The 280,264-nt window shown below is 43.1% G+C and overlaps 9 protein-coding genes across 20 annotated transcripts; 7 read left to right on the top strand and 2 right to left on the bottom strand.

Annotated features, from left to right (window-relative positions):
* The first annotated feature begins 542 nt into the window (after positions 1 to 542).
* On the top strand, positions 543 to 1,371 carry C15H20orf141 (chromosome 15 C20orf141 homolog). The gene is made up of 2 exons (XM_014861856.3): positions 543 to 923; positions 1,000 to 1,371. The coding sequence occupies exons 1-2, from the start codon at positions 658 to 660 to the stop codon at positions 1,235 to 1,237; spliced, it is 504 nt and encodes a 167-aa protein (XP_014717342.1). The 5' UTR covers positions 543 to 657; the 3' UTR covers positions 1,238 to 1,371.
* Positions 1,372 to 1,831: 460 nt separating this feature from the next.
* Positions 1,832 to 2,578, top strand: TMEM239 (transmembrane protein 239). The gene has a single exon (XM_044748604.2). It carries the CDS (start codon positions 1,997 to 1,999, stop codon positions 2,453 to 2,455), a length of 459 nt encoding a protein of 152 aa, XP_044604539.1. The 5' UTR covers positions 1,832 to 1,996; the 3' UTR covers positions 2,456 to 2,578.
* A 10,943-nt stretch (positions 2,579 to 13,521) lies between these two features.
* PCED1A (PC-esterase domain containing 1A) lies at positions 13,522 to 18,662 on the bottom strand. 2 transcript variants are annotated; one of them, XM_070485663.1, is made up of 8 exons: positions 18,178 to 18,662; positions 17,739 to 17,880; positions 17,137 to 17,216; positions 16,790 to 17,028; positions 16,538 to 16,688; positions 16,173 to 16,419; positions 14,225 to 14,500; positions 13,522 to 13,907 (listed from the first exon to the last, which is right to left on the bottom strand). In XM_070485663.1, the coding sequence occupies exons 2-8, from the start codon at positions 17,860 to 17,862 to the stop codon at positions 13,660 to 13,662; spliced, it is 1,365 nt and encodes a 454-aa protein (XP_070341764.1). In that variant the 5' UTR covers positions 17,863 to 17,880; positions 18,178 to 18,662; the 3' UTR covers positions 13,522 to 13,659. The 2 variants fall into 2 exon arrangements, with proteins under 2 accessions (XP_070341764.1, XP_070341765.1); XM_070485664.1 differs by having other exon boundaries at positions 16,598 to 16,688; positions 18,178 to 18,650.
* VPS16 (VPS16 core subunit of CORVET and HOPS complexes) lies at positions 18,610 to 38,918 on the top strand. 2 transcript variants are annotated; one of them, XM_070485661.1, is made up of 24 exons: positions 18,610 to 18,791; positions 32,031 to 32,119; positions 32,644 to 32,741; positions 32,832 to 32,960; positions 33,041 to 33,185; positions 33,310 to 33,425; positions 33,530 to 33,652; positions 33,783 to 33,838; positions 34,193 to 34,282; positions 34,385 to 34,479; positions 34,633 to 34,709; positions 35,187 to 35,318; positions 35,416 to 35,543; positions 35,676 to 35,714; positions 35,908 to 36,016; positions 36,170 to 36,304; positions 36,399 to 36,507; positions 36,599 to 36,696; positions 36,782 to 36,889; positions 37,211 to 37,288; positions 37,380 to 37,549; positions 37,631 to 37,727; positions 38,425 to 38,528; positions 38,644 to 38,918. In XM_070485661.1, the coding sequence occupies exons 1-24, from the start codon at positions 18,739 to 18,741 to the stop codon at positions 38,786 to 38,788; spliced, it is 2,523 nt and encodes an 840-aa protein (XP_070341762.1). In that variant the 5' UTR covers positions 18,610 to 18,738; the 3' UTR covers positions 38,789 to 38,918. The 2 variants fall into 2 exon arrangements, with proteins under 2 accessions (XP_070341762.1, XP_070341763.1); XM_070485662.1 differs by having other exon boundaries at positions 18,611 to 18,791; positions 35,679 to 35,714.
* A 6,479-nt stretch (positions 38,919 to 45,397) lies between these two features.
* On the top strand, positions 45,398 to 216,386 carry PTPRA (protein tyrosine phosphatase receptor type A). 9 transcript variants are annotated; one of them, XM_044748733.2, is made up of 23 exons: positions 45,414 to 45,704; positions 109,374 to 109,446; positions 153,800 to 153,878; positions 154,368 to 154,709; positions 160,557 to 160,583; positions 173,668 to 173,752; positions 174,942 to 175,015; positions 175,229 to 175,365; positions 188,542 to 188,632; positions 189,589 to 189,665; positions 195,975 to 196,011; positions 200,043 to 200,140; positions 201,317 to 201,436; positions 202,181 to 202,347; positions 202,838 to 202,973; positions 203,652 to 203,801; positions 204,955 to 205,048; positions 205,345 to 205,421; positions 205,913 to 206,047; positions 210,162 to 210,287; positions 210,366 to 210,517; positions 215,110 to 215,245; positions 216,065 to 216,386. In XM_044748733.2, the coding sequence occupies exons 2-23, from the start codon at positions 109,420 to 109,422 to the stop codon at positions 216,137 to 216,139; spliced, it is 2,442 nt and encodes an 813-aa protein (XP_044604668.1). In that variant the 5' UTR covers positions 45,414 to 45,704; positions 109,374 to 109,419; the 3' UTR covers positions 216,140 to 216,386. The 9 variants fall into 9 exon arrangements, with proteins under 9 accessions (XP_070341757.1, XP_044604670.1, XP_044604669.1 ...); XM_070485659.1 differs by lacking the exon at positions 109,374 to 109,446 and adding an exon at positions 184,301 to 184,394 and having other exon boundaries at positions 45,423 to 45,704; XM_070485660.1 differs by lacking the exon at positions 160,557 to 160,583 and adding an exon at positions 184,301 to 184,394 and having other exon boundaries at positions 45,423 to 45,704.
* Positions 216,387 to 221,649: 5,263 nt separating this feature from the next.
* On the top strand, positions 221,650 to 222,594 carry GNRH2 (gonadotropin releasing hormone 2). The gene is made up of 2 exons (XM_014861889.3): positions 221,650 to 222,108; positions 222,231 to 222,594. Exons 1-2 carry the CDS (start codon positions 221,799 to 221,801, stop codon positions 222,455 to 222,457), a joined length of 537 nt encoding a protein of 178 aa, XP_014717375.3. The 5' UTR covers positions 221,650 to 221,798; the 3' UTR covers positions 222,458 to 222,594.
* A 238-nt stretch (positions 222,595 to 222,832) lies between these two features.
* Positions 222,833 to 225,563, top strand: MRPS26 (mitochondrial ribosomal protein S26). 2 transcript variants are annotated; one of them, XR_011494595.1, is made up of 4 exons: positions 222,833 to 223,868; positions 223,945 to 224,091; positions 224,173 to 224,494; positions 225,044 to 225,563. XR_011494595.1 is itself a non-coding variant. In XM_014861888.3 (4 exons), exons 1-4 carry the CDS (start codon positions 223,645 to 223,647, stop codon positions 225,176 to 225,178), a joined length of 630 nt encoding a protein of 209 aa, XP_014717374.1. In that variant the 5' UTR covers positions 222,833 to 223,644; the 3' UTR covers positions 225,179 to 225,563. The 2 variants fall into 2 exon arrangements, 1 of the variants encoding a protein (XP_014717374.1); XM_014861888.3 differs by having other exon boundaries at positions 224,173 to 224,296.
* A 29,509-nt stretch (positions 225,564 to 255,072) lies between these two features.
* On the top strand, positions 255,073 to 256,152 carry OXT (oxytocin/neurophysin I prepropeptide). The gene is made up of 3 exons (XM_044748340.2): positions 255,073 to 255,364; positions 255,680 to 255,881; positions 255,996 to 256,152. The coding sequence occupies exons 1-3, from the start codon at positions 255,245 to 255,247 to the stop codon at positions 256,049 to 256,051; spliced, it is 378 nt and encodes a 125-aa protein (XP_044604275.1). The 5' UTR covers positions 255,073 to 255,244; the 3' UTR covers positions 256,052 to 256,152.
* A 7,415-nt stretch (positions 256,153 to 263,567) lies between these two features.
* AVP (arginine vasopressin) lies at positions 263,568 to 265,673 on the bottom strand. The gene is made up of 3 exons (XM_044748431.2): positions 265,499 to 265,673; positions 263,966 to 264,167; positions 263,568 to 263,792 (listed from the first exon to the last, which is right to left on the bottom strand). The coding sequence occupies exons 1-3, from the start codon at positions 265,616 to 265,618 to the stop codon at positions 263,623 to 263,625; spliced, it is 492 nt and encodes a 163-aa protein (XP_044604366.1). The 5' UTR covers positions 265,619 to 265,673; the 3' UTR covers positions 263,568 to 263,622.
* Positions 265,674 to 280,264: the final 14,591 nt, after the last annotated feature.

Genomic DNA, 280,264 nt, shown 5'->3' with positions numbered 1-280,264 from the left:
GGTCACAGGGGAGCCCAGCCCCAGAAAGCCTCAGGTTGCTTCCTGGCAGAGCCTGTCTCTGCATTCCAGGGCCAAGTCCTGAAAAATTCCCCATAAAGGCCCACAGACATCATCACCCCATTCTTGGGGGAGAGAAAGATTGAATGACTTGCTCCTGGATGCACAACTCTAGAAACCTACAGAACAAAGCAAGCAGCCCTTCCTCCCTTGGTCAGCTGCCCATGTAGTGATGGGCTTAGAATGCCTTCCTGGAAATTCAGATCCCCATGGGAGGGCCCTACTCCGGAGAATTAGCTAAGGCGAAAGGGTGAGTCTTAGTTCTCAGAAATTGCTGACTTCCTTTTGGCTAAGCCCCACCTAGGCCACCAGCTGCTCATGAGGCTGGAACCAGCAGCAGCCCCCTCCCTTTCCTAGGACCCCACCTGGCAATAGGTCACAATGCCCCAGCTGCCGAGTCCCAGAATGGCTGATCAGAGTGGGAGGAGGTGAGGAGGGCTTGGTGGGTGGGTGTGTGGGGAGGGGGAGATTCCCAAGGAGCCCAATTCCCCGCTCCCTGAGCTCACCCTTGAGTGTCACTCAGGGTCCCACCCCCTACGACACTCCCACCCCTACACTCCCCCCCAGCACTAGTCCTTCCTGTAACCTCCACCTCCCTCCATGACCCATCTCTACTTGCCCGGGCCTGAAGCCCTTGCTTATCCTATCCCAGTCCATCCTAGGGGCCTTGGTGCTGGGCAGGGGTCAGGTAGTCCAGTGGGTCCATGTGTGTCCCCCTGGGGCCCTAGCCTGGCCCAGCTCCTGGACAATGTCCTAGGGCTAGCAGCACTGGGACTGACAACTCTGGCAGTCTCTTCCACGGCTGGCCCAGCCTTGCTGTTGCTGCTGCTACTGGTCAGCTTCCTGGCCTTCGACCTGCTCCACAGGTAAGTGGGCAGTAGCCTGGTAGGTGGGCAGGTGGTCAACCATCTGAAGTCCAGCTGCCACCCTCTCTTTCCACAGGCCTGCAGGTCCCACGCGGTCACAGCATACACTTCTCACAGGGGGCCAGAGTCAGGGGGCCGGCGAGGGTCCAGGACAACAGGAGGCCCTACTTCTGCCAACAATGGCAGTCACAGGACAACTCAGCCTCCCGGAGGCTCTGTTACTGCTGCTTCTGGGCCTGAGGCTGCTCCTGGGAGCTTACGGCATGCCCTTGGCCCTGCTTGGCCTGGCTTTCTGCCTCCATCCTTGGGCCTGAGTGCCTTCCTGAAATACACTGGCCACACTGCTTCCTCAGGCCTCCTTTCCTCCACCCTGGGCTGGGCAGGTAGGAGGGTACCCCTTTATTCCCAGCCTGAACCTTAGGGGACCTCCAGGCCCACAATATGGACAGTGGATGCTTGGGTCTGAGTCTGAGGTCAGTGATAGAAGGTGAGATAAAGGATAGGGAGCCCAGGGCAGGGTGTGGTAGCCATCTCAGAGCCTGCTGGTTGGGGATGGCCATTCTGGCCTTCTCTGTAGTTCTAGAGAATGGGCATCCAGAAAGACTTGCAAGAGAACAGAGTGGGACTGGCTATCGGCCATCAGGGAAGGGACAGAAATCCAGAGAAGATTTCTCACAAGAAAGCATGAGAATCTACATCTGTGGGCTTACCAGACTCCCCTGCCAGCCTGGAGGGTCCATGGAGAGGGGCTCAGGTGACCCTCATGCCCTCCAGTGGCTCCTCTCTTGGCTGGACCCCCACCCCAGTCCGGGTCACAATGGGGCTCCTCTGGGGAGGGTGGGAGTGAGTGAGAGTGGGGGTTTGCCTCTGGCTGCCAAGCCGTCCTGGGCACTCAGGAAGCAACATGACTTAGGTGGCTCTGCCCAGAGGTAAGACCCAGGCCCCAGCTCAAAGCTTCACCCCACACACACTGGTTCCCTCCTGATCCCCTCACCCCCACCTGCCCTGAAGTCTCAGGCATCTCCAGGACTGCTCCTGCAGCTGGCCTGGCTCTCTCCCCAGGTGCACCAGGCATGATGCAGCAGCCGCGAATGGAGACAGATGCCACTGGGGCTGGCGAGGGGCTGCAGCGGGCAGTGCCCTGGTCGGCTTGGGTCACACGGCAGGGCTGGGTGCGCTGGTGCATGTGCCACGTGCCCCAGAGCTGGACCCAGTGGTGGACCACATCAGGCTGGCGGCAACCACTACAGCGCATGCTGTGGGGTCTGGAGGGGATCCTCTACCTGCTGCTGGCCCTGATGCTGTGCCATGCACTCTTCACTACTGGCTCCCACCTGCTGGGCTCCTTGTGGCCTGTCGCGGCCGCAGCGTGGCGCCATCTGCTGCCAGCTGTCCTCCTGCTGGTGCTCAGTGCCCTCCCTGCCCTGCTCTTCACCGCCTCCTTCCTGCTGCTGTTCTCCACGCTGCTGAGCCTCGTGGGCCTTCTCACCTCCATGTCTCACTCAGGCTACGCTCAGGACTTGGACCAATAGAAGGGCAACCCCATCCCGCTGCCTGTGTCTGTTGAGCCCTGGCCTAGGGCCTGAGGCCCGGGGGGAGAGGGAGGGCAGTGGGACCAGGGCCTTCCTGCTTCAGCAGGCCCCAGACCCCCAATCCTTAGCACTGGTCAGGGCATGTGTGATGTTGCTGGAGCTGGCAGGGTAGCCTGGCCTCTGGGCACCTCCCTAAGTTGATGCTGTAGGCACTTGGTGTAGGGCCTCAAGGGCTTCAAGAAGAGGGGACAGAGCAGAAGGCTTAGCCAGGAACAGAGCTTGGCCAAGCCACCAAGTGCTCCCACATGGGTGTGGCGACACCACTGGGGCCCCCTTAGTGACTGGCAACATCTTCTTCTTGCAGCTGTCCTGCTGTCTCAGCTTCAGACTCGTTGAAAACTACATGGGTACCCCTGGACTTAGCATTCCTCCCAACCCCTCTTTTAACTTCCTGAGGCTCTAGAAAAGGCCCACTGACTGAAACCTAGCTGAGAGAGGGCTGGCCAGAAGCCCCATGAGACCTAAACTAACTAACCCTCAGGCATTTCTGCCCCCCACTCCCTAGACTTCCTACCTCCTGCCTCAGTCCACATCCCAAGTCTGGGAAATGGGCCAAGTAGAGAAGTGAGGGTCCCAGAGAGTACCCACTCTTTAGGACTCCTAAGTTCTGTTATAGAAAAATGAACAAGACATCCCATTTCACCCACCTACACAATGTGTGGCCCTGGCCAATCAATTCTTTTGAACCTCAGTGTTAAGTGTGCTCCAGCACTGTCATGGGGTTGTTGTGAGTCAAAGGCAATACTAACATGTGAAGTACTTTGTAAAGACCAGAAAACTGTAAGATATTGTATTGAACCCTGAGGACGTTCTGTAGGCTCAAAAAGTCTTTTGACCCTGAAGGCCAGTGAAAGAGCAGGAAGCTTCCCTAGGCCTTCAGAGAAATGCTCTGTATCTGGGGATACAGTTTGGGCTCTACAATGGTAAACAGAGGATGGATGGGAATGGACAAGATGTAAAAGGTCTTGTGCTCTGAAATCTCAAAATGTGCACATGTTGAACTCTTCTGATTGTGAAATGCTTGGGGCTGGGGCTTGGTGCCAAGAGATGCTTGCACAGCTGTGTGAGTGGGGACAGCATAACCCATGGGTTTCTAAAACCAACCCAGCAAGCTGCTCACAGCACCAGAAGGGCCTTGGAAGGTGGCATCTCTTGATGCCCAGGATGCTGGCCATTCCATCTGCTGACCCTCCAAACAAAACAGTGAGTGATCAGTTATTACCAAGTAAGGCACATGACAGACAGCTGTATCCACAGCAAAGACCCGCCCACCTGACCCCCAACCCACTCCTGACCCCCACCCAATTCCTGACCCTCCCCAGTTCCCACCCAGTCCTGACCCCACTGTGTACCTAAAATTCCTACTCCTAAAGCCCTAGACCCAAAGTCCCCCTCGTCTGCTACCTAAATACTCAGGCCCTGGGAACCAGCCCCTAGAACTCGGGTTCATTTTTGCCAAAACCCATTTGCTGTGGAGTTTCATAACCCTGCATGCCACTGGTTAGATGCCTTCAGCATCAGTGACTGAAACCCCAGCACCTCCTTCCTGTTCCCTTGTGGTTCTCCTTGAAATATGGCCTGGTAGTGAGGGCAAAGCAGAACTTGGAGGTGGTATGCCTCATGGTTAGCATGGGCTTTGGTGTATGAGCTGAGGCTGAGTTCGAATCACAGCACTGTCACTTTCTAGCTCCACGGCCTTGGAGGAAATTGCTAAACCTTCCTCAACTTCATTGTCCTTGCAGGTAAAACAAAGGCAAGAACACCTGGCTCCTGTGGGGCTCCTGGGGTGTGGGTGAAGTTCCTGGACCGGCGCCTCACACCACTAACTATAGCTATGCTGTTACTATCCCATTTTAGACATGAGAAGTCAGGCTTGGGGTAGCCTCTTGACAGTGGCAAAGCCGGGTTGTTTGAGTCCTAGTCCACCCTACCAGGCTGCTAACGGGAAAGCGATGGAGGAAATACAACCTAACCAAAGACCCCATGGCTTCCCAATGCCTGTTCTTAAAGTTCCCGTCAGAGATAAAGCCAGGATGCTAGCGTCGGGTCCATCGTAGACTTAGCCATGCATTGCTGGCCAGGGATATCCCCCTAGAGGCTTGGAGCCATTCTGATTAAGGGGAGAGGAGGTTTTGGCCCAGACCAGATACACTGTGAGGCAGGATGTAGACGGGAGCAAGGAGAAGGTCCTCTTCCCTTCCCCACATAAATATATGCCTTCCACTCTCCTGCTATGCTGGTGTAGGGTAATGTGGTACAGCCAACCTGGAGAACAGATGGGCAATATTTATCAGATTAGATCAACACATACCCTGTGACATAGCAACCCAAAATGAATTCTCACAGAGGCCCATAAGGCCCTTGCTCCTCAAGGTGTGGTCCCAGGACCAGTAGTGTAGGCATTACCTGGGAGCTGGCTAGAAATGCAGAGTCTCAGGCCCCACCCCAAGCCTGCTGAATCAGAGCCTGCATTTTAGCAAGATTCCCAGGTGATACACGAGGACACTAATGTTTGAGAAGCTCTGCATAAGAGGGGATATGTGTGAGAATGATGATTGCCCTGTTATTGGTGGTGGCAGGAGATGGGAAAGGTAAAACATGGTGCATGAGCACCCCGAGGAGGAGGAGGCAGTTAGAAGGGGCAGAAGCTATATGGGTGAATCTTGAAATCCTAGCATTGAGTGGAAAGAAACTAAGAAATAATACAATTCTTTTTACACAAATTTAAAATACATGTCAGCAAAACAAGACACTTTTTGGCAAGACAAAAAACAGTGGAATGGCCAACTCTAGGGGCGGGCAAATAGGAGTGGAGCATGCAGATAAGAAGGAATAAAGTGAGCGACCTTGCAGAGAGGAAAGAAAAATGATAACATGAACATAATTCCTGAAATTCCTTTAAATGTAGACAAAGTCCTCCCTTTAGAGTTAAAAGGCCTAAAAATGCAAGACTGGGGACAAAGAACATGCTGGAATGAGGGAGTTCTAAGCTTTTCCGGTGTGGGTCAAGAAGGGAAAGCTGTTTAGTGGCTGAGCCTGTATCTTTGCCGGTCCTCCCCCACCCTACCCCACAGCCTGCTCTGATGAGATGGGGGTGGGGGTGGGGATCCAGTCACCCGTTTGGCCTGGCCAGAAAAATAATCAGATCAAGCTGGAGGGGGGTGGGGTGGCATAAAGAACCGGAGCGGAGGATGTGTCAGCCGCGAGGGCCTTGTGTCAAAGAAAGCAGAGAGGAAATCCGCAGCTGCATACACATATCCTGGGGGCTCCTAGGAGCATTAGCGTCCGGTAGGACTTTCCTCTGCCTCAAGGAACCGGCAGCAATGAGTAGGAACGGCCAGGACGCGGGAGGGCGGTGTCAAGAGGGCTGATGAGGCTGGGGGGCACCACTGGAGACATAGTTGTCAGTGGGCACCCTGGGGGAAGGAGAAGGGTCCCTGGAAGTAGGTGGCTGTCCGGCGCCCGGGGAACCTCTAAGGGCCGGCTGCGGGAAGCCGGGAGGGGGCGCTCTCCCCAGACTCGCGTGTGCCGGGGAAAGCGGGAGGCCACGTCCCGCCTGGGGACTGAGGGGAGCGGCTCTGCTCCCTGAGCAGTCCGCGGCCACAGAGGGGAGGGAGGAGACTGGGTCTCGTGGGGAGGAGGAAGCGGCCAGCGCTGCGCGGAGAGGTCGCCCCAGGAGGAGGTGCGGGTTGCGGGCACCGCGCAATCCCCTAGGTTCAGGTGCGCGGGAGGGGGGCCAGGGTGATGGCTGGAGGGCGTCAAGGCGGGCGCGTTGACTGTGGGGGCAGAGCGGGGCGAGCAAAGGCCTGAGGCTGGAAAGGAAATCCCAGACCCAACCGGGGATCGGAGGGCTGTGGGCACCCACACAGGGAAGGTGCTAACCATCTCGGAAGATCGACACCCTCCGGAATCGCAGCTTGCTGACCCGGCGACCGACTGTGCAAGGTGCGTCCCCTGGCGGAGATATCCAGCTCTGGCCACGAAGAGTCAGGCTTGGCTGGGGTGTGGGAAGAGAGGGAAGGAGGAGAGAGGCACACAAGCGGAGACTCGGTGCTGGGGGCGAGGGTAGAACTTGGGGCCAGGGATGGGCATCTCCGGCCCACCGTCATCACAGTGTCGGCGTCGTTGACTCCTCACCCCTTACCCCAAATCTCCAGCCTGGGTCCCCCAGCCAGAAACCTAGAGGCATCGAGGGCAGAGCTCATGAGAATCCTGGAGAAGGAAGGGCCCAAACTAGCCGGCTTCACGGTGTCTCAGACTTCCTGGCCCAGCCCTAGTCTATTATCCCATTCCTCCTGGGATAAAGAGGTGTCTTTGTGAGGTTCTGTCAGGGTCTGAATGCATCCAACTTGGGGCAAGTTATTCCCTCCTGCCGAGCAAACACCTCATCTGTATTCTGGATCTTGCTTCCTTTATGCTGCCTCCTTACCTTTCAAGTATTTTTCCATCTTAAAAATAAAAGAACTTGATTTAAGATCTGTTCCTTCTACCATATTTTCTGGCTCGTATCTTCAAATGTCTAACCAAAACCCAATTTTTTAAAATGATATGTGATACTGTACACTTGAAAATATTTTTAACATATATGGAAGTTGTGAAGCCCTCTATCTGAAGGCTACCACATTGATCTAACAGCCAGGCATTATCAGAATAGGGCTCTTTCTGTGTGTTTATCTTCTGACCGTGCAAGCTGGAATTTCCAGACAATGGCATATGGAATTGCTGTTCATAGGCACCTTTGCCTTGAGCCTGATTTAAAAGAAACTGCTGGGCCAGCCTGGTGGTGCAGCGGTTAAGTTCACACCTACTGCTTTGGCAGCCCGGGGCTCACTCGTTCATGATCCTGGGTGTGGACATGGCACCACTTGGCAGGCCATGCTGTGGCAGGCATCCCACGTATAAAGTAGAGGAAGATGGGCACGGATGTTAGCTCAGGGCCAGTCTTCCTCAGCAAAAAGAGGAGGATTGGCAGCAGATGTTAGCTCAGGGCTAATCTTCTTTAAAAAAAAAAAAAAAGGAACTGTTTCCAAGGTTCCACCATTAAGAATTATGTAGATTACTGTAGAGTTTTGGTGGTTAACCTTTATCCAGCGAAGGAAATTCCTTCCCATTCCTAGTTTGCTAATAGTTTTGATCATGAATGGATGTTGAATGATAAAATTGTTTTTTCTGCATCTACTACAAGGACTATTTGGTTATTCTGCTTTATTCTGTTTATACCATGAATTACGTTTTTAGATGTCTTTTCATATTAAATCATTTTGGAAAAGACTCATCCTGGTTCCCTTTTAATTGACATGTAATTCACACACACATTTTACATTCAAGTAAAATGCACAAATCTTGGGGATACAGCACAATGAATTTTTGCATATTTGTGTGTGTGTCCACGTAACTACCACCTAGACCAAGATATAGAACGTTTCTATCATCCCAGAAAGTTCTGTTATGCCCTTTCCCAATCAATACTTCTCCTGAAAGGAAGCCACTATTCTATCACCATAGATTAGCCTATTCTTGAAATCATACAAAACAAAATCATACAAAATGTACTCTAGTGTCTGGCTTTTTTCAAGGTTACATCTGTGAGATTTATCCATGTTGTTGCATTTATCGGTAGTTTGTTCTCGTTTATTAGTGTGTACTATCGTATTGTATGGGAAGAGAACAATTTATCCACTCTCCTGTTGATGGACATTTGGCATGTTTCCAATTTTTGGCTACTATATGAATAAAATTTCTATGAATATTCTCGTACAGGTCTTTTGGTAGACAGATGCACTTATTTCTCTTGAAGTGAAACTGTTGGATCACAGAGTATGTAAATGTTCAACTTTGGTAAATGCTGCCCAATAATTTCCAAAGTGATTTGTACCAAGCAGTGATTCCACTGCTTATTTCAGCCTATGAAATTCATTGTTCGGGGTTTCTGCTCTCTCCTGGTCATCAGATATGGTATTTACTTTCTGTTTCTCATTTTCACTTTTGTTTGGGTGATTTCTGAGAGGAACAGGAAATATCTTTATCACAACCTCTTTCCTTTTTAAAGCCAAGAATGCAAGGTTGGCTTAACATTCAAAAAAAATTAATGTAATTCACATCATCAAACTAAAAAATTTTTTAAAACGATCATTTCAATAGATGCAGAAAAGGCATTTGACAAAATCCAACATCCTATTCCTGATTTAAAAAAACAAATAACAACAAAAAACACATCTCAGCAAACTAGGAATAGAAGGAAACTTCCTCAACTTTATGGAGGGCATCCATGAAAAACCTATAGCTAATCTCATACTTAATGGTGAAAAAATTGAATACTTTTCCCCTAAGATCAGGAACAAGACAAGTATGTCTGTCTCACCATTTCTATTCAACATTGTAGTGGACATCCTAGCTAGTGCAAAAAGGCAAGAAATAGAAATAAAAAGCATACAGATTGGAAAGCAAGAAGTAAAACTGTCTTTATTCGCAGACAACAGGATTGCCTATGTAGAAAATCCAACGGAATCTATAAAAAAGTTATTAGAACTAATAACTGAATTTAGCAAAGTAACCAACATGTGTACATGGTCATGGTTATGATGTAAGGTCAATATACAAAAATCAATTGTATTTCTCCTTACTAGCAACAAGTGATCAGAAATAAAAATTTAAAAAACAGTATTATTTAGAATTAAAAAAATATGAGCACTTATGGGAAAATCTGACAAAAGATATGAAAGATTTGTACACTGATAACTACAAAATATTGCTGAGAAAAATTAAAGAAGACCTAAATAATAGAAAGATATATCTTGCTCACGGGTTGGATGACACAATATTATTAAGATGTCAATTTTTCCCAAATTGACTTATATATTCAATACAATTATAATCAAAATCCCAGCATTTTAGTAGAAATTAACAAGTTGATTTTAAAACTCGTATGGAAATATAAGGACCTAGAACAGACAAAATAACTTTGGTAAAGAAAAACAAAGTTGGAAGATTAACACTACCTGGTCTCAAGACTTATCATAAAGCTATAGTAATCAAGAGAGTATAGTATTGGCATAAAGACAAACAGATCAATGGAAGACAGCAGAGTCCAGAAATAGATATACACACATACATACGTCTGATCTAGACAAAAGTGCAAAGGGAATTTAGTGGAGGACAGGCTTCAACAAATAGTGCTCGAACCACTGGATATTCATATGCAAAAAAAAAATTTCAATTCATACCTTGCACCATATATAAAAATTAATCCAAAGTAGATCGTAGACCTAAATGTAAAACCTAAAACTATAAACCTTCTAGAAGAAAACATAGAGGAAAGTAGTTGTGACCTTGGGTTAGGCAAAGATTTCTTAGATATGACACCAAAAGCATAATTCATAAAAGAAAAATTAAACTACCCTCAATCAAAATTAAAATTTTCAGTTCTTCAAAAGACACTGTTAAGAAAAAGACAAGACAGACTGGGAGAAAGTATTTGCAAACCATACATCTGATAAAAGACTTGGATCCAGAATAAAGAACCCCCAAAGCCGAATAATAGATTTTTTAAAAGGGGGGGTGGGTGTAGGGAGAGGATGAACAAATAACTTGAACAGAAACTTTACCAAAGAAGATATATAGATTGCAAATAAGCACAGGAAAGGATGTTCAACATTAGTCATTATGGAAATGCAAATTAAAAACATGCTACCCACCTCCTAGAACGGCTAATATTAAAAAGACTCCGCAATACCAAGTGTTGGCGAGGATGTGGAGGAAGTTCAACCCTCATGCACTGCTAGTCAGAACGTAAAATGGAACAACCACTTTGGAAAATCATTTGACAATTTCTTAAAAAGTTAAACATAGATCTACCATATGATCCAGCCATTTCATTCCTAGATATTTACCCAAGAGAAATGAAAACATGTCCATACAAAGACATGTACATAAATGTTCATAGCAGCTTTATTTGTGATAGCAAAAAATTAAAAATAACTTGGATGTCCATCAAAAGGTGAATGGATAAACGCTGGTATAGCCAAACAATGGAATACTACTCAGCTATAAAAAGGAATGAACTACTGATACACACAAAAATGTGGATGAATTTTCATGTTGTTCCACTAATCTCATTAATCAGACTGAGTGAAAGAAGCCAGATGAAAAAGAGAACCTTTGAATGATTCCATTCACATAAAATTCTAGGAAACGCAAATTCATCTATAGTAACAGAAAGCAAGTCAGTATGAATGGTTGCTTGGGGATGGGAGTGGGGAGATGTGAGGAGGCTGCGGGGAGGGGAGACAGAGAGGGATTATAAAGAGGCAGAAAGATAAATTTCATTATCTTGATTGTGATATGGTTTCACAGATGTATACATGTCAAAACCTATCAAATTGTACATTTAAAATATGTGCAGTTTATCATGTCAGTTATACCTCAATAAAGCAGGTTTTTTAAAAAAAGTGTAGGTCCATTTCCTTGCGATCAGGAGTTTGTCTTTCCCCAACGTACGTGGCACATGTACTTGAACACTAAAATGAACTCACACAATCTATGCAAGGAACTGGATAATGTAACAGAAGGCAAGTTATCTGCTTTTGTTGGGAAACTTCCAGTTTGGTTAAAATGTTTTGAAAAAATTCCACTAATTTTCTTTTCTTAAAAGACTCTTTTCTCCTGGAAAATAAAGGCTGGCATCACAACTGAAGTGCTCAGATATCTTTTACTCCTTTCAGGAACATCTAAGTGTGGCAAAGGAAAGGATACTGGAGCCATTCTTCAAAAACCCATTCCATGAATGAGAGGGAGTCTATGTAAGACTGTCTTATTAAATGATTTGTCAGTGGTCACATATGAATGGTTTTTGAGACAATGAAGTTTGCGTTCTGTCATGCTTAACTAGCAAATAACGTGCCTACATACTGGAGAAACATAAGATTTGCATTGGTTTTATATCTCAAAACAAAGTTCAGGAAACAATTTAAATGCATGTAATGACCTGTATGTAGCTATCTTGTTGAAGTTTCTTGTTTCCCAGTCACGACTGAACAAAATCTATAAGAGTCAAGTGTCTCACACTGTATGCTTATAGGACAATAAACTGAAAATAAAATAACTTATCTCCGTTCTATTCTCATGATAGATTTCAAAGCTATGTTGGGATGCTGAAGAAAAGTTTATGAAACCTCACAGTGGACAAGGGAATACTAAGATGGAGTGGAAATTAGAAACGTAGAGGTAGAAGGATGGGGGACGTGGGGCACACTGAACAGTCTCAAAGTGCTTACACAGTGAGAATTTCAGAATTGGGATGGGGTTTGAAGAGAGCAGAAAAACCAATAAAGGCTCAGTAGGGAAGGTGACGGAATTCTTAGAGAACAGGAGGGCAAGCAATGGAGAAGACCCCATGAGGCTGAGTGACTCACATTACTTTATTCCACAAATCAGTCCGGGTAGACAATTTTCTCTAGCAATGCTGCAGAGCCCCAGGGTGAGAGGTGCAAAAGTGACCAGACAGAGAAACGGGTTTTGGGGAAAGGCACAAAGGACTACAAGGGATTGGGCAAATTAGATTCTGCTAAGAGGGCTGCTCGAAGGATGCATTTTTGTTAACAAATTTTTTTTTTTTGCTGAGGGAGATTCACCCTGAGCCAACATCTGTTGCCAGTCTTCTTTTTTTTTCCTTTTACGTGAGCTGCTGGCACAGCATGGTCGCTAACAGACAGTGGTGTAGGTCTGCACCCAGGAACCAAACCCGCTGCTGAAGCAGAGCACATCGAACTTAACCACTAGGCCACTGGGGCTGGCCCAGGAAATTAATGTTTGCAAAAAAAAAAAAAAAAAAGATCTAAAATCTTATCTCCCTAACAAGGGGCTTTTTTTCATTTTCGTATGTTCCCTTCCATATTTTTTGTCTATACCAAGGAAAACCAAGCTTTTCTGAGGCAGTGCTGGTGCCTTTGCACTTTCTCATCTGACTCTCAACTGCCCCGTTGAGATTGCTCTCTAAAGGGTTTATTAACTCCCATTGTCTGCACCAGTTGCCCCAGCCCCAGCGTGTGTTAATAGCTTCTTTTGATTTGCATTTAATAGATAGCTACTGAGGATCAACACTTTTCTGTTCTATTTCCATCTCCTTCTGTGCGAGATGTTATATCCTTTGCCAAGGTAAAATCTCAATAAGCACGGAAAATCAATGCAAGAACTCTGCATCCCTCTCTTCCACCCAATTTTACTTGAAGATTAGCTAATGGGTCTTTGTGTACCTTATTTTCCCACCTCACATCATTTATCAGCCCACTGCCATGCTCCATCCCCCACCCCATGCCACCTCATACTCCACCTTTGACACTTAGTGGAGTTATGAACCTACGGCCAAGACCACTTGTTAAAGCTGAGACCCTGTACTCTCTTCTTTAATTTCCTTATGGAGTTCAGCACATCCTCCTACCCCCCACCTTGGAATTCTCCCTCAGGTCCTCCTCTATTGCCCCCCTCCCCCAAAAGAAGTCAATCTGTGTTCACTTTGCTCCCATTGCACATTATATCCATCAAATAATGGGTTTCTAATTGGTCTCCCACTTGGGTTTGGGAGCTTCTTGTTTAGTTCCAACCACTTATTGAGTGTCTACCATGTGCCAAGAATTATGCAAGATAAGGTATGTGTCTTTCTGTCTCCAGGAGTAGATGAATGTTGAATGTACACATGAATGTGTAGTATAGGTGAGAACTAGCCACATTCAAAATTTCATATAAAATGTTGACAACTTCAACTCAACCCTTGATGTTTCCCAAACCTAAAGAGCTGCTGACAACAGGCCCCTCCAGAATCTTTGTTAATCAACATGAGTGTTCTGGTGAGGGTGGAAATGAGTGAGAGACAGCAGGAAGGACATATTCAATGACTGCTAAACAATGTGAGGGGAAATGTCCAAGGTTGGAGAGAGCCGAGAGGCAGCCTCTCCCAAATCTTAAGATTATGGTTTGGGAGACCCACTCCCTCACACAGGAAAATGCCACTCTGTTCTTCCATGCCTTTATTGGTGACAGCAATGGACAAGAACAATGCCAGGCACAGCAGACATCCTGGCCCAGTACCTGGGGTGGCAAGCAGGCCCTGCAGGGCCATTGGTACATCCAGCCCCAGCCCAAGATCCAGTTTACCCAGGCCATGTCCCCGAATGGGCAGGAAGCCGTCTGTCCAGTTTGTATGTGTGGATCAGTCTGTCTGAGTGTCTGAGCCGCTGCCTGCAGGGCCCCCCCATCCTCGGCACATGGTAGGGGCTGTTGGGAACACAGCGTGGCATCCCCCGGTGGACCACTGGGCCCCAGTGATGACCATGGGGGATAGCGCCTGGGCCTGGAGGTGGCAGGGGGCCAGGCACAAAGTTCACTCCAGGGCCGCATCCTACAAAAGAACCAGTCATTATCAGAGTGGACTTCTGGCCAGGGTGGGCCAACTCTCCCTTCAGGCAGCTCTGGTCCTCCAACGTGTTTCTCTGCACTTCCCCATCTGCAAAATGGCAATACCACTTCCCCTACCTCCGAACCAGGAAATTATGACAATCAATGAGTTGATTAACGAGTCTATAGATGCTGCTCCAGACTCAGCTGTGACTGAACCCAACACTGGGGGGGCACAAGGGCTACCCAACTCCTCTCAGCCCACCTGGGCACAGGAGGTTAGGCTGGGGGGGTGTAAGGGCAGGCTGAGGAGGCACCTACCTAAGTGGGGTGGCATCGAGAAGTCTTCCGTTGGATTATAATTGAAGAACTGAGGGGGTGGAAAGGGTTGGCCTGGGAAAAAAGTGGCATCCTGGGGCAGGGGTGGGAACAGAGGAGGTGGGGAGGGCTGAGGAAGAGGGTAGGGAAAAGGCATGGGAGGGGGCAAAGGAGAGGGCGGGGGTGGGGGCAAGGCCAGCTGCTCCCCGAAGTCTGGGGGCTGCCCCTGGTTCCCCTGGAACAGATGATCCGGCTCTGGCCAGTCCTCAATCCATGGGTCTAGGAATGGGATGGTTGTCTTAGGTAGGCCTGGGGAGCCAGGCCACCCTGAACTCTGGCTGTCCACACTTCTAAACCTCTACTAGCTCCTCTCGGAGAACAGGACCACCAGGCGGGAGCACCCTCTCATTTGCCTGCTTTCTAGCCGGTTTTCCTCATTCTCTCCATTTCAGGCCTCGCCCAGGGTGTGTTCCTTCTTTCTTGCCTTTCTCAAGTCACGGATCTGCCTTTGTTCTGACCTCATGCTTCCCTCCAGAGCCTTCTCCCTTTGTACGCCCAGATCCTCTGTCTTACGCTGTGTCTTCTCCCAACTTCTCCTCACAGACAGATAAGTAACCTTAGTAAGTCTTCTCTTAAAAACATAAAAATCCTGTTGCTCCCTTCTCCCAGTAGTCCTCTGCTCCTTCCAAACTTCCAGAGTATTTTGCTTAGTTTCCCTTCCCCCATCAACTGCTCAGTGCCTCTTTTAACCCCACCCCACTTCTTCAACACCTTTCCTACTAAAACGTAACCACTTTTTGGCAAATTTAACAAACTCCTTTCTTCCTAACACGGCCAACAGCCTCTGTCCTCCCTGAAGGTGCATCTACCCTCATCTCCTTTTGTTTCCTCCATCAGCCCCTCTTCCCTTCAATTCAAAAACGTGGCCATTGTTCTGCTCTCTCCTGCATGGTTCACACTCACACCCTCAGCTTCCATCTCTCTGTAGGCACCACTCACTCCAAATCTAGTCCACATTTCCACCAAAGTCACCAACTCATCCTCCCACCCAACGCTTTGTTTTGATGTCCCTACTCCTGTAGCTCCAAACTGGATTCAGAAGACCTGAGCCACCATGAACTAGCCTTAACAACCTTTAGAGCATCCCTTCCTTTGCTGGGGATCAGTTCTCTCATCTAAAAAACAAGGAAATTGGACCATTATATAATCAAAGTCCTAATTCACCTCCATGAAGCTCCAACTCCTGGCTACCGAGTCCCAGAAGTCCACTTCTAGGACATCCCTGGCCTTTCTGTGTCCCCACACCCTCTAGTGCTGCTACAAACAGCCTTGTAACGTGACTTGTGTCTCTGATTCAACAAACACTATCCTGTAGGTGTTATGTACACAGCAGTTGTGCTAGACACTGGGGTCAAAAAGGGGTAAGCTCTCAACAAGTGAGGTGGGAACTTTGCCCTTTGAGAACATGACCCAGTGGGGAAGTAGACAATCAGCCACAACACCCACTTTGTGAGGAGGCAGGAACTGAGAGCACAGCCAAGGGGCTTCTTTGCTTCTGCCACACTGCCTGGATCGTCCTTCCTCCATTTCTGTCTTTCTACTCCCCACATCCGTGCCTACCTAAAAGCACCCTCATTTCTTCCCTGTTTACCTATAGGGTAGAAGTGAACAGCTTTTGACATGCTGCCTCACGTGCTCAACACTTGTCTAAGCTCACTCATGTACACAGAATTGACTACATGGCTAGACCATAAAGAACCCAAACTTGGACTGGAATACCGCTCCTGTGATCTCACCTTCCCCAGGGGATGAGGAAGGAGCACTCAGGGGCCACAACAGTCCTTTAAGGGGCCTCTACTCCCCCTGAGTACTTGTTCTGTTCTCTTTCTGAGCCCTGTGCTCGGAGGGCCCCCTCTGTATCACTATCCTCCCCCTGTGTGGTAGGGCTCACCAGGGGGATAGTCACGCTTGGGCAGCTCCACACCCCAGGCATCGGCCACATGAGTCAGAAGCAACTGTGAGAGGTGGCGGTGGGCGTGCTGGTCCCAGTGGATACCGTCCCTGTGACGGTGCTGTACTGCATGCCGGAAATGAAAATGGAGGTCCAGGACATCATAGAAGTGGTCCCCAGCCAGCGTAGCACTATAGAAGTTCCCTTCAACCACATCCCGCCGCAGAGAGCCCGCCAGGGACTGGAGCTGAGTGAGAAAGTGCAGTATCTAAGAGCCGCAGAATGAAGCAGGGTCGGGAGGGAGAGTCCTGTATCTACCAGTCAGCTGCCTCCTCCCCGATCCTGAGAGGCCCCCGGTCACTTGCCTCTGGCAGAAGGAAACCCCCAGTGACACGCTCCCCCAGGGGCATTGCCATGTTCCACACCAGCAGGCAGGAGTCTGGCAACACTTGGTCCATGCGCACAAACACCCGCTCCAGGTTCTCTCGGTAGCTCTCCATTGAGCAGCGGCCATACCTGTTGGGCAGCACACAGGGTGGGTGAGAGCACAGGGGTAGATGGCCTCTGAGCCGTAGCTCCACCCCCAACCAGTGTTTCCCTCTACCCCAGCCCCCAACCTGGAGAGATCCCAGAGACAGGAGTTGATGATCACCAGGTCCGGGGCAGGCCCACATGTCAGTTCTTCCAGGACGTCCTCGAGGTACTCGGAGTAAACGCGGGTGAGGAAGTAGAAGCGCACAAGGTGGTGGCCAGAACCCGAGCAGAACTGGCGGACTTCCCGATACTGTGTCCCGTTGTGCAGCTCACCCAGCTGACCCCCAGCCACCAGCTGGTCCTGTTCAAAGCTCAGCTCCCCCTGCCCACCCCCCACCCCAGCTGGTCAGACCCATGCCAGGGAGGAGGACCCTGCCAGGCCAGGGTCTGCGCCCTCCCACCACTGTCAGGGCTGCCAAGCTTCCCTCACCTTGGCCTTCAGCTGGGCGGCTGTGAGAAGTGAGTCTTTCTGGAGCAAGAGCACCAGGTCCTTGTACACAGCCCGCTGGACTGCAAGGAGACAGAGATCCTGAGGCTGAGGCAGGCCTCACCCCACCCCAGCTCCTCCCAAGCCCAGGCCTCCCATCTTCCCAGGGCAGGGGTTGCCCAACACCACCTCTGTGGAGTGTTGACTTCGAGGCAGCAGAAAAGATGAGGTTAAGAAGTCCTGGCACTGCCTCCATTCCCTCTAGCTGTGCACCACCCTCTAACTTATTAGAAGGTGACCCAAGATCACGTGGCAGAGGTAAGCCTGCCAAATCACCCAGGGGGACAGACCAGCGCTCCCATGAGGGAAATTATGGGGGACAGTCAGGGAGAAAAATGCTGAGCAAGGATGGGGTAAAGAGCTTGACAGGCTACGTCTGTCAGGACACCTGTGGCAGGTGCGTGGGGAAAAACAAAAATAAAACCTACTGGACTGGAACAGACTAGGGATCAGAGAGGAGGTCTGACATGGAGACAAAGGGTCTAGATGTAGACAACAGGCTGCAAACGCAGGACTAGGAAGTGTGATCCTAGAGGGGCACTCACTTGAGTCTCCCAAGATGACCACGAACTTGTTGTGTAGCAGCTGCTGGACTTCCGAAGCCTGGAAGTGGACCATGGTGCTTCGCAGCGGGCGGCGGGGCTCTTCGTTTTCCAAACAGAAGACCATGCCGCAAGCAACGACGGGCTGCAGGGAGAGGCTACTAAGCTGCGCGAGGGCGGGGACTCAGGGCAGGTCCGCCCGAGGGACGGCCCCAGGATAAATCAGACTTGCGCCGGGTCCTCCCGGGCTGCTGAGGGCTACAGGGACAAGGTGGCAGCGGCAGACTGGGGCCCATGTTGGCGCCGGCCTCAGTCACACTTGGCACCAGTGGCAGGGGTCGCCCCGCCCGCAGGCCTCCAGGGCATGGAGGCGCTTCCCGCGCGGCCCCGCCACGTGCCCGCCGCCCTCCCGCGCATGCGCGCACCCGCTCGCGCGAATTACCGATTCCCGGGGCTCCGCGTTGTTCACCCGCGACCAGGGCAAGCCTGCGCCCCACGCGCCTCGCCCGCGGCGGGCTCCGGGCCTAGTCTCATGTTCCCGTGCCCTGGGAGGCCGCTCCGTTCTGCACAGCCCACGCCCCGCAGAGCCCGTGCGTCCCGGTTAGCCGTGGGTGCGCAGCCCGGCGCCCAGCCCTCTCCATGCGTGCGTCGCGGCGGCCCCGACGGCGCCTCGGGCCTGGGCGCCCCGGGCAGAGACGCTCACAGTTCCCACTTCCGGTCACCCATGTCCCGCCCTGCGCGACGCCCAACGCCCGAGGGGAAGAGGAAGTTGGCGGGGGTGGCCGCCGCGGGGGCCAGCAGCCAGGGCCGGGCCCACCCGGGCGGGCACGCGGCCCGGGTGTGGGCGGGGGCGCGGCGGCGGCTGAACGCAGCTGCCCACAGTGGTGATGGCCGCGGCGGCGGCCTCGCCACGTGACCCGGACGGGCGGAAGCGGAAGTTCCGGCCTGGAGCCCGCTAGGCGGGTGTCCCCTCAGCGCTGCCCAGCCGCCGCCCGCACCAGCCATGGACTGCTACACGGCGAACTGGAATCCCCTCGGGGACTCCGCCTTTTACCGGTGAGCAACCCGCCCGCCCGCCCACGGCCCAGCTTACCCGCCTCACCTGCCGCCTCCGGTCTCCGGGTGGAGCCGGCGGCGCGCGCCCCTGTCACCGCTGGCTTGGGGTCCGCCCCTCGCCGGCTCTGCCCCGGCGTCTACCACTTAACGCACAGCCGCCTGTGGGGAGGAAGCCGGGCCTTCCCCTCCTCCACAGAAGGAAACTGAGGCAACACTGTAGTCACACAAGTAGGAGCGGAGCCCAACGCTGAAGCCCAGGTCTTTCAGTCCCCGGAAGGATGCTCGGGTCACGTTGAGGGAGGCGCCCACGGGTGACAGCGAGTGCCCAGTCTCCTGCCGGGAAGCGCTGCTAAAGTCAGAACACAGGGGCACTCCGAGGGCGGCGGGATCCCGCGGCGGGCCGGGTAACAGTGCTGACCACGGCTGGGAGAAGGGGGGAGTCGTCAGTGAACCCAGGGTCAGCGCGAGGGAGGACTGCCAGCTAGGCGCAGCCCTCTCATGGGAGTGGTCGCCTGCTACATCACTAATCTTTCTCAAGTGTAAACCGATCACATCATTACCCTGATTAGGATTTTTCAATGGCTTCCGTTCTTTATAGGATAAAGTACAAACTCCTTCTCGTGGAACATCTATAAACAACTATAAATCAGTTTCTATGTCTCTCCAATTTGACCTGCCCCTCTCCTGCCCAAATCTTGTGCTCCAGTTGCACAGAATTACAGGCCCCAACACACCATGATGTATTATAGCTCCTTGTGTTTGCACCAGTCTGCATGCAATTCCCTCTCTGGGCACTGCCACTTCTCTATCTCACTGGAGAATTCCTGCTCATCCTTCAGGACTTAGTTCAAGGGTTCTTTCTGAAACCTTCCCTGGTCCAACCCCAGGAGAGTCAGCTGACTTGCATTTGGGACTCACAGGTCCCGGTGCTGGGGTCTGTTATGTATGGCACAGGAAGGCAATATTTGTATAGATTTCTTTGAGTGCTGAGACTATGTTTCTTGTATCTCTTTATCGCCAATACCTATTTAGAACAGTGCCTGCTATGTGGTAGTTGCCCAGTAAAGCTTTTTAAAAATACTTTATTGATTGCAACTGAAGATCACAAAGACATCACGTTCAGGTCTGATTTCAATAAAAGACTCCCATTTGTGTTAGAGAAACTGTATACCATTCTTACTCACATATTAGAACTTTTCGATGTAATTTTTGATACAGAAAATGTCAGCCCTTAATACTCCCAAGGTGGGGGCCGCCCAGTGGCGCAGCGGTTGAGTTCATGCTCTCTGCTTTGGCAGCCCGGGGTTTGCTGGTTCGGATCCCCGGCGTGGACCTACACACTGCTCATCAAGCCATCCTGTGGCAGGTGTCCCACATATAAAGTAGAGGAAGATGGGCACAAATATTACTGCAAGGCCAATCTTGCCAATCCTCCTCAGCAAAAAAGAGGAGGGTTGGTGGCAGATGTTAGCTTAGAGCTAATCTTCCTCAAAAAAAAAACACTCCTAAGGTGGACGAATGCCTTGTGGTAGCTCTTAGAGATCTATTGCACTTGGTGTTTATTTATAATTCTTCTCTCTTATAAACATGCATATACAATGTGGAAAAATTGCAAAAATGTAGTTAAAAATCAGTAAAGGTAGTAGAGAATAACAGTGATTTCAACTCTTTTTGTGGAGAAGGGATGGCTGTTGACTAAAGTAGCCATGTAATTTTGTTTACATGCGTAGCATACACTTTTTAAAATATTAACTCATATTACTTTTTAAAATACATGTTGCCTGCACAGGCTTGCTAAATCAGAGAGTACTAAAGATGCTGACCTCATTACCACAGGGCTCCTGCTTATCATATGAAGTCTTAGTTTTGTTGATAACACTGGTAAAATTTTAAATGAATGTAAGTGTTGAGCACATGCCATAGACATGACTTGTGTGGCTAGCATACCCTTATCGTGCTGTACTGCCAGAAAGGAGGAGAGCTCTAAGCCTTGCTGTGGAGGATATGTTATTTTTGCTAACAGAGTTGAGCCTTTCTATGCACTAGACACTGTGCTAAATACTTTATGTATTTTAACTTAAGTCTTACAACCCCATGAGGTAGACATCGTTAGCCCCATCTTACTGATGAGGAAACTGGGCACAGAGAGGTTAGGTGACCAGGTTACACAGCTAGAAAGTGGTGAAGCCAGGACTTGAACCCAGTCCTTTTCTACAATGTGTGCTGCTAAAGCATAAGATTTTTTTTTTAAAACGGGGAAATATAATAGTGTGTTCCAGCTTCTCCACCAGAGTGGAAATGTTTTGAGTGCAGATACTTAGTTTTATTTGTATTTGTGTATAGCCTTCTATCAGGACATAATACATGTTCCAGTAAGTGAATGAATGATAAGCAGGTCGCAGACGTTACATTTTGAACCCCTATCTATAGAATAAGATTGTTTGCCTTGGAAGTAACGTTCTGGAAACCTCACTGAATTTGGGAAGGCAAGGAGAGGAAATCATGACTAGTTCTTATGGTGCTCCAGAATTTTAGCCATTTTTATCCTAAAAACCCAGCTTGGGCTAATCCCATTAATTAATTTTGCCCAACCCTTTGCCAAGCTGAGTGTGTATTGACCAATAAAAAGATGTGAACCCTGTCTGCCATTATAGAGCTTATAGCCAGCAGGGGAGACAGTTGATAACCACTAATGACTCAGGATTTGTTTAATCATAATCATTATAAAGGAGGGGTATAGGGTCCTAAGAGAGCATTTAACAGACTGGGAGGTTGGAGGTAAAGAAGACTCTCTGAAGGAGATAGTAATACCCCATCCAGGGGATGAGTAAACTTAGATGCAGGGAGTGGGATGGGGAAGAGCATAAACAAAGGTCCTGAGGCAGGAAAGACTGGGACACTCTCAGTGACTGAAACAGAGCCAGTGTGGCTGCAGTGCCACAGGCAGCAGGGGCAGGACAAGAGGTCAGGTTGATGCCTTTCTTCTAGGCCTTGGGGGCCACACCCTGCAGGGCCTTGAAGACCACCTTTATTTGAAGAACAATGGGAAGCCTTAATGACAGGATTGATGTGATTGGATTTGTAGATGTGTGTGTCTTTTTAATTCCTTCTGGAGGCCATGGGGGGACAAGTCAGAAGGGGCAAGCAAGAATGGAAGCAAGGAAGACTGGTTTGGAGGCTGGTGGACCAGACTAGGGAGAAGTTGATGGTGGTGAGTACTGAGCGGGTAATGGTGGGCATGGAGAGGAAGAGACCGGTCTGAGAGAGATTTAGGAGGTAAAATTGAAGGAGATTGTGATGGGTTGCATTTGGTAGGGAGGAAGAAGAGCAAGGAATGGAGGATGACTTGGTTTTTGGCTTAAGATAATGAGAAAGGAAGAGTGAGTTTGGTGGAGAAGAGGTGAGCTGGGTTTTGAACACATTGTTTCAGGTACTTTAGAAACGTCCCTTATGGTGAAAGAAAGGAGACTGAAGATACATTATATATTCCTGAAACTCTTCTTAGAAGAGAGGTTGAGGGGCTATCCCGGTGGCGCAGCGGTTAAGTTCGCACATTCTGCTCCGGCAGCCAGGGTTTCGCTGGTTCCGGATCCTGGGTGCGGACATGGCACCACGTGGCAAGCTATGCTGTGGTAGGCGTCCCACATATAAAGTAGAGGAAGATGGGCATGGATGTTAGCTCAGGGCCAGTCTTCTTCAGCAAAAAGAGGAGGATTGGCAGTGGATGTTAGCTCAGGGCTAATCTTCCTCAAAAAGTAAATAAATAAATAAACTTCTCTATTCAAAAAATAAATAGGTCCCTTCTCCTTGTCCCGTCTTTCTCTGCCCCCTGCAAGTGTCTGAAAACTGCTGTCTATACTTACTTCCATTTTCTCTCTTCCCACTGAGCACTACTCTGGTCTGCCTGCCCTGTTCTCAGTGATATCTCATTACTGCAGTGGACACAGCTCAGGCCTCATCTGAGCTTGACTCCCTGGAGCATTGGATAGAGTAAACCCCCCTTTTTTCTTGGAAATTGTATTTAACCTTTTACTTTGAAAATTTTCAAGTGTACAACAAAGTAAAAGAGTAGAATGAGCACCCTCATAGCCATTATTTAGGCTTGATGTTACTGTGTTGTGATATTTGCTTCAACTCTTTTAGAAGTTAAAAAATCTTAGTAATTTAGTGAACATCCGTGTATTCATCACCCAGCTTCAACAAATATCAACAGTTTGCCGTTCTCATTTCATCTCTTCCCCATCTTCCCAATACACACACACTTTTTGGGGACTGTTTAAAAACAAACTCCAGACCTATCTTTTCAATCAAATACTTTTTCTGTTGTATTTTAAAGTAGACTACAGACATAACTTCAATGTGCATTACCTTAAAAAAAAACCCACAGTTTCCTCTAAAAATACTCTATTTCACACCTAACAAAATTAACATTAAAATGACAGCCAGCCCTTATTCAGACTTGCGCAGTTGTCTTCAAATTGTCTTTTTTATATCTGGTTTGTTCAAATCAAGATCCAAATAAGAATTACTTGTTTGCTTACCTCTCTTGATTAAGCCTCTTGTAAACGTGAACATTATTATCCCCACCCCACCCCTACCCTTTGTTTTCATGACATTGGCTTGTTCAAGAGACCAAGTCACTTCTAGATTTGTCCCTTTGCTTTCTTGTGGTGCCTTTAAACTTTTTTCTGTATCGAAGCCTGTGTTTCCTGAAACTGTCTTAGACCTAAAGGCTGGATTAGATTCAGGTTGAGTATTTTTGGTGGAAACAGTTTGTAGATGATGCTGTTTGTGCTGCCTCATATCTGGAGGCATCAGTGTATCAGGCTGTCTGCTGTGAGGGAAGTTGAGGTGGACCAGTGGGTTCAGATGCTGGTGGCCACATCCTCCATTGTAAAGTCATATTTTTTACCCATTTGTGAGAAGAAAGTAGTCTGTGGAGTGCTACACTGGTTACATCAGTATGAGTCTAAGCAGGAAACAGAAACTATACAGTGATTAAACAGGGGAAGTTTAATATAAAGAACTATTAAACCATGATAAAGTAACTATAAGATAAAATAAAACTGTCCTCCTCAGGGGCTGAGGAGAGTACCCAAGAGAGGACAACCTTGGAAGGGGGGTACTCTCCCCAAGCTGGAGAAGATGTAGTTGCAGCCCACTGGATGACAGAGAAGTTTGCTGGTTTGCCTGGGCCAGAGCTGGTCCACAGTCACTGGGCAAGAAGGAAGCAGCCCTCTAGGGCATAAATGGGGCACAGGTGAGCCACAGCTGGTGGTCAGGTTCGTGGGCTTGCACAGGGAGTGGGAGCACCAGTGTGGACAGGAGACTTGGTGCGTGCAGTGTCTGTGTGGAGAGAGCTGTGGGAAGATGGACACCAGTCTGAGGCCAAGGCTGTGAAGTCACCAGGGGATTGTGTGTGCTAGGCAGTTGGTTGAGGCAGACCACCACCAGGTGTCCTCATACCCACACTGCTGACTGACTTTGCAGTTGCTGGAAACAGCTAGAGAGCCCCTTCCTCCTGCAGTGTCCCTGCAGCGCCTTCTACCAAAAAAGCTTAACATCCGGCTCACTGTGTAGCATGTATCGAAGGGTGAATTTGGAGCTGGGAGGCAAAAATTGATACTGGCACTCTTTGGCTACTTGGCTACACACTTTTTTTTTTTTTAAAAGACTTTACTTTTCCTGGGGCCGGTCCAAGTGGTGCAGCGGTTAAGTGCACACATTCCGCTTCAGCAGCCCAGGGTTGGCCCGTTCCGATCCCGGGTGCAGACATGGCACTGCTTGTCAAGCCATGCTGTGGCAGGCGTCCCACATGTAAAGTAGAGGAAGATCGGCGTGGATGTTAGCTCAGGGCCAGCATTCCTCAGCAAAAAGAGGAGGATTGGCAGATGTTAGCTCAGGGCTGATCTTCCTCCAAAAAAAAAAAAAGACTTAATTTTTCCTTTTTCACGCCAAAGCCCCCGGTACGTAGTTGTATATTTTTAGTTGTGAGTCCTTCTACCTGTGGCATGTGGGACGCCGCCTCAGCATGGCCTGATGAACAGTACTGTGTCCGTGCCCAGAATCTGAACCGGCGAAACCCTGGGCTGCCGAAGCAGAGCGCGTGAACTCAACCACTTGGCCACAGGGCCGGCCCCGGCGACACGCTTTTGAACTCCCTTGCAACAACAAAATAAGTCTATATTTCTGCTTAACAAGATAGCCCTATCCTTCTTACAAGTAAATTACTCTCCCAAAATGAGAAGACACAGTCTTAACAGTCATTGTATCCACCACTGTATTAATTACTCTTCAAACTGAGCCACAGTCCCATTGAGTATTCTGTTACCTAAAAATTATTATTATTATTATTTTTAAATTTATTTTTTTTTGAGGAAGGTTAGCCCTGAGCTAACTACTGCCAGTCCTCTTTTTTTTTTGCTGAGGAAGTCTGACCCTGAGCTAACATCCGTGCCCATCTTCCTCTACTTTATATGTGGGACGCCTACCACAGCATGGCACACCAAGCAGTGCCATGTCCACACCGGGATCCGAACCAGCGAACCCTGGGCTGCCAAGAAGCTGAACGTGCGAACTTAACCACTGCGCCACCGGGCTGGCCCCATGTTACCTAAAAATTAAATTGTAAAGTTAATGTCTGGTAATTTGTGTATAAAATAAAGATGAGAAGAAGGAGAGAGAAGATGATGACTAATATATACTTATAAACACATGCATATAACAAGCATAGAGGAAATATGCAAAGTGTCTACAACCTTCATTTCTGTAACTGGTCACGAGATCATAGTTGATATCTGTGGTTTCCTTCTTCACCTGCCCATCTCATATCTCCTTGCCCTTAGCCAGAACCTGCACTGCTCTGGGTTCCTTACATAGTGGAGTGACTCAAGCCTTCATTCCTGAGTCTTACAGCTTTTTTTGGTTGCTGTAGTTTTTCATTAACCTTTACTGTTGGACATGGAAGTACTAGGAGGTGCCTCAGAGGATCCCCTGGGTTTCAGACGTAGTCCTCCTTGCCTCCATTGTGTAGCAGCAACTCGATTTCCCTTTGGTAATCAGGATGTTCACTTCAGCCAGTAAATTAACCCCATTTTCTTATGCCTCTTGGTTCAGTGGCATAAGGAGCCTAAAATGGCAAGGTGGCACTCTTATTTTCCAATTCAGTGAACCCATTGTTGTGTCCCCTGGTGGAAACATTCTCCCCTTGAAGACTAAGCTCTCCAAACCAATAGATCTCAAAGTTACTGTAACTGGAAGCAACATTTTTGTAAGAGAGTCATTAGATGTAATAGTGAGGAGCCACTCCCACTCCCACCCTTTGATTCGTGGTCCCATGTATTCTGACTATGGAGGAGACAATACCATATGATGGTCTCTGATGACGAGCATAAGCTACGTCTTATAAGATAGAACCCCATCCTTCTAGGATACTGTCTCCCAGTTGGCACTATAACTGAGTTGTCAGTAAATTTAGGCCAGCCACTTCTGGCTGATGGAGTATATGGTAAGACCAGTTGATTCTATGGACCTGAACCCACTGCTGTACTTCCTTTGCTGTGAAATGAGGTCCTTGATTAGATGCACTGCTTTGCAGAATGCCACAAAGGTAAATAAGGCAGAAGTCCACAGATAGTGGGTGCTGGCAAAGGCATTACAGACAGGAAAGACAAATCCACATCCAGAATATGTGTGTATTCCAGTGAGAACAAATCTTTGCCCCCTCCATGATGAAAGAGGTCCAATATAATCAACTTGCAGACTGGTCTTCTGGGATTCTGGGAATGGTGCCATTTGGGACCATGTATTGGTCTCTGCTGTTGGCAGATTAGCCACTCAGCTGTAGTGTTAGCCAGGTCAGCCCTGGGGAGGGAGGCATTCAAGACATCTACCCTAAGTGAGGTCATCACAGGGTTTGCAAGCAGAGGAAGGCTAATCTCGGACACCCACCACCTGTAGGTGGACACAGGAGGGCGAGCTACTTCCACTGGTAAGGAAGGCTGAGAATGACTTGGGGGTTCAAGATTGTCAGTTTCATCTGGGTCTAACCAGATATCCCCCTTCTGTTTCAGGATCCCATTCTTTCTTGAACAGTACCCTAATTTTCACATGAGAAATGGTGCGTTAGTGAATTCAACTGTCATAATTTAACAGCCCGCACAGTTCACTTTTGCATTTGATTTTCAGCAGTAGCAGCTGTGTGGCTACAAGAAATAAGAGATTCTTTTAGGGCTGTTATAGAAGCTTTCTGCTTCTTAGACCATGACTTGCACTGAAAGTTAATGGACCCAAGCTTGTCATTTTCTCTTTGCAAATTTTCAAGTGCACTCAGAATAATCCATCTACACCACAGCCCTTATAATCATCATGCACCAAAGTCACTCTCGATGCACATGTTCAACTTGGCATTTCACCACAGTAAACTGCAGACTTGGTTAATTGTGATGCCACTGCATTCACTTGGTTACTAGCATCCGTTTCCCATTGGCAGGGAGCTCAATACTGCTCTCAAGCCCAAGCACACGACCAAACCAATCCCCAGAGCTCATCTTTAGGGGGTCTATCTCCTGGGACCACTCCCTGCACCAAGTCTATGTCAGTCTAGGTCCAGTCAGGAGACTTAAACTAGTAAAGTTTAATAAATATAAAGAATTATTAATTGGGGCTGGCCTGCTGGCACAGCGGTTAAGTGCACACGTTCTGCTTCGGTGGCCCAGGGTTCACCAGTTCAGATCCTGGGTGCAGACATGGCACCACTTGACAAGCCATGCTATGGTAGGCATCCCACATATAAAGTAGAGGAAGATGGGCATGGATGTTAGCTCAGGGCCGGTCTTCCTCAGCAAAAAGGGGAGGATTGGCGGTAGTTAGTTCAGGGCTAATCTTCCTAAAAAAAAAAAAAGAATTATTAAACTGTGATAAAAGAGTAACTATAAGATATAAGAAAATTTTATATGGTAGCCTATGGCTGAGGGAGAATACCCAAGAACTAGAAACTAGGAAGGGGGACCCTTCCCCAGGCTGGGGTTCAGACCTTATTGGAGAAAATACAGTTGCAGCCCACTGGATGGCAGAGAAGTTCACTGGTTTGCCAGCTGGTACACTGTTGCTGGACAAGCAAGAAGCAACCCCCTGGGATTCAGAGCGTAGAGGGGCAAAGGTGAGCTGCAACTGGTGACGAGGGGTGTGGGGGTGCAGGGTTAGTGGGGGAGCTGGTTCAGGCAGGCACCCTGGAGCCCACGGTGTCTATAAGGTGAGCCACAATCAGTGACATGGGTATGTAGAGTGGGGTCAGTGGAAACACTCAAGGGCGCAGGTAGGGTAGCCAGTGGGGAGGCATCTTGGCATGCAGAGGAAGTGGGGCCTGGCATGGGCAAGAGGCCAAGAATGTGGTGTCTGTCCAGGGAGCCGTGGGAAGGTGATGCCAGTCTGGGAGAGCCTTGGAGGTTGCTGCCTGACTGAGGCAGAGCACCACCAGATGTCCTCACAGCCTGGCTGCTAGCTGGCTGTGCCTGGCTGGAAGCAGCAGGAGAGCCCCTTCCTCATGCAGCGTCCCTCCAGTGCCCTCTACTGAGAAAGCTTAACATCACTCTCACTGTGAAGGAGAAATGCTTAAAGGAATGCTGAATTTGGAGCTGAGCGGCAATGAATTGACAACTGGCTAGGTCCGTGTGACTGTTTTCCTATCAGATTTTCATCCAATGATTTGAGGAGCAAAATATCAAAAGAAATGCGTATGGGGTTATAAAAACTCAAATAATACAAAAGTATACAGCCTAAAAGTTGGCAGTCCCCCTACAGCTCTCCCTGATTGACCACCCTCTTCAAAGGTAACCACAGTCTCTGACTTGGTGCAGCTTAGTGTCTCTGGGTGTTTTTCTGTGTATTTACACACGTGATTATCTATAAATATGCTTGTCAAAAATGTGCTCAGTTTTCGTATTACAGAAATGGGTTCATATGGTTCATATTGAGCTGCAGCTTTTTTAACTTAACAATATATCTTGAGATCATTTCATGTCAATATACATAGAGTCACCTTATTAATGGCCACATAATATTCCCCAGAATGGGCCTACCATAGTTTATTTAACCAGTCCCATTTTGATGGACATTTAAGGAGATTTTTTCCAGGATTTTTTTGAACTATTTTAAATAGGGCTGCAGTGTATTCACACCTTTGTGCACTTGTGCAAGCAGTTTTATAAGTTACACTCTTGGAAGGAAGTGGCTAAGTCAGAGGGTGTACACCTTTAAAAGGTGGATAGATAGCAGTTCATTGTCTTCCGTAACAGCCAGACCAATTTATACTCCCACTAATGTATGAAAGTGTTTGTTTTTCCACATCTTCACCAATATTGGATGTTATTAGCCTCTTAATTTTTGCCATTCAGAAGGCCAAAACATAAAAAATAATTCTTATTTCATATTTACCTAGTCGTTAGGTATGTCTATTCATATCCTTTGACTGTTTTTCTTTTGTGTTGTTTCTGTTGATTTGTAAAGGAGCTCTTTACATGTTCTCCCTGGTAACCCTTTGTTACAAATGTTACAAAGATTTTCTCCAATGATCACTTGGCTTTTATTTTGTGTGTTAATTTTTAGTGCATAGATTTTAAATTTTTATACAGTAAAACCTATCAGTCTTTTCCTTGATAATTTCTGGGTTTTGTGTCTTCCTCAGAAAGACTTTTAAATAGTTTTTTTTTTTTCAAGATTTTTATGTTTAGTTTTTAAATATTTTCACATAGGGCCAGCCCAGTGGCACAGCAGTTACGTGGCACCGCTTGGCAAGCCATGCTGTGGCAGGCATCCCACATATAAAGTGGAGGAAGATGGGCGCATGTGTTAGCTCAGGGCCAGTCTTCCTCAGAAAAAAGAGGAAGATTGGCAGCAGTTAGCTCAGGGCTAATCTTCCTCAAAAAAAAAAATTTTTTTTCACATAAAGTAGTATGCTATAGCCCTTGACCATTTATTTTATTTTTTAAAACTATTTAGAGCCTTTTGTGTTTTTAAGGAAAATATCCCTTTTTCACATGAGTCACAAACATTTTTTTTCCCTTTTCATAGTTTGTCTTCCTAGTTTGTTTTTGGTGAATTTTTTTTAATGCATAAAATTTTTTAATACATTAATTAGTTAATTATCTAATACATATTATATATTAGATTTGTATTATATCACATATTATGTATTTGTATTATGCAAACAAGTATTTAATACATGAATTAGTTAATCTTTAAATTTTCAATTGTTTTAATAAATAACCATTAATATGGTTTAAAAACTCAAGGTCTCATTCCCACTCCTGTCCCTCTTTAACTGACTGCACCCTTCACCTACAAGTAAGCACTGTTATTAGATTCTTATAAGTCTCTCCAGAGTTTCTCTTTTCAAATAGAAGCAAGTATAAATATGTATTGTTTTTACCCCCCTTTATGTAGAAGTAACCAGAAATTCTTAATTTTTATTTAGACCCGTTTGTTGCTCTTTTTCTTTGTGACTTCTGGGTTTTATATCACGCATAGAAATTGTCTCTACTTTGAGATCGTTAAAATAGCCAAAATTTTTTCTGATGTGGCTTCATATTTTTTAACATTCAGATCTTGAATTCCATCTGGAAAATATTTTGTTGTAGAGATTAAGTAATGAAATATTGTTTCTTGTGATTCTTCCCATATGGCCCATTGTCTCATTTCAAGTATCAATTTGCACCAATTTGAAATGCCATCTTTGTTACAAGCTCAATTCCCAGGTCTTTTCTGGATTCTGTTCTCCACTGATCCATGTTTGCATCTTCCTGTGCCAAAACAAGTTTTAATTAATTTTAGTTTTAAGTGTATTTGATATCTGATATATATGTGTTCTCATATTTTCAAAATGTTCTTAAATATTTTCCAGTATTTTCTCTTTCAGATGGTCTTTTTTCTTTTCCCCAGATGAAATGGAGAATCAGTTTGTGCTTCCCTCCCCACCAAAACATTGAGGGTGATTTTTATTGGAATTCTTGTGCATTTATAGGTCATTTTGGAATATTTCTCCATGTCTTCTGTATCATTGAGTAAACTTTGATTTGATTTTGTAAAAATTTTTATTAGGTCCATTCTTGGGGATTTTATAGTTTTATTGCTATCATGATTAGGATCTTTTTAAAGTTATATTTCTAACTGGTTCTTTCTATGTTATAGAAAATTAGTTGGGATGGCAGATATGATTTTGGTTCATCACACTACTAAGCTCTTTTATTCATTGTTCCATAGACTGCTTTGGATTTTCTAAGTAGACAATCTGATTATTTGTAAATAGTAGCAATCTCACTCTTTCTCCAAAATAGAAGCCTCTCTTTATTTTTTTCTGAAATTATTTTGGCTAGAACCCCAAGAAGAATGTCAAATAGAAGGTAGCGGTGGTCATCTTTCTGATCTTTAATGAGAAGGCTCTTGAAATGATATTAGCCAAAACACTCTCCTTCTTCAACACTGTCTTCTCTTGGTGTCCTGGAATAGTGATCACTCCTTCTCTGTCCCCTTTTCCCCACCTCCCACCATCAAACAATGGCATGCCTCAGCCTCCTGCTCCATCCTCGGTGATCCATGCACATCTCAGATTGCAGTCATCTCATGCCGGCTTGTGGTTTCAGTTACTTCCTGTGAGCCAAGCATTCACAGTTTGACATCTCCAACCCAAGACTCTCTCCCCAGCTCTGGACACACTGAAGAGCTGCTCTTGGTTTCTTTCAGGCCCTGCTAACTCAGTACCTCTAGAACTAAGTTCATTATCAACAAGTGTTGAGCTAGACCCTTGGGTATACAGCCCACAACCTGATTTGGTGTTAAGTACTAGAACTAGAAGAAAGGCTGCCTACCCTGAAAGACCCTCTCAGAGGGTCTTATGTCCTCCTAATGCAGGCCCAAGCCAGCCACCCCACCCTAGTCCTACCTCAGTTTGTGCCCTGGATATTGGCTATACAGCCTGCCTGTCCCAGGAGCTCCTGCCGTCCTTGGACACTTGCCCCAAGAACCACATCCTTCCCTGCCAACACCCTCTGCTCCCTCACCTGCTATCCCTAAGGTTGCATGTGATCTGTCGGCCTAGCTGTTTCTAGTCAACGCCCTCCTCCCCGCCTCTGGGGGGAGGCCTCCTTGACTGCCCTGTAGAGGCTTTAGGGGGTCCTCTGGGGCTGGCTCCATCCAAATACAGGTCCACGAGGAGGCTAATGTCTGTTTACTCTGTATGGGCAGGAAATACGAGCTGTACAGCATGGACTGGGACCTGAAGGAGGAACTCAGGGACTGCCTGGTGGCCGCTGCGCCCTATGGGGGCCCCATTGGTATGTTATCCCTTTACCACCTCATGCTCTGGGACCATGGGATGAACTCAGGGTCCTTGATTCCTGGGGACCTTGCTGTTGGGTTGTTCTTGCTGGCATATGCCACCCTCTCCACCCTACTGAAATCCTTTTTTTTTTTAAAGATCAGCCCTGAGCTAACATCTGTTGCCAATCTTTTTTTTTTTTTCTCTTTTCTTCTTCTCCCCAAAGCCCCCCAGTACATAGTTGTATATTCTAGTTGTGGGTCCTTCTAGTTCTACTGTGTGGGATGCCGCCTCAGCATGGCTTGATGAGTGGTGCATGTCTGCGCCCAGGATCCAAACCGGCAAAACCCTGGGCCACCGAAGTGGAGCGCATGAACTTAACCACTCTGCCACGGGGCCAGCCCCCTGAGATGTTTTTAATTCTGGTTCTCATGAGGCTTGCTTCATATGAGGTGGGCCTGAGGAGCTAGTTCATAAGGCCTGCTTCACATGGGGTGGACCTGGTGGAGCTAGATCAGAAGGTCTCTTCTCAAACTGCAGCACTGCTGAGGAACCCCTGGCGGAAGGAGAAGGCTGCCAGTGTACGGCCGGTTCTCGAGATCTACTCTGCTTCCGGTATGCCTCTGGCCAGTCTGCTGGTGAGCAGCCCAGACCTGCCCTGGGGCTGGGGGCTGGGCAGGGTTTCTGTGTCCCAAGGACAGCTTCAGGAACCTCCTTCTCCTCTGCAGTGGAAGAGTGGGCCTGTGGTGTCCCTGGGCTGGTCAGCTGAGGAGGAGCTGCTCTGTGTGCAGGAAGACGGTGTAGTACTGGTTTACGGGCTTCATGGTGACTTCCGGAGACACTTCAGCATGGGCAATGTAGGGGCCACAGGGGCCTGGGGAAGGGGGATAGAGTCTGTGACCCCCTGGTTCGCTCAACTCATGGCCCTTCTCCTCAGGAGGTGCTCCAGAACCGGGTTCTAGATGCCCGGATCTTCCATACTGAGTTTGGTTCTGGGGTGGCCATTCTCACAGGGGCCCACCGCTTCACCCTCAGTGCCAATGTGGGTGACCTCAAACTCCGTAGGATGCCAGAGGTGCCAGGTGAGTCCTGACACCCCTGAGACAGCATTCACTGCCCACAGATGTGCCTCCAGACCATGGGACCAACAGAAGCAGAAGCTCTGGGCTCTGGTCATCCTGAGGTTGTCTTCTTTCCTGACCACAGGTCTGCAGAGTGCACCCTCATGCTGGACCACACTGTGCCAGGACCGAGTGGCACACATTCTTCTGGCTGTGGGGCCCGATCTTTACCTCCTGGACCATGCAGCCTGCTCCTCAGTGGTGAGAGCCCTGAGTGGGAGTGAAATGGGTGAGGGGGCTGGAGGAGGCAATAGGGAGGCTCTGAGAAGTCAGTGTCTCTGGTGTCCTCTGTGGCCCTGCCCTAGACGCCCCCTGGCCTGGCCCCAGGAGTGAGCAGCTTCTTGCAGATGGCTGTCTCCTTCACCTACCGACACCTGGCGCTCTTCACAGACACGGGCTACATCTGGATGGGGACAGCATCACTCAAGGTGTGATCCCAGGACAATATGGCGGCACCAGTCCTTGTCCAGGGAAGATCTTTTGAGGGTAGGGGAAGGGCTTTTCAACCAGACTGGTGATTGCTAAGACAGGGCCATGACATTCCCTGCACCCTTTCAGGAGAAGCTGTGTGAGTTCAACTGCAACATCCGGGCCCCGCCGAAGCAGATGGTCTGGTGAGGATGGGGGTGTTATGCTTGGAGTGGCGGTAGACGTAGTCTTGTTTCTTGGGACACCTAGATTCATCCTGTCTGCTGGCTAAGCCAAGTAGAGCTTGCATCTTATCTTCTCTACCAGTGCACACTTGAGGGAAACCCCTACCCCACTGTGGGCCCCAGATGCCCCAAGAGCTGAGAGCACAGGGTGAGGGAAGCAGACAAGTCAGTCAGAGGAATGGGATAAGTGGCAGCAAGCATGTGCAGGGCTGTCCTGAGGCAAAGCAATCTAAGCAGTGATGTGGGAGACATGGCCGTGGGCCCGGTATCCTGTGAGTGTCCCAGACATATGTGTGTGTGTGGTGCTGCCGACAGGTGCAGCCGTCCTCGCAGCAAGGAGAGAGCCGTTGTGGTGGCCTGGGAGAGGCGGCTAATGGTGGTGGGCGATGCACCCGAGAGCATCCAGTATCCTTTGAGGGCTGCCTGGAGGGGTAGGAGGGGGAGGGCGGAGGGGGTCACCTGCCCTGCCCCATCTCTGCTGCTTTTGGGAACCTTGACCAAGATCAGGTTTGTGCTAGATGAAGACTCCTACCTGGTGCCTGAGCTGGATGGGGTCCGCATCTTCTCCCGCAGCACCCATGAGTTCCTGCATGAGGTTCCAGGTGAGGTCCTCACAAGGGCACCACGTGACCCAGGGCACAGGCTCCTCAGCACCACAGCTGCCCTGGGCCAGTGCTCCAGAGCAGGATCAGGGCACTGAGGCAGGGCTGGGGGTTCCCTGCCCCCATCCCCTACTCACTAACTCCCTCCCACAGTGGCCAGTGAGGAGATCTTCAAAATTGCTTCAATGGCCCCTGGAGCACTGCTGTTGGAAGCCCAGAAGGAGTATGAGGTAAAGCCCTGGGCTGCTTCTTGGGCCCCAGGATGCTCTCCTCCTTCTCCTTCCCCTGATTGGCCCAGTCCCCTGCCCCTGCCTGGGCATGGGTGGGCACAGTGAGGTGCCACCTGTCAAGAGAGGGATCCAGGCAGGACACTAGGCTGGGCTGGGGAGGGCTGGCTCAGTTGGACTGAAGGGACATGGTGTCCTCCATGTCGTGATGGGGAGGGGGAGTCCCCACTATCCCCAGCCCAGGCACAAGTCAGGGCTACTATTGAGAGGTCTCAGGGCCCCTCGCAGGCAACTGTGGGCTGATAAGGGGGGAGTGTGGGCACCTGGGGTGGCCTGAGTGGGCTGAAGAGGTTTGGGTGCAAGCCTCTGCAGCCCCTCCAAACCAGCCCATTTGAACCATAGCCCAGAAGGGCTGGGGGCCAGATGTGGGGGTGTTCTCTGTCATGACGCCCTGTCTTTGGAACTCCCCCCACACCCCAGAAAGAGAGCCAAAAGGCAGATGAGTACCTGCGGGAGATCCAGGAGCTGGGGCAGCTGACCCAGGCCGTGCAGCAGTGCATCGAGGCCGCAGGACATGAACACCGGCCAGACATGCAGAAGAGTCTGCTCAGGGTTGGCCTGGATGGCAGGGCTGGAGGGAGGGGACACTGGGCATGGGTGGACTGGCAGTGGGGGAAGCTCTCTTCTCTTGCCCTCTGGCTCTTCTCAGGCGGCCTCCTTCGGAAAGTGTTTCCTCGACAGATTTCCACCCGACAGCTTCGTGCGCATGTGTCAGGACCTGCGTGTCCTCAATGCCGTTCGGGACTACCACATTGGGATCCCCCTCACCTATAGCCAGTATCCCCAAGCGTGCTGGAAGGGTGTTTACAGCCAGGGGTGGCAGGGGACGGGGAAGGGGCTGGAGATGCCACCTGAAGGTCTTTGGCAAATAGGGTTATTCCCCAGCTGGATCCTTAACCGAGTAAAATGCAGATACAAGCAGCTCACCATCCAGGTGCTGCTGGACAGGTACAACAAGCCCAAGGGGTGCTGGGAGGAGGCCTGTGGGTGGGCGGGCATTACAGCTGCTGGTGGGCTATTGTGGTCACTGCCCCTGACCCATTTCTCTGGGACCTAGGAGGTCTAAGTTACAGTCTGAGGCCACTCTGCTCTCTCTTTCTGCTCACCTCACCCCTGTACCCTTTATCCTCCTTGCCTGCAGGCTTGTATTGCGGAGGCTTTACCCACTAGCCATCCAGATATGCGAGTACCTGCGCCTTCCTGAAGTGCAGGGTGTCAGCAGGATTCTGGCCCACTGGGCCTGCTACAAGGTGAAGATGTAGGATGGAGTGCAAGGGCATTTAGGGGATTCCAGGCCCTGGTGAGGTGTAGGAAATATAAAGTACAGAGCTGAAGAGGTGGGTCCTGATTGAGGGCCCCTGAGGGGTGAGATCCAGGTGTGTGACACCCCTCTCTCTCTGCAGGTGCAACAGAAGGACGTGTCTGACGAGGATGTTGCTCGGGCCATTAACCAGAAGCTGGGGGACACGCCTGGTGTCTCTTACTCTGACATTGCTGCGCGAGCCTATGGCTGCGGCCGCACAGAGCTGGCCATCAAGGTGTGGGTGCCAGCCCTCCCCAGACACTCTGATGTGGCTATTAGAGGCCCCCAGGCCAGCTCCTTCTCTCTGTGCCTTCCTTCCCACGCCACAGCTGCTGGAGTATGAGCCACGCTCTGGGGAGCAGGTACCCCTTCTCCTAAAGATGAAGAGGAGCAAACTGGCACTGAGCAAGGCCATTGAGAGTGGGGATACTGACCTGGGTGAGCAAGGTTTGGGTGAGGGCAAGTCTGGGGCCCCTGGGCTGAGTGAGGGGCTGAGCTGAAGTCCCTGTCCCACCTCATCATCCCACAGTGTTCACTGTGTTGCTGCACCTGAAGAATGAGCTGAACCGAGGAGATTTTTTCATGACTCTTCGGAACCAGCCCATGGCCCTGAGTTTGTACCGGCAGGTGTGTGCGGTGGGCAGAGGTGGGGGCAGAGCCTCCTGAGCCCCTGACTTGGCCTGGCTCACTGACTACCTGCCTGTGGCCCCAGTTCTGTAAGTATCAGGAGCTAGAGACGCTGAAGGACCTTTACAATCAGGATGACAACCACCAGGAGCTGGGCAGCTTCCACATCCGAGCCAGCTACGCTGCAGAGGAGGTCTGATGTCTATAGAGCGGGTGGGGCCCAGGGCCTGGGCTGCTGGTCTGGTTCTTTCTCCAGGAGACTAGGCCTCACATTTGGTGCTCACCCCATCTAGTCCTCACTGTTGAGGGAGAGTCTGGGAAGATGTGAGGCCAGGATGGGGGTTTGTCGCAGAGGAGCTAGTCTTCCCACTAGGGACACCAGAGCCATGTACCCAATGGGTAAGGCTGGTCCTGGTGACCCTGGGCACAGAGATTGGGGAGAAAACTGTAGCCTGGGTGGGGAGGGCTGAGGTCCTTTGTGCTGTGAGCTCAGGCTTCCTTCTTGCCCTTGTAGCGTATTGAGGGGCGAGTCGCAGCCCTGCAGACAGCTGCTGACGCCTTCTACAAAGCCAAGAATGAGTTTGCAGCCAAGGTTTGGCCTACCCTTTTCTGAGAACCTCCTCTCCTCTCTGTCTTCCCTCCTTGTCCCTCTCATCCCCATCCTGCCTCATCTCTGTCCCCAGGCCACAGAGGATCAAATGAGGCTCCTACGGCTGCAGCGACGCCTCGAAGACGAACTAGGGGGCCGGTTCCTAGACCTGTCTCTACATGACACGGTCACCACCCTCATCCTTGGTGGCCACAACAAACGTGCAGAGCAGCTGGCACGTGACTTCCGCATCCCTGACAAGAGGTGGGTGAGGGCCTGGACTGCATGGAGGTCCTGGGACCACCTGCCCCTCCTGCAACACCTCCAAGCCCAGCTTTCTCACAGGCTCTGGTGGCTGAAGCTGACTGCCCTGGCAGATCTGGAAGACTGGGAGGAGCTAGAGAAGTTTTCTAAGAGCAAGAAATCACCCATCGGCTACCTGGTGAGGCAGGGGCCTTCCATCCACCCTATCCCACCCCCAGGAGAGTAGTCCTGGGGAGAGGCCCAGGCCCAGAATAGACAAGGTGGCCCGTTCTTACACCTGTTCAGCTATCCCATGTAGTTAGTGGTTGCCTCCTGGGTATGCATGTTCGTGGGCCAAGTACATGAGATAATGGGCCCGAATCTGCCTGAAAATGTTGGGAGGAAGGAGCATGAGCTGATCTCCCCAAGGAGGGCCTCAGGGCCATGCGCCTGAGGAAATGTAGTTGAGTGGGGGTAAGAAGGGGGGACAAGGAGGGCACATCTGCGAGGCAGTGGAGGTTATTGAGGAGGTTTGCTTTCTGTGGCAGGCAGTTCAGAGGTGTGTGGGTAGGTGGGATAAGGGCAATGAGAGAAAATGCAGGCCCTGAAAGGGCAGGAAGCACCAGTTGTGAGGGGGTGGCAGTGGATGGTGGAGTGGACACATGGAAATAATTGGTCTCAAGGCTCTAACAGATCCTTGATATAGTCGTTTCTGCCCTGAGAAAGTTGAGATCACAACTGTTGTATGTGTGTGTCAGGGTGGGGTGGGGCAGGATTATACATACTAACAGGTATATAAAATATATAGGGACGATGTGTCCATTGGGCTTTTGCTTGTGAGTGAGAGGACAAGAGGGCTCTGCCTTATCTTCTCCTCCCCCACCCCCTTTCATAAGCCCTTTGTGGAGATCTGCATGAAGCAACACAACAAATATGAGGCCAAGAAGTACACCTCCCGCGTGGGTCCTGAACAGAAAGTCAAAGCCTTGCTTCTTGTTGGGTGCGTCAGCTGAGAGCCCTGTGGGTGCTGGGTGGCTGAGCCACTGAGCTGATGAGGGGCAGGATTTGAGCCCTTAGGCAGCCCAACATCGTCTCCCCTCCTGCTCGAACCGCAGGGATGTGGCTCAGGCTGCAGACGTGGCCATTGAGCACCGGAATGAGGCAGAGCTGAGCCTTGTCCTGTCCCACTGCACCGGAGCCACAGATGGGGCCACAGCCGACAAGATTCAGCGGGCCAGGGCACAAGCCCAGAAGAAGTGAGGGGCCCACCCTGCACATCTCCCTGAGCCCTGGGCTTGGCAAAAGTGTCTCTGCTCTTCCAGCTCCTCCCTCAGAGCAAAGCCGAGGAGCTAGGGTGGGGTCTGGTTGTAAATAAAGTTGGAACATTTTAGAGTGCTTGTCTTATGCAGTCCAGCTTAAGTGAAAGCAAGCTGGAGGCAGAACCATCCAGACACCTTGGCAAAAAAGAAAAGTATGTTGGGGCTGGAGGGGAAGTTTATCCAGTGACATTTACAGGAGACCTGCCCCTCTGCACAGTTACTAAGGAAAGCCCTCTCAAGCTCACAGCCCCCTAGGAAGATCATGGAGAGAGATGGCACAAAACTTAGTAAGCACCAGCTCATCAAGAACCGCACTGAAAACCATAAAGCATCACACACACACACACACATACACAACACACACACAACCATTGCTATTTCATTTACTGCACATCACAGCCCTGTGAGATAGGTAACATCATTCCATTTTACAGAAGAGGAAATTGAGGACACAGGGAGGTTTGGTAACAGCGAGTATGTAGCAAAACGGATTTGAAACCAGGTTGGGTATTTGAGGGTCTTAGAGCTGCTCCTTGACTGCTGTGGTGACAGAGGAGGGATGACTTAGAGCTGGAATTTGGCCCTCTGTGAGCAGAAGAGCCCGAGGCAAGGCCCTGGGTTTGTATTACTGTGAGGATTGGAGGACTAATGAGAGTCATGTGGCCAGCAGGATGGAGGGGTTGGAGGAGGAGCCATTGGAAACCCTGCCTACTGAACAGTGGTGAACGGAGCAATTCCTGAGTGGTCTCTGGGCTGAAAAGAAAAGGAAGATCTTAATTCTTCCAAGGACGAACTGCAAACTGGAGACCCCTGGCTCCACCCTCCCCCCAGTGGAGGCTTCATCCCCAGTCAGTAGGAACACTGTGGCCCTTCAGTCCCCTATCTTCAGCCTTCAGTTTGCACTCCGGTGCACCTTGGCTTCATGACCCAGCGCCCCCATCCAACAGAGGGCATTACCTTTTCCTCTTGTTGCTCCCTTAGTCTAGAAGGAGGACAAAGGAGGAAACCAAAGCCCTGAGGGAGGGTAGGCCTCATTGGAGCTTCCCACTTTCCCCTCTTTGACCCCCTTAGGCTGATCATGGTTAAAAAGAGCGAGAGACAGCCCAGTAAGGTGTTTCTTTTTCTTTTTCTTCCCCCACCTGATTTGTAAAAGTAAGTTTGTCAAATCCTCCAAGGGGATATAAATCAAATTGTAAAATAACGATTTATTATGCTCACTAATTATGTGGGTCAAGAATTTGGACAGGATAAGATGATGGTTTGTCTCCACAATGTCTAAGAAATCAGCTGGAACTTTCAAAGATTGGGGTGACTTGACAGCTGGGGCCTGAATTCATCTGAAGGCATGGCAATTCACAAATCTGACAGTTGAAGCTGGTTGTTAACTGGAACCTTAGCTGGCCAGGACACCTACAACCTGCAGTACCTCACAATATGGCGGCCAAGTTGCAAGGGCAGCATCCCAAGAAAGCCAGGCAGAGCCATACTGTCTTCCTTAACCTAGCTTTGGAAGTCACACACAGTCAAACCTGCCACATTTATCAAGGCAGTCACATAGGCTTACCCCACCCATTTTGAAGGGGAAATAGACTCCACCTCTTGAGAGGGGAGTAGCAAAGCTCTGGAGGAGTGTGTAGAACTGGAAACGTGGCCAGTTTTTGGAATCACAGTCTGGCACAGCCTATCAGGCTTCTCTCTCAGAATCAGCAGACACCTCTGGGGAGAGGAAAGGAGATCCAGAATACTGGGATCATCATTCTGGGGTTTTTCCTCCCTAGTCTCGGCCCCACAACTCTTCACTGCCCTGATAGTTCTTTGATGCCTTTAAAAAATGTTTTCTCCAGTTTTTCTAGTTGTTCTCAGTGAAAAGGGGTTAGTACCATACGATCCAGTCTGTCCTCTCTGGAAGGGGAGCCCAGGGCAGTGCATTTAGAATATACACAATAAAAAGCCTATGTCCCCAAAATAACATACACCATATCTACTGAAGTGATGTGCAAACATTAATCACTGTACACATCAAGTTGTACAAATATATGAGAACTAACAATGATAACATTTATACAAGCATAGTGATTACAACTTCATAAAAAGTTTGTGTGTGTGGAGAAGCACTGGAATTATTTGTGGGGAGAGTTGTTTGAAAATTAAAGGTAGCTTTGTGTACTTTTTTGTAAAGTTAAACACTGATTTTTTTCCCCAACATTTTATCATAAAAACTTTCAAAGATACAGCTAAGTTGAAAGGATTTTATGGTGAACATCTCTATACCCGCCACCTGGATTCTACCATTAACATTTTATGATACAGTCATGTGCCACATAATGACATTTCAGTTATGAACAGACCACATACATGACAGTGGTCCCATGAGATTAGTACCATATAGCTTAGGTGTGTAGTGGGCTAGACCATCTAGGTTTGTCTAAGTACTGTAGGGAAGGAAGAAACTTTCCTCTACCTTTCTGGGTTCTTCTGGCTGGTCTAGGAATTAAATTGACATGAGACAGATTAAGAGGAGGAAAAAAACCAAGTTTAATAACGTATGCATGGGAAAAACCCAGGAAAACAGTAATTTGCCAAAATGACCAAAGCCCTCACCTTAAATACCATCCTTAGCTAAAGACAAAAGAAGATGTTGGGGGTGGGGAGAGTCAGGGACTTCAAAGAAAAGGAAAGCAATTCACAGGTAGCTGAAAAGAAGCAAACGTTTGGAAAACAAGTGTGTGTTTGGCCACACAGAAACAAGAACACAGAGGGGGACACAACAAACAGACTTTCTAGGTTGCTCCCTGTCTACCACCTAGTTCATGTTATGCTAAGGTGATAGCTTGCTTCCTAAGACAGGTTTTTTTAATCTGAATTCTTTTAGGCAGTTAAGGGGAAGATAAGAAAAACTTTGAGTCTGTCTGTTTCTTAAAAATAGCCTAAAGTAATCTTCAAAAGACACATTTTGGGGTGGCAAGTTTTGTTCCCCTTCAGTGCACTCTATGATGTTTGCACAATGACAAAATTACCTAACGACATATTCTCAGAATGTATCTCTGTCATTAAGCAACACATGACTGTAGTTACTTGATTGTACATCTATCCTTCCCTCCGTCCATCTTATTAATCTGGCTTATTTTTAATGCATTTCGAAGTAGGTTGCAGTCATTAGTACACTTACCTCTAAATATTTCAGAATGCACTTCATTAACTAGAGTTAATTATTTGCAATTTTTTTCTTTTCAGACAAAATCTATATATAATGCTGACAAGTGTACATTTGCTGATTTTTGACAAACACATACCCCTATAAATAGTGATGTTTTAAAAACAACTAGGATCTTTTTCAAATCCTCAATTGGTCAGTCGAAATTAGTGTAAAATGCCTGTACCCTGAGTGAGTTGTACGGCAGGCCTGAGCCTGTAGTCATAGGTGGGGCCTAGTCTTGGCCAATGGATGGGGCTAGGATTGGGCCTGGGACCAGGATTTTGGTGCTGGGGGCAGAGAATGTGGAAACATTTCTTCTAGTTTAAGATATCAATGGCAGCCCTGGAGTGAGGGTCAGGGCAATGGCTCCTTTCTCAGGGCTGCAGTCTCTTTTAGGTACAAAGCTCTGGTGAATGACCCTTGGGAGTAGAACTGTGGCCTAGAAAGACACTTGGCTCTCGTTTACTTCAACTTTCTATCTTACTGCCTTGCTTTATTTTCATTACAGCATTTGGAAAGTTTTCTTGTTCACTTGTTTGTTTATTGTCTGTTGGCCCATCCACAATGTAAGTTCCTGAGAGCAGAGACCTTTTCTGTCTTATTCCCTGCTGTGTCCAGCACATGGTCTGCACTCAATAAGTATTTGTTGAGTGAATGACTCATTGTTCCATTTACTACATGGGAAAGGAGGCCCCTAGAGGGGAAGTGACTTGTCTTTTACCCCATCTTCCAGCTCTCCATCTAGTCTAGTCCTTCTCTCATGAACCCCATGACTCCTAGGGCACCTGTTGGGTAGCTGACAAGTGCCTACTTGTAGGTGTGTGCTCCAATGGGCTGGGACTAAAGCAGGATGGTGAGCAGTCTACCACTTGGGTGGGCCTGGGTACAGGAAGCCTGCCTCCCCTCCCTCTCTCAGTTCTTCTCTTCTCCCCTCCTCTCCTCTTCAAAGACAGCTCTTTGCCCTATGGTGATGGGGAGAAGCTGTGGACATCCTGGGCAGCAGGTAGGATGAGGAGGCGGGGCAGGCCTCCACAGGTGGGCAGCCCAGGATGGGACTCTGTTGTCTCTCACCAGAGTCAGGGTCTATGTGGTTGCTGAGCTGAACTCTCCTTCCCAGGGTCTCCAGAATGGGACACTCAACACCCTGCCTCTCCTTAGTCTGAGGTTCTGTCACCCCTGCACACACACCAAAAATCCTCTGACACAGTGCAGCTGTCTCATGGAGAGAAGGCACTGTGTTTCCTGAGAATGGGTTACTTGCCAAGCTGTACATGCCTGTAATTCTCAGTACAACAAGGGAGGTTCCGGGAAGAGTAGCAGAAGAAGATTCAGATCACCCAGCCAATGCTGAAGCTTGAACTGCAGGGCTCTCTGACTCCCACACCCACTGCAGCACTTTCCCAAGTGTGGTCAGATGGGGTGGGGATCCTTCAGATGACTTCAAGGATGAACATTTTTATTTTAATAGCTATTTATTTCAATGTATCTTAGAAAATATAAGCATGGCAAACCTTTTTATGGGACTATAAGCAAAGCTATAAATAAAAAAATTAATCAAAAGAAACATATTAAGAAATATTAGTGTAGGTCAGATGCAGATAAGGTAAAACTAAGCTGGTGGGGTTTGGTCCTAGGACAGGGCTATCCTAGCTCCCCAGGGACCTCTTACACTCACAGTCATTTTTCAGAGTTTCTTAACACTTTGAGTTCAGGTTTTTCACTTTTCCATTCGGTGTGCAGATAGACTGAGTTCAGACTTCCTGGGAAACATGAATAGTGGGCGTGTGGAAGGGCTTGCCCTCCTTGGCTGCCCCTGGGGTCCAGCGAGAGACTGGGCATGCGGTCTCCAGGCCTTTGGGCTGAACTGTCTATCTGGCAGAGGCGCCTTGAGTTTCTCGGTTTCATGACGCCTCTGGACCAGCCCTGTGAGAGGGCGTGAGAGACATAACGCCCACTTAAGGAGGGGCTTCCCTGTCCCGGATGGCCTGAAGGAGGCCCACCGCACCCCGTAGTCCCAGGCTGTGGCTCTGGTCAGCATACACTCGCTTACTCCATAATACGGGCGGGGGAGGCGGTTGCACAGAGTCCTCAGTTGGCGACCCAACTGCAGGCGGTGGTGGGACTGGAGGTGGTAGGGGTACCAACCATGTGGAAACGGCAGCTGATGTGGGCTCCTTCTTCTGTGCCGAAATGTCCCTGCCACACCCTCCCCGGCGTGAAGAATTGCCGCCAGCCTCAGACCCTTCCCCTGGGGCGCGCTGAACGTGGGGCTCTGCCTCGCAGGGAGTGGGAGAAGGGGGCTCGGAGCCTGCGCGCCTGGAGGAGCGGCTTGCCTCCACCCACCCCAGGCAGCGCAGTCTCTGGGTCTGGAATGAAGTGTCCGCTGGCAAGCGCCAGCCTACAGACGCCCAGCCACTCTCCTTGAGCCGGCCCCGGTGCGTCCAAGGGACCCTGCGTAAGGGCCACAATCAGGAAAGTGTCTCCCACCACAACTGTGTAATTGGCCTTCAGCTGCGGGCTTCCAGGTCCTGCAGCCTTGGAACACGCTGCGGTCGGCCGGCCGGACGGCTTTGGGGCGCCACACGTTGGGTAGGGAGTGTTGGGGAGAAGGTCCACTCCCCCATCCCACCCTGTTCCCGGCCCCAGCCGGGGGACGCATCTCCTGGTCCTTTGCGCTTGGAACCTCCCCTCCCTTTCCAGGCTTATGGCAAACGACACCCCCACCGCAGAGCACCATGTGTCGTGTTTCTACCGGCTGGGTGGCGAGCCAGTCCCCTGTATGCGCGTCTGGAAAGTGGGAGAGATTTCCCTGGGACTCGGGTGGGGATGGCGTGGGCTGACTCGATGTAGGAGGACACCCACCATGCCAGGCCCGTTCTAAGGGCTTTGTAGGTTCCTCTCTCCCCAATGAGAGCCTTCGTCCTTTAAATACCTTGCAGCAATTAGCAAAACAAAAAAGGTCTGAATGAAATACGTTTAGATAGAGGAGTGGAAAGACGGGTTTTGAGTTTCAGGCTGCCCCGGTCGCTAGACACTGGAGTAACTTGTATCTGGCCTCAGTTTCCGCATCTGTAAACTGGGAAGAAGGCCCACGTCCAGGGGGCTGGGACGTAGGGCGGAGGAAGGCGTTGGTGCACGGGCGGCCGGTGCTCCCGGGGTCCCGCCTCGCTAAGGACTGGGCTGCAGTGGGACACACATCTCCCAGGCCAAGCGTGAGACCGCGAGCGCGTGAGACCCGGCTCTGCGCCCCAGGCCAGCGAGCGGGCGCTCGGAGGCACGCACGGGCGGGGCCCAAGAGAGTCGGAGACGCCCGTTCGGCGTGGGCCAATCAGCGTCCGTCTCTGAACCACCAATGAGGAGGCGCCTTACAGCCCAGGCCGTGTCGGGAGCGAGGCTGCAGCGAGCGCGGCGCTGACAGAGACGCGCGCGCGCGACCCAGCTCGGACCCGGGGCCGCCGCCATCACCGCCGCCCGCCCAGTCGCCCCTCAGCCGCTTCCCCTCGCCATGGAGGCGAGGCCGCCGCCGCTGCCGCGGGGCTCCGAGCCGCGGGCCGGGCGGCGGCCCTGAGGGCGTGTGGCGGACCGAGACGCCGCCGCCGCCGCGGAACCGAGGCGGAGCCGCCGTCCTCGTCCCCAGCGGTCCCGCCCAGCGCCCGACTCGGTGAGTGCTCGCGGCTGCCGCCGCCCGGGTGGGCTCTGGAGGGCCGGGCGCTCCGGGGGCGGGTGGGAGGGGTCCTCGGCCGGAGCCCAAATCCCTCTATTCCGGGGAGGACCCGTCGGGCGTCTCCAGTCGGATCCCACCTCCCTGCGCTGTCCGCAGGGGGGTCCCCGGAAGCGTGCCGGACGGGGCGCGACCCCTCTGGACTGCCCGGGAACTTCGCGGGCGTCCTCCCGGGCCGGGCGCCGCCGCAGCTCATTCTGAAAGAAGAAACTGGGACCAGCGAGGACAGAATTTGCTCAGGTCCATTTAATGGGAAGAAAGAGGACAACTGCTGGCACGAAAACGTTTGCTCTTGCAGGGACCAACTTTTCTTCCCCTTAAAGCCCCCCTGGCCCCTCTCCCAGGCCCGCCTCTTTCCCACCCACTCCCAACTGTTGAGGCTGCTTAGGAAGGGGGCTGGGGGCTCCGAGCTGCCCAGAATGCCAAATGAGCCAAATGGGAATGCTGATCTCGTCCCCCTTTTTTTTTTTTTTTACTTTTGGTGAATTAAATAAAGAATACGAGTTCCTAATTGTATTTCCTGAAGATAAAATTAATAATGGCCCAATGTGGACGGCTTTTTGTTTGTTTGTTTGTCTGTTTTTTGAGGTCAGTGATGATGTTGGTAGGACAGGAAAAGAGGAACGTTCAGAACCTCCCTCGCAGGGCGAATGCCTTCCCCAGCCTTGGCCCAGGGCAGGGATTCCTGCTCTAGAACCAGTCGCGTCTCTGGGGAGATTGCTTCATTGCCACCTGCTTGCTGTTAGAGCGGCTCTAGAACCAGAAGATGGTGGGCGAGGAGAGGACTGACTGTGGAAGATGGGCGAACATTTTCCTGCTTGGCCACTCCTTTAAAAACACAGATCTGATGCTGTCACTTGTTTACTTAAAAATTCCCTCCCTCTCCTTTTCCCATGGGATGAATGAAGCCCAGAATGCCTTATCAGGTCATACAAGGCCGTTGACAGTCTTGCCTCAACTTACTGTTTTACTTTTAGTTTAACCTTTCATTTCTCCTTCCCCTCGTGCCCCTCCCTGGCCATTCAGAGCTGCTGGGCTGCCTCTCTGCGTGTTTGGATGCCTTTGCTTGTGTGATTCTCTTTCCTCCCCAGCTTTTTACCTGCCGAGCTTCACTGTTTCCTGTAAAAGCTCTTCTCATTTGAGAAGCTTCTTGAGGGCAGGAGCTGTGTCTTGTTTACCTTTCCATCCCCCATGCTGAGAGGGTTCTTCCTCCCAATTGTCTTGTAGGTCCCCATCCCATCTCTTCCCCCTTATGTTGTGGCTTTTTTTGTTGTTGTTTACTGCCGGGTACCCACTTCCCCGAGAGAACCTTTCCTGAAGTCCTGCTTTGAGTGCACGCCTAGGCCTTTTAGTATCTATGATTCCTCCATCTCTCCTTGTCCATCCCATCCAGCCTCCATAAATAGTCAGCGGGAAGTTATTGGCTGATCTCATCCCACTTGCCTCCAGTCTACTGGACTCTGAAAGGGTCTCTTTTTCACCTCTGCCTGCCTGAGGTGGCCTGGCCAATATGTATGCTCTAAGGCATGGTAGGATCTAGGAGGCTGTTCACTGGGTACCTTTTAGCCACTTATTTACCATCTGGGTGACATTCAGAACCAGAAAAGCCAGTCCTCTGACTTAAGTACATTCATGTGCCTTCTATTTGCGAGGCAAAGTGTTTGGGATACAAGATAAAAGTGAGGAAGTCATATCTTTACCTTTGAGGGGCTCACAGTTTAATGCAAGATAGGTGGATACAAATACTTACAGGTGCTATGAGATGTAATAATAATAACTGTTATCTTTTATTTGCCTTGTGACAGGCTATGTCATAAATGCTTTCCACACATTACTTATTTACTCCTTTCAACAGACATAGGGGTTTATTCCTATTTGACACAGGTAGAAACTGAGGCCATACAGTGGGCAGATGAGGAAATAGTTAGGATTTGAATCTTGGCAGTCTAGTTCCAGAGCATCTGCCTGGCTGGATAGACAGCATTCTTTCCTGGATGGTCTGAGAAAGCTTTCTGGGAGGGGGCCTTTGGGTCATGAAGGATGTGTAGGAGTTTGTGGTAGACAGGATATAGGAAAGAGGGACCAGCATAAGCAGGTGTGGAGGTGGAAGGAACCCACTGTCTTTGGAGAGCAGAGAGTGGTTAAGCATAGTTGGATTGGATAGAGAGAAGGATGGGAGATGAGATTAGGGTCAGCTTGAAGGGCTGTATGTGCTGTGTTAGAGTTTGGGCAGTGGAGAGCCATGAAGATTTTAAAGGAGGTCAGGGACTTGGGCTGACTGGGCTTTGGAAGGGTCATTCTAGGGCAGCATGGGGCCAGATGCTCATGCCCATGCAATTTAGGAGACAATGGCAAGGCCCCACAGAGGCAGAATCACAGCCTCTTAGACCCAGAGGGAGGCCTAAAGACAATTCTGCTCAGTTTCGGGAAAAGATAATAAATACATAGGAGAAAAAATTCCAGCAGTACAAAAGGTTATGTAGAGAGAAATAAGTCTCCTTGGTACCCTGACCTCCCCAGAGATGGCTGAAGTTTCAAGTTTCTGTAGCCTTTGACAGACACTTATAAACACGTGTCTATTCATGTCCATATTCTTCCACCCATGGTACATACCAGTCACACCTTGCTTTTTTTTCACTTAACGTGTTTAGGAAATCATTACATATTAGTACATATAGAGCTGTTCGTTCTTTTTGTTGACATTCTTTTACTTACATCTTTTTGTTGACATTCTTTTACTTACATCGTTGTATGGCTGCACCGTAACTTGTAACTAGTCTTTGGGTTAAACGTTTAAGTTGTTGCCAAGTTTTTCTATTACAGCGTTACAGTGAATGTCCTTGTGCATACTTTGTTATGTGCTCTTGTGTAAAATTATCCAATAGTGTATTTCCAAAAGTGGAATTACTGTGTCAAAGGATACAGGTGCATTTTAAATTTTCAGACATGTAGCCAAATCATCCCCCTTCAAGGGGGTTGTCCTAGCTTATCCTCTCCCCAGAAATATGAATAAGACAATAGATTTTTGTCAGAGTATACATCAAGATCGCCTGGGATGCTTTTTCAAATATCATATGCCTACTTTTTCCTTACCTAACTTTCTCTCCCCATGTGATTCTATCTTCTTTCTTTCAGTTTACAGAGGGAGATATTGAGGCTCAGAAGGATAAAGTGACTTGCACAAGACAGTCATTGTGGGTGCTGGTGGTTTTTTAAGCAGCTCTGATTTGTATTTGCCCAGCACCTTTCATTGGAGGCGCTCAGAGTCGACTTGTAAACATTGATGCATTATTTTTCTCCACCTTCATGTGGAAAAAATGAGAGGCAGGTGAAGTTTGAATGATAAGCAGGAAGCTGGCCAAATATAGAATCTTCTGTTTAGTGCAGTAACTAATAAATGTTTCCAGATGCCAAAGCTGAAGAGATGTTTTTTTAGTGAGTCTGAGTACAACAAAAATAGCAATAACACAACACTAACTTAATAAAACTGAGCAGCAAACCCACAAATAACCCAACCTTAAAATTTGTTTTAATATATTCTCAATAGAAAAGAGAATCCATTAAATGTGAAATTAATTTTACGTTTATTCTAAATTTATATCCATTTATGTACAGGCGTAGATTTTTTATAAGTGTAATCATAATCAGTACATGCAGTATATGGTTTTTGTATTCTCGAATACAAGAATTACTCATTTATGTATCTCTATCTTAAATCATAGTATAGTATTCTATACTGATAGTATATATGCTATGAATATAGTATTCTATATTGATAACTGTTGCTTGTGGATTCTTTTTAATTCTTTCCACCTCCCCACCCCTCCTTTTTACTATTGTAATGGTACTTCTGAGCACCCTTGTTCAAATACTTATTTTGGATTATTTTCTTGGACTCTTACCCCCTAAAGTGAGTTCACTGAGTCAGGAACAGTTTCATTGCTGAATTGCTATCTGGAAAGGTTTACACAGCCATCGGCAGTTTCCCTGCTTCCTGACAATCCGGCCAGTGCTATTACAAACAAAACATAATATTTGATTTTATTACTTTGAGGGAAATATAATGATACTTTGAATTAGGTTTAATTTATGTTTCTTTAGAAAAAGAAACCAGTAGCTCCTTTAGATTTTGAAATAAGTACAGTGCTGTGATATATATCATATTCACGTGTTATATAGGTAAAGCCAACTTGTTTTTAAAGAAAGACATGGTTGATGGGGCAGAAATATTGTGGAAATTTAGGATAAGATGATATTGTTATGAGATAGAAGACCAGATGCTGTTCAATTGAAAATACCATATATTGTGCCAGGAGCTGAGGATACCTGAGTTACATGGATGTGATGTCTGTCCTTATGACACTTAGGGGCTGGTGTAGTAGACAGATGTTAATCACCTTATGGTAATTACAGATGTGATCAAAGGGGAAGAATAGAATGTCTTGGGAGTGCCAGAGAAGTTCAGTGTTAATACATTTGCAGTTAAACAGCACTTAACAAAGGCCTGGAGCTGGGAAGGGGTTTGATACCTTAGGGTAATACTTCTCTAATTTGAGTGTTCACATGAACCATCTGGGGAGCTTGTTAAAATGCCAGGTTCTGATTCAGTAGGTCTGGGGTGGGACTTGGGATTCTGCATTACTACCAGCTTCCTGGTGAGGCACATGCTGCTGGTGGGTGGATCACACTTGGGGTAGCAAGGCCTAGTTGAGAGCTTAATGAGCACCAGAATCTGACTGACTGTGGTGAGTAGGAGAGGGTAGTTCTCTGCCCTGGCTACACTTTAGATTCACCTGGGGAACTTAGAAAAATCAGTCATGCAAATGTCTCACCCCCAAGTATTTTGATTTAATTGGCCTGGAGTGGGGCCTGAGAATGTATATATTTTTAACTTCCCAGGTGATTCTTTTTTAATTTCTTTTTGTTTTTACCTATTTATTTATATATTTTTTTCTCCAGGTGATTCTAATGTGCAGCCAGGCTTGAGAACCACTGAACCAGACAGAGGCAGGGGCCGCCAGAGTTGAGGGCTTTGCATACTGTGCAAGGATTTTGAGCTTTATCCTGAAGGCAGAGCCAAGCCATTGAAAGGTTTTGAGGAAGAGAGTGAACTAATCTGATTTGCAGTTGTAAACAGTTCACTGTGACTGCAATCTAGAGCAGTAGTTTTCAAAGTGAGGTAGATAGATGATTCACTGGGATGCTGGAAGAAAATTTTAGACCTTTTTATTTTTATCTAAAAAATGGTAAAACATTAAATTGAGGGATTGTCACTGGCATACTCTTAGGTCTATAGGTCAAACAATGTTAATATGTTGACTATGGATCCTGAAGGAGGAGAAGGGAGTTCTGCAGTGAGCAGGCAGAGCCGTATTAATAACAGTTTATATTATCTGGTTTTCATTAAACTAAGCTTCACAAAATGGACAAGTGGCTTAAAATGATTTCTGCAAAGAAACCAGTGATTGAAGAAAATGCTAGTAGTACTAGCAAGCACAAGCAAACAAACAGAAACAAAATGGCAGAGCTGACCCTTGCCCAACTCCTATTACGAGCTCCTGGTGAGCTATTAAATCAAGTGACTAAGTCAACTCTTATTACACTGGAAAGTATCAATTCTATTTGAAACATGGATTTACATCCTCTGTCATTAATAGGAATCTTGCTTTGAGAGTGTGTAGAACCTTGAGATATTAAATAATGAAATATGAGACTCTCACTAGCACCAAGACTTGAAAACTAAGCATCTAGAACATAAGAGAACCTCTACATTTTTTTTTCTAGTGATGTTTGAAGTCACAGGCTATTCATTCAGATGCCGTACAAAATTTTACTAACCTGATGATTAAAGTGTATATTTTGAGGTTTCTTGTTCTTATAAAAGACAAAAAGGCACATACCATTGGCAGGTTTCCCCCCCCACCCCAAAAGGGCCCGCTTTACAAAAAAGACTGATATAGTACATGGAAAATAATGTCAGGAAACCAAAATACTTTCCTTTGTCAGCAAATATTCTTGTAAGATGGGTAGAAAATGTTGCTCAAGATTTGAACAAGCAATGTTAGAACAAATTTTGCAGTGTGGGAGGTTTGCTATAGTTATAAAAATATAGAAGCTTCTAGCATGCCTTAGTATTTGCTAGATTCTTTTAACAATTAAAGCCAAGAAAAACCACCTCTTTTGTGAGCTACTGTGAGCTACTAGAGGAAAGTTGTACTGGAGAAGACGTATTCTTTTTTTTTTTTTTTGCTTGAGAAAGATTGTCAATGAGCTAATATCTGTGGCATCTTCCTCTGTTTTGTATGTAGGACACCATCACAGCATGGCTAGATGAGTGGTGCGTAGGTCCATGCTGGGGATCTGAACCTGCAAACCCTAGGCCACCAAAGCAGAGCGTGTGAACTTAACCGCTGCGCTGCTGGGCTGGCCCGAGAAGACATTCTTAATAGTAAATGACTGCCTTAATAATATTGCTATATGGAATAATTGTCTAATGTAAACTACTGACAGAACAACTGTTTTGATGAATAAAGGATGAAATTCGTTCATGCCTCTTCATGGACTATGGAGGCAGGTTATCATTCATTGTTATCTGGTGGTAGAGTTGTTGATGTTATGTGTTTTTCTTTTACACCCCCCCAAAACTGCTGACTTTGTGATAAATGGCTTCCCTGCAAATATTATTTGAAAAAGTAATATCCTTAGTCTATCTCTTCAAGCAAAGATGTTATTCTAACCATGAATGAGAAAGTAACTGCTTTTTTCTTAGAAAGAAATGTGCTATGGGATAGCATTTTTCTTGTAATAAATAACAATAAGCTTTATTGAGATATAATTTACATACTATATGTCACCCTTTTAAAAGGTACAATTCAGTGATTTTTATTTTTATTTATTTATTTTTTGGAGGAAGATTAGCCCTGAGCTAACTATCACGAATCCTCCCTTTTTTGCTGAGGAAGACTCGCCCTGAGCTAACATCTTTGCCCATCTTCCTCTACTTTATACGTGGGACGCCTACCACAGTATGGCGTTTGCCAGGCAGTGCCTTGTCTGCACCCAGGATCTGAACCGGCAAACCCTGGGCCGCGGAGAAGCGGAACGTGTGAACTTAACCGCTGTGCCACCAGGCTGGCCCACAGTGATTTTTTAGTATATTCATGGAGTTGTGCAACCATCACCACTATCTAATTTCAGAACATTTTCATCACCCAAGAAGCAGTCTTGTATCCATTAGCTTCACTCCCTATTCTGCCCTACCCCCAGCCCCCGGCAACCACTAATCTTTCTGTCTTTATGGATTTTCCTATTCTGGACATTTCATATAAATGGAATCATACAACATGTGGCCTTTGTGACTGGCTTCTTAGCATTATATTTTTGCGGTTCATCCATGTTGTAGCATGTACCAGTACTTCATTCCTTTTTATAGCTGAGTAATATCATATTCCATTGTATGGATATAGGACATTTTGTTTATCCATTCATCAGTTAGTGAAAATTTGGGTTGTTTCCACTTTTTGGTATTAGGAATAATGCTGCTGTGAGCATTCATGTACAAGATATTGTGTGGACATGTTTTCATTTCTCTTGGGTATATACCTAGGATTTGAATTGTTGGGTTAAATGGTAATAACTCTGTTTAACTTTTAGAGAAGCTGCCAAACTGTTTCCCAAAGCAACTGCACCATTTTACATTCTAAGCAGCAATGCACAAGGGTTCCAGTTTCTCCACATCCTTACCAACACTTGTTATTCTCTTTTTGGTTATAGCCGTCTTAGTGGGTGTGAAGTCGTATCTCATTGTGGTTTTGATTTGTATTTCCCTAATGACTCATGAGCTCATTGTGATTTTGTTGTACCTCTAAAAACTCTCATAATTTTACGCATGAAAAACTTGGAAACATAAATTTGTTACCTGGTAAAAATCTCCAAATGTATTTCTAAAAAAAATTCCAAGTGGTCTAATGAAATAAAGGACCTAGGCATTGATCATCAGTGACTGTTAAAACAATTAGGGAAGTTTATAATAGAAGGATCAGACTGACAACCTTCTGATCAATCATAACCTCTCTAAAATGGATACAACCAAACCTTATGTTCCTCTGATGTTGTACAATAGGAAAAATATAACACTGTTCATTAAATATTCTTGCCCCTCCTAAATCAAATCAAACCTGAGTCTGATTAAGCTTCTAGATCTAGCACCCAGTTTATAGAATGTAATTATGAAATTTAGAATGTGAGAAGTTCTATAGGACACATGAACCCAGTTACATCAAATAAACGGCAAGAAAAAAATTGGAGGAACTACTGCAGATTAAAAAAGACTTGAGACATATTAACCAAATGTAATGTGTGGACCTTGTTTACATCCTGTTACATACAAAATAACTATAAAAAGATATTTATGAGACCATTGGGAGTAATTTGAATACTACTTTTATATTAGGTGATTTTAAAACAATTTTTTAAAAAAATTTTTCCTTCTCTCTGAAGCCCCCCATTACATAGTTGTATATTTTAGTTGTGCGTCCTTCTATTTGTGGCATGTGGGACGCTGCCTCAGCATGGCTTGGTGAGTGATGGCATATCCGTGCCCAGGATCCGAACTGGCAAAACCCTGGGCCGCTGAAGCGGAGCGCACGAACTTAACCGCTCGGCCATGGGGCCAGCCTCAACAATTTTCATTTTTTTAAGGTGTGATAATAGTATTATAGTTATATTAGGAAAAGGAAAGACTTTTTTTCTCTTAGAGATAAGTACTGAAGTATTTATGGATGAAATTATGTGATTCTAGAATTAGCTTTAAAATAATTCATTGTGTTTGGAGGTTTATAGATGATTTACCATATATTGATTGAGGCTGGATAATATTTAAGGGTTTATTATAGAGTTCACTCTACTTTGTATATGTTTCAAAATTCCCATGGTAAAAAGTTAAGAAAAATACTCCAAGTGCATAGTTTTAGTGAGTTTCAAATTCATTTGTTAGAAATAAAATAAAGGTAACATCTGATTAGTTTTCAAGAGTAACTGTATTAGGGAAGATGGACATTTGCTAGCCAAATTTAAAGGAAAATGTTTATATAATTGAATGGGGTTGGGAAAATAAATAACGATTTGGTTAGCACAGCCATAGCACTTCTTCTTTTTGGACCCATGTTTCTTTTTGGCTGTGATAACCATTAAAACTAAGTATTGACTTGAAGTCAGATTTTCAGATTGCTCTATCACAAAGTATTAAAAAGAGATTTTTCAAGTATAATGAGAAGTAATTGATCATATGGATCACACTAAGATATTTTTAAAACAAGTTTAACATTAATATTTTAGTGACAGCATTAATGGTTTTTATACTTACCCATATAAAAATCATTGCAATCATTATTTTGTTTGAAAATGAATGTTTTGTAGTATTCGTATGTATTAGTACCTTTCTCATATTTATGGGTGAACATATGTGAAGATGTGTGCATTGACTGATTGATTGGCCAGTGTGCAGTCAAAAGGTTTGATGTCATTATTTTGGAGAATGGACTAGACAGAGCATAGAGACTAATTTGGTGATTGTTAGAGGTGATTTAGCCGGTCCTGGTGGTCTGGTGATTAAGATTTGGTGCTCTCACTGCCGTGGCCAGGGTTCCTTTCCTGGTCAGGGAACCATACTAGCCATCTGTTGGTTGTCATACTGTGGGAGCTGCATGTTGCTGCGATGCTGAAAGCTATTTCACATACCACCAGGGTCACCCATGGTGGACAGGTTTCAGCAGAGTTTCCAGACTAAGACAGACTAGGAAGAAGGACCTGGCCACTTACTTCCGAACAAATTGGCCATGAAAACCCTATGAATAGCAGTGGAGCATTGTCTGATACAGTGCTGGAAGGTGAGAGGATGGCCAAAAAAGACTGGGCAGGATTCTGTTCTGCTATACACAGGCCTGCTAGAGTCGGAATGGACTCAACCGCCTCACTCACAACAACAAGAACAGATTTGGCCAGGGATGATGGTGTTCTCGGTTTAGGGTATTGATGGTGGTGGGGATGGATGATGTAAGTAGTAGAAGCATTAGTAGGATTCCAGATTTCTGGCTTTTTGGAAGAGATGATTGTTAGTGAACTGAACTTTTGTGTGTGGGAAGAAGTTGAAACCTAGTTGCTGTGAATTGTGCAAGTAATTCTCAAATATTGATTGACAAATAGCTTAACCTGCAATTAGTTTTCAAACATTGGTTGACAGGTGGCTTAATACAATATTGTAAATGCATAATACTACCCATTAATAAAGAGAATGTCTTCCATTGATGTATCAGCAGTACTGTTACCAGAGCAGTGTGAAGTTCCAGGACTTCCACTGTTGTTCTAAAATGAACTGGGGGTGAGAGTTGGAACAGAACTTTACAACGATGCTTCTGTTCTCCTGGTGGCCCTTTACGTGCCTCCGGTGATATGAATGCTTCACCCACCTTTCAGGGAGTGAGACCAGTCCCTGAATCACGGCCTCCTGCCCATTCTCTCTGTGAGACCACTCCTCTCCACTGCTCCTTACTTCCCACCTAGACCTTAACAGAGGCTGAATTCACAGTGACTTCCAGCTGGTATTTCTCTCTTTTCCTGGTCTGGGGTGTTTGCCTGGCCCAGAATCTTGCTACTAGTTGGTAGAAGTCATAGAAGATCCGTTTTTCTTCCTCTTGTTCATAGTCAGTTAACAATAGTGTTGTTGGCAGCACTTGTGACTCTCTAAGGTAGTAATTCTCAATGGTGGCTGACTGTGGTTGGGGGGAAGTAAGTTTGAAAAAGTTTTTTTTTTGGCTTGGAAAGATTCTGCCTGAGCTAACATCTCTTGCCAATCGTCCTCTCTCTCTCTTCTTTTCTTCCCCAAAGCTCCAGTACATAGTTGTATATTCTAGTTGTAAGTCCTTCTAGTTCTTTGTGAGCCACCGCCACAGCGTGGCTACTTACAGATGTGTGGTGTGATTCCACAACTGGGAAGCAAACCCGGGCTGCCAAAGCTGCGAGAGTGCCAACCTTTAACCACTAGGTCCTCAGGGCTGGCTCAAAAAAAGCATTTTTTAAAAAAAGAAAAACATGATTTTATGTTTTTTAGTCAGTGTTTGTATTTTAAAACTTTGTTTCATTTGAAATTGTGTATTTGAATGATTAATACATGTACATGTTAAAATATTCAAATAGAACTAAAAATATACAGTAAAAAGTAATTCTCTCCCCCATCTTCCAAGTTGCCCAGAGGCATCCCCATGTACTTGTGAAACCTTCCAGAAATAGTACATGCCCATACAATATAAGAGTTACTTAATTTTGACATTTCAACTAAAAATAAAGGAGGATATGAGAGTTTTATGTTTATCAAATGGGGTGAGTGTTAAGGCAGATTGACATGTGCTGTTCTTACCTTTGGGTCGGGTTATGTGGAGTTTAGTTCCTTTTGTCCAGTGTTAATGGGAGAGATTGCTTAAGGAATTCATTCTTACTCAGTTGTGCTTAGTTTTCAAAGGTTCTACTTTGAAGAAGGCTGTTGTAGAGCAAGTAGTGGGTAACAAAGCAGCTCCATTATCTGTGATTTTCTTAACATCTGAGGGGGGCTCTGGTGCACGGAAAGGACTACTTAAAATTACTTGGGTTTCAAATTAATATTCTGTTTATTTGAATGGCAAATTAAAAACCTAGTTTTCCTTTAGTCTTGTTATTGTACTTGTAAGCATTGTAATTTTTGTATAAAAATGAGAACAGTAACTTTCACTGGCTCTTTAATTAATGGTAATTCAAGCTTAACAGATTAAATTTTTCCATACCTTTTTGTTAGTGAATTAAATTTCCTTAGATGTTTAAAATACGTTTATAGGTTGTCAAGCATAACCAGTCCTTGGCAGGTCAGAGTTACCACCTTAACAGAATCTCCTTAAGCACTTGAGCAGTACTGAGAAATTAAACTTACAAATATAGTAAAGTGGGTTCTCTTAAGAGTTCCAGTGCTTTTCATTAGCTGAATCTGAATTACCAACATTAAAAAAACACGTATCCTAAACTTAAATCAAAAGTATCAGTATCATGGGTTTGATATACCTCATCTTGTTGCTCGCTTGTTTTTCTTCAGGAGTTGTAATGTCAACCCTGTTAAGGAGGACAGCTTTACCATCTAGCAGAGCCAAGGTTACTGGATTGAAAATATAGGAACATGATACGGCTATTTATTGGTCAGAGGATCAAGACTGAGACAAGAGAACTAAGGGCTCTGTGTTCCAGAATGATTTTACTCAAGAGGTGCCCTTCCTTTTATAATAGTCCTGAATTCAGCATCAATGCGGAATCTTTGGGGTTTGTTTTGCAACCCCTGTACTTTTCTTTTGTTTTTTTTTTGTACCCGATGCAGTTTATTCTATGTCAGTTTTATATCAATAAAGCTGTTTTATTTTATTCTGTTGAGGTTATAATAGTTTATAACATTGTGAAATTTCACTTGTACATTATTATTTGTCAGTCACCATGTGTATGTGCTCCTTTATCCCCTTATGCCCACCCCCCAACGCCTTTCCCCTCTGGTAACCACTAATCTGTTCTTTTTTTATTTTTTATTTTTTTTTAAAGATTTTATTTTTTCCTTTTTCTCCCCAAAGCTCCCCCATACATAGTTGTAATATTCTTCATTGTGGGTCCTTCTAGTTGTGGCATGTGGGACGCTGCCTCAGCGTGGTTTGATGAGCAGTGCCATGTCCGCGCCCAGGATTTGAACCAACGAAACACCGCCTGCAGCGGAGCTCAGGAACTTAACCACTCGGCCACGGGGCCAGCCCTTAATCTGTTCTTTTTATACATGTATTCATTTACCTTCCACATATGAGTGAAATCATATGGTGTTTGTCTTTCTCTGTCTGGCATATTTCACTTAAGATCATACCCTCAAGGTCCATCCATGTTGTTGCAAATGGGACGATTTTGTCTTTTTTTATAGCTGAGTAGTATTCTGTTGTGTGTGTGTGTCACCCCCCCCCCCCACACACACACCCATATCTTCTTTATCCATTCAGCAGTTGATGGGCACTTGGGTTGCTTCCATGTCTTATCTATTGTGAGTAATGCTGCAGTGAACATAGGGGTTCATAAGTCTCTGAATTGTTGATTTCAAGTTCTTTGGATAAATACCCAGTGGTGGGATAGTGGGTCATATGGTTTTCTATTTTAAATTTTTTGAGAAATCTCCATACTGTTTTCCATAGTGGCTACACCAGTTTGTTTTCCCACCAGCAGAATATGAGGGTTCTCTTTTTTGCACTTCCTCTCCAACATTTGTTGTTTTTTGTCTTGATCATTATAGCCGTTCTGACAGGTGTAATGTGATATCTCATGGTGGTTTTGATTTGCATTTCCCTGATTAGTGATGTTGGACTCTTTTCATGTGCCTGTTGGTCATCTGTATATCTTCTTTGGAAAAATGTCTATTCATATCCTCTGTCCATTGTTTGATTGATTGTTTTCTTGTTGTTGAGTTGTATGAGTTCTTTATATATTTTGGAGATTGGCCCTTTGTTGAGTATATGATTTGCAAATATTTTCTCCCAATTGGTGAGTTTTCCTTTCATTTTGTTCATGGTTTCTTTGCCTTGCAGAAGCTCTTTAGTCTAATGAAGTCCCATTTGTTTATTTTTTCCTTTCTTTCCCTTGCCTGAGTAGACATGGTATTCAAAAAGATCCTTCTAAGACCGATGTCAAAGAGTGTACTGCATATATTTTCTATAGGAGTTTCATGATTTCATGTGTTACCTTCAAGTCTTTAATCCATTTTGAGTTAAATTTTATGTATGGTGAAAGATAATGCTCTACTTTCATTCTTTTGCATGTCCAGTTTTCCCAACACCATTTATTGAAGAGGCTTTCCTTTCTCCATTGTATGTTCTTAGTTCCTTTGTTGAAGATTAGCTGTCTGTAGGTGTGTGGTTTTATTTCTGGACTTTCAGTTCTGTTCATTGATCTGTGTGCCTATCTTTGTACCAGTACCATGCTGTTTTCATCACAATAGTTTTGTAGTATATTTTGAAGTCAGAGACTGTGATGCCTCCAGCTTTATTCTTTTTTCTCAGGATTGCTTTAGCTATTCGGGGTCTTTTGTTGTCCCATATGTATTTTAGGATTCCTTGTTCTATTTCCTTGAAGAATGTCATTGGGATTTTGATTGGGATTGCATTGAATCTGTAGATTGCTTTAGGTAGCATAGACATTTTAACTGTGTTTATTCTTCCAGTCTGTATGCATGAAATATCTTTTCATTTCTTGATGTCATCATCGATTTCTTTCAAAAATGTCTTACAGTTTTTGTTGTATAGGTCGTTCACCTCCTTGGTTAAATTTATTCCTAGATATTTTATTCTTTTTGTTTCAATTGTAAAGAGGATTGTATTCTTGAGTTCTCTTTCTGTTACTTTGTTATTAGAGTACAGAAATGCAACTGATTTTCGTAAGTTGATTTTGTACCTTGCAACTTTGCTGTAGTTGTTGATTATTTCTAATAGTTTTCCAGTGGATTCTTTAGAGTTTTGTGTTCACAGAATCATGTCATCTGCAAACAGTGAGAGTTTCACTTCTTCCTTGCCAATATGGATACCCTTTATTTCTTTTTCCTGCCTAATTGCACTGGTCAGAAGCTCCAGTACTATGGTGAATAAAAGTGGCGAGAGTGGGCACCCTTGTCTTGTTCCTGTTCTCAGAGGGATGGCTTTCAGTTTTTCCCTGTTGAGTATGATATTGGCTTGGGTTTGTCATATATGGCCTTTATTATGTTGAGGCACTTTCCTTCTATACTCATTTTATTGAGAGATTTTATAATAAATTATGTTGGATCTTGTCAAATGCTTTCACTGCATCTGTTGAGATGATCATGTGATTTTTATTCCTCATTTTATTAATGTGGTGTATCACATTGATTGATTTGTGGATGTTGAATCATCCTTGTATCCTGGTATAAATCCCACTTGATCATGGTGTATGATCCTTTTAATGTATTGCTGTATTCGGTTTGCCAATATTTTGTTGAGGATTTTTGCATCTATGTTCATCAGTGATACCGGCCTGTAATTTTCCTTCTCTGTGCTGTTCTTGTCTGGTTTTGGTATCAGGGTGATGTGGGCCTCATAGAATGAGTTTAGGAAGCATTTGTCTTCAATGTTTTGGAATAGTTGGGAAGGATAGCTATTAAATCGTTGAATGTTTGGTAGAATTCTCCAGGGAAGTCTTCTGGTCCTGGACGTTGTTTTTTTGGGAGGTTTTTGATTACTGTTTCCATCTCCTTACTTGTGATTGATCTATTCAGATTCTCTATTTTTTCTTGATTCAGGTTTGGGAGGTTATATGAGTCTAAGAATTTATCCATTTCTTCTAGATTGTCCAGTTTGTTTGCATATAGTTTTTCATAGTATTCTCTTATAATCCTTTATATTTCTGTGGTACCCATTGTAATTTCTCTTCTTTCATTTCTGATTTTATTTACTTGAGCCTTCTCTCTTTTTTCTTAGTGAGTCTTGCTAAGGGTTTGTCAATTTTGTTTATCTTCTTGAAGAACCAGCTTTTAGTTTCATTGATCCTTTCTACTGTTTGTTTTGGTTTCAACTTCATTTATTTCTGCTCCGATTTTTATTATTTCCCTGACTTTGGGCTTTGTTTGTTCTTCTTTTTCTAGTTCTGTTAGGTGTAGTTTAAGATTACTTATTTGAGATTTTTCTTGTTTGTTAAGGTGGGCCTGTATTGCTATGAATTTCCCTCTTTGGACTGCTTTTGCTGCATCTCATATGGGTTTGTATGGTGGATTTTCATTTTGATTTGTCTCCAGATATTTTTTGATTTCTCCTTTAATTTCTTCAGTGATGTGTTGGTTGTTCAGTAGCATGTTGTTTAGTCTCCACATATTTTTTACTTTCCCAGCTTTTTTCTTGTATTTGATTTCTAGTTTCATAGCATTGTGGTTTGAAAAAGCTTGGTGTGATTTCAGGCTTCTTAAATTTATTCAGGCTTGACTTGTTTCCCAGCATGTGGTCTGTCTTTGAGAATGTTCCATGTACACTTGAGAAGAATGTGTATTCTGCTGTTTTTGGATGGAGTGTTCTATATATATCTGTTAAGTCCATCTGGTCGAGTTTTTCGTTTAGTTCCACTATTTCCTTGTTGACTTCTGTCTGGATGATCTATCCGTTGATGTAAGTGGGGTGCTAAGATCCCCTACTATAATTGTGTCATTAATATCTCCTTTTAGGTCAGTTAATAGTTGCTTTCTATACTTTGGTGCTCTTGTGTTAGGTGCAATATATTTATAAGTGTTAAGTCCTCTTGGTGGAGTGTCCCTTTTGTCATTATATAGTGCCTCTCTTTGTCTCTCATTGCCTTTTTCATCTTGGAATCTACTTTGTCTGATATAAGTGTGGCAACACCTGCTTCCTTTTGTTTGCCATTAGCTTGTAGTATCATCTTCCATTCCTTTACTCTGAGCCTGTGTTTGTCTTTAGAGCTGGGATGTATTTCCTGGAGGTAGCATATTGTTGAGTTTTGTTTTTTAATCCATCCAACCACTCGGTGCCTTTTGATTGGAGAATTCAATCCATTTACATTTAGAGTGATTATTGCTGTATGAGGGCTTACTGCTGCCATTTTATCACCTGTTTTCTGGATGTTCTGTATTTCCCTTGTTTCTCACCCTGTGTATTTTGGACTGCTGATTCAGTGTGGTGGATCTGTGTGATGGTTTTCTCTTTATTTATCATTTGTGTGTCCGTTCTGATTTTTTGTTTAGTGGTTACCATGAGTTTTGTAGAAAAGCTCTCATAGATGAGATAGTGCATTTTCCTTTAGCCTCTTATTTCCTAAGTGTAAGCAGATTCCACCCCTTTCCTTTTCCCCATCTAAGTTATTGTTATCACTACTTATCCTGTTTTGTGTCGTGAGTTTGTGGTTAAAGTGAAGTGGTTATATTTATTTATGTTTTCCTTCTCTTTATCTTTAATGTTATAATTGAGTGTTTTCTAACCTTGTTCTGATAGAGTTGCAATTTTCTCATTTTGTCTGTTTATCTCCTTGCTCAAGGCTTTGTAAACCCTTTCTTTCTTTTTCCAGGTATGAGGACCTTCTTGATCATTCCTTGGGGGCGGGGAGGAGGTGTCTTACGGTGATGAACTCCCTCAGCTTTTTTTGTTTCCTAAAGATTTTATTTTTCCTTTTTCTCCCCAGAGCCCCCCGATACATAGTTATGTGTTTTTAGTTGTGGATCCTTCTAGTTGTGGCATGTGGGATGCCACCTCAGCATGGCTTGATGAGCGGTGCCATGTCCGCACCCTGGATCTGAACTGGTGAAACCCTGGGCCGCCAAAGTGGAGCGTGCAAACTTAACCACTTGGCCACGGGGCTGGCCCCTCCCTCAGCTTTTGTTTATCTAGGAATGTTTATTTCTCCATCATATCTGAAGGATATTTTTGCTGGATAGGGTATTCTTGGCTGAAGGTTTTTGTCTTTCAGAAGTTTGAATATATCATTCTACTCTCTCCTAGCTTATAAGGTGTCTGCTGAGAAATCTGCTGAAAGCCTGATGGGGTTCTTTTGTAGGTTATTTTCTTCTGCCTTGCTGCCCTTAATATTGTTTCTTTGTCATTGACTTTTGCCAGTTTTACTAATATATACCTTGGAGAAGGTCTTTGTACACTGATGTAATTAGGAGTTCTGTTAGCTTCTTTTCCTTGTAATTCCATCTCCTTCCCCAAGTTTGGGAAGTTCTCAGCTATTATTTCTTTGAATAAGCTCTCTGGTCCTTTCTCCCTCTTGAGTACCTATAATCCTTATGTTGCATTTCCTAATTGAGCCGGATATTTCTCAGAGAATTTCTTTGTTTTTTTTTTCAGTCTTAGTTCTTTCTCCTCCTTTCCTTTCTTCTCTGCTGTCTGAAGCATTTTTATATTTCTGTCCTCTACATTGCTAATTTTGTCCTTTGTAATATCAGCTCTGTTATTTAAGGACTCCAGATTTTTCTTTATCTTTCATTATGTTTTTCATCTCCAGCATTTCTGATTGGTTTTTCTTTATAGTTTCAATCTCTTTTGTGTAGAATTCCCTCTGTTCATTAATTTTATTCCTGGTTTCATTGAATTGTCTTTCTGAGTTTTCTGTAACTCTTGGAGGTTTTTAATTGCTATTTTGAATTCTCTGTCATTTAGATTGTAAATTTATGTGTCTTCAGGATTGATTTCTGATTGTCTTTTTCCTTCCAGTCTGGAGTATTAATATACCTCTTCATATTATTTGATGAGGTGGATTTGTGCCTTTGCATAGTGATAGTGTTTGGTTGTAGATTCCTCCTGCTGCCACTGCAGGGGGACAGGGGCTATGTATTCTGACCATGCCGTGATCCCTGGCTACTGTGCCTGTCCAAGCCTGGGCCACTTCTTGGACCCTCTGTGGACTCTTCCACCGAATTGGAAAGCGGTCATGCGGGGGCTCAGGATTGCCACTGCTGCTCCCACGGTCCCAGTGAGGCATGCTTTCACTGTTAGGGCCACACTGGTTCCATGGCATTCTCAGCAGCTGAGAAGTTGTTGGTCTGGGCCTGCAGGTCCACCGCCCCCTCTTCCTAGGTTGTACTGGCTGCTGTAGTTCATGGACAGGTCCTCCTCACTGGATCTGAGCCTGGACCACTCGCTGGGACTGTGGTGGCACTGTGGGCTCTCCCACCAGATAGGAAAGCGATCACACAGGGGCTCAGGGTTGCTGCCACCTGCTCCCACACTCCTGCTGAGATGCACTCCCACTCTCAGGGCCGCAGTGGTACTATGGACTCTTGTGGCAGCCAGGAAGTCATCCACCCAGGCACGCAGATCCACTGCTGCCTCTTGCCTGGTTGCACCAGCCATTGTGCTTGGTGGACGGGACTTTCCTCCTGGTTCCGAGCCGGGGCCACTCCCTGGGATTGCAGCTGCACTCTGGGCTTTACCACCAGATGGGAAAGCGATAATGCAGAGGCTCAGGATTGCTGTCACCTTTCCTGCAGTTGTGCCAAGACACGCTCCCACACTTGGGACCCCAGCGGTGCTATGGGTGCTCCAGCCAGGAGAGCAATTCCACGTGTGTACAGGGCTGCTGGAGGACTGTCGAGTGCTCACCTATTTCCACCACCTCCCCAGGGGTAGTCCATCCACTTTCAGATGTATACCTGCTTGGGTCTCTGAGGCATCCTCTTGTGCTGTATGGGTATCCCCCATTGATCAATGAATGTCTATTTAGTTGTAGTCAGAAGGGGGAGAGAGAAAGGGAACAGCTCACTCTGCCTTGTTGCTAACCTCACTTCTCTTTTTTTTTAATTAACCTCTTAATCAACTTTTTCCCCAAATCAAATTGGATTTTATATTCTTTCTTAGGTTTCTTCTCAGGTCTTAAAGTTATTTTAATTTTGGGAGTTGGATGTGACTAGGGTTTATATCTCATGGCTGCCAGGCTTTGTGAAGTTGGGCAAAGCACTTAACCCTTCTGAGACTGTTTCCTCACCTATTAAATGGGTTCATCAGTAGTACTCTTTTACTGCATGTTTGTTTTAAGGATTAGCTAGTGTATGTTAAGTGCTTAGTCCAGTTCATAGCACACAGTAAACCTTCAATAAATGTTAGGAGATACTATAATGATTGTTTCTTTTCTTTCTAGTAGTTTTGTTTGGATGCAGTGTAGCTATATGGATTATCGTAGAATAAATTTTAATCTTCCTGGTTTTAACAGGAAAATTTGGAAAGGGTGGGAGAGAGAAGAGAGAGGAAGAAGAATTGAATAACTATGATAAACTATACAGCATTTACTCCCTGAACTATCTTCCCTGGAGTTCTGTGACACACTGTTTTCTCTACCTCTTTGGCAACTCCTCAGCTCCCTTAGGCCCCTCTTCGCTGACCACTCTTTGTTTAACTTACCAAAGATTCCTTCCTCAGCCCTCTTGTGTTTTGTCATACACATTCTTCCTCTGCCTGTGCCTGTGGTTTCAGCTTCCATATCATTGCTAATTAGGAGAAAATTTGTCCTCAGCATAGATTGGATGGTAGCCAGCAACCTACTGGTCATCTCCATTGGGCTGTTTCCCAGGCACCTACTACAGCCTCAGGACTGAGCTCACCTTCCCTTTAAATGTGTTAGTATTTTTATATTCTTTATCATGATGAATGGCACAAGCCAGTCCCCCAAACCACAAACCTGGTTGATGATGTTCATCTGGTTGATGATGCATTCCTGTCTGTTTTACCTTTAGATATTTAGTATTTAAATATTGAGAAATATTAAAATACCTTTAATGTTTCTCCAATTCACCTACTTTCCTCCATCTCTTCTGTTTCTTATTCAGGTTTCTTCTCACTTAGATGACTGCTGCAGGTTCCCTACTTGTCTACTCATTATTACTTCCTTGTTGCAGGTCATTTACCACATTGCTGCCAAGAGTGATCTTTTTCACTTTCTTCTCTAATCATAGCACTTCCCAGCTTAAAATCCTCTGGATAAAATCCACACTCTGTATCAAAGCAAGCTTTTGGGATCCAACCCCTCTTAACCCTTTAGCCTTACCTTTTCCCTGTGCCTAATGCCCTCAACTGTGCTGCACTCTTTCAGACCCTTTGCCTCTAGCTGGACTGCCCATCTCCCTCTACTTTACTTTGCATTTTAATTTCTTAGATAGGGATCATCTCTTCCAATCAGCATTACCTTCCTGACTGCCCCAAATCTGATCTAGGTGTATATCCTGTGCTTATTTCTGTCATATTGTGTGATAATCCACACATTGGCACATGCGGGTTAATGGTCTTAGAAGGATCCTGGTGGTCCAAAATGTGTAGTAGTATGTAATGTTGCTGAGGCTTGGGTTCATATTACTTGCACTTTTAGTTTGGTGGTGGCCGGTGAGTTCAGTTAGCTATTCAGTGAGCCTTGCCTTGCATCTAAAGCTGTCTTTTTATTATTTCCTGCTTTTTGCTGTTTATCTTCTAGTTTTCTAGGTTTTATTTTCTGATTCCAGAACTGGAAAGTACATTTAAAAAAGAAACTTTAAGCCCATATAATGCTCTCAAAACTGAGAAGTTTTTTTTTTTTTTTTAAAGATTTTTTCCCCCCCAAAGATTGGCACCTGGGCTAACAACTGCTGCCAATCTTCTTCTTTTTTTTTTTTTTTTAAGGCTTGGCACCTGGGCTAACAACTGTTGCCAATCTTTTTTTTTCTCCTTCATCTCCCCAAACCCCACCTGTACACAGGTGTATATCTTAATTGTAGGTCGTTCTAGTTGTGGGATGTGGGATGCCGCCTTAACCCTGCCTGAGGAGCAGTGCCATGTCTGTGCCCAGGATCTGAACCCTGGGCTGCCTCAGCGGAGCACGCGAACTTAACCACTCAGCCATGGAGCCGGCCCCTTAAAGATTTTATTTTTCCTTTTTCTCCACAAAGCACCCTGGTACACAGTTGTATATTTTTGGTTGTGGGTCCTTCTAGTTGAGGCATGTGGGATGCCGCCTCAGCATGGCTTGACGAGTGGTGCCATGTCCGCGCCCAGGATCTGAACCAGAAAACCCTGGGCCACCGAAGCAGAGCGCGTGAACTTAACCTGGCTGAGAGGCTGGCCCCTCAGAAGGTTTTTAAGATGCCTTTTTCTTCTCCTCCCTTCATCTCATTCCCCTCTATCTTTGGCATTAAGTTAGTCAGGGTTGCAAACTCAATTATGTGTTTGGAGGCCAGGCAGGCAATATGACTGAGAGAAGTAGATTTATTGAGTCTGGTGCCATGCTGGAGGTTCCATGGCCTATCTGAAACTGTTCACATTCAATTTATTTATTTTTTGGTGAGGAAGATTGGCCCTGAGCTAACATCTGTGCCAGTCTTCCAATATTTTGTATGTGGGACACCGCCACAGCATGGCTTGATGAGTGGTGTGTAGGTCCATGCTCGGTATCTGAACCCACAAACCCCAGGCCTCCAAAGCGGAGCCTGTGAACTTAACTACTACGCCACCGGCTGACCTCATATTCAATTTTTTCTTTTTTTAAAGATTTTATTTTTATTTGATTTATTTTTTATTTTTCCTCCTTCTCCCCAAAGCCCCCAAGTACATAGTTGTTTATTTTAGTTGTGGGTCCTTCTAGTTGTGGCATGTGGGATGCCACCTCAGGATTGCTTGATGAGTGGTGCTGGGTCCACACCCAGGATCCAAACCTGTGAAACCCTGGGCCATGCAAGTAGAGTTAGTGAACTTAACCACTCAGCCATGGGGCTGGCCCCAAGATTCAAATTTTTTTTAATACACTGTGCACCAATTTACGACCTACACTGTAACTACCAAAGACTGTACATGTGTTATTCACTTTATCTTTCTCTTTGAAATTGAACTCATTAAACAAAAACTTAAGTAACCTTACCACTACTTATTCTTCTAGACCCAGCCAAAGTGTCACCTACTTAGTAAAATCTCCTGGATTCTTCGAAGAATTATTTTTTTCTTTTTTTTAGGACTGGATAACAACTATATAGTATTGATCATAATGTATTTTAATTACTTGTTTTCATGTCTAATTTCCTGGTAGTTTATTGAGGACAATTTATTCAGGAGCATGTCTTAGCAATCCTATTAGGAGTTCAGTACATTCGTGTTGAACGTTGAAGGAAGTGCTAGGCATATAGTAAACAAAGACATGTTTGTTGATGAACAGATATTGATTAAAACCAAAATATGGGGGTCGATAATATAATAGCATTTCTTTTTCTTTTGATGATTTGAAGGGCTGGGTGTCTACACTAAATTTGAACTTTATTTCTTAGAAAAGTCCAAGAATGTTAGTGATGATAGATCTATTTTGTTGGGTTTGGTGTGGGCAAATCTGTCTGTACACATGATGACTAAACCACCTAATCATGAGTGACAAATATTTCATCCTCCTGAGAAAAGATCCATTACAAGAGGAACTTCCTGGTTTCAACTTCATACAGTTAAGACAAATTAAACACCTGATGATTGTGGAAAATGTAAAGAAATTTGAGTGCATCTTGGACAAGGAAGGAACTTGGAGTTAACAGACCTCAGCTCTATTTCTGGCGGTACTAATTAACCATGTGACTTTAGGCAGGTCTCTCTGGGTCACAGTTTCTTCATCTATAAAGTGATAAGTAATTTGATGGTTTAAGATGCTTTATAATTCTAAAACACTAATTTTTTTTTTTTATTAATGTTATGTTAGATTACAACCTTGTGAGATTTCAGTTGTACATTTCTGTTAGTCATGTTGTGGGTACACCACTTCCCCCTCTGTGCCCTCTCCCCACCCCCCCTTTTCCCTGGTAACCACCGATCAGATCTCCTTATCAATATACTAATTTCCACCTATGAGTGGAGTCATATAGAGTTCGTCTTTCTCTGACTGGCTTATTTCGCTTAACATAATACCCTCGAGGTCCATCCACGTTGTTGTGAATGGGCCAATTTTGTCTTTTTTTATGGCTGAGTAGTATTCCATTGTGTATATATACCACATCTTCTTTATCCAATCATCAGTTTCTGGGCATGTAGGCTGGTTCCACATCTTGCTATTGTAAATAATGCTGCGATGAACATAGGGGTGCAACGGACTCTTGAGATTTCTGATATCAGGTTCTTAGGATAGATACCCAGTAATGGGATGGCTGGGTCATAGGGTATTTCTATTTTTAACTTTTTGAGAAGTCTCCATACTGTTTTCCATAGTGGCTGTACCAGTTTGCATTCCCACCAACAGTGTATGAGGGTTCCTTTTTCTCCACAACCTCTCCAACATTTGTCACTCTTGGTTTTGGATGTTTTTGCCAATCTAACGGGTGTAAGGTGATATCTTAGTGTAGTTTTGATTTGCATTTCCCTGATGATTAGCGATGATGAACATCTTTTCATGTGTCTATTGGCCATATTCATATCTTCTTTTGAGAAATGTCTGTTCATGTCCTCTGCCCATTTTTTGATCGGGTTGTTTGTTCTTTTGTTGTTAAGCAGTGTGAGTTCTTTGTATATTATGGAGATTAACCCTTTGTCGGATAAGTGGCTTGTAAATATTTTTTCCCAATTAGTGAGCTGTTTTTTTGTTTCAATCCTGTTTTCCCTTGCCTTGAAGAAGCTCTTTAGTCTGATGAAGTCCCATTTGTTTATCCTTTCTATTGTTTCCCTCAACTGAGGAGTTACAGTGTCCGAAAAGATTCTTTTGAAACTGATGTCAAAGAGTGTACTGCCTATATGCTCTTCCAAAAGACTTATTGTCTCAGGCCTAATCTTTAGGTCTTTGATCCATTTTGAGTTTATTTTGGTGTGTGGTGAAAAAGACTGGTCAATTTTCAATCTTTTGCATGTGGCTGTCCAGTTTTCCCAGCACCATTTGTTGAAGAGACTTTCTTTTCTCCATTGTAGGCCCTCTGCTCCTTTGTCGAAGATTAGCTGTCCATAGATGTGTGGTTTTATCTCTGGGCTTTCAATTCTGTTCCATTGATCTGTGGACCTGTTTTTGTACCAGTACCATGCTGTTTTGATCACTGTAGCTTTGTAGTATGTTTTGAAATCGGGGATTGTGATTCCGCCGGCTTTGTTTTTCTTGCTCAGGATTGCTTTAGCAATTCGCGGTCTTTTGTTGCCCCATATGAATTTTAGGATTGTTTGTTCAATATCTGTGAAGAATGTTCTTGGGATTCTGATTGGGATAGCATTGAATCTGTATATTGCTTTAGGTAGTATGGACATTTTAACTATGTTTATTCTTCCACTCCATGTGCAAGGAATGTCTTTCCATCTCTTTATGTCATCGTCAATTTCTTTCAAGAAAGTCTTGTAGTTTTCATTGTATAGATCCTTCACTTCTTTGGTTAAGTTTATCCCAAGGTATTTTATTCTTTTCGTTGCGATTGTGAATGGGATTGAGTTCTTGAGTTCTTTTTCTGTTAGTTCATTGTTAGTGTATAGAAATGCTACTGATTTATGCACGTTAATTTTATACCCTGCTACTTTGCTGTAGTTGTTGATTATTTCTAATAGTTTTTCTGTGGATTCTTTGGGGTTTTCTATATATAAGATCATGTCGTCTGCAAACAACGAGAGTTTTACTTCTTCGTTACCTATTTGAATTCCTTTTATTTCTTTTTCCTGCCGAATTGCTCTGGCCAGCACCTCCAGTACTATGTTGAATAGGAGTGGTGAAAGTGGGCACCCTTGTCTTGTTCCTGTCCTCAGTGGGATGGCTTTCAGTTTTTGTCCATTGAGTATGATGTTGGCTGTGGATCTATCATATATGGCCTTTATTCTGTTGAGGTACTTTCCTTCTATACCCATTTTATTGAGGGTTTTTATCATAAATGGGTGTTGGATCTTGTCGAATGCTTTCTCTGCATCTATTGAGATGATCATGTGGTTTTTGTTTTTCATTTTGTTGATGTAGTGTATCACGTTGATTGACTTGCGGATGTTGAACCATCCCTGTGTCCCTGGTATAAATCCCACTTGATCATGGTGTATAATCTTTTTGATGTATTGCTGTAATCGGTTTGCTAAAATTTTGTTGAGGATTTTTGCATCTATGTTCATCAGTGATATCGGCCTGTAGTTCTCCTTCTTTGTGTTGTCCTTGTCAGGTTTGGGGCTCAGAGTGATGTTGGCTTCATAGAATGTGTTAGGGAGTTCTCCATCTTTCTCAATTTTCTGGAACAGTTTGAGGAGAATAGGTATTAAGTCTTCTTTGAATGTTTGGTAGAATTCTCCAGAGAAGCCGTCTGGTCCTGGACTCTTATTTTTGGGGAGGTTTTTGATTACCGTTTCTATTTCCTTACTTGTGATTGGCCTATTCAGATTCTCCATTTCTTCCTGATTCAGTTTGGGGAGATTGTAGGAGTCTAGGAATTTGTCCATTTCTTCCAGGTTGTTCAATTTGTTGGCATATAGCTTTTCATAGTATTCTCTTATGATCTCTTGTATTTCATTGGTATCTGTTGTGATTTCTCCTCTGTCATTCCTAATTTTATTAATTTGCGATTTCTCTCTTCTTTTCTTGGTGAGTCTGGCTAGGGGTTTGTCAATTTTGTTAATTCTTTCGAAGAACCAACTCTTTGTTTCATTGATCCTTTCTATTGTCTTTTTTGTTTCAATATCATTTATTTCTGCTCTTATTTTTATTATTTCCCTCCTTCTACTGACTCTGGGCTTTGTTTGTTCTTCTTTTTCTAGTTCTGTTAGGCGTCGTTTGAGGTTGCTTATGTGAGCTTTTTCTTGTTTAGTGAGGTGAGCCTGTATTGCGATGAATTTCCCTCTTAGGACTGCTTTTGCTGCATCCCAAATGATTTGGTATGTCATGCTAAAACACTAATTTTTAAAATATTAAGACCACTGAAGGAAGTACTTATAGTCTAGTTCATTCTAAGAATTTGAAGTAATTTACTGAAATACATATAGTGCCTTAATATGTGTGTATGTGTGTGTGTGTTTAGGGGCTTGCTAGAAAGATGTGAACAAACTGGTAACTTAATTACCTCTGGAGAGTGGGGAAGTGGATAGCTGGTAGGAAGGATACCTTCTATTCAGTGTATTTTCTTTTGTATTTTTGAATTTAATAATGTGTACTTGATTACCTACTGAATGAGGACAAATGAAACGTAAATATATAGGGGCTGGCCCGGTAGCGCAGTGGTTAAGTGCGCAAGTTCTGCTTCGGCGGCCTGGGGTTCACCAGTTCGGATCCCGGGTGCGGACATGGTAACACTTGGCAAGCCATGCTGTGGTAGGCATCCCACCTATAAAGTAGAGGAAGCTCAGGGCCAGTCTTCCTCAGCAAAAAGAGGAGGATTAGCAGCAGGGCTAATCTTCCTCAAAAAAAAAAAAACCCACAAAACCAACTATGTAAATATATACATAAAGTCAGAGTAAAGAGAAAGTAAGGGTCTTATGGTAAGAGAGAGGCAGCCTGGGGATGTTAGTACAGAGAGTGCAGTGCATTCAATCCTGTGCAGTTGTTTCAAGAAGACTGTATATTGAGCTCTTAAATCATATTGGCCAAAACAAAGCAGTCCTGAGAGATTCACTTGACTTTCAAGATATAAACCATCATCAGTAGTGAAAAACATAGCCTTTCCTGGCACTAAGATTTGAGGCATTTCCCTCTTAAAAGGGGTACTGTGTGATATGGTGGAGGATGTTTTCAGTAATGTAGTCCAGTGTCCCAATGGGGTTCCTAGGATATATTTTGGCGAGAAGTTTCTCTAAGGAGACTCTAATAGTTTTAAGAATTTCAATAATCTGAAATGTAAGCATATAAATGACTGCTTAACTTATAACTGAGTATTACCACACGATTTCAGTGTCCATGTTTGTGTGTATGTTTAAGTTGGTTATATACATCTTTATTTGTGAGTAAATAGTTTGTGGGACAGTGCAAGGCCAAGTAGTGCTGGGTACACTGGATGACTTTGCTGCTGTTGTTGAATGGGAAAGTGGTGAGAGAATTGGTATTATATGGCGTCTACATTTAAGCATGCCAAGTTAAAAAAAAAAAAAGTGTACTAGTCAGTAGCATATCCATGTTGTGAGTGGTGATTTAATTTCAGCATTAATTCTATCATCTATTCAGTATTGTTAATTTGAATTTCATTAGTTTTATATTTTTCATATTTTATAAATTTGCTTTGGTTCTGTAGCTATATGATAGCATAGTTTTATGTTTATATTTATTCAATAAATATTTAACTTAGCATTGGAGGCGTGTTAAGAATTTTGTTGCCCAGGGCCAGCCCCATAGCTGAATGGTTAAGTTCATGCACTTTCCTTTGGCGGCCCAGCGTTTTTGGTGGTTTGGATCCTGGGCGTGGACATGGCACCGCTCAACAGGCCACGCTGAGGTGGTGTCCCACATGCCACAACTAGAAGGACCCACAACTAAAAAAATATACAACTGTGTACTGGGGGAACTTGGGGAGAAAAAGCAGGAAAAAAAAAGTTTGGCACCTGAGCTAATAACTGTTGCAAATCTTAAAAAAAATAAAATAAAATAAATTTTGTTGCCCTTTAAAGGGAGTCTGTATATTTCTCACATTTGAGAAGCCCTGCAGTAGTGATTTTGTTGTAGATCTTGTTACAGCTTTGCTCATTCTAAGCAGAGTCCACAAATGCCCAAATGAAAGGCAGTTTTCTAGACATCATTTCTCATAACAATTTTATTGAACTAGAAAAAGAAACTTTGAAGTCATGAGTACAGTTGCTGATTAATGACAAATCCAGCTTACTTTGAAAATGGAGTCTGGGGGCTGGCCCTGTGGTGCAGTGGTTAAGTTCGGACGCTCCACTTTGGTGGGCCAGGGTTCGCCAGTTTGGATCCTGGGTGCAGACCTATGCACCACTTACCAAGCCATGCTGTGGCAGGCGTCCCACATATAAAATAGAGGAAGATGGGTACAGATACTGGTTCAGGGCCAATCTTTCTCAGCAAAAAGGAGTAGGATTGGCAGCAGATGTTAGCTCAGGGCCAATCTTCCTCAAAACAAACAAACAAAAAGAAAATGAAAGTCTAAAGACAGCACTGCCTTGAGTAGATGGTAACATCATCTCTACGTGAAGCAACTGCAGGCAGGACTAAGCTGATTATCAGAAAAGATTTCAACCACTGCAACCCATAAATGAACAGATAGACTAGGCTCCAACCTTTTCTACAGTTGAATAGAGCATGACTTGAATGAGTTTTGTCTGAAAAAATATCAAAGTTCAAGTACCTAGTTGTTCATCTTAGCCATAGGAAGATATCCGTAATCTGCCTGTGAAATGCCTACTTCTAACGGCATAATTTTGTGGTGACTCTAGCAGGACAAGTCTTTTGGAAAAGAAACTCTAGAAAACAGAATTGTGCTATTTAAAGAATCCATCGGATATTAACTTCCTGCCCAAAATGATGATTTTGATTTTAAAGTTGTTGATCTTAAGCCATTTTTTCTGATAATAGCTTAAAAGAGCCTTTTTTCTGTTGAAGCGTTTGTTCTTGATATCAAAATATTTGTCAGCATAGAGATAACTTCGTTTTCTTTCACTTTTCAAATAGTTGTGAGAGAATTTTGAAAGAAAGGTGCAAGATTTTATATGTCATTCAGTGTTATCTGGCCAGACTCTGTTCAATCCAGTCTTGTGATTTGTAGGGCAATTTGGCTGTAAATACCATTTATCAGAAGAAGGAAGATTCTTTTTATTCCTTGTCTGCAAAGAATTTTTTATAGATGGATGTTGAATTATATCCTATGCTTTTTCTGCATCTATTGATATTTGTATTGTTTTTCTTTAAATTGTCAATATAATGACTTATGTTAATCAAATTCTTATGAGAAAATGCTGTTTTATTTTTTCTTTTAACTCATTGTTTTATCCAATTTTTTTTTTTTTTAAAGATTTTATTTTTTCCTTTTTCTCCCCAAAGCCCCCCGGTACATAGTTGTGTATTCTTCATTGTGGGTTCTTCTAGTTGTGGCATGTGGGACGCTGCCTCAGCGTGGTCTGATGAGCAGTGCCATGTCCGCGCCCAGGATTCGAACTAACGAAACACTGGGCCGCCTGCAGCGGAGCGCGCGAACTTAACCACTCGGCCACGGGGCCAGCCCCTATCCAGTTTTTTATTGTAAAATATACATAACAAGATTTATCATTTGAACTATTTTTATTTTTATTTTTATTTTTTTTGAGGAAGATTAGCCCTGAGCTAACTACTGCCAATCCTCCTCTTTTTGCTGAGGAAGCCTGGCCCTGAGCTAACATCCGTGCCCATCTTCCTCTATGTTATATGTGGGATGCCTACCACAGCATGCCATATCCGCGACCAGGATTCAAAGTGGTGAAACCCCAGGCCACCGAAGCGGAGCATGTGAACTTAACCGCTCGGCCATGGGGCCGGGCCCTCCTCTTGTATTTCTAATTCAGAGACCATTCAGGACCATGCCTTGCATTTAGTTGTCATGCCTCTTCAGTCTCCTTTGATTTGGAATAGTTCCTCAGTCTTTACTTGTTTTCAGTGATCTTGACATTTTTGAAGAATAGGCCAGTTACTTTGTAGAATGTTTCTCAATTTGGGTTAGTCTGATGTTTCCTCATAAATAGATTTAGGTTATACAGTTTTGGCAGGAATACCACAGACATGATGTGTTCTTCTCACAGCATCGTATCATGAAGCACATGTCAATGTGTCTCATTACTGGTTATGTTATATTTTATCACTTGGTTAAGATGTCTGACAGGTTTCTACACTGTAAAGTTAGGTCAAAAGTATTTTGCACTTACTAATTAATAAGTAAATAATATACATTTTGTGGGTTGATACTTTGAGGCTATATAAAATGGTCCACTTCTCCTCACATTTTCACCTACCAGTTTTAGCATCCATTGATGATTTGTGCCTGAATCAGTTATTACTGTAGTGGTTGCCAGATGGTGAATTTAAAAAATTTCGTCTTTCCTTCTGCAGTCATCATCTGGCATTTCACTGTAAGGAAAAGCTTACTTTCCTTGTTTATTTCTTTTTAAAAAATCATTTAAATATATCGGTGTGGACTTCTGGATTCCTGTTTTATTCATTTTTAATTTATTTTGATGCTCAAGTTGTCCCGGACTTGGCCGGTGGGAACCCTTTCATCCTGTACTCTTTTTTCATCTCCCCATCATTTTTTTGATCACTTAACTTTTCGGCACAAGATTTTCCATGCTCATTGTGCTTTCACTGCCGCAGTCTTGGAATCAACCATTTCATCAGGGAACTCTGATTCCTTTTATTAGAGGATGTAGTTGGAAAACAAGATCTGGACACCAGATGTGTTCCTTGCTATTGGGCTGTCGTTGCTCCTAGGCTCTATTAGAGGTCAGAGGTAGGATATTGTTTTAAAATGTACCCAGGATTTAATTTATAGGTAGTATGACTGAGTGATGACATGAAGGGGTCAATGCCATTGAAGGAAGTTTATTATTTATAGTTCCCCAGAAGCAGGAGGCACACCATGCTATGCAGGGCCACATTGGGGAAGCACCAGGGTCAGTTAGGAGGCAGAAGGAGCGAAGGGAGAGCATTGGTGAGAACCTTTATTGCTATAGTGGTGGGAATGTCCCATTTTGGACAGGAAGTGAAACACAAATGTTGGGGTGTGGGTTGTAGGGTTTGTAATATTTTTAAACATATGCATATAAACATACACAAGCATTCATATCTGCCTATAAATATTGAAAGCTGTCATTTCACTCTGATACCTTAATTCCATTCCAACACACAGGGTTTTTCTAATCTTCCCCCTTTTTGAATTTGTACCTCCTTTCTCTGACATTGAAAATCTGGCTCTCGATCCTTTTTTGCTCCATTCCCCTGTAGGTAGCAATCCTCTGACCATGAGGGCCATCTTTTTGGTCCCAGCCCCACTGAGAGTGCTGGCTGAGTGCCCCCATCTAGTTCCATGAGCCATTTTTATATACAGACAGTTCTCACTTTGCATGATTCCAGTATGCATGAATTTCTGTTAACATGGTCCCCAAATAACAGCTAATGAAATGCAGAATATAACTTGGGGTCAGGAATAGTTTCTCCAAAACTTTACTCTGACCCTGTAATAGCTGATTAATACCTCCCTAGACATCATTCAATTGAAGGTAGCCCTTTTATTTTTGAGGAAAATGACATTCTCTACATTGCTCTCAGCTGAACTTTACACAGTTCTGCATTTCCCTCTGTCAGTTCCTCTTGGAATGTTGGGTGGATAGCAGAAGAGAGGATATGTACAATAATGTATTTTTAGTTCTTTTGAACAGAAGGTTTACTCCAACCATTGCTACTGATGACAGGAAATATATTTATAGCTCCAGGGAAGAGGGTCCTGGTTTAAGAAAATCTGAGAGGTTCTATTTAATATATTTCATTAAAGCTCATTTGCACTTCACTGAAAGTTCTTGCCTTTGAAATGTAGTTCAGATGAATGAACCTGAAACTTGTGAAGTATAGGTATTTTCTTAACTATATTCAGCCTTCTCCTAAATTTGGAAAAACTTTCTATTTTGAGATTTCACAGTTTGCAATGTCTAAAACAAAGGACTCTTCTAGAGTATACAGGATGTGTGTGGATAATTCAGATGGTAGCATGCAGTTGTGCAGTAAGGATATTGAGGGGTTACTAAATATTGCTCCCAATTTGATATTATTCGTGAAGTTCTTATTGGTACAGTTTCTATTGTGATTTTCTTTTAGAGATTGAAACCAAAATATTGTATGCAGATTGTAAGATATTTTCTGTAAAACCGGTTTGGGGTTTTCCACCAGGTACCACATTACTTTCTCGCAGGTTTGAGACAAGACTTTTGCCCATGATTATCATGTGCAATGGGCACATTAAACACAAGTTAAATTATTCTGAAGCTTTTCCTCTTCCCCCCCCCCCCCTTTCTTAATTGAGGGAAGCAAAGAGTTGGTTTCCAAGGATACGTCTTCTCTCTTATGCTGATCTTGGATTGATGCAGTCATGGAAACCAGGCAGTAAACTCATTCTTGGCAGCTGCCAGCACTGGTCTGATCCTTTCTTTTAAAAGCATGAGATTCTTTAATAATACATTTTGTGGAGGTTGGTGCCAAATGATTCCAGGCCATCCCAGAGGGGGGTTGGGAATGTTGTTGAATAGATGTAAGTGATTCAGTTAAGTATTAACAGGTTGCTAAACAAAACTGCAGTGATTTGGCTAGAGATTTTTATGTCTGATTTAAACAGAAGGACTATAAAATACAGAATTATTAATGTTTAGTTCTTTTTAAAAATATTTAAAAACATTTCTAATTATAATTTTGGGATTTTATTTTTTGTTTTTAACTTTATGAATTCAAAATGCTGAGTTGTAGATATGCTGAGCTTTATTTAGCACTGTAAAGGTTTTCAGCTGGCCAACTAAAGTCTGTCCACTAATGAAATGAAAATATGAAGTAATGTGCTCTTTAAAATATTTTGTAGATTTGAGGGGCTGGCCCCGTGGCTGAGGGGTTAAGTTCCAGCACTCCGTTGCAGGCGGCCCAGTGTTTCATTGGTTCAAATCCTGGGCACGGACATGGCACTGCTCATCAAACCACGCTGAGGCAGCATCCCACATACCACAACTAGATGGAACCACAACGAAGAATATACAACTATGTACCTGGGGGCTTTGGGGAGAAAAAGGAAAAAAATAAAATCTTAAAAAAAAATAAAAAAAGATATTTTGTAGGTTTGAAGCTGATTACGTGATTCAGGTCCTCTCTCTGCTACTTATTAGATATAAAACCTTGGGCAAATTACTTCACCTCTGTGGTTCAGTTTTCTCATCTGCAAAATGGGAGTAATAACAGCCACTTCATGGGGTTGTAGTGAGGAGTAAATGAGCTAAATTATGTACATGCCTGACTTACAGGGAGCACTCAGCAAATGTTGCTATTTCATTTATACATTTATACATAAGGAATAGAATTATTGATGAAGTTGTAAAGGCTGAAAAATAAATAGATTTAGAGAAGATTGCACTGAATTCATTTAAAGGAAAGAAGGTATTTTTGACATACGTACTATTTTTTAGATTGCCAAGGGTGGTAGAGGATTAAGGAATCTCGTCCCTACTCCCAAATGAATAAATCATCTGTTTTCTTGTTCCTTTTAAAGATTTAATATTAGGTTTACATAACTTAGCAAGATATTTGTCAGTGTAGGAAACATTGATTGATTGCTACATAGTAGGTAGATGCTAAAATTTCAAAGGTGAATAAGACACATTCTTTTTCCTCAATAGTTTCCTGTTTTGGAGGGATGTGGGTGAGGGGAGAAGGCTGAAGAAGTGAGGATGACCTCTTCTTATAAAATTTAATTCTTTATCTAATCATCAGGGAAATGCAAATCAAAACTACACTAAGATATCACTTTACACCTGTTAGAATGGCAAAAATATCCAAAACCAAGAGTGACAAATGTTGGAGAGGCTGTGGAGAAAGGAGGAGGGTATGTGACACTTAACTATCAGAAAAGATATTTAAGACAGTTTTGCATTTGTGTTAGAATAGACAAAAAGTATTTAGAGCAGAATAGTAAGTTCAGAAACAGACCTGGATATGTATGGGAATTTAGAATGTGATAAAATCACGGAGAAAAGAAGGGAGTATTCAATAAATGGTCTTGCAACAATGGGCTGTTTTAAGAAAAAAATATGTGAAGATTGCTAACATGGATGTGCTCAAATAATCACCAGATTATAGAGTATATTTAACCAAGTAACTGAATTAACTACACTCTTTATTCTTTTTCTAAAATATATGGAGTGATTCTTAAAATAAGCTGAACACTCATGGCTGGTAGGCTGCTCTCTGGTTTTCCTTGCCTTCTCTAATCACTAGTTGAATTTTATACTTTGAGGGGTCAGTAAGTCCCAAACCTGCTTATACCGGGTATAGTTACTATTGTAATTTTGTAACCTAATTAAATATTATATAAACTAATGAAATATGAGTACAAAAATAGTTGTTTTTAAGAAAGTTAAGTTGAAGATCTTGAAAGGATTAGATAAATATAAGTTCCTTTCTCCCCCAAATTACTGTCTTTTTAGTTGTGGGCACAAACGCTTTAAAAGACTAGGGGGAAAATCATAAAAATCTTATTAAGAGTTCTGTGCTCAGTTGTCTCACAGTTGTCTAAGTTCTTGTTCCACTTTAAAGAAATTGAAATGTGACATCATGGATATCTATTGTGGGATATGGTATATGCAAGAAAGAATATGTGCAACATTAATTAGCAGATCCATACTCAAAGAAGAGGCCTTGGTCTTTCTACTGAAATATTGGCAGATGAATGTGCATGTATTTGTTTAAAGTCAAAATCAAATATTTAAGTTACATACATATTTTTTTGATTACCTGATTTACTGTACTTTTTCATATAACCAATCAGTCCTCCTGTCTTTGCTGGGTAAAAGTTTTACCCATCTCTGAAGGAAGTAGAGGAGATGCTTTTATATCCTTAGGCTAAAGAAAACCTTTCTCTAAAGCAGGGGTCATCAAACAGTTTCTGTAAAGAACCAGAGAATAAATATGGTAGGCTTTGCAGGCCAAAAAGCAAAATCGAGGCTATTGTGTAGGTACGTACTTTATAACAAGAGAAAAAACACATTTCCACAGATTTCTTATTGATAAAATTTGAATATAATAATAGTTATTTGAGTATGACTTTTTGTAATATAGGTACACTAATGAGAAGAATGGAGTTCTTTTTTAAGGTAATACATTTTGTTTATTTGTGGTTCAGGGTTAATGTGTCCTGTCATCAAAAGTGATTGCAAATCTTCATCTTTTAATACTGATTTGTAATGAGATTTTGCATATTTCATCTTTTAAAATGTTTTCACACACATATACTGCCAAGTATTGATATCAGCCCACAAGCATATTATTTTAGTTGAGCATATTAATCACTTGGGAAGCATTTATAGCATTAGATATAATATAGATTTTAATATTTGCCATTTTTAGCATATCATTGCATTGCAGATTAATTACTTCCAGTTGCAGGTTAGGTGGAAGCTCCATAACTGCACTGTTAAATAGATTTTGAAATATGGAAAAATTTTTTTACTTGCATTGAAGTCCTAAAATGCTTCCTGAACTGTAGTTTGAACTAAGAAAATATATCCACTACAGATTAGTTTTGGAATGGAGATCTCACTTCCTATTTTAACTTTTTGACAGCATGGGACGTGTATAAAGTAGCTCGACATTACTTATGATTCAAATATTAGTTTTTATCTAAATGACTTAACTTCAGTTTGTTTCACATATAAGTGTTCTTCCCTGTAATTTTAGGTTGAATTTATTAAATATTATAAAATCTGCAGCAAAAGCTAAGTTTCAAAGCCATTCATTATTTGATAATAGTGGCTGAAAGAAGTCTTATTGTTCTGAAAAGTTTCACTCTCAGCCCTGAGCTTTTTAAAGGAAAAAAAAATCACAGTGAAACTTTACTACTGCTAAGCCATCAAACTGCTGTGTGGTCAAGCAAGTCAGATTATTCAGCTTTTGTTTCTGACAATGGTTAAGTCCATGACAGCAAATGAAGTTTGCCATCGACACTATTGGTTCAGTAACACATGATAAATTCAGATATTTTCCATAGTACCTGCTGATGAAAAATAATAGTGAATAACTGCCTTACATCTTCATAAGCTTTATAAATTATCCACCTAAGCCTTTTTTTACTCTATGCATATTTTTACTATCATCAATTATAACACATCTTAGCAGATTCCACCTCATGTTAAACTGAATTAGTGTTTTCTCAACTTCTGGGCTTTAGTTGTTCCATGCAGACTGTTCATAGAGGGCAATTCTTTAATCCCTTTAAAGTTGGGACTGCCTCCTTGAGTAAACAACAACTGCGGAGTATTGGTAACATCTGTCAACTCATCTAGAGACAGAAGCATCTACTTGAAATAATTTGCCTTGTTTTTTTAATAGATTATTAATCTTACTCCCATTGTCCTCAACTTCTGGAGCAGCTGGCCTTGCTGAAAAGCTGATAGTCTTAAGTTTACTTTCTCTGAATACACTTCTTCAGCCCCTGCAGTCAACCATGATTTAATTAACTCACCATTGGCAAATTACTTGCCTTGCTTGGCTAACAAATCACTCTCTTGGAAACTGGTAGATTTCCAAGTTTTGGTTGCAAAACCTCATATTTTTTTTGATTGCAGCCTTATATCTTTTTCTTCCCTCCTTCCCTTTCTTCTTTCCAGAAATTAGGCTGTGACAAGATATTCCACTTTAAATTTGCTAATTTTGTTTCTGACCATTGGTTTCCTGTGAATGGAGATGACTAGTTAGTCTGGTAATGTTGATGTATATTGAATTCTTTTAGCACAGTTATAGTGTCGTTGCATAATAAACATCATGCTTTCCAATCTGACTTGATAACAAAATAATCCACTCTCCACTGTGCCTTAAAAGCACTACAAAGTCCACTTTTCTTGTTTTGACATGATAGCTGTGCACTAGTAGTAAAAATTAATAAATAAACTATCAGAGTATGCCAGGATGCACGTGTAGCACTGGAAGCACTGAGTTGTAACTTTGCCACTGTGATTTGTGGTGCACTGAGCCCCAATGTAGTGCTCTGTGAGCACTGCATGTATAAGTAGCCAGTGACCTTTGCCATTGTGCTCTTGAAGCCAGCCATACACAATACGTAAATGAGTGAGTGCAGCTGTGTTTTATATTATTTATGGACACTGGAGTTTGAATATCATATAGTTTTCGTGTCCTGAAACATTATTCTTTTGATTTTGTCCAACCATTAAAAAAATGTAAAAGTCATTCTTAGCCTGCAGGTCTTACTAAAACAGATGGTTTTGCTCACCTCTGTTTAGTGTAAAGCACTACACCAAGGCCAAAATCAAGAAGGAAAAGATTGCATAAAATTTGACTGCAAAAAAAGATCATATAAACAAAAGTAAAAGATAAACTGCAAATTGGGGGGAAAATATTTGTAAACATATGTTAGGCAAAGGTTATTATTGTTGGAGAGGAAGACAAGTCCCCTACCCTTTGGATCCTTCTGGCTGGGCTTTGAATTAAATTGACATGAGACAGACTAACAGGAGAAAATCAAACAAAACTTTACAAAATGTTTATGTGGGAGAGACTCAGGGAAACTGAGCCAATTCACCAAAACAGCTGAGCTTCCAGTTTAAATATCATCTTCAGCTAAAGACAAAGGAGGATGTTGGTTTGGGACTTCAGGGAAGAGGAAGGCAATTTACATGGAGATGGAAATGTAAGTGGGCCAACTGCAGACAATGTGACCTGAGAGACACATTTTATATTACACCACAGTTATCTTATAGTATTAGCTCCTTCCTGGAACAGGCCCTTCTTTTTTAAATTCTTTTAGGCAGTTGTTGGAAGGTCACAGTTTCTTTCAGTGTCTTTTGTTCTTAAAAATAATGACCCAAAGAGAGAGATTTTGTGGTGACCAATTCTGATCCCTTACAGTCCTGCCTTTGAAACTTTAAGAAGTTTCACAGTCCTTTGAAACTTTAAGCTTCATAGTCCAGAAGCTGAGTCTGGTAGATTGCTCCATCTCACTAAACACATTTCTTAGTCCTGATAGTAGATCAGTCCAGTTAAATTCATTTTAGAAGGTGGTGATGCAAGTGGGCTCCCAAAGTTAGGCCTATAGGGTGGAAGCAAGCCATCAGGTATTTAATAAGAAACATTTCTGTGGAAAGAACAACAAGGTTAGTGCTTGGAGGAAATTATTATCCAGTTTCTGAGCCCCAGGGGCAGCCAGTCAAGAAGATTTTTAGATGTCAGGGTTGAAGCATCTTTTGCAGCTTGAAATGTCTTGGATGATGTCATTGGGTTTTCAGGTGTCCTTTTGAGTGGCTTACTGAGCAATAGGCATGGTATTCTGTTGATCTCTCTTAAGTTTATATCAAGTTATCCAGCTTCAGTTTGTAGGGCTTCAGAACAGGGGTGGTTTCAGTTCTCAGTGATTCCAAATGAAAAAGATGGAAAAAATTGAAAATGTTAGTTTGGAGATTTATAGCCAGATATTTCAGGAGATTAGAAGAATTTAGGATCCAGTCTAGTTTACAGGTGGAAAACAAAAACCTCAAAGACAGTTAAGAAAATTAGGGTCTAATAAATATCCACAAATGTGTTATAGCTTTTACTGAAACATAATTTTTCTCTCTAAAATCACCCTCATTTTTGCCAGACATAGCAAAATTAAGACTGATTGGTTTGTAAAGTAAGTCTGCTTGCAATAAATCTGGCCCAATTATTTATGTAAGTACAGCAACAATAGCAAAATAAATAAATAAGTATAGCAAATAGGCTCTTTTAAACCTGATTTGCTGGAACTTTTTATAAGGAATCTCAGATTGAACTTCAAAGGCCCCTTGAGGCCAGGAAAGCCAAGGACTTACCAGACAAAGCCTGTAATACCCACAGATTTGGGTGAATTTCTCTTCTCATGGTCCCCAAAATATTTTGGGACTCCAGGTACTTGTGAGATAAGTGACCTTCCTTACTTACCCAGTAAGGTTGCTGGGAATCCTGTAAACAGGGTATCAGGCCAATATTTCCAAGTGGCTTTATTCCATAAATCCAGTTTTTGTTTCTCAAAAGTTGTCTGGTTGTATCTGAGTTTATGCCTGTTTCTCTCAGATTGACATTCCAGTCAAAGCTTTGGTAAGATAACCACTGTTTCCAATTGTGTCCTCTTATAAGGAGAACAGATTCTTTTTTTTTTAATTTTTAAATTTTAATATTTTTATTTTTCCTTTTTCTCCCCAAAGCCCCCCGGTTCATAGTTGTGTGCTCTTAGTTGTGGGTCCTTCTAGTTGTGGCATGTGGTATGCCACCTCAGTGTGGCTCTATGAGCAGTGCCATGTCTGTGCCCAGGATTCAAACTGGCAAAACCCTGGGCTGCTGCAGCAGAGCACACAAATTTAACTACTCAGCGCAGGGGCCAGCCCCAGGAGAAAATTCTGATTGAACTTATGCGAATAACTATGTTGCCATGAAAGTAACAGTGCTTACTAAGTTTCCAAGTTCTGGACAGATCAAGTAGGGAGAAAAAGATAAATGTTGCAATTCTGTTTACAAAAGGATAATTTACCAAGTTATAGTTCTAAGTCATAGTTTAAGAGAAAAGAGGAGAAATTTTTCTTAAATCTGAAAAAATAAAACATTTAAAAAATCAGCAATATTTAAAATGAAGTCATAAAAATTGTAATCATCCCCTTCAGTTCATTCAATCCTGTGTAATTGATTTTTGATCTTCATCTTCTGTTAGCAGTCTTATGGGCTCATCAGTTTCTCTGTTAGAGTTCTGTAATTTCTTACCCAGTTCAGTTTTATAATCTGAAAGTTCATTAGAAACCTGCATTCGAGTAAACGTCAGAGTCCTTTTCATGGGTCTCTCTGAGGATGAAGACAGTTGCAAAGGCATCAGAGTAAAGCTATAAATTTCTGTAAACAACAAAAGACTTAAAAATGACAATTGAAAGAAATTTGGTTAATTTTGTGACATATAACACTTTAAGATAATAACTAGAATTATGGATGATAACCAGGACAGATCAGAATTTTAGGAATGTTATATAAGTTTTAAAACACTTATGTCAATACCTTTACCCACACAATACCATAGGTCACTATGAAACAATGCTTAGTTATCCATTTAACCCTGGTGACAATTAAAGATTTTTAGTTGAATGCATGAGATTAAATAGCTGTAAGAAAAACCTTAACACCTGTGGTTAAAGACCTGATAAAAACAATACAGGAACTTTATTTTGATTAAACACAAAACCCCTACTCTTCTGGTAGACTACTCAAAGCAAAAACCTTTCCTAATCTCTTTACGAAGAGCAGACTAAAAAGTTCAAGAAAATTATTCTTTTAAGAGAGGGAAAAAAACAAATTTTAATTTTGCACCAGCTTACTTTTGATATTAAAACTTATTTACTTAAATTCATTTTAATTTTAGCCTACTTGACCATGCACAAAACTCTTAAGAATTTCTCTTTCACAAATCTTCTGTAACTTTCTTTCTACATTCAGAATTTGTCCCATGCCTCCTTTTTTCATCCTAGTACCTTAGGACAAATTTATCTTTCTTAACCAAACAAAAATATTTCCATTCTTTATACCTTCTTTCTGAAAATATACATCTTTCCTTGAATACAAAGATGTTTCCCTTATTAATTTTTAACAGCTTTAATCACATTAAAATTTTTAACCTTTGGGAACCTTAATTTTTATGTAAAAACTAAGAAACAATTATAAACTGTCTTTTACATTAACATTCTGTGGCTTGGCAAGTTTATAAATACGTTTTATAATTTCAGAAACACTTTATCTTTTTATAAAGATACATCTTTTAATAAAAGATGTTTACCAATAGACCCAAAACATCTTTTAGTTTTTCTGTAATAAGAAGCCAAAAGTAGATAAACTTGTATTTAGTAGTTAATGTCTAATATTGTATCTTATTCAGAAATAATGTAGATAGTCAATGAATTTTCCATCATTTAAATGAGCAAAACTTCAAAGTTTCAAGTTACTACAGAGATTTTGGAAGTTATTAAATACATCTCATAAAATATGGTTATTGCTAAAAATTTAAACTTATCTCGTTTACATCTAAATCATTTGTTCCCAATGATTACATTTAGATTACCCATGAAAACTTTATGAGACATTAGACAAAGTTAGCTATCATTTTAACTTATTATTCTGACAAATTTGTAACACGGATAACATGAGTTTATTTAACTAGTAAACCCAGGCTGCATGTCTGCATCATATCCAGTGCTGATAACTCTGATGACATGTCCATTTTAATCAAACCAACCAACTTAAACAAGCTTTCATTCACCAAAGATTATTTCCTATCATGTTAACTTGAAAGACATGTAAGCACTTACTTTAAGTCAATTAAACAGAGCTCTTAATTTTGGCCACAGCATCTGAGGTAAAATATTACACATATATAGCATACATATAGACACACATAAACACACAGGTAGACACAGAGATGTTAAATTTTTGTTAAGAATCAGGTGCAATACAAAACTCAGTAGTTTATGAGAAATTTTTGTATTTCAAATAATGGCTCAGGTCCTAGGGAACATAGCTGCAGAAAATTTATATCATAAAGGCACAGAGAAACCAGTCAGGTGTTCTTCAAGAGGGAATTTCTAGGGCATATTTGCCTTATCAGTTTCTAATGTCTCAGTCTTTTGTCTCAATCGATATCTAGAAGCATTTTGGGAGGAACAGGGGAGGTCCTGGGGTTGGCAAAGGACAGGTGGACTTTGAATTCTTTCTAGAGACATACCTCCAGCCTTGCAGAGATTTGCAAAACAAAGATCGTTGCTTCCGATTCCCCAAAGAACTGGATTACAGCCTGAGTGACCAAAAGAAGAGGCTGACCCAGCCCACCAACTACACCTTTCCAATTGCGTCTTTATATCAGGGAAATTTTTAAGTTAAGAGGTGAATCAAAGGTTTGTGTGTTCTAAAACTTTTAGGACAATGTATCAGACCTTTAAAAGTCTGCACAAAGCATTTAACAAAGGCTCTTTTTTTCTAAGTGTACAATTTAACCCTAGACCAATTTACCTTGGGAGGGGGCTTTTCCTATCCTTTTATTAGCACCTGATATTAGCCTCTAGTTTTTATCTGATACTGTGTGGGCTCAGGCACCTCCATTGACTTCCCTTTAGCACATTTAGTTAACACTGTCTGAAGGGCAGATTTGTATGCTGTCTTACACTCAGGCATGGGAAACATTCCCTTTCCCCAGTGAGACACAGTGTCTGTCCCCACGATACAGTCTATAATACAATCAGGCAAAAGGAGATGCAATCACTTCACATAAAAGCCCATAAATATATTAATTTTTCTACAAAATTTCATCTGAATTCCATCAATTCTTACACTTCTTATCATAGCTTTCATTAGAACTTTATCAATAGGTCTTGGTCTTATAATTTTGGATAGGGGAAGCATTCTTAGTCAGATATTTTAAAACATACTCAGGCAAAGTTGATGCAACCTCTTTATATAAAATTAGCTCAAACGTTCCAGCCTTTATAATCTTATCAACATCTGTACTTTTACATTTTCTCAGTTTAATTGTAACCTGAGTCAAGGCCTTAAAGCTAGCCATTATTATTTTTTGTATTTCCTTTTTTTCTTTTTTGAGGAAGATTAGCCCTGAGCTAACATCTGCCACCAGTCCTTTACTGAGGAAGACTGGCCCTGAGCTAACATCTGTGCCTGCCTTCCTCTACTTTATACATGGGATGCCTGCCACAGCATGGCTTGGCAAGTGGCACGTAGGCCCGCACCTGGGATCCAAACCAGTGTATCCCAGTCTGCCAAAGTGGAATGTGTGAACTCAACCACTGTGCCACCAGGCTGGCCCCTGTATTTCCTTTTTAATTTGGCCTTTTCCTAGGTACTGATAAGAATTATGATGAGAGCTCTTGCAAATTTTTTTCCCAATTTAGAAGTTTTTCCAATTTAAACAATCTATTATCTGGCCACATTGACAAATAGGATCTTAACAGCGACCCATACTAATAAGCTTTTTTTTTTTCTTTTTTTCCCTTTTTCTCCCCAAAGCCCTCTGGTACATAATTGTGTATTCTTAGTTGTGGCATGCGGGATGCTGCTTCAGCATGGCTTGATGAGCAGTGCCATGTCCGCGCCCAGGATTCGAACCAGTGAATCCCTGGGCCGCCACAGTGGAGCGTGCAAACTTAACCACTCGGCCATGGGGCTGGCCCCCATACCAATAAGCTTAAGCATGGACACAAGAGGCATCCCCAGAAGAGATCCAGAAAGTTCACTCCCAAAAATAGTCAAAGAAAGCAAAGGCCTTCATTGCATAACAAGCAATGAAGGTTGAGACAACAAAGTCCGCTTATGACAAACTCCCCTGAATCCTGACACAGCTGGACAAAAAGAGCGTGTCCTGGAACCGCAGTCGACTGGCCACCAAGATGCGTGCTGGTACATGCATCCTCCAGATGGTGGGACCAGAAAGGTCACAAAGTCAAGCTCTCAAGACACAGAATAAGACAAAAGCAAAAACCTCATCTGATATGCACATTAACAGCTTTAGCCATGACTTGGGTCTCTTGGAGCCAGAATAATACCTAGGAGGGGCTACCACGGGGTTTGGGATTGTGTGTGCTTTACAGAGTACCTCGTCATTGCACAGACATTTTCTTGAAGTTGGTGGAGGACCTGTGTCATCTACCCTGTCCTGTGACCAACTCATCCTTTACATGGGGGACTTCTTGAGGTGGCAAGCACCCTAATGACTCTTAACTACTCGACCCGCACCCACCACATTTGCAGCCTTTTTGGCTTCCAAGAAGCCCTTAACGACAGCTTTCACCTCACATGCGTATTCCCAGACCACAGGCTTATAGAGATGCACATGTCTTATGACAAATGACAAAAAAGACAGAGACAAGGAAAAGAATTACTCTCTCTGGGAGGAAAAGGATCAATTAGTACTGCAACCAAATCCTGGAATTGCTGAGTCCAAGAAGTTAGCTTCACCAATATTTTCTCCTGCTAATCTAAATTTAGAAAAGCAAAAAAATTCACCACTGTCACTTCCATTGGACCCTCCAGGCAGAGATCCAGGAGACTGATGTGGTAAGAACTCTTACATCCTGCTAGCTCTTCTCAGGGGTCCAGAATCTCTCAACTGCGGTAGTCCAGGAATGAGCAGTGTCCAGCCAGTGAAATTTTATCCCGTCCTTGTTGCCAGCCTGTAGGTGAGGAAGACAAATCCTCTACCCTCTGGGTCCTTCTGGCTGGGCTACGACTTAAATTTATATGAGACAGAATAACAGGAGAAAATCAAACGAGTTTAATAACATGTATAACATGGGGAAAACCAAGGAAAACTAAGTAACTACTTGAGATTTTTACAGCAAGCAGATACTATATTTATCAATGTTTATTTATTTATTTTTTGAGGAAGATTAGCCCTGAGCTGACATCTGTGCCCATCTTCCTCTCTTTTATATGTGGGACGCCTGCCACAGCATGGCTTGATAAGTGGTACGTAGGTCTGCACCGGGGATCTGAACCAGTGAACCCCGGGCTACCGAAGTGGAATGTGCAAACTTAACCACTGCGCCACCAGGCTGGGCCCTATCAATGTTTAAAAAGCAAAAAAAAAGTTGTAATTTTTGAATTGCTGCTTGGTTTTCTAGTCCCTTAGCTTTCTGTGTCCCTGAGCAGAGACAGAGAGAAGAGGGTGAGTCCTGTCCATTTCCTGCCTCTGCTTTGCTATAGATGTTGCTGTGGTTCAGAAGACAGACCATGTGGAGTTTAGGCTCCAGCAGTCCTGGCTTTTGTATCTTCTTGCTGTTTTACTGGGACAACATAATGGGTTCTGCTTGCATTGATGCCGTGTTGACTCGGAAGTCTAGGGTTTGATTTTTCAAATGACATTGGAACTTTGTTGGTTCCGTTAAGCATCTTATAAATAATTTTGATGTTAGGAGTTTTGAATTGCTTTTTAATTTTATTTTTGTTGTTTTAAATAGTTAGAAGCAAGGGAATGGAGGGAATCTTCTAACTCAACTCTTGCTTAAAATAGTTCTACTTTTGGTAGGATTCTAGATTTTTCTAGATTTGTTAAATGTTTCTAAAAATGTTTGGCATAAGTGTTAACTTCATGTGTCTGTTGTATACAAGCCAGTTTTTTTTTCTGTTTCTAAGTTAAGTCAGTCGTGAGCAATAACAAGAAGCTGGTAAGTGAATAACTGCTGCTGCATTTGCTTCGGGCATTAGGTTACCAAGGTGAACCACGAGGTATAAGAATTCTATTTTCCCTTTCTTTTCAAATCAAGAGTTGTGGAATTTGATGTGCATGAATCATGCTATTATTTTTTTCCTATAGCCTATGTAGATGATGTCATTAAACTAGACTTTGGCTTTTAGATCTTAGTTTAAAATACTAGAATGATTGGCTAAGTGATAATTACGTGTATTTCATGTGGAAAAGGAGTGATATGCTTGTCCTGAAATAAGCTGATCTGATCAGGAGGAACCTTATCCTGAGCATGGCAGGAAATAAACTTGTAACACCAGTGATATACAGTGTAGCAGTTATGACTGGGGCAAGATGAGTATGAGAGGGAGTACATGTAAAATGTAAATTATAAGAAGTTTGAGAGAAAGTGGTTTTGTGATCTTTGTGAGAGCTGGAGGTGGGAATATTGGATAGACATATAGATGTGCCTGTATTTTAGGAAGGCATACTTCAAAAAGTAGGGAAGACACGGATATGAATTGATAAGAATGGTATACCAAAAGGGAAGTCAGTTTAAAGAAAAACGAAAAAACTGCTCTCAAACTAAAGATAGATAGGTGGTTGCTTCTAATAGATATTCAGACTTAGAAATTAGAAGACAAAAGTTTTGAGAAATATGCAGAGCCATTAGCCTATCAGCAAATATAGAAAAAGTAAAGTAACTTAATTTCTTTTAAAATCTACTTAGTATTAAAACTAATTTTTAATGAAAAAGCTCTTTAATCTTTTATGGCTTTTGCCGCTGTTCTCTAGACCTGCACTATCCAATATGATAGTCATCAGCTACGTGTGCTAGTGTATTGGGCAACGCTTATGTAGAACATTTCCAACATCACGGAAGTTTTTATTGGGGAGTGCTGTGAAAATGAGACACATTATTACAAAAGCTAGTAACAGTAAGTAGGGGAAATTTTCTACCCAGAAATTTTCCTAAGGAAGAACTAGGTTTTTATAATACCTATGAAATATTGGTGTGTGCTTTTTTGTTTTGTATTTTGTCCTTTATTTTGAAATAATTTTAAATTTACAGATAGGTTGCAACAATAATACAAAGAGTCCATTCACTCTCTGGACCATTTGAGAGTAACTTGCTCACTTGATGCCCCATCAGCCCTGAGTACTTTAGTCTGTATTTTCTACAAACAGGGAAATTCTCCAGTGTAACTATAATCCCATTAAAATCAGGAACTTAACAGTGATACAGTAGTACCAGCTAATCCTCAGATCCTGTTCAAGTCTTACCAGTTTTCCCAATAATATCCACTATAGAAGAAGGATCCAGTTCAGAATCACACATTGTTGTCTTTGACTTGATCATCTTGATACTTTTGAAGAGTATAGGCTAATTCTTTTCAGGAATATTCCTCAATTTGGACCTGATGTTTCTTCATAGTTAGATTGAGAATATACATTTTGTTTGGAATACCACATAAATGGTGCTGTATCCTTATTCTGTCATGTCGGGAGGTACACAATTTCCATGTCTCATTTCTTGTGGTATTAACCTTGATCACTTGATTAAGGTAGTGTCTGTCAGTTTTCTCTACTATAAATTTATCTGTTTTTCCCTTTGAAGCCAATGAGTATTTTGGGAGGAGGAGGCACTTGGAGACCATGTGACTATCCCATTCCTTGTCAAATTTTCACCCACTAATTTCAGCATTCATTGATATTTCTTGGCTGGATTATTACTGTGATGGTTGCCAAATGATAATTTTCTGTTTTCACCATTCCTTCCACATTCATCAGTTGACATTCCATTGTAAGGAAAAGCTTTTCTCCCCATTTATTAATTAACTTATATTAATATAGACTTATGGATTCCTATTTTATTCAATGACTTATTATCTATTAATATAATTTCTTAATTTGATACTGCATTTGTCCCAGATTTGGCCAGCAGAAGCCCCTTCACATTGGCTCCTATATCCTTTTGACATGTCCTGTCATTCTTTTCTTTTTTTCTTTTTTTTTTTTTAGATTTTTTCCCCCCTTTTTTTCCTCCCAAAGCCCCCTGGTACATAGTTGTGTATCCTTAGTTGTGGGTCCTTCCAGTTTTGGCATGTGGGACGCCTCCTCAACATGGCCTGATGAGCAGTGCCATGCCCGCGCCCAGGATTTGAACCAGCGAAAGCTTGGGCGCCAGAAGCAGAGTGTGCGAACTCAACCACCCAGCATGGGGCCAGCCCCTGACATGTCCTGTCATTCTTTGATTACCTCCCTTCCTTGCTTTCTGGCACAATAAGATGTTCAGGTGTTTTCTTGTACTTTTCCTGCCCCAGTGCTGGAATCAGTCATTTCACCAAGAAGCCCTGGTTCCTTTTATTGGAGAATGTATTTAGAAACCAGGTCTGGACACTAGGTGTGATGTTCTACTGGGGCATCACTGCTCCTAGGCCCTCTCAGTGGTCAGAGCTAGGGAGTATGCACATGTATATAAATATGCAAACGTATAGCTACTCTTAGATGTGCGTCTATATCTGCATTTTCTCTGTGTGTGTATATATATGTATGTATATATGTATACATAAAATTCTGAGTTTATACTTCTACCTCCAATTTCAGTCCAACACCTTAGAGTCCACGTTAGTTTCCCCATTTTCGTGTTTGTAGCTCCCTTCTCTGACAGAGAAACTTAGCTCTGATTATTCTTAATTTATTTACTTAATTGATCAAGCCCCTCTAATGTACCCAGTCTTTCTTTCCTTAGGAGACCATGTGGATGACAGCCTTGCTCAGCACCACCTAATGGTTTTTAGATTGAATTATTCAGGAAGGTAGGAAGTACAGTGTATCATCATCATTTGCAGATTCCATATTTGCAGATTCACCTACTTGCTAAAATTTATTTGTAACCCCAAAATCAGTACTTGTAGCACTTTATGGTCATTCATGGACATTCGCAGAGGGGTGAAAAATTTGCGTTGTCCAGTACATTCATTCCCTGTTGAGGTCAAACAAGGAGATGCTCTGCCTTCTTGTTTCAGCTCTCATACAGGAAGCAAGTGTCCTTTTTGCAGTCTATTTAGTGCTATGTTTTTTTGCATTTTTGTGCTTTTATTGGTGATTTCACTGTTTTAAATGGCCCCCAAGTGTATTGCTGAAGTGCTGTCTAGTATTCCTAAGTGCAGGAAGGCTGTAATGTATCTTATGGAAAAAATACGTGTGTTAGATAAGCTTTGTTCAGTCATCAGTTATAGTGCTGTTGGCTGTGAGTTCAGTATTAATGAATCAATGATATAATACATCCAGAAAAAGGAAGAGGAAATTCACCGATCTGTATGTGAAGTTGCTCCAGAAAGTGCTAAGGTAACATCTAAGTGCATGGCGAATCTATGGAAAAGTGGGTAAATTTGTGAATTTATAAGATGACAAAGATAAAAAAGACATAGTGGAAAGCATCATTGTAAGGCTGAAGGCCAAAGAAATTTCCCATCATGATGCTAGGATAAGGAAAATATCCTTCATGGCTCAAGGAAAAGTCCTTCATGGCTCGTTTGCATGTTTCAAAAGATAATCCTGCGTGAAAAATGTTAAACTTGCAGACAGTGCAAGTTCCACAGATCAGGAAGCTGCAGAAGAATTTTTAAAATACTTGCTAAGCATTATACAGGAAAAGGGTTATGTGGAAGAGCAGATTTTCAATTCTGAGATTGGTTTGTTTCCTGAAGACGTTGATGAATAAACTTATATTAACACAAATGGCATCTTGATTGATGGAAATGTTGTGACCAGAGGCTCACAGGAACCTAACCCTATATTTCCCCTGAGAGCAACAGTTTGGTATTCACTAATTCAGTATTTGTGGTGACTTTATAGAACTTAACTACCACAAATAACAAGCGTTGACTATAGTTTTACCTTTCTAAAAAAGAAAACTGTTGATTTTTATTCTTCCTGTAAAATTGGCATCACTTAGTATCTTTAGTTTTAGTATGACTTGTGAAAAACCATGTTACAAAATCAGAATCTTACCTTTTCTACCAGTTTATGATCGGTCCCATCCTTCCTCTCTTACACATAGATTTGGAAATCTCAGAGTAAATGTTTTCTTTTGCCTGTTGTTTCTTCCTTTTGGCTATTGTGAATAATGCTGCTGTGAACATTCATATACAAGATTTTGTTTAAAAACCTGTTTTAAGGTTTTTTGCATATATATACCTAGGAGTGGAATTGTTAGGTCATAGAGTAATTCTATGTTTAACTTTTTGAGGAACCACCAAACTGTTTTCGACAGCAGCAACATCATTTTACGTTCCTACCAGCAATGTACAGGGTTTCTCCTCATCCTTGTCAATACTTGTCATTTTCCCCTTTTTTGAGGAAGATTGGCTCTGAGCTAACGTCTGTTGCCAATCTTCCTCTTTTTGCTTGAGGAAGATTGTCGCTGAACTAGCGTCTGTGCCAATCTTTCTCTATTTTACGTGGGATGCTGCCACAGCATGGCTTGATGAGTGGCGCTGGGTCTGTGCTTGGGATCTGAACCTACAAACCCTGGGCCACAGAAGCAGACCACACGAACTTAACCACTATGCCACTGGGCTGGCCTCTCCCTTTTTTTTTAAATAGCCATTCTGGTAGAAGTGAAGTGGTATCTTATTGTGGTTTTTATTTGCATTTCCATGATGACTAATGATGTTGAACATTTTTTCATGTGCTTGTTAGCCATTTGTTTGTCTTCTTTGGAGAAATGCCAATCAAGTCTTGTTCCCATTTTTTGACTGGGGGAAGGGGTCTTTTCATTGTTGAATTTTAAGAGTTCTTTATATGTTCTGGTTACTAGAGCAATATCACATATGTGATTTACAAATATTTTCTCCCATTCTGTAGGTTATCTTGTCACTCTCTTGATAGTCTCTTTTGAGGTACAAAAATTGTTAATTTTGGCGAAGTCCACTTTATATTTTCTTTTGTTGCCTGTGCTTTTAGTGTCATATTTAGATAGGATTTTGGGGAATCCATTTCCAAATCAAGATCATAAAGACTTACTATGTTTTCTTCCAAGAAATGTATACTTCTAGCCCTTATATTTAAATCTTTGATTACTTTTGAATTAATTTTTATATACTGTGTGAGATAGAGGTCTAACTTCATTCTTTTGCATGTGGTTATCCAGTTGTCCTGGCACCATTTGTTGAAGAGCTTATTTCTCCCCACTGAATAGTCTTAGCACTCTTGTCAAAAATCAATTGACCAAAGATGTTTGGGTTTATTTCTGGACTCTCAATATTATTTCTTTGATCTATATATGTCCTTATGCTACAACCATACTGTTTGATTACTCTAGCTTTGTAGTAAGTTTTGAATTTGGGGAGTACGAGTCCCCCAAATTTGTTTTTCTTTTTCAAGTTGTTTTGGCTATTCAGGGTTCCTTGCAATTCGGTATTAATTTTAGGGTCAGCTTTTTTATTTCTGCAAAAATAGGCTTTTGGGATTTTAATAGGGATTACACTGAATCTGTAGATTGCTTTGGGGAGTATTACCATCTTGACAATTTTGTCTTCTAATCCATGAAGCCAGGATGTCTTTCCGTTTAGGTCATCTTTAATTTTTTTCAGCAATGTTTTGTAGTTTTCAAGGTACAAATCTTATGGCTCCTTCATTATATTTACTCTGTAGTATTTTATTCTCTGATGCTATTTTAAATGGAATTTTCTTTTTTTGGTGAGGAGATTGGCCCTGAGCTAACATCTGTTGCCAGTCCTCTTCTTTTTTTTTTTCTCCTGAAAGCCCCAGTACATAGTTGTATATCTGTATATCCTAGTTGTAGGTCACTCTAGTTCCTCCATGTGGAATGCTGCCACACCATGGTTTGATGAGTGGTGTGTAGGTCCATGCCCGGGGTCTGAACTGGCGAACCTTGGGCCACCAAGGCAGAGCACGTGAACTTAACCATTCAGCCACAGGGCCAGCCCTGTATATGGAATTTTCTTAACTTCATATTTGGATTGATTATTGCTAGTATATAGAAATACAACTGATTTTGTGTGTTGATCTTGTATCTGGCAATTTTGGTTATTTATTAGCTGTCATAGTTTTTGTTGTGGATCTTTTAGAATTTTCTATATATAAGACCACGTCAAGTGAATATAGTTTTACTTCTTTCTTTCTACTTTGGATTCCTTTTATTTTGATTTTTCTTCCCTCATTGCTCTGCAAAAACGTCTAGTACAGTGTTGAATGGAAGTAGAAGAAGTGGGCATTCTTGTTTTGTTCCTGATATTGGGGGAAAGCTTTTGAGTCTTTTCTTGTGAATATAGTGTGGGTTTTTCATAATACTCTTTATTATATTGACGAAGTTCCTTTCTACTCCTAGTTTGTTGAGTGTTTTTGTCATAAAAGGGTATTTGATTTTCTTAACTGCTTTTTCTGCATTATTGGAGATGATCATGTGTTTCTCACCTTTATTAATATGGCATATAACATTGATACATAGACTTCTAAATAGCAATTAATTAGCTGTTAGCTTCTGTTTTATCCCATCTTTTGCATCATATGTAGGGTTTATTATGAATGACTGTTCATCAAGATTGTATTGTAGGCATCTCTTCAGGATATCAGGTGTTAAATGAGATTATCTTTTTAAAAATCAACTTTATTGAGGTATAATCAATCTTCTTACAATAAAATCTATCAATTTTTCATATACATTTGGATGAGTTTTGCCAAATTTATATAGCTGAGTAACCATCACCGCAACTGAGATTAGAACATTTCCTTAACTCCCGAAAGTTCCCTTGTGACCTTCTCAGTGGTTCCTCCCCCTGCTCCCCTGTCTGGGCCCCAGGCAGCTATGGATCTCTTTTCTGTCACTGTAGATTAATTAGATTTGTCTTTTCTAGAGTGTTGTTTAACTAGAATCATATAGTATGTACTCTTTTCTCTGGATTCTTTCACTCAGCATGATGTTTTTGACATTCATCCATGTTGTTAGGTGTATTAGTAGTTCCTTTTTTTCTTTTTTCTGAGTAGTATTCTATTGTGTGAATATACTACAGTCTGTCTTCCACATGTTAATAAGCATTGTTTCTAGTTTGATTCCTTCATGAATAAAGCTGCCAGGAACATGTGTATACAAGTCTTTGTGTAGATATGTTTTTATTTCTTTTAAGTAAATCTTAGGAGTGGAATTGCTGGATGTTATGGTTTAAGTGTATGTTTAGCTTTATAAAAACCTGCCAGACTGTCTTCCATAGTTTTACACTTTACATTCTCATCAGCAGTGTGCAAGAATTTCACTTCCTCTACATCCACACTTGATATTGTCAGCCTTTTAATTTTTTAGCCATTTTAATGGATTTGTGGTGGTGAATCATTCTGGTTTTAATTTGCATTTTCCTAATGACTAATGATGTTGAGCACCTGTTTATGTGCCTGTTGGCCATTTGTATATGTGCTTTTGTGAATTGTCATCTTAAATCCTGTGCCCATTTTTTTTGTTGGATTATTGTTTGTTAATATTATGCATGAGTTGTAAGGGTTTCTTATATATTGTGGATACAGTTCATTAATCATGTATATATTTTACAAGTGTTCTGTCCCAGCCTGTGGTTTGCTTTTTTGTTTTTTTAATGATGTCTCAAAGAACAGAAAGTTGCAATTTTGGTGAAGTCTAAATTATCCCTTTTTTTGTTGTTTTTAAATGCTTCCTGCTTTTTGTGTCAAATCTGAGAAGTCTTTGTCAGGGACCGGCCCCGTGGCCGAGAGGTTAAGTTCGTGTGCTCTGCTTTGGCGGCCCAGGGTTTTGCCAGTTCACATCCTGGGCATAGACATGGCACCACTGGTCAGGCCGTGCTGAGGAGGTATCCCACATAGCACAACCAGAGGCACTCACAACTAGAATATACAACTATGTACTGGGGGGCTTTGGGGAGAAGAAGAAGAAGAAAAAAAAGAAGATTGGCAACAGATGTTAGCTCAGGTGCCAATCTTTAAAAAAAAAAAGTCTTTGTCTATCTGTGGTAGATAGAATCCTAAGAAGACCTCTGATGACCCACACTCTTGTATAATTTCCTTCCTGTGAGTGTGATGGGATTTTACTCCCGTGATTATGTTCCATGACAGTCATGCATAGCTTAGCGATGGAGATAGTTCTGAGAAATGTGTCCTTAGGCGATTTTGTCATTGTGCAAATATCATGGAGTGTACTGAAGGGGAGCAAAATTTGCCACCCCAAAATGCGTCTCTTTAACTTGAGGATTATTTCAAGCCGACTATTTTATTTTTTTTTTTGCTTGGCTTTACATCAGTATTGTTGTTATTTAACGAGATACAGTAAATGCACTGTCAATAAAAATGGAAAAGATATTTATTAATTAGGCTGATTATTTTTAAGAAACAAGGCTCAGTTTTTTTTGTTGCCTCCCCCATAACTGCCTACAAGAATTCAGATAAAAAAAACCTCTCTCAGGAACCATGCTATCACCTTAGCATAACATGAAGTAGGTGGTAGATAGGTAGGAACCTTTTTAGAAAAGCCTGTTTGTTGGGCCCCGCTCTGTGTTCTTCTGTTTCTGTGTGGCCAAACACATACTTGTTTTCCAAACATTTCCTTCTTTTCACTTACCTGTGAGTTGCCTCCCTTCCATTTGAAGTCCCTGACTCTCCCCACCCTCAACATCTTCTTTTGTCTTTAGCTAAGGATGGTATTAAGGTGAGGGCTTTGGCAGTTTTGGCAGGTTACTCGTGTTCCTGGGTTTTTCCCATGTATGTGGTTAAACTTGTTTGTTTTTCTACTGTTAATCTATCTCATGTCAATTTAATTCCAGCCAGAAGAACCTAGAAAGGTAGACAAAAATTTTCTTCATCCCCTACAGTACATACACAAGTGTAGATGGTATAGCCCACTACACACATAGGCTGTACAGCACTAATCTTATGGGACCACTGTCGTGCATCATCATGCAGTGCAGGACTGTATGTGGCAAAAGGGATATTAAAGGTGTAATTAAGTTACTAATAAGTTGGCTTTGAGTCAAACAGGAGATTATGCGGAAAGGCCTAACCTAATCACATGAACCCTTAAAGTCTCAGTCCAGAAGTCAGAGCCAGGAGAAGTCATGAGAAGGATTCAGCAAGAGGGAGATTTTTCCATTGCTGGCTTTGAAGATGGAGGGTCCACATGGCAAGGATTGCAGATGGCCCCTAGCAGCTGAGAATGGCTCCAGGATGAGAAGTAGCAAAGAAACAGGGACTTTAGTCCTACAGCTGCAAGGAACTGAATTCTACCACAACCATGTGAACTTGGAAGAGGTCCTGAGCTTCAGATGAGAACACAGCCTGGCAGACATCTTGAGTTTATCCGTGTGAGATTCTGAGCAGAAAATCCACCCATGCTCTGCCTGGACTTCTGACCTCTAACTTGGTGATGTTTTTTATGCAGTAATATAGAATTAATACACCGTGTCAACATTGTGAAGTTTTCTCTTATGTGTTCTTATACTTTCAGCTTTTACATTTAGGTGTAGATTTAATATCCTTTCAAGTTAATGTTTGTGTATGGTATGAAGCTAAGGGTCAAAGTTCATTTTTTCCATATGAGTATCTACTTGTGCCAGCAATGTTTGTAGAAAAGACTCTTCTATCCCCATTGAATTGCCTTGCATCTTTGTAGAATGTCAGTTGATCATATGTGTGTGGTTTGATTTCTGGATTCTCCAGTCTATTCTCTTGATTTATATGTCCTTATACCCATAGCATACTGTCTTATTCAGTGTGTCTTCCAACTTTCTTTTTCTTTATCAAAATTGTTTTGGCTATTTTGAGTTCTTTGGATTTCCATGTAAATTTTAGAATCAACTTGTCAATTTTTACAAAATTCTGCTGAGAATTTGATTGGGATTCCATTGAATCTGTAGATGAATTTGGGACAAATTGACATCTTAACAACATTGAATCTTTTGATCCATGAGCAAATTATCTCTCTTCATTTGTTTATTTTCTTTAACTTCAGCAGTGTTTTGAGTTTTCTTTTTTTTTTTTTTGAGGAAGATTAGTCCTGAGCTAACATCTGCTGCCAATCCTCCTCGTTTTGCTAAGGAAGACTGGCCCTGAGCTAACATCCATGCCCATCTTCCTCTACTTTATATGTGGGACGCCTGCCACAGCATGACTTGACAAGCAGTGTGTAGGTCTGCACCCGGGATCTGAACTGGTGAACCCCAGGCCACCGAAGCAGAATGTGCGAACTTAGCCACTGCGCCACCGGGCTGGCCCCTGTAGTTTTCAGAGTACAGATCTTGCACATCTTTTGTTAAATTTGTCCCTAAGTAATTTGCATGTTTTTAAAATCCTATTATAAATGGTATTTTGAAAAATTTCAGTTGTAAACTATTTATTGCTAATGTATAAAGATACAGTTGATGTCTATGTTTATATTTTATGCTAACCTTGTATTCTGCTATTTTGAAAAACTTAGTAGTTTTGCTTTTTTGTAGACTTCTTAAGGTTTTCTATCTATAAGATCACGTTCTCTGTAAATAAAGACAGTTTTACTACTTCTTTTCCAATATAGATGCCTTTTTATTTATTTTTCTTGCTTTATTTCACTGACCAGGATGCCCCAATGCAATGTTCAGTAAAAGTAATGGGAGGGTGTCTTTGCCTTGTTTCTAATTTTAGAAGGGAAGCATTCAGTATTTCATCATTAAGTGATGTTAGCTTTAAGTTTTTCATAGATGGCTTTTATCAGGTTGACAAACCTTTCTTATAATTCCCAGTTTGCTGAAAGGAGCTTATTCGGATGATTTGGATTATAGGGAGAGAGAGTGCAAAATGGACTTACTCTTTGAACTCAGATATTATTCTTTCTTTTTCTTTATCAAAATTGTTTTGGCTGTTCTAAGTTCTTTGCATTTCCGTGTAAATTTTACAATCAGCTTTACAACTTTTCTCCAGATATTTTTCTAAACCAGTAATGTTTATTTCTTTGTGCAGCATTTTTGATACATTCTTCAGATATATTTTCCAGTTTATTAATTCTCTTGTCAGCCATGTCTTCTCTAGTGGTTAACCCATCTACAGAATTTTAGATTTCAGTGACTCTTTTTTATTCTGAAAGTTCCATTTGGTTGTTCTGCTTGATTTTATTCTTCTTTTTAATGCTTTTTTTGCCTTAGTTATGGTTTTGATGCTTTTCTCTTTAATCACTGTTAAACACACTTATAGTCTTTATGAGACTGTTCTGTTTTCTGAATCCTGTGCATTTTGTCTTGAGGGTCTGCCTTTCCGCAGTGATTTTACTTTTGTTTCTATTAGAGATGTCTAGTGGTATCACTGGCATGGGCCAGTTTTGGTAATTTCTCATCAAGAGGTTCACGGATCATATGATAGAGTGAATTTAGACCCCAAATCCCTATGAAGCATATGCCTCTAGTTTCCAATTCTCAAGGGGAGCTTTTTCCTCCCCTTACCCACAGCTCAAACAAGGCGGATAAGCTTTCTAGTCTTCTTGTTCATGCAGGTGTTTTGGGTTTTTTTTTTTTTTTTTGATCCATTTCCATTGAGAGCATAGGCCTTTGAGTGCCATAACTTTGGAAGAGGTCTTGAATCCAACTCTCCACCTTTCTCAAGAGCCTTTTCTACTTTTCTCCTGCTTTTTGTCTTCTTTCTTCTACTTCCCTTGGTTACTAAAATGTCTTGACAAATGCTTCTGGGGCCAGTGCAGAGGTCAGCACGTGCTTCCAGCTCTGGCTTTTGGTTTGCTCTTTGTTTCATGCTGATGACAGTTTTCTTTACTTTCTTGAGTACTTAGCTAAGCTTTTCAAAGTATGTAAGCATTTATTCAGCATTTCTAGATTTTTGTAGCTGGAGAATTTTACTAGATTTTCTAGATTGCTGTATTTCAAGATAAAAAAGATAAGACTGTGCTTTAAAGATTGAGTTTAATTTACAGAAATATTAGGTGTCAGCCAAAGTATAAAATTACTTTTCTTTTTTTAAAAGATTTTATTTTTTCCTTTTTCTCCCCAAAGCCCCCCGGTACATAGTTGTGTATTCTTCGTTGTGGGTTCTTCTAGTTGTGGCATGTGGGACGCTGCCTCAGCGTGGTCCGACAAGCAGTGCCATGTCTGCGCCCAGGATTCGAACCAACGAAACACTGGGCTGCCTGCAGCGAAGCGCGCGAACTTAACCACTCGGCCACGGGGCCAGCCCCAGTATAAAATTACTTTTTACATATTCATTTATTAATTTCTATTTTTAAATGGCAGCTCCTCTTTAAAAAAAGAGATCAGGAGCCTGATTTTCCTGTCTACTTCCTTAGGAAACAGAAAGGCAGAAACCTGGTGAATAGCAAGACCAGTGGTTGCTGTAGTAAGCATGGGACTTTCTGGCAGTGGCTCTGTTAACTGAACCATGGCAGTGTCTAATTTGCTGCAAGATTTTGTTTCCTATTCTTGGAGTAAGAGGTTCTGCTACATCAAGGAATTGGCTCTTTCAATTTATTTTATTCATTCAGTCAGACAGTGATTAGAAAGCCTCACTGGCTATGTACATTGCGCCATACTTAGGAGTTTTGTAATTATATGACAGTTTTGATACATTTCAAACAGTGCTTTTGAAACTTTCTGTTCAGCTCCTTCTGGAGGAAGCCCATTTCCTCCTGCGGCTATTGACATACGTTGTTTATAGGCCCTATTCAACTAGCAGGTGAGAGCAGAGATTTGGAATCAGATATACCTGGGTTTGAGTCTCAGTATTGTCACCCACCAGTTGTTTGACTGCGGACAAGTTATTTAACTGCTCTGTGCCACAGTTTCTTCATCTGAGAAACGAAGCATCTATTTCCTGGGCTTGTTTTGATGATAATGTTAAATAATGTACAATATACACTTGGACACAATGCCTGACACATAATAAGCACTTAATAAATGGTTATTATTCTCATCCTTGTTCAGCTGCTGCTTTTTGAGATGTCTGGTTATTTCTTTTTTCTTTTAGCATGCCTAGTTTTTCCTTCTTTACTGAATGACTTTCGAATGTAGTTACAGTGGAAGCTGACATGTTAGAAAGGAGAAGCGCATTGAAAGCATGAGGCTGTGCACAGACCCAGCTCTAGTGGTAATCAGCCACTGTATTGGCGTCTTCCAAGATTTGACCAAGTCTGTTTTTTCAAAGATCCAGGCAACATTCCTTGGCCTTGAAAAGCAGAAAAAGTGCCCAGAAAACAGAAATTAAGCAGTTATTGATGCACTGAATAGTAAAGAGTATTATTTGTACTTAATAAAGAATATGCTGCATGTTTGCCTGAGGTTTTATTTAATGCATTTTAAAATTTACTGTGTTTTTATTTTCCTTTTAAACCTTACTGTCAAGTTCAAGAATAAGCTGAACTAAAAAGAAACTAATATCTTAGGATAAAGAAAGATTCAAATTAGTAGGCTATACCACAGTATTGGTGGAGTTTTTCTCTGTGTTTTGAACTAGAGAAAAGACTTATAGGAAGAAAGAGTCCTTTTATAGATTCCTTGCAGTATTCTAAGGGCTCTGCTAGGCTCTGTGGATATTGTTAAGACATGGTTCTTAGCCTCAAAGATCTTACTGTCAGTTGAGGGAGGCCATAAACAGTTACAGTAGTTTGTGACACATACTTTGTTAGAGGTAATAATTGACTCTGGTGGCTAAGGGACAGGAAGGTATTGGGACTCTTGGATTTCCAGCTTGGACAAGGAGGAAGACAAGAGTTGGCAAACTGAGCTGCTGGCGGTTTTTGTATAGCTCACAAACTAAGAATTGCTTCACATCTTTATATGGTTGAGAAAAATTAAAAGAAGAATGACATTTTATGATGTGGGAATTATATAAAATTCAAATTTCAGTGTTCATAAATACAGTTTTATTGGCCTGTAGCTATACTTAAACTTTACCTGTTGCTTGTAGCCACTTGGGTGATACAACAGCAGAGCTGAGTAATTGTGACAGAGGCTATATGGCCTGCAAAGCCAAATATTTACTGTGTGGCTGTTTACAGAAAAAGTTTGCTGATTCCTGGGGTAGATGGCAATTTTTATCCACTGAGATAAGCAGTTAAGGAGGAACAGATAGAGAGGAAAATAACGTATTTCTAGGAGTATGGGTTGTTTGAATCAGAGGTGCTTGTGAGCTATGCAAGTCTAGAAGGCAAGGTCATGTATATCTAGGTTCTGAAGAGATTTTGAGGCTGGAGTTAGATGGGGGAAGAAAAGATGACATCCAGATAGGTGGATGGGGGGAGTGGTTCTTAGCCCTGGCTGCACATTGGTATCATCTGGGGTGCTTGAAAACAACCAAAAACCCCCAAACAAACACTGCCAGGCACACTTCCTACCCCTGACCCCTGAGATTATGATGTACTTGAGCTGGGATGGCGGGATATTTAAAAAGTTCCCCTACGGATTCTAATGTGCAGCCAGCTTTGGGAACTACTGGTGTAGAATGAGAAGGTTGAGGATGGATCCAACATTTAAGGGGCTGTTCTAGATCTACTGAGAAGAAATGCTGATTGAGTAATGATGGGAATTGTGGGAGTGGTCAGATCCTGCAGTTTGGTGGAGTAAATAAGTATTGGGAACTCCCCTTTCTAGATCATTGTTGACTCTATCAAGAGCAGTTCCTATGGATACTAAGAGAGGGTGTATGTCAAAGGATTTGAGGTTAGGGGAGGAGAGAACACTCAGTGTGAACTATTGAGAAGACTGGGAGGGAGGGAAATAGGAGAGAGTGATAGCTGGGATGGGAAGGCATTGGAGCTGTAGTTTGTTTAAGAGAGGTTTTTTTTTAAGATGATACAGCCTTGAGCCTATTTATGTACTAAGGGAGTCAGTACTCAGAAAGGAAACTGCCTGAAATGACAGTATCAGTTGCTACCATTCAGTTTTCACAGAAAGAGCTAGATTTTGAATAGTTCTTAGGATAATCTTAATATTTTAGCCTTTTTTGGAATTGTATGCAACTGTGCTTCCTACGTTTGGACACATTACCAGTATAGCTGGAAAGAAATGGACATCGGATTTAGAAACAAGGCCAACAACTGTTCTTTGCTCACCCTGTCACTGTCATCCTGTTGGAGGCATTGATCTCATCTGTGAGGACAGGATGGTGAACTGAACAGGCTCCATAACAGACTTCTAAAAGCCTTTAGTTTAAACTAGTACAACTTGTAATTAAATAAATGAAGAAGCTGAGCTTATGAAATGTCTTAAAGTCCACTGCCTGATCTTTTAGTTCCTTAGTACCTGAGCTTGCGCTTCTTTTGAGAACACCAGTGGTTTGGTTATGATTCACCCCTGGGTGAATTTGGGCACATAGTATACAAAAAATACCACTTCATTTTGCCATTAGAATATTTCTTTAGGGAGCTGGCCCTGTAGCTGAGTAGTCAAGTTTGCATGCTGTGCATCGGTGGCCCAGAGTGTCACCAGTTCAGATCCTGGGTGGAGACCTAGCACCATTCATCAAGCCATGCTGAGGTGGTGTCCCATATAGTAGAACTAGAAGGACCTCCAGCTAGAAATATACAACTATGTACTGGGAGGCTTTGGGGAGAAGAAGAAAAAGAAAAGATTGACAACGGATCCTTAGCTCAGGGCCAATCTTTAAAAAAAAAAAAAAAATTAGGAGCAAAATCTAGCATAAAGTCTTCTTTTAATGTTTTTATTATGTACAAGTAGTAGCTAATAGTTAAATAATGCAGGGATGGTACAGAGATCCCACCATTGTTAACATTTTGAGGGTTTTTATTGGGAGTCTTTCTTTTCCCCAGTGGTTTTTGTTTCTACATCAGTGTAAATACACTTAATATATGTGCCAGTTGCGTTCTCCGGAAAGCAGATTGAGGTGGAGTAGGAGAGAAGAGGGCTTATTGGGGAGCGATGCCTGTGAAGAAAAAGGGAAAGGAGTGGATTGGGCATGGGAAGCCATTAGACTGCAGTGCACACCTGACAAAGTCTCTGGCAGCCCAGATTGCTTGATAGAGGAGTACCTCACTGGATGGAAATGGCTAGGCCATTGTACCACCACATTGCCTAGTCATTGTCTGGGGCCGTCCTGAGGGAAGGGTGCCCTCAGCTTGAAAGCTGAGGTGGATTCTAAAGGAACTAACAGCAGGAAGCTGTCAGCTAACCACATCTCTTGTAGCTGGGCAGCAAGTCCTTTCTTGAAGGGATCTGAGCAGTATATCTTTGTGTCTGCCATGACATAAAATGTTCTGTCCTGCTTACACCCATTAGGATGGCTACTATCAAAAAAACACAAAACAAGTGTTGGTGAGGATCTGGAGAAGTTAGAACCCTGTGGACTGTTGGTGGGAATGTAAAATAGTATAGCTGTGGTGGAAAACAGTGTGGAGGTTCCTCAAAAAATTAAACATGGAATTACCATGTGATCCAGCAATTCCACTTCTTGGTATGTACCCAAAAGAATTGAAAGCAAGATCTTGAAGAGCTATTTGTGCATCAGTGTTTATAGTAGCATTATTCATAATAGTTAAAATGTGGAAACAACCCAAAAGTCCATCGACAGAGGAATGGATAAGCAAAATGTGGTATATACATACAGTAGAATATCATTCAGCCTTAAAAAGGAAGGGAATTCTGCGATATGCTACAACATGGGTGAACTTTGTGGGCACTATGCTAAGTGAAATAAGCCAGTCACAAAAAGACAAATACTGTATGATTCTACTTATATGGAGTACTCAGCGTAGTTAGAATCATAGAGACAGAAAGTAGAATGGTGGGTTGTCAGGGGCTTGGGGTAGAGGAGAATGGAGAGTTATTGTTTAATAGGTATAGAGTTTCACTTTTACAAGATGAAAAGACTTATGAAGATGGATGGTGGTGGTGACGGTTGCACAACAATGTGAATGTAATTAATACTGCTGAACTGTACACCTAAAAATGGTTAAGGTGATAAGTTTTTCATTATGTATATTTTAACACAATAAGAAATATAAAAAAAATGTGTCCTGCTTTTTCTGTTTATCATAAGTGAGTTATTTTGTAGTCTTCATAAACTTTTTAAATGGATACATAATATTGTAACAGTGCTTACTTTATATATCCATTTCCTACGACTCTAAATTTTCCATATTAATAAAAATACAGCAATGCTATCTTTGTATGAAGTTCTTTACTGTATTTAGGATTGTTTTCTTTAGGATTGTTTTCTTTGAATAGATTCCCAGAAGTAAAATAGATTGAAAAGTGTGAACATTCTTAAGGTCCTTCATGTTGAAAGGCCTTTTACAGTGTCAGTGCAAGGTATAAGCAACCTGTGTCATCAGGTTTTCAACAGCTTCAGATCTTTTCTTAAGCTTGGGTCATTTGTAGCTGAAAAATGGTGTCTCTTCATTTCTGAGCTACAGTCCTGTATAGTGTTTAGTGAGCTGTGAATTTCAACTCATTCCTCCGTCCAAAAGAATGGAGAAGATAATGATGATAATGAGGGCACCAGAATCAGAATGACCACGTTCAAATCCTGGCCCTGCTGTTTACCACTTTGTGACCTTAGACAAGTCTCTGTGCATCACTTTGTTCATGTGAATAACAAGACTAAAGATAGCATCTACCTTATAGGGCAGTTTTGAGGGTTAAATGAGGTAGAACACATAAAAACACTCAGTATGATGTCTGGCCCATTGTTTATGCGTAAACAGATATTATTTCAATATAAATTTGATTATTTTAGTATTTTAAGAACTAGAATGGGAGAGAATATTAAATTCAGACTATACCCTTTTTCCAAGAGAAAAATCTGAGGCCTAAATATGTTAATAGATGTGGCCTGGGTCACTTAGCTAATGCGTTGCAGAGCTTAGACCTGAAGCTGGGTCTTTGACCAATGCAGGGTTTTTCAACCTTGGCATTTGGGGATAATTCTTTGTTATGAGAGGGCTCTCGTGTAGATTTATGACTTGTATGACTATCAAAACTAGTGTCAGATGTTGCCAGATGTCCCCTGGTGGGACTAATCCAAGATAAGGGAGAAGTGCTTCATCCTGCCTCCACTGGAAATACCTAATTGCTCATTGAATTTGGTTCTCAGGAGCTCTTCAGTGATCTGAACTAACTACTTAAGATGGAGCTTTGTCCTGTGGCTCCTGGAATCTTCAGTACAGCTCTGTGTGACATCTTGTTGAGTGTGCTCCTCTACTGGGAACAATCCGTGGTGTTTAAATAGAGCTCTTCTATCTTTGTAAAGGTTTTATCCTTTGGTTGCAGGTGGTACAATTGAAAAAAGATATTTATGGAATTCCGATGAGTGGTGATGGATGATGCAGTTCAAATAACTAAGGTACGAGAAATAAAACCAGAGCTTGCAAGAAGGCTTTGTCACCCAAGTTAGTGTCCTCACAAAATAAACATAAAGTCAAGTTCTCTCCTATTCCATTTATTTCCAAGCTATAGGAGTAGTTTATTTTTTTATGATTAAAAGTGTTATAATTATCATTGTTTAAGGCAGTGGTTCTCAGCTTGGTCATCAATCAGAATCACTTAAAAAACTTTTTTAAAAAAAGACCCAAGTCTGTGCCCTGCCATACTGTCCTTGTTGAATTAAAGTTTCTATGAGTAGAGCACAGGCGATCCTGATATGCATCCTTGTTGAAGAACTGATGCACTGAGAGATTCAAAGAGTGCAATACTCAGTCTATGTAGCATTAAATAACTTGTATTATAAAGGAAAAACAGATTTGTATTCAGCTTTCCCATTGCTTTAAGTTTTAAGTGGTAGTGCAAACCAGCACTACAGCTTTGGAAAACTTGTGGGTATTTTCTACAGAGCTAAACATACATATATCCAATGACCCAGCAATTCCACTCCCAGGTATTTACCCTTGAGAAATGAAACTGTATGTCTACACAAAGACTTGCATATAAATGTTCACTGTAGCTTTATTTATGATAGACAAAAATATTAGAAATAGTCAAGTGTTCAAAAATAGATGAATAGATAAATAGTGGTATATTCATACAATGGAATTCTAGTCAGTTATAGAAAGGAACAAACTACCATACAGCAACATGGATGAATCTCACAGGTACAAGGTTGAAGCAAAGAAGCCAGACAAAAAAAATTAGATGTAGTTCAATTACCAGAAGATATGATGATAGAAGTCAGACTAATGGTTGCTCTGACAGGAGGTGGGAGGAGGAGGTATGAGAGAGCAGCACTGAAAAGCTTTTACGTGTTAATGTGTTTGTTTTATCTTGTGGTAAAATATACATAACATAAAATTTACCATTTTAATCACTTTTAAGTGTGCAATTAGTTGGCATTAAGTCCATTCACATTGTTGTGCATCCATCACTACCAACTCTCTCTAGAACTTTTTCATCTTCCCCAACTGAAACTCTACCCCTTAGACACTAACTCACCATTCACCCTCCCCTGAACCCCTAGCAGCCACTGTTCTACTTTCTGTTTCTCTGAATTTGACTACTCTAGGTACCACATTGTCGATGCAAATAACCAATACCCATCCTATAGATAAGAGGGGTAAGATGAGTTTTACTTGAGCCAAGCTGAGGACTACTAGCCCAGGAAGGCATTCCAGAGAAGCATGGTTTATACGTTTTTAGAACAAAGAACATAACATCAGACATGCCCAGGATACATATTCATCAAAGTTTCAAAGAGGTATTTAGCTACAGATTAGCAGGTCAACATGACTTTGATGTCCAAGAAAGGAAACTTATCTTCTGGAGTCTGATACTGGCATCATAGGAAAGGAAGTATGCATTCTTATCTTCAAAGAGTGCATTCTTTTACTTTGAGATAATGTTTAATGCATTCTTTACTTTAACAGTTAAAGCATATGTACAGTGTATCTTTGATAGGCCATAAGTTAGGCTTCTTTGGTTCAGGCCGAATCAGCTTTAAACCAGAATAGTTACTCCATAGACCTCAATATGTGAAAATTTCTTATTGACGTATAAAGGGAATCATACAATATTTGTCCTTTTGTGTTTGGCTTATTTTACTTAGCATAGTGTCTTCAGGGTTCTTCCATGTTGTAGCATGTATCAGAATTTCTTTCGTTTTTAAGGCTGAATAATATTCTGTTGTATGTATATACCACATTTGTTTATCCATTCATCTTTGAGTGGACGTTTGGGTTGTCTCCACCTTTTGCGTTGTTGTGAATAATGCTACTATGAATATTGGTGTATAGATATCTGTTCAGATCCCTGCTTTCAATTCTTTTGGGTATATATTAAAAGTGGAATTGCTGGATCAGATAGTAATTCTATGTTTAATTTTTTGAGGAACCACCATGCTGTTTTCCACAGTGGCTGCACCATTTTTACATTCCCACGAGCAGTGCACAAAGGTTCCAATTTTTCTACATCCTCACCAACAGTTATTTTCTGTTTTATTGATAATAGCCATCATAATGGGTGTAAAATGGTGTCTCGTGGTTTTGATCTGCATTGCCCTAAAGATTAGTGATGTTGAGCATATTTTCATTTGCTTATTGGCCATTAGTATATCTTCTTTGGAGAAATGTCTATTCACGTTCTTTGTCCATTTTTAAAATTAGATTATCATAGTTCTTTTTCAAAAGTGAGATTATACCATGGATGTTCTATAACTTGTTTTTTAAATTCTAATTCTTGTTGTAATATGCTTACACAAAGTTATAAAGAAGAAAACTGCAAGAGAACCTGAAATAAATGTGTTCTTCAATTCCTATCCAACTCTGCTGAGACAGTCTTTAATTGTTTTGAGACTTTTTGATGACCTCCATAATTCTAGATTATATATTTATGTTGCTGTTTCTTTTTTTAACCTTTAAAAAAAATCAACACAATTTTCTGCTTCTGCAATATGAAAGATGAAGATTTACCTCACACACTCCCCATCTGATTCTTGCATTATGTTTTGTTCTTCTGTTAAGTATTAGTTTCCTGGGGTTGCTGTAAAAAGGACTACAAACTGAGTGGCTTAAAACAACAGAAATTTATTGTCCCACGTTTCCAGAGGCTAGAGAGCTGAAATCAAGGTGTTGGCAAGGCAGGGTTTCTTCCTTCTGAGGAAAATAAGGGAGAGTCTGTTCTTTGCCTCTCACCTGGCTTTTGATAGCTTCAGGCATTTCTTGGCTTATAAATGGCATTCTCCCTGTGTCTTCATATTATCTTCCCTCTAAATTTATGTCTGCCTCTGTGTCTGAATTTCCCTTTTTATAACTGTACCAGTCATTGGATTAGGGTCCACCCTAATGACCTCATCTCGGTCATCGGCAGAAGCCCTATTTCTACCTATGGTCACATTCACAGGTCCTGGGTGTTAGGACTTTTGGGAGGACACAAATCAGCCATAACAAGTTGGTTACTTTTCTAACTATCAGAAGTGCTCCAGAACCTTTGTTTTTTGTTGTGTTAAGTTTGAACAGTATTTCTTGACTCCCTCTCTTTGTCAGATGAGATTAGTACCCTGCCTTTCTGTCAGATACAGTTTTCAATTTAACCTGTCAGAATTGTTAGCCTCTGCATTCTGTCCTCAGAACACAACCAAGCCTTTCATGGTCTGTCCATAAAACTGGAAAGCCAGTAAACAATATTTACATTATTATAGTAAGTAAATACTATGTACTGTCAGGCCAAACATTGTTTCCTGGGTTTATATTTCTTTCTCTATAGGTTCAATGTCATGGACACTGGGCTGTTCAAATGAGAAAATGAAGAAAAAGTTACTTCTCTTCTTGAAACTATCAGTTGCTTCCAGTCATATCTTTATTTCATATTCGGACCATGACTTTCTGTTTTTTTTTAAGATTTTATTTTTCCTTTTTCTCCCCAAAGCCCCCGGTACATAGTTGTATATTCTTAGTTGTGGGTCCTTCTAGTTGTGACATGTGGGACGCCGCCTCAGCATGGCTTGATGAGCGGTGCCGTGTCCACGGCCCAGGGTCTGAACCGGCGAAACCCTGGGCCGCCAAAGCAGAGCATGTGAACTTAACCACTCGGCCACGGGGCCAGCCCCTGTACTATGACTTTCTTTTATAATTTTTTCCCTGGGGTTTCTAATTTTATTTTTTCTTATCTGTCTTTATTATTAGCTTTCTTTTCCCCAGGCTCTCAATCATACACATTCTAGTGTGTCAAGACCCTGCTCCAGTTTGTACTAATTGTGTTTTAGGCTATGTGCACAGCTGTTTTCTTGGGATTTTCCTTACTGCATTTTTGAGTTGGATCCAGTCCACTGATCTTAGATCTCAGTCTTCCTTTTTTTTTCATTAATTTTTTTTTTTAATATACTGGAATTCTCAAGTAACTTCATGAGAAAAAGAGTACATGGCAGATAAAGTTTGACTCTTTTTGATGTCTGTTATTCCCCCATGTTTGAGTGATGGTTTGGTTGGTTATAGAATTCTAGGTTGCAGATTATTATATTCCCTCAGAACTTTGAAGTCATTGCTCTGTTTCCTCTGACAAATCCATTGTTGCTCAGGAGAAGTAAAAATTTAGTCTCATTTTGTTTCCTGTAGGAAATTTATTTTCTCCCTTCTCTGGAAGCTTCTCTTTTATATTCCCTATATTCTAGAATACCATAATGGTGTACTTGGTGTAGGCCCCTTTAAACTGAAAACTCATGTTTTTTTGTGTGTAATGAATTGTCTGTGTTACTTTCTTAGGTAATATCCTCCCCTCCGTTTTCCTGCTTCTTTCTGCCAGAAACCCTTTTTGATATTAGGCCTTCTGGATTGATCATGTAATGTTCTTCCTCTCCTGTTTTTGAACTCTTTGACTGTGGTTCTTTTCTGAGAAATTATCATGACTTTATCTCTCAATCCTTCTGTTGAATTTTTTTTCAGTTTGCTTAAAAAATTTTCTAGGACTGTTTCTTGTTTTCTGATTTTTAAAGATTGCATTCTGTTTTTCTCGCTGAAGATAGTAGTTTTTTGAAGTTTGATTTTTTTCCTGGAATATTCCCTTTTTCCTTCAGTCATTTTCTTTTCCTCCTTGTTTATCTTTGTGTGGTGATCCTTGTCTGTTCTTTCTTTCTTTTTTTTTTTTTAAGATTTTATTTATCCTTTTTCTCCCAAAGCCCCCTGGTACATAGTTGTGTATTTTTAGTTGTGGGTCCTTGTAGTTGTGGCACGTGGCATGCCACCTCAGCATGGCTTGATGAGCGGTGCCATGTCCATGCCCAGGATTTGAACCAGTGAAACCCCGGGCCACCAAAGCGGAGTGCACGAACCTAACTACTCGACCACGGGGCTGGCCCCTGTTCTTTCACTTTTAAGAATGAAAGTTAGAAAGTTGAGTAAGAGTTGTAAATACATAGGCTGGGCTTGTCAGCTGGCTGTTACACTTTAAAGAATGCAGGGTTTTGCCCTGGAATATGTATCAACTGCTCCAGGTTTATAGAGTCAGTGTGTTTACTGTTTTCATAAAACCTTCCCTCTCACACTCTTTTTTTTTTCTCTCTGAGGGTTAACACCTGACCACAGCATTAGTTCCTTTATTTTGTTCTTCTTATCTCTCCAGCTTTATTTAGCCCTTGTTGTATGTTCTTTCTTATTTTTTCTCACATTCTTTCTTATTTTTTAATGTACATCCCTGCTTTTGAACACTATGTAGTCATTAATGAGTGTGAGGTAAGATTATATATACTGACATCAAAAAATGACCATAAAATATTTTAGAGCAAGGGGCCGGCCTGGTGGCGCGGTGGTTAAGTTCAGCTTCAGCAGCCCGAGGTTTTGCCAGTTTGGATCCCGGGTGCCAACATGGCACCGCTTGGTAAGCCATGCTGCAGCAGGCATCCCACATATAAAGTAGAGGAAGATGGGCATGGATTTAGCTCAGGGCCAGTCCTCCTCAGTGAAAAGAGGAGGATTGGCAGCAGTTAGCTCAGGGCTAATCTTCCTCAAAAAAAAAACCCAAAATTTAGGGCGAAAAAAAATCAAGTTTCAGACTTCTGGTTCATGATGGCAGATTAAAAACATTTATTCATGTTTTCTCCCTTATAACACTTCATTGAAATGGTAGTGGAGGAATAAAAAAGGTTTAACAATGAGAAAATGGGAGTAGGGCTCATTGTAGGTAAGGGATTTTAAGGTTCGTGAAAAATAGGGAATTGATGGAAGAGAGGAACTAGGTAGAGGAAGCCATAGCCTGGAGAACTCATAGAGTGGACTCTGGCTCTGGAGAGTGGTAGGTACCTTGTGCAGAAGTAGGAGAGGTTCAGGACCTAGAAATGCTGGTAGTGAAGCAGGCACTGACTGAAGAAAATTTACTTAAAAGTTTGGGGCTACCCCGACCTAACCCAAGCCAGGCTGCCTAAAGTCAGAAGATTTCTAGTTTATGGCAGAAGAACCCCTCAATAAGCTCGCAACCCCTCACCACATCCCATAGTGGCTGTGGAAATGAGAGACAGAGTGAGCTGTTGTTGTTAATATAAATTTGTTACCGATTTCATCCTCATCACTACTTGTGCAAGTTTGAAGTCTCAAGGAACATGTGGAACACTTCTTAGGGAAAAAGTTTGTGTAAAGTCTTAGGAATTTGAGTTTTATAATAATGAGTTGTATTTGAGTTCCTCATCTTGAAGGTGTACATTAAGGTAAGGGCTTGATCTGAGCCATAAAAATCAAGGCAAAGAAATGTATAAATTGAATACAAATAAATGGTCATTTTGGTCATAGTAAAGGATTAGTGAGTACAAAGAAACATAAGGAACTCGTGAAGAGGGAAACTTGGATAGTGCCTGCTGTGTACTAGACGTTGTGATAGGGGGCTTACATTATAACATAGAGATAGAGTTACATGTGTATTACATATATTATTTTATAATACAGCAATCCTCTGATAGTAGTGGGAGAGATTGCTGTTTTAAAGATGAGGAGATGAAAACTCGAAAGTTAAATACCAAGAGCTTTTCTAAGCTATAGGAGTGTCAGTGCTAAGATTCAAATGTAAGTTTGTGTGACTCCACATTCCACGCTTCTTTTACTCCACCCTATTGCCTCCCTAAGGAAATAATTGCTTTCTCAATTTCTTGTGTATGATGAAAAATATACTAGTATGCTTGTAAACCAAGCAGTGTTAGTCTTTTGTTCGTCACGTGTATTGGGCATTTGCTGAGTGAAGTAGAAGACTTGGATTTTGTTCTCAAGGAGTATATAGTGTAAGTTGGGGACATGAAAAAAAAGTTTGCTTGTGGGCCGTGAGTTCATTGAAGACAAGGACTGGTATTAATTGGCTTTCTAAATCCAGCACTTGGCACAGTGCCTGACTTTTCAGTGAAGGTTTGTTGAGTGAATGAACTGGAAAATGAATACATGAACTTCAAGATAAGGACTTTGTGTTTTTCTTCCTTGCATCCCTAACATTTAGTGCAGTGCTTGGCCCATAATAGAACCCAAATAAAATGTTAACGTGTGAATGGTGGAGGAAGAAAAGGTATTGGAGCTAAAATTGAATAGTCATTGTGTCAAGAAAACCAGGAAACTGAGATGCTTTTGAGAAAGGAGATAACGATCACGTGTCAAATGCAAGTTAAGGAGAATGAAAATTGAGGAAAAAAATTGGATTTGATCAGGAAGTTATTTGTAGAGTTGAGAGTCAGGGTGTTAGGAACATAATGACGTTGTTAAGGAGAGGTAGGAATGAGGAAATAAAAGCAAGGTACATCTTGGTGGAATGAGGAAAGAAGGGAAAAGAGAGGGCTGTGGGGTTAAATGAGGAGATTATTTTGTTTGCATTTTTAAAAATCTGTTTGGAACATCTATGCCTGTTTGTAAACAGAGGGAGGTGAGAACTGGAGAGGGAAAGATTGAAGGTGCCAGAAGGAAAGGCTTATTTTGGGGGAAAAATCTCAAATGGGATCAAGGCCACAGAGATTAGCCTTTGAAAGGATGAGAGAATCTCTTCTTCCTGTCTAAACAGAGAGAATAGAAGCTCTACAGAGAAGGAGGGAGAGGTGATGTCTTCTTGTCACTAAAGCCATCTGTCCAGAGGGAGCTTGGGCTATTGTACTAGAAACTGGCAAAGGAAGAATGCTTTTTGCACAGCACTGAGGCCCCGAGTGTGGACACTTCTGAGCTGTGGTTGGCAGCCTGAGATAGGAATGGCAAAACCAGATGGTATGAATAATCCACAAATCAGCATGACACTTTTTTGTAATTAGGGAATTATGGAATGGAGATTTTCTTAGTTCACTCTAGCTACCATAACAAAATAGAGTCATGTGCCACATAACAATGTATCAGTCAACAGTGGACCGCATATATGATGGTGGTCCCATAAGATTATATAATGGAGCTGAAAAATTCCTATCACCTGGTGATGTCGTAGCCATCATGATGTCGTAGTGCAGCACATTACTCATGTGTTTATGGTGATGCCAGTGTAAACAAACCTGCTGTGCTGCCAGTTGTGTAGAATCAGGACATAAAATATTTTTGTACAGCTATACAATGTGTAGTTTAAGCTGTGTTATTATACAAGAGTGAAAAAGTTTATAAAGTAAAAAAGTTACAGTAAGCTAAAGTGAATTGTTGAAGAAAGAAAAATATTTTTTATGAATTTAGTGTAGCCTAAGTTTACAGTGTCTGTAAAGTCTACAGTAGTGTACAGTAATGTCCTGGGCCTTCCCATTCACTCACCACTCACTCACTGACTTACCCAGAGCAACTTCCAGTCCTGCAAACTCTATTCATGATAAGTACACTACACAGGTGTACCATCTTTTTCTTTTATACTGCATTTATATATTTTATATATATATATATACACATACATACTGCATTATATACCTTTTATATGTTTAGATACACAAATACTTAACATTGTGTTACATTTGTCTACAGTATTCAGTACAGTAACGTGCTGCACATGTTTGTAGCCTAGGGGCAATAGGCTATACCACCTAGGTTTGTGTAAGGACACCTTATGATGTTTGCACAATGATGAAATCACCTAAAGATGCATGATATTACCACAGACTGGGTGGCTTAAACAACTGAAATTTATTTCTTGTAGTCCTAGAGACTGGAAATCCAAGATCAATGTGTCAGCAGGGGTTGTGTCTGGTGAGAACTTTCTCCTTGGGTTGCAGACATGAGACTTCTCGCTGTGTCCTCATGTGGTCTTTCCTTGGTGCATGTGTAAGAGAGAGAGAGAAGGAGGAGGGAGTTATCTCTTTTTCTTCTTATAAAACCACTAATCCTATCATTAGGGTCTCATGCTTGTGATCTAATCTAACCCCAGTTACCTCCCAAAGGCCCCATCTCCAAATATCATACTGGGGATTAGAGCTTCAGCATATGAATTGAGTGGCGTGGGGGACACAAACATTTAGTCTGTAACAGATGTACTTTTTATTCACTTTTAAGTTGATGGTTGAGAGATTTTTATAATTTTCATTAACATCGTTAACCAACAATATTGAATACTTATTATGTGTAGGTTTTTAAATTTAATTAAATTAATTAATTAATTTATTTTTAAAGGTTTTTATTTTTTTCCTTTTTCTCCCCAAAGCCCCCCAGTACATGGTTGTATATTCTTAGTTTTGGGTCCTACTAGCTGTGGCATGTGGGACGCTGCCTCAGCATGGCCTGATGAGCGATGCCGTGTCTGCACCCAGGATTCGAACCTGCGAAACCTTGGACCACCGCAGCAGAGCACACACACTTAACCACTCGGCCATGGGGCTGGCTCCGGTTTTTATTTTCATGTTGGGAAAACAATAAACTAAGAAAATTCCTGCGCGAGGCTTCTGATCTTATTGGGGAGAAATATTATATGCATAAAAAGCAAATTTAGTGTATGGCACACAGCATTATAGACTAAGTACCAAATGAGGACAATAGGTATGTGTCACAGAGATTACAGTTAGAACAGTTACCTTGAGGTTCATTTCTGCATAGCTTGTGAAGATTTAGATATTATCACTTTTATAAATATGTGCCAATTTGAGAGGTAAAAAACTTATATTTATGCCTATTCCCACCTTTTGTACTCCCTTCTGTGGATGTGTTTGTACTTGCTGATTTGTAAATATTTTATTTAATAAGGTTATTTAACCCTTTGCCTGCAACATTTTGCAAATGTTTTTCCTAGTTTCTTATTTTGATTCAAATTTTCTTTATGAAGTCTTTTTGACATACAAGAGTTTAAATATTTTATATATTTGAAGTTATTTGATGTTTCTCTTTTTTGTTTAGAAAGTCCTACTGCACCTCAAGAACAGAGAAATAGTTACATGTTTTCTTCAAATTGTTTTATAGTTTATTTATACTTAGATATATTATAGTATTTTATTTATTATTATTTATACTTAAAACTAAAACATTTGTAATATGTTTTTGGAATATTATGTGAAATGAGGAGCTAATTTACCTTTTTTGCAATGGTTAAGCAGTTTTCCTAGTACTATTTATTAAATAATCCATTCATTTTCTCCTCATTTGAAGTCCTTTCTTTATCATATACTCAATACTTACGTATACAGACTTTCTTGTTAATTTGTTCCTGCACCATTACCACAAAGTTTATTTTTCTTTCTCCGCAAAGCTCCAGTACATAGTTGTATGTCCTAGTTGTAGGTTCTGTGTGGGACGCTGCCTCAGCATGGCTTGACAAGCAGTGCTAGGTCTGCGCCCAGAATCCAAACTGGCAAAACCCTGGGCCCCTGAAGCAGAGCATGCGAACTTAGCCACTATGCTACCAGAACGGCCCCACCACAGAGTTTTAATAAATTTAATTATGTAATACCCCATAGTACAAATATCTTTTCATTATTTGTTTTAAAAAATGTCTAGACTATATGCTCACTTGTTTGTGTATTTGAAGTTTTTTGGTTTTTACTTTTTTATTTTTAAATAATATGACTCAAAAAAGGTGCAAAAATAGTACAATATTCCTGTGTACACTTCATCCAGGGCACCCTAGTGATAACATCTTATATAACCGTAGTACCTTTTCAAAAACAGGCAATTTGTATTAGCATAATACTGTTACCTAAAAAAATAGGCCTTATTTGGATTTTTGCCAGATGTTACATTTATGTATGTATGTATGTATTTATGGTTTTGGTATATATTACTGTGAAATTTTATCAGATATGTAGATTTGAATAACCACAATCAGGATACAGAACTTTTCCATCACCGCAAAGAAGAAATCCCTCATGCTACCCTTTATGATCAGATCTTCTCCCCAACCCTAAATCTTGGCGACCTATCATTATAATTTTTTCATTTCAAGAGTGGTATATAAATGGAATCATATAATATGTCACCTTTTGGCTTTTTCACTCAACGTAATGCTTTTGAGATTTCATCCAAGTTTTTATGTGTATCAACAGTTTGTTGTTTTTTTATAGATCAGTAGTATTCCATTGTACAGCTGTACCACAGTTTTATCTGCTTGTGGAAGGATATTTGTGTTGTTTCCAGTTTGGAGGTATTAGAAAAAAAACACAAAACCTGTTATCAACATTTATGTACACATTTTTTGTGTGGACATGTTTTCCATTTCTCTGGGATACATGCCCAGAAGTGCCGTTGCTGGGTCATATATTAAATGTGTTTAGTTTTTAAAGAAACTGCCAAACTGTGTTCCAGACTACCTTTTACATTTAACATTTTACATTCCCATCGTAAATGTATGTGGGTATGTGGGTATTAGCATCGTACGAGAGAGACGATTTCTCTATATCTTCACTAGCATTTGGCATTGTCGCTATTTTTTTATTTTAGTCTTTCTGATAGGTGTGTAGTAGTATCTCATCATAGCTTTAATTTGTATTTCCCTGATGGATAATGATGGTGAACGTCTTTTCATGTCCTTATTTGCCATCTGCTTATATTCTTCAATGAAATGTGTATGTGTTTTGCCTGTTTTCTGATGAGATTCCTTATTTTCTTCCTCTTGACTTTGGAGAGTTAATTATACTTTCTGGATAAAAGTTCACTGTTAGATATATGTTGTGTTAATATTTTCTCTCAGTGTGTGGCTTGTCTTTTTATCCCCCTAACAGGGTCTTTCATAGACCTGGTTTTTAATTTTGATCAAGTCTGATTTATGAATTTCATCTTTTTGGATCTTTGGTGTCATGTCTAAGAACTCTTCCCCTAACCCTAGGTCACAAAGATTTTCTCTTATGATTTCTTTTAAAATTTTTAATCATTTTACATTTTATATTTACATCTAGGATCCATTTTTAGTTAATTTTTACGTAAGGTATGAGATTTTGGTCAAGGTTTTTTTTTTGTTTTCTTCGCCTGTGAAACTCCAGTTCCTCCAGCCCCATTTATTGAAAAGACTATCTTTCCTCCATTGAATTGCTTTTATATCTTTGTCAAAAATCAGTTAGGCATTGGGGCTGCCCTGTGGCCGAGTGGTTTGCAGGCTCCACTTCGGCGGCCCAGGGTTTTGCTGGTTTGGATTCTGGGCAGGAACCTGGCACCGCTCATTGGGTCATGCTGAGGCGGTGTCCCACATAGCACAACCAGAAGGACCTACCACTAGAATACACATCTATGTACTAGGAGGGCTTTGGGGAGAAGAAAAATTGGCTACGGAGGTTAGCTCAGGTGCCAATCTTTAAAAAAAAAAATCTTTTTAATCAATTAGGCTTCCTTGTGAGTCCATTTCTAAACTCTCTGTCCTGTTTTATTCATCTCTGTCTATCCCTTCTTCAGTACCATACAGTCTTGATTACTGTAGCTATATATTAAGTCTTAAAATTGGACAGTATGATTCTTCCCAGTTTATTTTTCAGTATTGTTTTATTCTAATTCCTTTTCCTTTCCATATAAATTTTAGAATCACTTTGTCTATATCTACCAAAAAAAACCTGCAGTGATTTTGATAGGAATTGTGTTAAACCAATAGATCATTTTGGGGAGAATTGACAGCTTTCCTAATGCTGAGTTATCCAAAACTTGAACACAGTGTATCTTTCCATTTATTTGTCTAATTTGATTTCTTTCATCATTGTTTTGTTATTTTCAGAATACAGATCTGAACATGTTTTGTTAGATTTATACCTGAATATTTCTTATGTTGGAGAGTGATTGTAAATAGTATTGTGTTTTTAAGTTTGTTTTTTAACTAATCATTGCTAGTGTATAGAACACTGTTGATTTTTCTGTGTTGACCTTATAGCCTGTGACATTGCTGAACTCACTTACTAGTTCCGGGAGTTTTTTAGTAGATTCCTTTGGATTTTCAATGTAGATCATTATGTCCTCTACAAATAGAGACAGTTTCAGTTCTTTAGTTCCAGAGATTAGTTCAATCTATGGAAATTTTTATTTCCTTTTCTTGCCTTATTGCACTATCTAGGACTTCTGGTACTATGTTGAATAGGAGTGGTGAGAGTGGACATTCTGCCCTTGTTCATGATTTTAAGGGGGAAGTATTCAGATTTTAGGGTTTTTTTGCAATGCCTTTTATCAGATAGAGGAATATTCCTTAAATTCCTACTTTGCTGAAAGATTTTCTCATGAATGGGTGTTGGATTGTGTCAAATGCTTTTTCTGCATCAGTTGATTAGGGTCATGTGGTTTTTTCCCTTTAGACTGTTGATTCACATTGATTTTTTAAATTCATGGGATAAACCCTACTTGGTCATGGTATGTTATTATTTTTATATATTGCTGCACTTGATTTGGCAATATTCTGTTGAGGATTTTTGTTTCTATGATCATGAGGGAAATTGGTCTGTAATTTTCTTTTGTTTACTCTCTGGTTTTGTTATCAGGATGATGCTGGTATAAAGTGAGAGTTGAGAAGTGCTCCCTCTTCTACTTTTTGAAAGAGGTTGTATAGAATCAGTGTTACTTCCTTATTTGAATTTTTGGTGGGATTTGCTAGTGAAGCCATCTGGGCCTGAAGATTTATTTTTCAGAAGTTAGATATTGAGCCAGCCCTGATGGCCTAGTGGTTGAAGTTCCACATGCTCTACTTCAGTGATCCCAGTTTGGTTCCCAGGCACAGAGCCACACCACTTGTCTGTCAGGGACCATGCTGTGGCAGTGGCTCATGTAGAAGAACTGGAAGAACTTAAAATATACACAGCTGTGTACTGGGACTTTGAGTTGTGAGGGGGAGAAGAAAAGAGGAGGAAGATTGGCAACAGATGTTAGCTTAGGGCGAGTCTTCCCCTGAAGCAAAAAAAAAGAAGTTAAATATTTCTTTAATAGTTATAAGGAGTTTTGATAGTTTGTAGTTTTCAAGGAATTGGTCCACGTTGTCTGTGTTGTTGGATTTCTCTATGTAGTTGTTCTTTGTATTCCTGTAACCTTTTAATGTCTGTGGTATCTATAGTGATATCCTTTCTTTTTTAAAATTGTGAAGGTTTGCTTTTGAACTAGGATGTGGTGTGCCCTGTAGAATGTTCTGTGGGAGCTTGAAAAAAGTGTCTAGTCTGCTGTTGTTGGATGAAGTGTCCCATAAATGTCAATTAGATCTTGTTGGTTGATGGTATTGTTCAGTTCTTCTGTATTTTTGTTGATTTTCCATCTAGTAGTTTTGTCAATTACTGGGAGAGGGTTATTGAACTCCCAAACTACAGTTGTTGATTTTCCTTTCAGTTCCGCCACTTTTTGCTTAATGTATTTTGGTGCATACACATTTAGAATTTTATGTCTTCTTGGTAAATTGGTTCTTTTATCATTATTTATTATTCCTCTTTATCTCTGATAATTTTCCTTGCTCTGAAGAATACATTATCTGATATTAATACGGCTACTTCAGCTTTCTTTTGATTAGTATTTCCATGGTGTATCTTTCTTCATCCATTTAAAAAAAAATTTAGGCAGTTTTTGTTTTGCAGAACAACTGATTGCAAAATGTTAATAATAAGGGACACTAGGGGTGGCGACCCTTGGGGGGAAGAGGGTATGTGGGACTCTGATGGCGCAAATGTTAGATCTTTATTATTGTCCCACAGGACTCTGAGGCTCTGTTCATTTCTTTTTCATTTGTTTTCTTCCTCTTGTACAGATTGGACATTTTCTGTTGATCTGTTCTTAAGTTCATTGATCTGTTATTTTCGTTCTGCTGCTGAGCCCATCCAGTGATTTTTTTTTTCCAATTTCAGCTATTGTATTTTTCAGTTCTAAAATTTCTATTTGGTACTCTATCATCTATCTGTTTGCTGAGTGTTTACAGTTTCCTGTTGGAGAATTTTGATGGTAGCTGCTCTAAAATCCTTTTCAAATAATTCCAACATCTCTGTCATCTTGGTGTTGGCATCTATTGATTGCCTTTTTTCATTTGAGTTGAGATTTTCATGGTTCCTAGTATGACAAGTAATTTTGGATTGCATCCTAGACATTTTGAGTATTCTCGTTCTTATTTAAAATTTTATATTTAATGGGCAGTCAACCTGTTTAGGTTTAGAGCACACACCCTGGCCCACTTTTGTTGGCCGTGATTCAAAAGTCAGTTTAGTTTTCCAAGTCCTGTTGTGCTGTTCTGATCTCCCCTACTTATATGCTACCAAGAGGCCAACCAGAAACCTAGGTGTTATTCCATACCAGTGTTCAGTTCTGAAACCTTTGTGTTGTTGTTTCTGGTCACTTTTACACATGGGTTGCTCAGAGGTATATCTAGGATTTTGTACACATATTGAGAGGATTCATTTTTCTAGCTCCCTCCTCACCATAATCTTCCCCCTACTCTCTAGTTGGGCTGGTGATGGAACACTGCCTTGTTATTCCAGGATGGAGATGGAAGACAGGGCTCCACCCACATTCTCCAAAGCTGCAACATGGTGGGAGGGAGAGTGCCCTCATTAATGCCAGGCAGAGTTGGAAGATGGTGCCTGGTGAAGAGAGGGAGGGTCCTGCCATTTTTTTTGTTGTTTGTCTAGCATAGGACAGGTATGGTCAAAATGTTTCTGTCTTGCTGTGCTGACCTTTTCCTGGTCGTTTGTTTAGAGAAAGCAGGCTTCTCTTGGCACTTTTTTGTCTGTAGTCACTGGTGTTTTCCGGTTGTGGGCCTCTCCAGAACTCAGGCCAGGACATACTAGAAGTCACACCAAACCAAACAAAAAAAAGCAGGAAACTTTCTACTGGGTCAGTCCTCATGTCCCATGGTGCCTAGCCAGTCCACCTTCTTTTTCCCACTTTTCAGAATCTTCTGTCAGTTGCTTCATGAATTTTGTCTGGGGTTTTCTGTTGTAATTAGTGGGAGGAATAGGGTAAAATATGCTTATTCCATCTTGTCCTGAACTAGAAGTCTCTGTTTGAGTTTTAAGTTATGAACATTAGTTTATGAACATTACTTTTTTACCTGTGTACCTTTTTTTTTTCCCCCTAAATACGCAGTCTTTCATCTGCAGGTAAGTTTTGGGAGATTTTCCCCAATAATTATATCTCATTTTGTTTTCTTTTCTTATCCCATTAGCTAGAACTTCTGGAGCAGGGGTCAGCAAACTATGGCCTGTCTCCCATATGCAGCCTACTACCTTCTTTTGTACAACATATGAGCTCAAAAATGAGTTTTACCTTTTTAAGTAGTTGGAAAAAAACTCAAAAGAAGAAGAATATATGAAAATTATATGAAGTACAAATTACATGAAATTCAAATTTCAGTCATCATAAATAAAGTTTAATTGGAACACAGCCATGCTCATTTGTTTACATATTGTCCATGACTGTTTTCATCATACAGTGGCAGAGTTGTGTAGTTGCAACAGAAACTGTATGCCAGCCCCTGTTGCAGAAGATTAGTAAATCATTGTGGTGATAGCCAACATATTTTTCTTGTCCTGCTTTAGTGATAAATGATTTCAGTGTTTGCTTTTCAGTATGTTGTTGGCCATTATTTTGAGATAATTTTCTCAGCTGAAAGATTCGTGTCTTGTTTCTAAGGGTTCCTCAGAACTTCCCCTCACAAATGTGATTCTTTTCCTCCATTCCCTGACTCATTGAATAGCACCTGCTGGGTAAACCAGAAACCCAAGAGGAGTAGACTGACACTTCCCTTGCCCCCAACTCAAGAGAAAATCCGCTGTGAAGTCCTGGTGCAGTTTACCTCCTAAATATCTCTTTACTTGTAACATTTTACATCTCTGCCAGTACCTTAGACTCTTAACTAGGCTGCCCACGTCCTGTACTCTGTCCTCTATACCCAGCCAGAATATTCATTCCAGAATGCCTGGCAGGTAAATCACCCTCTAGTAGAAGTAGAAGTCATGTTGTTCTCTTCAAAGGCTTGTTAATGCTAGCAGAACAAAGAAAAATCCCACTTCTATGGTCTTGCCTTGCATACGTCTCCAACCTTCTCTGGTACCATGCTCTTCCTTGCTCTTTGTGCTCCAGACACAGTGGCTTCTTTCAGGCCCTGCTCCCACCATTTCTGAGACAACTGACTAGAATGGAGTTCCCTATCCTTATTGACTGTTCAACTCCTAGTCATTCTTCACATCCCAGTTCAGGAATCAGTACCTCAGGGAGGCCTTGACTGAGCTCCCTGACTAGGTCGAATTTTCTTCTTGTAGGCTTTATAGTCCTGTAATTCTCCTCCTGTCACTTGTCACATCTGTGAGGGGATTTGTTTAATGTCACTTTTTTACTCCTAGACTGTAAGTTTCATGAAGGCAGAGGGTCAGTTAGGTTCCACTTACTGTTTCATTTCTAGTACCAGGAACAGAACCTGGCATATAATGAATGCTCAATAAATGTTTTTGTCTAATGAAGGCATTTTTTAAAAATCAGGAGTTTTACAAGCAGGTTTTCTGGCATCCATCAAGGTAATCATATGCCTTTTTATACTTTGAATTATTTTTGTGTAGATTTTTATTAATAAGTTTCCTAATAATAAACCATGGTTAAATCTCTAAAGTAAACCTTACTTGGTCATACTGTGGTATAATTATAACATATGTTGCATTCTCTTGGCTGGAATTTTAAGATTTTGCAGTTACAATTTGTGTGTGTGTGTGTGTGTGTATACTTTGTCAGTTGTTGATATTGGAGTTATACTAGTATCTTCATAGTTTGTTTTATTCCATTCCTTTATTTTCAACTTTTCTGCATCCCTGTTTTAAATGTTTCTTACAAAGGGCACATAGTTGGGTTTTTTTGTTATTAGGTCTTAGAATTTTCACACTTTAATTCGAGCATTTAGTTCATTAAATGTAGTTAATATTTTGAATTTAAATCTGTCATCTTACTCCTTGCTTTCTATTTGATCCACCTGTTCTATGTCCCATTTTCTCTCCTTTCTTGCTTTTTGGATTGATTGGCTTTTTTACTATTCCAAATTTTTTCCATCTTTGAAGTTATAAACTGTATTGTTTTGGTGGTTACCCTAGAGATTACAACATGCAGCCTAGAATTATCAAATTAATGTAAACAGTGTATTGGTACATTGATTCTTAAACAATACAAAGATCTTAGAACACTTGTAACTTCTTTAATTTACTTCCCCCTATATATGTTTTTGTTGTATATTTTAACCATATATGTTTTAAACCCCATAAGACATTATTATTGTTTTATATGGTTGGCATACATTTAGATCTACCCACATATTACCATTTTCATTTTTCTTCACTCCCTTCTGAATCTTTTTGGGATTATTTTCCTTCTGCTTGGAGAACATCCTCTAGTAATTTCTTACTGTAGTTTTGCTGGTAATGCATTTTGTTTGTTTTTCTTAGTCTGAAAATTTTTAAATGTCACCTCTAGATTCCTGAAAGATATTTTTGCTGAGTATAGAATTCTAGATTGGCAATTATTTTTGCCCTTTGAACATAGTCACTCTGTCATCTTCTGGCTTCTGTCTGTATTAGGGTTCTCCAATAGGATGTGTGTACATGTATATAGAAAGAGATTTCTTTTAAGGAATTGGTTCATGCACATGTGGAGGCTTGGTAAGTCTAAAATCTGGTGGGGTAGGGCAGCAGGCTAGAGACTCAAGAAAGAGCTGCAGTTCAAGGGCAGTCTGCTGGAGAATTCCCTCTGGCTTGGGGAGAGATCAGCCTTTTATTCTGTTCAGGCATTCAATTGATTGGATGCATTCAATTATGAAGGACAGTCTTCTTTCCTCAGCCCACCAGTTTAAATGTAAATATCGTCTAAAAACACCTTTACAGAAACAGACTAATGTTTGACCAAATATCTGGGCACTGTGACTTAGCCAGGTTGCCACATAAAATTAACTGTCACAAGTCTACCCCTTGTTGACTTGGCATCCATAAGCATCTTCTTAAACCATGCTTGATCTCCAAATAAAGACAATAGCAAGGTCGTGCTCCTGCCTACCATGATTCAACTATCCTACATACAACCAAAACCTCACTAACCCTTTCCAAAGAAGAGGATGCAAAGTCTTTTGGATGATGTTTAGTTTTCTTCTTGATATCCTGTAATTTAAATGCTGTGTTGTAAAGTTAGCAACACATAAATACTACGATCAGCTGTTTAGTCTAATTGTTTTTCCTTGAAGAAAATATTTCTGTATCTTTTCTATAGCTGCATAATAAAAGATCCTAAAACATGGTAGTTTAAAGCAATAAGCATCTAATTAGCTTATGGTTCTGTGAATGAGCAGTCTACGCTGGGTTAGCTTTTTAGTTCCTCTGTGATCTTTACTGGAGTCATTCATGAAGCTGTAGTCAGCTAGTGGTTAATCTGAGGTTGAGATTATCTCAAGCACACGTCTGGCAGTTGGTGTTGGCTGTCTGCTGGAGGTCAGCAAGGGCATTGTCACATTATGGCAGCAGTGTTCTCAGAGAGGAAATCAGAAGCTGCAAGGTTTCTTGAGGTGTCAACTTGCAAGTTATACCATTATTTCTGCTGCATTTTATTGGTTCAAGCACATCACAAGGCCAGCTCATATTTAAGGGATTGGGAAATAAACACCCTTTGATAGGAGTACCAAAATCTCATTATAAAAAGAATGTGTACAGAAATTGGAGGAGTTTGTTTTCTTAATTATTTTAAAAACAGTTTTATTGAGATGTAATTGACATAAACTATGTAAAGACTACACTTTGACAAGTTTTAACATTTATATACCTGTGAAACCACCCCCACAATCAAGATGATGGACATATTCATCATTCTCCAAAATTTTCTTTGTGTCCCTTTGCAATCCTTCCCTCCTACCTTTGGAATCCCTCCCAGCTTCTTCTGACCCCCAGGTAACCACTGATCTGTTACTACACATTACTTTTACATTTCCTAGAATTTTTTTTTTTTTTTTAAGATTTTATTTTTCCTTTTTCTCCCCAAAGCTCCCCAGTACATAGTTGTATATTCTTTGTTGTGGGTCCTTCTAGTTGTGGCATGTGGGACGCCGCCTCAGCGTGGTTTGATGAGCAGTGCCATGTCCGCGCCCAGGATTCAAACCAACGAAACACTGGGCCGCCTGCAGCGGAGTGCGCGAACTTAACCACTCGGCCACGGGGCCAGCCCCACATTTCCTAGAATTTTTGCATCCTCTCTTCTTTCCTTATATAGTTATTTAAAGCTATACATTTCCAGTGAAACATTTATCTCCCACTAGTTTTGATAGTACTAATTTCAGTTCTAGGAATTTTTAAAATTCAATTTTTTGTTTTTCTTGACCTTTGAATTATTTAAAAATATGTTTTGTAGCCTACAAATGTGGAAGAGGGTAGGGGTTTTTTTTGTTATTGGTTTCTAGTTTAACTGTATCATGATTAAAGAGGCAGCATGAAAAAGTGGTTAAGAACATGAGCTTTAAAGCTAGATTCCCTCAGTGTGAATCCTAGGGTCCACTGTTTACAAGCTGTATTATCTTGGGCTGCAGCAAGAGTGGTACTAAGTGGGAGGAGTTTTTCTAACTCTTTTTGCAAACAGTCTACCAGTGTCTTTTTTTCTTTCTGACTACTTAAAATTTTTTAAAAAGAAGATTCCTTGGTTTTTCAGAAGTATTATTGTGGTGTATCTAGACACAGATTTCCTTTTTTTGTTCATCTGCTTGGGGTTCTTGGGACTTCTTGAATCGGTAGCTTAATGTCTTTTATTGGTTTGGGAGAATTTTCAGCCTTTGTTTCCTCAGATATTTCTTTTGTCTCATTTCTCTCTTCCTTCTTATCTGGGACTCAAATTATATGTAGATTAGATCATCTCAACGTATTCTGCATATACTCTTATCTTCTTTTATGTATTTTTTATCCTCTTGCCTCCCTCTGCTTTATTCTAGATATTTCCTTTTGACCTATCTTCCATTGCACTAATTCTCTTTTCATCTGTATTTTATCTGTTCTGAAATCTATGTATTGTGATCTTTGTTTCAGCTGTTGTATTTTCTCAGTTCTAGAATTTATGTTTAGTCTTTTTTTCTTTTAGTTCTGCTATAATATTTTTTTTTATAGGACTGATTCTTTGCTGAAATTCTTAATGCCGTGGTACTGTTCTTATCTGTTTTCCACTGATTCTTATGTTATCTCCTCATGGAGCACAGATTGTATTTTTAAAATTGTAGAAATAATTTGAGACCTAGGAAGATTTCGTTTTCTAGAGAGGTTTTACATTTGTTTCTGGCGTTGCCTAGGGGTCTTGAATCATTTTAATCTAGTTTCAGAGATTGAGATGCTTTTAAGCAGGAATTTAGTCCCTATAGGGGCAGGTCAACTTCAGTCCACTATCTGAGATATCTCTTATGTGTGGGGCACTTTTCTCGGTGCTAGGTAGGTCTTGTGCGCAGAGTAGATATGGTCTTTGATCCACATGGAGCACAGAGTCTTGATTATAATTGACAGCTTAATTAAGTTCTGCAAAAGCAGTGAATATCCTGTTATGGAATGGGGCAGGGTTGAGAGTGGCCCAGCATAACTAACTGGGGCAGGTTTTGTTTGAGCTGAGACCTGGCTAATGTGAGAGGACCAGGAGCAGAAGCTTCTGAGCAGGAGCAGTTACCAGTATAAAGACTAGATGTTGACAGAAAAAGTGGGGATGGGAAGAGGTCGGGGGAGAGTTGAGATTGATTTAGAACTATCTTAATGAATGTTGGAGACACCACCCACCACTGCCATTTTTCTCCCATTTTCCTTTGGAAAGATTAGCAAATTGGGAATTGAAACTAGGCTCTAGATCTAGCTCTGTGATCTTGGACTAGTTACGTAATTCTTCATTAAGACAAAAGGGATGGAGGGGAAGAAGGAGAGGAGAGACGTGGAAGTGGGATGGGAAGTAATGAAAAGGGCACATGAGGAGAGGGACCATGTCAGATTTCTTCTGTTCCACACAAGTGTTTGCACAATTTGGCACATATCATAGGCATTCTCTAAGTACCTCTTGATTTAGCAAAATGAGAACAGATCAGATAATTTTTTAAATGGGTAGTTGTTGTAAAGAAGAAGAAGAAGAATTTTGCATCTTATTCCTCTGCTTAAAGAATAGAGGATAAATGACTCAAAATTAAGAAAAGCCATATTTATCTACTTCCTGGTTGATAAGAGTTTTATTGACTAACCTGAAATGTTTTGGGTAACGTGAGAAAGGTAGATGAGAAAACACTTGAGATGTAAGCTTCTCGAAGTTAGGAGCTTCTCTCTTCTTTGCATCCCCACCTGGCACGAGACCAGGAATTTAGTTGAACAAATTAGTAAATGAGTGGTTCCCTGCTTTGGAAGAACTTAGGCTGTTCTTACCTTACAAGATGGGTTTACCATCCATTTGCTTTGTGTAAATACCAGGAAGAGATTAAGAAACGATTTCCTCTCATAATATTATTAGCCCAAACTTCTGATCTGATCGATGGATTATAGAACTTAAATTTCCTCAAAGCCAGCAGTCAGAGAACACGTTGTTACACTGAAGTAAACAAGAGCATACCTCTCAGAGCCTTGTGAAGCGTATTCTGTCTCTGGCCACAGACCCTAGGTCTTGAGCTGATATTTGAGAGGGAAAGATTGGAACTTAGTCAACTTAAACTCCCTGTATCTTAATTTTCCAGCCATTATGTAAGGTTTTCTTTTTCTAGAAAGAGACTAATCTGGAATGAGAATTAATTCTCGTCAGTAAAATCAAAGCTTTAAGTAGGTCATCTGACTTTGCTTTTGTGCTCCACATTCATCCCAGTTATAAAAAGGCCTTTCATGAGTTTTCTAGGCTTTCCCCACTGCCGGACTCTCCACAGGCATTGTGAAAGCATTAAAACCCTCCCTCCCCCCAGTGCCTGTCTCATGGACCCTTTCATAGAGTATACACTGCACTATGTTTAGCTCAGCGGGAACTCTTTGCAGACACTGAATATATGAACAGTCCGTCTTCCAGATAAGGGATTTCAGTATTGATTAGTGTCATAGCCATAGAAGTTAGTGTCTGCCAGTATATTTAATAGATAGAGTGACTTTCAGCCTAATTTTTGGCAGTTATTAGGCCGAAGTTTGTGTTTATGTTAAAATTATTTATATACAAAATTGGCCTCTAGATAATTTCTCTCTAATTGGAGGTTGATGAATGCTTCAAATAGCCTACGTACTCATAATTAACTTTTTAAAAGAAGATAATCAGCACTGAAATAGCTTTTTAAGTTTTCCCTGCAGGAGTGGAGGAGGAAAGTTTACATGGAAATTTGAAGGGATATTAAGCAAGCTGCTTATGGCATTTTTTGGGTAGTAAAGGATTTGCATTTTACTGAAATTGAGATCCATGTATCTCAAGGAAACTATAACTATATAGAGTTAACCATATTTATTGATTTTTCAAAGACTACAGCCTATCAGTTAGAATAGATTCCAAACAATTCTGGTAAAATCAGTCTCTTGGGGCCTTCCAGTTTACCTTCTCTGTTATTCCCACTATAGAAAATTGTCTAACATCTTCTGAGCTTTTAGTCACTAAATCCTTTATTTTCTTAATCATCTTTAATATCTACCTTCCTTTCCTGTCAAGGCTAGACTCTTTGGTTCAGTAATTCAGCTGTTCTCTTGCTGCTACTCAATCCTATTGCTTATGTTCTGTTATATTCACCCAGCAAAACCTTAATTCTGTATGTTCTCCAAACCATTACTGCTTAGAGCATCTTTCCAGAAAAGAATTCTTGAAAAATGTATCTCATCTCACCTGGACCCTCAGGGCTGCCTGATGTCAGGCTTCCTGCCATTTCCTGTAACAGCAGTGTTAATCTTAGCACTTCTTAAAACCATCCCACTATTTCCTCTTTTTTTAGCCTTTGACTCTGCTACATACTTTACAGGAAATCTTGAAGATGTCACACTGAAGCTCCCTCACTTTTCTACTAGTTCTCATCTCTTTCTGCCTTTCTTATATACCTTCCTATCTGATTCCTTCTTATCAGCATTTACACATGATTCCTTCTCTCTTAACCTGACAACCAGCCAACCCTTTCTTGAGTGCAAATCAGTGGTTATTTTTGCTAGGGTATAATAATCGTATAACTAGTTACCTTGATAACCTGTCTTCTTATTTCTAGTGATTTGCCTGTAGGTTCTTGTGGGTTTTCTATGTAAACAATAGTATTTCCTACAAATAATCTTATCCTATCTGATTTTTATTATTCTGATTTCATTTTCTTGTTGCAAAGGCTAGGACCTCTCATATGTTATTGAATAGAAGAAGTGATAGTGGATCACCTTGTCTTATTCCTGATTTTAAAGGGAATGCTTGCAGTGTTTCCCCATTGAATATGATAATTATGAAGTGTTATTGTTTGTTATTGTTTTAAAATGGTAACTGTTCCTTGGGTTAAGGAAGTTTTCTTCTATTCCTCATTAAGAGGGTGTTTTAGTTTTTTTTGCTGGAGGAAGATTAGCCCTGAGCTAACATCTGTGCCACTCTTCCTCTGTTTTGTATGTGGGATGCCTCCATAGCGTGGCTGACGAATGGAGTAGGTCCACATCCAGAATCCGAACCCGTGAACCCGGGCCACTGAAGCAGAGTGAGCAGAATTTTAGCCACTTGGCCATGGGGCTTGCCCCAAGAGGGTTTTTTAAAATATCATGAATTCATGTTTTTTTTAATCCAGTGCTTTTTCTACGTTAATTGACATGATTGTTAGATCTATTTTCTTTAATATGGGTGAATTATATTTAGTCTGTATATTAAGATGTCCTTGTATACCTTGGGTAAACTCAGACTGATCATGGGTTCTTTTTTCACTAACCAGATTCTATTTGTTAATATTTTGTTTAGGATTTTTGAATCTATATTATTAAGTGGAAATGGGCCTCTAATTTCCTTTCTTGTAGTATTTTTGTCCAATTTTAGTGCCAGGTTTCACTCATCTCTTAGAATGAGTTGGGAAATATTCCATCTTTTTTCTCACCTATCTTCTGGGCCCAATGTGTTTTCTTTGCGGGAAAATTTTTAACTTCTCATTCCACTTCTTTAATACTTATGAGAATGTTCAGTTTTTCATTTCTTCCTGAAATACTTTTATGTTTTTCCAGAGATTTGTCCATTTCTTTTAAGTTTTCAAAATTATTTGCCTATAGTGACTGATAACAGTCTCAGTTTTCATCTGTTGTGTCTGTAGTTATTTCCACTTTTCATTCTTAATATTAATTTGTGCCTTCTCTTTTTATCTGTTTTTGTTGGTTTATCAAAGAACCACCGTTTGGGTTTGTTTCATTTATATTGTATATTTTATGTATTCTTTTCATTGTGTTTATTTATCATTCCTGTAATTTTTGAAAACATAATAATTGACATACAGTTGTACACATTTTAAGTGTAAAATTTATTGTTGCGATGTATGCATACAGCAGGGTGAAACTATCACAATCAAGAGAGTATGAACATATACATCACCCCCCAAAGTTTTCTTGTGTCTCTTTGTAATCCCTCCCTCTTGCCCCTGCCTACTCGTCTATCCCCAAGCAACCATTGAGTTGTTTTCTGTCACTATAGATTAGATTGTATTTTCTAGGGTTTTATATAAGTGAAATCATGTGTTATTGTATTAACCATTTCTGATGTTCTGATGTTTGATGTTTCTGATGCTTTGACATCTGGGTCCTTGCTGACACTAGAGAGACTGCCCCTCTCAGGGTTAGCCACTTTCTAGACATGGTCAGCAACTCACCTGTTAGGACACCTTGCGTATGCAAACCAACCAATCCAGAGCCCATACCCCAACCACCTCCTTTTTGATCTCTCTCACTCTGGGGCACCATCCACCTAATCACTTCACCCCAGTGCCAGGTGCCAGGCAATTAGGGATAGCCTCTAAGCCCCAGAGCCTGCTGATATTATTCAAATTAGATAATCCTATACCTATTTACCTTGCATCAGCCCATTCCTTCCTGCAGAAACCTCCTTCTGTGTCCTGACTAACCCTGGTGCTTCCCTATGTGGCCCCTGTATGGCATGGCATGGTGTGTTATCTCCTTTTGAGAACTGTGAGTAACAAACTATCTTTTCAATGACAGTCATCTGATTTGTTGGTCTCACCATACCTGAATAACTCTAAAACCTACATTTTAAAATAAACATATACTCTCTTTTGTCTTGCTGCTTTTGCTCAGCATAATTATTTTGCGATTCATCCATGTTGTTGTGTGTATAAACAGATCATTCCTTCTCTTTGATGCGTAGAACTTCATTATATGGATATATACCAAAATTTCTTTATCCAGTCATCTATTGATGGACATTTGAGTTGTTTCCAGTTTTTGGCTATTACAAATAAAGCTTCTGTGAACATTAATGTATAAGTTTTGCATAGACATACATTTCCTTTTCTCTCGGGTGAGTACCCAAAAGCAGAATGGCTGGATCGTGTGGTAGGTATATGTTTAACTTTTTAAGAAACTGCCAAGCGATTTTCCAAAATGGTTATACCATTTTAGATTCCCACCAGCAATGTGTGAAGGTTCTGATTTCTCCATATCCTTGACAATACTTGGTATCGTTGATCTTTTAATTTTAGCCACTTTAGTGGGCACATAGTAGTTTCTTGTATTTTACTTTGCATTTCCCTAATGATTAATGATTTGAAGCCTCTTTAATGTGCTTGTTTGCTTTATATATATCTTCTTTGGTGAAAATATCTGTTCAAATCTTTTGCCCATTATTTTATTGGGTTACTTGTTTTCTTATTGTTGAGTGTTGAGAGTTTTTTATATATCTGAATACCAATCCTTTATCAGATAAATGCTTTGCAAGATTTCCTCCCAGTCTGTGGCTTGTTGTTTTAAAGAAGTGTGGCTAAATATATACATAACATAAAATTTACCATTTTAACCATTTTTAAGTGTATAGTTCTGTGGCATTAAGTTTATTCATGTTGTTGGGTAACCATAACCACTATCTATCTCCAAAACTTTTCATTTTCCCCAACTGCAACTCTGTACCCATTAAACAATAACTTCCCCTTCTCTCCTACCCCTGGCAACCACCTTTCTACTTTGTCTCTATTAATTTGACTATTCTATGTGCTTGATATAAATGAAATCATACAATATTTGTCCTTATTTCACCTGTATGATGTCTTCAAGGGTTATCCATGTGATAGTGTGTATCAGAATTTTCTCTTTAAGGCTGAACAATTCTCCATTCTATGTATATACCACATTTTGTTTATCCGTTCGTTTGTCGGTAGACACTTGAGTTGCTTCCGCCTTTGGCCATTATGAATAATGCTGCTGTGAAAATTGTTGTATAAATATCTGTTTGAGTCCCTGCTTTCAATTCTTTTGAGTATATACCCAGAAGCAGAATTGTTGTATTATGTGATAATTCTATGTTTAATTTTTTGAGGAATCAGCATACTGTTCTCCACAGCAAATGCGCCGTTTTACATTTCCATCAGCCATGCACAAGAGTTTTAGTTTCTCCACATCCTCGTCAACACTTGTTCCTTTCTTTTCTTTTTTCTTTGCTAATAGCCATCCTAATGGGTGTGAACTGGTATCTCAGTATGATTTTGATTTGCATCTCTGTAATGATTAGTGATGTTGAGCATCTTTTCACATGCTTATTGGCATTTGTATGTATCTTCTTTGGAGAAATGTTTATTCAAGTCCTTTGCCCATTTTTTGACCAGCTTGTTCTTTTCGTTGTTGAGTTATAGGAGTTCTTTGTATATTCTAGTTTTCAGTTGCTTATCAGATAGGTGATTTGCACATATTTTCTCTCATCCATGAGTTTCCTTTTCATTCTGTTGATAGTGTCCTTTGGTACACAGAAGTTTTTTGTTTTTTTTTTCTTTTAGGAAGATTAGCCCTGAGCTAATATCTGCTGCCAATCCTCCTCTTTTTGCTGAGGAAGACTGGCCCTTAGCTAAGATCCATGCCCGTCTTCCTCTGTTTTATGTGGGACATCTGCCACAGCTTGGCTTGACAAGCGGTACATATGTCTGTGCCCAGGATCCAAACCAGCGAACCTTGGGCCGCTGAAGCAGAACATGCAAACTTAATCTCTGTGCTACCAGGCCAGCCCCTGGTACACAGAAGTTTTTAATGTTTTATATATGTATTTATTGAAGTTATGATAATTTGCAACATTGTGAAATTTCAGTTTTACATTATTGTCAGTCACCATATAGGAGCATCCCTTCAACCTTTATGTCCACCCCCCATCCCCACTTCTCCCTGGTAAACACTAAACACTTCTCTGTGTCCATGTATTTATCTTCCACGTATGTCTGAAATCATATGGTGTTTGTCTTTCTCTATCTGGCTTATTTCACTTAACATAATACCCTCAAGGTCCATCCATGTGGTTGCTAATGGGATGATTTTGTCTTTTTTGTAGCTGAGTAGTATTCCATTGTGTGTGTGTGTGTGTGTGTGTGTGTGTGTGTGTGTGTGTATGTACGTGTGTATACACACCACATCTTCTTTATCCAGTCATCAGTCTGATGGGCACTTGGGTTGCTTCCACATCTTGGCTATTGTGAATAATGCTGCAATGAACACAGGGGTGCATGAGTCTCTTTGAATTGTTGATTTCATGTTCTTTGGTTAAATACCCAGCAGTGGTATAGCTGGGTCATATGGTATTTCTATTTTTAGTTTTTTGAGAAATCTTCATACTGTTTTCCATAGTGGCTGCACCAGTTTGCATTCCCACCAGCAGTGTATGAGGGTTCCCTTTTCTCCACAACCTCTCTGGCATTTGTTATTTTTTGTCTTAGTTATTATAGCTATTCTAATGGGTATAAGGTGATATCTTAGTGTAGTTTTGATTTGCATTTCCCTCATGATTAGTGATGTTGAACATCTTTTCATGTGCCTGTTGGCCATCTGTATATCTTCTTTGGAGAAAGATCTGTTCGTATCCTCTGTCCATTTTTTGATCAGGTTGTTTGGTTTTTTTTGTTGTTGAGTTGTGTGAGTTCTTTATATATTATGGAAATTAACCCCTTGTCAGATACATGATTTGCAAATATTTTCTTCTGACTGGTGGATTTTCTTCGTTTTGACCCTGGTTTCCCTTGCCTTGTGGAGGCTCTTTAGTCTGATGAAGTCCCACTTGTTTATTTTTTCTTTGGTTTCTTCTCTCCAAGTAGACATAGTATTCAAAAAGATCCTTCTAAGACCAATGTCAAAGAGTTTACTGCCTATATTTTCTTCTAGAAGTTTTGTGGTTTCAGGTCTTAGCTTCAAGTCTTTGATCCATTTTGAGTTTATTTTTGGGTATGGTGTAAGATAATGATCTACTTTCATTCTTTTACAGGTGGCTGTCCAGTTTTCCCAAGACCATTTATTGAAAAGACTTTCCTTTCTCCATTCTTAGCTCCTTTGTCGATGATTAGCTCTCCCTAGATGTGTGGTTTTGTCTGGGCTTTCAATTCTGTTCCATTGATCTGTGTGTCTGTTGTTGTACCAGTACCATGCTGTTTTGATTCCTATAGCTTTGTAATATATTTTGAAGTCAGGGATTGTGATGCCTCCAGCTTTGTTCTTTTTTCTCAGGGTTGCTTTTGCTATTCGGGATCTTTGGTTGCCCCATATGAATTTTAGGATTCTTTGTTCTATTTCTGTGAAGAATGTCGTTGGGATTGTGATTGGGATTGCATTGAATCTGTAGATAGCTTTAGGTAGTATGGACATTTTAACTGTTTATTCTTCTAGTCCATGTACATGGAATCTTTCCATTTCTTTATGTTGTCATCAATTTCTTTCAGTAATGTTTTATAGGGGCCGGCCCGGTGACGCAGCGGTTAAGTGCACACATTCTGCTTTGGTGACCCGGGGTTTGCCAGTTCGGATCCCAGGTGTGGACATGGCACTGCTTGGCAAGCCATGCTGTGGTAGGCGTCCCACATATAAAGTAGAGGAAGATGGGCATGGATGTTAGCTCAGGGCCAGCCTTCCTCAGCAAGAAGAGAGGAAGATTGCCAGCAGATGTTATCTCAGTGCTAATCTTCCTCAAAAAAAAAAAAGTCTTATGGTTTTCATTGTATAGGTCCTTCACCTTCTTGGTTAAATTTATTCCTAGATATTTTATTCTTTTTGTGGCTATTGTAAATGAGATTGTGTTCTTGAGTTCTCTTTCTGTTAGTTCGTTATTAGAGTATAGAAATGAAACTGATTTTTGTTACTTGATTTTGTACCCTGCAACTTTGCTGTAATTGTTGATTATTTCTGATAGTTTTATTGTGGATTCTTTAGGGTTTTCTATATATAAAATCATGTCTGTGAACAGTGAGAGTTTCAGCAGAAGTTTTTGATTTTGATGAAGTTTAGCTTATCTATTTTTTATTTTGTTGTAAGTGTTTTTGGTGTCATATTTTAAAAATCATTGCCAAATTTGATGTCATGGAGCTTTTTCTCTATATTTTCTTGTAGGAGTTTTATAGTCTTAGCTCTTATGTTTAGGTCTTTGATCCATTTTGAGTTACTTTTTGTATGTGGTGTAAGGTGGGGGTCCAGCTTCATTCTTTGAATGAGTATATCCAGTTTTCTCAGCAGCATTTTTTGAAAAGGCTATCTTTCCTTCATTGAATTGCCTTTTCACCTTTGTCAAAAATTATTTGGGCATATTTGAGTGAATCTTCCCAGTTCTCTGTTTTATTCTATAGATCTGTATGTTTAACCCTTCGCTAATACCACACTGTCTTAATTTTGGTAGCCTTAACATTGGGTTGATGGATTCCTTGCATTTTATTCTTCTTTTTCAAAATTGTCCCTGGTTTTTAAAGCATATAGCCTTGTACTATACTTTGGTTTCATATATCTGATAGTTTATTCCAAGGTACGTTTTAAGCAGAATAAATACTTTTCCATATTGTTCTTTGCCTTCATTAATCTGCAATATAAATTTATACCGAATTATTTTGTATTACTGAAGTAATCTTGTTGACCTCCCTGCCTCCAGGCTCCTCTGTCTCCAGACCCCCAACTGAACCTTGCCTGAAGTAAAAGTTAAAGCAGTAGAATTTAACAATCTGTTTCATAGCCTTAGTGGTCCCGATTCTTTATATAATTTCACTTATGGAAGCAAGCTGCTCTTCTGGGCCTCAGATTCCTGCTAATTTCAGGGGGTCCTCTTCCCTTTGTTTTAGACTTCTCTATCATGTTTCCTTTCTCAAGAGAAAGTTTATAATGAAGGTTGATTTCTGGTGTTCTAATACTTCTTCAGAAGCCCTTCAGCAGTTTCTCAAGCTCTTTTCTCTCATGGGCAAGTATTCAGTGTGTTGTTCCTACTCCACACTCCATCGGTGGCATGTATCATTTTTCTACTCATCAACACCCACCTACTCCTGCGCCCGGTGCTTGTCAGATGTCTCCTGCCTGGCTCATTGCTGCTTTTCTCCCTCTTTTATAGCTTTCTTCTTCCTTTCTTTGGCTTACTGCCTGACTTCCCTGGCAGCTGTTCTGTCATTGCCTGCCTGCCATTCTGCCCCTTCTCCTACCCTCCACCCCTGCCCTGTGTAGGTACTACGTGTACTGTAGTACTGCATATTCTCCATGGTCAGTACTAAGCTTATCACCTTCCCCATGGTACGTCCCAAAGCATGCCTCCTCCTGCTTATAGCATTGCGATTCACCTAAGTCAGATACCTGCGCCTTCCTTACCTCTGGCATCTCATTGTTAAGTCTTCCATTCTGCCTCCATAAATTCTCTTGTCATCTCCTCTATATATTCCTGCCCTGCTCTGAGCTCTTCTCATTTATTGGCCAGATTACTTCTGAAGGCTTCAGTCAGCAACCCTCCTAATCTCAGCCTCACCAGTTGATCCTCCACCTGCTGTCAATCAGTTTTTCTAAAATCCAAATTGGTCTGATCAACCTCCCTGTGCTGAAGTCTTTGCTGGTTCTTCAGTGTGTTCACTGGAAAGTCAGAACTTTTTATTGTGGCCTACAGGCCCCTTCATGATCTGATTGCTGCTTCCTCTAGCCTCATCTCCTTCATTTCCTCCACATAGCCTCACAGACCCCAGTCTTTCAAGTCTGCCATTTTCACATTCATTTAACAGGTAATTATTGAGGTCCTGCTCAATTCCCTTGCCCAGCTCTTTATCATTCCTGCAACCGGATAGACTTTTTCAAACTTCCAGTTCTCTGTGCTTAAAAGACTGTTCTGACCCTTCTCTTGGCTCACTACTCTTTATTCCTGCCAAGTTCGGCTCAAGCATTACCTCCCCTGAAAATTCGTTCTTTGTTCTGCAATTTCACCACCTCACCTTAGTCTTAATTGACTAATATTATGTATGGCAGGTGGTAATTCAGGGTTTGAATAAATAGTTTATTTGCACCTCGTTACTGGTTAGTAAACTACTTGCTGATAATGTCCATGTCTAATCTGTCTGTGTAGTCCCAATATTTGGTGAAGCATGAAGGGAAGAACATGAGCTCTGGAGTTTTAAAAACCCTGAGTTTGAATCCTGATAGCCTCTCATTAGGTATGTGGCCTTGAGCAAATTCCTCTATGATCTTTAGATTCTTCATCTGTAGAATGGAAAGAATATCTAACTCATAAGCTGGTTGTGAGGATTAAATAGGTTAAGGTACATAGAATGCCTAGTACGAGGACCTACACATAGCACGCAACCAAGGATTGTAGCTGTGAAAATAGTTTTTGTTCTCAATAATAAATAAAATAATGTTGATTCAGTGAACAATTAGCTGAAGGAACTGAACACTCCTTCTAGGTGCCTTTTCTTCAAATCAGAGAACCTGAAAAGTTTTAAGAGAAGGCCAAGGGCAGAAGTTAACACTCCTAGCTGTCGCTTCTTCGTTTATCCCACACCTGGGAGACATCCTCAATGAGGCTGAGAGTTGAATGCGTATCTTTCCCTCAGAGGGCTTCATGTCTGCAAGAAGTGAGTTTACTTAAAATCAAGACTAGTACTTGAACAGTCATATATATTGAATATCTGAAAATCAGTGGTTGATTTACATGAGCACATTTTAAAAAATTACTGCCCCTTTGTTTAGAACTCTGTCAAATGGAAATAATTATCAATTAGTTTTAGTTGGCATTAGGAAGATCTATCTGTTTCTTCATTAGTCTTGGAACTTTTGAAGGATCAAATGGTGATAAGACACGTGAAGAAAAGTTAGGTAGTCCTGGATTTGAATTCTCCTTCCACAACTTACCAGTTATGTGACCATCTCTCAGTTTCTTTACCTGCAAAGTGGGAGTAAGAGAAGTATCTAATTTGTAGAGTTGCTGTGAGATTTAACTGAGCTAAAATGCTGGATGTTGAGATAAATGTGCATGACACTTGAATATTTTATCAGTGCTAATGTATTGAATATTAAATGCTTAATTTTGAATAAATGGATTCTTAATGGAAGCTATCACAGCCAAAGTTTAAACTTGAGAAAGTGCAGGTCAGCTAAGCTTCTCCCTTGCTAGTGGGGACTTCATAATATTGATTCCTTGTAACAATTTTTCTTTAGCAGATGTATGCAGCATTGTACTTACTTAGAGGACTGAGAAAAATGCATTCCAGAGCACCCTCATCATTTCCATTCCTAGATCATCACAAGTCATAACTTTAGGAGTTGGTCTTCTTATTCCTTATAACTAGCTGTATCAGGATTGGGGTTGGTTGCATATATCAGAAAATAAAATAGGTTTATTTCTTTCTTGTATATCCGAAACCTGAAAGTAAGCAGGGCTCGTATGGCAGTTCAACAGTGTCATCACAGAACTGTCTCTTTCTAGCTCTCTATTCTGCTATGGTCAAAGTCATTTCAGGGTTCATGATGGCTGCTGGGACTCTAATTGTCACACCTAAATTCCACAGGAGAGAGGTCAGGGAAAAAAGATTCACTCTCTTCCTTTTAAACCACCTTCCTAGAGATCTCATAATACACTTTAGCTTATATTTCCTTGGCCACAATTTAGTCACTTGTCCACACCTAGCTGAGGAATGGGCATGTTTTCCTTAGTACTAGCACTCAGTTTTCTTTCTTCTTTCTCTCCTAACTCTAAGGTGATGAGGATAGTATGTCTCTCAGGATCTCAGGGTTCATTGACAGGGAGTGTATGTCCAGGTAAGGAACGTTTCTCTTTGGCCAGAAGCCAAAGGAATCTTTCTCTAACAGATACTCAGAATGCCCGTGAATGGTTCCTTCATGTCAGGTGTAGGATATATATTTCAGGTGGTTTACCACTAAGTGCGTGTAAACATGTATAATTGATTGTTTATGAATTTAACAGTCAAGGTTTATGCAGTTCAAGAGAGGCCCCCCCGCCACTGCCCTGTCCCCGCCCCCCCCCCCACACACACAAGGGTACACAACATAGGAAAGTTGCAGTACCACCAATATCAGCATCATAGGGTTGAGGAGGATTAGTGAGAGAAGGTGTTCAAAGTGCTCAGTGCAGACTTGGCTTTGAGATGGGAGGGCAAATGTGAATGATATAACAACCAGTGGGCACTGCCCACCATCCATGTTCCCACTGCAGAATTCAGACCCTTTACATGTATCCCTGGAGAATGTCTCAGATCTATTATGCTGAATTTGAATTTTGAGAATATTTAGGAAATGTTCTTAGACATTCAGGCATCGGAAAAACAACAGCTATTATTTTTCAGAACTTCGTTTGTCATTTATCCTTGGGCTTTTAAGTATTGCTGATGGCTCTTGGTTTTCATATGTTATTTGAATGTTAAACTTTCCTGACTGAGCATCCTAATGTCTGTGCAGTAGAAATAATGTTTTTTTAAGTAAGAAATGTTTTTGTAATGAAAGAAGGACTGTTTATTGCTCCTTTGTCTGGGTGAGGTGGGGTAAGAGAGAGAATACAATGTGAATGCGAGTGTCCAATAAATTAGGGAACTGCCCGGACTTCATGACTCATCTCCCAACACCTCTCTGCTCAGTTATTCTATGTTCACAGTTAACTAAAGGTTTATGATTCTCAAGTGCTTTTTGAAAAATGAACAATGTATAAACTTGCGTTACTTTCATTATTTTGGCTTTCCTGGAATATATAATTCTATCTTTACTCAGGCCACTCTTGGCTAATCGAAGGTAATATAGGGAATAGGGGCGGAAATCATAGGTAATTAACTCTTACTCTTCAAAAGCGAGCAGAAAGACTGGTTAAAATAATTGTGATGTATCCATATGATGAAACACTGTGCAGCCATTGGAAAGAAAGGTAGCTAGATGTATTGATGTGGAAAAGGTCCAGGATTTTTTATTTAAGTAAAAATGCAAGCTGTAGACAGTATGTGTAATATGATCCTATATATGTGTGTATATATATAAATATATGTATTTTTTAACGTATAGGTAGGTATATGGTGGTATAATATAGGAAATTTCTAAAAGGTACAGAAGAAAATATTTAGTGATCACTTGTGGGAAATGGGACTGCCAGGAGGTGAACGAGACTTAATTTTGCTTTATATCTCTCTGTTCTGTTTGTATTTCTTGTAATGAGCATGCTTTACTTCTTTTTCTTTTTTAAGTAGTTTATAATTTCAGTAGGGGGGTAGAGAACTAGTGTCTTTCCTATGTAACAAAAGCAACCTTTTAATAAATAACATTAAAAGATTCCATTCATTTCAAGTAGAAGACAAAAAGGTCTCAGGATCTAATGTAACACATGATAACTATGGTTGATATCACTGTATCATGCAATTGAAATTTGCTAAGAGTATAACTTAAATGTTCTCAGCAAAAGAAAAAAAAAGATGAATGTGTTAAGTAACTAGATGGGGGGAGTCCTTTCACAAGGTGTATGTATATCAAATCACCACAATGTTCACTTTAAATATCTTACAATTTCATGTCAGTTATACCTCACTAAGCCTGAAATTTAAAAAAATAAAAAGATTCCACTCACAATGGTTACATCATATAAAGTAATCGAGAATAAATACAGGAAGAAGTAAATATGACAAAAAATACATTAACACTTTGAGGAATACCATAAATTAAGTAAATGGAGAAAATACTGTGTCCCGGGATTATAAAATTTAATATCATAAAATGCCAATTCTCCCTGAACTGATTATTTTATTAGCCTTTCATTATAAAAAATTTCAAATATAAGAAAAGTTGAGAAAATTTTATACCTACCACCTAGATTCTACAATTAACATCTGTACTTGTTTTATCATGTGTCTGTCTCTTTACTGATCTGTCAATTCGTATTCTTTTTAATGTATTTCAGAGTAAACTGCATGTATCAGTACACTTCTTCCCAAATACTTAAACATGCATATCATTTACAATGTTTGTTTATGGGTGGCGTCTTTTTTAGAGGTGAAATTTAGGTATGGTGAAATGCACAAATATTGTTATCATTCAGTGAGTTCTGAAAAATGCATACACCATGCAACCCAATTCCCTGTCAAGATACAGGATATTACTAGTATCCAGGAAGTACCCTCATGTTCCTTTCCAGTAAATCCTCCATCTCTTTCCCAGGCAACCATTATTCTGATTTTTTCCACTGTGGATTAGTTTTGCTTGTTCCAGAACTTCATATGTATGGAATCATACGTTATAGGCTCTTCTGTGTAAGGCTTTTTTCACGAAGCATGGTTTTTGGATTCATGTTGTTGTGTATCAGTAATTCTTTCATTTTCATTGCTGAGTAATATTCCATTGTGAGAAAATACCACTGTTTGTTTAAATATTCTCTTATTGATGGTTACCTGGGTTCTCAGTTTTTTTGTTATTACAAACATTCTTATGTTAGTCTTTTTGTAGACATATGTTTTTATTTCTCTTGGGTAAATATATAGGAATGGAATTACTGGATCAACCTGTAGGTGTATGTTTAGTTTTATAAGAAGCTTTCAGACAAACTAATTTTTAAAATAAAAGAATCACAAATAGTAGCTCATGCTAAAAATCATACTGTGACAAGGCAGAAATTCCCACTATGAGAATGTGTGCACAGGGTTTCCAACATCATGCAGACTACAGCTGGCAGGGCTGGACTCCTTCGGACTTTTGATAGTGCATGTTTCCTTCAGATTCACCACTCAGTATCGAGGCTAGACCTTCATCGTAGAACCAGCTTTTAAAATCTTCAGTCAGAGAGAAGTATGAGGAAGAGAGGAATTTGGGAGAGAATGGGGTATCAATAAATCAGATGTGACAGAGAGAGATCGAGGGATTTAACCACAAAGAGGTCATGTGTGGCTGTGAGTGTGAGTCTGCTTGCGTGGGTGGGTGGGTGTGATGTATGGGGAGAGAGGGGGGGTGTGGTGAAGAAAGAAATACCTACCAGTGGGCTTTTCAACCTGTGAATTTTAATTTAATTTTTTGTAAAAGTTATTTTTTAAATGGTTCATAGTCAGAAGTGTCTTGTGGACTGAAAGGAAATGATCTGCAAAAAGTCTCTTCAGGGGAGGGCCCGGTGGCACAGTGGTTAAGTTTGCATGTTCTGTTTCGGCGCCCCAGGGTTTGCTGGTTCAGACCCTGGGTGCGGACATGGCACCTCTTGGCACGCCATGCTGTGGTAGGCGTCCCACATATAAAGTAGAGGAAGATGAGCATGGATGTTAGCTTGGGGCCAGTCTTCCTCTGAGAAAAGAGGAGGATTGGCAGCAGTTAGCTCAGGGCTAATCTTCCTCAGGAAAAAAAAAAAAAAGCCTGTTCATTCTGTGTAACAGCTGCATAGTATTCCATTTTAGGAATATGCCGTAATTTATTTAATTGTGTTCTGCTCTCCCACTGGTAAACATTTAAGTTATTTCCAATGTTTTTTTATTGCAAACAATGTTGCATTGAATTACCTTGTAGGCCACCTTAAAAGTAGGGGTATATCTGTAAAGTTCTCATGTAGAATTGTGTCAAAGGGTTTGTGCTTTCGTATTTCTAAAAAATATTTACAAATCTTATGAGAATACTTGTTTACTCAAACCCTTGTCAGTGCAGTGTTGTTAAATTTTTTTATATTTGCCTATCTGATAGGTGAAAAATGATATTGCAGTATAGCTTTAATTTGGCTTTCTCTGATCTTGAGTGAGGTTGAGCATCTTTTCATATATTTAAGGGAATATATATTTAATATGTTTAAGAGGTTTTCTGTGAATTGTCTGTTTCATATCTCTTGCCCATTTTTCTTTTGGATTGTTGGGCTTCTTTTTATATACTGCAGGAGTCTTTTATATGTTAGGAAAATTAGACCTTTGTAAACGAGTTGGAAATATTTTTAAAGATTTCATTCTTTAAAAATATAAAAGTATTTGTTTTAGTAGAATGGTGGGAAATGAAGCCAGATTGCCATGGAGACAACTCTTTCTAGAAATTTGGCTGCGACGTGGAGTAGAGAGAATGCTAGCTGGAGGATTGGTGTAGATTCAAAGGAGTTTTTCTTTTCTTTGAAAAATTCTTAATTGTGTTTAAATGCTGGTATGAGAGGAAAGAGTTAAAGCTAGGAGATGGTTGTTGAGGATCACAGGGCAAAGTTCTTAAGGGACTGAGGTTCTTGGGAAGAATTGAAGAGAAGGAGGAAATTTATAGATATGGTGACTGGAAGTTAAGGATGTCCCATTCCAACTGCTTCTGTTTTCTTTGAAGTGAAAGCAAGGCTACCAGCCAAGGATATGTGAGGAAGATGGTTGGAGAGGAGAAGAGGTCCTTTGAAATCACTGCTGTGGAAAATTGAAGAGAGAGCTGAGTAGGGAAATAGAGAAGGATTGCAGAAAGTGTTCAGTGTTCCACTGAGGCAGAAATAGTGATATCAACCTTATGAGTTGTTTGATTTTCTTATGTAGCATTTGACAATCCAAGTGTAGGGCTGACAGTTTAGTTCAGGATTGCATGTTTTGTTTTGTTTCGTTTTGTTTCCCATGTAGGCTTGATAGAAGAACAGTGTAGCAAAGGAATTTAGGATAGTAACAAGGGAGTGATTGAACTGACATTGTTCCTTGGTTAGCTAGAGAAGGAAATACAGACAGAACAGAGATACTGGAAAGAAAATCAGAGAGGGGTTCCAGGGACCAAAAGCCTGGGTGAGATCAGAGAACCTAGGTGTAGTAGACATAACAGAGAGAGAACTGCAAGTGTAGGGAGTGAGGTTGGAGAGAGGGAAGGTAAGATTGGGTATGAGGGCTTTTCCTGGTGATGAGAGAATCTAGAGTGCAGCCATTGTCATGGATGCCCAAGTGGAGTAGAGGTGTAAGGTTGTTGGAGTTGAAGAAGTCAGGGAACTCGGAGGCTAGCCCAGATGTGAATTGTGGTGCCTGTGAGGATGTTGAATGGTCTTCCAGGAGAATATCAGGACTTGGGGATGGGAAGAAATCTGTGAGCCACATTCCAATGTCCAGTGCCAAGGGAGTACCAGGAAATTATTAGGCAAAAAAACCATTAAGAACAGGGACTATTAGAGCAGGCTCCAGGAAGAATGGTTTGCACATGGCATCCTTGAGGAGTGAGGAAACCTCAGCTCTACTTCCTGACGTGCAGCTCTGGGATGCTTGGAACAGAAGACTGGAGACTGGAGAGAGGAAGTAAGCATAGGTGTGGTTGCAGTTTAGCCAGGGGGTCAGGAAGTTACAGGAATTTGCCTGAGGGTCTTTGTATCCTCTGGGAAGAATGAGGCCTTCAGTATGGTTTTCCTGGTTGTGGTATGTGGATGTAACTGTTAGTGACGTGGATCTTCTTCAATTCTGACATGTCTCACTAGTTTACACATACAAATCCTCTGCAACCTGCCACCCTTTATGCATTTGTTCTTTCCCTTACATGCTTTCGCTTGAGGTACACCTTTCTTCTATACTTTCCTTCTTTTAGTTTTGCTTCTTATGTTCATACTCTGTTGTGGAATCTATTTTCTTTTTAACTTTCTTTTATTTATAAAAAGATCATGCTTTTTATTTGAAATTTTTTGGAAATAAAGTGAAATATATATAGAAGAAAATAAAAATCTAAAATGCTATATGCCCAAAGTGTTTATAGAAGATTTTACCTTCCAATCTTACTTTCATGCATATACATTCATATGCATATATAAATTTAGTTGAGATCATGTGTTATATTGAGTTTTGGTCTGGCTTTTTCTTCTAGCTTAAAAAATGAAGGGTTCGTTGCATTTTCTTAAATTCTTTGCGTATTGCATTTTGAATAGTAACAATATATTATCTTAAATGACAACATAACATTTCAAGAAATCTTTTTCAGATTTTCCCTATTGTTGGGTATTTGAATTGTTTCTACTTTTACTTTTTGGATTGTTTTTACATTTACTTAATAATAGAACTGTGGAAACGGGTCAGAAAGTAATGGGTTTTTTTCATTCTTAACCAAAACACGTTAATTTACAATTTTAATGTACAATATGAAGTCTGTAATTTCTTGAAATTCTCACTTGGCTCTTGTAAAGAGCTGAGTCTACACTTTAAGTCTTCATCATCAGGAAGGAGGCCTAGTTCTGCATCCATCTACTGGGAAGGATCTGGATGTGGAAGGTCATCCAGCCCAGCATCTGAGTCATGCCAAAAGCACCAGAGAATCCAGAACCGCATGGTTGCACTGAACAACTCTGCCTGGATCACTTAGGATCTGGTCAGCTGGGGGAAGTGCCTGTATCGGGGCTGGATATGTACACCACCACTGGTGTGACGGACTCCACTGCCTCCAGCTGCCCGAGCGGATCCCTCTGAAGAGGTGGCCTCCAACACAAATGAAAGGCGCACATCAGAGCTGACGTGCCAGCCTGTATCCAGACAGTGGTCCTCAGGCCTTCATGTCCTTCAGATTTTTGTATAACCTTTTTGGAAAGGAGTTTGTTATTGTAGGCTAATTGACATTCCCACCCCTAGTTGAGTCCTTTTCATATGACTCTGGCTAGCAATGAATATTTCATATGATTGATTTTTTCTGATTTGGAAAGTAAAAATGTTACCTCATCATTATATTCCTTTACTTAGTGGGGATGGTCAACACTTTTTTGTGTATTTTTTTTTAGCTGTTTATTTTTCTCTTCTGTAAATTTACTGTTTAGGTTCTTCAGATTTTTCAAAATTGGAGTCTTAATGTTTTCTATATTGATATGAGTTCTTTTTTAATCCTTTGTCTTACTTATGACCATTTTCCAAGTTCGTTCCTTTTTTCTTTAAAAAAAATAAACTTTTTTAAAGAACAGTTTTAGGTTTACAGCAAAATTGAGCAGAAAGTATCGAGAGTTCTCAAATATTCTCTGCCCCCTCCCACACACACATACAATCACCCTCACTATTGACATCCTGCACCACAGTGGTACATTTATTACAGTTGATGAACCTATATTGACATATCATTGTCGCCCAAAGTCCATAGTTTACATTAGGGTTCACTTTTGGTGTTGTATATTCTATGGGTTTGGGCAAACGTATAATGACATATATCCACCATTGTATTAGCATACAGAATAGTTTCACTGCCCTTAAAATCCTCTCTGCTCCACTTATTTGTTCCCTCCAGCCTCCTTAATCCCACAACCACTGATCTTTTCACTATCTCTGTAGTCTTCTTGCCTTTTTAATGTCGTATAGCTGGAATTATACAGTATGTAGCCTTTTCAGATTGGTTTTTTTCACTTAGTAATAGGGATTTAAGGTTCCTCCATGTCTCTTCGTGGCTTGATAGCTCATTTCCTTTTAGTGCTGAATAATATTCCATGGTCTGGATGTACTACAGTTTATTTATCCATTCACCTGCTGAAGGACATCTTGGTTGCTTCCAAGTTTTGGCAATTATAAATAAAGCTGCTGTAAACGTCTGTGTGCAGGTTTTTTGTGTGAACGTAAGTTTTCAACTCTTGTGGGTAAATACCAGGGAGCTAGATTGCTGGATCATATGCTAAGAGTATGTTTAGTTTTATAAGAAATCGCCAAACTGTCTTCCAAAGTGACTGTGCCATTTTGCATTCCTACCAGCAGTGAATGAGAGTTCGTGTTCCACATCCTCACCAGGATTTGATGTTGTCAAGTGTTTTGGATTTTGGCTATTCTGATAGGTGTGTAGTGGTATCACATTGTTTTAATTTGCAGTTCACTAATGACATATGTTGTGGAACATCTTTTCGTATGCTTATTTTCATCTGTATATCTTCTTTTGACTATTTTTTAATTGGGTTGATAGTTTTATTATTTTTGAGTTATAAAAGCTCTTTATTTTGGATAACAGTTCTTTAGCAGATGTGTCCTTTGCAAACATTTTCTCCTAGTCCTTTGCTTGTGTTCTCATTCTCTTGACAGTGTCTTTAGCAGGGCAAAAGTTTTTAATTTGAATGAAGTCCACCTTACTGATTATTTCTTTCATGGGTCATGCCTTTGGTGTTGTATCTTAAAAGTCATCGCCATAACTAAGGTCATCTAGGTTTTCTCCTATGTTGTCTTCTAGGAGTTTTATGGTTTTGCATTTACGTTTAGGTCTATGATCCATTTTGAGGTAATTTTTGTGAAGAGCGTAAGTTCTGTGTCTAGATTTTATTTTTTTGCATGTGTATGCCCAGTTGTTGCAGCACCATTTGTTGAAAAGACTCCATTATATTGCCTTTGCCCCTTTGTCAAAGATCAAGTGACTGTATTTTTGTGGGTCTATATCTGGGCTCTATCTTCTGTTCCGTTGATCCATTTGTCTATTCTTTCACCAACACCACACAGTCTTGATTATTATTGCTTTATAAGAAGTCTTGAAGTTGAGTAGTGTTTGTCTTCTGACTTTGTTGTTCTTCTTCAATATTGAATTGGCTATTCTCAATCTTTTTTCTCTGTATATAAACTTTAGAACCAATTTGTTGATATCCACAAAATAACTTGCTAGGATTTTGATTGAGATTGCATTGAATCTATAGACCAAGTTGGAAAGAACTGATATCTTGACAATATTGAGTCTTCTTATCCATGAACATTGTTTATGATTGATTTCTTTTACATTTAGTAGCTTTTATTTTTTCTATTGTCAGATATTCCATTTTTTTCTTTTGTAATTTTTTTTTTCCCCTCCCCAAAGCCCCAGTACATGGTTGTGTATCCTAGTTTTAAGTCATTCTGGTTCCTCTATGTGGGATGCTGCTACAGCATGGCTTGATGAGTGGTACATAAGTCCATGCCCAGGATCCAAACCAGTGAACTCCTGGCCACCAAAGCGGAACACATGAACTTAACCACTTGGCCACGGGGCCGGCCCTGCTTTGTGATTTCTTATATTGGCTTTATGTTTAGAAAATCCTTCCTCATCCTGAGCTCACCTATTCATTATTTCATGAATTCATTATTCACATATTTATTCCATTTAAAATGTGTTTTTAGGCATTTAATTCTTCAACTCATTTGGATTTTATTTTGGTATGTGGAATGAAATGATGGTCCAATCCCCTTCCCTCAAATACATAATTTTTCCCCAAACCATTTCCTATTGATTTATCAAGAATAGACATGTATACATATACAATAATCAGCCTTCCAATCTGTTTCCTAACCCTTATGGAGGGAATTGTATGCTTTCCCAAATTTGGATTATCGTCAGGTTGGAAGAGTAGGAAAACAGTCAAACCTTGTATGGCTGCACCTTGGGAAGGTCACCTCCCAAACCCAATTCCCTGTTTCATACAGTTGCTGGTGGTACCAGAGGCAAACTCTTGGGATGTATATGAACCTCTTGCATCCCCCTCGCCCTCCCTCAGAGATTCTTATGTGCCCCTTGGAGAAGCATGTCTTGATTCCCTTGGAGAGTCATTACCATATTGAATTACCTTTAGTCTGTGAGTCCCTTGAAGATGGGAACTTGAGTGTCTTGCTTCCCAATTGTTTTCCTAGTACTTAGTTTGGTGTAGGGCACAGAAATCTGAACGGATGAATGAGCCATTATTACCAATGGGAATATGCCACAGCCCTCTGATGTGGTTTGAGGTGGAATAAAGGTTGAGAACTGCTGTATAATGTCTGCTTTGAAGGGCAGTACATTCATGCAGTCAGCCTACCTTCTCCAAACTTCTCATTCTGAAGAATGAGAAGCTGCACGTAGCAATTCTTGGAGGAGCTTTTTAAAAGGACTGCTACATAGCTCTCACCCCCCAGAGATGTAGTCTGGCATGGGAATTTTTTAAAGTTCTTTGGATGATTGTAAAGTGCAGTCAAGGTTGAGAATCACTGCTCTAAAAAGTATGTTCTTATTAAGTCTTATTTATATTTGTGTAAAGATTCAGTTAGGTAGTTGGATTCCTGGAGAAATGTGCCTATCAGACTCCCCAAAGATCCTTGGTCCTTTGTGCACTTTTTAATAGCTGGGAAGATTTTGCCTAAAATACTCCTTTGCTGAGTAGTTTGGACGTAATTACAAGAACTTAGGACCTTATCTAACATGTCTTTCTATTTTCCAGGTCAGCATGGATTCCTGGTTCATTTTTGTTCTGCTTGGCAGTGGTCTGATGCATGTCAGTGCCAACAATGCTACCACAGGTAAACTGTCATTTGATAAGGCTGGTATTTGGAATAGAATTTTGCTTTCACATTTAATGACCCAAATTTGAAGACCTAGGTACTGTTAAAGAAGAAAAATATTAAAATATTACTTAAAAGTGATGGTAAAATAAGTGTTTGGAAATCTCTGAGTTGTGTTGTATGCTCAGCATTGTTCTATATACCACATACTACTTTAAATAAATAAGGAGATTATGTGTTCATTCCTGAAAAGTAAAAAAAGAAAAGAAAATTGTTGCTATAGATTGATTTTGAGGGACTAATCTGGTTTCTTTCTCCCTTAGCACTAGCCCTTTGGAGGTGATAGGAACGATCCAGCATTAAATAAAAGTGTGCGTGTTTGTGTATCTGATCTTTGTTCAGTCTCCAGGTGTTTGAGAGTTTATTAAGGCTTGCTTCTTTGTGCCTCATAACTTTTGAGTTATCATATTCTTTGTATGATGTTTCCTTATTTTTTGGTGTTCATAGTTTCACCGTCAGTAGGCGTTACAAGATCTATTAAAGCATCGACAGCAGAATCAGTTAAAGAAGAGACCAAAACTTCAAATCCTACTTCTTCAGTAACTTTTCCTTCCACGGCACCAACGTTCAGCCCAAATGTAACTCTGGGACCCACATATGTAACCACTGTCAATTCTTCAGACTCGGACAATGGGACCACAAGAACAGCAAGCACTGATTCTGTAGTCACTACAATTTCACCTAATGGGACATGGCTTCCAGATGATCAGTTCACAGATGCCAGAACAGATCCTTGGATGGGGAATTCCAGCACTGCAGCAACCACTCCAGAAACTTTCCCTCCTTCAGGTACTAGAGATAGTTTGTGTTTGTTCTTTCTCTTCTGTACTGTCTTTCGTGCAACAATTCTGTCAGATGACTTGGATAATTATCTCCTTTTAATAGATGCTTAATATAAGACTATAGAGGTTAAATCATTTGCCTTAGATCTCAGGGCTGTCAAGTAGCAAGTTAACCTATTTCTTGTTTTTTTTTTTGTGGTCTTTCCACATTGCTGTTAGGGAACTGAATTTTCCATAATCTGCTACAGGTCCAAATTATGCCATAGCTAAGAAACCAGCTATTGTACAGATAACCCATTTCGTGTCTCAGGAGACTGAGACTACATTTCACTGGTGACTTTTATTCCAGATCAGTAAAACGCAAGGAAACCTTTATGGTACATGAGCATGTCACATTCTGAAAACCCACATCCTAGCCATCACCACCATCTTGCCAATCCTCCCATATTATTACATCGTAATTTTTGGTTAAATCAGTATTTAATGTTTTATGTTATTATGACTATGTAGTATTACTCCCTGCTGAGTTATAGGTATCGTGTGATTATTTTTCCTTTCTTGTACAATTTTTTTCTGTATTTAATAATTACCTTATATTATTGTTTCTTTCGTTTTCTATTTGTCTGTTGCGAACCAATTCTTCCCACATCCTCCATAGCCTCTCAAGACAGTTTTCCACAAAGTCAGACCTCTTACATAATCTGTTATTTCTTTTTTACCTGGAGATCTTCTCCTGAGCCCTCCGTTGTCTTACTCAAGTCTAGGCTTGTTGATCACTAGGGCTGCTCCAGGGTTGCTGCCCAGGTGTCAGCCTGGGATTTCCCTTCTCTATCATTCTGGGAATTCCCTTTGCTTTCTGGCTTCTGTATTGTCTTCTTTCTTGGATTACCCCATCATTTGTTATAATATATCTTCCAGTAGCTTCCTGAGAAAGGGGCCCATGGGAGGTAAATTGTATGAGACTTTACATGTCTAAAATATCTTTAGGGCCGTGTATAAAATTTGAGGAAATATTTTTATCCTCAGAACTTTTAAAGCATTGCCTAATTCCCAGGCTTGGAAGATTCTACTGCTGTCCTGATTCCTAATTCTTTATCATCGGTGGCTTAAAATTTCACAGATATACTTCTTGATGTGGGTCTTTTTCACTCATTATGTTGATAGGATCTTTGGAGCTGTGGTCCTTCAGTTTTGGAAAATATTCTTAATTTCTTTGAAAATTTTCTTCCTTCTTCCATTTTCTCTGTTTTCTTCTTCTAAAACTCCTAATATTTGGATATTGGCCATATATTGAATTAATTCTTTAATCTTCTTAATTTTTCTTTCCTATTGACGTTTGCTCTTTGAGTCTCTGTTTTTCTCCTTTTTAAAATAAGCAAGTGTGTATGTAGTCCTTTTTTTCTTCCACTTATAAATAGTATACTTTGTACATTTCTGCACATTGTTTTTTTCAATTAGCCTTTCATACTTGTGTATTATAGTAAACAGCTGCTTCATTGTGTGGATATGCCTTAATATATTTATCCAGTCTCCCATATCAGTGTACATTAAGGTTGTTTTCAGAGTACTCTTACAAAGAATTCGTCATTTCAAGCCTATATGAGAATATTGGTGGAATAAACTATTTTAAGCGTGCATTTATAAATTGACAGATACTTCCCGATCTCCCTCTGTTGAGAAATATATTCCTGTAGGCAGTGTGTCAGAGTGCCAGTTTTTCTATACTCTCTTCAGTGCAGTAAATTATCAAACTGTTGGATCTATGCCAATCTGACAGGTAAAAATTAGCATCTCAGTGTAGCTTTAATTTGCATTTCACTGAGTGAGGTTAAGCATCCTTCCATATTTGGAAGGATAATTTATATTCTTTTTCTGAGAACTGTCTGTTGATATCCTTTGCCCATTTTTCTTATTAGGATGTCAGGTTTTTCTGACCCATGTGTAGAAGCTCTTTAATGTTAGGGAAATGAGACCTTTGCCTACCTATGATAAAGTTGCAAATATTTTTTCCCAGTTGGTCATCTAGCATTTCTGCATCACAGAAGGTATATTAGCAATTTTTAATTAAAAAACTTATCAGTGTGTTTTAACTGTTTTCTAGGTATTAGATCATAAATAGGAAGATTTTCTTTATTCCAATATTATAAAATAATTTTCCTTATGTTTTCTTCTAGACTTTTATGGTTTCTTTCTTCTGTGTGTGTGCGTGTGCACTGTGTGTGTGCTTAAATCTTTAATCCATCTGGAATTCTGTTGTAAAGTGTAAGCTATGGATTTTTTTCCCCTAAATGGTTAACTGCATGTCCCAGTACCCTTTAATGAATTATCTGTTGTTTTCCTCACTGATATGAAATTCTCCCTTTATCATATATTGAATTCTGATATGTTATTAGGTTCCTATATGTATTTGAGTTCTATTTCTGGACATTTGTGTTTTCTATTAATCTTTTTCTCTGTCCGTGTATAGAACCTCACTGTTTTAATAATTGCAACTTTATAAAATATTTCATATCTGACAAGGTAAGTTATCCCTTGTTAAATCTTATTTTTCGTAAGTTTGCTAGCAATTCTTGATTTTTTTTTTTTATGAACATTAGAATCAACTTGTATAGCAGGGAAGAAGTTTCTACTGACCATGTTGAATTTATAGATTAACAAGGACAATCGACATCTTTAAGTCTTCCTATCCGAGAATGTAGTGTATTCCATTATTCCATTTGCTGAAGTCTTATGATGTATTTCTTGGTAGTGTGTTTTTGTTTGTTTATTTTTCCTTTTTCTCCCCAAATCCCCCCCCGTACATAGTTGTGTATTTTCAGTTGTGGGTCCTTCTAGTTGTGGCATGTGGGACGCTGCCTCAGCATGGCTTGATGAGCGGTGCCTGTCTGCACCCAGGATTCAAAGTAGCGAAACCCTGGGCTGCCGAAGCAGAGTTCATGAACTTAACCATTTGGCCACGGGACTGGCCCCTTGGAAATATTTTAAAATTTTGCCACTGACATTACACCTGTTTTGTTCAGCTTATTTCTGGAAATTTCAGAGGGTTTTCTTTGTCTTTTGTTTTGTTTTTGTTAGTATAAATGGAGTATTTTCTCTCGTTATATCTTCTCACTGGCTGCTGTTGGGGATATGAAGGCTATTGAGGGTTTTCTTTTTTTTTTTTTTTAAAGACTTTTTTTTTTTTTTTTTAATGATTTTATTTTTTTCCTTTTTCTCCCCAAAGCCCCCCGGTACATAGTTGTGCATTCTTCGTTGTGGGTTCTTCTAGTTGTGGCATGTGGGACGCTGCCTCAGCGTGGTCCGATGAGCAGTGCCATGTCCGCGCCCAGGATTCGGACCAACGAAACACTGGGCCGCCTGCTGCGGAGCGCGCGAACTTAACCACTCGGCCACGGGGCCAGCCCCCTGAGGGTTTTCTTTTTGAGATATAATTGACATATAACATTGTTTTAGTTTTAAGTTTTTTGATTTTAAGTTTATTGATTTTTGTACATATATTTTACACTGGTCATCTTAATTTCCTTAGTGTTTGACATCATTTTTTTCAGTTATCATAAGTCTTCAAATCATGTGACCTACAAATATCTCTTCCAAATTTTTAAATCTCTTTCTTTTGATTAAATGACTTGGTGAATACCTCCAGAACAAAGTTAGGAAGCGATGGTAAAAACAGACAGCCTTAGCCTTGTCTTATACCTGACTCTAAGAAGGATGCTCTCAGTGATTTTCCATTAAACTTGATGCTGCCTTTTGGGTTGAGAGAAACATATTTCTCATGTTCAGGATTTATCAATGTCTTCCTATTGTAAAGAGCATGTATGTCAAAAATGGGTGTTAAATTTTGTCAATTATCTGTTCAGTGTCAAGGAGCAAGATCTGTATGATTTTTTTCTCTTTTTATTATATGCTATGGTGAATCATCTTAATAGATTTCTTAGTTTTGAACTATTTACATTCCTGCAAAAACAACTCTACTTGGCCGTGTATTTTTCTTGAATGAACTGTTGTAATTTGTTTGATATTATTTTATTTTGGATTTTTCCATTGGTTTTCATAAGTTATTTCTAAAGGAGATTGGTCTGTTTCCTTTTTACATGTGGTATTTTTTGATAAATTTTAGTTGTCAGTTACTTGTTTTGCTTCATGGAAAGAATTGAAGTTTACCTAGAAAACTATGCATTTTAGTCATGTTTCCAAAATTATTGGGATGGATTTGAGGAAAAGTCATATTTTAGGATTAATTTCCTACATAGCTATGAATATTTCCTATTTTATATGTTTACGTCCTTTATCTTGTTTAGGTTGACTATCCATTTATCTATGGTTTGTTACTTTTTTATCCAAAGAACTTATTATTATATATTTATTAGTTGTGTCATTTTCAGTTTTTATTTCATTTCTTTCTTTCTTTTCTTTTTTTTGGTGGGGGGGTGTAGTTTGACGAAGATTAGCCCTGAGCTAACTGCTGCCAATCCTCCTCTTTTCTCTGAGGAAGACTGGCCCTGAGCTAACATCCATGCCCATCTTCCTCTACTTTATATGTGGGATGCCTACGACAGCATGGCATGCCAAGCGGTGCCACGTCCACACCCGGGATCCAAACCTGCGAACCCCGGGCCACCAAGGCGGAAGGTGCACACTTAAGCGCCACCGGGCCGGGCCCCTCTTTTTTATTCTTACTTTTTGTTCTTCTTAGATTTATTTTGTGCTTTTTTTCTCTTCCTTATTTGAATGCTGAATTTTTTATAAGCACAGCTTTAACCATATCCCATAAGTGTTCCCGTAGGTAGTTGTTTTAGTTAGGGTGCATTCTAAGCCACTCTGACAAAGACATACCAAAATTCAGTGACCTAAGTAAGACAAAAGTGTCTTTCTCTCCCCTGTCACATCTGGAGGTAGACAGGGCACTCATCAGGAACCAAGTTCCTTTTTTCTTGTGGCCCTGCTATCCTGACAAAATTGCCCTTGTCTGCTTGTTCAGAGATGGCTCTCATCATTGCATTCTGCTTCCAGCTCCTGGGAAGGGGGAACAGAGGAAATGGGGACATACAATTTCTCTTCCAAAGGATGTGACCCAGAAATTACCCTTATCACTTGTGCTCCCATCCCAATGGCTGGAATTCTTCATATGACTACACCTAGCACAAAGGAGTCTCAGAAATGTAGTCTCCAGCTGGACAGCTTTGTGCTCAGCTGAAAAAAAAAGAAAAAAAGAAAAGGTTCAGTACCAAGCACAAGAAGAGAAAGAGACTTATATTGGGGGAGAGTTGGTGGATTCTGCCACAAGTGTGATTTTGTTGTTATATTTTAGGTATTTTGCAATTTGGTTTTGTTTTTAATTTTCATGTGTTTTCTTACTTTGTTAAGTTCTGGTTTTATTGCATCATGATAAAAAGAATATTGTTTGTACTGTAGGGAATTTATTAGGGCTTGTGGATATTCCACAAGCCTTTGAAAAGGTTTTCTCTGTTAGTATATAGTTTGGTCTATACCAATTAGATTTTATTACCTATTATCATTAAGGTCTTTCATATCCTTAACTTAATTTTTCCCTGTTGCATTTTAATGGCCTAAAAGACATGAAGACCTCTAATACCATTGTGTTTATATTTCTCTTTGCATTCTTATACTTTTTATGAATGTTGATGCTGCATTGTTGTTACACTCAGGGAGAATGACAAACCACTGATCTGGGCAGTCTTGTCTCCCAGTTGTTGGAGGGTGCCTCATTCCAGCTCCAGCTTATACAAAGGGAAACCTATATTCCTGTAGAATATTTTGTCTTTCCATAGATTGAATACTACTGTTTTCCTTTAATCTGAGTGAATGTTTTTATTTTTCACTTATTACACAGGTAATTCTGACTCGAAGGACAGAAAAGGTGAGCCACTCACCTTATGTCTGTTGTCCCTTTTACAGTGTACAATATTTGTTGTGTTTCCTCTGCTCACAGTCTATGGTAACTTTGCATCTGTGGTTGTTATGTGTTTACTTTTTTTTAAGTTGTTTCCATAATAACCCCATAGAGAAGAGTAACACAAATAAGTATTCATTATGTTTTTAAATGTAGATTAAATATTCTAACAGCTATGATGTATTTTAACAAGTAATTCTATCAAGTAAGCTGTATCTTACTTTATCATGTGACCTTGTTAATAGTACTCTTTGGTGATATTAGGCCATAATTTTTATGCCATAGTTAATTTCTAATTTCTAGGCTGTAGTTGCCTTTTAAACATTGTAGCTTTGTGTTGTTTTTTGCCCTAGTCCATAAAATGTCAACCCTTTGTCACTTCATATGGATTTTATGGATTTTCAGCTCTCTAGTGTAAAGTCCCTTTGGCTGCAGATGCTGTGTCCGTTGGTCTAAGCAGGACTGCCGTATCCCTGGTTACCATAGAAGAGAGTATGTGGGTACTCATGTATAGAAGTGGCACATTTTGCTTAGGACAACAGTAAGGCTACCATCAAAGAGTGTAAGAGAAAGAGATCATCCAACAGTATCAGAAATGACCATTGCATTTGAGTTTGGAAAAATGTTAATCTATGAAGCAATTTTTCTCATCATGATTTCCTATTTTATCAAATCAGACTTTTTGAGACTTTTTTTCTTGATTCCCTGCATAATTAAGTAATAGAACATTTGAAGGCTTATGATGTCCCACTAAGAAGGGAGCTTTTAAATCAGAAAAGTAGATACTCTAACCCTTTATCTGTTGTCTGTCTGCCTCTGCATTTGGTGAGGAATAGTGAGGTGTTATCATATTGTTGTACAGATTTCCCAGCTCTTGCTTTCCTAAACTCAGGAATGAGATTCGGTTAATGTGTTTTTGCTGTTCACATTCACTTACCAGATTCTCACTATCACATGGAGAACTTAATAGATTTATGTTGCAATAGATACTTATATTTGCTCCCTAAAACTGCTCTTTTAATCAATTTTACAATAAAGTCAGAAGTCAAAGTGGTAGGCTTCAAAATTAAACATAAGATCTGTGATTCCTTCCTCTACATAGCATGTATTTTCTTAATCAGCCTTTTTCTTGACCTAGATAGTATCCCTGTTTTACCTACCTAACTAGTATGGATTTGAGTAGTTTCAATATTATAATTAAAAAGAAATAAAATTACCTAAGTTATCTAGGTCATTGCTAATTGTAACACGCTAATATAATAAATCTTCTTTTTAACTTAAAAAATAATTTTGTATAATTGCCTTTAACCACACAGGAAAATGAAGAGACATACATGTTCTCAGCAGTCTCTAAAAGCCTCATGTGTAATGACAATTTTATCAGGGTGGATCTTTAGAAGTATTGCTATAAGTTTAAAACCAAATGCTTTTTGAGAAATGAGGCAATTATTTTGAAATATATATTTGCATTATAATGGGTTTGCTAAACAAATTATCTTATGCAGATGAATTAAGGGTTATAGGTTTTTATGCACTGGCCTTTGGGATGCTTTTGAACAACAATGGCTGATGTTTTAGTCGTCAAAGCAGGAGGGAATAAAAAGAGGAAGGGAGGCAGGCGGTTTTGCTTCCTTTCTTTCAAAGTCCAAGAAACTGGTTATTTTCTCATGTGTGTTATTTTTAAAATGTAGTCCAAGTTATTTTGTTAGGACTAGCTTTTTTTCTTTTCTTTTTTTTTAAAGATTGGCACCTGAACTAACAACTGTGGCCAATCTTTTTTTTTTTTTTTTCCTGCTTTATCTCCCCAAATCCCCCCTGGTACATAGTTGTATATCTTAGCTGCAGGTCCTTCTAGTTGTGGCATATGAGACGCTGCCTCAATGTGGCCTGATGAGCGGTGCCATGTCCGCGCCCAGGATCCGAACCAGCGAAACCCTGGGCTGCCGCAGCGGAGCGCGCAAACTTAACCACTGGGCCACGGGGCCGGCCCCTAGCTTTTTTCCTAATTGTGGTGAAACATACATAATATAAAATTTACCGTTTTAACTGTACAATTCAGTGACATTAAATCCATTCACATTGTTGTGCAGTCATCACTACCATCCATCTCCAGAATTCTTGTATCATCTCAAACTAAACTCTGTAACCCATTAAACATAACTCCCATTTCTCCTTCCCCCAGCCCTTGGCAACCACTATTCTCCTTTCTGTCTCTATAAATTTGTCTCTTCTAGGTAGCTCATTTAAGTGGAATCATACAATATTTGCCCTTTTATAACCAGCTTTTCTTTTAAAGCATTTTTTATCTTGTTAATTTGGATGATTTGTGTAATATATAGTAATACATTAAATCGAGTTCTGGCATTATCTGTCAAGTACCTCTTCACCATGAAGTGAGTGGTCATGAGTATACTCTCCAGTTGTTATTTAGTATTCCCTAGTTTTACATCTCGGTTTTGTTTTGTTCTAGGGGAAACAAACTGAAACAGAGATGCACATGTGACAAGTTTGTTGGTGATACTTTCTACCTACAGCACCTGTGAGGCAGTGAAGGCAGTTCTGTTGGGTAGAGGGAGGAAATGAGGTGCCATCTGGTCAGAGGCAAAGGCAACAAAGGCCTCAGCCAATCCCACAGGAAGCTCTGGAGCTGGAATGGAGGTGAAGGGTAGGGGTTTTCACCTGGGCCAGGTTACTCTCTTAGGCCAGGGCAGTTCCTGGGGAAAGACTTGGCTGAGAGCTCATAGCCACTAACCCTAGCACCAGCTGGAGGAATGAGGTCTTTGGTCCTGAAGAGGAGAATCTGTAACATCTACTAGCATTCCCATGAAGTTTGAGCAAGATAGTGATGCATGCTCCCATTCATAAATAGAGATTTTTCCATCTAAGAAAATGCTATTGGATGATTTTGATATATGTATTAAGGTTGGGGAGTGGCGTAGTGGGATATTTGGATAGGTAGTATATGCAGTGGTTAAAAGTATGGGCTCTGAAACTAGACCATCCGGGTTTGTATGTTGACTGTACCACTTACCAGCAGAGTGGGGTAGGTGTTTAACTTCCCTATGCTTCATTTCACCATGTGCAAAATAGGATAGGAACCGAATTTCCTTCATGGGGTTGTTGTGAGGAATGAAGTAATGAAGTAACACATATAAAGTGCTTGGCCTAATGCTGGGTTGGCACATAGCAGTTGCTCAGCAAGTGTTGGCTATTACATTGCTCCTCCTACCACCACCACCACTCTGTTACCAATACTATTAGTTGGGAAGCTAAGGAGATAAAGAATCTCAGCTCTTCAGTCAGAACTCTTGGAAACAAGGGCACTCCTAGGCTCCTGGAGGCGGTGTGCAAGGCAGCTCCCAAGGCAGGGTCATCTTGCAGCCATACCGCCACAACTGTAGACACTCCTAATCCTCTGCCCTGTACCTTTTAGACAAAATTCTGCATAAACTCATCTCATGCTATTCTTCAATAGTTTTTTTAATAATAGGATTTTCACATGAAGACCTTATAACTGATACTTGTTAAATAGCAAGAACACAGGATAAAGCTGCTCTAACCATACTTTATTTTAGATGTAATCATTTATATAACTTTTTTTAAAAATCTGAAAATAGTATCCTCTTAATATTTGTGAAGAAGTCCTTGAACTACGGAGTTCTAGAACCCCAGAGGCTCCTTAAAGTTTCTCAGCTCTCAGATCAGTTCACCTGCTCCCCCTGGCTTTCTCCTTCAATACTTTGCTAGTGTTGGAGTCAAGAAAGGGATTGACATTCCTGTTTAAAGAGATCTTTTTGGATTATCATAGTAAGTGACATTATTATTGTGAACTCCATTTATGATGGCTTTCGCTAGGCACCTTTAATAATGTATTCATTCAACAGCTGTTAGATGTGAAGGATTCCAGAAAGGAAAAGAAATGTTCCCTGTCTCATGGAAGAAACACATAAATACCAAGAATCGAGTCCATTCAGCTGCTTGCTGTTGGGTATACTACACAAAGTGCTGTGAGAGAACTTAAAAAACTTATTGTACCTGGGGAGTGGGAAGGAGGCATGGAGGTGAGCTTTGGGCAGTTTAAATTAATATAATAACTGCAGAAAATGAGGACGCACCAGATAAGGTAAAAGCAAAGAGACAGGAAAGAGCAAGTATGTGTTTGAGGAAGTGTGCACAGTTGATGTGCATAAGGTGGGAAGTGACTGGAGGTAGCCTCAGCAGAATGGGCCTGATGGTGCATTGGGCTCAGGAATCAGGGTGTCTCCTGGTAAAGGGAAGGAAGGAAGTGACATAGTCAGATTTTTGTTTTTAGAAAGATAACTCCAGATGCTGTGGTGAAGATAGATGGGCAGTAGAAAGTAAAGTTTCTGAATGATAATTTGGCCCTTGACAACAGTAACGGCTCAGCCCAGTGGCTTGGGCTCTTGAGGCAACCTGATGACTTCTGCTGTTTTTAGAGCCAATAGGAAGCACTTAAAACAACATTCCAACTCTGCCTTTGAGAGTTGATATATATACTTCTACCAAAAACTGGAGATGAGACAAAGAAATCGGCCTTAGAAATTAAGGCTAGAGGAGTATGGCTTTTACTTCACTGATTATTTTTTAGTTGACCAAGGTGTGTCTAAGTCCTTAGGTGACTTAGAGGTGAGCCCTTAGAATATTATGACCCTCCGTTTTCTTGGAAAGGGGATATAGCGAATAGACGTCTGTTATCCCAGAACACCATTTTAGTATTTTTGAAATGCTGCCCCTGATCTGACTCTAGGAAGTGAAATTTTGCTAGAATGGATGCAGGGGAGGGGTGGGAATGGACCAGTGTGTGCCTGCTTTGCCAGTACCAGCTTGCATCATGCAAGGCCACCTCTCCAGAGGACCCAGACCAGGACAAGCCTGAGCATGATGAGACGACAAGTCTGCCCAGTTTGGGAGGAGCCTTAGGAGGGTGACTTGATCCTGAGCATATCTCCAAGTCTGAGATTTGATACAGAGAGCTGTAAGTTCTCTCCTGTTTTCTTGATAAATCTGAATCTCTTTTCCTCACAGAGGCCCGAGGACATCTTTACTATCGGTATTGTCTTTAACTGTATCAGAAACATGGATGTAATTCAGATCTCAAGAGGTAAAATCTGACTTTTATGATAGAGGACTAGTCTGGCCTGAAAGCTTGGAAGAGTTAAAGTGTTGTTGGTCCTATAGTTTATGAAGAGTCTGGAGAATAGTGTAACTTTGTGATCTTGCTTTAGATTTGCAGCTGTGTGATATGGGCAAGTTAATCTCACTGCTCCGTGTCCTCATCCATAAAATAGGGTTAATAACGGTATCTATCTTAAGGTTGTTAGGGTAATTGAATGATATAATATGTGTACGGTGCTTTGCTCTGTGCCTGTTACATAGTGCTTAAATATTAACTTTAATAATAATTTTTATTAATTTCTAAGATATCTGGCCAGCTGACACTCTTCTTGTCTTACTGCTTGTAGTTGTCAACTCTACTAGTAGTGGTCATAAACAATACTGCACTGTTTGTGCCTTCGGGATACTCATTCCATCCATTCATTCATTCAGGACTTTTTCTGACCACCACATCTTACATCACAGAACACTTTCCCCAATTCCCTCTTTTACCCTGCCTTATTTTTCTTCATAGCACTTATCACTTACCTGTATCATATATTTCTTTGATGTGATATCATATCATATCTGTTGTCCTGTCTCATCCACTAGAATATACGCTTCATAAGAGCAGGGAATTTTGATTTGCTCACTGCTGTATCCTCAGGACCTGCCTGGCACAGTCACTCAATATGTACTGAATGAAAGAAATATTGAAAATAGAGATATCTGGAGGTAATCTTGAATCTGCACCCTCAAGAAGTTGATAATTTAATGGACATATAATCAATGACCTCAATGTGATAAGAGTTGTAGCAAAGTAGGTATGTAGTGTTAATGGAAGTACTAGAAAGGAGCAATTACCAAAAAAAAGTGATATTTGAGCTAGAATTGTGTAAAGGGAGAGGTGGTAATAATATTCTAGATCAGGGATTGGCAAATTTTTCTATCAGGGGCCAGATAATAAATAATTTTAGCTTTGTAACCATACTATCTCTGTCACAGCTACTCAGCTTTACCTTTGTAGTGCAAAAGCAGCCGTAGATAGTATGTAAATGAATGAATGTGGCTGTACTCCAATAAGATTTTATTTACAAAAACAGGCAATGGATTACATTTGTGCTGTAGTTTCCCTGTTCTAGACGAGGGAACCTGCCTGAGCCTAGAAAGCTGGACTGAGGTTCTCTGCTAGTATGTGAGCTTCTGGATGCCAAGGCCAAATTGTTTCCCTTTGTATCAGGCACTTTACAAATGTTGCTTCTTTTAAATCTTCCATTAACTGTGAAGAGGTGGAGAGCAATGATATATTTGCATTTCATAGAGCATTCCACAAGGGTTGCAAGAGATTATCACAGTACTACTAAGTAGGGTAGTAGAGATTTGAACTGCCAGATCTGTTTGATCCTAAAGGCCCATGCTCTGGAAATGGCTGTCATTTGACCTCATGCTGAAATGAAAATTGACTAGGTAAGTAACACTGGGTTCAAAGTCCTTCCTAAGAATTTAATAGACAGTGCACCATTGACTTCTAGCAAAGATATTTTAGATGAGCAGTCATATGCAAATCTGATTTTTATTTCTCTGTAGGGAAGCTTTTTCCTTTTGCTGGAAGTTTTTAAGGGTGACCTGTGGTTGGTTGGTTGATTTCAATCCAAAATTTCAAAAGTTTGTCAGGATGTGTCTAGGTAAAGATCTTTTTTCAATATTACTGCTCAAATTTGATGGTCCCTTTTGGCCTGGTAACTCAAGGAACTTGCTTGTATAATTTCTTCCCCTCCTTCCTTACCATTTTCTTCTTTGGGAACTCCTATTGAACAGATATTAGAACTCCTAGATCTATCCATCTTATCTCTTTTCTCTGCTCTTATAATTTCCATCTTGCTCTTAGTGCTCTGTGTTCTGGGAACTTCCGTGATTTGGTCTTTCACATTACTAATTTGTTTTTCAGTATGTCTTTTCTCCTGTCAGCCTTTCTATTGAGATTGTTTTTCCCCCAATTATGTCTTAGTTTTCTAAGAACTCTTTCTTAATTCTCAGATTGCTCCTTTTTTTCCCCATTTTTTTATTGTGGTAAAATAGACGTAACAAAATTTACCATTTTAACCATTTTTAAGTATACAGTTCATTGGCATTGAGTTCATTTACATTGTTGTACAACCATCACCACCATCTGTCTCCATAACTCTTTTTCATCTTGTAAAATTGAAAATCCATACCCATTAAACAGTAACTCACTATTCTCCCCTCCTCCCAGCCCCTGGCAGCCATTCTACTTTCTGTCTCTATGAATTTCACCACTCCAGGTACCTCACAGAAGTGGAATCATATGGTATTTGTCTCTTTATGATGGACTTATTCACTCAGCATATTGTCTTCAGGGTTCATCCATGTTGCAGCATATGTCAAAATTTCCTTCCTTTTTAAGGCTGAAAATATTCTGTTGTATATGTATACCATTTTGCTTATTTATTCATTTGTCAGTGGACAGTTGGTTGCTTCTGTGTGTTAGCTGTTGTGACTAATACTGCTATGAACATGGGTGTACAAATAGCTCTTCAAGACCCTGCTTTCAGTTCTTTTGGGCATATGCCCAGAAGTAGAATTACTACATCATATGGTAATTCTATTTTTAATTTTTTTGTGGAACTGCCATACTGTTTTTTACAGCAGCTGTACCGTTTTACATTTCCACCAACAGTGCACAAGGGTTCTGTTTCTCCACATCCTGCCCAACACTTGCTGTTTTCTGGTTATTTTGGTAGTAGCCATCCTGATAGGTATGAGATTGCTCCTTGTTTTATAGTGGCTTTTTTTTTTCAATTGATGCATTGTCCTCTTGCACAAATTGCAATGTATTTTATTTAAAATATATTTAAATTTTATTTGAAAATTGAAAAAATTCTGGTTCTTGTGTTATCTCTGTTTTCCAGAACTGCTGTTGCTGTCCTTGGTATTTGTGAAGGTCACTTGTAGGGCTCTTGGTGAGCTTTGCTCTGGAGCATTGAATGGACTAGAATGTGCTCCCAGCAGGTGTCCCTTGTAGAGGACAAATAGGGACATATCCTAAACTAAGGGTTCAGTCGTTGTTTAGGAAGTTGGAACACGGTTATTCTCTAGGCAGAGCTGCCTTTCTTTTTCTTTTCCCCTTCTTCATCTCCTGTAGCTGCCTAGAATAATTGTAGGCACCACCCTTGTTCTTTCTCTGTCTTCAGAGACCACCCAGGAAACCCTCCATGGACCTAGTATACCTAGCAATCATGTGCAATGTATAGGCCCTCTTTGGATGCCAGCTCTAACCCAACCAAAAAAAGCGTTTATGAGACAGTCAGGGATATTTAAACAGTAACTGAATATTAGATTATATTAAGGAATTGGTGTTGCTTTTTAAATAGGATAACAGTATTGTGATTATGTTAAGAATCCTTCTCTCTTAATGATACATACTGAAGTAACTACAGTTGAAATGATATGTCTCAGATTTGCTTTAAAATAATCCAGTGGGGTGGGGTATAGACCAGTGGTTCTCAGGGTGATTTTCCCCCCAGAGGACATTTGGCAATGTCTGCAGATGATTTTGGTCATCACAATTGGGGTTTGCTAGTGGCATCTAGTAGTTAGAGGCCAGGGATGTTGTTAAACATTGTAAGCGCACACGACAGCCCCCACAACAAAGAATTATCTAGCCCAAAATGTCATTAGTGCAAGATTGAAAAACACTGGTATAGATGAAAAAACTGGTATATAATGATAATGTTGAAGTGAAGTGATAAGTACATAGGGGTTTATTGTAGTGTTCTTTTTACTCCTGTGTAAGTTTGAAAGTTTTCCATCATAAAAAGTTTGAATATTTATATATATGCAACTTCTATTTGTTAAAAAAAGAAGCCATCGACACTCTCTGTGACAAACTCCCACTCTTTATAGAGTGCTGTTTTTCCAGTTGAGTCTTGTTACGCAGCCTGTGGGTTTACTGGCCCTGTGTTGGCAAGCCATTGGTTAAATACCATCCTGCTGCCCCAAGGCCCACTTTCATCCCCAGTCCTGGTTAACTCTAAGCTTGAGGTGTTTCCAGATCTAGACTGCTAGACCTAGAACTTACCTTTCAACTGCAGGTTCTTTGGCTCTGATTGATCTGTTCAGCAGTCCAGTCCCATCTGCTTTGTCCTCTGCAAATCCCTTGGAGTTTCTGGTCTACTGGTGCCACTCTTTGCTGCCTTCCAGTTATGCTTTTGGTTCATTAGTATTTTTATATTGCTTCTATCATTTCAATCTTCTTTTAGAAAGAAGAAAAAGAAGTAAAATTATGGATTCAGCCCACTGTCCTGAGCCAGATGTCTCTAATTATCTTCTTTTAATGCCTGATATACAGCATTTTAACTGGAATTTAACAAAGACATATTTAGCAATAAGTCATTAATTCTTTTATTCATTCACTCGATGTAGTCCAGTATTTGTCTAGTGCCAACTGTGTGTGAAATTCTGTGCTAGGTTTTAGGTATATGGTGAGAAAGAAAGCAGGTATGTAATCCTTACCCTTGTGGAATTTATAGTGTAAAGGAGGGACAATTATTAATGAACTACACTCAAATAAATATATAATTAAAAAGTGGGATTAATGTCATCAAGGGAAATAACAGAGTGCTCTATGAGCATAATAAAGGAAATAATAGCTAACATTGACTGAGTACATAGTGTATCCTAGTTACTGTGCCAAGAACTTTACATGAATGATCCCATTTAATCTTCAGAATAACTAATTTTAGAGATAAATAAACTAATACTTAGGATCCTAATTTAGTATTAGGAAGTTAGAAAAGACCTCTCTAGGAGAAGTAACACTTAAAATGAGAACTGGATGACTTAGCCAGGCAAAGAACAGAGGAAGGCTATGTAAAACAGAAGGAATGGCATGTTCAAAGGACTAAGGAGGGAATGAACTCAGCATGGGAGGACGCCAGTGGCTGAAGTTTAGTGAGCAAGAAAAGAGTGGCAGGAGACAGAGTAAGCAGGGGCTAAAGTAGGGAGGTTGTTATAGGCCAGGGTAAGGATATTAGATTTCATTCTAAAGGCTTGGGAAACCATTGAAATAAGAACATGATCTGATTTGCTTTCTTAGAGGTCAGTCTGCCTACTTTGTGGAAAATGGATTGGCAGAGGACAGAGGCTTACTTTGACCCAGATGAGAGGGGATAGAGATTGGGACTGTGGTGATGGCAACAGAATGGAAAAAAGGCAGACAAATTTGAGGTGTTGGTTCCAACCCTAAAACATATTACTTGCATCTGGGTTGTATATAGAAGATAAGCATGAGGAAGAAACCAAGGAAATTTCCACATTTCTTGAGCAACAGAGTAGGTGGCTACTCTAGCTACTGAATGGTGAGGGGAAGGTTCTAGACACAGAAAGTTTGCATTGCCTGTGAAATTAAAGTGGAGGTGGCATATAGGCTCAGAAGAGAGGTCTGACCAAGCAATACAAATATGGGAATTGCTAGCGTTTCATTTTTGCTTACAACCATCTGGCTGATCAGATTAACTAGGTAGAGTGTAGAGAAGAGTGCCAAGGACAGAGCCCTGAGGAAATCAGACATTTAGAGATCTGATGTTGGAAGAGGAACAGCTAGCAAGGAGAAATGAGATGGAGCAGCCAAGAGATAGAAAATCAGAAGAGTGCTTTGTTGTGGAAGCCAAAACAGGAAAGTTCATTAAGGAGGAGAGAGTAGTCAGCCGGTTTGGATGCTCATTTTAAGATGAGAGCCACATATCAGTGTGTTTGAAAATTGCCATAAAGAAGCATGGTATAATATTTCCCATCTCTTGCAAAAAAACCCAGAAAACTTTCCACCCCACATCTCCCTCCTGCTGCTACTCCTTTTCTCTGTATCCCTTTATGGTAAAAGTCCTCACCTGAAATAAGAAGTCAAGATCTCAGTGTATTCTCTCTCCATCTTTATTTCATTCCATTTAGACTTTCTCACCAACTGCTCAACTGAAACTACTCTTCAAAAGGTCAGCAATAGTGGCCATCTTGTCAAATTCGGTTTCATGTCCCTGTCTTCATCCTACTTAATTTGTCGGTACTATTTGATTGAGTTGATTACTCCCTCCTTCTTGAAAAACTATTCTTGGCTTCCATGATACCATATTCTGCCGGATTACCTTCCACCTCGTGACTGCTGCTTATGAGTCAGTTTAGCTAGCTAATCTTTTAAAAGAATGTAAATCCAGTTTTATCTCTCCCCTGTTCAAAGCTCTCCAATCACATAGTGTTTCTCATCACATTCAGTATTAAATCCACGCTCATTACCATGGCCTACAAAGCTAAGTCTTCTGGCTCCTGCCCACCTCTCCAGTCACATCTTGTAGCAAAACCGGCCTTTATGCTGTTTTCTGAACCCGCCAAGCTCCTAAGGGCCATTTTGCTTGCTATTCTCTGTGCCCTGAAAGCTGTTTGCCAAGATCTTTGCATAGTTCACTTCTTCATGTTATTTAGACCTCTGCTCAGTATAAACACTTCAGACCTTCCCAAACTACTCTTAAATAGCCGACCAGTGCCTCCCCACCCCATCTCTCTCTGTCCCGTTACCCTTCTTTTCTTCATAGCTCTTGTCTCTGTCTGAAATTATGTGTTTACTTGTTTATGTACAGTATCCTTCCACTTCCCCCAGACTGTAGGCTCGCTATCACTTGTTTACTTGATCGCTTCTGTATTCTCAGTGTCTGAAACAGTGCCTCACATACAGTTGCTGGTCCATAAATATTTTTTGAATGAGTGCTGCTAAGAAGTTGAATCAGATGAGGATGGGAATGTTTCCATTGGATTTGGCAATATGCCATTTGTTGGTGTCCTTGATGAGCAGTTTAAATAGAGCACTGAGGGGTAGAAGTCAGCAAAATAGATTAAGAAGTACTTGGAGGTAAGGAATTGGGTTAAATAACTTTTATAAGACAACTGTTTTGAGAAGTTAACTGTGAAGAGAGACATAGGGCTGTTGGTGGCTGGAGGAGAGGAGAAGTCTTTGAGGTGACAGTAATAGATGTAATCCAGAATATATGTGACAGAATTGACCTTTACATGGGAGGGATATGTCCTCCCTTTTAACACAATGGAAAATGGTGAAGATAGTTACAAACTCAGACTGGTTGTATAGTTCCTGGTGGGGGCATCACAGTGGAGAAGGAGGAGTCAGTACCTGGTCAGTTGCCATGAGAAAAGGAGGCTAAGTACTGGGTGGAAAGGAACCCAGGCCCTGTGGCATGGAGGGAAGAGTTGCTATATTTCCAAGCCAATGTTGCTATAATTGGGGTCCTGGTAAAAGGTAGCTGTGGAAAGAGGTAGAAAAGAGTACCCAGCATTTTTGGATACCTAGTGCCTAAGGATCTAATAGTGTCTCCTTGCTTTAATCAGGAACAGTATTCTCTGTGTCAGGAAACCATTTGGGCTTATGATAGGAAAATTGTCCTTTTCCGTTCCTCTTCTGTCTTCCTCTAGATGGAGCTCATTGAGGCCAAGAGAGAGTACATTGTTGGCCCTGCACACTCAGCTTGCCATCAGGATTGGATATGTTCATGCTCTCAAATATTCGAGTATTTTTTATATGCTAAGCACTGTTTTAGGCTCTGTACCAATGAATGAAACCAAATCTCTGCCTTGAAAGAGCTTTTCTTTTAATGCAGGGAGACAGAGGATAAACAAATGTATGATAAATCAGAGAGAGAGTGGGCATGTCACCCTTGGTCCTCACCCTATCCTATCTATCCAGTAGCCCTGGGGTGGCAGTGGGAGATGTTCTCTCTCTTGCTTTATCCATACTCTGCCATCTATTGAAGCATTGAATGAGCCCTTTTTTCTCATCTGGATGTTTCCCTGAGCAGCCAACTTGAGCCCTCCATTGCGCACACAATGGTAATGACATGTTTTGTTCTCTTAATTTCAGATGAGACGCCAATTATTGCAGTGATGGTGGCCCTGTCCTCTCTACTAGTGATCGTGTTTATTATCATAGTTCTGTACATGTTAAGGTGAGCATGCTAATGCTTCTGCATTCTCTCGGACTCTATTTCAATATGCCAGGGTCTCAATAAGCCCAGACAGACCAGAACACAGTAGAATAAGGAAAATTAATAGGATAGAGGGGAACAACTCCTGATAGTGATACTAAGGTTAAAATTCTGCTTAGAATGGTTTAAAAGCTCTGCATAGTCTTGCTGTAGACCCAGTCCCTCCCCTTTGTTTCCATCTGTCTAAGTCCAGGACAACCTAACACCCAGGATCGTGGTTTGGAGTTTGAGGGAAGAAGCCACAGTCTGTATTATTACTGATAGATGTTTTAAGATCTTCAGATCTAGCCCTATTGAAGCAACCCCAAAAGTGCCCCAGTGGAGCTTATGTGCTCGATAAAGGCCTTCTTTATTTCTAATTGGGGCTTTGTCTCCAAACGCCTCTAGGACCCCTGACCCTGGTGTGCTAGACTGAGCCATGTGAGTTACAGGGTTCCCTTTCCTGACTTTCTTTTAGGGTCCTCTAGATGTTACTACTCAACAGGGAACAAAAGCAAGGAAAGGGGACCCAAGGGGGAGAGGAGGAAGGTGCATTTATTCTCTTCCTGTTGAAGTTACTGCCCCGACTAGTTGGGTTTAATTCTGCCTTTGTCTTTGGCTTAAGCTGGTCTGCACTCCCTCTGTTCTTCTTCAGGGATAAAGAGAGGTGAACCTTGTGCCCCGCTACAATTTGTCATGGGTCTCTACCATTCTGCAGGAGATCTGTGGCCAGACCTGTGCCCACTTAGTCTGAAGCTCTGGCTTCTCCCTGGTTGCATTGGGGAAATACCAGGGTTTGTGTTTGATATGGATATTCTTATCTCCCCCCACCATATTCTACCCACTCATCCCTTCTCCACCTGCTATGGCTGTGATCTCCAGTGAGTCCTAGAACTAGAGCTACACAGAGGAGCTATACAAGCCAGAATATACTGTTGGTGTTACCTTGGTTGGATTCTAGTGTGCTGAGGGTGAGCAGGAGCATCCTGAGGCACTAAGTCACCATGGAATGGAGCTGCCTCAGCATGTGCAGGACCTGTCTCTAAAAGAGTCTGTTTATTCGGTAAAGGAGATTTAGAAAGGCTGAATTGATAAGTGGAAATAACAAAGCCAATGATTGATCTCTACTCACCCTGTGCTTAGTTTTTCACTGTGAACATTTTCTCATTAGGTTTAAGAAATACAAGCAAGCTGGGAGTCATTCCAATTCTTTCCGTTTATCCAATGGCCGCACTGAAGATGTGGGTAAGGCACCCCCTAATGACATGGGGAACTTTCAGGGAGAAGAAAATCAAGAAATTAGGGGTTTCCTCATCCTAAAAGGAAGGAAAAAAAAAAGAAGAGAGCAGCCCTAGTTCTTGGAGGCCTGGTCCATGAGATTAAAATCCCCAATTTAGTCTCCAGAGAAGGGCTGAGTCCTCAGGGCACCTGACCAACCTTCCCCCTTGTGCACTGCAGAACCCCAGAGCGTGCCACTTCTGGCCAGGTCCCCAAGCACCAACAGGAAGTATCCGCCCCTCCCCGTGGACAAGCTGGAAGAGGAGATTAACCGGAGAATGGCCGATGACAATAAGCTCTTCAGAGAGGAATTCAACGTGAGTTCTCTGCTGAGGCTGGTGTGTCAGCAGGGAGGAAGGCAGACCCAAGGTCAGGCCTTTTGAGTCATGGGGTAGAAAACAGGTTGCTAATGGGTTAAGAGGTGAGAAATTTTTACCAAGCTCACTGACTCCTTTCCTATGTGATCATGGACAGGAAATGAAAAAAGATTTGCTTCACCTCCCTCATCTACCCATCCATCCATCCATCCATTCGTCATCACATCTGTTATTTTGTTTGTTTAATAAATACTTATCAATATCTAATATGTGCTAGGTGCCAAGAATTTGCTGGGGAGCAAAAACAGATTCAGTCCCTACACTTAGGTAACTCGCTGTCCAGTAGGGAAACCCCCATAACTATGTAAGTTCAAAAATAACTATATATCAGAACAAAAATAACTGTTTAAGTTCGAACAGCAATATAGGACATGGAACGACTGGTGCATTGTTGTAGGAGCCTGTGTTAAGAGATGGCCTTTTAGAGTCTAGAGTGGGGGTCCCAGAGTGCCTTAAGTCGACAATAGGAGTAGATCAGTATGGAAAATGAGGACCGTTAAAGACTGCAGAGCACAGGCCTCATCTTTGGCATTTAGATTTGTATTTTTTATAACTCCCCCCAGGAAACAACATGTTTGTGAATATAGATTGGTAATCCCAGCCCACCAGTTCTGATCCCAGGTCAGAACTTCTTGAAGAAATGATGTTGTAATTGAGACCTAATTATAGGCAAAGGCATTGGGAAGGGGTGGGGAATGTTCCAGGCGCTGAAAATAGCAGGAGCAAACTATCAATAGGGTGGGTGAGGGAAGGGCACATGTGAAAAATAAGTAAGGGCTATGTGTGGCTGAATGGCAGAGATTCAAGGGAGTAGTAAGAGGAAAAAACTGTGCAAGAAGACTGAGCCAGTCAGTAGATCTTGTAGATTGTCATTAGAGAAGTGGAAAGTCATGGACCAACCAGATTTATATTTTGAAAAAATGCCTCTGGCTGCTGTATAGAGAATAGTCCATGAGGAGACCAGAATAGATGAGGAATACAGTTAGGGGCTGCAACACTTGTTAAGACCCGAGGTGCTGGTGGGTTGCCCTAAGGTGATAATGATTAGGGAGGGGGGAGTGGATTTGAGGACATAGGGGAACAGTTCCAGAGTTGGCTAATTCATCAACTTGGGCATTGTTAAACTCTCAGTCTCCTTCACACTTTTCCACTCAGCTATGGATCAGCTTTGTCTCTTAGGCTGGCTCCCCTCATGATGCGAAAATGGCTTCCCCATTCTAGGTGCCACATGGAGGTGTAACAAGGTTCAGTGAGAAAAGGATGACTGCTTCTTTCTGTGTGTCTCCTTTTATCAGTGAGGAAAACTTTCCCAAAAACTTCTGGAGACTTCCCTTATCACATGCTCCTTCTTAAACCAGTCATAAGCAGGGGAGAAATAGGCTTACTGCTAGTGGCTGAGACCAGTCTAGATTATTCTTGTGTCGTGTAGAGGATAGGCAGGCAACCCCACAGAAGGGAGCTCCAGTAGCAAGGAGGAAAGGAGAAATGGTTATTGGGTGGATGAGTGGGTCACCAGTGGTATGTGCTTCACCACTGAAGGGCTTGTAGGAGTAGAGAGTGTGACGTCAGATTTGCACTTTGTGAAAATCACTAGCTACAATGTGGAAAATAGATGGGAGACAGGCAAGAGTTAGTGGAATAACTTGGACTCTTTTTTCTGGCTGTTGGAAAAACAGCACCATTTATTGCTCGTTATTGATTGAGAACATTTACCTCATCCCACAAGATAGGACCCCATCCTCAGCACCATAGCTAAGTCTTCAATAGGTGCTCTACTGTTTTGTAATCTGTAGTGCCAGCTGCTTCTGGATAATAGGTTATGTGACCTCATGGCCATACTTCTTTTTCTGTAAATGAGTTCTTTGGAGGTAATATTCCCTGAGATCCTGTGATAGGGCACTCCAGTAAATCCCTGGATGAAGATGGTGTTCCTAGAGACATAGTAAGCAAATTCAATGGTGAGAGCCAGTTGCCATGCTACCATGGCTACTATGTTCTTGGGCTTATTGGGCCAGCACTGGGATAGTGAGGGAAAGGGCTGACCAACATCTCCTGAGTTCTTAGCCATGAGTGTTATCTGGTAAGCATACACATGGAGCATAAATATTTCCTATCTTTCTTGTTCTAGTTATCCATTATCCAGGGGTTGGCTTAGATCATGACCTCCAGTGAGGTAGATAGTGTGATACCTTGCTTGAAGTTCTGTTCACTAGCAGGATTTCTCATTTATACTCATTCAGAGCCATCCCTTAAGTAGATTATCCTACAGCAATCCACTTCCAGAATGAGCCGGCATGTCTCACAGCAATTTGTACGCTGGACTGGACTTTTTTCTTCTTCAGTCAACTGTTGGTATTGTTGGGAAATCAGAGCTGTCCATTGAGGGAGTATGTGTGTGGCAAGAGTTTTGTACATATCCCTTAAAGCTGGTGATTGGATTTCTGCTGGATGTATTCAAATTTATGGCTTATTGAATCACATAATACTTAGTTTACGATAGGCAATTGAAGTCTTTTGTATCTCTGGTGTCCCATCATCAGGCTTACAGTCTCTACCAGAGTCCAGTGCTAAGCTAGGAACGTGATCTTGCTGACAGGATCATGGTCTTGTCCCCAGATCTAAGGTTTTCATTATGATTCTCCTGCTCAGCCTTAACCACAGACAATTAGGGCCCCATGGATCTACCAGAGCCAGTTTCTCTGTGGCCTGGATCAGCTGGAGAGGCTTCTTTTTTCAGATCACTCAATAAATGAGTCAGAGCCGGACACCAGCATGTGGTATATGCTGTCTCCAAAGTCCAAAATGGCCCAGCAAGCGTCACTTCTCCTGCTTAGCAAAGTGGGAAGTGGTGGGGTAAGGAGTGGCAACTTGTGCTTTATGTTGGAGGAGATATCCTGGCCTGCCACAGGCCTTTGACTTTCAGAAAACTTGACTGAAGTGGCATGCCACTGTATTTTTTTTTTTTTTTTTTTGAGGAAATTAGCCCTGAGCTAACTGCTGCCAATCCTCCTCTTTTTGCTGAGGAAGACTGGCCCTGAACTAACATCCATGCCCATCTTCCTCTACTTTCTATGTGGGACACCTACCACAGCATGGCTTGCCAAACAGGGCCATGTCCACACCCGGGATCTGAACCAGCAAACCCCGGGCCACCGAAGCGGAATGTGCGCACTTAATTGCTGCGCCACCGGGCCAGCTCCATGTATTTTTATTTTTATGTTTAGCATGTACATCTGAGATACATAACATCCTGCTCTTCAAATACTGTCAGCTTGATGTCATCAGCATAGTTGGCAAGGTGATGTCTGGTGAAGCAGTGAGACAAAATCCGGATGAACCAGATCACAGCAGAGAGAGGTGAAGATGATTTATCACTGAGGCTGCTCCTGCCATGAGAAAGGGAAACTACTTTGTGTAGTCTTTGTGCACTGTAAAGGGAAAAAAAACACCACTTGCCTCGTTAGTAGCTATATGCCAGGTACTAGGGCTTATGTTAATCTGTAGGAAGGAGAGTACATCTGGAAAAGCTCAGATCTGCAACTCCACATGATTCATATACTGTAGTCTACTGACATTCTTAACAGTTGTCAATATTCTGTGCTAGTCTTTGGTAGCTTGCATGGGGAGGTGATAGGAAGCATCACGATAGCTAATTTTAGTGGTTGTTGAGCACTTGCTTCATGCCATCACGAAACTCAGACATGTAAAAGAATTATCATTATCCTGCATTATTTTAAGTCTTCTGTAGCACTTAGAATCTCTGTGACTCACCTAGGGACTTAGCCTTTTGGTAAAGAGAGATTACTGCTCCAGCAGCTTGCATTTGCTCTTGCTACTGTAAATGGTCCTTATCTAAAGGGTTGGGGACCGATGTGGGTATCCTGCCACTTGCTATAGATTTTTTTTTTTTTAAGGAAGATTAGCCCTGAGCTAGCATCTGCTGCCTATGCTCCTCTTTTTGCTGAGGAAGACTGGCCCTGAGCTAACATCTGTGGCCATCTTCCTCTACTTTATATGTGGGATGCCTGCCACAGCATGGCTTGCCAAGCAGTGCCATGTCTGCACCCGGGATCTGAACCAGCGAACCCCAGACTGCTGAAGCGGAACATGCAAACTTCACTGCTGTGCCACCAGGCCGGCCCTTGTTATAGGTATTTATTCCAACCATAAATTGGGAAAACAAATAATTCCTAAGGTGAGGCCAGTTCAGGCCAAAATTCCTTCCATTACCTGGCCTGCAAAGGCTCCATTCTAACTGGCATAAAATAGTGGCATTCTGGGTTCCCAGGAATTGGTTAGTTCAAGGCCCAAACCCAGTAGACTCCAAAAGGTGTATTTCCAGGGCCAGCCCTGTGGCCTAGTGGTTAAGTTCACTGCTCTCTGCTTTGGCTGCCTGGGTTTGGTTCCCGGACTTTGACCAATACCATTCATCAACAGCCATGCTGTGGCAGTGACTCACATACAAAATAGAGAGAGAATGGCACAGATGTTAGCTCAGGGTGAATCTTGCTCAGCAAAAAAAAAAAAGAAGTGTATTTCCCTTTACTCAGTGGAGTGACCATAGTAAATGGCTACAGATTCTTAAGAGAAGATGAGGAGGAAGGTTCATGTGCTGTGGCAGGGTGCTTCCTTACATATGCCCATCATTGAAGGGTTCTGGGTCTGTAAACTGACCCAGGCCTGGGAGTTGGATGAGAAGGGGCCCTTTCTCTAGCATGGCAATCTAGTCAGGCCCCCTCAACTAACCTGGGCTGGCTGCCTCCCCGTTTCCATTATTGGGAGCTTCACAGTGAATTATCAATAACCAGAGATATCTGACCTCTGGTGACTGTGGCCTCTGAGGCTCTTTCAATCCTACTAAGATAAGAATCCCATTTTGAAGCCAGTTCCTTACACCAGCATCTCATTCTGGTAAAGACAACCAGGAAAGCACTTCTGAAAGATTCCAGTGCTTTCCTCACCAGTGTACACCCTCTAGCAAGGTGCGTGTTGTGGATCTCATCAGGGACGTGGTGAAGGTGTCAGTGGGAATGTTGAGACTGTTGGATCCTGTGTAACATTGATCTCTCCTTTGTGCCAAGGCTTTCTGGCTTTTCGTTGTCACCTAGCTATACCTAGCATTCAGTCCAGACTTCCAGTGGCCAATCTAGCCCACTGTTAGAACCATGGCCAGTTTCCTGGGATGTTACACTAATTACAGAAGTTCAGTTAACCATACCATAACTAGAAATTTGGTCTTATCCAAAAATTATGCTCTCCTCTCCTTGGTCTAATGTCGTCAAAATATATATTCCTATGAAGTTTGATGATCCAACTCAGTGGATCCCTGCAGTTTCTTCTAAGTATCAGTGCTTTGCTTTAATACCTTGTTTATGTATTTTACCCTCCACATTGTGTTATGCTTGCATCCTGATTACCCATGAGCATGAAGAGCTGGGTTGTGGGACAGCTTTCATTATGAAAACAAGATGTAGTAGAAAGCATAATAGAGATTTTTAGAAGTTAGCTGTCTCCAACTCATCCATTTCCTTTCAGCATCATTTCAGTTGTCTCACTTAAGGCCCTGTCTTTTTACAACCCAGGAAAGATGTGAATTCCATTGGCATTAACAGTTAGCAACCAGCAGAATTCTGAAATCTTAACATTTGGTTCAGCAAAATACATAGCACAGTCATAGAAGGCACTGAGTCTTGTGCTGTCTTTGGAGATGAGCATTTGCTGTTGGAACTGGGGTTTTTCTTGTTTTACTATTTGAAATTGTCAGAAGTAATCCTACTCCTTGGTTTCAACATTTCTCATCTCCTTTTGATTGGGACTTTGTCACCCCTTTACCACCACCTAGAATGTGTCCCAGGTAATTGGAAGCAATAACTGAAGTAACTGTTGTACAGTAGTGAACTATGAGTGGCTTGCTCTTTCCCATCCTGAAAATTGGTTGACAGTTCCTTTCACTTCATCTGAACCATAAATCAGGTTCACATCACCCACATTTCCCCCATCAGTCTCTCAGCTACAACTCCCTCTGATACTAGCTGCTAAGTCAGTTAAGTTCCTTTATTTAGTAACAGGGGAAGTCACTTAAGCAAAACAACAAAACCATCAATTGAGAAGACACTGGGGAAGCTGGCAAAATCAAAATCAAAAGATGAGGCAGACTCCAACCCTTGGGCAGGACAGACCCTATCCTGGTGACTCTGGGGCCCTTTAGGGAAGCCTCTGCTGCTTTCTGCGTTTCAGAATCCTGGGAAAGAGAATCTGGTTGGCACCATGTGGGTCAGGTGTGACTGTGCTTGCGTCAGTCAGCCCTGGCAGGGAAGAAGAGTAATACATAGGGCAAGTGCATCAATTTGTGTCTACTCTCATAGAATAATATTCTTATAATCATGGGGTGAGGAAGAAGGCCTTTCTCAGCAAAACACAAGATTCAGGAGCCAGAATGGAATAGATTGAAAGAAAATAGATGGAAATGTTAAATATCTCTATGAAAAATAATGCCATAGAAAAGAGGCCAACCAGGAGAAACTATTTGCCACAGGTAGAGAATTTTCTATAATATAAAAAGAGCTTCTACAAACCTGTGATAAAAAAAGTAAACATTGCAGTAGAAAAATTGACAGTTCACAGAAGAAAAGCAAATGGTCTATAAACATATGAAAAGAAGCTCAACTATATCTAATAATCAGGGAAGTCCAGATTAAAAGTAACCATTATTTGGTGCCTGTTAAATTTGAAAATTTAAAAAGATTGATATGAAATATGGGCAAAGGTATGGGGATACAGATACTCTGATACATAGGTAGGGGAGTTTAAGTTGGTATAGCATTGGAAGGATGATTTGGCAGTATCAACCAAACGTTAAATGCTTATGCTATCTGACCTAACTTCCGGCACTCTAACAGAAAACCAATTATATATTTGTCCAAGGATACTCATTGCAGCATTGTTTGTAATAGCAAAAAATAAAATGAAAAGCAGATATCCTCAGCAGAATGGCTAAATGATTTCTTGCATTCATTATGAAATTCTATACTATCATTAAAATAAATGTGTTGACATAGAAAGATCTCTAAGTTGTATTATGGGAGAAAACATCACAGAGGACCATACACAGCATAATCCCCTTTCTTAAAAAAAAAACTACGTATGTCTGTGTGTGAGTGTGTTAACACATTTTTTAAGGTCTGGAAGAATACTGTAAACTGTGAGTAGTGGTTACCTACTCCTACAAGAGGAGTGGAAGGTAGGAGAGACGTGATAGGGAACTTCCACTTTCTGCTGAATTATTTGGCTTTCTTTACAACAAGCATATTCTTTTTATAACATTTTCAAAAGCAAGAGTTTTTTTTTTTTAATATGGTGGTAACTAAAGCTAATGGAGCTTAGTTTTAGCATAATATTTGTTATGCTTTAATGAATATATAGCATGTAGAATAAAGCGTTGATGTCCCCAGCTTGACCTATGCCAAGAGTCTTGTGGTCAGGTCTCTGTGAAAGGAAATATCATTGAATGGGAAGTTGTTCTGGAGAAAAACTGGACCATGGGGGTGAACAGCTGAAGGAACAGTAGGCATAGGATATAACAGCTGTTTTCAGATATTTAACAGGCTAAAAGGAAAGTGTGTAGCATTTCTGTGAATCCCCACCATGGTTGAAAGTTCCAGGCAATGGCTTTCGTCCTAGAGTTATAAACTGGAACTTTTATATTTACCAACATTTGTCTTAGAAGCAAGCGTTACATTTGTTTAAAAGAAACACTTTGAAAAGCCACTTATTGAAGTCTCTAAAGCATGTTCAAGGTTTAAAAAAAAAAAGATAACAATGTAGTTAGGTCCTGAGAAGAAGGGGATAGGAAAGAAGAGAAGGAAAGAGGTGAAGCCAGTGAGATGGTCAAAATCTCTGCATTGTGAAACCACACACGCGGACACCCCACCCTACATCTTTAGTAGAGACAGCTTAATTCTTGGATTTCCAGGTGAAGAAGTGTGAATATGCAATCTGGTGACAGGACTGTGTGACATCTGAGGGGAGGCAGAAGCAAAATAGTGTCTACATTGATGAATTGTCTCTAAATAAATGAGTCAGAGCCAGAGGCCTATGGAAATTAGCAGGAACTTTGTGAAGGGCTTTGGAATTCAAAAGTGCAGGGAATTGGGGGTTCAGGGTTTCCAGGGGCCAGAGAAGGCTCCAGCTGACATCTGGGTTTTACATTAGTCAGTACAAGGGAAAGACAAAAGAAATTGTGTATCTGGCTGTTGGGTCCTTCTAAACAGAACTATTCTAAGATGAGATGAACTGCCTTGGAAAGTAGTAGATTCCCCATCATGGCAGAGTGTTCAGGCACTGGTGACTATTAGGTGAGAATATTTGAAAGGGGGTTCAAACTTAGAAGTGAATGAGATTCAGGGCTATACTAGAGACCTTGGGCGGCACAGTGAGACACGAAAAGAAATGGAAGATATTGAGGATTGACAAGAAAGAGACAAAATATGTGGTTTTCACAGAGGAGAATATTGTCTTCAGAGACATCCAAAGACTCATCAGATAAATTATTAGAATTAATAAGTTATTTTAGAGAGGTCAATAGATACAAAAACAGCTTAAAAAGTTAATGCATTTCTATATGTAAGACACAATAAAAAAATCTAATAATTTTTAAAAGATGGATTTATAGTAGCACCCAAAATGTAAAGTACCTAGGAATAAATTTAACAAAGTCTTTGGAGGAAATTATAAAAATGTTGAAGACATTAAAGAAAAAAGCCTAAATTAGTGAAGAGATAAGATCAATGGATTAGAAGGCTCAGTATTGTAAAGATGTCAGTTCTCCCCAAACTGATATGTAGATTCAATGCAATTCCAATAAAAATCCCAACAGGTTTTTTGTGGAACTTGACAAGCTGATTCTAAAATTTATATGGAGGAGAAAAGATTCAAGAATAGTCAAGACATTCCTGAAGAAGAAGAACAAGGTGAGGAGACCTGCCTTACCAGATATAAAGAGTTACTAGAAAATTTAGTAATTAAGACAATTTTGTATTGGCACTGGGATAGACGGATTGACCAATGAAATAAAATAGAGAGCTCAAAAGCAGATTCCTGTGTAAATGGAAACCTATTTATGACAGAAATGCTGTTGCAGTTTTGGTGGGGGAAATGATGGTCTTTACAATAAGTAGTGCTGGGACAATTGGGTAACCCTATGGGAATAAACGAAATTGAATTCCTGTCTCATACCAAATCAGTCATCACAAAAATCAGTCCCAGTTTGCATACACACTGAAATTTGAAGGACAAAATGATGAAACATAGATACAATAATATAGGAAACTATATTTATGATCTCAATTTGTAAAGGATTTTTTCAAACTTAAAATGTTGATAAAGGGAAAGATTGATCAACTTGACTACCTTAAAATGCAAAACTTCTGTTCATAAATAGATACCATAAAGAAAATGAAAAAGCAGGCCAAAATTTTGGTAAAAGATATGTTTAACACTTAAAAGGGATAAAGGGTTAGTATCCAGAAGATATGAAGTACTCCTACAAATTAATAAGAAAATAAATGAGCCAACCCAGTAGAAAAATGAGGAAAACACTTGACTAGGTATGTCACAGAAGAGGAAAACCCTGTTGATTGGTAAACTATAGAAAGATGGTGAACCTCATTAATAATCATAGAAATGTAAATTAAACCTACCTCTGATACATTTAAAGTCTGACAGTAGCAAATGTTGATGAGGATACAGAACAACTGGAACACTTTACATTGCTGGTGGAAGTATAATTGGTACAACTACTTTGAAAAACAATTTGGCCTTATCTGGTAAGGTTAAAGATACTCATACTTGAAACTCTTGCACATATGAACAAGGAAATTCATACAGTTAGTTTTCAAAGCAAGATTGTTAACTGTAAACAACCCAAATATTCATCAGTAGTAGAATGGATAAATAAATGTTGGTATGGTCTCAAAATGGAGCACTACAGAGTAGTTAACGTGAATGAACTTTGGCTGTGTGGAAAAACCTGGATGAATCTTCAGAACATAATGTTAGACCAAAAAAGCAAGTCACTACTTGATTATGGTTCCATTTTTATCAAAAAATAGACTGAACCCTAAAAATACATTGTTTAAGGATACAAAATGTATGAGATACAAATAAATTAAAGCAAAATCCGAGGCTTACTTGTGAGAGGAGAAGGAAGAGGATATGATGAGGAAGTGCCCAAAGAAAACTTCTAACTTAAATTGAGTGATGGATATACTTTTTAAAAAAATAAATATAAAAATTGAAAAACAATTTTTAAAAAAACTGATGTTTTAAAAAAATGACTTAGTACATAGCCTTGCTTCCAGTAAAGGCTTAAGCAAGGAATGAAATGGTCTTTGATGCCACCTAGTGTTTCTTGTAAATTTAACATCTTATAGCCTTCTGGTTCAGCGCTAGGTTTTTCAGAGTAGAAACTAAAAGAGGAGAATTCCCCCTGTTTTCATCCCTGACATAGGCTCTTCAATCTGACTCTTTGCATCTAGCACAATATTCTCTAGGGCTTTCTTTTCTCTTGTCAAACAATGGCTCCTGTTTCTTCCTGACTTTGCTTTTAGGATCCTCAGCCTGCCTGATCAGACCTTTTAGGACCAGACCTGGTTTGATTTCATCGTGACTGGGGGAGCAAGGAAGGTTGATAGGACTGTGACGTGTGGTCATTGTCATTACTGACCCTGAGGACTATTTTCAAGAGTCTTGCGGTCCCTACCTCTGTTCTACATCATTTTACTCAAGGGATGTACAGGAAAAGTGATGCCTCTGGATTTGTCATGAGGGCTTTCAAAACTTGTATCTCATCCTGTCCCATACCAGGGTGGAAATCTGGGGAAATCTAGCCTATCTGGATGAAGAGAAGGCAAATTGGGTGAATTGGGACATTCCAGTCTTAAGTAAGGTCTCTGTTCCCTGTGTAAGAGTCCAGCCCAGGAAACTTTTTTTTCCCCCTTTTTGTATTGGTAGTACAGGATCTGAAGAAATTACCTCTCTTAGTAAAATAATATGCAGAACCTCCAGGGTTTTAACTCTGAAGGGAAAATCTCTGAGTAGTGAAGACAGATGAACTCTGAGACCCTGACTTTCATTTTCCTAAGGTCTTTCACTTTAATTTCTCCTACCACCATCTTGCTGGTTCCCAGGAAATATGTTTGCCCTCTTCTTAAAGCTCTTACTTCCATCTGGCAAAATTGATTCCTTTAGGCTGGCATTTCCTTTATTTAATCATGTTTTTTTGATTAGCAAAGCTAGAAACCTGAAAGTCGTCCCTCATTCCTGTATCTTTCTCTCCCCAATCTACCTTCCCTTCATTCTATCTGTAATTCTCACTCCAGAATACATCTCAAATGCATGTATTTCCTTGTACCATCATCTTTCCACGCTTCTGTTCTTGCCTTCTTCCCAGTCCATTTTCCACACAGCAGCCAGAGAGAATGGTCTCCTCATGCACTTAAAATTCAAACTCCCTATTCAAGAACCTACATGGAAATGTGTGATCTTACCTTCCCAAGCTCATCTCCCACTTCCTCTTGCCATCCCCTCCCACTTCCTCTTGCCATCCCCACCAACCACACTTGCTACATAACACCCCCGTTGACCTGTCAGCTCCTCTTGCGAGCCAAGCCTTCTGCCTCTGGGTCATCACAGATGCTGTTCTCTGTGCCTGGAATACTGTTTTCCACACTCCATCCTTCCCCGCAGAGACCTACCTTTAATCTAAATTTGGGTATATGAGTATTTCTTGAGCTTTCTGACACTTTCTCTAATAAGCATTCTGTTCTTTCATTGCGTTTATCATGGTGTGTAATTTTATATTTATTTTTTTATTTGTTTAGTGTCCATCTTTCACCCACAATTTTGTATTGTCCATGAGAGCAAGAACTGTGCATATGATTGATTCACCACTGTTTCTCTGTACCTAGCCCAATACCTAATAAGTACACAATATATATTTGTTGAAAGAATGAATGAAAGTAATATGTGAACCGTAATTTACTTAACTGTTCCCCTACTGCTGAATACTGAGGTTGTTTTCAGTTTTTGGTCATTCAAAATAATGATCAAGTAAATAATTTGAACATAAGATTTTTATTTCTTTAGACTAGATTCTTAGAAGTGGAGTTGCTAGGTCAAAGGGCATGAATATCTTTAAGACTCATAAAACATATTTTCAAATCACTTATCAGAAAGGTTGTATAAGTTGGAATTTTAAACTGTTTCCCTTTCTACTTTCTTAGTTTTGAATATATGGAACATATAAGAAGAAAATATTTCAGATAATAAAGTTTAGCTTCCCATTCCTGTAAAAGTAATTTACTGAATGTTTATTCTGTGCTAGACATGAGATTATCTTATTTACTTCTTATGTGACAAGATGAGGAAACCTGGGCCTAGAAAGTTTAACAGATTTGCTGAAGTTCACACAATCCAGACTATCTCATGTCAAACCATTTATGTTTATCCATATGCCTCCCAGTGCTAGCTAATTTACATTTGCTCCAAAACTGCTGCAGGTTCAGTGTCACCTCACCCAAATCCTCTGCTTCCTAACTGCTGCATCCCTGTGAATGCCCTCTCACCCACCTGCCTGTCCTTGCTTCCTTGCCACAACGCTAGAGGCTGGGCTGCCATACCCCCTTGTCAGGCCCCTAGAGAGGGCCCAACTCAACTGACCATCCAGATCCCTCCCGTGTGGTTCGCTCTGAGATGCGTCTCATCTTTGCATGGTGATTAGCATGGTGATAAATGGCTCATCCCTTCAGTTATGTCCCCACTTCATTTACAGGGGTGGTCCATTTTGACCCAGCATTTTAAAAGGCCTTTAACCACATAGTAATTATATAAAGAGCATGCTGCCCCCTGGGGATTCTTGGTGTTAAACTGTAAGGAGCATGCAGGCTATTTAGAGGAGAGGTTCACTCTCTGTGTTAGAGTGCAAGTATTCACCTGGGCTCATCTTTTTCCCCCCAAGAAAAGGTAGAACTTGCTGTCAGGTCAGGATATGGTACAACAATTTGCATATGTGATATTTATCTCTGCTAGTAACTCCTCTAATTTCTCTTAACCTTTCAGGCTCTCCCTGCTTGTCCTATCCAGGCCACTTGTGAAGCTGCCTCCAAGGAAGAAAACAAGGAAAAAAATCGATATGTAAACATCTTGCCATGTAAGTGTTTGTAGGGTTTCTTGGGAGGTAACCTGAAACAGCATCTCTAGCCAGATTTTCTGAGGAGGGAAAGAATCTTGCAGTTGATCATGGGAGGGTTGGTAATAAGAGTAGGGTTAGGCCTTTGGACTGAAAGAAGCTTGATGGCTCCCAGGACGACCCCAGGTGTTCATAAAGTCAGTTGGGGTGCTTGGCCAGGTTTTTGATGGCAGGCCTAAAGTTTCTAGGAGGTCAAGGAGAGCAGTTTCTCTAGGACCAGATAGGAAGTGCATGGTGGTTGTGGTTTTTTGTAGTGCTCATTGCAAAGCAATTTGATACAGAGTTCTCTTCATAACCCCTTCCCAGAGTTAGCCATTGCTAATCAGTTGATCTATAACCTAATAGACATTTTTCTAGGCCAGTGGTCTCTAGAATGGGATATGGGTAAACCAGTAGAATGTGAGAGCAAAATGGTTGAACTTTTAAAAAAAATTTTATCCTTTAAAAGATTTCTGGTGTATTTTTGAGTGCATAATATTAGAGATCACTGTACTGCCACTATACTAGGCATTTACAACTACTTTTATCTTATTTGTGTATGAATGTGTATATATATTGTATGTTTTTAAAATGTAATTGGTATGCTGTCTGTAGACATTTCTCTTTTTTTCTTTCAACATATATGTTAGCAGTTCATCTGTCAAAAAACAGAAGTATTCAGTTTTCTTTTTATCACCTGCTTACCATTTCATACTGTGTTTCACACATACACAGTTTCATATGTGTATTTCATACAAATAGTGCTGCAGTAACATCTATATACATGTGTATATAGCTGTTATAAATAGTGCTGCAGTAACATCTATATACATGTGTGTCTCTGTATACATAGTCACAGATGTCTCAAAAGGCCTGGTTGCGTCAGGACTAGTGAGAAATAAAATTGAATTTAATTGAAATATTAAATTTTTTTCTAGATGACCACTCTAGAGTCCATCTGACACCAGTTGAAGGAGTTCCAGATTCTGATTACATCAATGCTTCATTCATCAATGTAAGGAACCTTGAGCTTTTCTCATTATTACCTTGAATGAGTATTGGCTACCATCCACTGGCTCCTTCCCAGCTACACGTTAGGAGGAATATGTGTCATTTCAAGTTTTCCCTGAGGAGTCTAATTTTTTTAAGGGACTGAAAACATTTTTTTAAAGATCAAACTGATAGTTTAAAATGTATTCTTATGTTTACCTTGTCATCATTCCCAAAGGTTTCCCATGCAGAAATCTGATTCTACGTGTGTACTTTTCAGTAAGAATCAGTGAATCCTGTATTGAGCTTATTCAGATAACTAAGAACAAAAGCAGGGCTTGCCATCTATAGTAAAAGTAAAGGAGAACAGGACAAGAATGTCTGACACCAGGAAGTCTGGTTAGTCCTGTCTGCTATGAAGCAAGGTCTGAGGGAAGAGCTCAGACTGGGAGGAGGTTTTTAGGGGTGATTTGGAGAATGTTTATACAGATGGTATGAGAGACTTGAGTTTGTTTTATAGGCTTGGGGAAGGAGCCAGTAATGAGAGTTTGAAAAGAAGAGAAAGAGAGAGCAAGCAAGCTAGTAAGAGCAAGCCTGACTACTGAAGCAGGATGCATGAAGAGAATACTGATGGAATTTGTACACCCATGTTCATAGCAACATTAATCACAGTAGCCAAAAGATGGACCAGCTCAAATGTCCGTCAACAGATGCACGGATAAGTAAAATGTATACATACATTATATACATACAGTGGAATATTTTTCAGCCTTTGAAAAGGAAGGGAACTTATATGTGCTACAACATAGATGAACCTTAAAGACATTATGCTAAGTGAAATAAGCCAGTCACAAAAGAACAAATATTGTGTAATTACACTTATATGAGTTACCTAGAGTAGTCAAATTCAGAGAGAGAGAGAAAGTAGAATGGTGGTTGCCAGGGGCAAAGGGGAAGGGAGAATGGGGAATTATTTTTGTTTGTTTGTTTTTATTAAGATTATGATAGTTTACAGGGAATTATTTTTTAATGGGGACAGAGTTTCAGTTGAGGAAGATGAAAAAGTTTTCGAGATGGACAGTGGTGATGGTTGCCCAACAGTGTGAATAAACTTAATGTCAAAGAACTGTACACTTAAAAATGGTCAGTTTTCTGGGCCAGTCCTGATGGCCTAGTGGTTAAAGTTCAGCACACTCTGCTTGAGCAGGCCGGGTTTAATTCCCAGGTGCAGAACCACACCACTCATCTGTCATAGAAGAACTAGAAGGACTTATGACTTGAATATACAACTATGTACTGGAGCTTTGGGGACGGAAAAAAAAAGAGGAAGATTGGCAACAGATGTTAGCTCAGGGTAACACTTTCCCAGAAAAAAAATAGGTCAATTTTTGAGCCGGCCCTAACCGTCTAGTGGTTAAAGTTCAGCACTCTCACCACTTCAGCTGCGCGGGTTCACTTCCTGGTCACAGAACCACACCACTTGTCTGTCAGCCATACTGTGACAGTGGCTCACATAGAACTAGAAGAAGTTACAACTGGGATATCCAACCATGCACTGGGGCTTTGGGGAGAGAAAGAAAAGTTAATTTTATGTTATGTATATTTTGCCACAATTTTTTTTTTAAAGAATACCGATGGTGAGATTAGCACTGAATGTGAGAAAGGGCATTTCTTCCTCTGAGATTGATGGTAAAGGAGAATATAGAATAGATAGAGATGATTCGTAGGTATGGGTAAATCAAGCTGAGGGAACTCATCTGTTTTCTCTAAGAAGTAAAGTCATGATTATCTGCTGAAAGAAGGGGATGGGACTGTGACACGAGAGTGATGAAAGTTTAGAATAGCTTCTGAGATTCGTAAGAAAGAATATTGAAGAGGGAAAGAAAAAGGCATGTCTAGCTGTACTAAAGGCTGGGGCCTCAATTATGTGATTTTCTCCAACTGTGCCCTAGGATTAGTGATACACAGAGAAGATGTAGTACTCAGACAGAGGGACTGGGGATATCAGTTGCAGCTTCAAGTAGTCAGCTGAGGGCTTCAAGTTCAGTAGAGAAGGGAAGTGATGTTAGGAATGACCGTGTCTTTTGATCACAAGATGGCTGCAGGAGTTCCAGCTATTCCTTGTAAACACAACAAAGAACATACAGGAGGAACATTTCTGCATGTCCTTTTCTCTTTACTAGGGAGCGTGGCCTTTCCCAGAAACCTCTCCATTACACTGCTCTTCAGGGCTAGTTGGCCAGGATTGGATCACCTGCTTTCACCCTTTCTCCACTCACTTGCTAGGGCATTGAGAATCATCATGATTTACCCTATGCAGCTGGGGAATGGTCACCTTCCAAGCCAATGGAAGGTGACTGTCCAAACAAAATGGTTCTGATTGTAAAGAAGAAATGGGAGGAATGGCTTTTGAGTTAGTAACCAGCAGTGTCTGTCACCATAACCAGTCTGGCTTCTTCTCACATTAAAGGTGAAGACAGATAAAAATTAGTTGGATATTAAGGCTGGTAAGCATGTAAGATGGGTCTGTTTATGGTGATGATGAGCAAGGCACTAGGAGCAAACAAGCCTTCTCCTTTGGCCATGCTTAGTTGGAGCTCACAGTAGGGAATCCTATAATGACTTGATGGTTATTGAAGAGTCATTAATAGGTGAGATGAAAGTTTAGATGAAGAGGGTTAAATTTGAGACACCGAACTTAGTAAAAGTAGAAAAGCAGGAAAAGGCTTATGGTTAACCATGATTAAGAGTCAGGCATTAAAAAGATTTAGGTGTCACAATTTATTAAATTCAGTCAACATTTTTTGAGCACCTGCTATGTACTGAGAACTGTGTGTAGGCTCAAAGGTTACAGAGATAAGATATGGTCCCTGGTATGGCATACAGGTCGATTGTTTCCTGTAATGCACAAGGTGTGAAGGGAGTATTGCCAGGTTCTCTGGGGCTTAGCGAAAGAAACATTCAGCCAATCTGGTGATCCAGTAGAGCTAAATATTGAAGGGTAAGTCAGTGTTCAAGAGAAGAAAGACGGGTAGAAACTTCAAAGCAAAAGGAGAAGCATGAGCAAAGTCAGAGACTGGAAACAGCAGTCTTAGATTATAAGGTACAAGATGGGAAGTCTTGGGGCATGAGGCTTGGGGATTGGTAGGGACTTGATCTCAGAAGGCATTGAATGGCAAGTGTGTCCATTGGGGTTCTTAGTTGCAGACAACAGAGTCCACTTTTTGTCTACTCTTTTAAGCAGGAAGAGGTTTATCATAAGCTGTTGGGTAGCTTACAAAATCTGTGGGAGAGCCAGTGAACTAAGCTAAGGTGCTGCTCAGTGAGGAACAGACCAGCCATAGATGTACCCAACTACCCCATGTAACTCTCATAGTGAAACCTCTGCACAGGTGCTACAGAAGAACTGGATGCTTCTGCTGCCATGTTTGCCCAAAGACCAGATCTTCCTAGCACAGTCACCATCTCACATTGCTCACTTCTACCCGAAGTCTTGTGTGGGAGTCTGGTAGGAAGAAGCTAGGTTTTATGCAGAACTGAGCTGTAAGGGAGTCTAGGGAATTTATCTTTTAGTTTCTCAGCCTCTGTAGTAAGAGTCAAGCTAGAAGAGGGTGGGACTGGGTGCTGAGTGAGCCACTTAGAGTATCTGCAAATTTTCAGTACAGCTAAGGGTTTTGATTAATTCTCTAGGAAATTGGGTAACTGAAAGATGTCAAAGACAAGGAGTGACATGGCCACATCTGGATATTGATCACCCAGGTTACCATGTACAACGTGGATTTAGGAGGGGCTGGTTGGGGCCTGTTAGAATAGCAGGTCACAGACGATGAGGGCCTGTAAAAGGGTTGGAGAGGAAGCAGCAAAGTAAAAGCTACTTTGGAGGTAGAATTTAGCAGGACTTGGTGAGTGTATATGCAAGAGAATACAGGGTATATGTAGAGTATAGGGTGGTCCACATGAATATATCCAGCATACAGTTGGTCATATTGATCTCTATCTCAGAGGAGATACTCCAAAGCCATGCCCTTGGAAGTCTTTAGAGAGAGAAGGGTGAACACTGGGCCCACTGAGCCCTGGGGCCAGGCACACTGAGCAAGAGGAGAGAAGAGCATCTCAGAGGGCAAAGACTAAAGCATGGAGGAAGCGTTAGGTGGCCACAGGGTTAAGTAAAGATTAGAGCCCCTGGGAAAGAGAGTGGAAGTGCTTTGGACTTCGGGTATAGGGGCAGACTATATTAAACTAAAGTAAGCTTACCAAGTTATGCTGCCATTACCACAATTGTTTTAGAACATTTTTTCACAGCTTTATTGAGATGTAATTCACTTACTGTGATTTTCACCCATTTAAAGTTTACAATTCACTGGTTTTTGGTATATTCACAGATATGTGCAGCCATCACCAGTCAATTTTAGAACATTTTCATCACCTCAAAAAAGAAACCCTGTACCCTTTAATAGCTGTTACCTCTTAGTCTTTAGAACATTTTGCTCACCCCAGTAAGAACCTTCTTCTCCATGTACATCTATATACAGTTAATCCCCTATCCTACCCCCTGGCAACCACTTACCAAGCCTTACCAAACCCTTTTTGCACGGAGAACTAAGATCACACATAAATCTTGAAGGGAAGTGTTACCAGGCACCACAGAGGTTAGTAACAGGCAAGGGGGAATGGGACCTGTGGTTTGGGGAACACAAAGGTCTGAAAGTGAACCTGACATTGGTCACAGGAAGAGACGAAACAGGCAGTGGCACTGTTGGCAAGTGGGCCTCCAACCTGGAGCGTTAGGAGGGACCAGTTTCCTCACTTACCTTTAGATGTCTAAGAATATATAGGGTCTAAGAGTGTGGGTTTTTTTAACTGGTAGGAGTGTAGCTACCAGCTAGAGCCAACTGGGATTTGACTTTCAGAATCCAAAGATGTCTTGTCTTCGGAATCAGGGAGCCACATTTCATCAACATAACACAGGGAAGATTGGTAATTTTGCTTCATTCTAGTTATACCTTACTGGTTAAGCAATGTCACCATATCACTATGCAGGCATGCTTTCCTGGGGGACATATGGCACGTTCCTGGTAATGATGGCATAGGCAGCACTTTGGAACTGGGCCCTCCAACTGTGCTTTCAAATTATTCATGGCCCACATGCTCTGGTGAGAATTTAGCAGTGACTTCTTGTGGAGCCAGAGATATGACGAGGCTTAACATACTCTAAGAGCTTCTCAGTTGTAATTGCAAGTTTAGTACTATAAGCAGAATGCAATGTCCTGAAGAAAGGCTTTCTCAATTTCCATCTTCTAATGAATAAAAATATTTGTGGAAACTTAAATTCCTCTTCTCATCAAAAATTTTAACAAGCTTCCTATGCTGACTCTAAACGTGTCCATCTCGAGGCCTAAAGCTTTCTCCTTCTGTGTTGGGAAGCAATCCTGTCCTGCCTTTGTTTGAACTGGAATAGGAAGTGGCTTCTCAGACTCAGGTCCCTCTTTATTCTGCCACTACCTTGGAAACTTGTATTTCACATCATCACCTTGGTGTGACATGGTGTCCCATCCATGAAGCTGCCTCCCTCATTGCCTGTGTTACTGCTGAGAGTGGCAGGGGCTAATTTACAATCCTTGCACCAAATGGTTTTTCACTTAGCTGGAAATTCTCAAGTAAACACTACATTTAAACAGTGAAGTTGGGAAGATGTATAACTGAAACAATAAAGACTAAAAAACAAAGTTACTGCCAGTTGTCAGTTTTTCAGAGGCTCCTTATCTCTTAAATGGCACCCCCAGGCTCCTTTGCTTCTTATCTCCCACTACCTGTAATGGAGAATTCTGCTGTCAAACACTGGGAGCTGTTCCACCATACCCACAGGCTATTCCCAGAAAGTTTTAGCACCTGGGTAAAGCATCATCAAGAAAACAACCCCTTTCCATTCCTAGTGTGGGCCCAGCTTTACCCCTAGAACCACCACATATGCTTCTGCTTTGGAGAGTTCTCAACCATTAACTCTAAGACCCAGATGTCAGCTGCTGAGAAAGTATCACAGAGTCTAGCCTAGGAGTTGGTGTTTGGATGTTCTTACACTGGTGTTCATTAATAATTCACTTTGAGAAGACTGCCTAGACTGTGTAATCTTTGTAATCATTGATTCCTGCTACCCAAAGCTAATCCCTTGGAAATTTCTAGAATAGAATCCTTGTTAATTTCCTGGATCTTTTACAAGAGAGGCTTTGTTAATTGGTTGGGAGTCTGGAGAATTTCATTCCAATCCATTTTTGGTTTTCACTTTGTTTTTCTCCCCAACTCCCCCCTGCCCTCTTCCCCACCCCCGCCAACCCAGGGCTACCAGGAAAAGAACAAATTCATTGCTGCACAAGGTAAAGTAATGATAATTTTTTACTCTTGGGCTTAACTATGAGCTCATGGTGGATTTGGGTTTTTCTTCCAAATGCTAAACAGATTAATCAGAAGGTAGTAGTTTTTCTGCACTTATTACCCCTTGAAAGAAATGTAATCCAGCTTGCAGTTTTATAACTAAGTGCCTTCATCTTGATGACTTAGTAGCTAGGGATCCTTTAAAAGAAGTCCTTTTATATATGTGCATTAAAAAGACTGGAGAAGGACATACACACAAAACACAGTCTTATGAGGCCCTCTGTCTTTGGGGCCCTTTGGGAATGTTAGGTTCAAGCCAGGCTGCTCAAGTTTGGATTCAGTCTCCAGAGAGGATTGGCCACCTCACAGGGTACAGGCTGGCTCATCTCCTCCCCCTACCCATGGGCCTGAGCTCCACTGTTATTTATAGATAAGTGGCCTAGGAACCCTCAGAGCAGGGGCCTAGTGCCGTGGTCCTGCACATTGCTCTGCACGCATTTCCCTAGACCAAAGTTCTGACCAGCAAAATTATCTTGATGTTTGCAGCATTAAAAAGTAATTGACGTTGGGGCCAGCCCGGTAGCATAGACGTTAAGTTCGCACTCTCCGCTTCGGTGGCCTGGGGTTTGCCATTTCGGATCCTGATACGGACCTACACACCGCTTATCAAGCCATGCTGTGGCAGCATCCCACGTATAATATAGAGGAAAATGGGCACAGATGTTAGCTCAGGGCCAATCTTCCTGAGCAAAAAGAGGAGGATTGGCGGTGGATGTTAGCTCAGGGCTAATCTTCCTCAAACAAAAAAAGGAATTGATGTTATTGTGGTCCATCAAAGCCCATTTATTTAGTCACTCAACAAATATTTATTGACCATCTGTTGTGTGCCAGGCACTAGCCTAGGTGATGGGGATATGTAGGGAATAAAACAGGATATGGTCCTGCCTTTTTGGAGCCTTTAGTTGGTAGAGGACAATTTATAGCAAAATTAACAGAAATTTTGGTGAGTAGCTATGCTGTTCAATATGGTAGCCACTAGCCATTCGTGGCTATTTAAAATTAATTTTTAAATTAATTAAAATAAAATTTAAAATTCAGTTCCTCAATTATACTAGTTTAATCGTACATTTTAAGGCTCAAGAGCCACACGTGTCTAGAGGCTACTATAGTAGTACAGATATGAAACATTTTCATCATTGCAGAAGGTTCTTTTGGACAGTACTGGGACAGAGATAAAATAGAGAGGTAAAAGAAGGTGGTCAGGAAAAGCCTTAGATCCTCCTGGTCCTAGCAGTCTCCCACTGGGGCCTGGCCATTGCCTACCAGGCCCGGCTTTCCCTTCCCCTGTAGCTGTGAGGCCTTGTTGACACTAAAATATTTATTGAATTAAGGTCACCTGTGACTTCCTGGTGGCCCTTTTCTCAGACTCCCATCCCCTGAAGCCTCTCCACAATACTTCACGCTCCTTAAAACCCTCCTGATACTCAGATACCTTGATTTTTCTCACTTTTCTAAATATTCCTTCACTGGTTCTTATTCTTCTTTCTGCCCCCTAGGTATAGCTTGCCCCCCAGTTTGTGGATGACTACTTCCTTGAAACTCCTTTTTTGTCTTTCATGGCACCATTTCTCTCAGTTCTCCTGCCTCCACCTGCTCCTCTTTAGTTTCCTTCCCAGGCTTTTTGTTCTGTCTGAACTTAAGTAATGCTAAGGATCCCCAGCATTCTTTGTTGGGCCCCTTCTTTTCTTCTCCTCCTCTGTATTCTCTCTGAGGCCTCATCTAATACCCACCTCTGTTTGACTGGCTGCTGTCTCTCTTGAGCTTCTGAGCCACATTGCCATATGAATTTTGTACTGCTCTACCTGGATACCCCCACAGACTCTTTAGATTCAATGTCAGAAACTGAAACATGACTCTTCCTCAGCCCCTAAACTGCTTTTCCTCCTGTATTGTCTGGCTGTCACCATGACTGGAATGTAATCCACCTAATCACCCAAGCCAGAATGGGGATCATCTAGATCTCCTCCTTTCCCTTGCTCAGAGTATGACTAGTCCTCATTTCTCTCTCCGATGTCTTTCTTCTCTAACACACTGCCTGACTCCCATCCTTTCTTCCAGTTCTCTTGCAGTAGCCTACTGACTGATCCCTCTAGGCCCTACCCTTGCTCCTTGCATTCCTTCCACCAGAATGGCCTTTCTCCCTGTGAAACTTTTATCAGGACTCTCATGAAAGTCCTATAACAATTTTCCATTATCAATAGGACAGGCTTTCCTTAGCCTGGCCTCTACCCCCTTTAGATTCTGATACTTACCAGCTCTGATATCTTTCCAGCTCCCTCTTGTACCAGTCTGTGCACAATGACCTCACTAACTCCTTGCCGTCCTGGATGTCTCATGCTCTCGCTTGCTGCCAGCCCCCTGCACCTCTGCCTGAAGTGCCTCTTCTCACTGTGCCCCCTTTATGAACTCCCATCCACCTGGTCTACCCTAACAAATGGCTCAAGTGTCACCTCCTCCAGGAGGTTTTCCCTGACCTTGCCAGGCAATAAAACAGTTTCCACTCTGTACATCTTTCTGGTGTGTGTCCAATTCTATCATTATTTGTTTTTCTTTTTAATACTTATTTTTTTATTTTACTAAAGGGAATACAAAGTTTAAGAAAGTCAAAAGGTATTACAAAGCTAATAAAAACAAAGCTCTCCCCCATTTCCTCTTTTTTTAGTCTAATGCAACCATTTTTATCTGTTGACTTATTCTTATGGTAGATGATAATTTCTTTAAACCTCTTACAAACTTCCTCACATTCAATCAGACAGACATGCATAGACATGTCCCTTTTCCTTATTCTCCCAGTAGAGTTAAATCACAATTTGGAGTTAAGATAATATTTATTATTTACATTTTTATTACTATACCAATATTATTCACAGCTAAAGCATATAATATTATATGATTTTTTTGTACAGTTTTTGGTTTTCCTCTTTTCCAAGAGTTAATAATTATCTTTTTTTCTTATTCACTTAGTTTTGAGGTTTTTTGGGGGTTTTTTTCTCCTTTTCTTTCTCCCTGAAGCTCCCCAGTACATAGTTGTATATTCTGGTTGTAGGTCCTTCTGGTTGTGCTATGTGGGATGCCTCCTCACTGTGGCCTGATGAGTGGTGCCCTGTCTGCACCCAGGATCCGAACCAGCAAAACCCTGAGCCACCAAGTGTATCCCATGAACTTAACCACTCGGCCACAAGGCCAGCCCCTCACTTAGTTTTTTATGTACCTAAGGCTGATTTTTTTCCCCTAAACTCTTACTAGAAGTATATGTTTCTTCTCAGTGCCTTCAGATACATGAGTTTTAATTTTTTTAAGTTCAATTTTTTATCTTGGGATCCTTCTAGGACCTTCTTTCTTCAGTTCTATTCTGGATTGGTTTCCCTGTAGCCCTCTGGCAGAGTTATCACCTTAGCCTTCCCTTCACCCACACCCTGGGAATTCCATTAGCTTCTCTCCTGTGTTAGATCCCATTTCTTTCTCTCTCTCTGCTCCCTCATTTTTGTTTAGAAATCTTCTACTGGCTTTCTGGAAAAGGCGGTGTAGGAGGTGAATTTTAAATTCCAGCCTAAGCAAGTCACCCAAACTCTTTGTGGCTGATGACACCTACCTCAGAGCATGGTAGGAAGGAGTAAATCAGATATAAAGCACTTATCTCACTGTCTGGCCCATAACGTCAGTATTCAATCAGCAGTCATGATTTCTAATCCTCAACTGTTATATCCTTGGGAGACATTGTTCATGTTATCTTTATATTTTGACAACTTTTTACACCCACTTCACTTTCTGGTGAAGTGCTTGGCACATACATGGTGGATACATGGGAAATGTTCGGTTAGTAGGTGAGTGGATGGATAAGACGGACTGGATATTTAGCTGAGGACATGTGGGCCCAGGCTTCCAAAAGTCAGGAATAAATGTTCCCAGTTTCCCCAGCATCTTTCTTCACCTTAGTGTTTATTCTCTTCATATTTGCTATTGGCTACTTTAGGACCAAAAGAAGAAACAGTGAATGATTTCTGGAGGATGATCTGGGAACAAAACACAGCCACCATTGTCATGGTGACCAACCTGAAGGAGAGAAAGGAGGTGAGTGGAGAAATTAGATTGGTGGGCCCCTGATACACACATGACCAGCAGAGGGACTGCTCTGCTGGAGGTCTCTGTTGGAACCTGTGCTATCCACCCTTTCTGGCTCCTCTGCCAGTCATTCATCCAGACAGAACCCCAGCCAGTATGCCTACCAGACTTTCCTATGGCCTGGAAGCCTCCAGTGAACCTCAGAGGTGTGTGTAGGGTATGTTTCTTGTGTCTAGTAGTCAAACAGCTCACCCTGGTTCCCGAACAACGTGGAAGAAAAAATTGAGCCATTAGCCAAGGAAAGGCCCCAGAGTGGCTTTTCTCCCCTGGCTTCTCTAGTTTCTCATTCCCTTGATTTCCTGACCCTTCTCCTGAGTCAGCAGAGGGAGCTATATGAACTGAGACCCTGAGGAATGCAAAGGAATCTGAGGCCGTGGCCTTATCTTGCAGGCAGCTTTCTGACTGGTCCTTTTCTTCTCGTGGCTTCCAAGTCCATACCTGGCCAGCGCCATCACTGGGCCACTTCCAGCACCAGTCTTGAGTCCTGGATCAAGCCCCAGAGAGAAATCCCCGTTCAAGACAGTCTTTCTCCAGATGGCCCTTAGCGTCACCTTGATCCCCACACTGGGGTGTTGGGTGTGTCGAGCAGCACCTCCACAGTGCTTAGGAGGGAGAGCACTAAGGCTGGGCTTTAGGTTTGTTTCCTCCAGCTGGGCCTCTGGCTTTTGGAAGCTGTCCAAGGCCTAGGCACCAGAGAAGGCCTTGAGCTTCTCATGGCAGGCTTACAATCAGCATCAGTCCACCCTGGTGACTCCTCATAACGAGTTCCTAGTTCTAGAGCATCAGATAGGCTTGCCCCTGGAATATTGTGAAAGTGCAGATTTTGCTGGTAAAATGGCTTCCAGTTTGCCCTGAACTGAGGGAATAGGGGTGGGAAAGAGTGAGAAGTATGGGGTTGGAACCATGCGTAAGTTAAGAGACTGTGCTAAACAGGATGGAAGCTGAGGAACTTGAAGAAAGAACAGTTAAAATAAATAAGTCTACAGTAGACTGAGGTAAGAGAAGAGGCCACAGAGCTTTCTGGGACTTCAGTCTGGACTTTTGTGGTCTTTTCCTTTCAGGCCCTTTGCATTTGCAGGGGGCTAGAGGTCTGAGGTCAGGGAATGAGTGTCTGTTCCTTTCCAGTGCAAGTGTGCCCAGTACTGGCCAGACCAAGGCTGCTGGACCTATGGGAATATCCGTGTGTCAGTAGAGGATGTGACCGTCCTGGTGGACTACACCGTGCGAAAGTTCTGCATTCAGCAGGTACTATTTCCTACCTCCTTTCTCAGTTCTCATTTAGGATCTGCTGACCATTAAGAGGGTGGCACAGGCTGTGTCATCCCCTCTCTTACTCAGGGTGGTCAGGAATCGCGGAGTGGGTGGTACATTTGGACTCTGAAATCACAGATCTGGGTTCCCAGGGAACTTCTTTATCAAAGCTAAGAGAGGAGCGTTTCCATGACTGGGAGAAAAAGTATTATTGAGATAGTGTTTGATCTTCTTGGGTATGAACCACGTACATCGGGAAGTGGTGTAATTTTCTGAGTACTTGACTCACCTCTCCTCATTTCTCATGCCAAAGGCTCCTGACATCAAGGTTGTGGTGGGCCCTGTCCTAGCTCTCCAGAGTGACCCTGGAGGCTTGAGCAAAGGTTGCTTTCAGCTGAGGGGCATGTGGTGCTGTGAAAAGGGGGTTTACCAAGAGTCAGGAGACTCTGCATTTTAGTTCTGACCTTGCCGTTTACTAGTTCTGGGACCTTGATCAGGTCATTTAACTTCCCTGAGTTTTACGTTCCATATCAATAGGCTGAGAATAGTAGTAACAGCCCTGCCTACCCCATAGGGTTCCTGGGAATATTCTCTGTCCATGGTTAACCTTCCTTGGGTATATTCTCACTTCCCCATTATCACTGACAATCACAGCTGGCCCCAGCCCCTAAGCCTCACCCTCCTTCCCCTGGTGCTACCCCAGGGTATTAGGACCAACACAGTCTCCTCACTTCACAGGTCGGCGACGTGACCAACAGAAAGCCACAGCGCCTCATCACTCAGTTCCACTTTACCAGCTGGCCAGATTTTGGGGTACCTTTCACCCCGATTGGCATGCTCAAGTTCCTCAAGAAGGTGAAGGCCTGTAACCCTCAGTATGCAGGGGCCATCGTGGTCCACTGCAGGTCAGTATGGCCTGACCCTTGGCTCCTCACTCATATCACATTCTGCTCCCATGGCCAGAGCAGGACAAAGTGCAGAGGCCCTGGCTGAGGAGGCTGGCACAGAGCAGATGAGCTGTTGGGGCCCTGGGGCAGCAGCCAGAGAGATTCCTCAAGTTTTCGTGCTGGGTGGAGAGCACTTGAGGAAAGAGGGAAGGCAGTCCTCCAAGATTGGGGGTGGGGAGACTACTGCTATGCTTGGTTAAGTGCTGCCTCATGTACTTGGAGCCCTCAGACCCTTCCAAGCGTCAAGGTTTCCTGGTCCTGATAGCTAGAGGTAAGGAGTGCAGGGTGCAGTGAGGTTGTTGGTTCCATGAGAGTCCTAGCTCTACCCCATTCAGAATTTAGAATTTAGAGGCTTGAAGAAAGAGCCCTAGCCTGTGCTGCCCCCTCCCTGTATGTTCCCACAAGGAATGCTCACTATCCTGGTAACACCCCTGCTCTCTGGCTACAGTGCAGGTGTAGGGCGCACAGGTACCTTTGTCGTCATTGATGCCATGCTGGACATGATGCATACAGAACGGAAGGTGGACGTTTATGGCTTTGTGAGCCGCATCCGAGCACAGCGCTGCCAGATGGTGCAAACAGATGTGAGTGATTTGTGGGTGGAGTGAGGGTGGGGGCATTCCAGGATCAAAACATCTACCAGCCTTGTGGATTACTCAGCCTCCCAGGTTATTGTAAATGATCATCATACAGTGTGATGAAGGGTCCTTATAAATTATGTATTGAAAGGAACATGGAACACAGAGGAGGTTGTGCCCAGGGGAATTGGGAAGACAGAGCAAGTGTCGTTTGCACTGGGCTGTAAGGAGAAGGAACAGGTCTTGAGGGAAGCAGTGCCCACAGCATTGTGACGCAGCTCAGCTGTGTTTGGAAGCATCAATGAGATCAGCTCTGTGGTTAGGGCACAGGATTCAAAGGGCTCAGCATTGGGAAGGAGGATGGCACAGGTTTTGTGTGTCACCAGATTTTGATGGCCCCTTCAGGCTATCGAATCTTTACTCTTGGAATGAGCAGGAGTTGGATTTGTTCTTCTCTCCAGGAGGGTGCCATGGTAGGACCCTCCTTCCCCAGTTAAGCACCCCCAGAGGGACTCATGCATTTCAAGTTCTGCCTCACTGAATTGGGACAACGAGAGCAAATCATTTTATCCCTGCTAGGATCAAAGAAGTGGACTGGAGTGAAATGGGAGTGGGAGTGGGAGAGGGTGCTCTTGCACCACAAGAACCATGTTGTGTGTAACTGGGAACTCATCTGTGTTTCAGATGCAGTACGTCTTCATATACCAAGCCCTTCTGGAGCATTATCTCTATGGAGATACAGAATTGGAAGTGACCTCTCTAGAAACACATCTGCAGAAAATTTACAATAAAATCCCCGGGACCAGCAACAATGGATTAGAGGAGGAGTTTAAGGTGAGTTGGAGCTGAACCACCTCTTTCAGAAGGAAGGATCCCTATGATCTGGTGCATGTGGGATATTTGACTCCAACAAATGGTGAGTCCCCTTGCTAGGAATGTGGGTGGTTAAAGAGTTCGGTCTCTGGCCTTTGACTCATACCCTAGTCGTTCTCAACCCATCCTGCATGTTAGAATCACTGGAATTGTGTTTAGGGGGAAAAAAATAGTCAGTGGTACTTTTTCTAGTTTCCCAGCTCCTCCCTACCACCCCCTCAGGTGATTATAATGTACAGCAAAAGCATACTTCTATAAAGGGCCAGATAATAAATATTTTCAACTTTGCAGGCCATGCAGTCTCTGTTGCAGCTACTTAACACTGCGGTTGTAGCACAAAAGTAGCTATAGCCACTAAGTAAACAAATGAGCATGGCTGTGTTTCCATAAAACTTTATTTCCGGGCAGCAGGCCCATGTATTTGGCCCATGGACCATAGATTGCTGACCCCTAAGGAATATGTCACACTGTCATCGATAAAAGTACTCCCAGAAGCCAGAGAGTCTGGGATGGGATGGGGAAGACCACATTCCTTAAAGCACTCCTTCTCAGGCTATAACATGCAGACAGATTACCTCAGAAACCTGTTACAATGCAGGTTCTGATTCAGCAGGTCTAAGTTGGGGCCTCAGAGTCTGAATTTCTAACAAGATGTGGCTGATGCTGCTGGTTTATGGTCTACACTTTGAGTAGCAAAGATCGAGAAGGAACCTCAGAATCGGGAAAGGAGGATATACATTTGAATAAGGTTTTCTGAAGAGTCTGAGATAGCCTCTGGAGGTAAAACAGCAGGGAGAAAGGGAAGGAGGGCACACTCCCTCCTGTGGGGCTGGGATCCTTGCTCCAGGATCATAAAGTTCTAGTCCAAGGGAATCCCAGAAGGGTCCACGGGAGCCCAGAAGGCAGTGTTTTCCCAAACACTCTCTTGGCTTGTTGACTGATCTTAAAGACAGAAGAAACAGTGTTTTGACATGTAGAAATGGAGGTCAGGGCTCTGGTAAGAAGAGCATTGTGCAGCCAGTGTGACCTGGAGATGCAAGTCCAGTGACAGGCATAACCTTGTCAAATTCAGTTATTGGGATCAGTAATGTTTCCCCTCCCCTTCCCAATTTAGAAGTTAACATCAATCAAAATCCAGAATGACAAGATGCGGACTGGAAACCTCCCAGCCAACATGAAGAAGAACCGGGTTTTACAGATCATTCCATGTAAGAGTCCTCTCTCCACCCAAAAGCCTTAGTACCCCATTCCCCCTTTCCCTTCACCCCTTCCACTTCTCAGTTACTAGGTAATGATCGGCTTGGAGACAAGAATTATCACATTGCCTCTTGTTGCTCCCAGTTCTTTAGTGGCTTCTGGAAATAAAAGAGCATGAAGGCTAAAGTCTTTCTTCCTGGGCTAGGAACAGGCATGTTGTTGCCCAGCTGGGATCTGCCCAGGGCCTGGGGTGGGGAGGAGAGGACAAGTGATGTTGGGGAGCCACAAGCCACTGTCCTTCCTGCAGATGAATTCAACAGAGTGATCATTCCAGTTAAGAGGGGTGAGGAGAATACAGACTACGTGAACGCATCCTTCATTGATGTAAGTGGTGGCTTTGTCCCCAGAGCTCCCAGCACACCATGGAGAGTCAGCTGGGCCTTGCAGTGTGCCCTTCCAGTGCTTGGGAGGATTGTTTTTGAGTCAGTCATCAAATACAGAACTGATACCCACCTACCCACCCTGTGCACTCAGTCTGTCAGGCCCCAGAGAGCAGAAGGTGGGGGAAACAGGGCATGCACTAGGGTAATAGCTGGAGGAAAAGATTCACAACACAAACCTCAACCAAAGGTTGAAAACACGAACCTCTGATCCTTCCCCTTCCTGCTCTCTTCCTCCTAGCCCAGGCCCCCCTTCCCTCGCCCTCATCAAAAGAGACCATCGTGTCATAGGGTTTGGTCCTTGGCCAAAGGGGCACTCTGCCTGGGATGAGTTTGCCTCCAAGCAGCCACCATCCCTTCCCAGTGGCCTGTCTTCTCTGCTAGCCCCTCCCTGATCAAACCACCTCACTCCTACCATTGGCCTGGACTGTACAGGGCTACCGGCAGAAGGACTCATACATCGCCAGCCAGGGCCCTCTTCTCCACACAATTGAGGACTTTTGGCGAATGATCTGGGAGTGGAAATCCTGCTCTATCGTGATGCTAACAGAACTGGAGGAGAGAGGCCAGGTGAGCTGAAAAAGGTCCTGGGCTGTGGGAACCAGAGACTGTGTGAAAAAGGGGTAGAGGGAAGCTGAAAGGTATGTTTGGACTTTTTCTTTGTCTTAAACTATCCAAAGAGCCATTTCCAGGCAGTATTGCACAGCCAGTTGATGTCTGAGCAATTGGTAGCTTTTCTCAGGACTGGAAGAGCAGTGCGGTCTGAGCCTCCATTTGGTTCCCAAATCGTTCACATGCTCATACTTCTCTTGTGAATACGGTTCCCCTGTGCCTAACTTTATGCATACCCTCTCCTCCCCAACTCCGCAGGCAGGACAAGCTAGTGAGATGAGGGATACAGAGCCAGACCAAGGCTCTGATATGGAGCTCCTGTGAGTGTCCCTAAGAAGAGGGTGCCTTCCAACCCAGAGAAATGAACTAGAGGCCTGTGGGAAGATGTTGCCTCTTTGCTGATTACATAGCAGAAAACAATAGAATTTGAGAAATAACAACAAAAAAAAGAAATTTGTAAGTTAACATTCAATAACAAGGAAATCTTTTGAAGAAAAAAGCCCTCAAGTCAATTATAGAGTTGTCTGTGAACTGAGAATATACAGGGACCTTCGAGGCCCCCTAAGTCAGCTCCCACTCAGTATAGGAAATCTCATAACACTATTCCTGAGTCAGAGTCTTGCAGCCTCTGCTGAGTACTTTCTATCTCAGGGATTGCTCTTTCTCTGTCCACCTCCCACCCCCACTTCTCTGTCTGTTACTGGGTGGCCCAGCCTGTGTTCAGACAGTGCACCTGAAACAGTCACTGCCTCCCCCCTCCTCAAAATGCTTTCTTCCCTTGACTTCCATTATGTCACCCCCTCACTGACCTGGCAGCTCCTTTCATTTCCTTTGTTACCACCTCCTCCTCTGCATGACATGTAATCATTGTCCTAGACTTAACCTTAACCCCCTTTTGTTTTCTTTTGACACACTGTTCCTTGAGGATCTCATCCTGTCCTATGGCTTTAAATACTATCCGTATGCCAGGGATTCCCAAATCTATGTCTCTAGCCCAGTTACCACCCCACCTTCCCAATTGTGGACTGGTGAATCCACGTACCCACTTGATATCTTCACATAGATGTCTTTTAAGGATCTCAAACTTCATATGGCTCAAATAAAATTTGGTTTCTTCCTTCCCCATATAGTAGTGCACCCCACTCTTACCCATCTTAGTAAATTGTACCACCTTCCACCCAGTTGCTCATGTCAGAAGTCTAGGAGTTACCTTCATTACTCTCCTTTCCTCACTCCCTGCATCCAGTCTGTCAGTGTGACCTGACATATGCTGAGCATATCCCCTTCTCTCCACTGTAACTACTGTCACCCTCATACAAACCATCATCATCTCTCACCTGCATCACCAAAGTAGCCTGGCAACCTGTCTGCCTGCTTCCAATCCCACTCCCTTTTAGTCACTTCTTCACATGGCAGCCAGCAATCTTTTTGAAAATATAAATCTAACTGTGTCACTCCTTGTCTTAAAATCCTCTTTGGGCTTCCTGAGATCTTGAGGGAAAATCTACCCCTACACACGATAAGTTTAGAAACTTTTCATGTTGATATCCAGTCCCAAGACTTGATATCCTCTTCCTCTCAGTTTCACTTGCTTATTTTAAATCTCCTAGTTACTGTTTTCCCCCGTCCTCATTTGCCCTCCAGATGCTAAGTGGGGCATGGTTTCTGAGATAGGTCGCAGCCTCTCCTCCTTGGGAGCAGGATCCCATATTTGTTGTGGCCTTCCATTCCCTTCAGGCCTGGTCTCCAGCTCTGTGCTCTCATGTCTCCATCCTCAGCAGGATCCCAAGGCATTTTTAGCCCTGGGCCACACTGGGTACAGCCACTGCTGGCCCCTACCCAGGATTCCTCAGGCCCATGTTCTGCCTTGTATGGAAGGGGTCCCTGTCCTTTAGCCCAGTGGAGAGTTACCTCAGCAGTTCTCTGAACTGAAGCTGCTCTTGTTGAATATTCCACAGCCTGTGCCTTCTCTGCTAAAACCTTGTCTTCAGCTTAACTCAGCCTTCTGAACTAGTGTTACTTCACTAACAGCTCTTTCTGCCATCTCCCTCCCCACAGTCATGAGAGACACCTCTGGGTACCATTTCCCTCCATTGTTCCCTTTTTCTCTCAAATAGCTGGCTTTGTTTTTAAGTCCAACCTACTCCTCTGTGTTTTTGAGCCTGCACAGAGGGCTGAATTAAATAAACCCTGTAGCCTTCACCTGGCTGAGTAGAATATGTTCCTGCCATCAATCCAGCATCTATAATTGTCTGTGTGGCTTCTCTTTACTTCATATCATCCCTTAAATCATAACTCTCTAAGGTTCCCAGGCTTGTTTTCTCTCAGCACATCATACCTACTTCCCTACGATAGCTGTGTCACCTTGAGACTCACTCTGCAGTGTTGATGTAACCTCTTGGTTGGTCCCAACCACAGGTAACCACCTTGGGTAGTTGTCCCCATTTGTCTGCCAAAGCAGGCTCCCGATTTGCTTTCACTGTTGACCAACTCCCTGTCCACAGTTTGAAGAGGGGGCTCTCTTGATAGTTCCCCAGCTCTGCCTCTCTGGGACCTCCTTCCCATCTGCCCTTTACTTCTCTGTTATGCCTCTGCCTAAACTAAGAAGATCTAAAAATATCTGAAAGCCTTTAAGTATGGGAACATAGTATTTTTTTTTCTTGTCATAGTGTGATTCTAACTCCTACACTCTTTTGCTCTCGAGCCCATTTGGATCTTAGTTGTCTAATGGCTTTAAGGCCCCAGTCTTCTGTCCTGCCTGATAAAGGGCCGTGTTGGGAGGGAGCTGTGGTAGCAACCTCACTACACCCTCCAGTGCCTTAAAACCATGCAATCTCTGGGTATGGGAAGCCTTAGTTAGAATTTTTTTTTTAAAAGCTGTTCTGGTTGAAGGGAGGGCCCAGAGCCCTGACCCCCAAGACACCCTCAGGGCTCCTAGTGGGCACACGTAGAAAAGCCCTGGTCTGTGGCATTTCCTTGATCCCCTACTTTAATAATCCTTTGTTTTAAAATGAGCTCAGTATCATTTACAAGGGGGATAATGAATGATCACACATATGTAAAGCAAGAAAAGTTACTAAACTGGACTTTTAATAGTGATTTTATTAGACCTAAGAGGCTGTCAGTCATTTTTATTTTTGTACTTTTCTTAATTTCCCCAAATCTTTTCTAATGAACATAGAGTACATTTATGGTTGAGTATTTTTAAACTGCCAACAGTGAAATATCTAAGGTCTTCCCCAAAATGCTCTAAAGAAATAACTATATTTTGTTTTATTTATATATTTATACCCTGGCTTGTTCTGCAGACATTAAAAAATTCATTGATCAGATACTTACTGAGAACCTACCATATGCAGGCAGTGTGCAGGTGCTGGGAGTACAAAGATTAAAAGAGGCCGCCTCTGCCCACAGGAGCTGTAGAGGGAATTGAGCCAGGTGCAAGCAGAGATAGACAGTAAACCATCTACTGCTCTCCTGCTCACTAGCAAGGACAGAAATGCGAGTGCTAGCAACTTTAAGGTGTCATTGCAGATACAGAGATAAAGAGGAAAGGATGCTGTGTCCTGGGGTATGGTAATGCACCGTGGCTGGTGGGAATGTCATTGGGTTCAGTTTTTCTGGATTAGCAGTCTGACGTATGTAAGCAACTATAAAATCTGGAAACGCTCTAAGGGAGAGGGGGGAAAAAGGAATTGGAACAAAGACACTCATTCCTCCTCTCCCTCCACCTGCCATTGAGGGTTGGATGCAGCTGTGAGGCAGTGGTCAGAATTCTTCAGAGACCCTGTCAGTGTTGCAAATTAGACTATAAATAAGTAGCAACAAAAGGTTAAGTGATTATCTCTGGTAGTGGAATTAAGTTTTTAAATGTAGATGTCCTGGTGAGGATCAGAAGTTAATTGGAATGATGTTAAGTGATGTAATAACTCTCTGAGTTTTTGATAACTTGAGGATGACGTGTGTCGGCATAAGAGGTGCTGTACTGAGGGAGGGACAGGCTCATGGGGCTGCCCTGCCTCAACTACACATGGTACCCTAAGCCCCTCACCGCTCCCATTTGTCCCTCCAGGAGAAATGTGCCCAGTACTGGCCCTGTGATGGACTGGTATCCTATGGAGACATCACAGTGGAGCTGAAGAAGGAGGAGGAATGTGAGAGCTACACCGTCAGAGACCTCCTGGTCACCAACACCAGGGTAAGATGGCTGGTAGTAGGCTTCTCCCACAGGGAAAGCAGGGTTGCCCCTACCTCTCTGATCTCACTTCCTCCAAAGGAGAACAAGAGCCGGCAGATCCGGCAGTTCCACTTCCACGGCTGGCCTGAAGTGGGCATCCCCAGCGACGGAAAGGGCATGATCAGCATCATCGCAGCCGTGCAGAAGCAGCAGCAGCAGTCAGGGAACCACCCCATCACTGTGCACTGCAGGTACCGCTTGCCTCGGCCCTCAGAGGGGAGAAGGGGGAACTGATCGTGAGGGTATCAGACAGGAAAGCCAGACCAGAGTGGGATGTTAGTGAGCACCTGGCAATCAAGTTTGATGACCAGGATAAGTCCAGATGATAAAAGAGGATCTTGGAGTTTGAACTTAACACTTTAAGTGCTAGGGAACCAATCATATTAAGATATTGGGCAGGGGAGCATTTAGGATGGTGATGGGTACAGGAGAGCAGCAGGGGAGGCTGACAGTGGAAAGACCAGTTGGGTGACATGGGGGTGAGGGCCTGGCCTCCATAAGAAACACAGGAAAAGAGAAAAGGGCAAGTATTTTGAAAGAAAATTAACAAGACTAAGACTTAAGAAAGTTGTGGAAGAGAAGAGGAGTCAAGGGTGTCTCTCAGGTTTGAGACTGGATAACTGGTAATGGCTGGTATCACTGACAGAAGAAAAATGGTAGGAGGACTCATGAGGGGTGTAAATTTTGTTTGAGGCATGTTGTTTGAGATTGCATTTTAGAAAAAAATTTTAGAAAAATTTTACCATGAGTTTGTATTGCTTTTATAATTAGGGGAAAAAAATGTCTCTTTTAAAAGAGAAGGAAGAATATATTAAAAATTCCTACAAATTGGTTTTGAAAATGAAAAAGGAGCAAAGGAACTTCTAGGAATATATCCAATAAATGTTCTTCAAGTGGCCAAAATGAAATAATTACAGGAATTGAAGCACTGCTTATAATGGTAAAAGACGGTAAATAATCTAAACCTGTATCACTTGGGGCCTGATTCAGTAAGCTGTGATATATCTCGGACTACAGAGCTGCAAAAAATGAACAAGGAATCTGTTCATGTACTCGTATGGAATAATCCTCTAGATTTATTGTTTGGTGGGAAAAGCAATGGGAGACAGAGAAAGAGTGCGTATATATTTATGTTGGTATATGCATAAATTATCTCTGGAAGGACACACAAAGACTTGATGACGTTGGTTGTTTGCCAAGAGGAAAACTGAAGAGTGTAGAAATAGAGCAGGAAGGAGGCTTTTCACTGGTTCAGACATTTTTGAAATTCAAACTATGCTAATTTATTACCTTTACAAAAATAAATCATTTAAAAAATGTTTTAAAGAAGAAAGGTGCCAAAATACAGATGGACAGTAAACATGAAAAGATGCTAAACCTTACTAGTAATATGAAAAATGGGAGTAAAAACAATGAAACACGGCTTCTGGCCCATTGGATTAGCAAAATTAAAAGGATTCCTTGGCCTACCAGAATAAACACTTCCTTGCCCACATTTTCTTATCTTCCATGCTTCTCTCTCCCTTGGTCACCCTCTCCTGGCAAACCCCATGTTCTCTAGCTACCCTGCACCATCCAGCTGAATGTGTCTGAAGAAAAGCACCATGTTATAGGCCTCACTTTACATTTCTGACCTCGGACCTCATGGTTGGCCCTTAGTGCTGCCCTGCAGGCCTTTTGCCTCTCCCACTCTTCTGCGCTAGGCCTAGGCAAACTAGGGCCTAAGGCCAAATCCGGCCTGCTACCCGGTTTTGTGTGGGCCTGCATGCTGAGAACTGTTTTTACATTTTTAAATGGTTTTTTAAAAATCAAAAGAAGAATATTTCATGACATGTGAGAGTTAGATGAAATTCAAATTTCGGTGTCTGTATATAAGGTTTTATTGGAATACAGCTATGCCCATTTGTTTATGTATTGGCTGTGGCTGCTCCCATGCTCAAGCAGCAGAGTTGAGACCATATATAGTGCTCTCATCACCTCACACTGCTGTTCAACACATAAGAAGTCACAACTGCACAGTTATAACTCGATTTTGTCTTGTCCCCGCAAAACCTAAGATATTTTCTGTCTGGCCTTTTACAGAAAATCTTGCCAGCCTTTGTCCTAGATGATTAATTCACACTTTCTTTCAAACCTCCAATACCTTTCCCTTCTCATATTTAAGAAATGACCATGTTTTCTATTTGTCTAAGAAAAGAGAAGCAATCAGAGAGAACTTACACATGCTCCCACCACCACAGCTCCTCATCTACCTGCATTGGTGCTGTGGACCCTGCATCCCCCCTGTTCAGTGGGTGGCTTATTTGATCTCTCTCTGAAGCCAGATACATTAGTCATCTATTGCTGTGTCACCACCATATTACCACAAACTTAGCATCTTAAAACAATACACATGTATCTCACAGTCTCTGTGGTCAGAAGTCTGAGCATGTCTTAGCTGAGTCCTGTGCTTTAGGGTCTCACAAGGCTGCAGTCAGGGTGTTGGCCAGGGCTGAGGTCCTATCTGAGGCTTGACTGGGGAAGGATACACTTCTCAGCTCATTTGGTTGTTGGTAGCATTCAGTTCCTTGTGGGTTGCTGGACTGAAGTTCCTTGCCACATGGACCTTCCTGGCCTGGTTGCTTGGAAGACCAAACCAGCAAAGGAGAGAATATCTCCTTACAAGACAGGCATTATGGTCTCATGTAACATAATCACATACATGTAATGGTGGACATCCCATCACCCTTGCTATATTCTGTTGGTAAGAAGCACATGCCAAGTCTCACCTACACTCCAGGGGAGGGTACACAAGGGCATGAACACTAGGCGGCAGGGATCTTGGGGGCCAAGCTAAAGTCTTTGTGCCACACCCAACTTCCACATGGATACCAATTCCCCTTTTGTCTCCTCAGGGACCTGACTTCATTATCCTCCATCATCAGGTTCTCCTCCGCATAACTACCATCTGCATACAGACATGCTATAATTTCTCCCATCTTAATATTTTTTTAAAAAACTCTTGCCTCCAATTCCCCTCCAGCTACCCCTCTATTTCTCTGTTTTCTTTAATAGTAAAGTTTCTCAAAAGATTTGTCCATACTAATTCTCCAGTTCTTCTTCTCCCAGCCTCTCTTGAGCCCATTCCGGTTAACCCCACATACACACCCCATTGCAGCTGCCCCTGTGAGGACTATCTGTGACCTCCATATTGCTGAGTCCACCGATCACTTCTCAGTCTCATTATCCTTGGCCTTCATCAGCATTAGACACAGCTGATGACTCACTTCTCTGTGGAATGCTTTCAGCATAGCTTCTCTCCTGGATTTTGTCCTCATTGGCTGTTCTTTCTCTGTCTCCTTTGCTGATTCCTCCCCATCTGTGATTTAAGGCCCAGTCCTTGGACCTCTTCTCTGTCAACTGACAGTTACTCCCCTGGGTGCACTCATCCATACTCCTGACTTTAATACCAATTCCCAAATCTTTATCACCATTTCACCCTCTCCCTTAAATTCAAGATTTATATATCCACTTACTTACTCCACAGTTCCACTTGGGCATCTTCAAAAGGGTTCAAATCAGAACTTCTGAGCTTTCTTTCCAAGCCTACTGTTTCTACAGCCTTCCCCAAAACAGAAAGTGGCATTTCAATCAGCCATTTAACTCAGGTGAGGAGCCTGGGAGCCATCCTGTTCTCTTCTCTTTTTCCCATATATGTACATCTAATGATCTACCTGCAAAATAATTTCAGAATCAAGTGTTTATGACTCCCTCCACCACAGCCCTCTGTCTAAGCCACCATCGCCTCTCCTCAGGAACTCTATTGGCCTCAATGATTTCCCTGCTCCCACCCTTCCCCCTTCAATCTGTTCTCAACACAGGAGCCTGAGAGATCCTTTAAAAACTTCAGTCAGACTACATCACTCCTTTACTCAGAAGTCCAACAGTGGCTTACAAGGCACAACGTGATCTGAGGGCTCCTTGCCCAGGCCAGGCAGGGGGTACAACAGTGGACTAGCATTCTCCCTGAGCTCTCTGACCCCATCCCTACCATGCCCCTTCCTTTCTCAGATCCAGTTATGCTGACTTCAGCACCTAGACACACTCCTGCCTTGTGCCTGAGATGCTCATTTCCCAGAGAGCCATTGGGCCTTGCCCTCACCTTCTTCAGGTGTCTGTTCATGTGACACCCTATTAGAGAGCCTTCCCTGATCACCCTGTTCACAGTAGCAGCTCTCCCCACCCAGCAGGTACTCAGTAAGGGTCTGGTGAGTGAATCAACTGATGACATTGAATGGGATGGATAGTGTCAAGGTGAGAGTCTGGATTCCTGGTATTATTTAGGAAAAAATGAGAGGCAAGGAAAGGAATCAGCAGACATACACCAATGCAGAAGGGCATGGCTTGTCAAGGATAGGAAAGAGAGGACTAGATGTCCAGCATGAGTGAGCAGGAGGTCAAGGCAACCCAGGCACGTTTGTAGGTGGACAGTGAAGGTTCAGTGCTGAGGGTGGGTGAGTATGAGGTTCTTTGCCACTGTTTCACAGGTGAGTCCATCAGCAAGCAAAGTGGGCCGTGCAGGAAGGGCAGCAGGGGTGCACCTACCTTCCAAGAGCTGTGTGAACATGGGGCTTATGTGGAGAGAAGGAGTTGGGCCTCCTGTCCCCACCCCCAGCAGCTCCATTGGATAACAGACCTTCCCTGGAGCAGCTCCCTCGGCCTTTATCTGCTCATTGCTGCTTCACTCGCCTCCTTGGCACAGAGGGCCGTAGCAGGTGTGGTAAATGTATCTGTTTTCTTACAGTGCGGGTGCAGGACGGACAGGGACCTTCTGTGCCCTCAGCACAGTCCTGGAACGGGTGAAAGCAGAGGGGATTTTGGATGTCTTCCAGACTGTCAAGAGCCTACGGCTACAGAGGCCACACATGGTCCAGACACTGGTATGCTGCCCCACATATTCGTCCATGCCACCACACCATCTGCATCCCTTCTCTGTCAGGGCCAGTTCAGGGGGGAAGCTCTTCCGAGGGGTCCATCTGGTAGTCAAAGACTGTGTAACCACAGACTCATCCTTCCCCAAGGTGCCCCAGACAGACAGAATGAGCTTTGAGAGGCAGGAGATCAATGGGGGGATAGTCCCACACCAGTAAGAGATGCAAGTGGCCTCTGTGAAGGCTAGAAGGGGCTGCCCAGGTACCTCACAGGGCTCTTCTTTGCTTTTCATGGGTCCTGGGCTGGGGGAGACTCAGGAGTACCTCCTTTCTCAGGCTCCCTGTTAAGAGATCTGACTCCTGACAATCTAGATGACAAGTAAGTACTGAGTATGGGGACAGACATCCAAAAAGGTTCCTGAACCCCATGAAGTTGGCACTGTCTGAAGGGAAAGAAAAGGAAATTTTAAGAGGTTTGGGAGTTGATGAGGCTTTGAGAAATGAGACACCTCCAGGCTGGCAGCCATGGTGAAGGTGTGGTCCACACAGAGCCATCTTCCCAGTCTTCCAGCCCAGCGTGCTCACCCCTGACCTCTGCAGGCCTAGGACCATCATCTTCATGTCTGGTCACCGCTATCTATAGAAAATTGGGTGCACTCAGCCGAGGAGTGCTGTCAGAACTCTGGTGGGCAGATCAGGGCTCTGGGGGAAGTCCAAAAACATTCATTTCCTCTCAATTCTCTATTTAAGAAAAGCGAGTCTGTCAGTAACTGCAGGTACTTTGTTCCCTACAGTAACTCTGGCTTTCCCCCTTCTTTCCCTCTCCAGGAACAGTATGAGTTCTGCTACAAGGTGGTACAGGAATATATTGACGCGTTCTCAGATTATGCCAACTTCAAGTAAGAGGCGAGGAGGCCCCGTGGACAGAATTGCCTTTAATATTTTGTAATATTCTGTTTTGTTAATATACCCAAAATTGTGTATATATCTTATAACTGTTTTAGAAATTGGTACATAGGCTTCTATTACATATTAGGTGGAGATTTTATATGTAAATGTGTTAGCACTGATAGTCCTTTTTCCAATGTTTTATTGGGGAATTAAATAGTGTGATGTTTGGATTGATATCGTGAAATCCTCTGCCTGGAAATTGGGCTGTACTGTTCTTTGGTTTATACGTCTTTTCCTAAAGAAGAAAAAGCTACCATTCCAGGTAGCTTGGCATCAACCTAGAAAAAAAAGCACAAAGTTCTCAGAGCTGTTGAGGAGATTGGTTGTCCCAGTGCCCCTGTTCAGGCCACTGTTCCCTCCATGCTCTGTAAATAATCTCCCTCCTCTCCTCCCCTGCCCCCTTCTCCCACCACCCACATCCCACCATGGGGAGTAAAGGAACCAGGGCATTATCTCTGCCACCACACTAGGGATTATCAGGTAATAAAGCTTTGACTCCCAGAGGAAACGTCTCTCCCTTTGTCTGGGGTAGGGCAGCTAGACCAGCACTGGGGCTCTTCTAGGCCATTCCTGGCCCTGCTGTTCCTATTCTGTCTCAGCTGGCCACAGAGAGGCCATAGTCCTCCTGACTCCTCCTTTCCAACAAGTGCTGCCCCTCTGGCTCTTCGCTAGTTGCCAGGACCCTCCCTTCACTCCTAGCACATCTTTGGTGCAGTGGTCCCAGCCAGCCTCACTCCCTGGGAAGATGGCCAGGGTCCTCACTGTTTCCCTAAGTACAAGGGCCTGGAGGAGAGAGGGGTGGCGTGGCTTTGGGGCTGAGGCCAGTCTCACCTCTCCAGTCCTTGGTGCTTTGCTACAAAAGTGTCTGGATTGTGTCACTCTGTCCAGAGTAAGTCTCTATATCTATACTTATTGTGTTAAACAGCTTCCATTTCCTTTCATATCTGTCCTCATTGCCAGGACTTTTATGTGGAAGTTCCTCAGATCCATAGGCCAGGATGGCGGGAGTCTTAGATTCCAACTTGATTTCAAGCCGTATCTTAAATAAGGCAGATGTTCATTTATTTCTCATGTGACAGTATCCAGAGACCTGGTCTCCTCCCATCTCATGGTCCCAGTGTCCCTTAGGATGTTATTCTCATCCTCATGGTTGAAGCCAGGTCACTGTCTTTTCCCATGGAGAAGCAAAAAGAGCATGGAGAGCAAGAACTTCATTTTTAAGGACATGAAGCAAAAGCTGCACTTTTCATTTCCACTCATATCCATTGGCTAAAACCAGCCAAAAGGTGCTGGGAAATGTAGTCTTTAGTTGGGGCACAGCTGGGAGGGTGGGTCTGTCCACTGCCTCCTATCCTGATGAGCAGCTCATCACAGAAACAGGAGAGTAAACTGGTTGCCACGGCTGTCAGTGGAGGGCTGAGAGAGCCTTGTGGCCTGTGGGGTCTTTCTTGGGGAGCAGGAGCAGGCACTGGGCTCCTCAAGGGCTGTCAGGAGTGAGAGGCAGCACCCCAGCCTGGTCTGTAGAGGCAGGCTCAGAGGTCATTGCTGCTGTGCTGCTTGCAGGAGGTGGGACTTGAACTGGACCAGAGGGATGCTGGAATTTAGATGAGTGAAAGGAAAGGTCAAGTGGAGCCACATTACAGAGGGCCTCAGAGGCCAGGCAAACAAAGACACAGTGGCTCCAAGATGGGAGCCAAGTTCTGCACCACATATTCAGAGTGTCTGCAGGAGGCAGGGACGCCACACAGGGCACCTCTGGAAGCTTGCAAGAAGTGAATATGAGTCAGCAGAGGTACTCGGTCCTTCTGTAGGAACCAAGGAACTTCAAGGGGCAATAAATTTAAAAGTCAGTAGTTTTTAAAAGAAGCATGGATAAATTAAGCAAAGACAGAATCAGGAATTTCCTCTGTGTATGTATTATTTTTTTTCCAAGTAATTTTATTGAGATCATGATGGTTTATAATATTGTGTAATTCAGAGTCAGGACTTTCTGATGAGGGGTGCCATGTTTGGGAAGGAGACCCTAGCCCCTTGCAAACTACCTTTTGGTGCCTGTGTGACCAAGTCCAGGCAGATGGAGGAGGGCAGGCCTTGGGTCAGCAAGCCACGCAGTGAACAGGCAGGTGAGCTGTTCCTGTGCTCTGCGCTGCCTCCCCACCTCCCAGCAGGCTGCCTACCTCCCACTGCCAGGGCTGGTATTAACAGCTGCGCACCAGCGTGGCCTGGCAGCTTTCTGCTGGAGTCCATGCTGACTTGGCCAGTGGCTGGGCCAATATTGTAAATATCACCTAGTTGCTAAACAGATGTCTTCAAGGAGGAATTATCTCAGCTCTTTGCTCCCCTTCTCTCCCTCAGCTTATAAGGTATTACTCATCCCTTCCTTTTCACTCCTTTCTTTTCCTTGTATTACTCAGGGCTCACATGGTCGCAAGAGACATGAACTGACAGGAACTAGTCTAGGCTAAAAGGGGAGTGTATTGGGGCTCACATGGCACAATTGTGTGAGAAGGGCAGGGTGACTGCTTCATCCAGTGCCCACCCCTCAGCCAGTCAGTCATGACCCATGGGGTAGAGCAGGGGTGAGGATTTCTCAGAAGGAGAGCGGCATCCAGTGCCCACCACACATCCAAAACTTGGGCCTGCCACACTCTCAGAGACCTCACTTCATCCAGTCAGCCCCCTCCTGGGTTTTCAGTTTTCTTATAATGCACCCTCTCTCCACCCCCTGCCACCCAAATGCTCGTCTTTCACTTAAAAAAAAAAAAAAAAAAAAAACACATCCCCAAGGTCTAAGTTCTTCCTTCTTTATGCTAGACTTCTTGAAAAGTCTACACTCTCACTTGTCCCTCTTCCCCACTTCATTCCCACACGTTCTTTTCTTATCCCATCTTGTCAAGGTTGCCTCAGTGCTGAGCCCCAGGGATCCAGTGTCTGTCTGTCCACTAGTTCCCCACTTGGTATAGTGATTCCCTTCTGACTTGTATCCTCAATCTGTAGCTGCTCCTCTGGTGTCTCCTTCCTCAGAGGCCAGGCATTCCTGTGGTCTGTATGGTGTGCACCCTGAGCTCCAGGTCCACATATCCTGCTTCCTGCTGTGACTCTACTAGGGTGGCCCAGAGGCACCAGTCTCAGGCTCCCCATACCCAAGTGTTCACCTAGTCTCTCCAGAGTCCACTGCCCTTTCCTGCAGCCCTCCAGCATCCTCTGCCCAGCCCCTGCTCACCCTCATTCCCACCACGCCCCAGCCAGGATCCACTGGCAGTTCCTGTGTTAGCTCTTTTCAGTTTTCTTCCTTACACTGAAGCCCCCACTGCTGCCTGGTTTGTATGACTCTGGCTAACTCTGCATCCCTCATCCCAGACCACCTGTTCAGGGGCTTGTGCCCCTCTGTGCTCTGACAGCACCTGAGCATGACACTCTAAACCTCTGCTTTCCCAGCTGACTATAAGCAGCTCTCAGACTGGAATGATGTCTGAGCATTAGTTGGAGCTCAGTGGTGAACAAATGGCTTTCTGTGTCCTGCTGAGAGGGATACGAGGATGAATGCCAGAGTTTATGTCTGGAAGGAGACAGCAAACATTCCTGAAAAGTTAAGCATGTTGCCAGAAAAAAAGGTACCAGAGCTTTCCCTGGGAAGCTTAGTTGTTCTGGTGTGGATTTTTCAGAAAAAAACACAAATTACAGAAAAAATAAAAGCACCCCATTCCTCTTTAAAATAAGCACCAAGGACTTTGAGTAAAAGGTTCTATAAACCCAAACGAGAACTAAGCTAGTTTATTGAACTCAAAGAATCATTTTCACTAAACCACAAAGCAAACGTTTTCCTAAAAACCTACTTGGTTAACCAATGCATAAAGGAACAAAGTCTGTGTATTTCCCAAAACAATTTAACTGAACATACAATCGACACGTTCGTTTTAGGTGCTTGCTAAATAAGTCAGTTTGGAAATTCATCTGTGACCTCCTGCCTGGGCAGCTGAAGTCCAGGTGCCCAAGACCGATTGTAGTACCCATTATGCCATCCCCTCCCCCATCTTTGCCACAGGATTTGATGCACATGCTCTCCCAGTGACTGGCCACCACGATGCCCAGCCTGACCCTGGCCCTCACATTTGCTGTTCAACCCAAATGCGGAGATTGGCTATTAACCCTGTAAATAGGCCTCTGCCCCCCAGAGGCTGATGGTTCATGGTGGAAAGCTGAGCTGACGCAGACTGAGGGGCGGGAGCCTGTTTCTAGCATCCCAGGGCAGCTGTGCCTGAATCTATGTGTGGTACTGTGCTGAGCACAGGATGTGGAGGGTTTGGAACCTTGGGAGGCAAAAGTATTCCTACCCACTGCTGATAACCCCACAGAAGCTGCACTGCCCCCTTAGCTGGGCCCCCTCTCATGGGCCTGCTTGGAAGAGAGAGAGGCCACCTCTGGGTAGGTGTGCCTCACCTGAACCTGCCTCCAACTCAAGTGACCCAGCCCTGGTGCCCAGGTGTGTGGATGAGGTCTGTGCCACCAACCCATTTTACAGGTGGGCAAACAGAAGCCCTCAGGGAAGGTGGTCATAGCCTCCCCCAGACCTCTTAATTCTTAGGCTGCCATTTTTCCTCTGAAGAGAGTTCTGAGCTGGTTGGGACCCAGGGAGTCACCAGGCTTTCCCCCTCTCCCAGCTACAATTTCGTTTTCAGGTCACGGTGGGCTGTGAGGGCTTTCTAGACCTAAGGGCAGGAGCGTGAGGATGTGCAGCCTGGGAAGTAGTAAGATGATTCTCCAGGGCACAGGCCAGGCTGCAGCAGGAGCCCTATGACTTCAGATCCCTGGGAAGATGCAGGGAGGGAGCATCTGTCTGGTGATCCTAGGGCCAGCACTGAACATACACCAGGAAGGGAAAGGGGTAGGTGGCGAGCTGCTCCCTTCCCTCTTTGAGATGTCACTGCAGTCTTGGCCTGGAGCAGGGGGTGGAGCCACCTGATCAATAAGTCTAGGGCTGGCTGGCTGTGGTCCCACTGCTGCCTAGAGGAGCCACCTCAAGGAGCCACGCTGTCCACAGCTCTGCCTTGGTGAGTGAGGAGGCTGCCCTCTCAAGGGCTGGGACTTCTGGATGGAGTTCCATCCTGGGTGCATGGCACACTGCTCCTCTTCCCCTCCCAAGTCCCTCTGTCCCTGACTCATGCCCAGAAAACCCCCTTCTACTCGTCCCCCAACAACACTCTGTTCCTGTGCCTGTGGCCCCTAGCATGGGAGGAACAAGGGGTTAGAAGCACTTGTCCCTGTCACCACCACACATCCATTCCACATTTCTAAGTGCCATGGAAGAGATGGCAAGCCACAGAGGAAAAGGGCAGGGAAGTTGCCACTCTGGTCCCCCAGCACCGGGTGCCCCAAGTGCCCCCACATTGCTGCCTGTCTCATGGAGAACTCCCTGTCCAAAGTCTCTGTACCCCTCTCCAACCTTCTCCCACTTCTGGAATCCCTGAAGGAAGAAGGGGTAGGCCTGACCAACTGGGGAGGACCCTCAGCTGGCGAGGCTGGGAGTCTCTGTGTCCCAGCGGCTCTGGGAGAAGGCTAGTTGCCAGGAGCCCTCAGGGTCCAGACTCCTGTACTCCTGGGATGAGGAGCAATGGCAGAAGAGAGAAGGGCATTGGGAGACACTAAAGCTGCCCCTGAAGTGCCAGTTGTCCAAGGGGACCCTCAAGGAAGAGGCAGGGCGTATGCATGGGAGTGTCAGACTCCTTCAGTGCTGTCCACTATACATGGGAGCAGTGCTGCCATGGCTAGCTTCGGGCTAGGCCTACTGCTGCTGCTGCTGCTGCTGCTGACCACCCACCCTGGAACTTTGGAGGCTCAGCACTGGTCACATGGCTGGTACCCTGGAGGAAAGCGAGCCTCTAGTTCACCCCAGAACACCCAGCATGCCCTTAGGCCCCCAGGTGGATGATGGGTTTCCTCACCCTGAATGAGAAGAAGAAAGTGCTGGTTGGGGCTCCTTCACCTACCTTGAGCCTTGGGTGGGGGTAGGGAGGGCAGGCTGCAGCCTCAGCTCTCTGCTGAGGAAGGATCCTGGGCACTGCAGCAAGCAGCCCAGGCCAGATTGCCCATAGCCACCCAAGCGATGCCCTGGTTCCCCATGAGGACAGTGTGCCCTGGGAGAGCAGGACCATGGCTCCGTGGCCCCTCCACGGGAAGCAGCACCTGGTACAGAGACTGCTGGTAAGTAGGGTGACAGGCCCCCAGCATTGGCCACCAGTAGCCATCAAGACTAAGAACTGGGGGTTATGAGGGGAGGGAGGCATGGTGAGATACCACTGAGCTTGGTGCTCTTGCTGCCCACAGTATGGTGCCATCTGCTATCTTATTTCCCAGAATTCTACACAATGTGTAATACGTTTATGTTAAAGTAAAATCACTAGTGGAGTAGAAGAAGATAATTGTACTAAAAACCTCCATAAATAAGACAGTGGTGGCGGTGGGATTCCCCAGGCTTCTTAACAGTCAAGAGAAACCAGTAAGTCTCAAGGTGGGCAGGCCTCTGGCCAGGGGGCGCCCACTCACACTGATAGGCAGCAGCAGGGCCCTGAGAACCGTGCTCAGTGACATGTGCAGTAGGAATGACTGGTTGCAGAGCTCCGCAAGGCCATAACAGAAGATGAGTGTGGGGAGATGGTTTATTACTATTTTACAGATTGTACTTTAAAGTGCACCAGGGGAGTACAGTAACTAAAGGAGACAGGGGTAAATTTTTCTGTGAGGCAACACCTTATCGCCTAATTTAAGTCGGTGTTAGCTCAGATTTTCGCATATCAAGTTTGTTTAGGGTGCGCAACGCCGCATGCCCAGGGAGCTAGAGAGACCCGACGCTGGGTTCCCTAGGAGCCGGAGCGCGCGGGGCGGGGCGAGGGGCTTGGGTCGGACGACGGACGCGACGACACATATCCGCACGACGTAGGAGCAGGCAAGGGCGCACCCTGGTCGGCGAGGCTAAGGCGGGTGGGGAGGGGAGGGGAGGGGAGGGGAGGCGAGGGGCGGGCAAGGCCGCAGGTTGGCGGCCAGGTGACCAGATCTTCCGCTGGAATGACCGCACCATCCTCCCGCAGACCGGACTCCGACCGCCGCCCCCCGCCGCCCTCCAATAAAGATGTGAGGTGTCCGAAGCTGTTGCCTCGGGTTCTGTCCTTCGTCCTCTCCCTCTCCCACCCCTACCAAGACCGTTCCCTGCGTGCGGCTAGAGGGACGCTCGGCTCGCAGGCGGAAGGGACACGGGGCGAGGCCGGGCCCCGCAGGGAGGGCGCAGCCCGGGCCCGCTGGCGGGGGGCGGCTGCAGACCCGCAGGCTCGCAACCCGCGCCGCTAGCTCCAGAGGGTGGGGGTGGGAGTGAGTAGCCTGCGGACTACACGTTCCGTGCTGCCCTGCGGCCGCTTCCGGCCCCCGTGATACTCTGCGGCACGCGGACTCGGACGGCCTCGGTCATGCTGCGCGCGCTGAGCGTTTTGGGCGCGCGGCCCCGGTGCCGGGCCCCGTGCCAGCCCCCGGCCCTGCTGCTGCTACCCGCGCGCGGCCGCAAGACCCGCCATGACCCGCCGGCCAAGTCCAAGGTCGGACGCGTGGCGACCCCGCCCGCAGTGGATCCTGCGGAGTTCTTCGTGCTGACGGAGCGTTACCGGCAGTACCGCCAAACCGTGCGCGCCCTCAGGTGTGTGTGACGGAGGAGAGGTGTGTCGGGGCGGGCGGGCGAAGAGGGTGCTGACTTTGGGCACGTCTCGGTCCAGGCTGGAGTTCGTGTCCGAGGTGCGGAGGAAGCAGCACGAGGCCCGGGCCGGGGTCCTGGCAGAGCGCAAGGCGCTGGAGGAGGCCGCTGAGCACCGCGAGCTGATGGCCTGGAACCGGGCGGAGAACCAGCGGCTGCAGGAGCTGCGGTGAGCGGCGGGCCGGGGCGGCGCCGCTGGGCGGGCCGGGAGACCCACCCGCGCTCAGGCTCAGCCTCTCGCCCTTCCCAGGATAGCGAGGCTGCGGCAGGAGGCGCGGGAGCAGGAGCAGCGGCGGGCGGAGGAGATGGCCCGCCAGGCCCGGGAGGCGCAGGCCTGGGCGCACCTCAAGGAGCAGGAAGTGCTGCAGCTGCAGGTGGGCCGCGTGTCCAGGGGGCGGGGCTGCAGCCGGGGACTCCTCCTGTGCGGCGGTGGGCGTCCTGGGCGCAGCCAAGTGGGGCGCTGGCTACGTGCTGAGACAGGCAGCGCAGCCTGAGCCTTGAGAGAAGGTTAGCAGGTGACGATCCGGGAGACGGAGTGCAAGGAGAGTGCCTGTCGGGCGCAAAGACCCGAGGTGAGAGTTGACACTTGAAAGTGTTCCAGTGGCTCACGGGCGGGCGGTAAGCCGATTTCTGTGGGAGGGACTCCTGCCGTCCGCAGGGAGTTTGTATTTTGCCTTATGGGTGATAAAGTCACCGAAGGGTTAAATATTCTGGGCTAGGATGGCAGGGTTGAGACTCAAAAAGCAGCGAGACATGTTAGGAGTGATCCAGCGAGAATGGATGAGGCTTGAATAACAGTAATAGAGAGAGGAGGAGGAGTTTGAGAGAGTCTGAGAGACCCAGGCCACACTGAGGGACTGACTCCGCCCAGCGGGACCGAGATCCCTGCAGCTGGTGTGCTTGGGGTTCTGGGCTGAGGTGTCCAGCGGACGATTATCTAAGAAAGAGGAATGTGGCACGGCTGCCTGACCTCCTTCCACTGGAAGGTCAGTGAGGCACTCAAAGAGCACCTAGGCTCCAAGCATCCTTCCCAGGAGAGAGTTGCGGCTTCCTGAGTGGGCTGAAGCCCAGCAGGCATGTGCTGGGAGCTCCCATTCAGCTGGCCTTCTCTCTCCCAATAGGAGGAGGCAAAAACCTTCATCACCCGGGAAAACCTGGAGGCGCGGGTGCAAGAAGCATTGGACTCTCCGAAGAGCTACAACTGGGCCATCACCAGAGAAGGGCTGGTGGTCAGGCCGAAGCACAAGGGCTCCTAAGGGCCCAGTAAAGACAGTGCCCATCCAAGGACCATGCATGTAAGGGGTAGGAGGGTTGGGCCTGATCTGGAATAAAGCAGTTGGTGTTTCCCATGCAGAAGGAGGCTCAGCCTGTTGCCACACAGCCCTCGCGTTCTGGCCTCTGCACCTACCGCTTGCTCAGAAACTCCCACGCACAGTGCTCTGCTCTGCACTCATGTGCAGCTCTCACAGAGCACCAGACCTGAGGGGTGTCCATCTCACAGAGGAGCAGATTGGGCCATAGTCCCTGTGGGCAGCCAGGTCATCTCTTGAGTATCCTCGAGGGCAGGGGTTGGCAAATTACAGTTCTTGGGCCAAATCTGGCCTGCTGCTTGTTTTTGTAAATAAAGTTTATTGGAACACAGTCACACCCATTCATTGACTACTTTCACACTACAGTGGCAGAGATGAATAGTTGCGAGAGAGACCATATGACTTGCAAAGTCTAAACTATTTGTTATATGGCTTTTTATAGAAGTTTGCTGACCCCTGAACTAGGGCTTTGGCTCCAGCCAGGAGCAGGTCTCATGTCTGATACCTGAGACATAAGCTGACCATTGGCCAAACACCTGCTTCAGTTTCACCCTGGGCTTTGCTGGCCAGGGTCTGGTGTGCCCAAGCCACAACAGGCAAGGAGGAGACCCCATTTCTTCTGGTGGTCCTCTCCACCCGTGGCCTCAGTGACCCATGTTTGCCTTGGCATTACCAGCTTCCTCAGACCACACACCAGAATTGTGCTGGGAGGGGAGGCCTAGTTGACCAAGGTTTTACAAGGTCAGTGTGGTTTGTCAAGCACTTGGACCAAACCCTATGGGTACCAGAAGTACTTGGGATTGCAAGGTTAAATAAACGAGCATATAGATCCATGGCCCCTATTCAGATGCAGGCCCTCAAGCAACATCTGGGATGAGATTGAAGAGACATGTTTCTCTGAGCCAGAGCTGCTGGCCCTTTGCCACCTTCACCTGAACTTGCCCCGATACCACCAGAGGAAAAAAACCAGAATCTCAGCTTCTTTCCCCAACTCCCATGTTTTAGAAAGGATCTGGGAACCCCCAAGAAAGGAAAACCTTTTAGGGAATATGAACAATGGCTCACATTCAGGTGAGGAAGCAAGTAATAGAGGTGCAAGCAGAGGGCCAGTGGTTATAATAGTGCCTTGCACCCAGCCCTGATCAGGGCACTGCACCCCTGAGGGCAATGGCTTCCCTCCTCAGGCTGGTAACAGAAGCTCTTCGCTTCCCTGGCACTGAGGCTGGGCACTGCACAGTGGAGTCCTTGATTTCAGGTGCTCAGCATAACTTCTGGGGTGAGAGCCAATGGGCACACCTTGTGGGCCATGGATTCGCAACTGTGCCCACAGCCTTGGGCTTTATTGTGAGGCGTGGACCTTCCCCTGCAGTGGAAGCCTTTGGTAAGCTTTGACATGGGATGCTGGGCCCGGGTTTGGAAGTCCAGTCCCCGCCCCTCTGCACCAGCATCCAGACAAGCCATCTGTCTTCAGGTAAAGGAGACAGTGTCATACCTTCTTAAAGCTCTGTCTTTGGGCTGCTTTTCTTCACTGCCAACCTTTACTGTCCTGCATGGGACTGTAACTCATTAGGTTTCACTGCTCATGCCAGTATGTCATGAAGAGCCACCCCTAAACCAAGTTTCAGCATTTGTATTCTCTACCCACAGCATCTCACTGGTATAGGCACAAATAGGCAGCTTACTGGTACCTTTAGGGTTAACTCACGCCCAGTCCCCTCTGTACCTGCGTCTAATGGGTCATAGAGTACTGCTATGTGCACAGGTAAGCTGTTAGATAGTATCTAGTCTGGGTTGCAGAGTTGTGTGGTATCCCACAGAGGAATGCCTATCTCCAGTAGAACCATGATGGGCATGGTCTTGCTCAGAATCACCAGGGTCTCTTCCTGATAACTTTTTTTTTTTAGGAAGATTGGCCCTAGGCTAACATCTGCTGCCAATCTTCCTCTTTTTTCCTTTTCTCCCCAAAGCCCCAGTACATAGTTGTATTCCCTAGTTGTAAGACATTCTAGTTCTATGTGGGACATGGCCACAGCATGGCCTGATGAGCAGTGCTAGGTCCGCGCCCAGGATCCAAACCAGCAAGCCCTGGGCCACCGAAGCAGAGTGTGCAAACTTAACCACTCGGCCACAGGGTTGGCCCCCACAAGGGTCTCTTCTGATTCTTACCTTTTAAGTTCCAAATATGGTTTGGGTCTGCTGCAGACCATGTGAGCCTGGACCTCCTAGAGAATCTTCTCTTGCTCAAGACTCCACTTGTGGGTAGTAGATTGGAGGGCTACCCGGTAAATGCATTTGGAGCACGATACCCAAGTGTAAGTGCTTTCACCAAGGTTTCAAGAGGCCTACAGTGCTTTGTGCACAATGGGGTAGAGAGGCTACATTGGAGGACAAGCATGGTTTGTGTTTTACTTGTGGGGAGAGGTTTGCTGACCCCCAGGAACTTTGCTGAGTGAGCAAAATTTTTCCCAGGATTTCTCTCCCCTATCAAACATAAGTGTTTTACCAAAACACTCAGGATTCCTGTCCCTTCCAATTCTCCAGGATAAGCAGCATGACATCAATGAAGTGGACCACCGTGATTTCTGGGGGGTAGGTGATCAAGGTCTTGAGGATTGGGTTGTACACAACTTACAGCTGTTCACTTCTTGCGCTGGGTGGTGATGGTCTGCTGCTGCCAGGGGAGAGCAAATGCTTGTAGTGGTCCAAGTGGACAGGAGAAGAGAAGACAGCATTTTTAGGCATGGATGGGTGCTGGGTGCCTCCTTAATCTGTTCTGTCGAGACCACACTAGACGTGAGTAAGCCTGAAATCACCCATATTTTTCCCGTATATTCCAAATTTTCTGTGTGGAATACAGTCACAGGTGTCCAATATTCCCTGAAATCTTTGGGAAAGCTCCCCCAGAACTTACCCTGTGGTTATTTTCCTGGCACACGTGCAGAGGTAGAATGGATTCCTAGGAAACAAGCCCAGTTGACTGCTGAAATAAGGACAGTTGTGAATTCTGACAGGAAGAGTCAAGCTTGGAACTCTTTTTTCCTTCCCAAATAGGAAGTCTGAAGCATATTTGCAGCCCCAAATCCTGAGACAGGCAGGCATTTCTCTTGTTGGGTGCTTCGATGAGTATTTCCTCAGTGCAGGTAAGTGCATAAACCATAAATGTGAACATCCATGTCAAGAAACAGAATACTCTGGGTCTAATTCATAGTTCAATTTACAAGGGCTGAGATCAAGAACCCGTAAGGAAGAACACTGTGCTGCCACAAAAGGGCCCAGTAAAGTGACGTTAAAAAGTCAGAGCTGCATAAGCCCCAGCCACAGCAGTGCTCCACTGGTCACTCCACTAATGGCTCACAGATACCCAATAATCTTCCCCAAATGTTGGGGCATTTCGCCTCGCTGAGGGTAAGAACGCAGGTAAGTGGTTGGAAGTTTCTGGGAAGTTGTGTTCTAGTTCATGCTCTTTCATTTTTTCATTTTAATGCTGGCTGCCGGGGGAGAGAGGGTCTGGGAGTGGAATTGTGCGTCTGGGAAATCCAGAACAGATATAAACGTCAACCACGGCGGCTGCCCCTTCGCCCGTCACTCCCAGAGCCTGAGCCCTCGGGTGCTGGTGCTGGCTGACCCGCAGCTGCTCCTGTTGGGACTGCAGCACTCCTGCAGGAACCCAGGAGCCACGCTCATCCCGCTTCTGCCGCTGCAGCTGCCGGAGGTGCCCCAGAAGCTGAGGGGAAACGTGGAGTCGCCTTCCCTCTGGCCTCAGAAACAGATCTTTTGTCGGTGACTCCTAGGTTATTGTCATACTGGAAGCCAGCTGGCAGGGAAGTCTGGGAAATGCAGTGTGCAGCCTCGAGCCTTCTGTGGAGCTGAGAGCTGTGGATGAATGACTGGTATAAACTAATTCTTTAGAAGCACTATGTCTCACAATTTATAGTATTTAGAGTGGGATCGGCAGAATTGTTTTGTGTGGACTTTTTTGAAATAAGAGGATGAAACTTGACACAGGAATATATTTTGACAATTAGGGATTTATACTTTCTTAAATTCTGAAAAAATTATCAATAGCTGCAAACATAGCCTATCACTAGCTTGTTTTTTAATCTGAAAACATTCTGATACTTTTAAATGTAATTTTGTCTGAAAACAAATATAGTTCACTTCTAACTTTTAATAATTGACAAACTGTATTCGTCAAGAAGGGTTTCATGTAAAATATCTTCAAATTAACGTTTGGCAAAAGTCATCATTAAAATATATATTTTTGAAAACAGTTTATAAGCAGCTGTTCTACCTCCCTTTTATCATTATTTATTAGGATTGTCACTTCCTTGTGTGAGACACGTCGTTTTTTGCCTCTGAATATTTTATTGCTGCCTGTGACATTCAGCACTTAGGAAAAAAGTTTAAATAACGAATTTCCAGTATTTCAGTTACTTCCTGACCTGGTGAAATTTGTGTTTGTTTTGGGGTGATCTTTGCAAGTATACTAACTGTTGTTAAGGGGAAAACTGATTTGGGGATGACTTGAGCTGCTTAAGTCACACCTCGTGGTTTCCTGAGCCCTTTTGTGAGTTTATAATAGAAATAAAATAAGACCTTGTAAAAAAAATCTCCCAGAGAGATGGGAGTGTTTGCATGACTGCTCCGCTCACTGCTTCAGCCCATAAATCCATAGGAATAAATTAAAATGAGAGAAAGCACTGTGAGAGGCTAGGTAGCTTAGTGGTTACAAGCCTGGTGCAATCTGCCTGGGTTTGAACCCCAGCTACCCCTTTACTACCTTGAGTGTCTTTGGGAATATTTCGTAGCCTCTCTGTGCCTCAGTTTCCTCAAAAGCAAAATAGGGATAATACTGGTATCTACCTCTGAGATTGTTGTGGCAAGTAAATGAGACATTCGTGTAAAGCTAAGGTCAGTGCCTGGGAAGCAGTAAGTGCTCAGTGTGTGTTAAATGCTGTTGTTGTTATTTTTCTAATGAAGCTAGAGAATGGCCTCAAATTGATACCATTGACTAAGAAGAATTACATGCCACGTACAGTCAAACTGCGAAGGAATTTCTGGAGGAGGCCAAGATCTGCCCTGTGGTTCCACTTATCTCCAGCAGAGGGCAGGCTCATCAAGACAGTGACAAGGCCCTCAAAAATGTAAAACTGAAAGATAAGATTGGTAAATTTCACTACATTCTTTTTTTTTAAATGAAAGAAAGGGGGCCGCCTGGTGGTGTGGCAGTTAAGTTTGTGTGTTCCACTTCAGTGGCCCAGGGATCGTGAGTTTGGATTCCTGACACAGACCTATGTACCCACTTAACATGCTGTGGGATGCATCCCACATATAAAGTTGAAGAAGATAGGCACAGACGTTAGCTCCGGGCCAATCTTCCTCAGCAAAAAGAGGAGGATTGGCAGTGGATGTTAGCTCAAGGCTAATCTTCCTCAAAAAAAAAAAAAAAAAGAAAGAAAGAAAGAAGGAAGGAAGGAAGGTCTTTAGGAACCTAGGTAGATGTTGTCCCAGGCTCTCCTCTACAACCAGTCTCAAATCTGTTGCTCTCTGTGCATTTGCAGTTTCAGTCTCTGTCTCTCATTTGAAAGTAAGTTGCAGACATCATGACACTATACTTTATCTCTAAACACTTAAACATATATCTTTTCAGAACAAGGTCATTTTCTAAAATAACCATAATGCCATTATCTACCCCAGAAATCAAACAACTCCCCATTTCCTCCTCCCCCTAGCCCCTGGCAACTACCATTCTCTATGAATTTGACTACTCTAGATATCTCATGTAAGTGGAATCATGCAATATTTGTCTTTTGTGACTGGCTTATTCCCTTAGCATGATGTCTTCAAGATTTGTCCATGTTGTAACATGTGTCAAAATTTCCTTCCTTTTTAAGACTGAATAATATTCCATTGTTGTATATACCACATTTTGTTTATCCATTCATCCATCCATGGCCACTTAGGTTGCTTCCATCTTTTGGCCTTTGTGAACAATGTTGATATGAACATGACTATACAAATATCTCTTTAGGACCATGCTATCAATTCTATTGGATATATACCTAGAAGTAGAACTGTTACATCATATGAGAATTTTATTTTTAATTTTTTGAGGAATCACCATACTGTTTTCTGTGGCAGCTGCACCATTTTACATTCCCACCAATGGTGCACAAGGGTTCCAGTTTCTCTACATCCTTGCCGACACTTGTCATTTTCTGGTTTTGTTTGGTTGGATGGTTGGTTTTGATAGTAGACATCCTGATGGATGTGAGGTGATATCTCATTGTGATTTCTATTTGAATTTTTAAATGTTGATGAAGCCTAGATTATCAATTTTTTTCTTTTATGGATCATGCTTTTGGTGTCACATCTAAGAACTCATTACCTAATCACAGGTAATGAAGATTTTTTCCTACTATTTCTTCTAGAAGTTTGATAGTCTTATATTTTACATTTAGATCTATAATCCGTGTCAGTTAATTTTTGTATAAGGTGTAAAGTTCGAGTCAAGTTTCATTATTTCACATATGATGTCTAGTAGTTCTCAAAACATTTGTTGGAAAGACTAGCTTTTCTCCTTTGAATTACCTTTGAACCTTTGTCCAAAATCACTTGACCTTGTCAGTTTCTTGGTTTTGACAATGTGCTGTGGTTGTGTAAAATGCTATCAATAGGAGATCTTGGGGGAAGCTGGGTAAAAGGTATAGGGTAAATCTTTGTGCTATTTTTGCAACTTTTATGAGTCTTTAAATATTTCAAAATTTGATACTTTAGAAATCGGTTGTGTTTGTGTGGGTCTATTTTTAGACTCTCTATTCTGTCCCTCTGATCTATGATCTGTGTGTCTTGATTTTTGTAACTTTATGGTAACTCTTTTTTTTTTAAGATTGGCACCTGAGCTAACATCTGTTGCCAATCTTCTTTTTTTCTTCTTCTTCTCCCCAAAGCCCCCCAGTACATAGTTGTATATTCTAGTTGCAGGTCCTTCTAGTTGTGCTATGTGGGACATTGCCTCAGCATAGCCTGATGAGTGGTGCCATGTCCGTGCCCAGAATCCAAACTGGAGAAACCCTGGGCCGCCAAAGCGGAGCAGGCAAACTTAACCACTAGGCCACTGGCCAGCCCCTATGGTAATTCTTAAAATCGAGTAGTATGATTCCCCCATCTTCATTCTTCTTTTGTTACTGAGCCCCAAGGGACTGGTGACCCTCAAGTGGGTCCTTTTGCCTGGAACCTCCCGCGCCAATAGAATGAGAACAAGTTCGGAATAGCAGAGCAGAAACGTTATTCATTGATCAATGAATGGAGGAGGCAGCGCTCATGCTCTAAAACGCCTTCTCCCCAGAGAGGAAATAAGCCGGGTTCTTATGGGATGTGAAGGGGGAGGGGTCTCACTCGGGGCGGGGGCATTTGGGGCATGCACAGATTTTCCTTTCTTGCAGATGGCGCCTTTTGCACAGGTTTCCTTTCGCGCATGGCACCGCATCGCCATCGTGGACCTTTCTGGTTTGGACTGGTTCTGCCGTTTGGCTACCTGGCTTTGTTCTGCCTTGGTTCCTGTACGCAAGCACAACTTAAAACAAAGCATTAGACATAGAAAATGTTTTAGAGACTTCCTTGGGTGACACTTTCACAAAATTGTTTTGGCTGTTATAGTTCCTTTGCCTTTCCATTTCAATTTGAGATTCAGGGTGTCTGTATCTACAAAAATTCCTTCTGGAATTTTTATTAGAATTGTGATAACTGTTTTATCAATTAGATATTGTTTTATGACCCATAATATAGTTTATTGGTGAGTATGTTCCATGTTCTTTTGAAAAGAATGTGTTTTGTTTTTGAGTTAAATATCGTATAAATGTCAGTTAGATCTAGCTGGTGGTGGTTGGTGTTCAGTTCTATGTGCTTGTTGATTTTCTGTCTACGACTTCAATAAGTTACTGAGAGTGAGTATTAAAGTCTCTGATTATAATTGTGGATTTGTCTATTTCTCCTTTTTGTTCTGTCAGTTTTTGCTTCATGTATTTTGAAACTTCATTGCTTGGCACACACACATTTAGAATTGTTATGCCTTCTCGATAAATTGACAACTTCATCATTATGTATTTCTTTCTTTCTTTTTTTTTTTTTTGTGAGGAAGATTTGCCCTGAGCTAACATCTGTTGCCAGTCTTCCTCTACTTTGTATGTGGGTTGACTCCACAGCATGGCTGATGAGTGGAGTAGGTCCATGTCCCGCATCCAAACCTGCGAACCCGGTGGCTGAAGCGGAGCACCAAGACTTTAACCACTCAGCCACAAGGCCAGCCTCCCATTATGTATTTCTTTATCACTGGTTCTCTTCTTTGCTGAGAAATCTACTTTGTCTGATGTTAATTTAGCCACTCCAGCTTTCTTTTGATTTGTGTTTTCATGGTAAATCCTTTTCTATCCATTTACTTTTGAAAGCTGGATGTGACAGATCTGGTAATAGAAACTGAGGTAATCAGGCTTTTAGTATGAGGTTTTTAGGTTAATTTGATTAGAAGCTGGGCTGTGTTTAAATGTTTGCTGTAGCTGTAGGTTCCTGAGGCTTCTATTTCCTATAGTTTCTTTGTTTTGTTTTTCTGCCCTGTTATCTTTGGTTTTCTTTAAGGATTCCTTCTTAAATAGAGTCTATGTCTTGCAGCTCTCTCAGTTGTAATCCACTGTCATTGTATTGGAGCCCTATTGGTGTAATGGTAAAGTGTGGCGAGGGGAAGCATTCTATAATCTTATGATCAAATCTCAGGCTTTTTGGTTGTTTGTTTTTTTAAAAAAAAAAAATGGGCCTATATCCCTGGGCTGTGACCTTCAGAAGCCTATTTTAGCCTTTCTCTTTTTGTACCCTTATGTGAGACAGGCCGACTAAAGGGGGCTGGAATTGTCTAATTGCCCTTCCCCAAGTCAGATAAGGCTTTGATAAAGTAGTTTCCCTTGAGGGCAGGTCTTTGTTACAAACAGTCCTCTGGGTATATTTCAAAATGGTTACTCGATTTTTCTCCTATCTTCACTATGACAATCTGGTGGTATTGCTGGAGGCAAAACCCACAAAACTGTGAGGGCACACCCCAAGACTGGGTCTCTAGGATTTTTTAACTCTCAAGCTGGTCCATACTCAATCTCTAGCAATTAGTCAATCATCATTTAAACGTTCCTACAAGTTGCTAACTCCAGTGGCTTCTGCTGCCTAGTAAGCTGGTTTGGGCTCTGATTATCTATATTCACAAATCTCCAATTTTCAGGGTGGCAGTTTGCCCTGTAACCTCAGTTCTCTGATGGATCTAAGAAAAGCCATTAGTTTTCGGTTTACTCAACTATTTTCTTGTTGTGAGGATGGGAGTGATGACTTCTAAGCTCTCTACATGTCAGAGCTGAAACTAGAAGTCTATCCATTTACTTTTAATCTACCTGAATCATTCATTATGTTTCAAGTGAGTTTCTTATAGACAGCATATAGTTGGGTTATTTTTTTTTCCAATCCGTTCTGAAAATCTTGTCTTTTAATTGGTGTCCTTAGACCATTTATATATAATGTATTTTTTGATATTTTGGATTCTGGGCTACCTTTTTTCTTCTGTTTGTTCTCTCAAGTTTTTGTCCTCTGTTTCCCTGCTTCTGCCTTTGAGTTCTTCAGACACTTTTTTCCTAAAAATAGCTTTATTGAGACATAATTCACCTATCATACAATTCACCCATTTGAAGTGTATAATTCAGTGGTCGTTAGTGTAGCCACAGAGTTGTACAACTATCAAACAATAAATTTTAGGAAATTTTCTTCCTCCCAAAAGAAATCTCATAATCATTAGCAGTCAATTCCCATTTCCCACCTTCTCAACCCCTTCCCATCCCTAGACAACCACTAATCTACTTTCTGTCTCTATATTTTCCTATTCTGAACATTTCATATGTATGGAATCATATAATCTGTGGTTCTTTTGTGACTGTTTTCTTTCACTTAATATAATTTTTTCAAGGTTCATCAGGTTGTAATATGTATCAGAACTTCATTCCTTTTACAACCAAGTACTGGCCCACTGTATGGATATACCGTATTTATTTTTTGATTGTGGTAACATTGGTTTATAACATTATATGAACTTTGGTTGTACATCATTATATTTTGATTTCTGTGTAGATTACATGATGTTCTCCACCCAAAGACTAATTACAATTCACCACCACACACATGTGTCTAATCACCCCTTTCACCCTCCGCCCTCCCCCCTTCCCACCTGGTAACCACGAAGCCAATCTCTGTCTCTATGTGTTTGTTTGTTGTTCTTATTGTCTACTTATGAATGAGATCATATAGTATTTGACTTTCTCCCTCTGACTCATTTTGCTTAGCTTAATACCCTCAAGGTCCATCCTGTTGTCACAAATGGCCAGATTTTATCCTTTTTTATGCCTGAGTAGTATTCTATTTTGTATATATACCACATCTTCTTTATCCATTTGTCCCTTGATGGGCACCTAGGTTGCTTCCAACTCTTGGCTATTGTGAATAATGCAATGAACATAGGGGTGCATGTATCTTTACTCATTCACGTTTTCATGTTCTTTGGATAAATACTCAGCAGTGGAATAGCTGGATCATATGGTAATTCTATTCTTAATTTTTTGAGGAATATCCATACTGTTTTCCATAGTGGCTGCACTAGTTTGCACTCCCACCAGCAGTGGATGAGAGTTCCCTTTTCTCCACATCCTTTCCAACACTTATTATTTCCTGTCTTGCTAATTATATCCATTCTGATGGGCATGAGGTAATATCTCATTATAGTTTTGATTTGCATTTCCCTGATTATTAGTGATGTTGAACATCTTTTCATGTGTTTACTGGCCATCCGTATTTCTCCTTTGGAAAAATATCTGTTTATATCCTCTGCCCGTTTTTTTTTTTTTTGAGGAAGATTAGTCCTGAGCTTACTACTGCCAATCCTCCTCATTTTTGCTGAGGAAGACTTGCCCTGAGCTAACATCCATTCCCATCTTCCTCTACTTTATATGTGGGATGCCTACCACAGCATGACTTTTGCCAAGTGGTGCCATGTCTGCACCTGGGATCCGAACTGGAGAACCTTGGGCCGTCAAGAAGTGGAACGTGTGAGCTTAACCACTGTGCCACCGGGCCGGCCGCAGGATTTTTCTTGTTTGTTAAGGTGAGCCTGGATAGCTATGAATTTTCCTCTTAGTACTGCTTTTGCTGCATCCCATATGGGTTGATATGGTATGTTTTCATTTTCATTTGTCTCCAGATATTTTTTGATTTCTCCTTTAATTTCTTCAATGACCCATTGGTTATTCAATAGCATGTTGTTTAGTCTCCATATCTTTGTCTCTTTCCCAGCATTTTTCTTGTAATTAATTTCTAGATTCATTGCATTGTGATCAGAAAAGATATTTGTTATTATTTCAATGTTCTTAAATTTATTGAGTCTTGCCTTGTTTCCCGACATATGGTCTATTCTTAAGAATTTTCCATGTGCACTTGAGAAGAATGTGTATTCTGCTGTTTTTGGATGGATTGTTCTATATATATCTATTAAGTCCAACTGGTCTAGCTTTTCATTTAATTCCACTGTTTCCTTGTTGATTTTCTGTCTGGATGATCTATCCATTGATGTGAGTGGAGTGTTGAGGTCCCCTACTATTATTGTGTTGCTATTAATATCTCCTTTAGGTTTGTTAATAGTTGCTTTATAAACTTTGATGAACCTATGTTGGGTGCATAGATATTTACAAGTGTATGTCTTCTTGGTGGAGTGTCGCTTTGATCATTATATACTGCCTTCTTTGTCTCTCTTTACCTGTCTTATCTTGAAGTCTACTTTGTCTGATATAAGTATTGCAACACCTGCTTTCTTTTGTTTGCCATTAGCTTGGAGTATCATCTTCCATCCCTTCACTCTGAGCCTGTGTTTGTCAGGGGGCTGAGATGTGCTTCCTGGAGGCAACATATTGTTGGGTCTTATCCTTTAGTCCATCTCACCACTCTGTGTCTTTTTATTGGAGAATTCAATCCATTTACATTTAGGGTGATTATTGATATATGAGGGCTTAATGCTGCTATTTTATCACTCGTTTTCTGGTTCTCCTGCATTTCCTTTGTTTTTTGTCCCATGTGTTTCGGTCTACCAATTGAGTTATGTAGTTTTTTATGTTGTGTTTCTTTGTTTTCTCCTTATTTATTATTTGTGTCTCTGTTCTGCTTTTTGGTTAGTGGTTACCATGAGGTTTGTATTCAAACTCTCGCAGATAAGATAGCTCATTTTCTGATGGCCTCTTATTCCTTAGACTAAGCCAATTCAGTCCCTTCCCTCTTCCCCTCCTAGGTGTTTTCTCACATCTTATTCCATCTTGTGTTGTGAGTTTGTGGTTAAAATGACAAGATTATCTTTGTTTTTGGTGTTTTCCTTCCCTTTATCTTTAATGTTATGCTTGAGTATATGCTAACCTTTTCTGATATATAGCTATAATTTCTGATTTTGTCTACCTATCTCCCTACTCCATGCTTTATAATTCCTTACTCCTTTTTTTTTTTTTTTTTCAGATTTGAGGGACTTCTTCAGGATTTCTTGTGTGTATGTGTGTGTGTGTGTGCAGGGGTGGGGGGTAGGGGTCTAGTGGCTACGAACTCCCTTAGCTTTTGTTTATCTGGGAAAGTTTTTATTTCTCCATCATATCTGAAGGATATTTTTGCTGGATAGAGTATTCTTGACAAAAGATTTTGTCCTTCAAAGATTTGAATATGGCATTTCAGTCTCTCCTAGCCTGATAGAGGTTCCTTTGTAGGTTATTTTCTTCTGCCTTGCTACCCTTAGTATTTTTTCTTTGTCATTCACTTTTGCCAGTTTCACTACTATATGCCTTGCTGTAGGTCTTTTTACATTGACATATTTAGGAGATCTGTTAGCTTCTTCCACATGGATTTCCATCTCCTTCCCTAAGTTAGGGGAATTCTCTGCTATTATTTCTTTGAACAAGCTTTCTGCTCCATTCTCTTTCTCTTCTCCCTCTGCAATACCTATAATTCTTATGTTGCATTTCCTAATTGAGTCAGATATTTCTCGGAGACTTTCTTCATTTCTTTTTAGTCTTAGTTCTCTCTCCTCTTCTATCTGGAGTATTTCAATATGTCTATCCTCACTTATGCTGATTCGCTCCTCTATGATGTCCACTCGAATGGTCAGGGAATCCATATTTTGTTTTATCTCATCAATTGTGTATTTCGTCTCCAATATTTCTGATTGATTCCTCTTTATAGTTTCAATCTCTTTTGTGAAATAGCCCCTGAACTTGTTGAATTGTTTCTCTACATTCTCTTTTAACTGGTTGAGTTTTTTGATGACAGCTATTTTGAATTCTCTGTCATTTAGATTACATAATCCAGGGCCAGCCCCGTGGCTGAGTGGTTAAGTTCACACACACTCTGCTTTGGCGGCCCAGGGTTTCACCAGTTCAGATCCAGGGCACGGACATGGCACCGCTCATCAAGCCATGCTGAGGCAGCATCCCACATGCCACAACTAGAAGGACCCACAACTGAAATACACAACTATGTACTGGAGGGCTTTGGGGAGAAACAGGAAAAAAAATCTAGATTGCATAATCCTGTGTCTTCGGGACTGATTTCTGGATCCTTGTCATTTTCTCTCTGATCTGGAGATTTAATATAATTGTTGATACTGCTAGAGGATGCAGCTTTGTTCTTTCACATTCAGATATTATGTGGTCATAGTTACCACCTATTGCCAATGGGTAGGGATCAACAACCACGTATTCTGAGCCCTCTGCATTCCAGTGGGATCCCAGGCACTGGAGCCAGCACTAGGCAGGTGGAAGCAAGGTGGGTACTTTCTCCTGTGAACTCTCATGGGCTTACTCACACTACTCTCTGCTCTCCTGGGATGTTGGCTTGATGAGGTCACCCCCGTGTTAGCTTTCATCTCAGTAGAGACTTTCCCCTAGGCTGAAAGTGCCCTTGGGGATCTTTGATGTTCCTGTGAATGAGCCTCCCCTTCCCTCTTCCTTCCCTCTCGGAGGCCAAGCGCAGTCTTTTGGGGAGGGAGTGAAGTTTTCTCTTACCTGGTTCCACCTCCTCCGAGGTGGTTCCAACCTCTCCACCCTCCTACATGTGGCTTCATGGGTCTCTCAGACGTCTTTTTTGTTGTGTGGGTCTCCTCTGTTGGAGTGTGAATGTCTTTTTCGTTGTATGGTGGAGGGGAGAGATTACAAGGAGAACTCATTCCACCGTGATGCTGATGTCACCCTAATATTTTGTATTTTTGAGGTATCCCTTATAATTTCTCCTCTTTCTTTTCTGATTTTATTTGTTTGAGCATTCTCTTTTTTTTTCTGGTGATTCTAGCTAAAGGTTTGTAAATTTTGTTTATCTTTTCAAAGAACTAGCTCTTAGTTTCATTGATTTTTTTCTTTTTTTTTAAAGATTGACACCTGAGCTAATAACTGTTGCCAATATTCTTTTTTTTTTTTTCCTCTCCCCAAAGTCCCCACCAGTACATAGTTGTATATTGTAGTTGTAGGCCTTTGTGGTTGTGCTATGTGGGATGCCACCTCAGCATGGTCTGACGAGCAGTGCCATGTTTGCACCCAGGATGTGAACTGGCACAACCCTGGGCTGCCGAAGTGGAGCACGTGAAATTAACCACTTGGCCATGGGGCTGGCCCCTTTTCTATTGTTTTTTGTTTCTATTTCATTTATTTCTGCTCTGATTTTATTATCTCCTTCCTTCTACTGATTTTGGGCTTTGTTTGTTCTTTTTTTTCCAGTTCCTTTAGGTGCACTGTTAGGTTGTTTGTTTGAGATTTTTCTTGTTTGTTGAAATAGGCCTGTATTGCTATAAACTTCCCTTGAAGAACCACTTTTCCTGCACCCCATAAATTTTGGCATGTTGTATTTTTGTTTTCATTTATCTCCAGGTATTTTTTTATTTCTCCTTTGATGTCTTCATTGACTCAATTGTTGTTCAGTAGCATTTTGTTTAATCCCCACATATTTGTGGCTTTTCCAAATTTCTTTCTGTAGTTGATTTCTAGTATCATAGTGTTATGGTCAGAAAAGATGCTTGGTATTATTTCAGTCTTCTTAAATTTATTGAGACTTGTTTTGTGGCCTAATATGTGATCTATCCTGGAGAACATTCTATGTGCTTTTGAAAAGAGTAGTATTCTGTGGTTTTTGGATGCAATGTTCTGTATACATCTACTAAGCCCAACTGGTCTATTGTGTCATTTAAGGCCAATGTTTCAATATTGATCTTTGGTTTGGATGATCTAGCCATTGGTGAAGTGGAGTGTTAAACTCCCCTACTATTATTGTGTTGCTATCTGCTTCTCCTTTTATATCTGCTCATAATTGTTGTATACATTTAGGTGCTCCTATGTTGGGTGCATAGATATTTACAAGTGTTATATCCTCTGGTTGGATTGCTCCCTTTGTCATTATGTAGTGCTCTACTTTGTCTCTTGTTACAGTTTTTGTTTTAAAGTCTATTTTGTCTGATGTAAGTATTGCTACCCCAGCTTTCTTTTCATTGACATTTGCATGGAGTTCCTTTTTCCAGCCCTTCACTTTCAGTTTGTGAGTGTCTTTAGGTCTGAATTGTGTCTCTTGTATGCAGCATATATATATGTGGGTCATGTTTTTCTGTCCAATCGGCCACCTTATGCCTTTTGATTGGAGCATTTAGTCCATTAGCATTTAAAGTAGCTATTGATAAGAATGTACTATATTGCCATTTTGTTACTTTTTTCCTGAGTATTTCAGTAGTTCTTCTCTGTTCCTTTCTTCTCATGTTCTTTTCCCTTGTGGTTTGATGGCTTTCTTTAGTACTATGTTTGAGTTCCTTTCTCTTAATTTTTTGTGTATTTATTATAGGTTTCTGGTTTGTGATTACCATGAGGTTCACATATAATAATCTACATATATAGCTATCTATATTAAATTGATGGTCTCTTTAGTTTGACCTCTTGCTAAAAGTTCTACTCTTTTACTCACCTCCTCCCACATTTTATGTTTTTGATATCATATCTAACCTCTTTGTGTGTGTGTGTGTGTGTGTGTATCTGTTACCCTCTGATCATGGAAATAAACAATTCTGTCTTTTGACCTTCATATTAGCTTCATAGGTAGTTGGACTTTTTTCATATTCCATTTTAATTAATCTATTGTGATTTGACTATATCTTTGTATAGTTTCCTTTACTCTTCACTCTAGGGATTACAATATGCATACTTAATTTTTCATAGTCCTCTCAGAATCAACATTTTACCACTTCAAGTGGAAACCTTAGCCCAATAAAGATTCCTTTACCCTCTTTCTTTACGTTGCAGTTGTCTTATTATTACATTTACATACTTTAAAACCCCATTAGACGTGTTATACTATGACTTTTTCCTTCATCCCTGATGTTCCAAGTTTCCCTCTGGTATCATTTTCTTGACTTGCAAAATATCCTTTGGCAATTATTTTAGAGTATATGATGTATTCTCTTGGTTTTCCTTCGCTGAGAATATCTTTCTTTTATTTTCATTCCTGAATGATATTTTAACTGGAATAGAATTTGGGGTTAACAGTTCTTTTGTTTCAGTACTTTAAAAGTTGTTACAGCTCCTTCTGGCCTCCATGGTTTCTGATGAGAAATCTACAGTCATGCAAATTGTTTTTCCCCAATTAAGTAATGGGTTGTTTTTCTTTGGCAGCTTTCAAAACTTTTTGTTTTCCTGTAGTATTCAGTACTGTTATTATGACTGGTCTGGACATGAATTTCTTTGACTTTATCATGTTTAAGGTTTACTGAACTTCTTGAATCTGTGAGTTTATGTCCTTCACCAAATTTAGGAAATTTCTAGGCATTATTTCTTCAAATATATTTTCTGCTCCATGCTTCTTCTCCTTTCCTCCCAGACTCTGATGAAACAAATGCTAGACACTTTGGTATTATACCACAGGTCCTTGAGGCTCTATAAACATTTGTTTTCAACCTGGTTTCTCTCTGTTGTTTGGATCAGATAATGTTGACCTTAGATAGTCACTTATTTCTCCAGGGAAAAATAGATTATTTGGGATCAGCAAAGAATTGCAATTAGGGGTCTGCAACCATGGCAAGCCACATGCAAGTTCCCTGATGGCAAAGAGAAGAGAAACTCTTTTAGATGGGGGAGGGTGATTGTAAACAAATTGTCCATTGGAGGAATTGAGAGTTCTATGTGTAGTGGCTTTTCACTGGATGAGTTGTGACAGTCTCTCATTGGCTGAGCTTCTTGCCTGTCAAGAAGACGAAGTCTTTCTTCTTTCTGGTAGGCTCTGCTATCAGTGTAGGGCGTGAGAGCTCCCCATTTTGGCCTCCCAACTTAATGAGGTTTCTGTTTATTAGTTTCCACAATAATTTCTATTGATCTATCTTCAAACTTATTTATTTATTCCTGTGCTATCTCCATTCTGCTACTAAGCCCATAGAGTTTTGTTGTTGTTGCATTTTTTGGCTCTAAATTTTCCATTTGTGTCTTCTTTATGTCTTCTGTTTCTTTGCTAAGACTCCACCTCTCCATTCATTTCAAGAGTGTTCACCTTTACGTTCTAGATTGTGGTTATAATAGCTCTTTTAATGTCTTTGTCTGATAATTCCAACATTTTGTTGTTTCATTGTTAGTGTCTGTTGATTGTCTTTTCCCTTGCCAGTTGAGATTTTCCTGATTCTTCATGGACCAAATAATTTTGGACTGTATCTTGAACATTTTGAATATTGTATTATGAGGCTCTAGGTCTTATTTAAGTCCTAAGGAGAATTTTTATGTATTTTTTTTGTTTTAGCCAATAATTGACCAAGTTAGGTTCAGGCCACAAATTCTGACCTTGTCTGTGAGCTGTGGTTCTAATGTTAGTTCGATTTTCGAAGCATTTGTAGTGCTATTTGGATCCATCCCTCATGTGTGCCACCCAGTGGCTAGTCTGGGATTTGCACTGTGGTCTACCTGGTAGCTGAATTCTAAAGTCTATAGTCTACTGTTTAGGGTGAGATCTTCCTGTGCAGCTTGGAGACTCATTCACTCAAGAGAGTGAAGTATGTTTGTTTCATCTTCTGCAGAACAAGAAACTTTCTTCTTTTTTTATTTTAAACCTTTTAATTGAAGTATAACATATATACATAAAAGTGCACAAATCTTAAATAGGTAGCTAATTTTCACAGAATAAGTATACTGTGAAATCAACACAAGATCAAGAAATAGAAGCACCTCTCAGGCCCTTCCCAGTCAATACCTCCCAACAGTAGCCACTCTCCTCTCACCTTTAACACAATAGATTGAATATGCCTCTTTTGAACCTCATATAAATGAAATCAAACATTTCTATTCACATGCATTCTTTCACTTGACATAATGACTGTGAGATGTTTTCATATGTAGCAGTAGATTGTTAGTTTTCATTGATTTATGGTATTCTATTGTATAAATTTATTTATTCCATTTTACTATTGATGGACATCTGGGTTGTTTCTAGTTTGGGGCTATTACAAATGGTGCCACTATGACAAACATCCTTGGATATGTCTTTTGATGTTTATCTGTATGTATTTCTGGAGTGAAATTGCTAGGTCATATGATATATGCGTATGTTCAGCTTTAGTCATATTGTCAAACAGGTTTCCCAAGTAATTGTACCAATTTGCACTCCCTCCAGCAGGGTATGAAGGCTCCCGTTGTTCTGTATTCAGTTGGTAATACCAGCCTTTTTAATTTTAGCTATTATAGTGGGTGTGTATCTCGTTGTGGTTTTAATATGAATTTCCCCAATAACTAACTGGGTAAATACCTCTTCATTTTTATTGGACAATTGCACAGCTTCTTTTGTGATCTTCTCTTGACTCATTTGTCTTTTTTTTTTTTTTTTGAGGACGATTAGCCCTGAGCTAACATCTGCTGCCAATCCTCCTCTGTTTACTGAGGAAGACTGGCCCTGAGCTAACATCCGTGCCCATCTTCCTCTACTTTATACGTGGGACACATACCACAGCATGGTGTGCCAAGCGGTGCCATGTCCGCACCCGGGATCTAAACTGGTGAACCCCGGGCCGCCGAAGCAGAACGTGCGCACTTAACCACTTCACCACCAGGCCAGCCCCACATTTGTCTTTATTAATTGATTTATAGGAGTTCATTTTAGATTTTTGACTATGAGCCCTTTGTTGAATATATATGCTGTGCTAAGAAGAATGGTTTAACCCACAGGGGTCTTTGGGAGGTACTAATTAGTCATGGGTGTCCCAGGACTGAAATAATCAAGAAACCCATTAGGGTCCCTCTTGTTCTATGTGACCAAAAATACTCTATTTGTATTGAATCAGGGCCCAACCTGAGCCACCACAATAAAGCACCCTAGTCCCTTACCCCATTCTCAGACCTCTGTTTTTGTTCACAGACCCAGAGCCACTTGGATGAATGAGAGACCAGATGAAGGAAGAACCCTGCAATAACATTTATATTTTACTATATATCTTCCTTCTAACATTTGCCAAAGACACCTGTGACTGTGGGGAATGGGGAAAGAAAATCACCCAGACTTTCCTGTAATTACTGGGTAAACTAATCCCCAGGGACCCAGGGTTCCACTGTGGTCTACTGATCAGAGCTGAAGCCTGTGGTGGTCGGGAGATAAGTAAGACCTAGGAAGCAGGGAGTAACATCATGCCTTTATAAAATATAAGTGTGTTGGAAGGTGGGAGATAAATCCCATGAAAACACAGAGGCTTGCCATGTCAATGAAATTTCTGGAAATGCAGTGGTCTGGGGTGTGTTGGGACAGCCTATCAAAAATGAAAGAGAATTCTCACACTGCGCTGGTGGGAAAAGCTAAACCTACAAAAATTCTTGAGTCTAGGAATTCCACTCATAGGTATATACCCAAGAGAAATGATGCTTATGTCCACCAAAAGACAAGTAGAAAAATATTCATAGACGCTTTATTCATAATAACTAAAAACATAATAACTAAAAACCCCAATAACCATCAACAGAATAATGGATAAACACATTGTAGTATATTCTCACAACTGAAGAATATTCAGGAATAAAAAAGAAATGAACCACTCCTGTGTTCATCAGAATGAATGCATCACAATGAGATTCTGTAGAGCAAAGAGAGCCAGAAGTAAAAGAGCACATCCTCTACAACTAATCTATATAAGGCTCAAAAACAGGCAAAGCTAGTCTGTTGTGATAGACATTACAGCAGAGGCTGCCTCTGAGGGCATACTGACTAGGAGACAGCACGGGACAGCCTCCTAGGGCACTGATCATTGTGGTGTTTTACACAGTGTATAAACAGGTAAAAATCCATTGAACTGTACGCTTAAGATTTGTATGTAAATTTTACTCCAATAAATATGTAAATTTTACTCCAATAAATAAAAGTGAAGGAGAAATATTTCCCATCAGAAGGACAAAATGACATAGTGAGAAAGGACTACATAAATTTGGCCACAAAAGTAGAGAGAGCATCTTATGAATGCCTTCTCTTATGTAAATACGTGTGTTGCTCTTATAGTAATAGCAAAAGAGATGGTCTTTCTACCTCTAAAACATGATGGACAAGTTGCTATACCTTGCACCCTTTATCCCTGAAAAAGAGACGCAATGCACAGTGGACCTCTGGATTTTGGAGTCTACATTTGAACATGTTGCTCTGACTCATTTACCAGAACCAGAAGGGCTGTCAGCTTTGAGGGTCATACAGGGCAAGAGGACACCACAGAAGATCCCACTGCAAGGCAGGCAGCTTTGCCTTTTAGGCCTTATGACCAAGCAGGTCCACTCATGCTCGAGATGTCACAGTTGATCAGAAGTCTGGGGGAGCCTGTGGCAAACTCCAGTGGGATCTCACATCAGAAGTCCCTAGAGTTTTAGAACAAAGCAGTGGCCCTTTTTGACAAGTCCTAGCTCCTTTTGAAAAAAACCTCTTTCCTTGTCCCCCAGCCCTGCTGAGACTGCCTGATCTTGATACTCAGGTGTGTATGAGCTTACTCTGTATAACAAACCACCCCCAACCATAGTGGTCTGAAACAACAAATACTTATTACTGCTCATGGGTCTATGGGTCAGCTGGATTATCCTGCTGCTCTTCGCTGGGCTAATTCATGCATATGTGGTCAGCTGTGGGACAGATAAGCAGCACAGGCAGATGGACTCTTCCTGAACTCATGCTCTTTCCTTAACTCCTGTTTGTGATCTCACAGAGAGCCTTATATGTCCAGTTGACTAAAGAGGAAACAATGGAGGCCAATTTTCAGACAGCTCATATCCAGATGGCAGGTGGCTGTGGTGTTGCTCTCTTGCTCATGAGTGGCCCTGAAGGATAGTAAGGAGATGAAATTCTCCAGCTGGAAGTACTTGAAACATTACATTGCACCCACTTTACCTGGAACTAGAGAGAACCTTAGGGACAGACAGGTAGCTAATGGTGTGTCTGCATGATAAGGGACTTAGCAGGAATATGATGGTAGGATGGTAACATGGAGGCTTGTGAATGAGTATGTGGATGAACCTCTCAGAATGGACCTAAAGTTGGAGAATATTGTGTTCCTTTAGGAAGCTCACCAAAAGGACTCACTGTAGAGGCGGCTGTCAATAATCAGGCAGACAAGGTGACTGGCGCATGTCAGACATCTTCTATCCCCATCCATCCCAGTTCTTGCTCATTGGACTCATGAACAAAGTGGTGATGGTGGCAAGGGTTGAAGCTGTGCGTGGGCTCAACCACATGGACTTCCCCTCACCAAGGCTGACCTGGTGACCACAGTGCTGAGAGTCTAACCCACCAACAGCAGAGACCAAGTTGGGCACCCATTCCCTGGAGCCCAGCCAGCCACTGCCAGCACTAACATTCATAGACACATTGAATGCCTCATACAGCATGATAGATATCCTGCTGAATCACTTTTGATCAAGGAACTTCCTGTATAGAAAAAAGGAGGGCAGTGTTTCTCTGGTCTTACTGTGCACCCATCCATCAGAAGCAACTGGCCTCAGAGAACAACAGAACAGCCTATTGAAGGTTGAATTGTTACTGAACACAAACAGAGGTTTGTTTACCCACCACACAGGAGGGTCAAAAACTGGAAACAACAGGCTTGTGGTAAGGAAAGGGGTTTATTATTGAAAGGCAGCCAGATGAAGAGATGGGAGTTAAAACTCAGATCCACCTCCTCAAAGGGAAAAAGGTAGGGGTTTTTATCCAGAGTTTTAGTTAGTGGGGGAGAGTGTGTGTTGGGGTTTCTGGTAGGGTAGGGGGAGCATGTGCCCTTGCTGGTTGGCACCTTCCCACCAGCCTGCATTTGGCCTTGAAGACTGAATTTCTTTTTCCTTGACTGTCTGGACTTTTCTGGTTAGTTTTCATCATTAGCCTGAGTTTGGCCTCATGAGGCTGAATCTCGATGTCTGGACCTTAACTTCCTGGGAAAGACAGCTCACTCCTATACTAAGGAGGGACAGAAAGGCCTGGTTAGTGTTAAACAGCAGTTGATTATGCTGACGATGCACAGCTGCAGTGAGCAAAGCTCTTCTCAGAGTTTTTGCTTCAGGGAAGATTTTTTTCTTCTTCTTCTCCCCAAAGCACCCCCGTACATAGTTGTAAATTCCAGTTGTATGTCCTTCTGGTTGTGCTATGTGGGACACCGCCTCAGCATGGCTTGTTGAGTGGTGCTAGGTCCGTGCCCAGGATCCAAACTGGTGAAACCCTGGGCTGCCAAAGTGAAGCAAGTGAACTTAACCACTTGGCCATGGGACCGGTCTTAGGAAAGATTTTTTAACTTCTTCATTCTCGGTTTCAGTCCCCACTGTCTATTTTGGGGAACCTCAAGAGAAGAGAGGAATTCTCCCAAATATGTAGGTATTGCAGGCAGAGTCTGATGACAAGCCCTTGGCTTGGCTTTCCTGTCTTCCAGAAGCCTTTAAAGTTCAATCTGAGATTCCTTATAAAAAGTTCCAGAAAAGCAGATTTAAAAGAGCCTATATGATCAATTGCTATTCTTGTTGTACTTGTGTATATAATTGGGCCAAGTTTACTGAAACTAGACTTATTTTGCAAACCAATGAGTCTTAATTTGGCTATCTTTGGTATAAATGACAATGATTTTAGAGAGGAAAATTATGTTTCAATAGAAACTATAATACAGGGGCCGGCCTGGTGGCGCAGCGGTTAAGTGCCAACGTTCTGCTTCAGTGGCCCGGGGTTCCCGGTTCGGATCCGGGGTGCTGACATGGCACCGCTTGGCAAGCCATGCTGTGGTAGGCGTCCCACATATAAAGTAGAGGAAGATGGGTATGGATGTTAGCTCAGGACCAGTCTTCCTCAGCAAAAAGAGGAGGATTGGCAGTAGTTAGCTCAGGGCTAATCTTCCTCAAAAACAAAAAAAAGAAACTATAATACATGTTTGTGGATATTGGATTCCGGTTCTGTTCATTGTCTTTGAGACTTTGTTTTCCAGCTGTAAACTGGACTGGATCCTGAGTTCTTCCAGTTTCCTCAAATATCTGGTACAGATCTCCAAATTTATGTTTTCAGTTTTTTCTGTCCTTTTCATTTGGAATCAATGAAAACTAAAACCACCCTTTTTCCTGAAGCCCTAAATACTAAAGCTGAACAACTTGATATAAACTTGAGAGCACCATGATAGCTCATGTTTAGACAATCTTCATGCCTGTTGCTGTATAAGCCATCCAAAATGTTTCTTCGACTCTGACGTCTAGAAATTTTCTTGACTGGTCATCCCCTGGGCTCAGAAATTGGTTTATAATTTGTTCCAACCATAAACCTTGTTTTTCTTTTTATTTCTCTAGAAATACTTCTTGTTAAATATCTGGTTACTTGCTTACACAGTATAGGTCTAACTTTGGGAGACTCTTCCTATGTTCTAGAGATGATCCAAAAGACCTGGAAGAAACTCAAATTAAGGAGCTAGACACTGTCAGATGTTTCTCTGCACCATCTTTTTTGTATAGACTGGGTCTTGTTGAAATCCTGGACTTTATCCCTACTGAATGAGACCCTACAAAAAATGCCACAAGGAACAGGAACCATGCCATAAAAGTACATCGTAACTGGGATCACCCAAACCTTGGCTACCTTCATACTCTAGACACTGACTCTTCTGAATGGACAAATGAGCCTCTGACAGACCACAGGTTGCTGTTCAGAAGATGGGCTTCTAAAGATAAGTGATAAGTGACGCCCGCATTCTTACCTTACTTGTTGGATTATTAGACAGCAGGCTACTTGGCTACATCAGATGTCACCTGAGGTTCTAGGCATTAACCTTGATTAGTTTACAGGCCTCTTCTCCTGGATTCCCCAAGGATTGAGGTCCATTATGGAGGGGATACTGAAATTTGGGCTGTTTATTTTGCTAATCTGCGTGGTCATCTATATAATTATAAAATGTGAACTTAAGTGTTGTTCCAAAGCCATTGATCAGAGTACTAAAATATTAGTCATGCTGGGGCTGGCCCCATGGCTGAGTGATTAAGTTCGTGTGCTCCACTTCGGCAGCTCAGGGTTTCGACGGTTCAGATCCTGGACGCAGACATGGCACCACTCATCAAGCCATGCTTAGGTGGCATCCCCCATGCCACAACTAGAAGGACCCACAACTAAAACTATACAACTATGTACCAGGGGGCTTTGGGGAGAAAAAGGAAAAAATAAAATCTTTTAAATATTAGTCATGCAAAGCATATCTCATTCTCCCCACCTGGTACCCAAAAATATTTTAAAATAAAGGTAAAACACTTTCATTCCTCTGTCCCTGATCTCCGCCCTTTCACAGCAGGAAGTGGCTGGAGTGGTCTTTGCCCCTCATTCCCCAAGATTGAGGAATGATCATAAGACAGTGGGGATTGAAACTGAGGATGAAGAAGTAAAAAAATCTTCCCTGAAGCAAAAACTCTGAGAAGAGCTTTGCTCACTGCAGCTGTGCATCGTCAGCATAATCAACTGCTGTTTAACACTAACCAGGCCTTTCTGTCCCTCCTTAGTATAGGAGTGAGCTGTCTTTCCCAGGAAGTTAAGGTCCAGACATCGAGATTCAGCCTCATGAGGCCAAACGCAGGCTAATGATGAAAACTAACCAGAAAAGTCCAGACAGTCAAGGAAAAAGAAATTCAGTCTTTAAGGCCAAATGCAGGCTGGTGGGAAGGTACCAACCAGCGAAGGCACATGCTCCCCCTCCCCACCTAAAACCCAAGCACATGGTCTCCCCCCCTACCTAAAACCCTGGATAAAAACCCCTACCTTTTTCCCTTTGAGGAGGTGGATCTGAGTGTTAACGCCCATCTCTTCATCTGCCTGCCTTTGATAATAAACCTCTTTCCTTGCCACGAGTCCGGCATTTCCAGTTTTTGACCCTCCTGTGTGGTGGGTAAATGAACCTGTGTTTGTGTTCAGCAACAGAATTATGATGCCAGCTCAGAGCTGGGGGTGGATTATATTCTGAATCTGCAACCAAAGTATGGAACTGTCTCCCATAGCCAGTGACATAGGAGAGAATGGTTAGCCCCAGCAAGGAAAAACAATTCATGAAGAGTACCGAGAGCCTAGCTGAAATTAGAACCTGCTCACCAGTGCTACTGTCACTTTTTGCAGCTGTGAGATTGCCATCAGCAGTGCTCAGCCACTCTGGTGTAAGAATAGAGAAGACCGCTTCAGCATCGAGGACCAAAGTTGTGCGGGACACCTTTAGGCACCATCTCAGAATCCTCTCAGCCCTACTCTTGCTCCAGCCACCGCTGGAGGACCATTCCACGCAGGCTTCAACTGGCTCTGCACCAGGATCATCAGGCAGTGCTTCCACTTAGGTGGAAATGATACTCCTCACCTCCTAAAAGGTTAATTGGACCCTTACCACATGACCCAGCAATTCTACTCGTAGGTAACCTACCCAAGAGGAATGAAAACATACATCTGTTCAAAGACTTGCACATAAATATTCATAGCAAGACTATTATAAAGGCCAAAATGGGAAGCAATTAAATGTTCATCAGCTGATGAACGGATAAGCAGTTGTGGTCCATCCATGGACTACTTCTCAGCAATACAGAAGAGCAAACTACTGACACACACACAATCACTTGGATGAACCTCAAGAACACTATAGTAAGTTAAAGAAGCCAGACACAAAAGATTACATACCAAATGGTTCCATTTATAGGAAATTTCTAGAAAAGGTAAATCAATATCAGTGGTTTCCTAGGGCTGGGGGTGCAAGAGGGAGTAACGGCAATCAGGCATGAGGGACCTCTTCATGGATGGAAGTGTTCTGAAACTGGATTGTGGTGATGGTTGCATAACTGTTCGCTAGAAATCATCAAACTGTGCACTTACAATGGGTGAATTTTGTGCTATGTAAATTATATCTTATTGAAATTGTTTAAATAAAGAAGTTTAACTTTCATGTCAGCAATGTTGGGCATGGCTGATCATTTCCTCCTTGAAACCCTGTCTTCACTTCATACTCATTGTTTTCTCCGACCTTACTCAGGTTCAATCATTGGTCCTCTTCTCCATCTCTACTCCTAGGTGGTCTCACTCAGGTTTGTGCCTTTAGATATCGGTTCTGATGATTTCCAAGTTTATACACCTTCAGCTTAGCCCTCTTGCCCGAACTCCTGACTCTTGTATCCAAATGTCTGCTCAAAGTCTCCTCTGGATGCATGATGGGCATCTCAAATGACCTGTGTCCACACTGAGCTCCTGCCCCTCCCAACTCAAATCTGTACCACCCTCAGGGTTCCAATCCCAGCTGTTGGTAGCTCTGTCCTTCCCATTGCTCAGGCCAAAAGCCTTGGAGTCATCTTCAACTCCTCTTTTTATCTCCCACCCATATCCAACCCATCAGCCAACCCCAGCTGGTCTTCCTTCTAAATACACTCAGAATTGGATGACTTCTCCCCTCATGTGCCCGACCCCCTCAGTCCAGCCTGCCATCATCCCTCTCAGGGATTGCTGCAATAGCTTCCTCATGGCTTCCCTGATCCTACCTTTGCCCCACAGCCTTTTCACAACACAATGTCCAAAGTTGTCCTAACAACATGGAAATCCAATCATGTCGCTCCTCTGCTCAGAGCCCTCTCTGGCTCCCCATTTCATTTGGCCCCACATTACTGTTCTGACCCCAGGACTTCAGTCTCTCTGCTTCAGCTACACTGCCATTCCTTGAACATGCCACACACATTCCCACCTCAGGACCTTTGCACTTGCTCTTTCCCCTGCCTAGCATGCTCCCCTACATGGTAGGCAGAATTCTAAAATGGCTGCTGTGATTCTGCCACTTGTATCCACACCTTTGTGTAATCTCCTGTTGCATATGGATGTAGGACCTGTAACTTTCTTCTAACCAATAGAAGAATATGACCAAAGTGATAGGGTGTCACTCCCAGGATGACACTACATTATATGGTAAAGGGAAAGGGATTTTGCAGGTGTAATTAAGGCCCCAATTACAGAAATTAATAAGTTTGGCTTTGAGTTAAAAGGATTGTGATCCTGATGGGCCTGGCCTAATCAGAAGAGCCCTTTAAAAGGGGCTTCCCTGCACTCAGGGACTTGAAGCCCCAGACTCCTCTCTGTTGCTGGCCTTGAAGAAGCAAGCGCCGGTGGGTTCCACAGCTGCAAGGAAATAAATTCACCCGACAGTCTCCCAGGCTCCAGAAAGGAATGCAGCCTGGCTGACATCTTGACTGCAGCCCTGGGAGACCCTGAGCGGAGGACCCAGCTGAACCGTGCCCAGACTCACAGAAACTGTAGGAGAGTAAGTGGGTGCTGTGTTAAGCGGCTGGATTTGTGGTAATTTGTTACATAGCAACAGAAAACAAGTCCTCCCTAGATAGCCACACGGCAGCTTTCCTCACCTCCTTCAAGTGTCAGACGTCATCTCCACAAAAGCCTCCACCCAGCACCCTAAGGAAGATTGCAACCAGCACCCCCTTTTTCTCCATAGCGCGCTGCCCGCTCACCTGCTGAAATCGGTTCATTGTCTACTGCCTCTTCCCCCCACTAGCATAGAGGCCCCTGATGGCAGGGCTTTTTGTCTGGGTCACTGGTGTTTCCAAGCACCTATCCTGGGACCCAGAGCATCTTCAGAGGAGGAGTTGCAGGACAGAGGAAGGGCTGCCGCCCCCGTGGGGCCCTTAAGCTGCGGTAATTTATGTGCATGTGTTAACTTGAGTGAGGTCAGCGTGCCCACAGGCAGGAGGCAGGCCTTTCTGGGACCAAGGCTGGGGTCAAGCCCTTGCTTGCCCTTCTGGCCTGGCAATGCCAATGAACTGATTTGGATGAGAAACAAGACCAGCTGCTGACTGGTAGTCCAGTTGGGCCTGACCAGTTCCTTAGTAGCGGGCAGCTCACACCAGTGACTCAGGGTCAGCCGGGCTCTGTGACCTTCTCAGCCCCGGTGGCCTCAACACCCTTCTCGAAGAGGATCAACAGCGTGGAGGAAAGGCTTGGGGCTGTCCCAGTCTCCTCTCCTGAGGGTGACATTGAGGGACTGCCCTGCTGAGTCTGCTTTTTCTGACATTGGCCTCATTTCTTCTGTGCTACTGCAGGCTGGGTGCCCTGGAGAGCAGACTGGCATGCTTATCACCAAGGGCCCTTGGGACCTACGCCTGTGGAAAGGAGGGGGCCAAAACAGGATTGGGCAGAAGGAAAACTTCCATGCTGGCCTCAGTTGATCCCACAGGGAGCTGAAATAGGCCTTCAGAGTTGTCCAGCCTTGGGCCAAAATGGAGCAGTCATTGGATGCGGCCACCAGGGAAGGGTGTGGCTTGGGCCAGACGGCTCTAGCAGCTGAGGCAGGCTCTGGGTGGGCTACTTCCAGCTGAAGGCCGTCGGCTGACCACACTCCCAGCACCTGGGTGGCAAATCCCTTCTCCAAGGAGGATCCGTGCTGAGCATCTCCCTGTCTGTGAAACGGACCAGCACCCCTTCCACCGAGGCAGTCTGTCTTTCTTTCATTTTTAATTATTTTCATTTTGAGTTATATTAAAATGCAAAAAAAGCACTCTTTCTAAATGCATAAAACAAAAGACATGGGATTACAAAAGAAACCAATTATATTTATATTCAAGTATCAAAATGTTGAAAGACGTTTTTGATATAGTCACAAATGTGCTTCTTTATTTAAAGCATTAGATAACAAGATCTAGTGGCAGGGCCAATAAAGGCCGTAATTTCAAAGTGATGACAAGCCTAAACAGGGTTTAGAGACATTTGCAATAGCTGTAATGTGATAGGAGGATGTCTGTCATTTCGATTTGTGACAAAGCCACAGGTATTGCAAATTCCACTGTGGTTTGTTGCCTGCCTCATAACTGAAGGAAAGCTGGATTTCTCTTAGGGGTTAGAGAAAACAAAGATCTTACGCAGCCGAGTTCCAAGTGCGTGGAAGTGGGTGTTGGTGTGGGGAGTGGGGGTGAGGGGTGGGTTCTGGGAAATTTAGGTTCAGAAAGAGGAGACCTTCCTGACAGAGGGGACAAGGATGCAATGTGGTGCGCCAAGAGGCCCAGAGATGGAAAGTCCTGCCAAAGCCTCTTCTGGCCTGGAGGGGGAGTGCCCACCGTTTTCCCCTCACTCCCAGCTACTGGGAATGGGCTACATAGTACTTGATTGAGCCACACTGCCCCCAGGCCCCATACTCCCTGTCCCACCCTAGCGGCCCAGGCCACCGCACCGGCTACCTTCCCCCCGCGCAGCATTCAATATCGGCGCCCGATCCATTAGCCCTTAGCTGACGCGGTGACCTTGACCCGGCCGGGTCTGGCCCCTACAAATGAGGGCGCCCAGGACCTGACCCGCAGCGACCCGCTGTGACCAGTCATGCGGCGACCCTCTTAGCCAGCGCTCCGCCCGCGCGGCCCCCAGGCATAAAAAGGCCGGGCGAGGAGCCGGACGCAGCCACCGACCCGGAACCAGCGCACCCACACCATGGCCGGCCCCAGCCTCGCCTGCTGCCTGCTCGGCCTCCTGGCGCTGACCTCCGCCTGCTACATCCAGAACTGCCCCCTGGGCGGCAAGAGGGCCGCGCTGGACCTCGACGTGCGCAAGGTGAGCGCCCCAGCCCTGGTCCCCCCGCGCCGGGGGCGCAGGGACCCGCAGCCCAGGGTCGCCCCGGCCACTCCCTTCCCCGCGCCAGGCCCGCCTGGGAACGAAGGAATGTGGGAGACTTTGACCCCCCTCCTTTGACCGTTCTGGGGCCAGAACAGCGCCAGAGCGACCCCGAACCTCCGGGGCTCCTCTGCCGGCCCTCGCCGCCCAGAGGGGCCCGGACTCCCCGCCCGGCTCACCCTCCTGCCTCGCGGGTCCCCCGACGGAGCCCGGCTCGCCGCCCCGGCTGCCGGCTCACCCCTGCCCTCCCGCCAGTGCCTCCCCTGCGGCCCCGGGGGCAAAGGGCGCTGCTTCGGGCCCAGCATCTGCTGCGGGGACGAGCTGGGCTGCTTCGTGGGCACGGCCGAGGCGCTGCGCTGCCAGGAGGAGAACTACCTGCCGTCGCCCTGCCAGTCGGGCCAGAAGCCTTGCGGGAGCGGGGGCCGCTGCGCCGCCGCCGGCATTTGCTGCAGCCCGGGTGAGCCGGCGCCGGGGCGAGGTCGGGGGCGCGGGGCCGGGGCGGGGGCCTGGGGGCCGGGGGACCGGGGCCGGGGCGGGCCGGGGCGGCCCCTGACCCGGTGTCTCCTTCCAGACGGCTGCCTCGCCGATCCCTCCTGCGACCACGAGGCCGCCTTCTCCCAGCGCTGAGCCGATCGGCCCCAGACCCTGTCGGAGCGCACCCTTCGTCCCCTCCATAGCCACCTCCAGAAATAATGAAAATAAAATAAAGCAGATTTTTCCCTCTCCAACTCGACTCGCGTCTAAGTGTCACAGCTGGGAGGGGAGGGTATGGGGTGGGCGTCGGTGGGGGAGGGACGGTAGAAGATCGCGCCCGGCTCGCCCTGCGTCCCGGCTCCCTCTCCAGAATTCTGAGCAGGAATTCGGAGCCAAGGGGAGCGGCGTTGGGTTCTGCTGACCCGGGGAGGGAGGGCGCGCTGTTCTCTCGACAGCGATCTTCTACGGGGTGGAGGAAGGAGGGGGACCACAGGGCGGACTCCAAGGGAGATGGAAACAGCCCCCTGCTGACTCCCAAGAGAGCTGGGGGCCTACAGCAGGCTGCGCTTGAGAGGAACTTTCAAAGGTCCAAAGCGACAGAGCTAAGGGTCTGACAGGGAAACAGAGGAAAGGCAAGTGGTCAGTGGAGAGTGAATGACTTCCTGATGTCGGGAAGGAGGCTTGAGTCACAGAGAGCTGGCCGAGGGGACTGGAGCTTGGCTGGGGCAGCTGAAGGCCTGCATGTTTCCGGGTTCCAGACTCTCAGACAGGCCACAGGCGACAGTTGGTGTCTCAGAAGAGGTGGCCAAGCTGGGGAGGATGGCTTGAGGACCAGCACCACCCATGCCTGCTGCTCATTGTCCTGCCAAGGAGGCCCTGGGTCCCCAGTGCTGGAGTGAACACAGCAGCCCTGCTCCTGCCTGTGCAGTAAAAGAATGTGGCAGCATTGGGGACCTGCAGGGCAGGGATTCCTGAGAGCCCCCAGCCACAGAAATGACCACAGAACACAAAGGACAGGAACAAACAGAGAGACTCCCTCAACCTACTCTTCTCACCTATTCCTGGATCAAAGACAGTTTTGGGAATCAGTAAAAGCCTGATCCTTCTCCAGAACACCCACCCGTGCTCTTACCCTTGCTGTGGGCAGGCAATTTCAGAAGGCCCATGGCCACACTCCCGCTCCAAATAAAACAGGAGCATCATTATCTGTTAGTAATTTTAAAATGTTATTTCTGTGGCTTTCTCACCCCCTGGAGTGTTACCATGCAAAGGGCACGATCTGCTCACCACAAGACAAAAGCCAGTCTGTCAAGAGGCAAGATGGTGGCAGAGAAAGGGCATTTTATTAAGTGATGAGCTAGCTGATCAGAAGATGGTGGACTAGCATCCTAAAGAACCATCTTAAAGGGGTACAGAATCTTGAGCAGTTATACAGGCTAGTGGGCTATAGGGGAGGGGGTCAGGGGTGTTGACCCAGACTGGGAGTCGGCACATCAGATCTTTCAATTGTCATCGATGATGGATACCAGTATAGAATCTCTGTCCAGGGGTTATCACATTGCTAGGGAAGTTAAAAAAGTTATCTTATCGCAGCTGAGAGGTATATCTGTAAGCAGGGGCCATAAATCCATAAAGCATGTGTGTCTCCTGGAGGGTGCGTATCCAGCTGTGTTAGTCAGAGGTCATTCAAAGTCAGAGTATGCCTTCTTTTCTACAATATGGCTTCCCTTATGTCAACCCTGTGTTGAGGCCGAATCAGAAGGACTACAGAGCAACCGGAATGCGCTCAGCTGCCTCCCACCCCACCCGACCCCGAGCAGTGTGTGGGTTCCACAGACAGAGTGGAGAGAGATAGTATACTAAAGAGGTCTGTAAGCTTCTTTATATAAATTACAAAAACAGGCAGAACTAAACCATGGCGCTAGAGGTCTTGGGTGGGGCAGTGACTGGAAGGGTTGGGAGGGGGCTTCTGGGGTGCAGGTCATATTTCTTGGCCTGAGAGCTGATAAAACAGGTGTGTTCCATCTATGAAAATTCATCAAACTATGCAAATGTGATGTGTTGACTTTTGTATTATATTATACTTGAATAAAAGTTTTTTAAAATGAAAAAAAGATTATGATTGCTGAGAAGTATGCAGAGAATAGAGATGAGGCTTTTGAAAGCCCAGTGGCCAACATCTTAGACTGGGGCTCCTGCTGGGCCTGTCCCAGCAGGTCCCTCCTCCGGCCTCCTATTTGGCGAGGGAGGGGTGGAGGGGGCGTTAGTCACTGAAGGGACGAGAGATGAGTCAAAGTGGGTCCTGTTCAAGTCAGCTGTGGTGAAGTATGTGATACATACACATGAGTATCTGAGGAAAGTCGTCAAGGTTCTGTGGTCCCTCAGAAACCACAGACAGAAAGGGGAAGTGACCAGTGGGAACTATACTCCTCCACTAGAGATGTGGTTACAGTTTGTGCTTTTCCAAGCTCGTCCACCTGCCACGTCAGCAGGAAGCCCAGGATCTCCCCTGGGACCGCTCTCTCTGCCCTGAGTGCCCTGCATACCCTCCAAACCCCAGTGGCTAACACAGAGCAGAGGGGTGTCAGCCCAGCTTTCCCCACCCTTGGGAGAGAGTGCAGAGTCCCCCCATGGCCTCTAGCATCTGCCCACTGTCCCGTTCTTTCCCTGGGATCCAAAGGCCGGCAGTATTTTCTTTTCTAGCTTCAAAAACACAGGGTCCAATGAATACTTCTTTTCTTAGGGATGTTCCAGAGCTGACATCATCCTGGGTCCCACGGACGAGCTGAGGAGGAGCTGGGAGAGTTGCTGAGGAAACGCATGCCAAGTGACATCGTTCAGTGGCCAGATGGAGCTCCTTGTCATTCTTCTCTCTGTTGCTCGCTCCCAGGGGCCTTGGTCCTCGTTGGAATGTCCCCCTCAGACCCGCAAAGTGCCTGGGGCTTGTCCAGGGCGGTGGTTCCCAACTCCCCCTTTGTGTAATTAGTACTTTGTGAATTCACTTTATTAGCAGGAAGTGAAATTCCTAGATAATATGCCTACCTACACACAATTTCAAAAATATATAATTAGTCCTAGCAGGGATATAAAGTAGACAAAAGGAAAGTAATTTATTAAAAATAACATTATTTTAATATATAACTAAACAAGCAAGGCTACACTAGGTGATATAGACACAAAAAAGTCATCTGATGATGACACCTGCTTGTAAGGATTACAATAGAAAGAGATGGGAAGCTATTCCCTGCAAGAAGTTCAGGAATATAAGACAGTAGAAGGCCATGAGGATCCACATTCTCTTTTGTGCCTTAAAAAAAGACAGACTCAGATGTCAATGAATTGCAAAGAATGTATTCATGAAACGTTTGGGGAAATTCGAACAGTGCCTGAATATCTCATGATGATAATATACTGTTGAATTTGCGATTGGGGTTTGTGTGCGTGCGTGTGTGTGTGTGTGATGACAATCTGTGGTCATGTTTTTAAGAAGAGTCCCTCTCTTTTGAGATGCACAATGCAGTGTTCACAGGGGTGGGGGTAGAAAAGAAATAAGTGACCCCATGTTGATAATGAAGCTAAAGGGGCGGGGTCCCCGAGGGGTCTTTGTCTATTGGCTCTACTTTTTTGTATATTTGAACTTTCTCATAATAAAGCTAAAAAACAAAAAGATTGTGGTAGAAGTAATTCTTCTGATATGAAAAGATGCTTCAAATTTACTTTGCTAAAAAATGCACAAATTAGTACATATGGATTATGAAATGATACTAATTTGTAAGATAAAAATGTGTATGTGTGCATACCTGGGTACTGTGGGCAACGTCGGAGATGAGCTCTTTGCAGCTATGGGAAGCTTTAGGACAGAGCTCTCCTGTCTAAAAACTATAAACTTCAACTGCATCATCTAACACTTATTATTTGTTTTTTTTTAAGATTGGCACCTGAGCTAACAACTGTTGTGAATCTCCTTTTTTTTCCTCCTGCTTTTTCTCCCCAAATCTCCCCAGTACATAGTTGTATGTTTTAGTTGTGGGTCCTCCTGGCTGTGGCATGTGGGATGCTGCCTCAGTATGGCCTGATGAGCGGTGCCGTGTCTGCGCCTAGGATCCAAACCAGGGAAACCCTGGGCCGCCAAAGCGGAGTGCGTGAACTTAACCTCTCGGCCATGGAGCCGACCCCCATCAAACATTTATTGCTATGATTTATTTTTATGTCACACTGTATGGGTGAGGCCCTCCAGTACAAGTTTGAAGGGCAGCATTTTCTGTTTTCTGTAGGGGTCTATATGCATTGGGTAAGCAAGTTCGCTTATCTTCCATACCTACTAAGTATGGTGTAGTTTTTAAATCTGGAATGGTGTGGAATTATACCAAAACTTTTTCCAGCATCATAAATGATGATTGTCCATGGGGCAGAGGTGCTGATATTTCTTTCCATGTAGAGGGGTTTCCTTGAGCTAATACTCCTCCCTGGGGAGAAAGAAGCAGCTGATCTGATGGGGGTCTGCGAGGAAAGGAGTGTGCACAACCCCACCCCTTCCTCTCTGATTCCTCTTGGGATCCGCCTGCCACCCCAGGAAGCACAGGCTAATGCAGAAGCTTAAGGGGAAAGTGCTGTGAAGCCCTTGGTGCCTGGGACGGTGAACATTTCTAACTTGTAAACATCCCTAACTTGTTACTCAGCTTTGTGAAGCCCACTTGCTAGCAGATTTCTTTCTTTATTTTTATTTATTTTTTTAAAGATTGGCCCTGGGCTAACATCTGTTGCTAATCTTTTTTTTTCCTTCTTCGTCCCAAAGCCCCCCAGTACAATCCTATTACTATACAATTCCCATCAAACTCTCAGAGGATTTTTTTTCTGTAGAAATCATTACGTTGATTCTAAAATTGGTATGAAAGGGCAAAGGAGCTAAAATAGCCAAACCAATTCTGAGAAAGAACAGAGTTGGAAGAGTCACTCGAGCTGATTTCCAGACTTTCTATAAAGCTACCATGTTCGAGACAGGGTGGGGCTGGAGAAAGGACGGATCTGCAGATCAATGGAGCAGATTAGAGGCCAGAAACGGACTCACATGCAGATAGCTCAGAGATTTCGAGAAAGTTATGAAGACGATTGAGTGGCGAAAGAATAGTCATTTCAACAAACAGTGCCGGGACAAATGGATGTCCAGATGCAAAACACGAACGTCGAGCCGTAGCTGGCGCTCTCTACAAAAACTAACTCAAAACGGATCATAGTTCAATCTGTTTAAAACATATAAAGCTTTGGTGATCACGAATAGAGCCACTGTGAACATCCACACGCAGGTTTTTGTGCGAATGTAGATATTCATTTCACTTGGTAACTACCTATTATATTAATGGGGTTGCTGGGTGAAATGGTAATTTTAAGGTTAACTTTATGAGAAACTATGAGACTGTTTTTCAGAGTGGTTGACTGATCTTGCATCCTCACCAACAATAGCTGAGAGTTCCAATTGCTCCATATCCTTGTCAGCAGCTGATATGATCAGCTCTCTCTTGTTTTTTTTTTTTTTTTTTAAAAAAAGCCCTTGTAATGGATATATCACTGTGGTTTTAATTTGCATTTTCCTAATGATTAATGATGTTGAACACCTTTACATGTGTTTATTTGCCATCTATACATCTTATTTGGTGAAGTATTTGCTTCAATCTTTTGCCCATTTTAAAAGTTGGGTTGTATTATTATTGAGTTTGGGGAGGTCTTTATATATTCCGGATATAAGTCCTTTATGCGTCATGTGGTTGTAAATCTTTTCTCCCAGTCTGTGGCTTGCATTTCATTCTCTTGATATTGTCCTTTAAAGAGCAGAAGTTCTTAATTTTGATGAATTCCAAATGTATCAAATTTCTTCTTTTATGTCTTTTGCTTTTGGTGTTGGAGCTAAAAAATCTTTGCCTATCTCGAGGTCATAAAGAATTTCTCCTGTTTTTCCTCAAGATGTTTTATAGTTTTAGATTTTACATTTAGCTCTGTGATCCATTTTTTAAAAACCAGCTGCCCTTCCCACCTCCCTCCATCTAGAAGGGGTACTAAATTCCCCTTAGGTCTGGTCCTGCTCCAGCCCTTCCCGGACCTGGGGACTGGCCCTGAGTGGGCCGCAGCGGGGCAGAGGCAGGAGGCCACGGCAGGGATAGAAGCCTGCAGGGCTCCTACACAAACACACACACACACACACACACACATGCTAGACTTACTCATGCTGGACACTGACCTGGGTCAGGGGTGAGAGCAAAGTGGAGCTCTAAGACAGAAGACAGCCTGATCTTGGCTTGGCACCTGGACCCCGGCCAGGGCTAACTGAGACTGAGTCAGGAGGCTCTGCCCCAAGACGGGGTGTTGGGGTCAGGGCTCAAGGTGACTCCTCTCTGCCTGTGCTCCCTTCTGGCCTCCAAATCAGCAGAGGATTCCAGAGGAGATGTAGCCCCGTGTGGCATCAAGTCCTGGAGCAATAAATCCCAAGTAGAGGATGCAGAGAACAGAGCGGGCAGAGAGAGGATGAGAGGTAATGGAGGGGTGAGGGGGCAGAAGAGGCAGGAGAGGGAGGCAGGGTGACAAAGAGAGAAGCAAGAGAGGGCCAAGGAGCTGGGGGGGGGGGCAAGAGAGGGGAGTGCCCCGGAAAGGGGATAAAGGGGAGGATGAGATGGAGGGGACAAAGAAGGACAGAGAAGAGCAATGGCCAAATGCCAGCGGACATCTGCCCTGAAGCTGCATGTGTCAAAGGATGGAAGGTCCTAATGTGAGTGCGCACGTGCGAGTGTGTACATGAGCCTGCCCGTCATGGTGTCCGTCATCTGTGTTTCTCTGGGTATGTCTGTGCTTCTGATTGAGTATCTCACGGTCTGGATCTGTGACTATGGTCAAGAATCACAGAGCACATCCCTAACAATTATTCTCTTGTCCATGGTCCATGTTTGTCTCAGTGTGTGTGTGGTTTGTGCAGCTGGAAGGGGGTGGGGGGAACGACGAAAACATGTAGCTAGGTTCTCAGTCTCCCACACTGGCTGGGGGGCCCCAGTGGGGGGAGTTCAGTTTCCTCCTGGACAGACTGCACCTGGCCCTCTCTCTGCTGGCTCTGGGGTGATGTTGCCTCCCCGACCCCGCGCCCCCCCGCTTCCCGGCACGCCCCAGCGCAAAGCACAGCCTTGGATGAAATAGACAGTGGACTGGGAATCTGGGGACCTGGGTGGGTCCATGAAGCTCTTTGTGCCTCAGTCTCCTGGGATGTAAATGGGGACAGGAACTCCTGGTCACCCCTTGGCTGTCGTTCCCTTCTGCCTTTCTCTCTCACTTCTCTCCATCACTCTCGATGTCTCTCTCTCTCCATCGTTCTACTATTTCTGTCTCTCTTGCTATCTTGTTCACACGTGTCTTTCTCCTTCTCTGCCTTTACTTCTATCCCTCTGCCAGAGGATCCCCGAACCCAGCTCCTCCACGGCCAGTCTCGTCCTGTTCCTGTCTCTCCTCACCCCTCCAGGTCGCCCGGTCCTTAGTTTTGTCTAGAACTCTGCGGGCCCAAGATCTCTTCCCCTACAGGATCTGGGGACTGGCTGGGGCGGGGGCTGCGGTGTCCGCGCTCCATCTTCCCACCACCACGCCCCCCGCCCCGCTCCCATCCCCACCCCGAGAGACGGAGACAGACACCGGCCAGTGCATTTTAGAAGGTTTATTTTTCGTGTTGCGAGGGCGGGCAGGGCGGCGGGGGCTCAGTAGACGCCGGGCTCTCCGGGCTCGGGCGCCCCGGCCAGCTGCACCAGCCGCAGCAGCAGGGCCCCGGTCGGGCCGTCCAGCTGGGTGGCGTTGCTCCGGTCGCTGGCGCGGGCGCGGCGGGGGAGGCCGGCGCCCTCCCGGCACTCGGGCTCCGTCACGCAGCTCTCTGCAGGGGGCACGGTCTGAGCGGCGGCGCGGGCGGCTGGGGGCGCAACTCGGGTGCCCGCACTGCCCGCGCCGGGACCAGACCCAGATCGGCCCGCCCCGCCCGCCCCACCGGGTCCCGGTGCCACCCCGCCCGCCCCGGGCCGGACCCAGGCCACCCCGCCGCGCGCGCACCGTCGTTGCAGCAGATGCCGGCGGCGGCGCAGCGGCCCCCGCTCCCGCAAGGCTTCTGGCCCGACTGGCAGGGCGACGGCAGGTAGTTCTCCTCCTGGCAGCGCAGCGCCTCGGCCGTGCCCACGAAGCAGCCCAGCTCGTCCCCGCAGCAGATGCTGGGCCCGAAGCAGCGCCCTTTGCCCCCGGGGCCGCAGGGGAGGCACTGGCGGGAGGGCAGGGGTGAGCCGGCAGCCGGGGCGGCGAGCCGGGCTCCGTCGGGGGACCCGCGAGGCAGGAGGGTGAGCCGGGCGGGGAGTCCGGGCCCCTCTGGGCGGCGAGGGCCGGCAGAGGAGCCCCGGAGGTTCGGGGTCGCTCTGGCGCTGTTCTGGCCCCAGAACGGTCAAAGGAGGGGGGTCAAAATCTAAACTCCCCTTGTTTTCAGGTGACTGAGAACCGGCTCTCGGTGACAGCCTTCAGCATCCTCCCGCTCCGTTGAGGGCGGGGTTTCGCATGGGCTGCAGCATGGGGGAGACCTTCCTCCTCTCTCGGCTGCCCATCACCCACCCCCAAATCTAGACCTTTCTCCCCAGCCCCTTGGCTCAAGCTGGATCTCTAGCACCTCGCACCCTACCGCGTGGCGCGGGAAGGGGGGTGGGGGTGAGGCGGGGCCCCGCCTGCCCCGACATATCCAGGCCCTTCCTCCCATTTCCTGTCCCTTCTCCAGCCTTGCCCTCCACCCCCGCCCCCCAGCTGATGGATCTCACTGGAACCCTGACCTCCGCTTACCTGCTTGTGGACTAACCACGTGAGTGGCAGAGGCCTGAGCCCTAGAGGGGGTCATGAGGCACCAGGGGGGACTCAGGCTCCCAAAGGTGCCAAGCAGAGGGAAGGTAGGTGCTGCCCCCCTACACACCCTAGCTTGTTCACTAGCTCAAAATTGAGCCGCCTGTAACCTGGAAAGAATTGAACATGGTAACTGGATTTCCTTCAGCTCTGCTGAAAATAGAATAAAAGGAAATCGCCTGGACATGCAGCACGAGAGAATTGGGCTAGGTACCCAGCAGAACTTTCTTACAGGGTGCTTGGGTGACACCTCCCACTCAAGCAAGCTCGGAGAAATGGCCTGCTTCTGGCTGGGGGCGGGGAAGCCAGTGGCTAGGAGAGGCTGGGAGCTGGATGCAGAAGGCCCTGAACGCCAGGGTCGACAGATCCTCTGCTGCTCCAGCCAGTCCTGGATGATAGGCACCCATGGGCACAGAGGAGGCTTTACTGCCCAGTTCTCCTCACCTAGCCCCAATCCCAGTTACTGGGGAAACGTCTGTTTCCTGCACCCCTTGTCTAGATGAGGATGGTTCCAGGAAGCCCTGCCGCACCCCCTAGCCTGCTGGCAGCCTGGTGCCCTCTGCCTGGCCATGCCAAGCCTCTCTCCTTCTGCTGGGCACTCCCCTAAAGCCTGCCTCTCCCACGACATCGCCCTTGCCTAGCCCTTGCACTGTGGTACTGGCCCTGGGACTCGGCCCCTTCCCGGCAGCCCTCAGATGGCTGTGGTTGTACCTGTCTCAGCTCCAGGTCGGACATGGCCCTCTTGCCACCCCTCGGGCAGTTCTGGAAGTAGCAAGCGGAGGTAAAGGCCAGCAGGCCGAGAAAGCAGGCGGGCAGCATGGTGTCAGGCATCCTGGCGCAGGTGGGCACAGTGAGCGATGCTGCTCTGTGGACTGTGCTGCGCTGCCTTCGCTGGCTGCCTATTTATGTCCGCAGGTGTTCCCCCAGAGGCAACGTGGCCGCCACTCCCCTTCCCCTGTGGCTCCCCAGGAGCCCACGGCCACCAGGTCCCAAGGCGTCAGCAGTGATTCAGGCATCTGGGGACACACGTGGGCCTGTCTGTGCGCGGAGGGGGGCGGCAGGGGGAGTGGTACCGGCCTCCGGGCTGTCATTGGCAGCAGTATGGCATGGTGTGACAGGAGCTGTCAAGACTGTGATTGCGGCTCTCCGGACTCAGGGACGGGGACAGACAGGGGTCTCCTGGAGACCGTCTCCAAGCTTTCTGGCTGCCCAGAAGAAGCTGGGGGTCTGTGAGCCCTGTCCCTTGACACAGCCCCCTGGGAATGGGGCGAGGGGGACCCCAGGGGCTGGTATGTATGGAGAAGGGTCAGGCCCTGGCCCAGGAGTGGTGGGGGAGGGGACAGTCAGGTGTGCGGGACCCCACTGGGAGGCTTAGCCCCGTGAGAAGACAAGGACCAAGAAGGGCACACACCCAAGGTGGTGGGGACAGAGGGCTTTATCCTGGCTGCCTCAGGAAAGGGAACTGCTGCCTGCAGCCCCGTGGTGGTCCACGGGGCTGCAGTTATGGAGGCAAGGGGCCAACATGGACTCAGTGCCATTCCCACAGGCTGGGTGGAGCAGGCTCCCGGGGGAAGCTGAGGACGCCCCACCCACATACACCCAGAGCAGGGTCCAGGGGCTCAGAGACCGGGGGCCTTGGGGACAGCTTTTTGTCATGTTCCCATCACTCCCCTCTGAGGCAGGAACATGGGGGTAGGGGAGCTTCTATGGGGGAAAGGAGAAACGCAGACCCAGTAGGTTCAAGGGTGGGGGAGCCCCAAGGAAGCTGATAGCCAGCTTGCCCCAGTTCTTACCCCTGCCAGGTCCCTATTTTGTGGGCAGCAGGGCAGGTCCCATCTCAGGCCTGGGGTGGGAGTGGGGACACCAGGGCTATGGGGCTAGGGGAGGGAAGACAGTCAAATGGGCTCAGCTTGAGAAAGCAGCCTCTGATACATGACCCGGGGCTGGTGGGTTGAAGGGGCCGAAGACTCCCTCCTCCGGGCCACCAGATTGACCCCCTGGTCCTGGGACCCAGGCTAACCACCCCACACCTCGTGGGCTTTGCACGACCCCCAGCTCTCCCCAGGCTCTTGGCCTCCTCTCCAAGGGGCTGCAAGGAAGCTCCAGGGGACACAGCTGCCTCCTCCCCACCAAGTGCTGTGAGGGGGTCCAGCGTCCCAGGGAGGGGGCCTTCCACACTCAGGACCTGATGCTGGCTTTTTAGGAACATCCCGTTAGAGGCTGTGAGGACACTGGAGCCCAATGGCCTGTTGAAATCTGGCCCCTGTTGCTCGAAACTTCATGACGTGGGCAGGTCACTTGACCTCTCTGTGCCTCGCTTTCCTTCAGTGTAAAGTAGGGAAAAGCTTCCAGGACCCACCTCACAGGGCTGTTGTGAGGACTGAACTCATGTAATATAGAAGAGGTTTAGAAAAGGGCCTGCACCACTGTAAAGTTAATTAATAGTAGTATTGTATTATTAATGCCATTACTCTTATTAAGAGCTGAAGAGATTTTTCCAGAGAGAGTAGCTTCCTGGGTTATCCCAGGAGGAACACTTTCATTCCACTCATGGCCTAGAAAGAAGCTGGGTCCAAACTGTTGCCCTGCTGACACTCTGGGGGTTGGAGGGGGCAGGCTGCGGTAGGGGCAGACCGTGTGGCCTTGGCCCAGCACCTTACCCTCTCTGCGCTTCAGGTCCAAGTTATCAACTGAAAACGGATGGGGCTACACTAACGGAAGGGCTGAGGCCCTGGGACGGGCCAGCACGTGTGTGTTCTGACCGGCTGTGTCTACCAGGATCATTGTTCTAAGACTTGCCTCCCACACTAGGGCCTCCTCAAACTCTACCTCCAGAACGAGAGGGCCTGCTTCTCCCAATACCCACCTTCTTGGAACTCCCACTGGCTGGAAAAAGTCTCATTCCTGTGCTGACTGCTGCATTGCAAGTACGGCACCACACGTAACTGGACCCTCCAGATACCCCACACGCCTTCTATACCTGCTTTATATGTCTTAGGTACTTCTTCACACCTTCTCCATCCTTCCGTCTCCTACACCTCGGCTCATTATCTTGACTTACACATCATTTTAAAAGGGAGGATTTAGCTCTTTCCAGTCCCTCCTTGCCCTCCCCCAGATGTACTCTCCCACCTACCATTTTCTTGATATAATGATATCATAATGGTTAGATCAGTATTATGAGTTAGACCGCAAATCTGCCCTCTGCGCTAAGCCATGTGGTATATTACGATGACATTTCCATCACTGAACAACTTTTTGTGTTCCCTGGAGTTAGCGATTGCCTTGGTTTTCACTGTGATCCATCTACCACTTTTGCCCAGAAGTCAACATTTACTCTTTAGTTCCCTTCACGCAGGCCCAAACTAGTCCACTGAAACTCCCATTATCAAGGTTGGTTGTAAGTTACCTCCATATTGCCTAATTTGGTGGTCATGTCTTTCTCCTCATTTGACATATCCCCCTGGCAGCATTTGAATGGTTGAGCACATATTCTTTGTTAAAAATATGCTTCATTTGGCTCCATTGACACTACGCTCTCCTGGTTTTTCTCCCACCACACTGAATGTTCTTTCTCAGTCTCCTTTTCTGGCTCTTCCCCTTTGACCTTGACTTCCAAAGGTTGGAGCATCCCAAGACTCAGTCCTGCATCCCTTCTCGTCTCCTCTTCCTAGGTAATCACTTCTAACCCCATGATTTTACATACTTTCTGTAAACTAATGATTCCAAAATTCACATCTCTATCCTGGGCCTCTCCCCCGAGTGCCAGACTGCCCAATGACACCTCCCCTTGGATGTTCAATAGGTCTCTCCAACTTAACATGGTCAAACTCATCTCCTGATTCTTAGCTGCTCTCCTGCTGTCCCCCAGGGTTCTTCTGCTCTGTAATCCACCATTGTCTAACCATCTGCTCCTCCTAGGACCTGAGACTCACCCTGGTCCTTCTCTGTCCCTCACTCTTTGCTCGTCTTACCTCTAAAATGTATCTCAAATCTATCTGCTTCTTTCTGCTCCTGCTTTGGAATCTCAGAACCTGCTGTTTCCTTGTCCTAGAATGCTCGCCTACCCTCACCCCTCCCTGGGATTCTCCTGGCCGCTTAAGTGTCATCTCCTAAGAAGAGCCTTCCCTGACCACCCTCCTGGACCATCCCTCACCTCCACCTCAATTCTTTTCTAACTAGGGTCTATGTCAATGGGTTTAATAGCACCTACTACGACTTGCAGGTCATTTGTTTGTCTCTTTATCTTTTTGTGTGTGTATGGTTGTCCCCCTTCTAGAATAAAAGCCCCAGGGGAAAAAGGACTCCATCTTTCTGTTTCTTACTGTAGCCCCACTCTTGGTACAGTGCCTGCCAGACAGTGTGTTTTCAATAACTTATGGAAAGAAGGAAGGGAGAGAGGGGAGCCCTGGGTACCAACTTCAGCTCTCCAGGGAGTTACCGTGTGACCTTGGGCAAGTCACATCTGTTCCCAAAGTTACTTGTTTGATGTACTGACCCCACTTCCTATCTCACTGAGGTCTTAAGGGAATCAGATGAAGGTGCTATAAAGGGCTAGGATTTTCTGGAATCTTTACAGAACAAACAGTTGCCAGCCTCCAGATTAAGCCCCAAATCTCAGAATGTTCTGTAAAGTACTTCCTTACCTTTAGACCATCTTTCCTGAGAACAGTTAACTGCCCCGGTCCCCCTACTCCTGTTTCTTCTTCCCCTTTGCTCGGGATCAACCCAGTGTCTGTACCACATGACATCCTTGCTACCTGGAAGGGCGGTTGGTCTCATTTTCAAACAGAGCCGGCTGCCAACAGCAAGTACAGCTTCTCTTCTCACCTGTTTTGCACTAGTCTGACTTGAGGACCCTGGACCGTGAAGACACACAAATGCTCTATAAACTAGGAAGAGGTGACAAAAGTGAGCAAAATTTGTAGGAGCCCAAGACCTGCCTACTGAATTGAATCAAAGAGGCTGCATGGAGCAGGGATAACAAACGTGAGAAAAATCCTGGGCCTTAGGCTACAGCTGTGAAACTAAAACGGATCCACATTAGGACTAAGAAAAAAAAAAATCCCTCCCTCCTTAATGAAACCGGGGAGCTAAACGTGAATATTTCCCAGATCTCTAGAGGCGGCAACATTAAGCTTAAAAGAAATAAGAAATGAAAAGATCTCATAAAAATTCTTACTTGCCAAAAAACCTAACTGAAAAGCAAAATAAACTAGGGAAAATATTTTTAACCAACTCTTTCCTATATTCAAAGATGACGCCTTCACTTCTGGGGACTCTGAGCTCCAGCTCCAGGTCCCAAAAGCCCCCTTGGCGCACCTACTGGGGACAAAGGCTGCAGCCCGGGAGGTGGCAGATGTTGCCCCCTTTTGCTGGGCTGGGCAAGAGCCAGGGTGCGTCCACATGCCCTCCCTCCACGAAGCAGCCAGACAAAAGGGCAGGAAATGCGCGTGGGCTGGCGGGAGCAGAAGCGAAGAAAGTCAGAAGAAAAGACAGGAAGGTCTGTGGGCCTTGGGGACCCGACGGGGCGGGCGCGCGGCGGCCAGGGTCGAGCACAAATTGGGCGGCGCGGCCCGGGCGCACGGCCCCTGCGCCAGCGGCTCTAATGAGGCGGCGGCCGGCGGCGGGCGAGCTGTGCCCGGACTGCTAAGAGCCGCATGAGCGCGGCGCCCGGGGAGCGCGGCCCGGCATCACTCAGCGCCATCAGCGCGCCGGGCGGGGCGGCCGCTCGGTCCCGGGTCCGGCTGCGATTTTTCAAAGACTTGACTTCGGTTTATTGAATCTCCACAGTTCGTTTCTTTAATTTATATCTTTCTCTTGGCTATTTCATTTTATCTTCTTTCTCTGAGTTAACTCTCTTCTTTTCTGACTTCTTGAGTGGCATACTTGGCTCATGAATTTTCACTCTTCCTCCTTTTTAAATATGTATTTTTTAAGGCTATAAAACTTCCTTTATTCCATGAGTTGTAGGTCCTTTATTGTGATTTGGTCCTACATTTATTTTACGTGTTTGGTAATGTTACATGAGTCCTTGAAAAATCATGATGTTATTCAAGAATTAGGTGATCAAGATTGTGGTTTGAATGGTCATAGCTCTCTGCCTTCCCAAATGTGTGTTTCCTTAGCTGTGCGTCTCCACGAGCAGTCTGTTAACACCTCCAGTATGATCGTGGGTTTGTCTGCTTCTGTCACTTTGGAGATACGTTGTTAGGTGCATACAGGTTTCTGATTGTTACCTGTTCTTGATGCTTTATTCCTTTTATCATTAAATAAAATCTCTCTTTATCACTATTAATATTTTTGCCTTAAATTCTCTTTGCCTAATATTACTGTTGCCACATTAGCTTTCTTTTTCGTCATCCTTTTATTATCCAGCATTCCATGTCACTATGCATTTGGTATGTCTGTTGAAACAATATGTGGCAGGACTTCATTTTTTTATCCAACGTGCGTGTTCCTGTTTTAACAAGAAGCTTAGTCTGCTTGCGTTACGGTGGTCACTGGTCTACTTGGACTCATTTACGTACAGTTCACTTCTGTTTTCTGTTTGCTATGATACCGGCTCACTTCTTTTTCCTTCTTTCCTGTCTTCTAGTAGATTGATTATCTTTAAATTTTGTTTCTACTGTAGTAGTTTAACTAAACAACGTCTAAGGCATTTCACAATGTCACAAGAGATGTTTATCACCATTTTATTGATGTGGAAACTTGGGCACAAAGGGATAAAGCAAATTTCCTGAAGTACCACGGCCAGCAAGGAGCAAGAGCTGGCCGAGCACCCCGATTCCGGAGCAGCCCTGACGGGGATCACCAGCCCTGCATCCTTTAAGGCTTTCATGGATTCGCCCAGGTTGTAATCTGCCATTTTGATGGGAAGAGGGAACTCCAGGAGCTGCCACCATCGTGCTCTAAAATTGTTCATCTGGTGCCACCCTAACTGGCTTCAAAATAATGGAGAGGGGCAACCCAGGTGAGGGTAAGTAGGAAAGAAACAAGAGGAGCCATGAGTTGAGAACTGTTGAAACTGGGTGATGGGTACATGAAAGTTCATGATACTAATCTGTATTTTCATGTGTGGGGGACATTTTCCACAATAAAAAGTTTTTAAGTATCAGCTCCACCTTTTGTGGGAACTTGGGTAAAATATGATCAAATATTTAAAAGTTGCAAGTCAAGCTAACAAATGTTAAATAAAACGTATTCTATCCTAAATACATTGGGGTGGCTGGCCTCTCCCTGCAGCCTTGTTCCTTCCCACATCCCAAGGGACATGCACGCATCTGGGCACACCAGCCTGTGGGTGTAGGTCTGTCAATGGGCCTCACAAACTGCCTCCCCTTTCTGCCACACGGGTACATTTGCACACCTGAGGGCCCACCTGGGGCACAGACCCAGGGAAGAGGACTTCTCCAGCCCTAGAAACAGTCATGGGAAAGTTAGACAGGGTGTTCCAGGCCACAGCCCACAGGGCTCAGATTCTGGGTGGGCATATCCCCTGGCCTCACTCTAAAGAGGGCCAGAACAGGCCCTCTAAGGCGTGGGGCCAGGGCCGGGGCCTCTCTTGCCTGGGTCTTAGGTATTACTGGTCCTTGACACCCTCAAATCCTGAAATCCTTTGGCAGCAGAAGAATCTGCCAGAACCAGAACCTTGCCCTCAATAGGCACATGGCTCCAAAGGCGTGGCTGCTTCGTCCCCACCTGCTGTAGGACACTGGGGTCCAAACCAGAATATGAACATCCGTTTCACTGCCTTCTGGCCCTTGCTGGACAATCCTTCACACCCTCATGTTCTTGAGAGTCTGTTGCTAGCCCCCTACTCTTGCTTCAGTGTTCTGTATCAGGTTTGGAAAATTTGAGCAAAAGGAATTTACTGGAAGGCTTTTGAGAGCTCACCATTTAGGGGAAAGCTAGAGAACCAGGCTTGGAAACTATGGTTCTGGAAGGCCACAAAACATGAACAGAGGAAGTCTCTTGAAATGGACATGTCAGTTCCCCCAGAAGGGGCTTCTTGTACATGTCACTTATGAGAGAGGGCTCTCAGGAGTCAGTGGAGCTGGACAGGCAGGGGAAGGAGCCAGGCAAAGGTGAGGGTTCCGCTGGAGCGTGGCCTCAGCCTGATCCCACGGGGAGCTCCGGAGTATGAGTGGCACCACAGTTTCCCTAGCATGGAGCAAGAGGGGTGATTTTTTTCATACTTGCATATTACTCAGTCATTGGTCAAGGAGGTTCGGGGAAGGGAATCTCCCAGGCATTTTCTTGATGAAGTGGCTGTCATTGGCTGAGGGCAAGTCTCTGGAGACAGACCAGCTATAAGCCATTGGCAACCAATGCCCACAGCATCTGGGGGACAGATGGGCACAACATCAACAGTGTCCACTATAGAATGACTTCAAGTGCCTCCAGTCTTGTCTCTCTTCTCAGATTCACATTCCGGGAGGGGTGTCTATTTGGCTCAGCTTGGCTCTTGTGCCCATCCCTTATACCTCTGAATAAAGCTCCCTCAGACTGTATCCACTGGAGAAAGGGTAATGCCTTGAAGGAAAACCAGGGTGATACTACTGACAAATAAAAATGGCAAGCAATAGGATATATTGGAGTATATGAGGACGCCATTCGATGTAAACCTAATTCGGCCTGACTTTGTTTTTTTTAAAAGGGCCTGACTGTGGCCGTTGAGCATGCATTGTATATACATTTCCTATGGCAAGAACAAAGGCCCTTGAGATAAAGGTGCAACTTCCCTCCCCCTCCCAACGTTGGCATTTCCTTAAAGATTAAGCATCTTTCCTTAGGCTAGGAACTGATTGCAGAGTTCACCTGTGACCACTCAGCTGGAGACAACAGACCTGCCATCCTGCTGTGTTCACCAAGACAGCAGACCCACCTGCTAGAGACAGCAGACCTACCTGCTATTTCCATCAATCGCTATGCCGACAGAGCAGTCTCGCGACTATTGTGAAAGGGACATTTCAATCCTATGTGAAACATCCTCTCTGGGGGTATATAACCACTCTGTTCACCCCACTTCTTCGGTGCCCTTTCTTCCTTTGGGAAGAAAGGCCCCGGGCCATGGTCCTCAGATTTCAGCTCAGAATAAACTCACCCAAATTTTCATTTATAGATTGGTTATGGATTATTTTCTTCGACACTATGAAGGGGCAATGGATGCTGTAGAGCTACCCCCCACCCAAATCCACTGAGATGTTTTTCTGAAGTCAGAACCAGAATCCCATCTTTCCTGCCTCCACCTCTAACCTTAGCAGAACTGACCTCCTTTGCCTGCAGGTCAATGTGGTACCCTAGAAATGCTTTATTCACCTATTTCCCCGTCTTTCTGCTCCACTAGGCAGTGTTCCTTTCATCAGTGTGTCCCCAGGATGCTGCAATGGTCCCCACATTGGCTCTTCAGTAAATGACCGAGTTAGCGTGCTGGCCAGCCCCCGGGAGCAGCACTGTCCTCCATCTGTGCTCACTGCCCACAGTCAGACGCTTGTCAAGGCACAAAGTATTAGCATAGGGACATTTCCAGGCTCTCCTCTCCCCTCTCTGCTAGGAGGATCCTCACTTTGCCTCCTGGTTTCTCTTCCTCTTCCCCCGGCCCCCTCTGTAGCAGTCTTCTAGGATTTTGGGGTCGTTCCAGTTACTACTGCTGTCCAACATGCCACTCCAAAATGCAGAGTACAAACCACCACCACTTGATTATGCTCATGGATTCTGAAGGTGAGGCGTCCAAACAGGGCACAGCAAGGACGCCATTTCTCTGCTCCACAATGTCTGGGGCCTACACCGGAAAGAGTGAATGGCTAGGGGCTGGAATCATCTGGAGCCTTCTTTACTCACATGCCTGGACACAAGGGCTGTGATGACCCAAAGGCTGGGCTTGGCTGGGACTGCTGACTGGAATGCCTGCCTACCAGTGGCCTCTCTGTGTGGCTTTTCATAGTTGGGTGGCCTTGGGACAGTCAGACATCTTGCATGATGGCTCAAGGCTTCAAGAGTGAATGTTCCAGGGGACAGCCGGTGGATGTAGCATTCCGCTTCGGTGACCTGAGGGTCGCTGGTTTGGATCTGGGGCATGGAGCTACACACGCTGATCCAGCCATACCGTAGCAGGCGTCCCACATATAAAATAGAGGAAGATGGGCACAGGTGTTAGCTCAAGGCTAATCTTCCTCAGAAAAAAGAGGAGGGTTGCTGGCAGATGTTAGCTCAAGGCTAATCTTCCTCGGGAAAAAAAAAAAAGAGCGAATGTTCCAGCAAACAAGGCAGAAATAACATAGGGTTACTGCTATGGTGCTCGATTGGTCGAAGCAGCCACAAGCCTGTCCAGAGTGAGGGAAGGAGCAGAGTGCCCCTTTGGATGAGAACAGTGCTGAATAATTGACAACCGATCATTTAGAACAGTCACAGTGGTGAGAAGTTAGGAGGAAAGGATGAAGACTAAGGTTCCGAATAGATTTTTCCATGGAGTGTTGAAGAGAGAGATATGGGAGCAGCTGCAGAGCAGTAATGCGGGAGGTACCTGGGAGGATGAAAGGGGGATTTGAAGGAGCGTTGCTGAGTAACGTCACAGTGGGAAATGGTATTTTGGTTGCCGAATCTGTGTTTCTTTTGCTCCAGATCACTAAGACTGAACTGAACCACATGGCTCACAGCTTTGTGGGCATTATACAGACCAAGCTCGAGCAGGTCCAGCCAGGCCTTGCCCACACCTGCCCCCAGGTTTCTTAAGTCGAGGAAATTTTCAGGGTTTGAGGCACTTCCGTCATTTCCGTCACCCCATTAGAAAGGTCAATTTGCCAAGGCCATCTCATGCATAAACTCGTGCTGGCATCTCATTTCCCCTGGTGTTCCTGCTCCCCTCCCCTTCCTCATTCCCAGGGGCCAGATCCCCCCAAGCCTGATCTCATCCTTTGGGTGGAAGGGAGAGGAAGGCAGGTGAGAGGGGTTCTCTCTAGAGGATCGTTTTCTGAGACTGGCTAATTAGAGGCTTCCTAATTAATGAGCTATGGGGTTGCATTTCATCAGCTGAGTCACAGTTTATGTCTGGGCCCTGGGCCCAGGGGGAGGGTATCAGGAATCGGGGCGGAGGGGCAGCCGGTGTCTCTGCCTCCCCAACCTGATTCTCTACCTCTTCTCTTTTCAAATTCAGTTCTCCCTACCGGTTTAGAGGGTATCAGCAGCCTCCCTCCCTCCTTCCTCCTGCCTCTGCTTCCTGACAGCTTCCTGGGACTGTCCCCAAGTTTGACCATCCTTCGTGCCTTCCCACCCCTCCAGGACCATGCAGGGCTCATTTGGTTACTGTTTCCCAGTCACCCAGTTTCTCTTTCAAACTGAATCTCCCTCAGCCACACAAATCACACAACTGGGGTTGCTATCTGCAGTGTGGCAACCACATCTCCATAGGATCTGGTGGGCTCTAGTACCCATAGCCCTCGGCCGCAGCCTGCTTAGAGACCCTCTGGAGCCACTCTGTCCCCGCTCCTTCCCTGTATGGCTCCTTCCCATATCCTCCTCTTTCAGTAACTGTGTGTGACGGGTACTTTTCCACTCACATTTCAACCAGGAGATTTATCCATTTACATGAGGTTAACTCTGCTGAGTCTTTGGGGGGGGCGGGGGGGAATTTTTATTTTTATGTCTAGAGTTGTGATATTTTTGAATTTTCAAAAGCTGTGCTGTAGCTTAGTCATGAGTTATCCCGTAATTAGACTTTTTTGTGCCTCTGGTTCCAGGCTGCATGGTGGACTTGGACCTGAGTGGAGAAGTTCCTATGTGTCCTGGAGTTGGGTGGTCTCTCACCAGATCAGTGCTCACAGGGCCCCTGTGCCCTGCACAAGGTCCCTGTTCAAAGGAGGGCTCCTTAGAGGCCCTCCAGTGACAATATTCAGGCCATCTCTGTAGAGGGGACTTGAGTCTGCTCTTTGCCAGCCTTTGCTACCTACAGAGCATCTCAGGGGTTAAGAGTTGGTGGTCTTGGAGTCAGTCAGATGAGCTCCTCATGGAACGGAGCCTCAGCTTTCTCCTCCCTCCAAGAGTTGTGAGGATGAAATGAGACAAGAATATAAAGCACTTAGCATGATGCCTGTGTGCTCGACACATAGAAACTTTTTTCTAAACTTTTGAACGGCGAAAGTTTTTCTTAATACACATGGATGGCTTTCCAATTCTCCATAATCTTGATAATATACGCAAAATCATGTATGTGTAAACCCCTTGTTCCAGGGCCCATCTTCTGGACACAGCTGGCCCCTCCACAGGCGGCAATATGGCTCCTGAGCTCCCCAAGGACCAGCCCTGGCTGATCAGGCTGCTGGCTGGTGGGGCCAGAACTGTTATTTTGTATTTATGCCACAGAGTCTTTGGGCTGCAGTCCTGTAAGTGGGATGGCTGGGTCAGAGGGTACATGCATTTGTGACTTTGCTAGATATTGTCACATTCCCCTCCATGGAGGTTTGTCCCCCTTGCATTCCCACTGGCAGTGTGTGACAGTACCTGTTAATCTACAATTTCACCAGCAGATTGTGGCCAAATTTTGAGATTTGTGTCAATTTGCTAAACAAGAAATGGTATTTCGAGTCATTATTTCATCATATTATGAGCAAGGTTGAGTATCTTTTGACATATTTAAAAGGTCATTGCATTTCTTTGTGAGTCTTTCTTATTTTTAGGAGCTATATAATAGGGATATTAACCATTGTAATACAAGTTACAAATACATTTTCCCAGCTTGGAATTTGTTTTTACTTTGCTAATGGCGGGTTTTTTGGTTTTGGGTTTTTGCTATGTAGGAGGTTTTTTGGTTTTAATTTTTATGTAGTCAAATTTATTTTTTTTCCCCTACTGCATCTGGATTTTGAATCAGAAAGTTTTCCTCGCTCCCAGATTTACAGGAATTCCCTCGTTTTCCATTTCATTCTCGTTCTTAGATGGTTTCATTCCTCCAGTGACTCCAGCACCACTTTTTGGAAGATCTGTCTTTCCTCGTTATTGCTGCTGCCGCCGTTACAAGCAGCACACTGAAGATCCATATGCGGCTGGGCCTGTTTCTGGATTTTTTTTTTTTTTTTTTTTGAGGAAGACTGGCCCTGAGCTAACATCCATGCCCATCTTCTTCTAGTTTATATGTGGGATGCCTACTGCAGCATGGCTTGCAGAGCGGTGCCATGTTCACACCCTGGATCCGAACCAGCAAACCCCAGCCCGTTGAACTAGAACGTGCGAACTTAACTGCTGGGCCACCGGGCTGGCCCGTTTCTGGATTTTTAATTCTGTTTCACTGGTCTGTGTATGCATGGGTTAGTTCTCCATTCCCAACCCAAACTGTTATTCATTTTCAGGGTTTTCTTGATTATTCTGGCTTGTTCTTCCAAATGATCTTTTTAATAAGAATAGTGTCTAATGACAAGGGCAGATGTCCATGCAATATTGTTAAGAGAAGTAGCAGGCAACAGAACCACACAGTATATACACACACATTTTTTTCCTTATAGAAAAATACTGGAAGGGAAAAAACCAAAATGTTTGTATGGTCATCTCTTGATCGTATGGTTACGGGTAGCATCACCTTGTTACTGGCACAAACCTTGACGGAAAAAAACTTGCCAAGCGCCACAAGGCTGCCTCCTCCACCTTCCTCCTCACCTCATCCCTGTGCCACTGGAGGTCACGTCATCCCTGGACCACAGCACCTGTTTGTACAGGAGGGACTGCGTGACAGCAGGGTGGATGTGGGGTGGCAGGCAAGGCTCAAGCTCACCTGAGTCTCCACCCCATTAGCCTGCCCTCCATTATAAGCCCTCCATTCCCATGTAGGGCTGTCTCCCTACTCTCCTGACAGGTTCATTACAGGTAAGAGGAACACCAAGGGCCAGTCTCACCAAGTTCCTACTCTGGCCCAGTACTGCCCAATAGAACTTTCTGGAATGGTGGAACATTCTTCTTCTGAGCTCTCCGACAGGTAGCCACTAACACATGTGACTATTAAGTACTTGAAATGTGGCTGCTGCGACTGAGGAACTGGGTTTAAATTTTATTTGCTTTAGTTAACTTAAATAGCCACATGTGGCTAGTGGCTACTATATCGGACTGTGCATCTTTGGTCAATTCCCAACCCAGCCAATTCCAACCTAGAACTGGCAGGAAAGATCCCACCTATGCAAGTGGGCTGAGGCCAGGCAGGCTAGCGCAGGCTGGGGAGAGGGCTGGGCAGGAAGCTGAGAGGGGGCAGAGGGGGCCAGCTCAGCCTGAGGCAGCCCCGCCCCTCTCCCAGTGGCCATCACAATAGTAACCAGCCCAGAATCACAATACCACTGCGGGGAGGTAGCTGTTTCCTCCAGGGGCAGGTCTCTCTGTCTGCAGAGCTACTTAGAGCAACCCAGGCGGCAGAGGACCAGTTCCTGGGGAATGGAAAAGCGCCCAGCGGCTGAGCGGCCTCAAGCTGGAGACCCAGAGGAGGAAGCGGGGTAGGCCTAGGGATGGGGGAACCTTCTTGGCCCCAGGACCCAGGCGCTGCAGGGCCCTGCAGCTGGGCGGCCAGGAGACACAATACCCTGTGAGCGCTGACCAGCTGCTCATCTTCCTCCTGGCGATTTGGTTCTTCTACTTCTTCTACCTTCAGAACTACTTCTGAGTGGCCCTCCCTTCCACCTGCCCCCTGGGCTGGAGGACAACAGCAGCAAGCAGTGTGGCCCAGGTCCTGCGTGTGAGGGCAGAGCGCGGCCAAGGCCCCAGCCTTGACCCTGCAGGGAGAACAGCCAGGACACGGCAAGGGCTCACTCTGCACCTCGGGCATGGAGATTGGGAGACAGCCACGGGGGCCAGGCCCAGCCTCTTGTTCTGAGGGCCCAGGGCTGCATGTCCAAACAGCCTTTGTGTTGAGTAAATGATACAGGAGAGGAAAGGACACGCGCCCCACACAACGCAGACCATGACATCTCCTGTGAAGTTGTGTCCAGGGAAACGCCACCAGGAGGCAGAGGGAAGGATGTGCCGGCCTCTCCGCAGCCGCCTCTGTGGACGTACAAACCCCCAAGGAACTCTCAAACACGCAGGCTCTCTAACCCCAACCCCAGATCTCTGAATTCCTTGGTCTGGACTGGAGACCAAGAATCTGAATTTTTAATAAGCTCCCTCCTTCCCCTGTCAGTCTAAGGACCATAGTTGTTCCTGTCCCTCGTGCAAAGCACGGAAGCCAGAGAGAACAGCAGCCTCCATCCCTCAGCGTACCCAAGAACGAAGCAGAGGCAGCAGGCCTGTGGGAGGAGAGGGGAGCAGGCGGCTCAGATTCCTGGGGGCCTTGAGAGAACCCCCCCCAGTCTATCTACAGGGACCTTTGATAAAATCTCAAGGATAAACTATGAAGTATTGCTGGGCTGCTCCTTCCCAAACGTGTTCAGAAAGGAACAGGGAATAGCACGGTGTATTTTCTCACTGATGTTCTCCTAGTGACTAAAATCTATTCCACACAGTAAA

This window comes from Equus asinus, chromosome 15 (genome assembly GCF_041296235.1).
Source record: "Equus asinus isolate D_3611 breed Donkey chromosome 15, EquAss-T2T_v2, whole genome shotgun sequence".
Lineage (NCBI taxonomy): Eukaryota > Metazoa > Chordata > Mammalia > Perissodactyla > Equidae > Equus > Equus asinus.
Note: the sequence above shows the minus strand (reverse complement) of the source record. Positions and strands in the feature narration are given on the sequence as shown.

Bases quoted from the DNA above. Each gene is read 5' to 3' on its own strand.
- C15H20orf141 (XM_014861856.3), top strand. From the start codon at position 658: ATGACCCATCTCTACTTGCCCGGGCCTGAAGCCCTTGCTTATCCTATC. The intron at 924-999 runs GTAAGTGGGCAG...CTCTTTCCACAG, and splicing joins GCCTTCGACCTGCTCCACAG to GCCTGCAGGTCCCACGCGGT.
- TMEM239 (XM_044748604.2), top strand. From the start codon at position 1,997: ATGATGCAGCAGCCGCGAATGGAGACAGATGCCACTGGGGCTGGCGAG.
- PCED1A (XM_070485663.1), bottom strand. From the start codon at position 17,862: ATGGTCTTCTGTTTGGAAAACGAAGAGCCCCGCCGCCCGCTGCGAAGC. The intron at 16,689-16,789 runs GTTGGGGGCTGG...GCTGCCCAACAG, and splicing joins TGTCTCTGGGATCTCTCCAG to GTATGGCCGCTGCTCAATGG. The intron at 16,420-16,537 runs GCAAGTGACCGG...TTTCTCACTCAG, and splicing joins GGGGTTTCCTTCTGCCAGAG to CTCCAGTCCCTGGCGGGCTC.
- VPS16 (XM_070485661.1), top strand. From the start codon at position 18,739: ATGGACTGCTACACGGCGAACTGGAATCCCCTCGGGGACTCCGCCTTT. The intron at 34,710-35,186 runs GTAAAGCCCTGG...CCCACACCCCAG, and splicing joins AAGCCCAGAAGGAGTATGAG to AAAGAGAGCCAAAAGGCAGA. The intron at 37,289-37,379 runs GTTTGGCCTACC...CTCTGTCCCCAG, and splicing joins AGAATGAGTTTGCAGCCAAG to GCCACAGAGGATCAAATGAG.
- PTPRA (XM_044748733.2), top strand. From the start codon at position 109,420: ATGGATGATGCAGTTCAAATAACTAAG. The intron at 202,974-203,651 runs GTGAGTGATTTG...TCTGTGTTTCAG, and splicing joins GCCAGATGGTGCAAACAGAT to ATGCAGTACGTCTTCATATA. The intron at 215,246-216,064 runs GTATGCTGCCCC...TTCCCTCTCCAG, and splicing joins CACACATGGTCCAGACACTG to GAACAGTATGAGTTCTGCTA.
- GNRH2 (XM_014861889.3), top strand. From the start codon at position 221,799: ATGGCAGAAGAGAGAAGGGCATTGGGAGACACTAAAGCTGCCCCTGAA. The intron at 222,109-222,230 runs GTGGATGATGGG...CTCTCTGCTGAG, and splicing joins GCATGCCCTTAGGCCCCCAG to GAAGGATCCTGGGCACTGCA.
- MRPS26 (XM_014861888.3), top strand. From the start codon at position 223,645: ATGCTGCGCGCGCTGAGCGTTTTGGGCGCGCGGCCCCGGTGCCGGGCC. The intron at 223,869-223,944 runs GTGTGTGTGACG...GTCTCGGTCCAG, and splicing joins CAAACCGTGCGCGCCCTCAG to GCTGGAGTTCGTGTCCGAGG. The intron at 224,297-225,043 runs GTGGGCCGCGTG...CTCTCCCAATAG, and splicing joins AGGAAGTGCTGCAGCTGCAG to GAGGAGGCAAAAACCTTCAT.
- OXT (XM_044748340.2), top strand. From the start codon at position 255,245: ATGGCCGGCCCCAGCCTCGCCTGCTGCCTGCTCGGCCTCCTGGCGCTG. The intron at 255,365-255,679 runs GTGAGCGCCCCA...CCCTCCCGCCAG, and splicing joins TGGACCTCGACGTGCGCAAG to TGCCTCCCCTGCGGCCCCGG. The intron at 255,882-255,995 runs GTGAGCCGGCGC...GTCTCCTTCCAG, and splicing joins CGGCATTTGCTGCAGCCCGG to ACGGCTGCCTCGCCGATCCC.
- AVP (XM_044748431.2), bottom strand. From the start codon at position 265,618: ATGCCTGACACCATGCTGCCCGCCTGCTTTCTCGGCCTGCTGGCCTTT. The intron at 264,168-265,498 runs GTACAACCACAG...CCCTCCCGCCAG, and splicing joins CCGACCTGGAGCTGAGACAG to TGCCTCCCCTGCGGCCCCGG. The intron at 263,793-263,965 runs GTGCGCGCGCGG...TGCCCCCTGCAG, and splicing joins CGGCATCTGCTGCAACGACG to AGAGCTGCGTGACGGAGCCC.